Here is a 288,358-nt window from a genome sequence, read left to right as displayed (position 1 = left end):
GGCAACCATAGTCTCTGATCTATCCAAGACCATACTAAGTTACATGAATGAAACAAGGTCCTCCATTAGAAATTTGGAGGCACAGGTGGGTCAGCTGAGTAAGAAGATTACTGAAACACCTCCCAGTACTCTCCCAAGCAATACAAAAGAAAATCCCAAGAGAGAGTGCAAGGCCATAACTATGACTAACATGGCCAAACCTGGAGAGAGTGAGGAGGACGTGAATCCCAGTGAGAAAAGCCCCATGGGATGTCCTCTGGACAGAAAGGAGTTTCCCTTTGAGGAACTCAAGGAATCTGAGGCTCTTACTGAGACCATAGAGATTCTACTGAACTTCCTTCTGCCATTCATGAGCTCTGATGAATATTCTTCCTCTGAAGAGGATGAAGACATCACTGAAGAGCAAGTTGCTAAATATCTAGGAGCAATCATGAAGCTGAATGCCAAGTTATTTGGTAATGAGACTTGGGAGGATGAACCCCCCTTGTTCACCAATGAACTGAATGCATTAATGAGGCAGATATTACCTCAGAAGAAACCGGATCCCGGAAAATTCTTCATACCTTGTACCATAGGCACCATGACCTTTGAGAAGGCTCTGTGTGACCTGGGGTCAGGGATAAACCTCATGCCACTCTCTGTAATGGAGAAACTGGGAATCTTTGAGGTACAAGCTGCAAGAATCTCACTAGAGATGGCAGACAAATCAATGAAACAGGCTTATGGACTAGTAGAGGACGTGCTTGTGAAGGTTGAAGGCCTTTACATCCCTGCTGATTTCATAATCCTAGACACTGGGAAGGATGAGGATGAATCCATCATCCTTGGCAAACCCTTCCTAGTGACAGCAAAAGCAGTGATTGATGTTAACAGAGGAGAGTTGGTCCTTCAGTTGAATGAGGACTACCTTGTATTTATAACTCAAGGTTCTCCTTCTGTAACCATAGAGAGGAAGCATGAAAAGCTTCTCTCAATACAGAGTCAAATAAAACCCCCACATTCAAACTCTATGTTTGGTGTTGGGAGGCCACAACCAAACTCTAAGTTTAGTATTGAGAGGCCCCAACCCTGCTCTGATTATCTGTGAGGCTCCATGAGAGCTCACTGTCAAGCTATTGACATTAAAGAAGCGCTTATTGGGAGGCAACCCAATGTTATTTAATTATATCTATTTATTTTCCATTGCTATTTTATGTTTTCTATAGGTTGATAATCATGTGAAGTCACAAAAACAACTGAAAAATCAAAAACAGAATGAAAAACAGAATAAAAAATAGCTCACCCTGGAGGAAAAGCTTACTGGCGTTTAACGCCAGAACAGAGCGTCTACTTGGTGTTTAACGCTAGAAATGGGAGAAAAGCTGGCATTAAACGCCAGAAACAAGCAGCAACCTGGCGTTTAACGCCAGGAGTGCACTCTAAGGGCGTTTTGCACGCCTAGATGGAGCAGGGATGCTAAGTCCTTGACCCCTCAGGATCTGTGGACCCCACAGGATCCCCACCTACGCCACCTCTTCTTCTCTCCTCTTCACACCCTTTCATAACACTCTTCCCCATATACCCTTCACCAAACACCTCCATATCTCTTCCCCAAAACCCCTCACCACTCCTTCATTTTCACACATTACAAACACTTCTTCGGCCTTGAGAGTTTAGAACCCTGATTTCATTTTCTCTGCATTTTTCTTTTAGTATCATGTACTTTCTTTTTTATTTCCTTTTTTGTGGAGATTGGGATATGGGGATTCAGAATTAGAAACACTCTGTAATTTACTTTCTCTGTAATTCTGTTTACTTTGAATGCACTTTTCAATTTCAATTTCCATTCCCAGAGCTATGAACGACTAAACCCCTCTTCATTGAGTTAGGGAGCTCTGTTGTAATTCAATGGATCAATAATAGTTTTCATTCTTCTTCCACTGTCTTTTCTCTTGATTTTTCTAGAAAGCTTTCAAAATTTGGATTTCCTCTGAACCTTGAGAGAGGAATGAGGAAATCATGCTAGAAATGCTTTCTCACATCGGATTAGGTTGGGGGTTGGATGGATATAGTGACATGTAATCCTACCAATACTTTGATCTATGAAGGTGTGTGGTATAATCAGTGACCAAACTTCATCTCTTTCCATGAGCAATTAAATCAAGACATTGGGAAATTGTTCAAGCTTAGAGAGATTGGTGAGCTAAGACATTGGGATCCAATCACCTAAGATTGCTAAGAAGATCAATGAATACATTGATTGAGGAAGAGATGAAAATGATTTGATCCGGAGAATGCAACATCTCCTAAGCCCAATGAATTCCCCACTTCTGATCTTTCCCCTTTCTGTAATTCCGTGCTTACATTTTTGCTGAATCATTCCCAATCCCTTTTAAGTTTCTGCAATTCAATTTCCTGTAATTTAAGTTTCTGCACTTTAACTTCTGCTCTTTACATTCTGTAATTTAAATTCAGTCATTTACATTTCTTGCTCTTTAAGTTTTACCCAATTTAAATTCTGCAATCCTCAATTCAATTCTGTCTAGTTCAGCTAGAACACTCCTTCAATTAAAGTTGCTCAACCAATCAATCCCTGTGGGATTCGACCTCACTCTATTGTGAGTTTTTACTTGACGATAATTCAGTATACTTGCCAAGGGAAATTTGTTGAGAGACAGATTTTTGTGCATCAATTAGTCATGCTGAGGATCATCATGTGGTTAATTGAAATTTATGGTGGAACACCAAACTTAGTATCACACTTTTCCTCTTTAATTGTTGACTCATGACATAATCACCTTGGTGTACAACACCAAACTTAACTCCTTGCAATACATGGAAATCTACTTAACTCTTTTATTGAAACAGATAAGGAAAAAGAGTTACCTCTGGTTGGGTTGCCTCCCAACAAGCACTCCTTTAACGTCACTAGCTTGACGGTTATTTCATTAGTTGAGCTTGTACTTCATCTTGGGGCTTTCCCCCATATTGCCCAGATAGTGTTTGAGCCTTTGTCCATTCACAGTAAAGGTTCACTGTGAGCTTTCTTCGATGATCTCTATGTGTCCATAAGGTGAGACTTTGGTGACAAGAAAGGGTCCTGACCACCTTGACTTTAGCTTTCCAGGGAAGAGCTTTAGCTTGGAGTTGTAAAGGAGCACTCTCTGTCCTTCTTCAAAGCTCCTTGGTGCCAAATTGAGGTCATGCTTTTTCTTTGCCCTTTCCTTATAAATTTTGGCATTTTCATAGGCTTGGGATCTGAACTCTTCGAATTCTTGTAGTTGCAGGATCCTTCTTTCACTAGCAGCATTATTGTCAAGGTTCAGTAGTTTGAGAGCCCAGAATGCTTTATGTTCAAGCTCCACTGGTAGATGACATGCCTTTCCATACACCAGTTGATATGGAGACATCCCAATTGGTGTCTTGAAGGCTGTCCTATATGCCCAAAGAGCGTCATCCAACTTCTTTGACCAGTCTTTTCTTGAAGCTCCCACAGTTTTTTCGAGAATCCTTTTGAGCTCTCTGTTGGATATGTCTATTTTCCCGCTTGTTTGAGGATGATAAGGTGTGGCCATTAACTCGTTCAAAAACTTGGCATAGAGTGGCATTTGCTCTAGTGCTTCAGCAAAGGGGATATTAATTTGGAGTCTCTTGAAAACTTCCATGAATCTGGAGAATTGGTTGTCCTTTTTGTTCTTCTTCAATCATTGAGGGTAGGGAGCTTTTGGAATGTATGGTCTTAGGACTTCTTTTTCTTGAGGTGGGGTGGGGGCAGGTGCTTGTGCTTCCTCTGTATCATTTAAGCTTTCATCCACTTTCTTCCCTTGTGTTTCCTTTGAGGCCTCCTTCAGTTCCTTCCCACTCCTTAGTGTAATGGCCTTACACTCCTCCCTTGGGTTTGCAATGGCATCATTAGGGGAACTATGGGATGGAATTTGCTTAGATAGGCATCCCACTTGTGCCTCAAGCTTCTTGATGGCAGCCCCCTGGTTTTGTATATTAGATCTTAACTCCTCTTTGAAAGCTCTCATGTCCTTAGACTCCTTGCAAAGTTCTCCTAGCAAGGCCTCAATCCAGGATAATATATCCTTAGCTGGTGGTGGTAGGTTGGAATTTGAAGGTTGAGAATAGCTATTTTGGGCTTGATTTGGAGGCTGGAAGGAGTTGTTGCGTGGGGCTTGAGATGATCATTGGTTGGAGTGTTGGTAAGTGGAATTGTTATAATGGTTGGAATTTTGGGGCCTATATTCTTGGTTCTGGTTTTGCTGGTTTCCCACCCAAAGTTTGGGTGGTTCGTCCAACCAGGATTGTAGGTTTTAGAGTGTGGATCATAAGGTTGTCTTGATGAGTTTCCAACATAATTGGCTTACTCCCCATCACCTCCTTCCTCTGCATCTACTCCTTCTTGAGCTGGTGGTTGAGTATTGACTGCTACAACTTGGTTCCTCTCCATCTGCTTGGTGAGGTCTGCCAAATGCTTGATGATTAATGAAAGGAATAATTTGTCGGTATAGAATTTCACAAATGAAGTTGATAAACCACTATTTCATGGTTTATCTTGTGCTCAATTGAGTGGATTTTATCAACTCTTTACCCACTTATTCATGGTATTTGCATGGTTTTACATTTGCCTTCCTAATTATGTGCTTTGATTGAAAACATGCTTCTTTGGCCTTAAATTCCCTATGTTTAATACTCTCTTATTACCATTAGATGCCTTGATATGTGTGTTAAGTGATTTCAGAGATTACAGGGCAGGAATGACTCAGAGGATAAAAAGGAAGCATGCAAAAGTGGAAGGAATACAAGAAATTGGAGAAATTGCTAAGCTGTCCAGCCTGACCTCTTCGCACTCAAACAGCTATAACTTTAGCTACAGAGGTCCAAACGACGCGGTTCCAGTTGCGTTGGAAAGCTAACATCCGGGGCTTCGATTTAATATATAATATGCCAAAGTTTCTCTGACGCTAAGCGACGCGATCGCGTGCTCCATGCGGCCACGTTGCAGTGATGGAAATCAGCGTATTTGAATTCTACTCCAGCGATTTCTGGGCTGTTTTCGACTCAGTTTGCGGCCCAAAAAACTCAGATTAGAGGCTATAAAGTTGAGAGATTGCATCCATTCAAAGGGAGGCTTTCACATTCACAATTTGAGGAGTAGATGTAGTTTTTAGAGAGAGAGGTTCTCTCCTCTCTCTTAGGATTAGGATTTAGAACTTCTCTTAGTATTAGGAGTGACTCTCAATCCCAGGTTCAATGTTCTTTTTATTTATTTCTCCAATTTAATTTGTATGCCAGATTTAAGTTCTTTTGTGAATGCAATTCGAGGTGTTTTCAGATTTAATTTTGCTTTGCTTTATTTATATGAATGCTTTTAATTTAATTTAGATATTTTCTCTTTTGGTCTTGGTTAAGAAATCAGTAACTCAGGAGTTATCCAATTCAACAGCATAATTGATAATTGTTATCCTTGCTAATTAAATTGATCTTCAATAATCCCAATCTTTTCTTAGGAATTAACTAGGATTCAAAGATCTAACTAATTAGTCACTTGACCTTCCCTTGTTATAGCGAAGGTTAACTAAGTGGAATTAAGATTCAGTTTTCATCATCATTGATAAGGATAACCAGACTGGACTTTCAATTTCTCATACTTTGCCAAAAGTTGCCTTACAGTTATTTATTTATTTTAATTGCTATTTAAATTATTTGTCATAATTATTCCTCTTTCTCAAAACCCCAATTTACAATCTCTATAACCAATAATAAGAATATACTTCCCTGCAGTTCCTTGAGAAGACGACCCGAGGTTTGAATACTCGGTTAACAATTTTTAAGGGGTTTGTTACTTGTGACAACCAAAACGTTTGTATGAAAGGACTTTTGAAGGTTTAGAAACTATATTTGCAACGAGGATTTATCCGCAAATTTCTAGACCACGCAAAAGTTCTCTCATCAAAATGGCGCCGTTGCTGGGGAATTGCAAACGTGTGCCTTATTATTGGTTATTGTAAATATTTTTACTTTTTGCTTGTTTATTTGTTCTTATTTATTTTTTGTTTTTATTTTTGCTTTGTTCATAAATTAAGAGGTTATTGGTTTTTATTTAACTATTAAAAATTTTTCCAAAAAAACTTTTAGTGTTCAAGTTGTTCTTCGTGTTCATCTTGACCTTCAAGTTGTTCTTAGTTATTTTCTTCATTTTGATCTAAAAATTTTTAAGTTTGGTGTTATTTTATTGTTTTTCTCTTTCCTTATTAAATTCAAAAATTCAAAATTTCAAAATCAAATTTCAAAATTCAAATTTCAAATCTCAAATTTCAAAATTCAAATTTCAAAAAATTTAAAATTCAAAATTTCAAAATTTAATTTTCAAATTCAAAATTTAAATAACCTTTTAATTTAAATTTGTTTTTATTTTTTAATTTTTATTTACTACTATGAACTCTCACCCCCATCGCTATGAGTCTGGTTACAATTATGTTGCAGGAAGAAGAAATTACAATGAGAACAGGCATCAAGGTTGGAACAATCAAAGATGGGAGGAGCCACAAGGATTTGATCAACCCTCATGGCAACAACCACCTCCAATGGACTATCAACAACCACCACCATATGCCTATGAAACCTCTCCTCAACATGACTTTGAACCACCACACTCACAAGCCCCTTTTCACCATTCACCTCCATATGACCCTAACCCGTATCCACCATACCAACCACCTTATGAGCTAAATGAACCCTCCTATCCACCCCAAACCTCTATGGAGAAAGCACATACTGATCTAAACTCTACTATACAAGCTCTCGTCGCCCAAATCGGACCACCAAATACCTTCAACAATCAAGCCTCAAGCTCTAGTGCACTTCCTTTTCAACCACATAATGATCTCTCTATCCCATCACCACCATCCATGGAAGAGCACCCACATCCATCAATCCAAGAGCAACATGATCCCAATGATGCTATTGACATAGAACAAGAGCGAAGGGATCATCTTCGCGAATCCATACTTCATAAAAGAGTTTCGAACAGAGAGTTGCGCGACCGCAAGGCTGCACTCGCGCCAATCGCACAAAATAGTCCACGTGATCGCATGACCCACGCGTCCGCGTCACCTGACCTTATCGCGCACCACGCGACTGCGTCACTCACGCGTTCGCGTCACAAGCGGCGCACAGAATATCCAGATCAACCAAATTTCTTATCTTTTCTTCTCTAATCCTTATTTTTCTTATCTTTTCTTATTTCTTTCTTCTTGCTTTCTTATTTTCTCTCACTTCCATTCTATTTTATTTAATTTATTTGCATACTTTCATTCATTGCATATTTTTAAAATTATTATTGGTGTTCAAATGTTCTTATTCAACTGTTACATCTTTTCTGGTATTTTCTTGGTGCTTAGTGACTTGTTTCATTCTTATTGAGTAATATTATTTAAATCAATGCCAATCTTTTATATCTGTATTACTCTTGCATTGACATGAATTTATATTATCTCTCTTTCCCCACTCTCTTCTCCATTGTTGCAAATTTTGCACCACTGGCATGCCATGGCTTCTATTGTTTTCTCACGTACATATTGAAGCTTCCATGTAAATGAGACCATTATCATTTGGCATTAACCCACCCATACTTCATTTATTTTCTTATCTTTATTTCTGGGTTACTTTTCTTCCCTTTTTCTTTCAGGATGGCCACCCGGAAGAGAACCGGAAGACATTTCCATGGGGAGACAAACAAGTCCATCTGCAAAATCCTTAGAGAAAAGCAACAGTTGAAACAATCCGTCCACCTGCAAATCTCAGCATGCACCGAGGACGGTGCAATCTTTAAGTGTGGGGAGGTCGATACTGATCTCCGTGGGTTAGTACCTTCCTATCTCAAACACCAATGTTTTATTTTTTACTTGTTAGTTGTTGCATTTGCATATTTAATTGCATGTTTATTTGATTTTATGCATTTAGTTACTACTTGGTTGAAGTAATATTTTCTTTTTCAAGAAATTTTATAGCATTTCACTAATTTAAAAAATTTTTTGTGTTAAATTTGTTTGAAGTTGTAATTGGAACACGGTTTTTGAGCCAAAGAACACACAACCTGTGAGACTTTGAGCTTATTTACATGGTTACATTATTTAACCATAAATATTATTCTTGTGTGTTTACTTCTCTATAATTGTGATCTTTACTCTGTTTCAGTCTATATGTCCAATATTTAGTGTATTTACATGTTTGCATATGATTGAGGCCATTATTTGATTTTAGCTCACTTATCCCAAATAAGCCTACCCTTTAAATCACCCTTGTCAGCCACTTTGAGCCTTTTAATCCCATTTATTTTATATTTTATCACATCACTAGCCTTAAGCAGAAAAACAATTAAATATCCCAAATGAATCTTTGGTTAGCTTAAGATAGAGATTTGATGCCAGGGCATCTTGGCCAGTTTCACTAACCTTTTCTTTACTGTTTTTAGGTTAGTTTCATGCATTTCCTTAGGAAATAAGCTAGTTTTGGATAGATATTCACTTACACCTTGATTCAAGCATACATTATGCATTTTACATTATTTCATGAGGATTTTGCATAAGTTTAGTGACAAATTGTATGTTGCATTGCCCATGACTTGGACTAGAACTTTGATGCGCTCTATTGCTTGATTTCAGGACCAAAGGAAGCAAGGAATGGGAGGTAACTTGCAAAGTTAATGAGAAAAGTGATTGCCAATAACGCTCTCAAAGCCATCATTGACCACGTTAAGAGTCACGTTAACTAAGTTAACGTGAACTCTAACGTGGAGAAGGGAAGTTGAGCCAACGTTAGTGACACTTAACATTGTCACTAACGTTGGCAAATGCTCATAAGTGGCCACGTTAGAGTCCATGTTAACTTAGTTAATGTGGCCTCTAACGTTAGAATGGGGGAGAAACGCCAACGTTAGTGACATTCAACATTGTCACTAACGTTGGCCTAAGGAGAAACATACCACGTTAACTCCCACGTTAACTTGGTTAACGTGGGAGCTAACGTAAGAAGCAAGCATGGTCGACAACGTTAGTGACACCCAACATTGTCACTAACGTTGGAAGCAACCACACAACCCCCCAAGGAGCCACGTTAACTTCCACGTTAACTTAGTTAACGTGGAAGCTAACGTTGATGAGTGAAAGAATGGCCAACGTTAGTGACACTCAACATTGTCACTAACGTTGGGGATGGCTAAGCATGGCCACGTTAGAAGCCACGTTAACCTAGTTAACGTGGACTCTAACGTGAGGCATAGGGGCACCTTGGAACGTTAGTGACAATGTTTAGTGTCACTAACTTTCTCGAAGGATGGCAAGCCCACGTTAAAGAGCCACGTTAACTAAGTTAACGTGGGCTCTAACGTGGGAACAAAGGGGGCTTTTCAAAGTTATTGGAAATGTTAAGTCTCAATAACGTGTGCGAAGGACTTAGAGGCAACGTTAGTGGCAACGTTTATGCCACTAACGTTGAAGTTAACATGGCTTTTACTTAGTAACGTGAGTGAGAAAGTTGATTGTCACTAACGTTCTCGAACTTATATTTTCACTAAACGTTAACACCCCTACTGTCCTGAGCTAAGGTCTCTGCCCACTTCACATTTTCTCTCTGCAAGTAAAGCCAAGCCCAAATGAAGAAGAGAACTGCTTCAAACTCAATATCCAAAGGCCCAAGACTTGAAGAGCCAACTAGAAGCTGAGAGAAGTAGTAATATATAGGAGTATGTATTCTCCATCTTTGTTTTCATTTTCTAGAGCTATGAACAACTAAACCCCTTTCATTGGGTTAGGGAGCTCTGTTGTAATTTGATGGATCAATACTAATTTTCATTATTCTTCTTCTATCTTTTCTCTTGATTTTACTTGAAAGATTTTGATCTTCATCCAATTGAGTAGTTATCTTGGAAAAGAAGCTATTCAAACTTGGATCTCTTCTGAACCTTGAAAGAGGAATAAAGAGATGAAGCTAGAAATGCTTTCTCATGCTGGACCAAATTGGGTTTGGATGGGTATGTGACTATAACCCTCTCAATACTTGATTTGGGAAATGCATGTGGTATAATCAGTGACCATACTTCATCTCTTCTCATGAGCAATTGACCAAGGAATTGGCTATTGATCAAGATTTGAGAGATTGAATTGCAAGAAATTGTAATTCAATCAATTAAGATTGCCAAGGAGATCAATGAGTGCATTGATTGAGGAAGAGATGAAAATGAACTTGATCCGGAGAATTGCAACATCTCCTAAGCCCAATGAACTCCCCATCTCTGATCTTACCCATTCTCTTTAATTTCTGCCATTTACTTTTATGAGCAAATCCCCCATTCCCATTTACAATTCTGTAATTCATTTTCAGTCATTTACCTCCAGTCCTTTAATTCTAGCATTTACTTTTCTGTTATTTACATTTCCGCCATTTTATTTTCTGCAACTCTCAACCCAAATTCTGGATTCGCTCAACTAGAACATTCTTCTAATTAAAGTTGCTTGATCAATCAATCCCTGTGGGATTCGACCTCACTCTATTGTGAGTTTTTACTTGACGACAAATTCGGTACACTTGCCGAAGGAAATTTGTTGAGAGATAGTTTCCACCCGCATCAAGTTTATGGCGCCGTTGCCGGGGATTGATTGTGCATCAACAATGATTAAATTGGAAGATCACTAGATTGAGCATTTTTACTTTGTGAATTTCATTTTTTGTTTGAGTGATTTACTTTCTGTTTTAGTTAAACTTCTTCCCTTCCCCCTCTACTCTTTTGTTTTTCTTTGTTATTTTCAATTCTGTTTGCTAACCCACTAACTGTTTGATATATTGCATCACCCACAACTAACAGTAATTCTGACAAAAAAAAAATACTCTCTGCACCTATCTTTTCTTGCTTACACTTGATGGTTGTATGACAGGGAGAAGAAGCGGGGCTTCAACTTCCTTCGATTCTGAACCTGAGAGGACCTTCCTTAGATTAAGGAGGGAGGCAAGAGGAAAGAAAGTGGTTGGTGCTGAGAAAGAAGAGGAATTCTTTGAACTAAACATGGAAGACAACATGGAAAACCATCATGAAGAAGAGGATCACAACCATAGGGGAGGAGGTAGAGCAAATCATGCTGGGGAGGATAGAAGAGTTTTGGGCTCTTACATCAATCCAAACCCAGGCAATTGTGGAAGTAGCATCCAAAAGCCAACAATCTTTGCCAACAACTTTGAACTTAAACCACAGCTCATCACCCTTGTTCAGAACAACTGTTCGTTTGGAGGAGGTGTTCAAGAAGACCCCAATCAACATTTGACCACCTTCCTGAGAATATGTGACACAGTGAAGTCTAATGGTGTTCATCCTAACACCTATAGACTGCTCTTGTTTCCATTCTCACTTTGGGACAAAGCAGCCAAGTGGCTGGAATCTTTCCCAAGGGAAAGCTTGACAACTTGGGAAGACGTGGTGAACAAATTCTTAGCAAGATTTTACCCTCCTCAACGAATCAATAGGCTGAGAGCTGAGGTCCAAACTTTCATGCAACAAGATGGTGAGACTCTATATGAAGCATGGGAGAGGTTTAAAGACCTAACAAGGAGGTGCCCACCAGATATGTTCAACGAATGGGTGCAGCTGCACATTTTCTATGAAGGGCTCTCTTATGAGTCAAAGAAGGCCGTAGACCATTCATCCGGAGGATCTTTGAACAAGAAGAAGACTATTGAGGAAGCCATAGATGTTATTGAAATAGTAGCAGAGAACGACTACTTCTATGCTTCCGAAAGAGGGAACACAAGAGGAGTAATGGAGCTAAACAATGTAGATGCTCTGTTGGCCCAAAACAAGCTCATTACCCAGTAGCTGGCTGACCTCACCAAGAAGATGGAGAGGAACCAAGTAGCAGCAATCTCAACTTCATCAACAACCCAAGAAGGAGGGAATGAAGAAGTAGAGGGTAGTCAGGAGCAAGCCAACTACATTGGGAATTCACCAAGGAAAAACTATGATCCATACTCCAAGACCTACAACCCTGGGTGGAGAAACCACCCAAACTTTGGGTGGGGAAATGAGCAAGATCAAAACCAAGACCAGAGACGTTACAACTCCAACAACAATGCAGCTCACCAGCAATTCACACAGAGGACATCTCAACACCCCCACAACAACACTTCTCCACACGCTTATCAAAACCAAAACAGCACATCTGCTCCGAATCACCCATTAATTGATGACAAGCTCTCTAAGATTGAAGCCTTACTTGAAGGAATATGCCAAGAGATTCAAGAAAATAAGGTGTTCAAAGAGGAGGTGCGAGCCAATATTAAGAACCAGGGAGAGACCATTAGGAAGCTGGAATTCCAGGTGGGATATTTAGCTGAGAAGATCCCCAAACCTACTGATAGCTTCCCAAGTGACACGGAGAAAAACCCCAAAGGAGAAGCAAAGAAAGTAAGATGGGAAGATTGTAAAATGGTCACTACAAGTGATCAAGAGACTGAAGACAAGCAAGGCACACTTTTCGAACAACCTGAAGACAACTCAACAAAGGAGGAGGATAGAGATCACCAAGAACCAGAAATCTCACAACAAGAGCTGCTGAAGCTCTATGCACCCTTCCCTCAACTGCTCAATGGTGCTGTGGGAAAGAGAATATACTCAAGGTTCCTAGACTTGTTTGCATCTCTGCATGTAAACATACCATTCATCAAGGCAATTCAACAAATGCCTGCATTCATCAAGTATATGAAGGAACTTCTTCCCAGGAAAAGCTCACTCAAAGGAGGCCAGACTATAGTGATGAACAAGGAATGCAGTGCCCTTATTCAACCTGAGTTGCCTACAAAAAGAAGAGACCCAGGGAGTTTTCACATCCCTTATGCCATAGGTGAAACTATGTTCGATAGAGCACTATGTGATTTGGGGGCCAACATCAACTTATTGCCCTTATCCCTGGTGAAGAGGCTGCAGATCAATGAGATAATGCCCACAGATGTAATCATCAGACTGGCTTACAAAACTCAAAAGCAAGCAATAGGAGTGGTGGAAAACGTGTTGCTAAAGGTTGGGAAATACTTTCTCCCAACAGACTTTGTCATCCTGGACATGGAAGAGAGTCACACTCATCCAATCATATTGGGAAGACCATTTCTAGCTACGACCAGAGCACTTATCGATGTAGAGAAAGGGGAGCTAATATTGAGAATCCATGATGAACGACTCAGCTTCAATGTTTTCAAACTCTCACAAGAAACAGATCAAGAGGACAAGGAACTAAGCACAAATGATAATGAGACACTGAAGGAGGAGACAAGCATTGAATCACAGCCAGATCATTCTGAGATCCCCTTAATTGATAAACAAGGAAAACAGCAATTGCCACAGCTCAAGAAAAAATTGGAGGAACCTAAACCTCTAGAGGCAGGTAAAGACAGCATCACAACCTCTTTAGAAAAAGAGGTCACCAAGGGGAAGGCAACCTCAAAAGAAACAAAGAAGAAGGTACCAAGGAGGTGGAGGAACAAGAAGATCCCTACGGAAGACTTCTCTCCAGGGGATATAGTTGTCTCAGCTTACTTCCTAGATATTCCCCCTAATCTCCCTACTGTATCATCTCAGTTACCTAAGGTCTTCACTATCAACAGAGTTCTTTCCTTGGAACATGTGGAGATCATTGATCCAACCAATGGATATAAGTCCACAGCAAGAGGGGAGGACTTTAAGCACTACCAACCACCCTGATGAGGGAAAAACGTCAAGCTAGTGACGTTAAAGAAGCGCTTCATGGGAGGCAACCCATGTTTTATATGTTTTTAAAATAATGAATAAATCAATGTTTATGAATTTCAACCCAAACTTGACAAACACTTGGTGAAATCTTTATCATGCAGTATATAGTGAAGAACAAGTTTGGTGTTCCAAGTAAACCAAGATGCATGCTAGTCTTGGGAGCTTTGAACAAAACTTTTCATCACATTGCTTCAAACTAAGTTTGGTGTCACCCCATGGTGCCACCAAAATGCATAAGGATACACAAGTAGTTAGTTAGTTGAAATTCATAAATAAACAAACTCTTTTTCTTCTCTTTATTATTCTAGCCGTAGAGTTTGATTTTAATGATATTAATTTCCTTATTTTAAATCTTTATAGGAAAAGAAAAGAAGCATAAAAAGGGATTGATTGGACAATTAAATGGGGGGAGATTTCGCCACTTAATGAAGAGCACTACACACATGTCTCAAGAGGGAACGCATGGGGAAACGTTGCCATGCAACATTGGAGAAGGAAGATCCTTGAAGACTGAACCAATCACTCTCATTAAGTGATGATCCTTGTCCTTCCTTCATACACAACCCCGACCGTCTATCAAGCAAAAATTCTTGCAATCCACACCTTCCATCCACTCATGATCTGCCTATATAAGTGAACCTTAGTGCATGATCATTCCTCACACTCAAATTCCCACTCTCCACACTTCATACTTTCGGCTTGCTCAACCCCCTTCATCACACTCTGTCTTATCCAACCTATTCCTCATATATCCATATCCTCCAACCCCCCTCAAAACAGCAACTCAATTCATGGCATCATCAAGCTCAAAGAGGCAAAAGAGGAAGGAACCCATGGAGAGTGTTCCTTTCGATGAGAAGAAATTCAAAACTGCCTTTCATGAACGTGAATTCGAACGGATAAGGGCCAGAAAGATATTGCCAGAGTTAATCTTCCAAATCAATGCAAATGAGTCACCACAAATTCTGGAGACGAACATAGGGGGTGGCAATTGCTCACAAGTCCAGAGGGGAAGATCAATGGAAACCTCATCAAAGAATTTTATGCAAATGTAGTAAGAGAAGATAAAACCAAGGCCCCAACCTTCAAAAGTTACGTGAGAGGAAAGGAGGTGGACTTTAGCCCAAATGCCATAACAAGAGTTCTTCACCTGAAATCACCTCATTTTGATGAGGACAGTTATCAGGCAAGGATAAGTAGAAGCCCTGATAATGATGAGCTCTCAGAGATAGTGTCAGACATCTGTGTTATAGCAGCTGACTGGGAGAGGTACACAGATGGGAGATCCAAGTTCATCAAGATGAGAGACCTGAGCCCTGAAGCCAAGGGGTGGTTTGAACTCGTAAGGAGGTCTATTCTACCAGCTGCAAATAATTCAGAGGTAAACATCAATCGAGCTACTATGGTGCATTGCTTAATACAAGGTGGGGAAATCAATGTGAATGAGCTCATCGCCGAGGGGATTCAAGATTTGGCTGAGAAGGTTGATTCAGGTGCCAGGCTTTGGTACCCCAGCACCATTCTCCGCTTATGCAACAAGGCCAAGGTAGTATTTGAGGACAGCAACCCAGACTGGGTGAACCCAGGGAGGCCAGTTATACTCGAGCGATTGGTTTATACTATACCTGCTCAGCAACAAAGAAGACCACAAATAGGGAAACCAAAAGCAAAAGAAAGAGTTCACCAAGAGGAACCTCATCAGGAGGAATATCAACAAGGAGAGTATTATGATCCAGCTAACTTGAACATGAATCACCTTCTAAGAGCCATTGAGGATCTGGGGATGAGACATATGGAAGGACAAGAGCAAATACTGAACCTTCAAACCAACTGGCTGAGCCAACAGGAAGCATGGCAAAAACAACAAATAGAGCAGCAGCAGAAACACTACTCCCGGCTCACTCAAGCCATCAACCAAGTGAATGAGAGGCAAGAGCTTCAAGAGAAGCACTTGCAAGAACTCAACCAGCGGCAGATAGCCCAAATGAAAACTTTCAATGAGTTCAGTGTACTCAATGAAGAAAGGCAACTACATAGGGAGGAGTTCTATGTGAACACTCAAGCCAAGTTGAACTACATGACCAGTAATATGCATCAGCTACACTATGCCATCCCTACATATGATGAGGTCCAAAAATATTTTGTAGAACAAGAAGAGAGAAAAGTAAAACAGCAAAAGGAGACACTCAAGAAGAAGATGGAAGATGGTGGTTTCTGGAAGAAGCTGCTTGGAAAAGGCAAGGGAAGTGGAAGTACAAGCACTCAAGAGAGACACAATGAGGACAAGGAAGGATGGGAGCATGGGCATCCACATGAATGACAGGTGGTGGAGTTCTTTTTGGTCCATGTTTTCTATGCTTTAAATAAGGAAGATCTTGTATGAAATAGAACTTGCTTCCATGTTATGTTTAAACCTTTTTCAATTATGTCTTTTAAGTTTTTGGTATTGAAGAAAGTCTCTGTGTGCTAGTCTTTATGTCACTGCATCCTTACTTTACTTACTTGTATGCTTGTCCCTTTTAATCAAATGAAGAGAGAATGCTTATGTTTCAAAAGACCAGAGTGGAGTTCACACTATGGAGTACATTCATGAGTTTGTGGTATGATCATAAGTTAGCTAAGTTGGTTCAACCATAAGGTGGGATGACAACTATCTGGCCTGAATACTTTGCTTTGAATATACTCATGAGGCTAAGTATATGACAAGATCCTAATAAGAGAAAGAGAAAAGAATAATGAAAGTGAAAAAAACAAAAGAAAAAGAGTAAGCAATAAGGCTAGGCACCAATGGTTTTGATCTTAAGATATGTATCTGTGGTGTTCCTGTGTGAGGGATCTACTTGGATGAATAAGCTCTTAGGGGTGCTTTATCACCTTGTAACTTGGGTTAACTAACCCGGGATTATCAGCTGAAAGTCCATTATCAAGAGTAACCCTTACCACAGAGCATTTAGTAACCCAAAGAGGTGCTGGACACCAAGGTCTCAAGAAGGAAAATAAACGAACTATATGCCTGTGGTGTGTATGTATGGGGGAGAGACTTGAGGGAGTAAGTCCTTAGGGGTGCTTCAACACCTAGCACCTTGAACCAACTGGTTTGGGAGTGTTGGCTGAAAGCTTATCTTAAAAAGTTGCCCCCTTACAGAGCACTTAGCCTAAGAAGACCAATAAGCTCTGAACAACTAAACCCCTTTCATTGGGTTAGGGAGCTCTGTTGTAATTTGATGGATCAATACTAATTTTCATTATTCTTCTTCTATCTTTTCTCTTGATTTTACTTGAAAGCTTTTGATCTTCATCCAATTGAGTAGTTATCTTGGAAAAGAAGCTATTCAAACTTGGATCTCTTCTGAACCTTGAAAGAGGAATAAAGAGATGAAGCTAGAAATGCTTTCTCATGCTGGACCAAATTGGGTTTGGATGGGTATGTGACTATAACCCTCTCAATACTTGATTTGGGAAATGCATGTGGTATAATCAGTGACCATACTTCATCTCTTCTCATGAGCAATTGACCAAGGAATTGGCTATTGATCAAGATTTGAGAGATTGAATTGCAAGAAATTGTAATTCAATCAATTAAGATTGCCAAGGAGATCAATGAGTGCATTGATTGAGGAAGAGATGAAAATGAACTTGATCCGGAGAATTGCAACATCTCCTAAGCCCAATGAACTCCCCATCTCTGATCTTACCCATTCTCTTTAATTTCTGCCATTTACTTTTATGAGCAAATCCCCCATTCCCATTTACAATTCTGCAATTCATTTTCAGTCATTTACTTCCAGTCCTTTAATTCTAGCATTTACTTTTCTGTTATTTACATTCCCGCCATTTTATTTTCTGCAACTCTCAACCCAAATTCTGGATTCGCTCAACTAGAACATTCTTCTAATTAAAGTTGCTTGATCAATCAATCCCTGTGGGATTCGACTTCACTCTATTGTGAGTTTTTACTTGACGACAAATTCGGTACACTTGCCTAAGGAAATTTGTTGAGAGACGGTTTCCACCCGCATCAAGATTGTGCATCAACTAAGTGTGGGGAAACTGTGGGAACATGGGTTAATAAGGGAATGTATCATGTTTCTAATTTATTTGAATATTGGGAATTTGGGAACCTACTCATGAAAAACCAAAATAGAAAAATAATGGAGAATCCATGTGCATTAATAAGTTATGTTTGCTTTTATGATTCAAAAAAAAAAAAAGAGAAAAAGAGAAAAAGAAAAAAATATATAATATAAATGAATAAATAAGGGGACAAAATTACCCCAATATTAAGTTTAATAAAAGATCAATGCACATGTGATAAAAATTAAAGAAAATTTGGTACATGAGAATGGGAATTATACAAAAGTGGGAATTATGGGTAGCTAGACATGAATTTAAAAGTATATAGAGTATATGTATATTAGGTGAGAGCTTAGGTTAATTGAAGATTCATATTATAGCTCACTTGGCCATACATATATCCTTACCTTTACCTCAGCCCCATTACAACCTTGAAAAGACCTCATGATGTTTGTATTGGTACATTAAATATTTGTTGATTGGTTAGATGAAGAACAAGGTTTAGAAAGCATGATTAGAGAAGAGTAGAGTGAATAACCCTATACACTTGAGAGATTAGAGTGATATACACTACCAGTGAGGGATCAATGCTTTATTCTATGTTCCCTGCTTTCATGAGCTGTCTTCTTACAAGTTTACTTGATTTTTATTGTATGATTTGAATTAGTGAAATCTGATTTATGTTTGTCTTGGAGAATTTATTTACTTTTAAACCAAGTAGGTAGAAGCATTCTGCATTTAGTTGCATTCATAGGTTGCATTTCATGCATTCTACCATTCCTCTTCATTCCTTTATAGCTTCTCTTGAGCTTAGCATGAGGACATGCTAATGTTTAAGTGTGGGGAGGTTGATAAACCACTATTTCATGGTTTATCTTGTGCTCAATTGAGTGGATTTTATCAACTATTTACCCACTTATTCATGCTATTTGCATGGTTTTACATTTGCCTTCCTAATTATGTGCTTTGATTGAAAACATGCTTCTTTGGCCTTAAATTCCCTATGTTTAATCCTCTCTTATTACCATTAGATGCCTTGATTTGTGTGTTAAGTGATTTCAGAGATTACAGGGCAGGAATGGCTCAGAGGATAAAAAGGAAGCATGCAAAAGTGGAAGGAATACAAGAAGTTGGAGAAATTGCTAAGCTGTCCAGCCTAACCTCTTCGCACTCAAACGGCGATAACTTTAGCTACAGAGGTCCAAACGACGCGGTTCCAGTTGTGTTGGAAAGCTAACATTCGGGGTTTTGATTTGATATATAATATGCCATAGTTGCCCTGACGCTAGCTGACGCGACCGCGTGCTCCATGCGGCCGCATCGCAGTGACGGAAATCAGCGTATTTGAATTCTTCTCCAGCGATTTCTGGGCTGTTTTCGACCCAGTTTGCGGCCCAGAAAACTCAGATTAGAGGCTATAAAATAGAGGGATTGCATCCATTCAAAGGAAGGCTTTCACATTCACAATTTGAGGAGTAGATGTAGTTTTTAGAGAGAGAGGTTCTCTCCTCTCTCTTAGGATTATGATTTAGGACTTCTCTTAGTATTAAGAGTGACTCTCAATCCTAGGTTCAATGTTCTTTTTATTTATTTCTCCAATTTAATTTGTATTCCAGATTTAAGTTCTTTTGTGAATGCAATTTGAGGTATTTTCAGATTTAATTTTGCTTTGCTTTATTTATATGAATGCTTTTAATTTAATTTAGATATTTTCCCTTTTGGTCTTGATTAAGAAATCAGTAACTCAGGAGTTATCCAATTCAACAGCATAATTGATAATTGTTATCCTTGCTAATTAAATTGATCTTCAATAATCTCAATCTTTTCTTAGAAATTAACTAGGATTCAAAGATCTAACTAATTAGTCACTTGACCTTCCCTTGTTATAGCAAAGGTTAACTAAGTGGAATTAAGATTCAGTTTTTATCATCATTGATAAGGATAACTAGACTGGACTTCCAATTTCTCATACCTTGCCAAAAGTTTCCTTACAGTTATTTATTTATTTTAATTGCTATTTAAATTATTCGTCATAATTATTCCTCTTTCTCAAAACCCCAATTTACAATCTCCATAACCAATAATAAGAACATACTTCCCTGCAGTTCCTTGAGAAGACGACCCAAGGTTTGAATACTCGGTTAACAATTTTTAAGGGGTTTGTTACTTGTGACAACCAAAACGTTTGTATGAAAGGACTTTTGAAGGTTTAGAAACTATACTTGCAACGAGGATTTATCAGCAAATTTCTAGACCACGCAAAAGTTCTCTCATCAGAAGTCTCGTTGCAAGTATAGTTCTAAACCAACAAACAATCCTCAATCAAAATTTGTTTTGGTTGTCACAAGTACAAACCCCAATGAAAATTAACCGAAGTATTTAAACCTCGGGTCGTCTCACAAGGAATTGCAATGAAGTGATCAATTATCGGCTATGAAGAACAAGGGGGTTTGATTTTCAATTGGCAAAAAAAAATATAATAACAAGAAAGTAAATAACAAGAAATAATAAAATAAAGGAAAGAACTCTTGGCTAAGACATGGGTATTAAGATCACCATCCTTGTCTATACAAACCATATATTGACAATTATGAGGATCCAAGCTCATTAAGTCTACCTCTATGCTTGAAGTACATATAATGTCTACTTTCAAGCTTGAAGTACGTTAAATGGCTTGGTCAATTTCAACTCATAAATCCTTATCTAACTACTAATTGACTTAGTAGTAGATTGGTGTCAATGGGTATCAAGTTGACCACAAAGAATTCTCAAATCACCAATTCAATGAGACCCAATGACTCAAGTTTACCCAATTCCCTTAGCCTAGGCCAAGAGTAAAGAAAACTACTTAAAAACTAGTGAAAACATTCTATCAAACACCTAGAGTGCAATAAAAGTAAATATCATAAAATACAAGAATTAATAAAAGCTATAACTAACATGAGCAAGAATTCAATAATAGTAACTAAGATCAACATAAAAGAAACATGGAAACATAAAATTGTATTAAAAGCAAATTAAATCCACAAGGTTCATAAACATAAGAGCAACAAAATAAAGGAAATGAATAAGTAAAACTAGAAGAGTAAAGATGTAACAACAAGAAATTAAAAAAGAAAACTAAATCAAAACAACAATTAAAGGTTGGATCTAAGGAAAATTAACCTAAACTACCCTAAATTCTAGAGAGAAGGGAGAGCTTCTCTCTCTAGAATTCCACCTACAACATGATGAAAACTACACTATGAGTCTCCTTCCCCCATTCCATTGCCATCCTTGGGTTCAAAAGCATCAGAAATGAGTTGGATTTGGGCCTCCTTGAGCTCAGAAATCGCCTCAAGCGTTTTGCCTTTAAGTGAGTCACGTTATCAACATCACGCGTGCGCGTCGCTTGCTGATTCTCTGGTCATGCGTACGCGTGGGGTGACGCGTGCGCGTCACTTGAGAATTTTCATCTCACGCGTACGCGTGGGTGACGCGTACGCGTGGGTGACGCATACGCGTGGCCTTCGGTTCAACAAATCCTCATTTCTTCATGAATTCTCCATTTTTGCATACTTTTTCTTCATTCCTTCAACCTAATCTTTGCCTTATGAACCTGGAATCACTCAACAAACATATTAAGGCATTGAATGGAATTAAAGTGAACTAAAATTAGCAATTTAAAGGCCTAAAAAGCATGTTTTTACTCTTAAGCACAAATTAGGAGCAATTCACAAAATGATGAGCGGATAATTTATACGCTTTTTGGCATTGTTTTTACATAGTTTTTAGTATAATTTGGTTAGTTTTCAGTATATTTTTATTAGTTTTTAAATAAAAATCACATTTCTGGATTTTACTATGAGTTTGTGTGTTTTTCTGTGATTTCAGGTATGTTTTGGCTGAAATTGAGGGAATTGAGCAAAAATCAGATTCAGAGGTTGAAGAAGGACTGCAGATGCTGTTGGATTCTGACCTCCCTGCACTCAAATTAGATTTTCTAGAGCTACAGAACTTGCGTTGGAAAGTAGACATCCAGGGCTTTCCAGCAATATGTAATAGTCCATACTTTGCCCGAGTTTAGACGACACAAACTGGTGTTCAACGCCAGTTCCATGCTACATTCTGGAGTTAAACGCCAGAAACAGCTTGCAAAGTGGAGTTAAACGCCAGAAACAGGTTACAAACTGGCGTTCAACTCCAAGAGAAGCCTCTACACGTGTAAAGCTCAATGCTCAGCCCAAGCACACACCAAGTGGGCCCCGAAAGTGGATTTCTGCATCATTTACTCATTTCTATAAACCCTAGTAACTAGTTTAGTATAAATAGGACTTTTTATTATTGTATTCAAAGGCTTGGTTACTCTGGTTCCCCTCTGAAGCCGAGACCAATGAACTCCATTATCACTTATGTATTTTCAATGGTAGAGTTTCTACACACCATAGATTAAGGTGTGGAGCTCTACTGTTCCTCATGAATTAATGCAAAGTACTATTGTTTTTCTATTCAATTCAAGCTTATTCCTATTCTAAGATGTTCATTCGCACCCAAGAACATGATGAATGTGATGATTATGTGACGCTTATCATCATTCTCACTTACAAACGCGTGCCTGACAAACACTTCCGTTCTACATGCAAACAAGCTAGAATGAGTATCTCTTAGGTATCTAATACAGGGGACCGAGTCCGAGATATTAGAATCTTCGTGGTATAAGTTAGAACCCATGGACGACCATTCTTGAGATCCAGAAAGTCTAAACCTTGTCTGTGGTATTCCGAGTAGGATCTGGGAAGGGATGGCTATGACGAGCTTCAAACTCGCGAGTGCTGGGCGTAGTGACAGACGCAAAAGGATAGTAAATCCTATTCCAGTATGATCAAGAACCGACAGATGATTAGCCATGCAGTGACAGCGCATTGGACCATTTTCACAGAGAGGATGGGATGTAGCCATTGACAACGGTGATGCTCTACATATAGCTTACCATGGAAGGGAGTAGGAATGATTGGATGAAGACAGCAGGAAAGTAGAGGTTAAAGAGGAACGAAAGCATCTCTATACGCTTATCTGAAATTCTCCCCAATGAATTACATAAGTATCTCTATCCTAGTTTATATTATTTATATTTTTATTATCAATTCACCATAACCATTTGAATTCGCCTGACTAAGATTTACAAGGTGACCATAGCTTGCTTCAGGCCGACAATCTCCGTAGGATCGACCCTTACTCATGTAAGGTTTATTACTTGGACGACTCAGTACACTTGCTGGTTAGTTGTGCAAAGTTGTGACAAAGTGTGATTCACGTTTGAGAGCACCAAGTCTTTGGCGCCATTGTTGATGATCGCAATTTTGTGCACCAAGTTTTTGGCGCCGTTGCCGGGGATAGAATGAACAACAATTTCACATTTTTTTCCAGCAACAACAGTGCCAAGTTTGGTCCGGCAACAACACCAAGTTTTTGGCGCCATTGCCGGGGATTGTTCGAGTTTAGACAACTGACGGTTCATCTTGTTGCTCAGATTAGGTAATTTTATTTTAATTTTAAGCTTTTTATTTTATTATTCTTATTTTCTAAAAAATAAAAATAAATATTTTCAAAAATATATTTTTATTCATAATTTTTAAGAATGAATTCTAGTGTTTCATGATGATCTGTTGAATCCTGGCTGGCTGTAAGCCATGTCTAATCTTTTGGACCGGGGTTTCAACTTATCATCACAAGAGCTTGCTGATCTTCACCCATTTGGCAGTTACACACATAGTTGTTGTATACATGGGAGGTATCAATATATGCTGAAGCTTGGCTGGCCATTGGCCATGTCTAGTGTTTTAGATCGGAGTTTCACTGAAAGCTTGGCTGGCTAGTAAGCCATGTCTAATTCCTGGACCGGAGCTTTAGACTAACATTGCAATATTCCTGGAATTCTCATTAAAAATTTTGAAATCCTTAAATCCAATTAATTTTCGAAAAATACCACAAAAAATTTAATAAAATCATAAAACCAAAAATAATTTTGTGTTTCTTGTTTGAGTCTTGAGTCAAATTTTAAGTTTGGTGTCAATTGCATGTTTTTATAATTTTTTGCATTTTTCGAAAACTCATGCATATGTTCTTCATGATCTTCAAGTTGTTCTTTGTAAGTCTTCTTGTTTGATCTTCATATTTTCTTGTTTTGTGTCTTTTCTTGTTTTTCATATGCATTTTCAATTTGTTAATGTCTCAACATTGAAAATTTCTAAGTTTGGTGTCTTGCATGTTTTTCTTTTCTTAAAAATTTTCAAAAATAATTCATGATGTTCATCTTGACATTCAAAGTGTTCTTGGTGTTCATCTTGACATTCATAGTGTTCTTGCATGCATCTTTTATTTTAATCCAAAATTTTTATGTTTTGCATCAATTTTGTGTTTTTCTCTTTCCTCATTAAAAATTCAAAAAAATAAAAAAATATCTTTTCCCTATTTCTCTCATAAACTTTCGAAAATTTGAGTTGACTTTTTCAAAAATTTTAAAATCTAGTTGTTTCTTAAGAGTCAAATCAAATTTTCAATTTAAAAATTCTATCTTTTTCAAATCCTTTTCAAAAATCAAATCTTTTTCATTTTTCTTTCATAATTTTCGAAAAATTTTTAAAATCAATTTTCAAAATTTTTTTCTTATTTTTATTTCATATTTTCGAAATTAATACTAACAATTAATGTGATTGATTCAAAAATTTTAAGTTTGTTACTTGCCTAGTAAGAAAGGTTCAATCTTTAAACTCTAGAATCATATCTTGTTAGTCAAGTAATCAACTTTGGAATTCTCAAAATCAAATCTTTTTAAATTTTCTTTTCAAATCTTCCTCAAAATAAGTTTCAATCACATCTTTTTCAAAATCAATTTCAAAATCTTTTCTAACTTCTTTTCTAACTTCTTATCTTTTCAAAAAATTGATTTTCAAATCTTTTTTAATTAACTACTTGACTTTTTGATTGGTTTTAAAAGTTTGCTATTTCAATCATATCTTTTTCAAAACTACCTAACTAACTTTCTCTTTCTAATTTTCGAAAATCCCTTCCCTCTTTTTCAAAATTCCTCTTTAATTAACTAATTGTTTTAAACTTTAATTTAATTTAATTTAATTTTTCTTTTTTTAATTTTTGAATTTTCACTTTAATTTTAAATTAAAAATAAAAATATTTTTATTTTAATTTGTTTAATTTTCGAAATTCTCTCCCTCTCACCTCCTTCTGTTTATTTATTCATCTACTAACACCCCTCTTTCACCCAAGAATTCGAACTTATTCCTCTCCCTTGTGTTTGGATTCTTATCTTTTCCTTCCTCCATTATTCTCTTCTTATACTTACATAAGGAATCTCTATACTGTAACATAGAGGATTCCATATTTTCTGTTCTCTCCTTTTCTATATGAGCAGGAACAAGGATAAGAACATTCTTGTTGAAGCTGATCCTGAACCTGAAAGGACTCTAACGAGGAAGCTAAAGCACAACTCTCTAGAGAAAATCTGACAGAAATTTTCGAAAAAGAAGGAGACATGGCCAAAAATAATAACAATGCAAGGAAGATGCTTGGTGACTTTACTGCACCAAATTCCAATTTACATGGAAGAATCATCTTAATCCCTGCCATTGGAGCAAACAATTTTGAGCTGAAACCTCAATTAGTTTCTCTGATGCAACAGAATTGCAAGTTTCATGGACTTTCGTCAGAAGATCCTTTTCAGTTCTTAACTGAATTCTTGCAAATCTGTGATACTGTTACGACCAATGGGGTTGATCCCGAGGTCTACAGGCTTATGCTTTTCCCATTTGCTGTAAGAGACAGAGCTAGAATATGGCTGGACTCTCAACCTAAAGACAGCCTGAACTCTTGGGATAAGCTGGTCACGGCTTTCTTAGCCAAGTTCTTTTCTCTTCAAAAGCTTAGTAAGCTTAGAGTTGATGTTCAAACCTTCAAACAGAAAGAAGGTGAATCCCTCTATGAAGCGTGGGAGAGATACAAGGAACTGACCAAAAAGTGTCCTTCTGACATGCTTTCAGAATGGACCATCCTGGATATATTCTATAATGGTCTATCTGAGCTATCAAAGATGTCACTGGACCATTCTACAGGTGGATCCATTCACCTAAAGAAAACGCCTGCAGAAGCTCAAGAACTCATTGACATGGTTGCAAATAACCAGTTCATGTACACTTCTGAAAGGAATCCTGTGAGTAATGGGATGCCTATGAGGAAGAGAGTTCTTGAAATTGATACTCTGAATGCCATATTGGCTCAGAATAAAATATTGACTCAGCAAGTCAATATGATCTCTCAGAGTCTGAATGGATTGAAGGAATCATCCAACAATACTATAGAGCCATCTTCTGAAGAAGAAGCTTATGATCCTGAGAACCCTGCAATAGCAAAGGTGAATTACATGGGTGAACCCTATGGAAACATGATAAACCACTATTTTATGGTTTATATTATGTTTATTTATGTGGTTTTATCATGATCTTTACCCACTTATTCGTTAAATAAGCATGCATTTATAATTCCTTCCTAAAGTTATTGCATGATTGAAAACCTTCTTCCTAGAGACTTTTAATTATATATTTTATTTCTCCTTTATTCCATTCGATGACGTGATCTGTGTGTTAAGTGTTTCAGGCTTTATAGGGCATGAATGAGTTGGAGATTTGAGAGGAAGCTTGCAAAAATGGAAGGAACACAAGGAATTGAAGGGATGACCAGCGAGAAGTGACGCGGCCGCATGGATCACGCAACTGCGCTAAGAAAAGGAAATCACAGTGACGCGGCCGCATGGATGATGCGACCGCGTGGCATGGAATAGCACGAGTGACACGGCCGCATGGATGACGCGACCATGTGGCAAAGCAGAAAGCCGAATGACGCGGCCGCATGGATAACGCGACCGCGTGACATGCGCGATCTGCATAATCTGCAGAATCGCTGGGGGCGATTTCGGGCCCTATTTTGACCCAGTTTTTGGCCCAGAAAAGCATACTAGAGCCAGAGAAGATGCAGAAACCAACAACAACATTCATTCCGCATAGTTTTATTTTTTAGATCTAGTTTTCCTCTCCTCTAGGTTTTCTCTTTACACATTCATAGTTTTTAGGATTTGTTATGTTCATTGTTTTTGCATTGGGATATTGAGAAGAGTTATTGCCTCACCAAGACTTCGACATTCTAGTTCGTTCTCTTTACTTGTCTCTTACTCTTCCATGTTCCTTAATTTACTTAATTTTACCATTGGATTATTTTAGCATTTATCAATACAAGAATTACTTTTATTTTTAATTAATCTTTTGATCATTATTTATCATGTCTTTCTTTAATTCCCTTTTTCATGTTATGAATTCTTCATTTACAATGAGCGAGTAGTTCCCTAACTTGATGGGGAGTTGATTGAAAGAAACCCTTGAGTTGGGATGCTCAAGAGAAAGATTGTAATTGGGTTTATTGTTGGATTGCTCTCTAGTCACTCACACCAATCCTCCCAAGAGCGGATTGGAACTTGTAGATAAAATAGCATTCTAACTTGTTTAACTTTCCCTTACTTAGTAAGGGACAACTAAACATAATAACTCCCAATTATCAATTAATCTTGAGAGTATTGCAACAAGAATAAGGCTTCCAGCTAATCAACTCCCAATCAAGGCTTTTATTTAAATTTATATAAATTCTCTAATTTAATTTTCTGCCATTCAACTCAAACCTTTTTGAAAACATCTGATTAATAAAATAGCACACTTTTCTGCAACTCGTTGGGAGATGACCTGGGACTCATACTCCCAGTATTTTGATTTTAATTTCTGTGACACCCTTCTAAATTGATGAGCGGATTTCTGGTTGGTTGAGAACTATACTTGCAACACATATTTTATAATCATTCTTAACTCGCCAATTTCCGCCAGCATCAATTTTTGGCACCGTTGCTAGGGAGTTGCAATAGAGTGCTAAAGTTATTAATTGGAATTTATTTATTTGCATTTTATTTTATTTTGCTACTATGAGCTGCTTGTTTCTTTCGTTAGATGACACGTTCGCTTCCTATTCCAAGCTTGCTAATATTTGATCCTGAGATTGAAAGAACTATTTCACGTATAAAGCAAGCTCGGCGTCGGTTAGTCCTCCCTGAGGGTGGATCTGAAACGTCATTTGAGAAAGAAACCAGCCCCCGTTCTACTGATTTGGTTGTTTCACGCGCAGGTAACATGGCAGCAGCCAGGAGAGTTACTATCCAGGAGGCTGGAGCCCCTGATTTTACAATGCAACTATTTCAAGCGCATCACCCAACGGTAGCTACAGATTTTGAGATAAAGACCGCATTGCTCAATTTGATGCCCAAGTTTCATGGCTTACCTGCTCAAGAGCCTATCAAGCACCTGAGAGATTTTCAGGCAGCCTGTTCTACTGTCAAGCGTGAGGGTGCAGATGAAACTTCAATTTTGCTAAAAGCTTTCCCGTTTTCTCTTGAGGGAAAGGCAAGAAAGTGGTACTACACTCAACCAGTAGCAATTGTATCCAACTGGGATACACTGAGAAGAGAATTCTTAGAAAAGTTCTTTCCAGCTGAAGTTACTGATAAACTGAGGAAAGATATTTCCATGATTGTTCAGGATGAATCCGAAACGCTTTATGAATATTGGGAGCGCTTCAATAATCTTCTGGAAGCTTGCCCCCACCATATGATTGACAAGATAATGTTACTCGGTTATGTCACACAGGGAATGAGGCCCCAAGATAAGACCACATTGGAAAGTGCTAGCAATGGGTCTATGAAAAAGTACAAGACCACTGATGAGGCATGGCAATTGATTAGCGATTTAGCTGAATCTACTAGGAATCACAGGCAGAAACAAGGCCATTCAAAAGCCGTTGCAGAAGTATCCTCTAGCAGAGAGACTACTGCTTTAACTCAGAGTATCTGTGAAATGACCAACTTGCTGAAACAAATACAATTGAATCAACAAGTTCAGCAAGCTCAACCTTCTCCAGCACAGCACAACCAACAATTAGTCCCACAAAGAGTTTGCGGAATCTGCGCTGATTATAGCCACTATATTGATGAATGTCCGCAGCTCCAGCAGGAAGACAACACCGTGGCAGCCACACATAATTTCTATGACCGCCCCAACCAAGGGTAGAATCAAGGTGGCAATTACAACCACGGATGGCAAGACAATTCTAACCAGAGTTAGAGGGACAACAACAACAACAGAGGAGGCAGAGATAATCAGTAAAATCAGAGGTGGAATAACAACAACAACAGGCAGTAGAATCAGAATCAGCCTTACAGAGCACCTCACCTAAGACAATTCCAAGAACCACAGAATACCCAACAGCAGACCTCTCAATTTACCCATCCTTCTTCATCTGCCAATGATGACTTACTACAATCTATTGATCGGAGACAACAGACCATGGAAAATAACATTAATGCCACTCTAAATGGTCTGAACGCTACTTTGCAAGCTCTTGTCTCACAGATTGGTTCAATGAATAACTCCAATAATCAACCTTTGAGCTCCAGTGGTATTCCCTCTCAACCATTACCCAATCCTAAGGATGGTATTAATGCCATCACCTTGAGCTCTGGAACCACACTGCAGGAGAGGAATCAAGAGGAGCCAAACCCACCAAAACATGCCTCAGCTGAAGAGATAGTGGAAATAGAAGATGTTAAAGAAGAAGAGGACATACAGGACGTGGCTGAAGAAGAAGAAGTGCAACCACAGGAGGAAGCACTAAGAGGCGCAGACACTGCAGAAAACGCCACTCCCATCCCATTTCTACAACTTGCAAGGAAGCCCAGGAAGTAGCTCGAACCTGATCCAAAAATGGTAGAGATATTCAAAAAGGTTGAGGTAACCGTTCCTCTATTTAATGTTATTCAACAGGTACCTAAGTATGCTAAGTTTCTAAAAGATTTATGTATATATAAAGGCAAAATTAATGAATTAGAAACTATTCCTTTAGGAAGTTCCATATCTACTTTAATGGGGGGTTTAATTGAAAAGTGTAGTGACCCAGGTCCTTGTATAGTTAATTGTACTATTGGTGGTGTGATGATTTCTGAATGCATGTGTGATTTAGGAGCATGTGTGAGTATAATGCCTTTGTCTATATATGATGTTTTGAGGCTCCCTCCCTTAAAAAGGTCAGCAGCTCGTTTTGTGTTAGCAGATAAAAGCATTATTACAGTGGTTGGAGTTGCTGAAGATGTACTAGTAGGCATTAAGGGACTCACGTTCCCCACTGATTTTTATATCTTGGAAATGCCCCAAAATGACTCAGACAAGCCATCATCAAACCTACTCGGAAGACCATTCCTGAAGACCTTAAAGTTTAAATTAGATGCTTTTTCGGGAACATACTCTTTTGAAATAGATGACCGAGTAGTGATCTTCAATCTGAATGGAGTTATGAAGCATCCTCCAGAGGATCACTCTATCCTCAAGTGTGACATTATAGATGAAACCGTGGCTGAAGTTCACCAGGAGGAATTTGAAGAGAAGCACACAGGACAAGGTCCAAGTGTGGGGACATTCTCGGAGGACAATGACAGTGCCTTACCGCTGTTACCAGCTCCAGACAACCCAGAGCCTGAACATGATCAGAAGTTAGAATTAAAACCCCTTCCTCCACACCTCAAATATGCTTACCTTGAAGACGGGCAGAAGTTTCCGATTATCATTGCAAGGGAACTCACTTCTCAACAGGAAGAGCAGCTACTTGGTGTACTGAGGAGGCACAAGAAGGCAATTGGTTGGAGTTTGGCAAACATAGTAGGCATCAATCCCCAAGTCTGTGAGCATAGAATATTTTTAGAAGAAGGAGCAAGACCTGTCCATCAACCCCAGAGAAGACTGAACTCCACTATCCTAGAGGTTGTCAAAAAGGAAGTGACCAGACTACTAGAGGCAGATATCATCTATCCCATATCAGACAGTGAATGGGTAAGCCCAGTACAAGTGGTACCAAAGAAGTCTGGAGTCACTGCAGTGAAGAATGAGCATGGAGAGCTCCTGACAACCAGAGCTCAGAACGCCTGGAGGGTCTGCATTGATTACAGACGCCTCAACCAAGCAACCCGTAAGGATCACTATCCTCTTCCATTCATTGATCAAATGCTGGATCGCCTGTCAGGTAAATCGCATTATTGTTTTCTAGATGGTTACACAGGTTATTTCCAGATTCATATAGCTCTTGAGGATCAGGAAAAGACCACTTTTATATGTCCTTTTGGGACTTATACTTACAAGAGAATGCCCTTTGGCTTGTGCAATGCACCAGCTACTTTGTAAAGGTGCATGATGAGTCTTTTCTCTGATCTTATTGAGGACTGTATGAAGGTTTTTATGGATGATTTTAGTGTTTATGGCGATTCCTTTAGCCTTTGCTTAGATGGATTATCTAGAGTGTTAGATAGATGTGTCAGTACAAACCTGGTATTAAATTTTGAAAAATGCCACTTTATGGTTAAACAAGGGATTGTACTAGGACATGTCGTGTCTAACACTAGCATTTCTGTAGATCCAGCAAAGGTGGATGTTATTTCTAGTTTACCTTACTCCTCTTCTGTGAGGGAGGTCCGTTCTTTCCTTGGCCATGCAGGTTTTTACAGGAGGTTCATTAAGGACTTCAGTAAGGTAGGACTTCCCTTATCCAGATTACTACAGAAAGATATTGAGTTCGAGTTCAGTGAAAATTGCAAACAAGCGTTTGATAAGCTGAAGACCGCCCTGACTCAAGCTCCAATTGTGAGAGGACCAGACTGGAGTCAACCATTTGAAATAATGTGAGATGCTTCCAACCATGCAGTAGGAGTAGCACTGGCTCAGCGTGAAGGTAAGGATCCTTTTGTTATTGCTTACGCGTTTAAAACTTTAGATGCAGCTCAGTCGAATTACACTACTACTGAGAAAGAGCTTCTTGCTATTGTTTTTGCTCTGGATAAATTCCGAGCCTATTTACTTGGTACTAAAGTAGTAGTGTATTCGGACCACACAGCTCTAAAGTATTTATTATCTAAAAAGGAGTCCAAACCAAGGCTTATACGTTGGATACTGCTATTACTAGAATTTGATTTAGAAATTAAGGATAAGAGTGGTAACCAGAATTTAGTGGCAGACCACTTGAGTCGCCTTGAGCACATTACAGATGATTCCACTCCTATAGCTGATGATTTCCCATTTGATAACCTGCAAGCAGTATCTGAGATAGTCCCTTTGTATGCACCTGTAGCTAATTATCTAGTTAGCCGCACCTTTCCTCCAAACTTTTCTAAGCATCAAAGAGACAAGCTGAAAAGCGAGTCTAAATATTATATATGGGATGACCTATATTTATGGAGATGTGGCACTGACCAGGTAATTAGACAGTGTGTGCCTCAATCAAAATTCCAGTCCATCTTAGAGGCCTGCCACTCATCTGAGAGTGGAGGACATTTTGGCCCTCAAAGAACTGCAAGAAAAATCTTAGACTGTGGATTCTGGTGGCCTACTCTTTTTAGGGACGCTGCTGAATTTTGTAAATCTTGTTTCCCATGCCAGAAATTTGGTAATATATCCAGGAGGGATGAGATGCCTCAACAGATTATGCTTTTCTGTGAAATTTTTGATGTTTGGGGCATTGACTTCATGGGTCCATTTCCAAATTCTAATGGTTATTTCTATATATTGTTAGCTGTGGATTACGTTTCCAAATGGGTAGAAGCAATTTCTACCCGCACTGATGATGCTAACACTTATGTTTCCTTTGTGAGAAACCATATTATCTATCGCTTTGGATCACCACGAGCAATCGTGAGTGATCAAGGTACCCATTTTTATAACAGGAGACTAACAGGACTAATGAAGAAGCATGGGATAATTCATAAAGTTGCAACAGCCTACCATCCTCAGACTAATGGGCAAGCCGAGGTGTCAAATAGAGAGATAAAGCGTATCTTGTAGAAGATAGTCAAACCTCATAGAAGAGATTGGAGCACCAGGCTACAAGATGCACTCTGGGCATACAGAACAGCATACAAAACACCCATTGGGATGAGTCCTTTCCGATTAGTTTATGGAAAAGCTTGTCATCTCCCTATTGAAATAGAGCATAAAGCCTTTTGGGAAGTAAAGGAATGCAACATGGGAATTGGAAAAGTCGGAGCTGAAAGGAAGTTGCAACTGCAGGAACTGGAAAGCCTTCGCCTAGAAGCTTATGAGAACTTAAGACTATACATGGAGAAGATGAAGGCTGTACATGATCAGCACATCAAGAGAAAAGAGTTCCAACCTGGGGACTTAGTCCTCCTCTATAAATCTCGACTAAGGCTCATGCCAGGCAAGTTGAGATCAAGATGGGAAGGTCCATACAGAGTAGAGAAGGCCAAACCGTACGGAGTTTATCACCTAAGCTATCCTTCAAGCTCTGAACCTATCAAAGTTAATGGACAGCGTTTAAAGCTGTACCATGGCGAGAAGCTGAAGAAAAACAAGGAGCTCGAGATCTTCCTCTTGGAAGATCCCCACAAAGCTGAAGACTGAGCTAGTAGAGCGTCCAACTTACGGATGTTAAAGCAAAGTGCTAGGTGGGAGACAACCCACCATGGTATGATCGTTCCTTTCCTTATTTTTAATTTTCTTATTCAATAACTCTTCTCTTCATTAGTACATTTCGTGCATCTGCATTCACATATTTTTATTTAAAAAAAAAAATCACACGACGCGACCACCTTATTGACGCGTCCGCGTCGCAGGGAGCTGGGAGACAATTTTAATATGAACAGAGAGTTACGCAGGAGCAGGGCTGGAGGCGGGCCAATGGCACAATTCATCCCATGCGACCGCATCGCTGACGCGACCGCGTCATATGGGAATAATGGCCTCCCATGTGACCGCGTGCCCCACGCGGCCGCGTGACCGGGATTTCGACGTAACAAGGGTGCACAGCCGAAAGTTGTGCTAGAGTGGTGCTGGACTAGCGCTGGACGCGCAGTCCCTCTCACGCAACCGTGTAACAACCCTGATTTTCGAGTACGCGAGATCTTTTCTGAAGGCATGGATTTCTCCGAAAGATCAGTAAAGGGAACACCTCTGTTATATCATCAAGCATCTCAATCCTCATTATCATTATGTCATCCTTAAGCTAGAACCTTTTCCGAGGCATGCTCGATAACGCGGTCACGAAGAACCTAGTTTTTGAACCGTATCGGTTGGCAGTTTTGATTCTGATTTTCGTAAATAGTCTCTGTTTGATGAACCGGACTCGATTCATGAGAGGAGAGAGATAATAGTATAATATTATCATTATATTAGTATTAGAAAATGCTTGAATGATATTATATGGTTACCTGGTCTGTTTTAGTTAAAAATAGAAAATTGGTTTAACCGGGTTTACGGTTTACTGGTGCAATTTAACACCAGCACTCTCTGATGACTTTAGCAATGCTAAGGCCTCATCATACATGTTTTATTCTCATAATAAATATGTTACTAGTGTCATTTATGCTAGTAGCTCAGAAAATAATTTTTAGAGATGTTTTTGCAAGTGTTCCGATACATCTAGTTTTAGTAGTTATACACCTGAGATATTTTAATATTATTTTAATCCACCTCCAAGCCAACCAATCACAACTCACCTTACAGCCCCAAGACCTCCAAGGCTGTCTCATTTCATCATTTTGGCCGAAATTGAAAGGAGAGAAAAGAGAGAAAACTTCATGAACACTTAATCTTCAAATCTTGATTTCTTCTGAACCAAAACTCAAATCAAAACTCTGATTTCACCAAAATGATCCTCTCTTCTTCCTCTACATAACCATGTGACTTATCAAGGCTGGAAATAAGGTGAGATGGCTGTCTTCCTCCCTCTTCAATTCGGTTTTCAAGGAAAACCATGCCAAACATGTGTTTTCTTGATGTTCTTCCTTAGGAATCATGCTTAACTTGACTTGAGGGCCAAGAAACATTAATTTTCAGCAAGTCTAAGGTGAGATATCTCTTCCTAACGTGCTGAGGGAGATTTGGTCAGTTGAGAGTTTGTGGATTTAAAGTTGTTCTTGATGTGTTTTAGGAGGAAAAAGTGCTTAAGGACCACCTGAAAGTCTAACCGAATTTGGAGCAGCAAATCAAGGTAGGGATTGATGAATTTAATCTTGATTGATTTTGTTTGAGTTGTGTGATTATGATATGGTTTGTTTATGCTTGAAATTGATTGTTTATATGAGTAATTCTTGTTGAAATTTTGGCGAAAATTTGATGAAATTTGATGATATTCAACTTTGAATTTGTGTTCTTCATGGCTGCTGGAAAAACGAACCCTAGACCTTAAATTGGGGTTCAATTTGTGTTAAAATCATGTAGAAAAGATGGGGTTTTAGTGGCTGCAATTTTATTTTGAATTTTGGTAAAAATCGGTTGCTGAAAAGACTGAAAAACGGGTAAAAACAGAGAAAGAATCTGAAGAATTTACGAACATGAAGAACACTTTGAGTGTGGTGAAGAACAATGAAGAACACCTTTTAGATCTTGAAAAGGGCAAGGAAGTAAATATTTTGGTGTTTGAGGGGTTATTTTGTAATTTCTGGAAGTTAGGGTGGTAAAAGTAGAAATATTAAAAGTTATGGGTGGTAAAAAGTGAATTTTTAAAGGTTAAAAGTTAAAAAGGGGTAATTTTCGAAAATATATTAATAAAATAATAAATAATAATAAAATATTAAATAATAATATTTAATTAAAAATAATATTTTAATAAAAATAATAAAATAATGCAGAAAAGGCAGTTTTCTGTAAAAGCTTTAGAAAGACAACTTTAAGCGCAGAATCTCATAATTACCTTCATAAAACACTTAGGGAGTGGTAAGAACATATTAGTGAGGCAAAGATAAAAGAAAGATAAAAAGTTAAAGAAAAGATAAAAGTCGAAGAAAAAGTCTGTAAAGTTTTAATGACAGAAAAACAGACAGAAATTAGTGAACGAACTAGGGCAACATAGTTAGTCCTTGAGTTGCGACTAGGGTTAGGTATTATATGAAAAGTTAAATTGTTTCAGTATAGACTTAATGAACCTATACTTGGGACAGACTAACTATTCATGCCGAAATTTACATAAGCTTTAAATACATACGTTAAATAGAGAAATCAGAGCAGAGTAGAGAAACAGAGAGAACAGGACAACCAGAGTAAAGTAAAGAGATAAAGAGAAAAAGAGTAATATAGATACAGAGGAAAGAGTAATCAGAAAAAAGTAAAGAGATACAAAGAACAGAGTAATCAGAGCAGAGTAAAAAGACAAAGTGAAAAGAGTAATATGATAAAGAGAATAGAGAACAAGCAGAGGGCCTGTTGAAAGGTCATTTGTTGCGTTAAGGCAACTCCAGAGATATTTGTATATTCAACTGCTGCTTTTCTGTTGGCCCTAGAGGTCCTGTAGGCCCAAGTTCACCTACAGTAAGTTGTTATTCCTGTAGGCCGAAGTTCACCTGCAGTGAATATCAATTGTGTATCTCAGGGTGTTGCTCTTGTAGGCCGAAGTTCACCTACAGTGAGTTGTGATACCTGTAAGCCGAAGTTCACTTACAGGGGCGCTATTTCTGTAAGCCGAAGTTCACTTACAGAGGTGCTATTTCTGTAGGCCGAAGTTCACCTACAGAAAGTTGTTGTGTTTAAACTATTCCTGTAAGCCGAAGTTCACTTACGGGAGTGCTATTTCTGTAGGCCGAAGTTCACCTACAGAAAATAAGCCATATCTAGGACTAGTTCCTAGGTAATGTCGGGCTGCAGGGTGTAAACCGACACGTGAGCTCATGGCCTGCATAGGACAGACATGCATCATACTTAGTTGCGCATTTCCTCTGTTATGATTGTTGTTTGAATGTATGCTTTCTTTATTTTCATTCTATTCTTTGTGTCTGTGTTTTGTTTTCTTGTATTCTTTTGTTTGTGTTTTGCTTTCTTAGTTTCTTTATTTATCTGTATCTTCTGTTTACTGTTTCTCTGTATTCTGCTATATGTCTGCTAAGCGACACAGAATTAATGAACTTAACTAATAACCCCGACCCTACTAAGAACTCCCCAGTTCTTACCCCTTCTCTCTCTCTTCCCCCTTCAGATGGAAGTTTGGGTACACTTCCGTAGTTCACTGACGACCGTTCGCAAAAAAGATTCCGCTCTAGGTAGTCTACTGAGTCTAGAGTGAACTCCGTTTCTGTTTATATGTAAATACTGTGAGACCAGCCAACATCTGCACCCTGCTTATCTACAAACTTTAACCTAAGTCCTCCGTACGATGTTGCTGTTATGTGGCCACTCGATGAAGTACTTGAGAGATGCTCTTTGATGACATATGATCCTGCAGAGGATTAGTAGACGACCTTCCACCTTTTGATGACGATCCACCTAACTTGAGTTTTGAAGACCTAGAACGTACTTTCCCTCGCTTTAGTAGTTTAGAGGGACTAGGTGAGTATAGAGTCTAGGCTAGCCTGGGTGCCAGCTTAGGGACTTCTTGAACAGGTCAGAGCCTGGGATGTTGTATGTATATATATGTATATAGATATTATTTAGCTATATCTAGGGGTGTCCTAACTAAAGATCTTTACTCTAATAAAGGCTGGATAACCGAATGATATCAACTGCTTGTGATATATTTATGTATGGTTGTTTATAACTGTTTTATCTATTATCAGTTGTGAATTGCTTATGAATGATTTCGTCTATTAATCCAAATGTTTTCAAAAAAAAAAGTACCTCGCAAATTAACTACGTTTTTAACAACGAATCAGGCTCATATGATAAATAATAGATAATAATTAGGAAGACAAGTTGGTAGCGCTCAGTTTCTAGTATGATCATGACGTACCAGAAATTGGGTCGTTACAGACCGCGTGCCCCATGCGACCGCATCGTATCCCAATAATTGACCACTCACACGATCGCATGCCCCATGCGATCGCGTCACCCAGAATTTGGCACTAATATGATTTTGAACAGGGAGTTGTGCGAGTGCGAGGCTACCCTCGCGCCATTAGCCTAAAACGGGTCACGCGACCGCGTGACCGACGCGATCACGTCATTGAGTTTAAGCGCAAGTCGCGCGACCGCGTGCCCCACGCGATCGCGTCGCTTGTGCCGCACAGTTTTTCCTAATTTTGCCAATTATCATATCTTTTTCCCCCAAATCCTATTTTTCTCTTTTCCCTCCTTATTTCTTCTCCCTCCCTTCTTCCCTTCTTCCTTCTTTCTCACTTTTTACTCTCTCTCACCCCCCATTAACAAGGTTTTTCTTTCTCCTTCCCTCCTTACTTTTCTATTATTCTTCTTATTTTTATATGTCATCTTTTTTTCTTTTCTTTTTACTTTCATTGTTCATATTTTCTTTTTCTATCTTTTCCCTTTTTACTTGGTGTTATCAATTTATGTGAGTCATTATTTATTATTATATGCTTGTGGAGTGTTGTAAATTTGTTTGACAATTATATATTGCTTTTTAAGGGATTACTTGCATGTTCAAATCCTTATTTTCAAGAGCTTCTTCTACATGCATGCTATATGTTTGTGAAAAAGCCCATATGGCATTATGAACTTCTCTACATTTTTCTACTCTAATATTCAATGCTTGCTTTTCACAAATTTCCTTTACTATTTTATTCATTGAATTTAATTGTCAATACAAACGTGATGGTTTGTTACGAGTGATGCTTGATCTATGCTACTCATGCCCTTTTGCCGGCATGCCAATAAACACCTTGCATTCACTTGTCATCATATGCACTAGTTATTTTCCATTAATGAGTTTTCACATGTACTCATGAGCGTGTGTTCATATCATTTACCTTTTTATGTGCATTTATAACCATCCTTTCCGTTCTCTTCCTTGCTCTATCCCTTTAAATTTAATTTACTTCCTCTTCCCTTTTTCAGGATGGCCACCAAGAAAGGAAAGGAGAAAGCTACTCCCAAACAACCAGCAAGAAGAGGTACAAAAAGAGCATTAGTGGCAGAACCCTCTTCAACTGCGGTTAATCCCTCAACAAAGAAAATTAAGAGGATCATAAAGGTTGATGATAAAGAAAGAGCCTTCCCAGCAAAGGACACTGCGCGATTCCCCAATCGCTACTGTGAGCAGATGTTCCCCATCCTGGCTGAAAGGAGTTACAACAACGAATACCTTCTTCTCCTCCCGCCCAATATTGTTACCTTTGTGGAGCCACAAATTGCCCGAAGACAATGGGGTTTCCTACAAAGACAGCCAAGGCAGGTCAATCTTTCTTGGGTAGTCGAGTTCTACTCCAACTACCACCTACCAACCCTACAGTCTGTCTAGGTCCGTCAGAAGCAAGTCCCCATTATAGAAGACGACATTCAAAAAGTTCTAAGTCTTTCCCCTATTCCAGAAGGATTGGACGCCTTTCAAGAAGCCGCACTCAAGCGCCAGATGTACCAATTTGACTGGGACACCGTTCTCAGAGTTATCGCACTACCTGGTAGCCGATGGATCTACGGATACCATCGTACCCGCCCTAAGGGAATTTCGGCTTCAGCACTTACCTTGGAGGCTCGCGTATGGGAACAAATTATGTCCCATTATGTCTTTTCGAGCACTCACGAGTCCTCCTTCACTGCGGACATGGCCGTTCTACTATGGTGCATCCTTACAGACCAACCTCTGAATCTACCAAGACATATCCGGAATGCCATGGGACACGTACAAATCGCGGGCAACTTACCTTTTCCCGCCCTGGTCTCAGATCTTGTCTCAGTAGCCGGAGTCTCCTACAAAGCTGGGGACACCAAAGCCATGCTTCCAAGGGATGATCAATATGTCCCCAATGGGAAGTACCTTAGACTTCCAGCAGCCACTACCAGCCAACCCACTGAACCAGTTGAAGATATTCCTTCTTCAACACCACAAGCACCTACAACAGCCCAACTGCTCCAGCAGATACTTGAAAAGTTGGATCGGCAAGAACATAAAGCTAAGATGAGAGAGCGCCGTAACAAACGCCAATTCACATACCTCAAGGAGCTGATCATGGGAAAATTCAAGGACTCAGACACCCCAGACTCCACTTCCTTTACCAGCACAGGGAGCCATGATGGTCCCGACTGTGGAGATACTGCTACCAGCCCACCTTTGTTCTTGACAGATGACACCGAGGACGGTGCAAAGCCTTAAGTGTGGGGAGGTCGGTCAGTACCTAACTTCTGGAGGTAATTTCTCTTCCCTAGCACCAATAAATTAGGATATTTAATTAGATTTTTCTTTTGTAAAATAGGATAAATTGCATAGTAATAGATTAGTTGCATGCATGTTCTGCTTGATTGAAAAGACAATAAGTTTCTTCTAAGACCCTATCTTTGGAACAAAAATTTCACTAATTTTAATTAAAACTTTTATGTTAAATTTGCTTGAAGTTGTATTTGGATCATGATTTTTGAGCTAAAGAACACACAACCTGTGAGAATTGAGCCTTTATGAATGGTTACATTATTTAACCATAATTATTTTGTTCTTGTGTGTTTACTTCTCTATGATTGTAATCTATATTTTGTTTCATCCTATATGTCCAATATTTATTATATTTATATGTTTGCATATGATTGAGGCCATTATTTGTTTAGCTCACTTATCCAAATAAAGCCTACCCTTTCAATTACCTTTGTTAGCCACTTTGAGCCTTTAAATTCCATTTGTTCTATATTTTACCACATTACTAGTCTTAAGCGGAAAAATAATTATATATCCCAAGTTGAATCTTTGGTTAGCTTAAGATAGAATTATGTGTTTTATCAAGTATGGGAAATTGTGGGAACAAAGGATAATAAGGGAATGAGTCATGATAATATTATGGGAATTTGGATACCTACTCATGTGAAACTATAAGAATTAAAAATCTATGTGCATTGATAAATTGCGTTATTTTTATGTTTCTATAATTAAAAAAAACCCAAAAATATTCAATAAATAAATAAGGGGATAAAATTACCCCAATGCTAAGTCAAGCATTCAAAGATCAATGCATGTATGATAAAATCAAAATAAAAGGTTGATACATGAGTATGGATGTGAAAGGGATTTCTGGGTAGCTAGGTATGAATTCTAAAGTTATATAGAATATATATATATAGGTTATGTTAAAGCTTGGATTAATTAAAGATTCAATTTATAAGCTTACTTAGCCATATATATATCCTCACCCTTACCTTGGCCCCATTACAACCTTGAAAAGACCTCATGATGTTTGCATTGGTATATTAAATGTTGTTGATTGGTTAGGAGAAGAACAAAAAAATTAGAGAGCATGATTAGAGAAGGATAGAGTGATGACCCTATACACTAGAGAGACTAGAGTGTACATACATCATCAGTGAGGGTTCCATGCTTGAATTTCTATGTTCCCTGCTTTCATGAGCTATCTTCTTGCATTTTTATCTGTTCTTACTGTATAAGAATTGAGTTAGTGGAATTTGATTTGTAATTGTTTTGAAGGGCTTACTTACTTTTGATCAAGTGGACAAAAATTATATAATTGCATTCATATGTATAGGTTGCATTGCATTTCATAGGTTTTACATGTTCTTACTCATTCATTTTATCTCCTTCAACTAAGCATGAGGACATGCTAATGTTTAAGTGTGGGGAGGTTGATAAATCACTATTTTATGGTTTATATTGTGTTTATTTATGTGGTTTTATCATGATCTTTACCCACTTATTCGTTAAATAAGCATGCATTTATAATTCCTTCCTAAAGTTATTGCATGATTGAAAACCTGCTTCCTAGAGACTTTTAATTATATATTTTATTTCTCCTTTATTCCATTCGATGCCGTGATCTGTGTGTTAAGTGTTTCAAGCTTTATAGGGCATGAATGAGTTAGAGATTTGAGAGGAAGCTTGCAAAAATGGAAGGAACACAAGGAATTGAAGGGATGACCAGCGAGAAGTGACGCGGCCGCATGGATCACACGACCGCGCGAAGAAAAGGAAATCGCAGTGACGCAGCTGCATAGATGATGCGACCGCACGGCATGGAATAGCACGAGTAACGCGGCCGCATGGATGACGCGACCGCGTGGCAAAGCAAAAAGCCAAATGACGCGGCCGCATGGATGACACGACCGCGTGACATGTGCGATCTGCATAATCTGCAGAATCGCTGGGGGCGATTTCGGGCCCTATTTTGACCCAGTTTTCGGCCCAGAAAAGCAGACTAGAGCCAGAGAACATGCAGAAACCAACAACAACATTCATTCCACATAGTTTTAGTTTTTAGATCTAGTTTTTCTCTCCTCTAGGTTTTCTCTCTACACATTCATAGTTTTTAGGATTTGTTATGTTCATTGTTTTTGCATTGGGATATTGAGAAGAGTTATTACCTCACCAAGACTTCGACATTCTAGTTCGTTCTCTTTACTTGTCTCTTACTGGTACACGGAATCGTGATTACACTTTAATTATGTAAAATTCATTGCTCTTTCTTTCCCTGGAAATGGCGCCAAAAAACATGATGCCAAGACCATGGTTCACAACTCCGTGTAACTGACCAGCAAGTGCACTGGGTCGTCCAAGTAATACCTTACGTGAGTAAGGGTCGAATCCCACAGAGATTGTCAGTATGAAGCAAGCTATGGTCACCTTGAAAATCTCAGTCAGGCAGATATAAAACAGTTATGTGGTTTTCGAATATTAATTAATAAAAAGTAAAGATAGAGATACTTATGTAAGTCATTGGTGAGAATTTCAGATAAGCGTATAGAGATGCGTTTGTTCCTCTGAATCTCTGCTTTCCTGCTATCTTCATCCAATCAGTCTTACTCCTTTCCATGGCTGGCTTTATGCAAGGGCATCACCATTGTCAGTGGCTACATCCCCTCCTCTCAGTGAAAATGATCAACGCACCCTGTCACGGCACGACTATTCATCTGTCGGTTCTCGATCATGCTGGAATAGGATTCACCCTCCTTTTGCATCTGTCACTAACGCCCAGCACTCGCAAGTTTGAAGCTTGTCACAGTCATTCAATCATTGAATCATACTCGGAATACCACAGACAAGGTTTAGACTTTCCGGATTCTCTTGAATGCCGCCATCATTCTAGCTTACACCACGAAGATTTTGATTAAGAAATCTAAGAGACACTCATTCAATCGAAAGTAGAACGGAAGTGGTTGTCAGGCACGCGTTCATGGGGAATGATGATGATTGTCACGTTCATCACATTCAGGTTGAAGTGCGAATGAATATCTTAGAAGCGAAATAAGATGAATTGAATAGAAAACAGTAGTACTTTGCATTAATCTTTGAGGAACAGCAAAGCTCCACACCTTAATCTATGGAGTGCAGAAACTCTACCGTTGAAAATACATAAGTGAAAGGTCCAGGCATGGCCGAGATGGCCAGCCCCTCTGATCTAAGAACCATGCGTTCAAAGATGCCTAATACAATAGTAAAAGGTCCTATTTATAATAAACTAGTCACTAGGGTTTACATGAGTAAGTAATTGATGCATAAATTCACTTCTGGGGCCCACTTGGTGTGTGCTTGGGCTGAGCTTTAACTTTCCATGTGCAGAGGCCATTTTTGGAGTTGAACGCTAGGTTTTGAGCCATTTCTGGCGTTCAACTCTGGTTTTGGATCCTTTTCTGGCGCTGGACGCCAGAATTGGGCAGAGAGCTGGCGTTGAACGCCAGTTTGCGTCATCTATTCTTGGCCAAAGTATGGACTATTATATATATCTGGAAAGCCCTGGATGTCTACTTTCCAACGCAATTGGAAGAAGCGCCATTTCGAGTTCTGTAGCTCCAGAAAATCCACTTTGAGTGCAGGGAGGTCAGAATCCAACAGCATCAGCAGTCCTTCTTCAACCTCTGAATCTGATTTCTGCTCAAGTCCCTCAATTTCAGTCAGAAAATACCTGAAATCACAGAAAAACACACAAACTCATAGTAAAGCCCAGAAATGTGAATTTAACATAAAAACTAATGAAAACATCCCTAAAAGTAACTAAATCCTACTAAAAACATACTAAAAACAATGCCAAAAAGCGTATAAATTATCCGCTAATCACTTACTCTTCCATGTTCCTTAATTTACTTAATTTTACCATTGGATTATTTTAGCATTTATCAATACAAGAATTACTTTTATTTTTAATTAATCTTTTGATCATTATTTATCATGTCTTTCTTTAATTCCCTTTCTCATGTTATGAATTCTTCATTTACAATGAGCGAGTAGTTCCCTAACTTGATGGGGAGTTGATTGAAAGAAACCCTTGAGTTGGGATGCTCAAGAGAAAGATTGTAATTGGGTTTATTGTTGGATTGCTCTCTAGTCACTCACACCAATCCTCCCAAGAGCGGATTGGAACTTGTGGATAGAATAGCATTCCAACTTGTTTAACTTTTCCTTACTTAGTAAGGGACAACTAAACATAATAACTCCCAATTATCAATTAATCTTGAGAGTACTGCAACAAGAATAGGGCTTCCAGCTAATCAACTCCCAGTCAAGGCTTTTATTTAAATTTATATAAATTTTCTAATTTAATTTTCTTTCATTCAACTCAAACCTTTTTTAAAACATCTGATTAATAAAATAGCACACTTTTCTGCAACTCGTTGGGAGACGACCTGGGACTCATACTCCCAGTATTTTGATTTTAATTTCTGTGACACCCTTCTAAATTGATGAGCGGATTTCTGGTTGGTTGAGAACTATACTTGCAACATATATTTTATAATCATTCTTAACTCGCCAATTTCCGCCAGCATTAAAACACCTATAATCCCTCATGGAGAAATCATCCAAATTTCTCATGGAAGGATCAACAAAAGCCTCAACAAGGCTTTAATAATGGTGGAAAAAATAGGTTTAGCAATAGCAAACCTTTTCCATCATCCACTTAGCAACAGACAGAGAATTCTAAGCAGAACCCATCTAGCTTAGCAAATATAGTCTCTGATCTATCTAAGGCCACTGTGAGTTTCATGAATGAAACAAGGTCCTTCATTAGAAATTTGGAAGCACAAGTGGGCCAGCTGAGTAAAAGGATCATTGAAACTCCTCCTAGTACTCTTCCAAGCAATACAGAAGAAAATCCAAAGAGAGAGTGCAAGGCCATTGATTTGACCATCATGGCCGAACCTACAAGGGAGGAGGAGGACGTGAATCCTAGTGAGGAAGACCTCCTGGGATGCTCAGTGACCAATAAGGAGTTTCCCTCTGATGATCCAAAGGAATCTGAGGCTCATCTAGAGACCATAGAGATTCCATTGAACCTCCTTCTGCCCTTCATGAGCTTTGATGAGTATTCTTCTTCTGAAGAGAATGAAGATGTTACTGAGGATCAAGTTGCTAAGTACCTTGGTGCAATCATGAAGCTGAATGCCAAATTATTTGGTAATGAGACTTGGGAAGATGAACCTCCCTTGCTCACCAATGAACTGAATGCCTTGGGATCCTTTTTATTTGCCCTTGCCTTTTGGTTTTAAGGGTTATTGGCTTTTTGCTCTTGCCTCTTGGTTTTAAGAGCTTTGGCTTTTTCTGCTTCAAGAATCATTTTTATGATTTTTCAGATTATCAAATAACATGTCTCCTAGTCATCATTCTTTCAAGAGCCAACATATTTAACATTATTAAACAACAACTTCAAAAGACATATGCACTGTTCAAGCATACATTCAGAAAACAAGAAGCATTGCCACCACATCAATATAATTAAGCTAAGTTCAAGGATAAATTCAAAACTCATGTACTTCTTGTTCTTTTGAATTAAAACATTTTTCATTTAAGAGAGGTGATGGATTCATAGGACATTCATATCTTTAAGACATAGTTACTAACTACTAATGATCATGTAATGAAGACACAAACATAGATAAGCACCATAACATAGAAAACGAAAAACAGAAGAAATAAGAGCAAGAAATGAATCCACCTTAGTGATGATGGTGTTTCAATGATGTTTTTGAGCTCTTCTATGTCTCTTCCTTGCCTTTGTGGCTTGATTCCTAGTGATTTTTGGTATTTCTATCCTCAGTTGCTTCCAATAATTATGTGGAGGGAAGTGCATCCCCTGAGGTATCTCAGGGATCTCTTGATTTGCAACCACATGTTCTACCACTGAGCTATAGATCCTTTACATAATTGTTTTACCACACCAAACTTAGAATGTTGCTCGCCCTCGAGCAAAAGAAGAAGGAATAGATGAAGAAGAAGATGTGGAAAAAACTAGGATTATGAGGAAGGAAGGTGGGGATCTTGTGGGGTCCACAGATCCTGAGATGATCCTGTGAGGTCCACAGATCTTGAGGTGTCAAGGCATTTACATCCCTGCACCCATTTAGGCATGCAAAATGCCCTTGCACACAACTCTGGGCGTCCAGCGCTAGGTTGGTGCCCATTTTGGGCGTTCAACGCCCATTTGTTGCCATTTCTGGCGTTGAACGCCAGAACCATGCTTGTTTTGGGCGTTCAGCGCCAGGATACTGCCCATTTTGGGCGTTCAGCGCCAGAACCATGCTCTGTTCTGGCGTTGAACGCCAGGCAGATGCTCCTCCAGGGTGTGATTTTTCTTCTGCTGTTTTTTATTCCGTTTCTAAATTTTTTGTTTATTTTGTGATTCCACATGATCATGAACCTATAAAGACATATAACTAAGAAAAATATAGTTAGATAAATAAAAATTGGGTTGCCTCCCAACAAGCGCTTCTTTAATGTCAATAGCTTGATAGTGGGTTCTCATGGAGCCTCACAGATGTTCAGAGCATTGTTGAGACTCTCCAACACCAAACTTAGAGTTTGGATATGGGAGTTCAACACCAAACTTAGAGTTTGGTTGTGGCCTCCCAACACCAAACTTAGAGTTTGACTGTGGGGGCTCTGGTTGACTCTGTTTTGAGAGAAGCTTTTTATGCTTCCTCTCTATGTTGACAGAAGGATGACCTTGAGTTGTAAACACAAGGGAGTCCCATTCAATTGAAGGACTAATTCACCTCTGTCAACATCAATCACAGCTCTTGCTATGGCTAGGAAAGGTCTTCCTAGGATGATGGATTCATCCTCTTCCTTTCCAGTATCCAAGACTATGAAATCAGTAGGGATGTAAACGCCTTCAACCTTTACTAACACGTCCTCTACTTGTCCATAGGCCTGTTTTCTTGAACTGTCTGCCATCTCTAATGAGATTTTAGCAGCTTGCACCTCATAGATTCCCAGTTTCTCCATTACAGAGAGGGGCATGAGATTTATTCCTGAACCAAGGTCACACAGAGCCTTAAAGATCATGGTGCCTATGGTACAGGGTATTATGAACTTTCCAGGATCTTATCTCTTCTGAGGCAATGTCAGTTGATTCAGATCACTTAGTTCATTGATGAACAAGGGAGGTTCAACTTCCCAAGTATCAATGCCAAATAATTTGGCATTCAGCTTCATGATTGCACCAAGAAACTTGCCAATTTGCTCTTCAGTAACATCCTTATTTTCTTCAGAAGAGGAATACTCATCAGAGCTCATGAAGGGTATAAGGAGGTTCAATGGAATCTCTATGGTCTCTAGATGAGCCTCAGAGTCCTTTGGTTCCTCAGAGGGAAGCTCCTTATTGATCACTGGACGTCCCAGGAGGTCTTCCTCCTTGGGATTCACGTCCTCTCCTCTCCTCACAGGTTCGGCCATGGTGCTTATGTCAATGGCCTTGCACTCTCCTTTTGGATTATCTTCTGTATTGCTTGGGAGAATACTAGGAGGGATTTCAGTGATCCTTTTACTCAGCTGGCCCACTTGTGCTTCCAAATTTCTAATGGAAGACCTGGTTTCATTCATGAAACTCACAGTGGCCTTAGACAGATCAGAGACTAAGTTTGCCAAATTAGAAGTATTTTGTTCAGAGTTCTCTGTCTGTTGCTAAGTGGATGATGGAAAAGGTTTATTATTGCTAAACCTGTTTCCTCCACCATTATTAAAGCCTTGTTGAGGCTTTTGACCCTTCCATGAGAAATTTGGATGATTTCTCCATGATGAGTTATAGGTGTTTCCATAAGGTTCACCTAAGTAATTTACCTCTGCTATTGCAGGGTTCTCAGGATCATAAGCTTCTTCTGCATAAGAAGCCTCTTGAGTACTGTTGGATGCAGCTTGCATTCCATGCAGACTCTGAGAAATCATATTGACTTGCTGAGTCAATATTTTATTCTGAGCCAATATGGCATTCAGAGTATCAACTTCAAGAACTCCCTTCTTCATAGGCGTCCCATTACTCACAGGATTCCTCTTAGAAGTGTACATGAACTGGTTATTAGCAACCATGTCAATGAGTTCTTGAGCTTCTGTAGGCGTTTTCTTTAGGTGAATGGATCCACCTGCAGAAGTGTCCAGTGACATCTTTGATAGCTCAGATAAACCATCATAGAATATATCCAGGATGGTCCATTCTGAAAGCATGTCAGAAGGACACTTTTTGGTCAACTGTTTGTATCTTTCCCAAGCTTCATAGAGGGATTCACCTTCTTTCTGTCTGAAGGTTTGAACATCAGCTCTAAGCTTGCTCAGCTTTTGAGGAGAAAAGTACTTGGCTAAGAAAGCCGTGACCAGCTTATCCCAAGAGTTCAGGCTGTCTTTGGGTTGAGAATCCAACCATAATCTAGCTCTGTCTCTTACAGCAAAAGGGAAAAGCATGAGCTTGTAGACTTTAGAATCTACTCCATTAGTCTTAACAGTATCACATATCTGCAAGAATTCAGTTAAGAACTGAAAAGGATCTTCAGATGGAAGTCCATGAAACGTGCAGTTCTGCTGCATCAGAGAAACTAATTGAGGTTTCAGCTCAAAGTTGTTTGCTCCAATGGCAGGAATAGAGATGCTTCTTCCATGTAAATTGGAGTTAGGTGCAGTAAAGTCACCAAGCATCTTCCTTACATTATTATTATTTTCGGCTGCCATCTCCTCTTCCTGTTCGAAAAATTCTGAAAGGTTATCTCTGGATTGTTGTAATTTAGCTTCTCTTAATTTTCTCTTCAGAGTCCTTTCAGGTTCTGGATCTGCTTCCACAAGAATGTTCTTATCCTTGCTCCTGCTCATATGACAAAGAAGAGGGCACAGAAAAATAATAATAATAATAATAGAGATCCTTTATACCACAGTATAGGGATCTCTGTGTGAGTAAAAGAAGAGGGGGAGACAAAGAATGTAATATAATGGAAGAAACACAACTGTGAGGAGGGTTAAGATGTGAGATGAGATGTTAGTAGATGAATAAATAAATAGAATAAGATGAGAGAGAAGGAATTTTCGAAAATAATTTTTGAAAAAGAGTTAGTGATTTTTGAAAATAGTTTTTGAAAAATGTTAGTAATTTTCGAAAATTAAGAATTAAAAATTAAAATAAGTAATAAATTAAAAAGAAATTTTGAAAAAGGGGAAGATATTTTCGAAAATGAGAGAGAGAGTTAGTTAGGTAGTTTTGACAAAGTTAAGAAACAAACAAAAAGTTAGTTAGTTTGTTGAAACAAATTTTGAAAAGATAAGAAGTTAGGAGGTTAGAAAAGATATTTTGAAATCAAATTTTTGAAAAAGGTAAGATAAGAAGATATTTTAGAAATTAGTTTTGAAAAATATTTGATTTTTAAAATCTCAATTAATGACTTGATTCATAAGAAATCACAAGATATGATTCTAGAACTTAAAGTTTGAATCTTTCTTAACAAGCAAGTAACAAACTTCAAATTTTTGAATCAAAACATTAATTGATTATGTTATTTTCGAAAATTTGATATAGAAATAAGAAAAAGATTTTTGAAAAATATTTTTTTGGAATTTTAAAAAATAACTAAGAATTTTGAAAAAGATTTGATTTTTGAAAAAGATTTTGAAAAAGATAAGATTTTCAAATTGAAAATTTGATTTGACTCATAAGAAACAACTTGATTTTAAAAATTTTTGAAAAAGTCAACTCAAATTTTCGAATTTGATGAGAGAAAAAGGGAAAGATATTTTTTTGTTTTTTTGAATTTTTATGATGAGAGAGGAAAACAGAAAAAATGATGCAATGCATGAAAGTTATGGATCAAAATAATGAATGCATGCAAGAATTCTATGAATGTCAAGATGAACACCAAGAACACTTTGAATGTCAAGATGAACATCATAGACACAATTTTGAAAAATTTTTAATGCAAAGAAAACATGCAAGACATCAAACTTAGAATTCTTTAATGCTTACGCACTAAGAATTCAAGAATGCATATGAAAAACACCATACAACACAAAACAAAAAATCATCAAGATCAAACAAGAAGACTTACCAAGAACAACTTGAAGATCATGAAGAACACTATGAATGCATGAATTTCGAAAAATGCAAGATGCACATGCAATTGACACCAAACTTATAACATGACTCAAGACTCAAACAAGAAACACAAAAATATTTTTGATTTTTATGATTTTCTAATTTTTTTGGATTTTTTTTTTCGAAAATTATATGAAAAAGAAAAATAAGGATTCCAAAATTTTTAATATGGATTCCAGGAATCTTGCATTGTTAGTCTAAAGCTTCAGTCCAGGAATTAGACACGGCTCACTAGCCAGCCAAGCTTTCAAAGAAAGCTCCAGTCCAAAACACTAGACATGGCCAATGGCCAGCCAAGCTTCAGCAGATACCTCTCATGCATAGAACAGCAAATTTTATTGGCAACAACTAGCTTGCTCTTGTGATGATGATTAGGAAGCCTCAGTCCAAAAGAAAATCGCAGTGATGCGGCTGCATGGATGATGCGACTGCACGGCATGGAATAGCACGAGTGACGCGGCCGCATGGATGACGCGACCGCGTGGCAAAGCAAAAAGCCAAATGACGCGGCTGCATGGATGACGCGACCGCGTGACATGTGTGATCTGCATAATCTGCAGAATCGCTGGGAGCGATTTCGGGCCCTATTTTGACCCAGTTTTCGGCCCAGAAAAGCAGACTAGAGCCAGAGAACATGCAGAAACCAACAAAAACATTCATTCCATATAGTTTTAGTTTTTAGATCTAGTTTTTCTCTCCTCTAGGTTTTCTCTCTACACATTCATAGTTTTTAGGATTTGTTATGTTCATTGTTTTTGCATTGGGATATTGAGAAGAGTTATTACCTCACCAAGACTTCGACATTCTAGTTCGTTCTCTTTACTTGTCTCTTACTGGTACGCGGAATCGTGATTACACTTTAATTATGTAAAATTCATTGCTCTTTCTTTCCCTGGAAATGGCGCCAAAAAACATGATGCCAAGACCATGGTTCACAACTCCGTGTAACTGATCAGCAAGTGCACTGGGTCGTCCAAGTAATACCTTACGTGAGTAAGGGTCGAATCCCACGGAGATTGTCGGTATGAAGCAAGCTATGATCACCTTGCAAATCTCAGTCAGGCAGATATAAAACAGTTATGTGGTTTTCGAATATTAATTAATAAAAAGTAAAGATAGAGATACTTATGTAAGTCATTGGTGAGAATTTCAGATAAGCGTATAGAGATGCGTTTGTTCCTCTGAATCTCTGCTTTCCTACTATCTTCATCCAATCAGTCTTACTCCTTTCCATGGCTGGCTTTATGCAAGGGCATCACCGTTGTCAGTGGCTACATCCCCTCCTCTCAGTGAAAATGATCAACGCACCCTGTCACGGCACGGCTATTCATCTGTCGGTTCTCGATCATGCTGGAATAAGATTCACCCTCCTTTTGCGTCTGTCACTAACGCCCAGCACTCGCGAGTTTGAAGCTCGTCACAGTTATTCAATCATTGAATCCTACTCGGAATACCACAGACAAGGTTTAGACTTTCCGGATTCTCTTGAATGCCGCCATCATTCTAGCTTACACCACGAAAATTCTGATTAAGAAATCGAAGAGACACTCATTCAATCGAAAGTAGAACGGAAGTGGTTGTCAGGCATGCGTTCATGGGGAATGATGATGATTGTCACGTTCATCACATTCAGGTTGAAGTGCGAATGAATATCTTAGAAGTGAAATAAGATGAATTGAATAGAAAACAGTAGTACTTTGCATTAATCTTTGAGGAACAGCAGAGCTCCACACCTTAATCTATGGAGTGCAGAAACTCTATCGTTGAAAATACATAAGTGAAAGGTCCAGGCATGGCCGAGATGGCCAGCCCCTCTGATCTAAGAACCATGCGTTAAAAGATGCCTAATACAATAGTAAAAGGTCCTATTTATAACAAACTAGTCACTAGGGTTTACATGGGTAAGTAATTGATGCATAAATTCACTTCCGGGGCCCACTTGGTGTGTGCTTGGGCTGAGCTTTAACTTTCCACGTGCAGAGGCCATTTGTGGAGTTGAACGCCAGGTTTTGAGCCATTTCTGGCGTTCAACTCTGGTTTTGGATCCTTTTCTGGCGCTGGACGCCAGAATTAGGCAGAGAGCTAGCGTTGAACGCCAGTTTGCGTCGTCTATTCTTGGCCAAAGTATCTACTATTATATATTTCTGGAAAGCCCTGGATGTCTACTTTCCAACGCAATTGGAAGAAGCGCACCATTTCGAGTTCTGTAGCTCCAGAAAATCCACTTTGAGTGCAGGGAGGTCAGAATCCAACAGCATCAGCAGTCCTTCTTCAACCTCTGAATCTGATTTCTGCTCAAGTCCCTCAATTTCAGTCAGAAAATACCTGAAATCATAGAAAAACACATAAACTCATAGTAAAGTCCAGAAATGTGAATTTAACATAAAAACTAATGAAAGCATCCCTAAAAGTAACTAGATCCTACTAAAAACATACTAAAAACAATGCCAAAAAGCGTATAAATTATCCGCTCATCACTTACTCTTCCATGTTCCTTAATTTACTTAATTTTACCATTGGATTATTTTAGCATTTATCAATACAAGAATTACTTTTATTTTTAATTAATCTTTTGATCATTATTTATCATGTCTTTCTTTAATTCCCTTTCTCATGTTATGAATTCTTCATTTACAATGAGCGAGTAGTTCCCTAACATGATGGGGAGTTGATTGAAAGAAACCCTTGAGTTGGGATGCTCAAGAGAAAGATTGTAATTGGGTTTATTGTTGGATTGCTCTCTAGTCACTCACACCAATCCTCCCAAGAGCGGATTGGAACTTGTGGATAGAATAGCATTCCAACTTGTTTAACTTTTCCTTACTTAGTAAGGGACAACTAAACATAATAACTCCCAATTATCAATTAATCTTGAGAGTACTGCAACAAGAATAGGGCTTCCAGCTAATCAACTCCCAGTCAAGGCTTTTATTTAAATTTATATAAATTCTCTAATTTAATTTTCTTTCATTCAACTCAAACCTTTTTGAAAACATCTGATTAATAAAATAGCACACTTTTCTGCAACTCGTTGGGAGACGACCTGGGACTCATACTCCCAGTATTTTGATTTTAATTTCTGTGACACCCTTCTAAATTGATAAGCGGATTTCTGGTTGGTTGAGAACTATACTTGCAACATATATTTTATAATCATTCTTAACTCGCCAATTTCCGCCAGCATTAAAACACCTATAATCCCTCATGGAGAAATCATCCAAATTTCTCATGGAAGGATCAACAAAAGCCTCAACAAGGCTTTAATAATGGTGGAAGAAATAGGTTTAGGAATAGCAAACCTTTTCCATCATCCACTTAGCAACAGACAGAGAATTCTAAGCAGAACCCATCTAGCTTAGCAAATATAGTCTCTGATCTATCTAAGGCCACTGTGAGTTTCAAGAATGAAACAAGGTCCTCCATTAGAAATTTGGAAGCACAAGTGGGCCAGCTGAGTAAAAGGATCACTGAAACTCCTCCTAGTACTCTCCCAAGCAATACAGAAGAAAATCCAAAGAGAGAGTGCAAGGCCATTGATTTGACCATCATGGCCGAACCTACAAGGGAGGAGGAGGACGTGAATCCTAGTGAGGAAGACCTCCTGGGATGCTCAGTGACCAATAAGGAGTTTTCCTCTGAGGATCCAAAGGAATCTGAGGCTCATCTAGAGACCATAGAGATTCCATTGAACCTCCTTCTGCCCTTCATGAGCTTTGATGAGTATTCTTCTTCTGAAGAGAATGAAGATGTTACTGAGGAGCAAGTTGCTAAGTACCTTGGTGCAATCATGAAGCTGAATGCCAAATTATTTGGTAATGAGACTTGGGAAGATGAACCTCCCTTGCTCACCAATGAACTGAATGCCTTGGGATCCTTTTTATTTGCCCTTGCCTTTTGGTTTTATGGGTTATTGGCTTTTTGCTCTTGCCTCTTGGTTTTAAGAGCTTTGGCTTTTTCTGCTTCAAGAATCATTTTTATGATTTTTCAGATTATCAAATAACATGTCTCCTAGTCATCATTCTTTCAAGAGCCAACATATTTAACATTCTTAAACAACAACTTCAAAAGACATATGCACTATTCAAGCATACATTCAGAAAACAAGAAGCATTGCCACCACATCAATATAATTAAGCTGAGTTCAAGGATAAATTCAAAACTCATGTACTTCTTGTTCTTTTGAATTAAAACATTTTTCATTTAAGAGAAGTGATGGATTCATAGGACATTCATATCTTTAAGACATAGTTACTAACTACTAATGATCATGTAATGAAGACACAAACATAGATAAGCACCATAACATAGAAAATGAAAAACAGAAGAAATAAGAGCAAGAAATGAATCCACCTTAGTGATGATGGTGTTTCAATGATGTTTTTGAGCTCTTCTATGTCTCTTCCTTGCCTTTGTGGCTTGATTCCTAGTGATTTTTGGTATTTCTATCCTCAGTTGCTTCCAATAATTATGTGGAGGGAAGTGCATCCCCTGAGGTATCTCAGGGATCTCTTGATTTGCAGCCACATGTTCTACCACTGAGCTATAGATCCTTTACATAATTGTTTTACCACACCAAACTTAGAATGTTGCTCGCCCTCGAGCAAAAGAAGAAGGAATAGATGAAGAAGAAGATGTGGAAAAAACTAGGATTATGAGGAAGGAAGGTGGGGATCCTGTGGGGTCCACAGATCCTGAGATGATCCTGTGAGGTCCACAGATCTTGAGGTGTCAAGGCATTTACATCCCTGCACCCATTTAGGCATGCAAAATGCCCTTGCACACAACTCTGGGCGTTCAACGCTAGTTTGGTGCCCATTTTGGGCGTTCAACGCCCATTTGTTGCCATTTCTGGCGTTGAACGCCAGAACCATGCTTGTTCTGGGCGTTCAGCGCCAGGATACTGCCCATTTTAGGCGTTCAGCGCCAGAATTGATCCTTCAACTGAATGAGGACAAACTTGTGTTTAAAACTCAAGGATCTCCTTCTGGAACCATGGAGAGGAAGCATGAAAAGCTTATCTCTCTGTAGAGTCAACCAAAGCCCCCACAGTCAAACTCTAAGTTTGGTGTTGAACCCCCCACATTCAAACTCTAAGTTTGGTGTTGGGAGGCTCCAACCTTGCTCTGATTATCTGTGAGGCTCCATGAGAGCTCACTGTCAAGCTATTGACACTAAAGAAGCGCTTGTTGGGAGGCAACCCAATGTTATTTAATCATATCTATTTTATTTTCTTTTTGTTATTTCATGTTTTATTAGGTTGATGATCATGTGGAGTCACAAAAACTACTGAAAAATCAAAAACAGAATGAAAATAGCATTAAAAATAGCACACCCTGGAGGAGGAGCATTCTGGCATTTAAACGCCAGAAACAAGCATCTGTCTGGCGTTTAACGCCGGAAACAAGCACCAAGCTGGCGTTTAACGCCAGAAACAAGCATCTACCTGGCGTTAAACGCCAGAAACAGGCTACATTTGGGTGTTTAACGCCAGAAACAAGCAGCAGTCTGGCGTTAAATGCCAGGATTGCACAGCAAGGGCGTTTTACACGCCTAATTGGAACAGGGATGTTAAGTCCTTGGCCCCACTGGATCTGTGGACCCCACAGAATCCCCACAGGATCTATAGACCCCACAGGATCCCCACCACTTCTTCTCTCTCCTCTTCACACCTTTTCATAACTCTCTTCCCCAAATACCCTTCACCAATCAACTCAATCACTCTTCCCCATCACCTCTTCACCACTCACAACACAACCCTTCATTCCTTCTTCATTTTCACACAACACAACCCTTTCTTCTTCCCCTTGGCCGAATACACCCCTCTCTCCCTTTCTCTTCTTCTTCTCCTTCTTTTTTTCTTCTTTTGCTCGGGGACGAGCAAACATTTTAAGTTTGGTGTGGTAAAAAGCACTGCTTTTTGTTTTTCCATAACCATTGATGGCACCTAAGGCCAGAGAAACCTCAAGAAAGAGGAAAGGAAAGGCAATTGCTTCCACCTCTGAGTCATGGGAGATGGAGAGATTCATCTCAAAGGTCCATCAAGACCACTTCTATGAAGTTGTGGCCAAGAAGAAAGTGATCCCTGAGGTTCCTTTCAAGCTCAAAAAGAATGAGTATCCGGAGATCCGACTTGAGATCCAAAGAAGAGGTTGGGAAGTTCTCACTAACCCCATTCAAAAAGTCGGGATCTTAATGGTTCAAGAGTTCTATGCAAACGCATGGATCACTAGGAACCATGATCAAAGTATGAACCCGAATCCAAAGCATTGGCTCACCATGGTTCGGGGGAAATACTTAGATTTCAATCCGGAAAATGTAAGGCTGGCGTTCAACTTGCCAATGATGGAAGAAAATGCACGCCCCTACACTAGAAGGGTTAACTTTGATCAAAGGTTGGACCAAGTCCTCATGGACATATGTGTAGAAGGAGCTCAATGGAAAATTGACTCAAGAGGCAATCCGGTTCAATTGAGAAGACTGGACCTTAAGCCTGTAGCTAGAGGATGGTTGGAGTTTATTCAACGCTCAATCATTCCTACTAGCAACCGGTCTGAAGTTACTAAAGACCGGGCCATCATGATCCATAGTATCATGATTTGGGAGGAAGTGGAAGTTCATGAGATCATACCTCAAGAACTTTACAAGGTGGCTGACAAGTCCTCTATTGGCAAGGTTAGCCTTTCCTCACCTCATTTGCCACCTCTGCAATTCGGCTGGAATTGACATAGAGGGAGACATCCTCATTGAAGAGGACAAGCCCATCACTAAGAAAAGGATGGAGCAAACAAGAAAGCATGGATCTCAACAAGAGCATGAGGAAATTCCTCACCATGAAATCCCTGAGATGCCTCAGGGGATGCACTTTCCTCCACAGAATTATTGGGAGCAAATGAATACTTCCCTAGGAGAATTAAGTTCCAACATGGGACAACTAAGGATGGAGCACCAAGAGCACTCCATCATCCTCCATGAAATTAGAGAAGATCAAAGAGCTATGAGGGAGGAGCAACAAAGGCAAGGAAGAGACATAGAGGAGCTCAAAAGTACCATTGGTTCTTCAAGAAGAGGAAGACGCCACCCTCACTAAGGTGGACTCATTCCTTAATCTCCTTGTCTATTTATTTTACTGTTTTTCGATTTTTGAGCTTTATGTTTTATTTATGTTTGTGTCTGTACTACATGATCACTAGTGTCTAAGTGTCTATGCCTTAAGGTTATAAATGTCCTATGAACCTATCACCTCTCTTAAATGAAAAATGTTTTAATTACAAAAGAACAAGAAGTACATGGTTTCGAATTCATCCTTGAAACTAGTCTAATTATTTTGATGTGGTGACAATACTTTTTGTTTTTTGAATGAATGCTTGAACAGTGCATATGTCTTTTGATATTGTGGTTTATGAATGTTAAATATGTTGGCTCTTGAAAGAATGATGAAAAAGGAGACATGTTATTTGATAATCTGAAAAATCATAAAAATGATTCTTGAAGCCAGAAAAAGCAGTGAATACAAGAGCTTGCGAAAAAAAAAGAAAGAAAAGAAAAATGGCAAAAAAAAAGAAAGAAAAAGAAAAAGCAAGCAGAAAAAGCCAATAGCCCTTAAAACCAAAAGGCAAGGGTAATAAAAAAGGATCCAAGGCTTTGAGCATCAGTGGATAGAAGGGCCTAAAGGAATAAAATCCTGGCCTAAGTGGCTAAACCAAGATGTCCCTAACCACTTGTGGCGTGAAGGTGTCAAGTGAAAACTTGAGACTGAGCGGTTAAAGTCAAGGTCCAAAGCAAAAACAGAGTGTGCTTAAGAACCCTGGACACCTCTAATTGGGGACTTTAGCAAAGCTAAGTCACAATCTGAAAAAGTTCACCCAGTTATGTGTCTGTGGCATTTATGTATCCGGTGGTAATACTAAAAAACAAAGTGCTTAGGGCCACGGCCAAGACTCATAAAGTAGCCGTGTTCAAGAATTAACATACTGAACTAGGAGAATCAATAACACTATCTAAATTCTAAGTTCCTATAGATGCCAATCATTCTGAACTTCAATGGAAAAAGTGAGATGCCAAAACTATTCAAGAGGCAAAAAGCTACTAGTCCCGCTCATCTGATTGGAGCTAAGTTTCATTGATATTTTGGAATTTATAGTATATTCTCTTCTTTTTATCCTATTTGATTTTCAGTTGCTTGGGGACAAGAAACAATTTAAGTTTGGTGTTGTGATGAGCGGATAATTTATACGCTTTTTGGCATTATTTTTACATAGTTTTTAGTATAATTTAGTTAGTTTTCAGTATATTTTTATTAGTTTATAAATAAAAATCACATTTCTGGACTTTACTATGAGTTTGTGTATTTTTCTGTGATTTCAGGTATTTTCTGGCTGAAATTGAGGGACTTGAGCAAAAATCAGATTCAGAGGTTGAAGAAGGACTGCAAATGCTGTTGGATTCTGACCTCCCTGCACTCAAAGTGGATTTTCTGGAGCTACAGAACTCCAAATGACGCACTCTCAATTGTGTTGGAAAGTAGATATTCAGGGCTTTCCAGAAATATATAATAGTCCATACTTTGCCCGAGTTTAGATGACGCAAACTGGCGTTCAACGCCAGTTCTATGCTGCATTCTAGAGTTAAACGCCAGAAACAGGTTGCAAAGTGGAGTTAAACGCCAGAAACAGGTTACAAACTGGCGTTCAACTCCAAGAGAAGCCTCTACACATGTAAAGCTCAATGCTCATCCCAAGCACACACCAAGTAGGCCCCGGAAATGGATTTCTGCATCATTTATTCATTTCTGTAAACCCTAGTAACTAGTTTAGTATAAATAGGACTTTTTATTATTGTATTCAAAGGCTTGGTTACTCCGGTTCCCCTCTGGGGCCGAGACCAATGAACTCCATTATCACTTATGTATTTTCAATGGTAGCGTTTCTACACACCATAGATTAAGGTGTGGAGCTCTGCTGTTCCTCATGAATTAATACAAAGTACTAGTTTTTTCTATTCAATTCAAGCTTATTCCTATTCTAAGATGTTCATTCACACCCAAGAACATGATGAATGTGATGATTATGTGACGCTCATCATCATTCTCACTTACAAACGCGTGCCTGACAAACACTTCCGTTCTACATGCAAACAAGCTAGAATGAGTATCTCTTAGGTATCTAATACAGGGGACCGAGTCCGAGATATTAGAATCTTCGTGGTATAAGTTAGAGCCCATGGACGGCCATTCTTGAGATCCGGAAAGTCTAAACCTTGTCTGTGGTATTCCGAGTAGGATCTGGGAAGGGATGGCTGTGATGAGCTTCAAACTTGCGAGTGCTGGGCATAGTGACAGACGCAAAAGGATAGTAAATCCTATTCCAGTATGATCGAGAACCGACAGATGATTAGCCATGCAGTGACAGCGCATTAGACCATTTTCACAGTGAGGATGGGATGTAGCCATTGACAACGGTGATGTCCTACATACAGCTTGCCATGGAAGGGAGTAGGAATGATTGGATGAAGATAGCAGGATAACAGAGGTTTAGGAGGAACGAAAGCATCTCTATACGCTTATCTGAAATTCTCACCAATGAATTACATAAGTATATCTATCCTAGTTTATATTATTTATATTTTTATTATCAATTCACCATAACTATTTGAATCCGCCTGACTGAGATTTACAAGGTGACCGTAGCTTGCTTCAGGCCAATAATCTCTATGGGATTGACCTTTACTCACGTAAGGTTTATTACTTGGACGACCCAGTGCACTTGCTGGTTAGTTGTACAAAGTTGTGACAAAGTGTGATTCACGTTTGAGAGCACCAAGTCTTTGGCGCCATTGTTGATGATCGCAATTTTGTGCACCACAAAACCATGCTATTTCATTGAATAAATGTGAGAAAAGATGATAAAATCCCCTAAAATCAACACAAGATAAACCACAAAATTGGGGTTTATCAGTGATCAACTTGTTTTGAGCTAGAAATGCATCCTTGGGATTCAACTTCATTAATCCTATATTTGTGTTTCTATCAGAGGCATAGAAGTATTCATTGTTGGCCACAGTCTCTATGATGTCTATGGCCTCATCAATTGTCTTCTTCTTATTGAGAGAGCCTCCTGAAGAGTGATCTAAGGCCTTCTTTGATTCTTGTGACAATTCTTCATAGAAAATGTGCAGCGGTACCCATTCGTTGAACATGTCCGGGGGGGCTCTTTCTTGTCAGCTCCTTGTATCTCTCCTATGCTTCATAGAGAGTATCTCCATCTTGCTGCCTAAATGTTTGTACCTCAGCCCTCAACCTGTTGACTCTTTGGGGAGGGTAGAATCTCGCCAAAAACTTATTCACCACCTCTTTCCAAGTTGCCAAACTTTCCTTTGGGAAGGACTCTAGCCACTTTGCTGCTTTATCCCTGAGAGAAAAGAGAAACAAAAGCAGTTTGTAGGTGTCAGGGTGAACACCATTGGCCTTCACAGTATCACATATTCTCAAGAATGTGGTTAGATATTGGTTGGGGTCTTCTTGGGTACTTCCTCCAAATGAGTAATTATTTTGAACAAAAGTGATGAGTTGCGGTTTTAACTCAAAATTATTGGCATGAATGGTTGGTTTTAGGATGCTACTTCCACAGTTTCTTGGGTTTGGGTCGATGAAAGAGCCTTAAACTCTTCTCTCCTACCCAACATGGTTACCAGCACCTTCTTTAACATGGTTATGAACTTCTTCCTCCATAATAACGTTTAGATCTTCTTCCACAGCTTCCTCTCCAACAATTCCTTTACCTCTTACTTCCCTCCTTAGTCTAAGGAAGGTCCTCTCTGGTTCACTGTCAAAAGAATCTGAGGCTCCTCCTCTTCTACCTATCATACACTCAGTAAATAAACCAGCAAATACAAGTAAAGAATTCACTCTTGTTGAAAATTATGGTTAGAGTGGTTAGTGTAATTGATCAAACAGTTAGTGGATTAGTGTGATAGAAGGTGAGTAAACAAGTAAAACAACTTAAATTGCAAAGAATAGCAGTAAACAACTCACCCTATACCCCTGATGCATCTGTATCGCTACAAATTTCCTTCGGCAAGTATACCAAATGTCGTCAAGTAAAAACTCACAGTATAGTGAGGTCGAATCCCACAGGGATTGATTGGTTGAGCAACTTTAATTAGAGGAGTGTTCTAGTTGAATTGAGTAGATTTGAATTGGGAATTGCAGAAATTAAAATGGCGAGAAACGTAAATTGCAAGAATGTAAATTGCTTGATGGTAAAAGAACTGAATGTAAATTGAAGAAGTAATTGCAGGAAATTAAACTTGCAGAAAATTAAATGGGAATGGGAGTGATTAGCATAAATCTAAATAGCAGAATATAAAGAATGGGAAGATCAGAGATGGGAGGTCCATTGGGCTCAGGAGATATTGTATTTTCCGGATCAAGTTCATTCTCATCTCCTCAATCCATGCAATTCATTGGTCTTTTGGCAATCTTAGGTGACTGAATCCCAATTCTTTGGTAATTCAATCTCTCTAAGCTTGAATAATTGCCCAATTCCTTGGTCTAATTGCTCATGGGAAGAGATGAAGTACGATCACTGATTATACCACATTTTTCCAAATCAAAGTATTGGTAGGATTATATGTCACTATATCCATCCAACCCCCAATCCAGTCCAACATGAGAAAGCATTTCTAGCATGATTTCCTCATTCCTCTTCCAAGGTTCAGAGAAAATCCAAGTATGAGCAACTTCTCTTCCAAGACAATTACTCAATTGGATGAAGATCGAAAGCTTTCAAGTAAATCAAAGAAAAAAGGAAAGAAGAAGAAGAATAAGAACTATAATTGATCCATTGAATTACAATAGAGCTCCCTAACCCAATGAATTAGGGTTTAGCTGTTCATAGCTCTGGAAATGGAGAATTGAATTGGAAATTGCATTTTCTAAACTAAACCTAAATTGCAGAAAAGTAAACTACAGAGAGTTTCAATCCTGGATCCCCAGGTGCCAATTCTTTTCTAACTCAAACTCTATGCTATTTATACACTTTCTTCATTCAGTCTTCAAGTATTTGGACTGGGCTTTGGCCTCTGTTGAAGCAATTTGAAATTGGCTTTTAGTGACATTGATGAGGGATGTTTGGCAACTAACGTTCGTGCTTGCATGGGTGCCAAATTATAGTGGAGCTGGTATCAACGTTGGTGATCAACGTTTACAGGAAAATATTGAGTCAAACATTCTTTGAAAAAGGGTTGAGCGTTGCAACTAATGTTTGAATCAACGATAGTGCACCAATGTTCGTTCATCCAGGCGTGCACGTCGCCCACGCGTACGCATCAAAACAGCATTTTGCATGTATGCGTTGCTCACGCGTTCGCGAGACTGGCTAAAATTCACGTTCACGCGTACGCGTCATCGACGTGTACGCGCGTCATCGCAAATTTTCCAACTCCAGATTTGAAATTCTTATCGCAGGTGTTGGAGGTAACATTAGTTCACCAACGTTCCCTCCAACATAATTAACCATTTTTGATTGAATCAAGAGATGCATGAACTTCTCATCCAAATACTTACTTATAGCTCAAGAAAGTGCATAAAACTATATGAAAACAAATGAAAAAAGGCTTGTGAAACTAGCCTAAGATATGTAGGCATCAACCCCCAAGACCTCCAAGGCTGGTTCATTTTCACCTTGTGGCCGAAAATAGGAAGAGAGAAAAAGAGAGAAAAGTTCTTAGTTCCAAATCTTCAAATCTTGATTTCTGTTGAACTAAAACTCAAATCAAAATTCCAATCCAACCAAAATGATCCTATCTTCTTTCTCTACATAACCATATGACTTATCAAGGCTGGAATCAAGGTGATTTGGCTGCACCATCTCCCTTTTGCTTCGGTTTCAAGGAAACATGCTTAAACAAGTATTTTCTTGATGTTCTTCCTTAGGAATCATGCTTAACTTGACTTGTGAGCCAAGAAACGTTAATTTCCAGCAAGTTTCAGGTGAGAAATCCCTTCCTAACATGCTGAGTGAGATTCGGTCAGATTAGGGTTTGTGGATTTAAAGTTGTTCTTGATGTGATTTAGGAGGAAAAAGTGCTTAAGGACCACCTGAGAGTATAACCGAATTTGGAGCAGCAAAACCAGGTAGAGTTTGATGAAATTAATCTTTATTTATTGTGCTTGAGTTGTGTGATTATGATATGGTTTGGCTGTGCTTGAAATTAATGGTTTATATGAGTGATTCTTGTTGAAGTTTTGATGAAAATTTGATGAAATTTGATTAAATTCAAACTATGAATTTGTGTTCTTGAGTGCAGCTGGAAACCGAAACCCTAAGCCTTAAATTAGGGTTCAATTTGTGTTGAAATCATGTGAAAAAGATGGGGTTTTAATGGCTGGCAATTTATTATGAATTATGGTAAAAATCGGTTACTGAAAAGATTGAAAAACGGGTAAAAACAGAGAAAGAATCTGAAGAATTTATGAAGTACATGAAGAAAACCTTGAATGTGATGAAGAACATTGAAGAACAGGCGTTAGATCTTAGAAAGGGCAAGGAAGTAAAATTTTTGGTGTTTGGGGGGGTTGTTTTGTAATTTCTGAATGTTAGGGTGGTTAAAGTAGAAATATTAAAAGTTACGGGTTGTAAAAAGTGAATTTATATAACTTTTAGGATAAGAAAAGGTAAATCTCGAAAATGTATTAATAAAATAATAAATAATAGTAAAATATTAAATAATAATATTTAATTAAAAATAATATTTTATTAAAATAATAAAATAATGCGGAAAAGGTAGTTTTTCGTAAAAGCTTTAGAAAGACAACTTTAAGCATAGAATCTCATAATTACCTTCATAAAACACTTAGGGAGTGGTAATAATATATTAGTGAGGTAAAGATAAAGAAAAGATAAAAAGTTGAAGAAAAGATAAAAATAAAGGAAAAACTCTGTAAAGTTTTAACAATGGAAACAAACAGAGATTAGTGAACGAACTTGGAGCAACATAGTTAGTTCTTGAGTTGCGTCTAGGGCTAGGTATAATATGAAAAGTTAAACTGTTTCAGTATAGACTTAATGAACCTATACTTGGGATAGGCTAACTATCATACCAAAATTTACATAAGCTTTAAATGCATACGTTAAACAGAGAAATCATAGCAGAGTAAAGAGACACAGAGAAAAGATAATAAGAGCAGAGGACCTATTGAAAAGTTATTTGGTGCTAGAGACAGCCCAAGAGATGTTTTTTATTCGTTTGTTACATTAAGGCAACTCCAGAAATATTTATATGTTCATCTACTGCTGATAAACCACTATTTTATGATTTATCTTGTGCTCAATTAAGTGATTTTTATCAATTCTTCACCCACTTATTCATATAATTTACATGATTTTACAATTCCTTCCTTATTATGTGATATACGTGAAAACATGTTTCCTAAGCCTTAAAAATGTTAATTTTTAATTATCCTTTATTACCATTCGATGTCGTGATCTGTGTGTTGAGTATTTTTAGGCTTTATAGGACAGGAATGGCTTAGAGGACAGAAAGGAAACATGCAAAAATGGAAGGAACGCACAAAATGGAGTTTTGAAGAAAATGGTAGTGACGCGTACGCGTGACAAGGAAAATCTCCATATGACGCGCAAGCGTGACTCACGCGCACGCGTGACAGACGCCACGTGCAGAAAGTTGCAGAAGTCACCCCCAGCGATTTCTGGGCCACTTTTTCGGCCCAAATCCAAGCCTAGAAACACATAATAGAGGCTGGAGAATGAGGGAATCAAATCATTCATCAATCATTCAGACATTGGGAAGTTTTAGATGTAGTTTTTCTAGAGAGAGAGGCTCTCTCCTCTCTCTTAGGTTTTAGGATTAGGATTTCTTCGTTTTCTCATTTCCAGGTTCAATGTTCCTTAATTTAGTTTCTTTTCTACTTTTAATTGTCTCAGCATTCTAGTTTATCTATTTCCCTTTATTGATTACTTTATGTTACAATTTGGTTTATGAATTCTTATGTCTAATTTGATTTTCTATTTAATATAATTTGAGGTATTTCAGATTTAAGATTGCTTTCTTTTATTTATGGTATTGATGCTTTCAATTTAAGGCATTTTTATTCGAATAAATTTTCTCCCCTTTGCTTTGGTTGAGTAATTGGTGACACTTGATGTGCGGAAAACGATCCGACACAAAACTCACCGGCAAGTGCACCGGGTCGCATCAAGTAATAAAACTCACGGGAGTGAGGTCGATCCCACAAGGATTGAAGGATTGAGCAACTTTAGTTTAGTGATTGAATTAGTCAAGCAAACAAGTGTTGATTGTGTGAAATTGTGTTGACAGGAATTAAATTGCATAGAATGTAAAGGGGAGTGGGTGATTTGCAGGAAATTAAAGGGAGTAAAAAGAAAAAGAGTTGAATCTTAAAGTGCAAGGAATGTAAATTGCAGAAACTTAAAGTGCAAGAAATATAAATGACTTGAAAAATAAAAGGGGAATGGGAATTGGATCTGCAGGAAATAAACAGGGAAAAGCAAAACTTAACAGAATGAAGAGTAGTTGATGTAATTAGTTGAACCGGATCTCAAAACTAAAAGAAAAATAAACTTGGTGTAGTAATTAAACAAGGAAATTAAAATGGAAACCAATAGATCTCAGGACCCAAGAGACTAGATAACTAAGTCTAGATCTCAATGCCTTCTTAGATCCAAATTTAGAGAGCAAATGCCAAATTAAAGAAGAGAGCAATGTAGAAATGTAAATCCAAATTCAATTTCCAGAAGTTGCAGTAAGAAAAACAAAGAGATCTCAAGGTGAGATTGAGACAGAATTTCCTCAATTCTTCAACACCCAAGACTCAAGACGAGTGTAGATGAAATTTTAAAATAAGAAAACTAAGAGGAAGAGAATTCAATTCTCCTTTCCCAAGACTCAGAATCTCCAAATAGCTCAAAACCCAAAAGCTCTCTACTATGAATACTATGAAAATTCTTAAAGAAAACTCTAAAAAGAAAAACTCCTTTAAAACTTCAAATCCTAAGCTATTTATACACTTTCTTCAAATGATCATTAAGTCTTGAATTGGGCCTTTAGTCTTGATGGAATTGGGTTGATAACAGCCTCCGTTGATTGTTCTTGGTGTTGGGAAGAAATCCATTTGTGAACCGGGCCATGAACCATTCACGTTTGAGTCAACGTTTGAGGCAAACGTTGACTCAAACGTCCCTTGTGTGAGGCATTATGCAGATAGCCCATTTGCTGTCATCCATGTTTGAGCCAACGTTTGAGGTCAAACGTGAGCTCAAACGTGGTTCTTCCCAGGGTCCCTTTTTGGCCAACGTTTGGCCCAACGTTTGAGGCAAACGTAGCTCATCTAACCCATCAATCAATGGTGCTCTTCCATGCTCTTTCTTGCCAAAATGTAGCCAACGTTTGACCTCACGTTTGAGGCAAACGTTGGCTCAAACGTTGCCGTGCCCAGGAGTGCCCTTTTTTATTCTTTTTGGCGCCAACGTTTGACCTCACGTTTGAGGCAAACGTTAGCGTAAACGTTGCCTTCCCCAGCTTCTTCTTCAGCCAACGTTTGCCTCAACGTTTGAGGCAAACGTTGGCGCAAATGTTGGCTCTTCTCCAGGGTGCTCTTCATCTACTTCTCACGTTTGAGTTAACGTTTGAGGCAAACGTTAGCTCAAACGTTGATCCCTCTTTTCAAGCCCATTCTTGCAACCTTCTTCCAAGCTTTATTCCACCTATCATCAATCAACAATTGTATCAAAGCTATGCCATAATCATGAGAGTTGTTTTTCTTCTTGTCATATGAGCAATTATGGTACAAAAACTCATGAAAATGCATCAATTTATCCATGGTTGATTGAATCAAAGGAAACATGAAATTCAACCCAAATGACTTACTTATGGCTTAAGAAAGTTCATAAAACTAAATGAAAACAAAGGAAAAAGACTAGTGAAACTAGGCTAAGATGACTTGTCATCACAACACCAAACTTAAAACTTGCTTGTCCCCAAGCAAGAACAGAATTATTAAGAAGAAAGAATGAAAACAAAAGAGAATGTTCATGTTAGCAGAGTATTATTGGTAACTCATGGGGTTTTATGCAGATATGTAACTACTCACTTTTTATTGACAAGTAGGCCTAGAAAGTTTCCTCTAAGCATCAAGCAACACACTACTATGACCTCTCATTATTCCTTTGTCCTTGTTTACTGAATTTTTTCTTTATAAACTTTAGTTCAATGTCATGTGTAACAAGCTCTTTTCTTTATTTATGCTTGACACATTATTCACTTTAGACACTTGGCTCACATGCCTTCTTAGAACATTGATGCCCAGCACCTCTTTGGGTTACTAAATGTCTTGTAGCCAGGTTGCTCTTGATAGTGGACTTTCGGTTGATAATCCCGGGTTAGTTACCCCAAGTTACCAAGTGTTAATGCACTCCAAAGAACTTAATAATCCAAGCAGATCCTAGTACAAAGACACCACAGGCATATATTCTAAGGTTCAAGCTATTGGTGTCTAGCTTTGTTTCTTTTTATTTTTCTTTTGTTCTGTTGCCACTCTTTGGCTATTTCTTTTCTCTTTTTGTTTTTCTTTTTAACTAAGGACTTATTATTTTATTGAGATTCATAGACAGTGAACTACTTTCTTCTTAAAAAGAGAACAGTCTATTCCTTTTATTCACTAATAGTGAGTTGCCACACAATCACACATACATGCCACCACTTACTATTATTTGACTTCTAGCTAGCAATGAACCATCTTTTTTTATGTTTCAAACATTTCTTTTATTGAATTGAAAAGACTTAGGGGACAAAGCATGCATTAGTTAAGTGAAAGTAAATACACTAGTACACTTAGACTAGCATTCTTATTGACAATAATATTCAAGATGCATAACTACTGAACTAACAGTTACTGCTAAGATGGGCATATTCAAACTTCAAATTTAGAAAGATTGCATGCTGATGGAGTTAAGTGACAATACAACCTTTTGGTGGCTTCTTCTTCTTACTCTCAACTGATGGTGTGAAGCCCTCTCCGAGAAAGTGTTTGAATCCCTGCAGAGTTAATGGAAGTTGCTTGTTTCTCAAGCCCTTAGATAACTAGTTAGTGTGCGGGACCTTCTTGTAGGCTTTTTGAACTTACTTTGGTGTGTGAACACCAAACTTAGTCCCTTGCCACTACCTTTGATGCATCGAGTTGATCATATGTGAATTCCTAGTGTCTTAGCTAAAAGTAATAAAACTACAAAGTAGAAGCAGACAATGATTAAATGATTCATCTGATTGCTTGGAGCTAGCAACCCTTTATGCAGAAGGTGAGAATATGTTTTTAAATTAGATTTTTGGTGGAACACCAAACTTAAAATCCTTCATTCTCCTTTAAATTGTTTTGGTGTGTGACACCAAACTTAGCTCCTTGCACTGCAGGTGAAATCACTTAATCTTTTTATTGAACTAGCATTGAAAGAAAAGGACTACCTCAGGTTGGGTTGCCTCCCAACAAGCGCTCTTTTAATGTCACTAGCTTGACATTCTTCATTTTTGCTTCAAGGACGTTGTAAGCTCTGAACCTCTTTTTCCTTGTCCCAATGTCCTCCTAAGTACAGCTTTGCTCTGTGACCATTTGCTATGAATTGACTCTTTGTTGCTTCATCTAGCAATTCAATACTCCCATAAGGGAAAACCTTGGTTACCAAATATGGACCAGTCCACTTAGATTTAAGCTTGCCAGGGAATATCTTGAGCCGTGAGTTGTACAAAAGTACTTGCTGCCCTGGTTTGAATTCTTTCTTCATGATCTTCTTGTCATGTCACCTCTTGGCTTTTTCCTTGTATATCTTGGCACTTTCATAGGCTTCTAGCCTAAATTCATCCAGCTCATTTAGCTGCAACAATCTTTTCTCACCTGCTGCTTCAGAGTCAAGGTTTAGGAGTTTAGTAGCCCAAAAAGCTTTGTGTTCCAGCTCCACAGGGAGGTGACATGATTTGCCATATAATAGCTGAAAGGGTGACTTCCCAATGGGAGTTTTGAAGGCTGTCCTGTATGCCCAGAGTGCATCCTCTAGCTTCCGAGCCCAATCTTTTCTTGAACTTCCTACTGTCTTTTCCAAAATCTTCTTCAATTCCCGATTTGCCAATTTAGCCTGTCCATTGGTCTGGGGGTGATATGGCGTGGCTACTTTATGAATCACTCCATATTTATGGAGGAGTTTCTCCATCTGTTTGTTGCAAAAATGGCTTCCACCGTCACTCACAAGACCCTTGGGAACCCCATATCTAGTGAAAATATGCTTCTTAAGGAATTGAAGGACAATTTGTGCATCACAGGTGGTTATGGCTATGGCTTCCACCCACTTTGAGACGTATTCTACTGCCACTAAAATATATCTGAAAGAATAGGAAGGGGGGAAAGGTCCCATGAAGTCAATACCCCATAAATCAAATAATTCCACTTCCAGAATGAAGTTTTGAGGCATCTCATTCCTTCTTGTCAAGCCTCCTGTTCTCTGGCATTCGTTGCATTGGTGAATAAATTCTCTAGCATCTTTGAAGATAGTTGGCCAATAGAACCCACTCTGTAGTATCTTTGCAGCTGTTCTTTTTGGGCCAAAATGTCCACCATAGGCTGAGCCATGACAATGCCACAGTATATCTCTTATTTCACTCTCAGGGACACATCTCCTAATTACTCAATCAGAGCATCTCTTGAACAGGAAAGGTTCATCCCACAAGAACTTCCTTGCTTCATTGATTAACTTCTTCACTTGTTGCTTAGATAATTCTTGAGGTATCTTCCTCCCTACTTTGTAGTTTGCTTTGTCAGCAAACCAAGGTGCTTGTTGAATCTGCAGCAAATGTTCATCTGGGAAGCTTTCATTCACAGGCTGTGAGGCTTCTTGGATCGTTTCTTGTGGTAGTCTTGATAAATGATCAGCAACTTGGTTTTCAATGCTCTTCCTGTCCTTTATTTCAATATCAAATTCTTGTAAGAGTAATATCCACCTGATAAGTCTTGGCTTAGCATCCTGTTTTGACATTAAATACTTAATGGCAGCATGATCAGTATAAACCACAATTTTGGATCCTATCAAGTATGATCTAAACTTATCAAATGCATAAACTACAGCTAACAATTCCTTCTCTGTTGTGGTGTAATTTTTTTGAGCTTCATTCAATACTTTACTTGCATAATATATGACGTGATGCAAGTTTCCCTTCTTTTGTCCAAGCACAGCACCAATTGCAATGTCACTTGCATCATACATGAGTTCAAAAGGTAGTTCCCAATCTGGGGTGTGATGATTGGTGCTGTTGTGAGTCTGTTTTTTAAAGTTTCAAAGGCATGCAGGCAATTTTCATCAAAAACAAAAGGAGTATCAATCATAAGCAGATTACTCAAAGGTTTAGCTATTTTAGAGAAATCCTTGATAAACCTTCTATAAAATCCTGCATGCCCCAAGAAACTTCTAACAGATTTCACATTAGTTGGTGGCGGGAGCTTCTCTATGATTTCCACTTTTGCCTTGTCAACTTCTATCCCTTTTCTTGAAACTTTGTGACCAAGAACAATCCCTTCGAGCACCATGAAATGGCATTTCTCCCAGTTCAAAACCAAATTAGTTTCTTGGCACCGTTTCAAGACAAGAGTTAGATGTTTCAGGCAAGCATTGAAATTATCACCAAAAACAGAGAAGTCGTCCATGAAGACCTCTAGAAACTTTTCGACCATATCAGAGAAGATGGAGAGCATACACCTTTGAAATGTGGCTGGGGCGTTACAAAGCCCAAAGGGCATCCTCCTGTATGCAAAGACTCCAAATGGACATGTAAAGGCAGTCTTCTCTTGATCCTTGGGGTCCACCACGATTTGATTATACCTAGAATATCCGTCCAAAAAGCAATAATAGGCATGGCCGGCCAATCTTTCTAGCATCTGATCAATGAATGGGAGAGGAAAATAATCTTTCCTGGTGGCATCATTCAATCTTCTATAGTCTATGCACATCCTCCACCCCGTCACCGTTCTAGTAGGGATTAACTCATTCTTCTCATTGGTGATGACCGTCATTCCTCCTTTCTTTGGTACTACTTGGACCGGACTTACCCATGAGCTGTCAGATATTGGGAAGATTATCCCTGCATTCCACAACTTCATTACTTCCTTCTGGATAACTTCTTTCATCGTGGGATTTAGCCTTCTTTGAGGTTGAACTACTGGCTTGGAGTTATCTTCCAAGAGGATCTTATGCATACATACTGCAGGGCTGATGCCTTTCAGGTCGTCAATAGTCCATCCTAAAGCATCTTTGTGAGCTTTGAGTACATCAAGAAGTTATCCTTCTTCTTTTTTTGTTAATGACGAATTAATGATCACTGGGAAATTCTCTGATGGACCCAGGAATGCATATTTGAGATGGGTGGGTAATGGCTTCAGTTCTTGTTTTCGTACTTCTTCCTTCTTGTCTTGTTTTTCCTCTTGCTCAATAGACATCTCGGCTACTTGTTCCTCTGTTGTCTCTTGATTTTCTTCTTACTCTTGAGGATTATCTTCCAACATTTCTTCCACCAAACTCTCTATCATATCCACTCTCATGTAATCCTCTTGCTCAGGAATGTGTTGCATTGACTTGAAAACGTTTATGACCATTTGTTCATTGTGGACCCTGAAGATCATCTCTCCTTTTTCTACATCAATGATGGCTCTTGTTGTGGCTAGAAATGGCCTTCCTAAAATGATTGAATTGTTTCCTTCCTCTTCAGTATCCAAAATCACAAAATCTGCTGGAAAAATAAACTCTCCAACCTTCACCAACAGGTTTTCCACAATTCCATTGGGTGTCTTGATCGATCTATCAGCCATGACTAGTGACATCCTGGTGGGTTTGAGTTCTTCTATAGCAAGCTTCCTCATCATAGACAGGGGCATTAGGTTGATACTAGCTCCGAGATCACAAAGAGCCTTGTCTAATGTCATTTTGCCTATGGTGCAAGTAACGACAAAACTTCCTGGATCTTTAAGCTTTGGTGGGATTCCCTTTTGAAGCACCGCGCTACATTCTTCAGTGAGAAGTATAGTTTCCTTCTCCAACCAGCTTCTTTTCTTGTTAATGAGTTCCTTCAAGAACTTGGCATATAAGGGCATCTGTTCCAATGCTTCAGCCAGGGGAATGTTGATTTCCAGCTTCTTGAAAGTTTCCAGGAATTTGCGGAAGTGTTGATCCTTGGTTTCTTTGTTGAACCTCTGTGGATATGGCAGCGGAGGAATGAAGGCTTTCTCCTTTTTCTGTGCTTCTTCCTCTCTCTCATGTATATTGATTGGCTGATCTTCTTTTCTTTTGGGGTTCTCTGTATTCTTGTTTGGCACCATATTTTGATCATTGGCTTCCTCTGTATCTGTTGGCTTTTTGGTTACCTCCTTGTTGTTGTCTACCAATGTCTTTCCACTCCGTAGTTGTACAGCTTTGCACTCTTCTTTTGGATTAGGAATAGTGTCACTTGGTAGTGAGCTTGAAGGTCTCTCAACAGAAATCTGCTTGGAGATTTGCCCAATCTGCCTCTCTAGGCTCTTCATGGAGGCTTCATGGTTCTTGGTTGTCATTTCTTGGTGTTTCCACATTTTGTCTATCAAGGTTTCCAAGTTAGTGATTCTTTGAGATTTTGGGGATGCTTGTGGTGGGTTGTGAGATGTGGATGGTGGATGGTAGGTATTTTGGTTGGTGGGTTAGTTATTGGATTGATAATGGTTGGGGTTGGGGTAGTTGTTTTGAGGTTTTCTGTAAGGGTTTTGGTTAGTTTGCTGCTGGTTGTGGTTGTTTCTTGAAGTGTTTTGGTTTGAGTTCCTCTGCCATGGTTGTTGGTTCTGGTTATGGTTATCTCCCCATCTGAGATTTGGGTGGTTCTTCCAAGATGGATTGTAGGTATCACCATAAACTTCATTCTGTCCAGAGTTTTGGTTATGCATGTACTGCACTTGCTCCTGTTGTTGCTCTTCTTGGCTTTCTTCATTCTGCACCCATACAGTTGATGGGTGGCTTGTGTTCACAGCTGCTACTTGAAGGCTGTCAATCCTTTTGGCCATTTGTTCAAACTGTTGTTGAATTTGTTGTTGCATCATCTTGTTTTGAGCCAAAATGGAGTCTACTCCTTCCAGTTCTAGTACCCCCTTTCTCTGTGATGGTTGGCGGGTTCTTTGATGAGCAAAGAAATATTGATTGTTGGCCACCATGTCCACAAGATTTTGGGCTTCCTCAGCAGTTTTCATCAGTTGTAATGAACCTCCAGCAGAGTGATCTAATGCCTCTTGAGATTTCAATGTGAGGCCTTCATAGAAATTCTGCAGCACATCCCATTCATTGAACATCTCCGGATGACACTTTCTGATTAAGGCTTTGTACCTCTCCCATGCTTCATACAAGGATTCGGCATCTAATTGTGTGAAAATCTGCACCTCAGTTTTCAGCCTGATGATCCTTTGGGATGGGTAGAATTTGGCTAGAAATTTAGTCACAAAATCATCCCAACTAGTGATACTTCCTTGGGGAAAAATTTCATGCCATTGTGCAGCCTTGTCCCTTAATGAGAACGGGAACAACAGAAGCTTGTAAGTTTCAAGATTCACGCCATTGGATTTGACAGTGTCACAAATCCTTTAAAAGGTAGATAAATGCTGGTTGGGATCTTCCAATGGGCTGCCTCCATAGGAACAATTGTTCTGGACAAGTGTAATGAGTTGTGGTTTTAGCTCAAAATTGTTTGCATTGACACTAGGAGTTAAGATGCTGCTTCCACAGTGTCTGGGATTTACAAAAGTGTAGGAGGCCAACACTCTCCTCTGTGGTGGATTGGGATTAGATGGATCTCCTTCCATCTCGTGGTATTCTTCCTCAGATTCTTCCTCTCCAACAATACCTTTCCCTCTTTCAGCTCTTCATAATCTCCTGAGAGTCCTCTGGTCAGCTTCGGATAAGATAGGAGTAGCTCTCCCTGTACCTGACATACAAACAAAACAAGAGAAACCCACAACCAGTGATACTTCAATCTATTGCAAGAATGAAGTTTTAGTTAGCTTAAGCAAAAATTCAAACAGTTAGTAGGTTAGTCAAAATTAAAGAAAAAGTGCTTGATCTAAACTACCACCTCACTTAATCATTGTCAATCTATTCAATCCCCGGCAACGGCACCAAAAACTTGATGTGCGGAAAACGATCCGACACAAAACTCATCGGTAAGTGCACCGGGTCGCATCAAGTAATAAAACTCACGGGAGTGAGGTCGATCCCACAAGGATTGAAGGATTGAGCAACTTTAGTTTAGTGGTTGAATTAGTCAAGCAAACAAGTGTTGATTGTGTGAAATTGTGTTGACAAGAATTAAATTGCATAGAATGTAAAGGGGAGTGGGTGATTTGCAGGAAATTAAAGGGAGTAAAAAGAAAAAGAGCTGAATCTTAAAGTGCAAGGAATGTAAATTGCAGAAACTTAAAGTGCAAGAAATATAAATGACTTGAAAAATAAAAGGGGAATGGGAATTGGATCTGCAGGAATTAAACAGGGAAAAGCAAAACTTAACAGAATGAAGAGTAGTTGATGTAATTAGTTGAACCGGATCTCAAAACTAAAAGGAAAATAAACTTGGTGTAGTAATTAAACAAGGAAATTAAAATAAAAACCAATAGATCTCAGGACCCAAGAGACTAGATAACTAAGTCTAGATTTCAATGCCTTCTTAGATCCAAATTTAGAGAGCAAATGCCAAATTAAAGAAGAGAGCAATGTAGAAATGTAAATCCAAATTCAATTTCCAGAAGTTGCAGTAAGAAAAACAAAGAGATCTCAAGGTGAGATTGAGACAGAATTTCCTCAATTCTTCAACACCCAAGACTCAAGACGAGTGTAGATGAAATTTTAAAACAAGAAAACTAAGAGGAAGAGAATTCAATTCTCCTTCCCCAAGACTCAGAATCTCCAAATAGCTCAAAACCCAAAAGCTCACTACTATGAATACTATGAAAATTCTTAAAAAAACTCTAAAAAGAAAAGCTCCTTTAAAACTTCAAATCCTAAGCTATTTATACACTTTCTTCAAATGATCATTAAGCCTTAAATTGGGCCTTTAGTCTTGATGGAATTGGGTTGATAACAGCCTCCGTTGATTGTTCTTGGTGTTGGGAAGAAATCCATTTGTGAACCGGGCCATGAACCATTCACGTTTGAGTCAACGTTTGAGGCAAACGTTGACTCAAACGTCCCTTGTGTGAGGCATTATGCAGATAGCCCATTTGCTGTCATCCACGTTTGAGCCAACGTTTGAGGTCAAACGTGAGCTCAAATGTGGTTCTTCCTAGGCTCCCTTTTTGGCCAATGTTTGGCCCAATGTTTGAGGCAAACGTTGGCGCAAACGTATCTCATCTAACCCATCAATCAAGGGTGCTCTTCCATGCTCTTTCTTGCCAAAATGTAGCCAACGTTTGACCTCACGTTTGAGGCAAACGTTGGCTCAAACGTTGCCGTGCCCAGGAGTGCTCTTTTTCATTCTTTTTGGCGCCAACGTTTGACCTCACGTTTGAGGCAAACATTGGCGCAAATGTTGCCTTCCCCTGCTTCTTCTTCAGCCAACATTTGCCTCAACGTTTGAGGCAAACATTGGCGCAAACGTTGGCTCTTCTCCAGGGTGCTCTTCATCTACTTCTCACGTTTGAGTTAACGTTTGAGGCAAACGTTAGCTCAAACGTTGATCCCTCTTTTCAAGCCCATTCTTGCAACCTTCTTCCAAGCTTTATTCCACCTATCATCAATCAACAATTGTATCAAAGCTATGCCATAATCATGAGAGTTGTTCTTCTTCTTGTCATATGAGTAATTATGGTACAAAAACTCATGAAAATGCATCAATTTATCCATGGTTGATTGAATCAAAGGAAACATGAAATTCAACCCAAATGACTTACTTATGGCTTAAGAAAGTGCATAAAACTAAATGAAAACAAAGGAAAAAGACTAGTGAAACTAGGCTAAGATGACTTGTCATCAACACTTGAGTTATCAAACTCAGCTGTTGATTGAAAATTAGAATTTGCTTATTGATTTGGATCCCTCTAAAGCTAGTCTTTCAATAGGAGTTGACTAGGACTTGAGGAATCAAATTGATTAGTCCACTTGACTTTCATTTATTTAGTAAGGCTTAACTAAGTGGGAGCAATAAACAATTCTCATCACACCTGATAAGGATAACTAGGATGGGATTTCCAGTTCTTATACCTTGCAATGGTTTTCATGATAATTAATTTACTTTATTGCTAATTTATTTTCCTGTTCCCTATTTCAAAAACCCAAAAATATACCTTTTTTCATAACTAATAATAAATCATACTTCCCTGCAATTCTTTGAGAGACGACCCGAGGTTTCAATACTTCGGTTATAAATTTTATTGGGTTTGCTTTAGTGACAACCAAACGTTTGTACAAAAAGATTCTTTGCTGGTTTAGAAACTATACTTGCAACGAGAATTTATTAGTGAATTTCTTTACTAGCAAGAATCTAATCGTCAAAATGGCACCGTTGTCGGGAAATTGCAAACGTGTGCCTTATTATTGGTTATTGTAAATATCTTCTTTTTCTTGTTTATTTGTTTTTGTTTTTGTTTTAATTTTTATTAGCTACTATGAGTTCTCACCCCTTTGGCTTTAAGTTTGGTTCCAATGTTGTTGTAAGGAATGGAAGCTATAATAGGAACATGCATCAGGGTCAAAACAATCAAAGATGGAAGGAGCCACGAGGATCTGATCAACCCTTTCGGCAACAACACCTTCCAAGGTACCATGGACAACGACCATCTTACAATGCATGCCAAGACAATAGTTATGGTGGACCTTTTCGTGACAACCAACCTCAACCAGTTTACTATGGTCAAAAGCTATTCCAAGGTGCGTACCAAGATGATAGATATGGTGGACCCCCTTGTGGCTACCAACAAGCCCTACCATATGCCAATGTACCACCTCCTCAACATCGCTTTGAACCACCATACTCACAAGCCACCTACAACCATTCACCTTTATATGACCCTAGCCCCTATCCACCCCAATTCCAATCCAATTACTCCCAAGAACCACCACTTCCATATGCACCATGTCCATATCCATCGACTCAAGAATCACAGGCTCACCTCAAGGAAACAGTAGGTCAATTTCATGCAACCCTTCATTAACTGGAGCAAGCGATAAATCAATTAGCCTTCCGATGTTCGGACAGTCAAGGAACTCCCATGGCTTCATGTGGAGAATCTAATGAAGAATGTAGCTTGAAGGAGATACCAGAAACTCCGGTCAACAGTAAGGAGCATGACTTTGTACTGGAACAAGTGGAGGAAGCCCAGATTATCAAAGAAGAAGAATTGGTTGAAGACTTAGGAGATGCTGAACGTCCATGGGAATCAAGAGTTGTAGAGAATTCTGTCTACAAATTTGAAATTGATGCTATGGACGATACTGCATAATCCCTAAAGCACGTACCTTATGAAGAACTGGACGGAACAGATCAAGAAGCAAGTTTCCTTGGTAATGATGATCATGAGTCAAGCCCTCCTAGTGATGAACTTGCATATGTAATTGAATTCTTTGAGATTGAAGAACCTTCTCCAAGTGAATATGAAAAGGATGTGGAGGTAGATTTTTCTCAACCCCCAACTTATGATTTGAGTGATGGGGAAGAAATCGAAGACTTTGATCAAGACGTGGAGCTTGAAAGACCATTGGAAACACCTCTCCCAAGGCCATTACCACCCAATACAAACTTCAAGTGGGTAAAATCCTTAGCCTTTATCTTCACCTTTCCGCTTGAATATGGTTTACTTGAAACCGATGGCCAGCTTAGAGCTCTTTATGGCTTTAAGAGTAAGAGGGAGATGGTTAGTAATAGAAATTGGCACCCAAGGTTCAATACAGTTTCACGCTTCAAATAGAAGTGCAAAGATTGGTATAGAGCTCAATTGAATGGGTCTCGGAAGATGTTTGAGCATCTCAGTGAAAATTCAGGTTGCATACCGCCCGGTTGGAACAAAGATGGTCAACAAGAGGACGGGTACAAAAGCAAGGTTTGGGATCCTGGAATTTATTCTGACAATCAACATCCCTGGAGCCTGAGCACCTGCTTTAACTTGCACGAAGGCTTTATGTGCCTAGTTTGGGATCCCGGAGGCTATTGGAATTGCAAACGTTGGTGGAGATTTTTGGATGAGTTCAAGCACAAGCCACCATAACAAGGAACTCATCAAACGTCCAACTTAAGGACTTTAACTAAAAGTGCTAGGTGGGAGACAACCCACCGTGGTATGATCGTTCCTTTTTAATTTTAATTTTATTTTGTTTTGTTTGTTTTTAGTTTTTATTTTATTTTTTCCCTAGTATCATTCATAACATCTGTATTAGCATATGCATTTTGCATTCTGCATATTCTATATATAAAAAAAAAACTCACACCATGCGTGCGCACAGGCCACGCATGGGCGTCGAATCCAAATCGGTGTCACCATCCAACGCCCAGAAAGTTGGGCTGGAATCGTGTGACTGTTGTGTGTTAGGCACAAATTGTCCTACGTGTGCGCGTCATGGATGCGTACGCGTCAATTTCATTTACACACACCACGTGTGGGCGTGAGCGACGCGCACGCGTCGCCTGAAAATATTTGCCCCCTAAATTAAAACAGAGAGTTGCGCTAAAACGACGCTGGAATCGTGCGTTTAGCACGATCCTGGTTGACACACACGCGTGCTTCACGCGTACGCGTCATCTTCATTATCCCCTGTTTGCGCGTTCGCGTCAAGGACGCTTCCGCGTCGTTTCAGTTTTACCTCATCCACGCGCACGTGTGACCCACGCGTACGTGTGGATTTAAATTCACTAGCCCCTGACGCGGAAACCCTACCCCCCTCATGTCACTCTTTCCCCCCTTCCCCCTCAGCGCTTCCTCTTCTCCCTCCAACCTCCCACTACCACCAGCCACCACTGCCACCATCACCACCGCACCGCCACCGTCACTGACCCCCAAACCCGCCGTTATTCACCCTAACCCCACCCCTCCTTCTTCTCCTCTTCTCCTTCTCCTTCCCCCTCTCGACCCCTACTGCCCCCTGCCCAGTCGCCGACCCAGCCCGCCTCACCCAATCTCCGGCCACCACCTCCCCAACGCCACCCTCCCCTACTCGCCCCTCCCCTTCTTCTCTTCCTCCCCCTATTCCCCCTTCCCCCTTCTCACCCGTTCCCCATCGCCGACCCCAAGCCTACCACCATGCCACCATAGCGAGCACCGGAACCACCGTACCACCACCAGCGCCATATCCATATCCCTTTCCCTCTCCATTTCAATTTCTTTCGCCGCGCACACCAGGTTCCACTGCACTCTGATTTTTTTCCGTTTAAGTTAGTTAGTTTGCATATTTTAATTCTGTTTAATTTAGGTTAGATAGATATGCATGTTCGTAGTGGATTCTAGGTGGTTAGGTAGCTAGGATGTGGTTAGTAGATTTAGCTCTAATAATTGTGTCGTTCTTGCTGCTTGCTTTATCTGTTTTGCAATTTTGAAATTGCTGTGCTGTTGATGCTGCTAATATACCGTTCATCACTGTTTAATGCTTTTTTGACATTATTCCACCTAAATTGCATTTCTTGCTGCAACTTGAATTTGTTTCTTTTTCTGAATTCATGTGACTTGCTATTTGCTACTCTTTTATGTACTACTTTAATATCATATGAACTGAATTTCTGCTACTGTTTATTACCCGGGAACGTCCAATTTATAGCCGGAATGCTGCCCGATTTTTCTGCAAATTATTTCACTCAACTCCCATTCATGAATTGGCTTTGGTACTTTTTGAATTCTGAACTAATGGGTTTCAACCAAGCCAATTCATGGACGGCTAGGCTAGCATTCCTATTCCTTCTAGTTCCCTTTTTAGTTAAATCGCATTATTGATGATTTTATTCATTTTTACGCTTCTTTTATCACACAGTTTATCATCAATAATCTGCATTGTATGCTTGAATGTGAGCCTGCTTGTTCCTAAACCTTTTGCACTTCTAGGAATAACATTACCATGCCACTAATATTTTAGAAAGCATGACTAGAGAAGAGTAGAGTGATTAACCCCAAACACTGAGTGATTAGAGTGTATACACAAATCCAGTGAGGGTCAGATAGATGGTGGTGCGACCACTGAGAATGCTTTCCTGCAGTACAAATTCATATTCCATATTCCATTCCTGCTATAGAAGTACCGTGACCATCTGTTTCATTTCTGTAATGGCAGATGGGTTATTTCTTGTATACAGAAGGTGTGTCGGCATACATCCCTATAGTGGCAGATGTGTTATTTCGTGCGTACAATGGACCCTGTGGTGGCAGAGGGGTTATTTCCTGTATATAGGGGTATAGCCAATAGGATAGCCATATCCGGCTAGTAATGCTGGGTTACATCGGGAGTAGGTAAAAATCGATAGATGAGCTCATTACCTGTACTAGGACTAGACATGCATCATTCTTGTCTGCACATCATTCTCTGTTGCATTCCTTTTATGTGTGTGATCTATTTCTTTATGTTTGTCTGCTTGTATGTTATATATGTGTTTTATTTTCTTGTATTCTTCTGTTCGTGTTCTATTTTATCTATTTATCTTCATCTCCTGTTTACTGCTTCGCTGTATTCTGTTATCTGTGTGCTAAACAACACCAAATTAATGAACATAACTAATAACCCTGGCCCTATTAAGAACTCCCCAGTTCTTACCCCCTTCTCTCCCTTCCTCCCCTCAGATGGAAAAGGGCGTGATATTCTATGAGTTTGAGGACCCTTACATCTACGAGGATCCGGTACACCACAGTTACTTTATTATGGGATTGGAGCCTCATATAAGACATTATGCGTTACAGAATTGAGCTTTTCAACATCCTCTGTCTAGCCTACTTTTTGACCCCGATTCTCCTTACGACTTTCCCTTATTCTGGTTACACCCTGACGCACCTGGGTATCCTTTTTCCGATGGTCCCGGACACCCTACACCAGCTCAACCCTTGGATAAGGCGGCACCTGAGCCTATCATCCCTGATGAGCCCGAGATAGCTGGAGGGTATGTACCTGTAATTCCATCAGAGTGGGACTTTCCCCCTGAGCCGATTCCTGATTTTCCATAGCATGATGAGCTGGCACTACCGGACGATGGGGTGGCTCCTACATACGCGAACCGACCTATGATCGCGAATGGTTTTGTACATAGTGACAGTAGTGCTTTTGGTGGTTCTGAGGATATAGTTGTAGCTGCTGACGACTACGAGGAAGAGGACACAAAGATAGAGATAGAACAGGATGAGGAGATGGACGAGCCTTATGACGATCTACCGAACGGCCACGTGTAGATATAGGCTGACAGCGGTATTAGCATTCTTTTGATGACACTCTAGTTTGACATTGACTTTTGGTTAGTCTCTCACTTGCGTTAGTACACCCGAGAGCTAGGAGCTATAGAGTAGTTAGGATAGCCTGGGCACCAGCTTAGCGTCATTTTGTATGGGCTAGGCCCTGGGAATGTCGTGTATATTTTAGCTACGTAGGTTGACGAGGATGTAAACTGACTTGATCTCTTGTAAACGCTACATGCTTTGTCATAGTGTATATGATGTATATTATCAGCTGTGTTCTATGTTTTCTTATGCTTCTTTTATATTCCTGTCTATGTATGTATTACCTCATCGCTCGTAAATTGGCTACATTCTAACAAGGAACAGGCTCATATATTAAATAATAGTTAATAATTAGGAAGGACAAGTTGGTAGCACTTGGCTTCTTGTATGACCATGGCATACCAGGAGTTGGGTCGTTACAATTTGGTATTAGATCAGTTCATTCCCAGTAGAGCTTGGGGACTGGACTGACTATGCTTCATTGCATACTCTGCTTGTGTTTCTCATGCTGTTAGGGTATCTTTAAGATACATTTGGCATGAATGTCTATGAGTGCTCATTTTGAGAATGTTCGTGCCTAACTATAGATATTAAGACTGATCACCTTAATGTTGATTGTTTAGTGTGGATAAGACCTCAATGACCGCGAATAGGCATAGTATAATCAAGCTCCGAATGATGAATCGATGCGAGGCACAGCTATCCTCATAGCTGTTATGATCTCCATGGCTATGGCTCTGTGTAATTTGAATGCTATAAGGAATGAACGCTTGTTTTACTTGTGAGGAATTTGGACACACAGCTAGGATCTACCCGAGAAAATTTGTTCAGAATCCAGTGCAAACTCAGCAACCAGGTTGAGTGTTTGCTATGACTGCTGATGATGCTACGCAATCAGACGCCCTGATCCAAGGTCAGTGTTATGTCAAGAATCGATCTCTAACTGTACTGTATGATTCGGGTGCATCGTATTCCTTTATTTCTCTAACTATTGCTCGTGAGTTGGGACTAGATTTCTCTGAGTTAAACTTTGATCTAATTGTCCATACACCTGTATCCCAAAATCCTTTGACTAGTTTAGTGTGCCTGCAAGTACCGTTTACTATTAGAAACATGATTTTCATACATGACCTAATCTGGTTGCCTCTATATGGTTTAAAAGTTATTCTAGGATTAGATTGATTATCAAAATATCATGTTTTCCTTGATTGCTTTGAAAGGACTGCTGTAATTCCATCTAATAGTTTACATACTAAACCATTCCTATCCCATACCTTATATCTGAATTCTGTAAGAGTTACCTTAGACGGGAGTGATTGTGAGGGGTATGTTCTGTTAGAGGCTAGCTCGAGTGATAGTGAATTAAGCATTGAACGGATCCGAGTGGTGAAGGAATTTCTTGATGTTTTCCCGGACGACGTTTCTGAGTTTCCTCTTCAACGAGAGATAGAGTTCAGCATTGATTTAGTACCTAGAACGGGACTGATTTCCATAGCACCGTACCGGATGTCACCACTGGAACTTGCAGAGTTGAAGAAGCAGTTGGATGAGCTACTTAGAAAAAAATTTATTCGTCACAGTGCATTACCTTGGGGAGCTCCAGTATTGCTGGTAAAGAAGTAGGATGGTAGAATGAGACTTTGCGTAGATATAACATGCCCCAAAAATCATGCATTCTTTGAATAGCTTAGCATTCAAATTTTGGTTTATCATGAATATTTGGTAATTTATCATGCATTCTTGCAAGTTGCCTCTTTTTGATAATTTGAATAATTTCTCTAGATTTTGATTGCATTGAATTTCTTCTTTGCTTAGCCCTACATGTCCATAATCTTGCTTAGAAATTTGATTGTTTGTTTTCACCAATTTCACAGGATACTATAGATAGATATATAGGTATAGATAGTATTTAGTATAGTTTAGTGCATTTAAGTAGTCGCATTTAATAAGTTACCTCCCCTTTACCTTCTTCCTTGATTGTGATTAGCATGAGGATATGCTATTATTTAAGTGTGGGAAAATTGATGAGTCCATATTTTCCGATATATTTTGGTTTGATTTGAGTGGATTTCATCATATAAACTCACACTTATTCATCCAAATAGCATGCTTTTGTGTTTTCTCCCTAAATTGAGCTTAATAGTGAAAACATACTATTTTGTGCTTAATTTAATCAATTTTATTCCACTTTCATTTCATTAGGTGCCTTGATGTGTTTGATGAGTAATTTTAGGTCTACAAAGTTAATATGGCTGGAAGAAGTGATGGGAAAGCATGCAAAAATGGAGAAAGCATGAAGAAATCAAGTTTTGGGAGATTCAGCTTCCGTGCGTGCGCACAGTGATGCGTGCGTACGCACATGCGCAAGTTTGGCAACGCGTACACGTGGGAGCATATTTTGCCAAACGACGTGTACGCGTGACCCACGCGTACGCGTCGCAGCCAGCACATGCCTCAGTTAATGGAAATCGCTGGGGGCGATTTCTAGGCCTCCAGAGCCCAGTTTTGGGACTCTCTAAAGCTGATTCTTCCTATATCAAGCAAGGCCTCATTTCATGTGGAGGGCTCACTTAGATAGTTTTAGAGAGTAATTAGGAATAGGAGTAGAAGTAGTGTAGCATTGCTCTCTTAGGGTTTCATTCTCAATTTCCATTGTAGCATTTTATAGCAAGCTTAATTTTGGATTTTGATCATCTTTAATTGTAAGTACTCTTCAATTCCTCTTTAATTACATTGTCTTTATTCTCATTTCCTTTGGTTCAAGTTTCTTTGTCTATAATTGGAATTTTGAGTTTCTTGAAGTTTTGATTAATGAATTTTATATCTTATGCTTTCTTTATACTTGATTGTTTGTTTATGTTTGGTTTTGTGAATAATTGGTTTTAGTTTGCTATTTTTCCTTGCAATTTTCCATGTTTTACTTTTATGCACACAAGGTGTTTGTGAAAATGCCAACCTTAGAATTTGAGTAGATTTTCACACCTTGGTTTGGGATTTGAGTTCCTAGGGTACTAGAGTCATAATGTCCGACATTTAGTGGTAATTCTTCGGTAGTTAGTTGATTCTTGTTTCCATTGACGCTAGCCTTTTATCAACTAGTTTGGTAAGTTGGTTAGGAATTATGGATTAATGTCAATTGTGCTTGCTTGACTTATTCCTCGATGGTTGGGGTTGACTAGGCGAGATTGACTCATCATAATTACCATAGTTGTGGTTATGGCGATGATAGGATTCCTTGGATCCTCATTCCCAAGTCAAGGTTCTTTATTGCATTTATAGTATTTTCACTAGTTTTGACCTCATCTTCTCTTTAATTGCATTAATTACAATTTTGTTCATTCCTTAATTCTTTTATTGCTTAGTTTTTTTAATCTTTCATTTCTTGCTTGAAAACCCTCCTTTACTTCACAACCGAAAGAGTAACATTCCAATTGCATACTAGGAAGAACGACCCGAGTTGAAAGACTCTTGGTTTATATTTTGTATTGGATTTAATATTTGATCTTGAGAATTCGTTGTTGGTTTGGACTATGCTACCAACGAATTGATTATTGTTTTGATTGATTTCAAACTATACAAGAAATCTCTCATCAAAGAAGTATGGAATCATCCATAAAGTGGCCACGGCATTGATGACAAGTCATCTTATGCTAGTTTTACAAGCATTTTTCATTAGTTTCATTAGGTTTTATGCACTTTCTTGCACCATAAGTAAGTAATTGGAGTGAATTTTCATGATTATCTTGAATCAATCAAACATCATTTATTTTACACAAAATCATAGGTTTTATGCTAGAATTAATTGATTTTATAAATGATGCAAAGATCTAGTGATTTTGGTGGGACTTTGATTAGTTGTTTTGTTGCTTGTAGGTGAAGAAATGGTGGAAAGAGGAATTTTTGGCACACTTTTGAAGTTTGAGCACACTTTGGACCTTAGGCCATGCTTTAAAAAGCGTGGCCCTTGAAAATAAAGCGTGGCGCATCAAAGCTCACAAGGAGTGCTCAAGGTTGCAAACGGAGCGCCCAAGAGGAAGCACCAAATGGTACAGCACATGCCAAGGCATAGCGTTCAAAGAAGAGAACACTATGCTCACTTTCTTTCACTTTTTCGTGATACTCTTGGCAAGGAAACAAGGGAGCAAGGCCAGCGCTAAAAGGGTGCAACATAGCGCTCGAAGAGGGGAACCAATCAAGGCTGGGCGCATCAAGACATGGAAGAGTAGCGCTCAAACATTCGAGCGTAGCGCTCCTTTTTGCTCACTTTTTTGAGCTTGGAACCAAATAAGCCAAGCATGTACAAGGCAAAACAAGGAGCAAGTGTTTGGAAAAAGCAATGCTACCCTCCCTTTTGTCACCTTTTTCGTGCCTCAACCAAGGAAAGCAAAGCTCACCCAGGGAAGCAAAGGCATGTAGCGCTCAAAGAGTGAGCGGAACGTTCACTTACTGAACGCTATGGACAAGGAGGCTTGGCTCACCAAGGCTAAGTGAACGTAACGTTCACTATACCAAACGGAGTGCTCCCCTGGGAGCTGACCCATGCCTCCAACTCAATTGAACCAAGGCCAACCGGACCCATCTCTCTTCAAATCCAAAAACCAAAAGGCCCACTCCAAACTTTGAAGACCAAAATAGAAAGTGTATAAATAGGATTAAGTTTGATTTGTAGAGGACCTTTAGCTCATTTTTTAGTTTTCACTTTTGAATTTTCATTTTGAATTTGGGAATTGGGAATTGGATTTAGTTTTCTTTCTGTTTTCATTTTCTTTTCTTCTGCAACTTCTACTGTCTATTCTTGGATTTTGAATTGAGATTGAAGAGCTCCATTGATTCAAATTCTGAGAATCATCTCTTGCTTTTCTTCTCAATTGATCTTAGGATTGGATCTTAATCTTCTATTCTATTTTCATCTTCATTTTCTTCTGCAATTTCTTTCTGCTTGATCAAGGGAGTAATTGAGGATCTAGATCTGTTTTTTGATCTCAGTGCTCTCCTTCGATCTTCAGTTTCTCTTTTAGAATTTCACAATTGAATCAAGTTCTTGCTGTTTTGTTTCTTGAAGCAATTTTACATTTCTGTTCTTGCTACTGAGATCCAGATCTGAATTCTAAATTCTTGCATCTCAGAGCTTTCTGATTTACTTTAGTTTGCAATTTCTTGTTCAATTACAAATCCTAGCACCCAAATCCCTTTACTCTTAATGCAATTTACATTTCCCAACAATCTAGATTCAGCGATTTACATTTCTTGCTCTTTAAGTTTCTGCAATTTATTTTTCTTGCAATTTAAGTTTCAACTCTTTTACTTTCTTGCACTTTAAGTTACTACAATTTACTTCTTCTGCACTTTATTCTTCTGCTCAATTTACCTTCTGCACCTTTATTTACTTGCAATTTAGCTTATGTGAATCAAAATCACTCAATTCATCAAATATTCGCTTAACTAAATTCATCACCTAACTAAAATTGCTCAATCCATCAATCCCTGTGGGATCGACCTCACTCTTGTGAGTTTTTACTACTTGATGCGACCCGGTACACTTACCGGTGAGTTTTGTGTGGAAATCTAATATTCACTCATGAGGCATACCACCCACAAACGAACGGCCAAGCCGAAGTCTCCAATTGGGAAATCAAGCGCATATTAGAAAAGATTGTGAAGCCTCACAGGAAGGATTGGAGTTCTAAGCTCGGTGATGCACTTTGGGCCTACCGGACGGCTTACAAGATGCCGATTGGTATGAGCCCATTCCGGTTGGTTTATGGGAAGGCTTGCCATCTTCCGGTGGAGATAGAGCATAAAGCGTATTCGGCCGTAAAAGAATACAACACTGGATTTGGGGTTGGAGTCAAAAGGAAGTTACAGTTGGTGGAGCTTGAGAACCTTCGATTGGAAGCCTATGAAAATTCAAGGCTTTACAAGGAGAAGATGAAAGTGGTGCATGATAGAAATATCCGAAGAAGAGAGTTTTGGGCTGGAGAGCTAGTTCTTCTTTATAATTCTTGGTTGAGATTGATGCCCGGAAAGTTGAGATCAAGGTGGGAAGGTCCTTATAGAGTGGAGAAAAAGGAACCATATGGGGTCTACCACCTACGCCATCCTTCAAGCCCCAATATATTCAAGGTTAATGGTCATCGTCTAAAGCTATATCATGGAGAAAATAAAAGCAACAAAAAAGTTGAGGTGTTCCTCCTTGAGGACACACCCGAAGGCGAAGAGATATGAGCTCATGACCGTCCAACTTAAGGACGTTAAAGAAAAGTGCTAGGTGGGAGACACCCCACCATGGTACGATCTATCTCTGTATATAGTTTCTTGCATATAGATATTTTGAATCTTTATGAATTTTGTGATTGCTTGATTTGTAAGTTTGTTCATAGCAGGGTTGATTTTGCTTGATTTTTGTTAACATTGCTCATGAGGAGTTCATTGATAATGGTTTGATTGAATTGAGATGTTGAAGAAATGCTTAAGATTGAGTGTACATGAGATTTTTGATGTTTTTGACCCCCTTTAGCATGCATTACTACCAATTTGTGCTATAATTGCCCCTCCTCATGTGCATGATAAAAAAAAGGGGCATCAACACACAAGAGTGCTGTACGCGTACGCGTGGATGCATTTTCGCAGCTCCTAGTACTAAAACCAGAGAGTTGTGTCTCCTGTGTGCCTGATTTGTGCCTAAGGCACAATGGCACCCCACGCATAAGTGTGGGTGATGCTTACGCGTCCTTTTGCAATTTCGCACACCCAGGCATAAGCGTGGGCGTGTCGTTGCGAATTTTGGCCACTCTGGTACAAAACCCAGAGAGTTATGCCCCTTTTATGCCCATTTTGTGCCAGGCGACCTACGCGTAAGCGTGAGCGACGCGTACGCGTTGTTTGCCAAAGTCCCAATCCATGCGTGTGTGTGATAGACGCGTATGCGTCGATTGTGCTGCATGCCACTCCTGGTAAAAAACCAGAGAGTTGGGCCTGTTTTGTGCCAACTCTGTGCCCAAGGCACAGCTCTACCAACGCATCCGCGTCACTTGATGCGTACGCGTCCCCTCTCTTTTTTGAAACACACACGTACGCGTGGGAGACGCTTACGCATCACCTCCCTTCTCCATCTCTCCATGCGTACTCGTGGAGCACACGCACGCGTCACATCCCCGACGCATCTGATGCACTACGCGCTCCCTGTTCTGCTTTGCTTTCTTTTTAAATTTTCCCCCATCACATCATTCTTCCATTTCTTCTTCTTCCTTCTCCCATCACCCTACCACATTTGTCTCCGGCCATTCCACCGACGACCACTCCGCCGGCAACCACCACCTCCGACGGTCCCACACTTTATCTCTCCTATCTTTCCTTTCCCTCTCTTTTCTAATTTTCCACCTACACTCCACCTTAGCTTCTTTTTCAAGGTTCTACTCCTACTCCTTCTCTTTTGTCTTCTCTTAAATTTTTCTCTTACTAGTTGCATTTGATTACTCTCCTGCTTTTCTCCTTAGTTGCAATTTGTTAATTGATTCTTGCTTGTTTGCCTTCTTTCATTTCATATTTTTCATCGGTGTTGAAATTTGAGTTTTCTCTTATTTTGATGGATCCTTTTTATATTTCTTGATTTCTTTGTGACTTTGTGGTGGTGTTGTTGTTTGGTATTCCCTTTGGGGTTCTACATGTTTGAATTTTCCTACTTGCTCATTGTTTGCATATTGCACACCAAGTGTTTGTTGAAATGTACCTACAGCATTTTAGCTCAATTTTGACTTTGTGCCCCCAATTTGGTGCTTCTTCTTCATTCATTTGCTCTCTTCAAGTGCATTGAGCCTATTTTACTTCATGTTTGCCTTTCTTATACTCATTACCCATGACTTGCTTCTTCATTATTATTGATGCTTGAGTTTATCCTTCTCATGCCTTATTGCAAGCCTCACTCACTCTTGCATCCCATGCTAAGTGTTATGACCCATGATTTTATTATTGTCTTGTTCACATGTTACAGCTGTCATGTCTTCAAGATGAACTATTCTTTTTGGGCACTACTTTTCACTTGTATGTTACCTTCCAAGTGTTGATTAATTGGGTTTTCATGTCTCCCATTTCCCTTCCTCTTTCAGGATGGCCACTCGAAAAGGCAAGGAGGCATCGAAGAAACCAGCCACAAAAACGGCACCCCAGAAATCAACCTCCAAGGCGCGCCCTACACTAGGAGCTAAGCCCCTTTCTAAGAAAGCGAAGCCAATTGTTCATATTGATGAACAAGCGAAGGGCAATATGGCAAGGGACCCCACAAGGTATCCCAACCACTTCTGTGAGCTCATGTTCCCTACCATGGTTGAGAGGAACTACCATTCCGAGCATCTACTCGCCCGAACGGACCGTATTGCTCCGTATGTGTTGCCCCGTATTAAGTGGCGGCAATGGGATTTCTACTGCGGAAACCACAGGAGGCCAACCTTTCTTGGGTGGTACAGTTCTACTCCGACTACCACTCCTCTTCTCTTCAGTTGGTTTATGTGCACCGAAAGCAAGATCCAGTTTCAGAGGAGGCTATTCAGTGAGTGCTTAATGTTTTACCAGTACCAATGGAAACGGATGTCTACCAAGAGGTCTTATGGCAGCGGGATGAGTTTGGGTTCGATTGAAACTCGATCCTTCGAGTCATTGCTGAACCCGAGAATCATTGGACCCAAGGGAGACTTAGGATGTGGCCTAAAAGCCTTGATGCACGTGCGCTTACAGTGGAGGCCCGGGCATGGGCCCAGATATTATCCCATTACGTGCTTCTGAGCACTCATAAGTCATCCATCACGGCGGACCTTGCCCTCCTTGTTTGGTGCGTACTCACGGAGAGGCCGATCAACATTCCTCTCCTCATCCGACAAGCGATGGGTCGAGTCCATGCCAAGGATAACCTACCATTTCCCGCTCTGGTATCGGATTTGGTTGCTGCTGCTGGTGTCCCTTGCGAGGCCAAGGACATGATGGCTATGATTCCGGCAAGGGTGATATTGTCCCGAGCGGGAAATATCTTCAACCTTCCATGGACACCACAAGCCTTGACATAGTTCCCCCGTCCACCATTCCTACCACTTCCTCCGCACCACCAAAGTCAACCCATTAATTGTTTGTAGAGCTTAATGAGAAGATAGATCAATATGAGAGGCATAACAAACGCTGATTCGCTTACATGAAGAAGTTTTGGGGTTGTGTCAACCCGCCTACGAAAGAGCCGGTCATATCCTCATCTGCCTCGGACTATAGTAAAGCAAGCACTCAAGGCTCGGATGATGGAGATAGCGATCTCGATCCCCTTTGTGTATCACCAATGGCACGGAGGACCATGCAATCTTTTAAGTGTGGGGAGGTCGGTCACCGACTTCCGTAGGTAACTTTTCTTTTCAACACTCATGATTTTTATCTTTTCTTTCGTTAATTAGGATAGATTGCTTGGTTAGTAGTTTTTGTATTTGAACATTTTGTGCATGTTAGGACTACTTGGTTAGGATAATAACTTATTTTCCAAGAAATCATCTTTAGGGCACCCTACCAATTTGAAAATTTTTGTGTTAATCTTGCTTGAAGAATGTATTTTGGAACATGGTTATTAAGCTAAAGAACATAAGCACGTGAGACTTGAGCCTAATTGTGAGGTTACATGTTATAACCATTTATTTTCATTCTTGTGTGCATTGTTCTCTTTCTATGATTGTGATCTTTGATTTGTTCGATTCTTTATTTTCATTCTTGTGTGTATTGTTCTCTTTCTATAATTGTGATCTTTGATTTGTTCGATTCTTATGTCCATTTATTTTCATTTAGCTCACGTACCCAAATGGCCTACCTTTCATCAACCATTGTTAGCCAACCTTGAGCCTATGATAAACCCCTTTGTTCTTAATATTAGCATATTACAAGCCTTTAAGCGGAAAACAATAAATGTCCTTAATTTGAATCTTTGATTAGCTTAGGCTAGTGAGTGTGTGTCATTCAAGTGTGGGGAATGGTGCGCAGAAATTGTGATTACACTTTAATTATGTAAAATTCATCGCTCTTTCTTTCCCTGGTAATGGCGCCAAAAACATGATGCCTATACCATAGTTCACAACTTCGCACAACTAACCAGCAAGTGCACTGGGTCGTCCAAGTAATACCTTACGTGAGTAAGGGTCGAATCCCACGGAGATTGTTGGTATGAAGCAAGCTATGGTCACCTTGTAAATCTCAGTCAGACGAATATAAAATAGTAATGGGGTTTTCGAATTTAAATAATAAAATAGGGATAGAAATACTTATGTAAATCATTGGTGAGAATTTCAGATAAGCGAATAGAGATGCTTTCATTCCTCTGAACCTCTGCTTTCCTGCTATCTTCATCCAATCAGTCTTACTCCTTTCCATGGCTGGCTTTATGTGATACATCACCACTGTCAATGGCTACTTTCGGTCTTCTCTCGGGAAAATGATCCAAATGCCCTGTCACGGCACGGCTAATCGTCTGGAGGCATCACCCTTGTCAATGGTTTCATCCTATCCTCTCAGTGAAAATGGTCAACGCACCCTGTCACGGCACGGCTATTCATCTGTCGGTTCTCGATCATGCTGGAATAGGATTTACTATCCTTTTGCGTCTGTCACTACGCCCGGCAATCACGAGTTTGAAGCTTGTCACAGTCATTCAATCATTGAATCCTACTCGGAATACCACAGACAAGGTTTAGACCTTCCGGATTCTCTTGAATGCTGCCATCATTCTAGCTTACACCACGAAGATTCTGAGTAAGAGATCTAAGAGATACTCATTCAATCGAAGGTAGAACAGAAGTGGTTGTCAGGCACGCGTTCATAGGGAATGATGATGATTGTCACGTTCATCACATTCAGATTGAAGTTCGAATGAATATCTTAGAAGCGAAATAAGATGAATTGAATAGAAAACAGTAGTACTTTGCATTAATCCTTGAGGAACAGCAGAGCTCCACACCTTAATCTATGGAGTGTAGAAACTCTACCGTTAAAAATACATAACTGACAGGTCCAGGCATGGCCGAATGGCCAGCCCCTCTGATCTAAGAACCAGGCGTCCAAAGATGATCAACAGATTCAAATATGGTTCAAAAGATATCTAATACAATAGTGAAAGATCCTATTTATAATAAACTAGTCACTAGGGTTTACAAAAATAAGTAATTGATGCATAAATCCACTTCCGGGGCCCACTTGGTGTGTGCTTGGGCTGAGCTTGAGTGTTGCACGTGTAGAGGTCCTTCTTGGAGTTGAACGCCAGCTTTTGTGCCAGTTTGGGCGTTCAACTCTGGTTTTGGATCCTTTTCTGGCGCTGGACGCTAGATTTGGGCAGAGAGCTGGCGTTGAACGCCAGTTTGCATCGTCTAAACTTGGGCAAAGTATGGACTATTATACATTGCTGGAAAGCCCTGGATGTCTACTTTCCAACGCAATTGGAAGCGCGCCATTTTGAGTTCTGTAGCTCCAGAAAATCCATTTTGCGTGCAGGGAGGTCAGAATCCAACAGCATTAGCAGTCCTTCTTCAACCTCTGAATCTGATTTTTGCTCAAGTCCCTCAATTTCAGCCAGAAAATACCTGAAATCACAGAAAAACACACAAACTCATAGTAAAGTCCAGAAATGTGAATTTAACATAAAAAATAATGAAAACATCCCTAAAAGTAACTAGATCCTACTAAAAACATACTAAAAACAATGCCAAAAAGCGTATAAATTATCCGCTCATCACAACACCAAACTTAAATTGTTGCTTGTCCCCAAGCAACTGAAAATCAAGTAAGATAAAAAGAAGAGAATATACTATAAATTCCAAACTATCAATGAAACATAGCTCCAATCAAATGAGCGGGACTTATAGCTTTTTGCCTCTTGAATAGTTCTGGCATCTCACTTTATCCATTGAGGTTCAGAATGATTGGCATCTATAGGAACTCAGAGTTCAGATAGTGTTATTGATTCTCCTAGTTCAGTATGATGATTCTTGAACATAGCTATTTTATGAGTCTTGGCCGTGGCCCTAAGCACTTTGTTTTCCAGTATTACCACCGGATACATAAATGCCACAGACACATAATTGGGTGAACCTTTTCAAATTGTGACTCAGCTTTGCTAAAGTCCCCAATTAGAGGTGTCCAGGGTTCTTAAGCACACTCTTTTTTTGCTTTGGACCTTGACTTTAACCGCTCAGTCTCAAGTTTTCACTTGACACCTACACGCCACAAGCACATGGTTAGGGACAGCTTGGTTTAGCCGCTTAGACCAGGATTTTATTCCTTTAGGCCCTCCTATCCACTGATGCTCAAAGCCTTGGGATCCTTTTTATTTTCCCTTGCCTTTTGGTTTTAAGGGTTATTGGCTTTTTGCTCTTGCCTCTTGGTTTTTAAGAGCTTTTGGCTTTTTCTGCTTGCTTTTTCTTTTTCTTTCTATTTTTTTTCGCCTATATTTTTTTTTCTGCAAGCTTTGTTCTTTGCTGCTTTTTCTTGCTTCAAGAATCATTTTTATGATTTTTCAGATTATCAAATAACATGTCTCCTAGTCATCATTCTTTCAAGAGCCAACATATTTAACATTCTTAAACAACAACTTCAAAAGACATATGCACTGTTCAATCATACATTCAGAAAACAAGAAGCATTGTCACCACATCAATATAATTAAGCTAAGTTCAAGGATAAATTCGAAACTCATGTACTTCTTGTTCTTTTGAATTAAAACAATTTTTTTTTAAGAGAGGTGATGGATTCATAGGACATTCATAACTTTAAGACATAGTTACTAACTACTAATGATCATGTAATGAAGACATAAACATAGATAAGCACATAACATAGAAAACGAAAAACAGAAGAAATAAGAACAAGGAATGAATCCACCTTAGTGATGGTGGCGTTTCCTTCTTGAGGAACCAATGATGTCCTTGAGCTCTTCTATGTCTCTTCCTTGTCTTTATTGCTCCTCCCTCATTGCTTTTTGATCTTCTCTTATTTCATGAAGGATGATGGAGTGCTCTTGATGTTCCACCCTTAGTTGTCCCATGTTGGAACTTAATTCTCCTAGGGAGTTGTTGATTTACTCCCAAAAATTCTGTGGAGGAAATTGTATCCCCTGAGATATCTCAGGGATTTCTTGATGATGAGCTTCTTCATGTGCCTGTTGAGATCCATGAATGTGCTCTCTTGCTTGCTCCATCTTTTTCTTAGTGATAGGCTTTAGAGATGAATCTTTCCATCTCCCATGGCTCAGAGGTGAAAGCACTTGCCTTCCCTTTCCTCTTTGAGGTTTCTCTGGCCTTAGGTGCCATTAATGGTAATGGAAAAACAAAAAGCTTATGCTTTTACCACACCAAACTTAGAATATTGCTCGCCCTCGAGCAAAAGAAGAAATAATAGAAGAAGAAGAAGAAGAAGATATGGAGGAGATGGAGGGATGTGTGTATGGATGTGAGTGGTGAATGGAAAACAGAAGGGATGACCATGAATGGAGAGAGAGAGGGTGAGGTGGGTGGGGATCCTGTGGGATTCACAGATCCTGAGATGATCCTGTGGTGTCCACAGATCTTGAGGTGATCCTGTGGTATCCACAGATCCGGAGGTGTCAAGGATTTACATCCCTGCACCCATTAGGCATGTAAAATTCCCTTGCACACAACTCTGGGCGTTCAGCGCCAGGTTGGTGCCCATTTTGGGCGTTCAACGCCCATTTGTTGGCCATTTCTGGCGTTGAACGCCAGAACCATGCCTGTTCTGGGCGTTCAGCGCCCAAACACTGCCCATTTTGGGCGTTCAGCGCCAGAACCATGCTCTGTTCTGGCGTTGAACGCCAGACAGATGCTCCTCCAGGGTGTGATTTTTCTTCTGCTATTTTTGATTCCGTTTTTAATTTTTTTTGTTTATTTTGTGACTCCGCATGATCATGAACCTATAAAGACATATAACTAAGAAAAATATAGTTAGATAAATAAAAATTGGGTTGCCTCCCAACAAGCGCTTCTTTAATGTCAATAACTTGACAGTGGGCTCTCATGGAGCCTCACAGATGTTCAGAGCATGGTTGAAACTCCCCAACACCAAACTTAGAGTTTGGATATAGGAGTTCAACACCAAACTTAGAGTTTGGCTGTGGCCTCCCAACACCAAACTTAGAGTTTGACTGTGGGGGCTTTGTTTGACTCTGCTTTGAGAGAAGCTTCTTCTGCTTCCTCTCAATGGATGCAGAGAGAGATCCTTGAGTTGTAAACACAAGGTTGTCCTCATTCAATTGAAGGATCAATTCTCCTCTGTCCACATCAATCACAGCTCTTGCTGTGGCTAGGAAAGGTCTTCCTAGGATGATGGATTCATCCTCTTCCTTTCCAGTATCCAGGACTATGAAATCAGCAGGGATGTAAAGGCCTTCAACCTTTACTAACAAATCCTCTACTTGTCCATAAGCCTATTTTCTCGAATTGTCTGCCATTTCTAATGAGATTTTAGCAGCTTGCACCCCATAGATTCCCAGTTTCTCTATTACAGAGAGGGGCATGAGGTTTATTCCTGAACCAAGGTCACACAGAGCCTTAAAGATCATGGTGCCTATGGTACAAGGTATTATGAACTTTCCAGGATCCTGTCTCTTCTGAGGCAATGTCAGTCGATCCAGATCACTTAGTTCATTGGTGAACAAGGGAGGTTCATCTTCCCAAGTATCAATGCCAAATAATTTGGCATTTAGCTTCATGATTGCACCAAGGAACTTGGTAGCTTGCTCTTCAGTAACATCCTCGTTCTCTTCAGAAGAGGAATACTCATCAGAGCTCATGAATGGCATAAGGAGGTTCAATGGAATCTCTATGGTCTCTAGATGAGCCTCAGAGTCCTTTGGTTCCTCAGAGGGAAGCTCCTTATTGACCACTGAACGTCCCAGGAGGTCTTCCTCTTTGGGATTCACGTCCTCTCCTTCCCTTACAGGTTCGGCCATGGTGCTTATGTCAATAGCCTTGCACTCTCCTTTTGGATTCTCTTCTGTATTGCTTGGGAGAGTACTAGGAGGGATTTCAGTGATCCTTTTACTCAGCTGGCCCACTTGTGCTTCCAGATTTCTAATGGAAGACCTTGTTTCATTCATGAAACTTACAGTGGCCTTAGATAGATCAGAGACTAAGTTTGCTAAATTAGAAGTATTTTGTTCAGAGTTCTCTGTCTGTTACTGAGTGGATGATGGAAAAGGTTTATTATTGTTAAACCTGTTTCTTCCACCATTATTAAAGCCTTGTTGAGGCTTTTGATCCTTCCATGAGAAATTTGGATGATTTCTCCATGATGAGTTATAGGTGTTTCCATAAGGTTCACCTAAGTAATTCACCTCTGCTATTGTAGGGTTCTTAGGATCATAAGCTTCTTCTTCAGGAGAAGCCTCTTGAGTACTGTTGGATGCAGCTTGCATTCCATTCAGACTCTGAGAAATCATATTGACTTGCTGAGTCAATATTTTGTTCTGAGCCAATACGGCATTCAGAGTATCAACTTCAAGAACTCCCTTCTTCATAGGCGTCCCATTATTCACAAGATTCCTCTCAGAAGTGTACATGAACTGGTTATTAGCAACCATGTCAATGAGTTCTTGAGCTTCTGCAGGCGTTTTCTTTAGGTGAATGGATCCACCTGCAGAAGTATCCAATGACATCTTTGATAGCTCAGATAAACCATCATAGAATATATCCAGGATGGTCCATTCTGAAAGCATGTCAGAAGGACACTTTTTGGTCAGCTGCTTGTATCTTTCCCAAGCTTCATAGAGGGATTCACCTTCTTTCTATCTGAAGGTTTGAACATCCACTCTAAGCTTGCTCAGCTTTTGAGGAGGAAAGAACTTGGCTAAGAAAGCCGTGACCAGCTTATCCCAAGAGTTCAGGCTATCCCTGGGTTGAGAGTCCAACCACACTCTAGCTCTGTCTCTTACAGCAAAAGGGAAAAGCATGAGCCTGTAGACTTCAAGATCTACTCCATTAGTCTTAACAGTATCACAGATCTGCAAGAATTCAGTTAAGAACTGAAAAGGATCTTCAGATAGAAGTCTATGAAACTTGCAGTTTTGCTGCATCAGAGAAACTAGCTGAGATTTCAGCTCAAAATTATTTGCTCCAATGGTAGGAATGGAGATGCTTCTTCCATGTAAATTGGAATTAGGTGCAGTAAAGTCACCAAGCATTCTCCTTGCATTATTATTATTTTCGGCTGCCATCTCCTCTTCTTGTTCGAAAATTTCTTAAAGGTTATCTCTGGATTGTTGTAATTTAGCTTCTCTTAGTTTCCTCTTCAGAGTCCTTTCAGGTTCTGGATCTGCTTCAACAAGAATATTCTTGTCTTTGCTCCTACTCATATGAAAAAGAGAGAACAGAAAAATAATAATAATAGGGGTCCTTTTTACCACAGTATAGAGGTTCTAGTGTGAGTAGAAGAAAATAAGAAGAAGAAATTCGAACACAGATGGAAGAGAGGGTTCGAATTTGGGTGGGATGAAGTGTTAGTAGATGAATAAATAAATAGAAGGGGATGAGAGAGAAGGAATTTTCGAAAATAATTTTTGAAAAAGAGTTAGTGATTTTCGAAAATAGTTTTTGAAAAATGTTAGTAATTTTCGAAAATTCAGATTTAAAAATTAAAATAATTAGTTAATTAAAAAGAATTTTTGAAAAAGAGGGAAGATATTTTCGAAAATTAGAGAGAGAGAGTTAGTTAGGTGGTTTTGAAAAAGATAAGAAACAAACAAAAAGTTAGTTAGTTAGTTGAAACAAATTTGAAAATCAATTTTGAAAAGATAAGAAGATAAGAAGTTAGAAAAGATATTTTGAAATCAAGTTTTTGAAAAAGGTAAGATAAGAAGATATTTTTGAAAACATATGATTGAAATTAGTTTTGAAAAAGATTTGATTTTTAAAATCACAATTAATGACTTGATACAAGAGATCACAAGATATGATTCTAGAACTTAAAGTTTGAATCTTTCTTAGCAAGTAAGTAACAAACTTGAAATTTTTGAATCAAAACATTAATTGTTATTGTTATTTTCGAAAATATGATGTAAAATTAAGAAAAAAATTTTTGAAAAAGATTTTTGAAATTTTCGAAAATAACTAAAAAAATGAAAAAGATTTGATTTTTGAAAAAGATTTTGAAAAAGATGAGATTTTTAAATTGAAAATTTGATTTGACTCATAAAAACAACTAGATTTTTTTTTTAAAAATTTTTTAAAAAGTCAAATCTAATTTTTGAAATTTTAAGAGAGAAAAAGGGAAAGATATTTTTTTCATTTTTGAATTTTTATGATGAGAGAGAAAAACAAGAAAGATGATGCAATGCATGAAATTTATGGATCAAAACAATGAATGCATGCAAGAATGCTATGAATGTCAAGATGAACACCAAGAACACTATGAAGATCATGATGAACATCAAGAACATATTTTTGAAAAAATTTTAATGCAAGGAAAACATGCAAGACACCAAACTTAGAATTCTTTAATGCTTAGACACTAAGAATTCAAGAATGCATATGAAAAACAAGAAAAGACACAAAACAAAAAATCATCAAGATCAAACAAGAAGACTTACCAAGAACAACTTGAAGATCATGAAGAACACTATGAATGCATGAATTTTTGAAAAGATGCAAGATGCATATGCAATTGACACCAAACTTATAACATGACTCAAGACTCAAACAAGAAACAGAAAAATATTTTTGATTTTTATGATTTTCTAATTTTTTTTGGATTTTTCGAAAGTTAATTGAAAAAGGAAAATAAGGATTCCAAAATTTTTAATATGAATTCCAGGAATCTTGCATTCTTAGTCTAAAGCTTTAGTCCAGGAATTAGACATGGCTCACTAGCCAGCCAAGCTTTCAATGAAAGCTCCGGTCCAAAACACTAGACATGGCCAATGGCCAGCCAAGCTTCAGCAAACATAGATACCTCTCATGTATACAACAGCTGATATTTCATTCAACTTCATATACTTATAAGTGGAAGCCTCAGTCCAAAAGAATTTAGACATGGCTTTACAGCCAGCCAGGCTTCACATGCTTCATGAAACACTAGAATTCATTCTTAAAAACTTTGAAGCCATAGAATAATTTATTTTTGAAAACATTATATTTTATTATTATTATTATTATTTTTTTCGAAAACAAAAGAAAAATTTTGAAAGATTTTTGAAAAATTTTTGAAAACAAAACAAAAAGAAAATTACCTAATCTGAGCAACAAGATAAACCGTCAGTTGTCCAAACTCGAACAATCCCCGGCAACGGCGCCAAAAACTTGGTGCGCAGAAATTGTGATTACACTTTAATTATGTAAAATTCATCACTCTTTCTTTTCCTGGTAATGGTGCCAAAAACATGATGCCTATACCATGGTTCACAACTTCGCACAACTAACCAGCAAGTGCACTAGGTCGTCCAAGTAATACCTTACGTGAGTAAGGGTCGAATCCCACGGAGATTGTTGGTATGAAGCAAGCTATGGTCACCTTGTAAATCTCAGTCAGGCGAATATAAAATAGTAATGGGGTTTTCGAATTTAATTAATAAAATAAGGATAGAAATACTTATGTAAATCATTGGTGAGAATTTCAGATAAGCGAATAGAGATGCTTTCGTTCCTCTGAACCTCTGCTTTCCTGCTATCTTCATCCAATCAGTCTTACTCCTTTCCATGGCTGGCTTTATGTGATCCAAATGCCCTGTCACGGCACGGCTAATCATCTGGAGGCATCACCCTTGTCAATGGTTTCATCCTATCCTCTCAGTGAAAATGGTCAACGCACCCTGTCACGGCACGGCTATTCATCTGTCGGTTCTCGATCATGCTGGAATAGGATTTACTATCCTTTTGCGTCTGTCACTACGCCCGGCAATCGCGAGTTTGAAGCTCGTCACAGTAATTCAATCATTGAATTCTACTCGGAATACCACAGACAAGGTTTAGACCTTCCGGATTCTCTTGAATGCCGCCATCATTCTAGCTTACACCACGAAGATTCTGATTAAGAGATCTAAGAGATACTCATTCAATCGAAGGTAGAACAGAAGTGGTTGTCAGGCACGCGTTCATAGGGAATGATGATGATTGTCACGTTCATCACATTCAGATTGAAGTTCGAATGAATATCTTAGAAGCGAAATAAGATGAATTGAATAGAAAACAGTAGTACTTTGCATTAATCCTTGAGGAACAGCAGAGCTCCACACCTTAATCTATGGAGTGTAGAAACTCTACCGTTAAAAATACATAAGTGACAGGTCCAGGCATGGCCGAATGGCCAGCCCCTCTGATCTAAGAACCAGGCATCCAAAGATGATCAACAGATTCAAATATGGTTCAAAAGATATCTAATACAATAGTGAAAGGTCCTATTTATAATAAACTAGTCACTAGGGTTTACAAAAATAAGTAATTGATGCATAAATCCACTTCCGGGGCCCACTTGGTGTGTGCTTGGGGTGAGCTTGAGTGTTGCACGTGTAGAGGTCCTTCTTGGAGTTGAACGCCAGCTTTTGTGCCAGTTTGGGCGTTCAACTCTGGTTTTGGATCCTTTTCTAGCGCTGGACGCCAGATTTGGGCAGAGAGCTGGCGTTGAACGCCAGTTTGTGTCATCTAAACTTGGGCAAAGTATGGACTATTACACATTGCTGGAAAACCCTGTATGTCTACTTTCCAACGCAATTGGAAGCGCGCCATTTTGAGTTCTGTAGCTCCAGAAAATCCATTTTGAGTGCAGGGAGGTCAGAATCCAACAGCATTAGCAGTCCTTCTTCAACCTCTGAATCTGATTTTTGCTCAAGTCCCTCAATTTCAGCCAGAAAATACCTGAAATCACAGAAAAACACACAAACTCATAGTAAAGTCCAGAAATGTGAATTTAACATAAAAACTAATGAAAACATCCCTAAAAGTAACTAGATCCTACTAAAAACATACTAAAAACAATGCCAAAAAGCGTATAAATTATCCGCTCATCAGGGAACCTTGGGACATTGGTTGAGGTAAAAGGGTGTTTATGATTTTCTTTTAAGATCTTGGGAATTGGGTACATCTTCATGCATTAAATATGAAACCGTGTGCATTGATGCTCTGATATATGTTGGTAGTTTGAAAAGAAAGAAAAGAAAAAAGAAAATAAATATATATATATATATATATATATATATATATATATATATATATATATATATATACACAAAAGAAAAAGAAAGAAAGAGAAAAAAAAGAAAGAAAAGAAAAAGAAAAAATAAAAAGGGGACAAAATGCCCCGAAGTAAGGTTCAATAATAATCAATGCACACGGGAAATGATAAAGAAAAAAAATGCATGAATGTGTGAAGAAGAAAAGAATGGGTAGTTAGGCTTGCATTAGATTGTTATAGGTTGTCATATAGGTTAGGAGGGAGGCTTATGTTAATCAAAGATTCGAATCTTGAGATCACTTAGCCATATATAACCTCACCTTGACCCTAACCCCATTACAACCTATGAAAAGACCTCATGATAGGTGTGTGCATACATTGAATAATTGTTGATTGTTAGATGACAAACAAATCGGGGAAAACCTCACCTTGTTCCCGGCTTTCACGGGCTTTCTTCATGCAAGTTATGCACACTCTACTTTGATGATTGAATTGGTAGAGTCATGAATTGTTTTGTCATTTTGGCCCTATATGCTCATATATCTATTCTTGGAAGTTGATTTACCTTTGACCAAGTCGATAGGTACATTTGCATTAGTTGCATCCATATAGGTAATTTACATCCAACAAATTCTCATTCTCCTATGATTCTTTGGTCATCCAATCCCTTTTAGCATGAGGACATGCTTGGTTTAAGTGTGTGGAGATTTGATGAACCCCAATCTTAGGGTATATTTTTGTAGAATTTAGAGGGTTTTATCAACATTCTATCAAACTTATCCATATAAAATGCATGATTTTATGTCTTCTTCCTAATTTTGCTTAATGATTGAAAACATGCTCTTTAGGCCCTAAATGAGCTATATTTTAATCTTTCTCTATTACCATTCGATGCCATGATCCGTTTGTTGAGTTATTTCAGAGTTTATAGGGGTAAGAATGGTTTAGAAGAGAGGAAGGAAGCATACATAAGTGGAAGGAGCATGAAAAATGGAGCTTTGGAGTATTGGCATCAACGCGCACGTGATAAACCACTATTTTATGGTTTATCTTGTGTTTAATTGAGTGGTTTCATTAAGTCTTTACCCACTTATTCGTATGAATTGCATGATTTTACAATCCCTTCCTAAGTTTGTTCTATGGTTGAAAACTTGCTTCCTAGAGAACTTTAATTTGTGTATTTTAATTCTCCTTTATACCATTCGATGTCGTGATCCGTGTGTTAAATGTTTAAAGCTTTATAGGGTAGGAATGGCTTAGAGAATGGAGAAGAAGCTTGCAAAAATGGAAGGAACACAAGAAACAAAGGAGATGACCAGCGAGCATCGACGCGCGCGCATGGCTCCCGCGAGCGCGTGGAATGGAGAAATTTACAGTGACGCAAGCGCGTGCCTGACGCATACGCGTGGATTGAAGTCTGCACAAAGGACGCGCATGCGTGGACGACGCGTACGCGTGACAAGGAAATCCGCCAAATGACGCGCACGCGTGACTGACACGTACGCGTGACCTGCGCGATCTACAGAAATAACAAAAAATGCTGGGGGCGATTTTGGGCCGTGTTTTAACCCAGTTTTCGGCCCAGAAACACAGAATAAAGCCAGGGAACATGCAGAGACTCAACACACGTTCACACATTCTCGTTAGGATAGTTTTTTTATTTTAGATCTGAATCTAGAGAGAATTCACTTTTCCTCTAGGTTTTCTTTACATTCATAGTTTATTAGTTTTACGCTTTTGCTTTTGGATATTGAAGAGTCATCACCTCCGTTGAAGATACTATTCTAGTTTGTTTCCTTACTTACTCTTTTTATTTATTCCATATTCTTAATTCTTGTTTAGAGTGGTAATTGGATTATTTTGGATTTATTTAATGCAAAGGATTACTTTTATCTTTAATTAATTTTCAAGCTTTATTTTATTTAATTTATCATATCTTCTTCTTATATTTCTATGAGCGTTACATTCATGTCAATGGAGTAGATTCCCTACTTGACATGGGGGTTGATTAAGAGGAGACACTTGAGTTGGAATGCTCAAGTGCTTAGTTAAATTGGAAGTTGTTGGCTAATTCTGTATTTACTAACACTAGACCTTCCCAAGGGAGAGGACTAGGATTTGCGAATAAGAGTTAGCTCAATCACTTGACTTTCCTTTATTTAATAAGGGTTAACTAAGTGAAAACAACAACCTCTTTACACTACACTTGAGAAAATTCCAACAAGGATAGAACTTCCAATTAATCATTCCCCCAGTCAAGGCTTTTTAATTAGAATATATATTTCTCTTTTAATTTACAATTATTTATTTTCTGTCATTCAACTCTCAAAATTCTCGGAAAACTCCTGATTAATAACTTAGCACCCTTTCTAGTAACTCGTTGGGAGACGACCTGGGACTCATACTCCCAGTATTTTTATTCTAAACTTTTTTGACAACTTTTCTAAATTGATGAGGTGGATCTTAGCTGGTTAAGAACTATACTCACAATGTATTCCCTATATTGATTTCTTAATTAGCCGACTTCTGCCCTTGCATAAGTTTTTGGCGCCGTTGCCAGGGGGTTGTAATTTTGTGCTGAATTATTAATTAGTGTACATATTTTATTTTATTTGCATATTTTATTCTATTTTATTACCATGAGCTGTATGTTTCTTTCATTGAATGACGCGTTCATTGCCTGATCCGAGCTTAGCTACATTTGATCCTGAAATTGAAAGAACTCTTTCACGTATTAGGCGAGCTCGACACAGGATAGCCTCTGAGGGTAGTGAAGTGATTGTTATCAATTCACCAGTCTCATCTGAGGGTGAATCTGAACCGCCATCTGAGAGCGAAACAAGCTCCTTTACTACTGATTCAGTTGATTCACGTGTAGACATAATGGCAGCACGTAGGAGGATTACTCTCCAGGAAGCTGGAGCCCCAGATTTTACACTGTAGCTGTACCAAGTGCATCATTCAACTCTGGCTGCAGATTTTGAGATGAAGACTGCACTAATCAACTTGATGCCCAAGTTTCATGGCTTACCTGCTCAGGAGCCTATCAAGCACCTAAGGAATTTTCAGACAGCCTATTCTACTATTAGGCGTCATGGTACAAATGAAAATTCTATTCTGTTAACTACCTCCCCGTTTTCTCTTGAGGGAAAGGCGAGGGAGTGGTACTACTTCCAACCTGAAGCAACTATTACCGACTGGGATACGCTCAGGAGAGAATTCTTGGAAAAATATTTCCCAGCTGAAGTTATAGATAGATTGAGGAAAGAGATCTCCTGCATTGTTCAAGGAGAATCAGATGCTCTTTATGAGTACTGGGAGTGCTTTAAGAACCTTCTGGACGCATGCCCCCATCACATGATTGACAGGCTAGTGTTGATCAGCTACTTCACTCAAGGTATGAAGCCTCGGGATAAAACTACACTAGATGGTGCTAGTAATGGTTCTCTTAAAATGTACAAGACCACAGAAGAAGCATGGCAACTGATCAGCGACTTAGCTGAGTCCACTAGGAATCATAGGCACAGGAACAACCACTCAAAGACTGTTGCAGAGGTTTCCTCTAGTAGTGAGACTACTGCTCTTACACAGAGTATATGTGAAATGACCAACCTACTGAAGCAGATGCAGTTAAATTAACAACAAGCTCAACCTACCTCACCACAATAAAGCCAACAGTTGGTCCCACAAAGAGTATGCAGAATCTGTGCTGATTATAGTCATTACAGTGATGAGTGCCCACAGCTCCAACAAGAAGACAACACTGTGCCAGCCACTCATAACTTCTATGATCGCCCGAATCAAGGATACAATCAACAAGGCGGCAACTACAACCAAGGTGGGAACTATAACCAAGGATGGCAGGACAACTCCAACCAGGGTTGGAGAGATAATTCCAACCATGGCTGGAGGGACAACTATAACAGAGGAGGCAGAGATAACAATAGAACTAGAGGTGAAATAACAACAATAGACAGCATAATCAAAACCAACCTTACAGAGCACCTCACCTAAGACAGTCCCAAGGACCCAAGCACAACCAACAACAGGTCCCACAGATCACTTATCCTACTTCCTCATCAAATGATGGGATGCTTCGTTCTCTTGCACAAGGACAACAAGACATGCAGACTACACTGAACTCTACTTTAAATGGTCTGAATGCCACTTTACAAGCTCTCGTCTCCCGAATAGATTCATTACCGGCTTCCACCAACCAACCTTCAAGCTCCAGTGGAATTCCTTCTCAACCCCTACCTAATCCCAAGGGTGGCATCAATGCCATCACTTTGAGGTCCGGAACCACATTGCCATAGAGGAATCATAAGGAACCAAGCCCACCAGAACACGCCCCAATTAAAGACTCAGTGGACGTAGAAGATGCTGAAATGAAAGATGCTGAAGAGGAAGATGAAGTACAAGACAAGGTTGAAGAAGAAGTAGCTCAGAAAAGGAATGGAGAACCAAAGGTAGCAGAAGCTGCAAGTGGCACCCTTCCTATCCCATTTCAACACCTTGGAAGGAAGACCAGAAATCAGATAGAACTTGATCCCAAAATAGAAGAAATTTTCAAGAAGGTTGAGGTAACTGTTCCCCTTTTTGATGTTATTCAGCAAGTACCTAAATATGCAAAGTTTCTGAAGGATTTATGCATACATAAAGATAAAATTAATGAATTAGAAACTATTCCTTTAGGTAGTTCTATATCTGCTTTAATGGGAGGTATACCTGAAAAATGTAGTGATCCAGGTCCATGCATGGTTAACTGTACCATTGGAGGTGTAATATTTTCTGACTGCATGTGTGATTTAGGAGCGTGTGTTAGTATAATGCCATTGTCTATATATGATGCTTTGAGGCTCCCTCCCTTAAAAAAGTCGGCAGCTCAATTTGTGTTAGCAGATAAGAGCACTATTACAGTAGTTGGAATTGCTGAAGATGTATTAGTGAGCATTAAGGGGCTCACATTTCCCATTGACTTCTATATCCTGGAAATGCCCCCTAATGACTCATGAAGACCATCATCAATCCTGCTTGGAAGACCATTCCTAAAGACTTCAAAGTTCAAGCTGGATGCATTCTCAAGAACTTACTCCTTTGAGATAGATGGCAGAACAGTGAATTTCAGTTTAGATGAAGCTATGAAGCACCCTCTGGAAGATCATTCTATCTTCCAGTGCAACATCATTGATGAAACTGTAGCTGAAGTTCACCAAGAAGAAGTAGAAGAGAAGCACAGGGAGCAAGGTCCAAGTATGGGGACACCCTCTGAACATAATAAAGACACCTTGCCATTATCATTAGCCCCGGATGATCCAGAACCTAGCCATGAGCAGAAATTGGAATTAAAGCCCCTTCCTCCACACCTCAAGTACGCTTACCTTAAGGATAATTAGAAGTTACCAGTTATCATTGCAAGGGAACTCACTTCCGAATAGGAAGAACATCTTCATAGTGTGCTGAGAAAACACAAGAAAGCAATTGGGTGGAGCTTGGTAGATATAGAAGGCATCAGCCCTCAGGTTTGTGAGCACAGAATATTCTTAGAAGAGGGATCAAAGCCTGTCCGTCAACCCCAAAGAAGATTGAATCCCACCATCTTAGAAGTTGTCAAGAAAGAAGTGACCAGGTTACTTGAAGAAGATATCATTTACCCCATCTTAGACAGTGAATGGGTCAGTCCAGTACAAGTGGTGCCCAAGAAGTCTGGAGTCACAACAGTAAAGAATGAGCATGGAGAGCTCCTGAAAACTAGAGTGCAGAATTCATGGAGGGTTTGCATTGATTATAGGCGTCTCAACCAAGCCACTCGCAAGGATCATTACCCCTTGCCATTTATTGATCAGATGCTTGATCGCCTGTCAGGTAAATCCCATTACTACTTTTTAGATGGTTATACAGGTTTCTTTCAAATCCATATAGCTCCTGAAGATCAGGAGAAGACTACTTTTACATGTCCCTTTGGAATGTATGCATACAAAAGGATGCCTTTTGGCTTATGTAATGCACTGGATACTTTCCAAAGATGCATGATGAGTATCTTTTCAGATCTCATATATACTCTCACCTTTACCTTAGCCCCATTACAACCTTGAAAAGACCTCATGATGTTTGCATTGGTACATTAAATACTCGTTGATTGGTTAGGTGAAGAACAAGGTTTAGAAAGCATGATTACAGAAGAGTAGAGTGATTACCCTATACGCTAGAGTGACTAGAGTGCATATACATCATCAGTAAGGGTTCAATGCTTAATTCTATGTTCCCTGCTTTCATGAGCTATCTTCTTACAAGTTTACTTGTTTTTACTGTATAATTTGAATTAGTGATATTTGATTTATATTTGTTTTGAAGAACTTACTTACTTTTAACCAAGTAGGCAAAATCATTTTAGCATATAGTTGTATTCATATACATAGGTTGTATTGCATTGCATGAGTCTTACTTTTCCCTACTCATTTATTTTTATCTCCTTAAGCTAAGAATGAGGACATGCTAATGTTTAAGTGTGGGGAGGTTGATACACCACTATTTTATGGTTTATCTTGTGTTTAATTGAGTGGTTTCATCAAGTCTTTACCCACTTATTCGTATGAATTGCATGATTTTACGATCCCTTCCAAAGTTTGTTCTATGGTTGAAAACTTGCTTCCTAGAGATCTTTAATTTGTGTATTTTAATTCTCCTTTATACCATTCGATGCCGTGATCCGTGTGTTAAGTGTTTCAGGCTTTATAGGGCAGGAATGGCTTAGAAAATGGAGAGGAAGCTTGCAAAAATAGAAGGAACACAAGAAACTTAGGAGATGACCAGCGAGCATCGACGCGTGCATGGCTCACGCGAGTGCGCGGAATGGAGAAATTTACAGTGACACGAGCGCGTGCCTGATGCATACGCGTGGATTGAAGTCTGCACAAAGGACGCACACGCGTGGACGATGCATACGCGTGACAAGGAAATTTGCCAAATGACGCGCACGCGTGACTGACGCGTACGCGTGACCTGCCCGATCTGCAGAAATAACAGAAAATGCTGGGGGTGATTTTGGGCCGTATTTTGACCCAGTTTTTAGCCCAGAAACACAGAATAAAGCCAGGGAACATGCAGAGACTCAACACACGTTCACACATTCTCATTAGGATAGTTTTTAATTTTTAGATCTGAATCTAGAGAGAATTCACTTTTCCTCTAGGTTTTCTTTACATTCATAGTTTATTAGTTTTACGCTTTTGCTTTTGGATATTGAAGAGTCATCACCTCCGTTGAAGATACTATTCTAGTTTGTTTCCTTACTTACTCTTTTTATTTATTCCATATTCTTAATTCTTGTTTAGAGTGGTAATTGGATTATTTTGGATTTATTTAATGCAAAGGATTACTTTTATCTTTAATTAATTTTCAAGCTTTATTTTATTTAATTTATCATGTCTTCTTCTTATATTTCTATGAGCGTTACATTCATGTCAATGGAGTAGATTCCCTACTTGACATGGGGGTTGATTAAGAGGAGACACTTGAGTTGGAATGCTCAAGTGCTTAGTTAAATTGGAAGTTGTTGGCTAATTCTGTATTTACTAACGCTAGACCTTCCCAAGGGAGAGGACTAGGATTTGCGAATAAGAGTTAGCTCAATCACTTGACTTTCCTTTATTTAGTAAGGGTTAACTAAGTGAAAACAACAACCTCTTTACACTACACTTGAGAAAATTCCAACAAGGATAGAACTTCCAATTAATCATTTCCCTAGTCAAGGCTTTTTAATTAGAATATATATTTCTCTTTTAATTTAAAATTATTTATTTTCTGTCAATCAACTCTCAAAATTCTCGGAAAACTCCTGATTAATAACTTAGCACACTTTCTAGCAACTCGTTGGGAGACGACCTGGGACTCATACTCCCAGTATTTTTATTCTAAACTTTTGTGACAACTTTTCTAAATTGATGAGGCGGATCTTAGCTAGTTAAGAACTATACTCACAACGTATTTTCTATATTGATTTCTTAATTAGCCGACTTCTGCCCTCGCATCAGCACGCATGGGAGCTGAAATCTGGAATAGGCGCGCAAACATGGACGCATACGCGTGGCTGGGTAGAATTTTCACTGACGCGTACGCGTGGATCGCAAAACCCTAACGACGCGAACGCGAGACCCACAAGTACGCATGACGATCGGCACGTGACTTCTTTAATGAAATTGTGCCTGGCGAATTCAGAAGAGTGATGAGGGGAAAATGATTCTACACAAACTCACCGACAAGTGTACTGGGTCGCATCAAGTAGTAATAACTCACAAGAGTGAGGTCGATCCCACAGAGATTGATGGATTGAGCAATTTTAGTTAGGTGATGAATTTAGTTAAGCTAATATTTGATGATTTGATTGATTTTGATTAATAGAAGCTAAATTGCAAGGAAATAAAAGTGTAGAAGGCAAATTGAGCAGTAAAGTAAAGTGCAGAAGAGGTAAATTGCCGAAACTTGAAGTGCAAGAAAGTAAAAGAGCTGTAACTTAAATTTCAAGAAAAGTAAATTGCTGAAGCTTAAAGTGCAAGAAATGTAAATTGCTGAATCTAAATTGCTGAGAAATGTAAATTGCTTGAAGAATAAAGTGATTTGGATGTTGGGATTCAGATTTAACTAGAAGATATCAACTAAAGCAAATCAGGGAGCTATGAGATGAAGAGATTCATCTTAGTAGCAAAACAGAAATGAAAAATTACTTGAGGAAATAAACAGCAAGAAAACTCAGTTCAATTATGAAATTCTAAAAGAGAAATTGAAGATCGAAGAAGAGCAATGAGATCAGAAAGTAGATCTAGATCTCATTTACTCCCTTGACCAATCAGAAAAGAAATTGCAGAAGAAATGAAAATGAAAACAGCAAAGGAAACTGAGATCCAATTCTCTAATTCTCAAAATTATATAAAAGAAAAGCAAAGATGATTCTCAGATCAAGAAATTCAATGGAGTTCTTCAATCTCAATTCAAAACCCAAAACAGAAAGTAGAAGTTGCAGAAGAAAGAAAATGAAAACAGAAAGCAAATTAGATCTAATCCCAATTCCCAAATTCAAAATGAAAACTAAAGTGAAAAACTAAAAATGAGCTAAAGGTCCTTTACAAATCAAATCTACTCCTATTTATACACTTTCTATTTTAGTTACTAAGCATTTGGAATGGACTTTTGGCTTTGGACTTGAAGGAACAATTGATTCGGATGGCACTTGATTGAAATTGGGTTGGAGGCATGCTCCAGTGGAGCGTTCAGTTCATTTTAGTGAACGCTACGTTCACTACTCCAAGCATTTGCTTCCCTCGTGCCAATTTTCCTTTATTGGTGTGTGCTTCTTCGAAAACGTTCACAAAAGTGAACGCTACGTTCATTCAATTGAATGTTCCTTCCTTGTTATGCACCTTGGTGTGCATTTGGCCTCTCCTAGCGTTCAATATTTGAACGCTACGTTGCTTTTATGAACGCTGGCCTTGCTCCTTTGGTGCTCCCACTTCGAGCGCTACGTTGCAATTCTTGAGTGCTCCTAGTTACTTTGATGCTGTGCCTTGCTTCCCTTGATTGAGAGGCACTAAAAAAGGTAGGGATAGTGAACGTAGCATTCACTTCTTTGAATGCTACCTTGGTTGATTGCTGCACCAATTGGTGCGTCTTGGCTTCATGGGCCAAAAGCCACGATAAAGTTGCAAAAAGGGAGTGCTACGTTCTAAAATTTTGAACGCTACCCTTCCCTGGTGCGTTGGCCTTTGCTCCCTCAGTTGAGAGGCACGAAAACGTTCACTAAAGTGAACATAGCATTCACTTGCTTGAACGCTCATGCCTTGGTTTGGTTGGTTTCCTTGTGAACGCAACGCTTTACTGTTATGGGCCACGCTTTTTAAAGCGTGGCCTAAGCTAAGGTCCAAAGCATGCTCAAATTTCAAAGTGTGCCCAAAAATCCTTCTTTCCTCTGTTTGAGCTCAATTTGTGCTTTCTCCTTCTTTTCCTTTATCTTTTCACCAAAATCACAAGATCTTTCCATCATTTATAAAATCAATTAATTCTAGCATAGAACCTATGATTTTTGTGTAAAATAAATGATGTTTGATTGATTCAATATAATCATGAAAATCCACTCCAATTACTTACTTATTGTGCAAGAAAGTGCATAAAACCTAATGAAACTAATGAAAAATGCTTGTAAAACTAGCATAAGATGACTTGTCATCAAGGAGCTCCTGGCACAGTTTTAAGCTGAATTTTGGAGGGAAAAGGCTAAAAAGGCCCAGGATTGAAGGGATTTATACTTTTTGACACATTTAGATATTTTGGTAGTTAGTTTTGGAGGTTTCTAGAAAGAGAAACTCTAACTTCTCTCTAGGTTTTGTCTTTCTCAATCTCAATTTCACTCGAATCCTTTGGTTAAATCTGAATTCAATCTCAATTCTACATTGTTCTCGTTTGTAGATCTCACTCTACTACTCTCAATTTAGTGATTTTGTTATTCTAGCATTGTAGATCTTAGAATTGGATCTTGTTACTTTGATTTCTATTAATGCATTGAGGAATTTCATGTTCATTGTTGTGAATTGCTTTGCTGTTGTTGATTGCTTGTATTGGATAGCTTGAATTCAAATTTTTTTCTCAATTTCACAATGTCTTTCATTCTTGTTCACCAATTGTTTGAGAAAATGTCAACTATAGCTATGGAGTATATTTTCACTCTTGGCTTAGGGGTGGATAATTGGAGACACTTGAATTGTCGAAGCCTTTTGTTGATTGAAAATTGGAAATTGCTAATTGATTTGAATGATACTAACTCTAGTCTTTTCTTAGGTTTTGTCTAGGACTTATGGACTCAAATTGATTATCTCAACTTGACTTTTCTTCATAGTTAGAGGTTAACTAAGTGGAGCAACAACCAATTCTCATCACTATTGTTGGAGTCAATGAGGATAGGAATTCCAATTCCCAACCCTAGCCAAGGCTTTTACATGGATTGATTGTCATTCACCCTTGTTTAGTTCAATTTCTTGTGTCCCTTAGCATACTTGTTATTCGTTCATTACTTTTATGCAGGCTTGTTTATATTTCTCGTATTCAACCTCAAACAACAAGAGAACTCCTAACCAATGATGTGCATATCTTAGGGCAACTCCTAGGGAGAACGACTCGGGACTAATACTCTCGATTATTGATTTTGAATTATGGACACACATTTTCTATGTTTGATGTGTTATAGCTTGTTGGTTTAGACTATACTCACGACATAATCCTATTGGAAATTCTATACCGAAAAAATATAGCTCATCAATCCACGTGCTATGAGGCTCCTAGGGCATTGAACGCTGGCTAGGGGGTCCTCTCTGGGCGTTGGACGCTGGTCTCTGTTCTTTAGGCACTGGACGCCTGGAAGGGGGTAGGAAACTGGCGTTGGATGCCAGTTTTGGGCCTTCTAATCCAGATCAAAGTATAAACTATTATACATTGCTGAAAGGCTCTGGAAGTCAGCTTACCATAGCCATTAAGAACGTTCCATTTGGACGTCTGTAGCTCCAGAAAACCTCTTCTGAGTGCAAGGAGGTCAGATCCGAACAGCATCTACAGTGCTCTCTCTATCTCTGAATCAGACTTCTACTCCGGCTCCTTAATTTTGGCCGGAAATTATCTAAAATTGTACAAAACCTCATAATAGAACCCAAAAATGTGAATTTAACACTAAAACCTATAAAAACTTAATAAAAATTAAACAAAACACAATAAAAACTATATGAAAATGATGCCAAAAAGCGTATAAAATATCCGCTCATCAAGTCACGTTTTACAACCAGAACCAGTACAGTTATGAAATGATTTAACATATCAAGCATCACCAGTTTAGAGCGTAGAAAGAAGTGATAAGCAGCTGAGAAGCAAAACTGTTTTCTTGGTCAAAGTAGCTTGGGGACAAAGAGGAGAAGAAGAGCACACTTGGAAACTGGAAGATAAGATGAAAGCTGATTACCCGCATCTGTTCTTAGGTAACTGAAATTTTGAGGGCAAAATTTTCTTTTAGGAGGGTAGAATATAACAACCCCGATTTTCGAGTATGCGAGATCTTTTCTGAAGGTACGGATTTCTCCAGAAGATCAGTAAGGGGAGAACCTCTGCTATATCATCAAGCATCTCAATCCTTATTGTTATTATGTTATCTTTAACTCAGGACCTTAGTTGAGACAAGCCCGACAACGCAATCACGAAGAACCTAGTTTTTTAACCGTATCGGTTAGGAGTTTCGATTCTAGTTTCGTAAATAGTCTCAGTTTGACGAACCGGACTCGATTCATGAGAGAAGAGAGATAATAGTATAATATTATCATTATATAAGTATTAGAAGCTGCTTGAGTGATATTATAATATTACCTGGTCAGTTTTAGTTAAAAAATAGGAGATCGGTTTAACCGGGTTCACAGTTTACTGGTGCAGCTTAGCACCAACACTCTTTGATGACTTTAGCAATGCTAAGGCCTCATCATACATGTTCTATTCTCATATTAAATATTTTACTAGTGTCATTAATGCTAGTAGCTCAGAAAAGAACTTTTAGAGATGTTTTTACAAGTGTTCCGATACATCTAGTTTTAATAGTTATACACCTAAGATATTTTAATATTATTTTAACCCACCTCCAAGCTAACCATTCACAACTCACCCTACACCCCCAAGACCTCCAAGGCTGGTTCATTTTCACCTTGTGGCCGAAAATAGGAAGAGAGAAAAAGAGAGAAAAGTTCTTAGTTCCAAATCTTCGAAGCTTGATTTCTGCTTAACTAAAACGCAAATCAAAATTCCAATCCGACCAAAATGATCCTCTCTTCTTTCTCTACATAACCATATAACTTATCGAGGCTAGAATCAAGGTGAGTTGGCTGCACCATCTCCCTTTTGTTTCAGTTTCAAGGAAACATGCTTAAAAAAGTATTTTCTTGATGTTCTTCCTTAGGAATCATGCTTAACTTGACTTGTGAGCCAAGAAACATTAATTTCCAACAATTTTAAGGTGAGAAATCCCTTCCTAACATGCTGAGTGAGATTCAGTCAGTTGAGGGTTTGTGGATTTAAAGTTGTTCTTGACGTGATTTAGGAGAAAAAAATGCTTAAGGACCACTTGAGAGTATAACCGAATTTGGAGTAGCAAAACCAGGTAGGGTTTGATGAAATTAATCTTGATTGATTGTGCTTGAGTTGTGTGATTGTGATATGATTTGGCTGTTCTTGAAATTGATGGTTTATATGAGTGATTCTTGTTTAAATTTTGATGAAAATTTGATGAAATTTGATGAAATTCAAGCTATGAATTTGTGTTCTTGAGTGAATCTGGAAACCAAAACCCTAGGTCTTAAATTGGGGTTCAATTTGTGTTGAAATCATTTGAAAAAGATGGGGTTTTAGTGGCTGGGAATTTATTATGAATTATGGTAAAAATCGGTTACTGAAAAGATTGAAAAACGGGTGAAAACAGAGAAAAAATCTGAAGAATTTACGAAGAACATGAAGAATACCTTGAATGTGATGAAGAACATTGAAGAACAGGCTTTAGATCTTAGAAAGGGCAAGGAAGTAAAATTTTTGGTGTTTGGGGGATTGTTTTGTAATTTCTGAAAGTTAGGGTGGTTAAAGTAGAAATATTAAAAGTTACGGGTGGTAAAAAGTGAATTTATATAACTTTTAGGGTAAGAAAAGGTGAATCTCGAAAATATAATAATAAAATATTAAATAATAATATTTAATTAAAAATAATTTTTTATTAACAATAATAAAATAATGCGAAAAAGGCAAAGATAAAGGAAAGATAAAAAGTTGAAGAAAAGATAAAAGTCAAGGAAAAAGTCTGTAAAGTTTTAACGACGGAAACAAACAGAGATTAGTGAACGAACTAGGAGCAACATAATTATTTCTTGAGTTGCGTCTAGGGCTAGGTATAATATGAAAAGTTAAACTTTTTCAGTATAGACTTAATGAACCTATACTTGGGACAGGCTAACTATTCATACCGAAGTTTACATAAGCTTTAAATACATACGTTAAACAGAGAAATCAGAGTAGAGTAAAGAAACACATAGCAAAGAGAATAAGAGCAGAGGACCTATTGAAAAGTTATTTGCTGCTTGAGGCAGCCCAAGAGATGTTGTTTATTCATTTGTTGCATTAAGGCAACTCCAGAAATATTTATATGTTCATCTGCTACATTGAGCCAGTCAGATAGATGGTGGTGCGACCACTGAGAACTCTCTCCTGCGGTACAGATTCATATTCCATTCTGTAAGGCAGAGGGGCTATTTCCTACTACAGAAGTACCGTGGCCACCTATTCCATTTTTGTAGTGGCAAAGGGGTTATTTCCTGTATACAGAAGGTGTGTCAGCATACATCCTAGGGCGTGTACGCAAACCCCACACTTCCATACAGCAGTACCAGCAAGTGCACTGGGTCGTCCAAAGAAGCTCAGTTATTTTAGATGAGCTAGACTTAGTAGCTTTTTGTTTCTGAATAGTCTTGGCATCTCACTATTGATTGAAAATCAGAATGGCTGGCATCTTTAGGAACTTAGAATCCAGATGATATTATTGATTCTCTTAGTTCATCTCTTTTTGATTCTTGAACACAACTTTTTAGAGTCATGGCCGTGACCCTAAGCACCTTGTTTTCCAGTATTACCACTGGATACAATAATGTCACAGACACTGTAACTGGGTGAACCTTTTCAGATTGTGACTCAGCTTTGCTAGAGTTCCCAGATAGAGGTGTCCAGAGTTCTTAAGGACACTCTTTTTGCTTTGGATCATGACTTTAACCGCTCAGTCTCAAGCTTTTCACTTGACACCTTCACGCTACAACCACATGGTTAGGGACAGCTTTGGTTGAGCCGCTTAGGCCAGGATTTTATTCCTTTAGGCCCTCTTATCCATTAATGCTCAAAGACTTGAGACCCTTTTATACCCTTGCCTTTTGGTTTAAAGGGTTATTGGCTTTTTCAATCTGCCTTCATTTTCCTGCACTTTTTGGGCAGTAATGGATTTTTCTGCTTTTTATATTTTTTTTCTTTTTTTTCCACCATTTTTTTCTTTCTTTTGCATGCATATATATATATATATATATATATATATATATTCTTTTGCAACATGCTTTTTCTTTTGCTTTTTGCTGCTTTTTCTTGCTTCAAGAATCAAGTTTCAAATTTTTCAGATTATCAATAATATTTTTCCTTATTCTTTCATAAAATTCAACTTCAAATATGCACTCTTTATTCTTTTATTCAGAAAACTAAAGCAATGTAACCCAATCAAATTATTGTAACTATTCTTTATTGGAAGGCTAAAAAATCTATGCATCTTTATTTTTTCTAAAAAAATCTACTATTTTATTCATGTTCAATGATGATAAAAGGAATAATTTATAGCTAATTGGAAAAATAAAAATTAATTAATTTATTATTAATGCTTATGCAATCCTAAAATTTAAAAGACATAAAATTAAAAATAAAAATAAAGACTTAATTACTGCTAGTGATCATGTACTCCTAAATATGAGAAATAGGAATTAAAATAATAGAAATATGAGAAACATGAATTAGAATAGCCACAGAGTAGAACTCAACAACCTTCAGCTTGGGGGATGTTGTTTTCTTCAGGCTGTGGGACGCATGGCTCTTCAGCTTGTGGGGCACTGGGCTCTTCAGGAGAGAGCTTCTAGCGCTTCAGCTCCTCCAGCTCACGCCTTTGCTTCTCCTGTTCCTTGATCAGTTTGCAAATCATGCTAGTCTGATCTCTCTACTCCTCTCTGAGCTGATCCAACATGCTCTGTAGGTGAATTACAGATGCCTTCAACAGGTTCTAGTATTCCCTTGGAGGGATCTCTTGGGACTGTTCGGGTTCCTTCCTCTTTAGGTTATCATCTTTTATTTTGAAACTCTCCATCACCTGCTTGGTGTTTAGATTTTTCACTGGAATAAAATTATCCACTTGTATTAGAACATTAGCGTCTTGGCATAGGCGGAAGATGAGATTTAGATAAGCCAGCATGGCCTTAGTGGAATCTCTATTTGATAGCTTGTAGATCTCACAGGGGATTATTTGGTGGACTTCCATCTCATTCCTGATCATGATGCAATGAATCATTACTGCTCTATCAATATTGACTTCAGAGCGGTTACTTGTGGGGAGTATAGAATGCCCAATGAAGTCTAGCCATCCTCTAGCAACAGGCTTGAGGTTTGCCCTTGTCAGCTGGCATGGCTCCCCTTTGGTATTTTCAATCCATTGGGTTCCAGGTAGGCATATGTCCTCTAGGACTCGATTCAGCTTTTGGTTGGCTACAATCCTCCTGTTGTATGACTCACGGTCATCCCTTTGCAAAGGTAGTTTGAAGACCTCTCTCACCCTGTCTAGGTGAAAGTATATGATCTTCCCTCTGACCATGGTATGAAAAGTATGGATGGCTGTTCCATCCAGCTTTTGCTTATCTGTCATCCACAGATTTGCATAAAATTCCCGGACCATATTGTATCCAACATTTAACTTAGGGTCACTTAGAATCTCCCAACCTCTCTTTCAAATCTGCTCTTGGATCTCTGGGTATTCTTCTTCTCCAAGGTCGAATCCTACTTCAGGGATTACTGGCCATTTACTCATTACCTTGTGATAATGGTCTTCATGTTGCTTGGTGAAGAATTGAATAGGTTTAAAAACAACTGTTAAGTTGTCTTCTTTCTTATTCTTTGGGGTGGTCTTGCCACTTCTTGGAGCCATGGGATTGAATTCTTGATGAGAGAACAGGGCTCCTGCCACACCAAACTTAAAAATTTGCTTGTTCTCGAGCAAAAGGTAAGAAAGGAAGCAAACTAGAATAGAGAGTAGAGGAAGAAATAGAAGAGATAATTCGAATGAGAGGTGGTGAGTGAGGGAGAGAGGGCACGACACACATATATATAGGGAGGCGGGAGGGATTTTTGAAAATAAGCATGAATAAAAGATAATGATTTTTGAAAAAGATAAAAAAAAGATAAGTTGTTAAATTTAAAAGATAAGAAAAGATTTTAATAAGATAGAAAAAGCATTAAAGACAAGATATGAAGTATGGAAAGGATTTGAATGTTTAATAAAAGATATGAATAAGATAAGAGAAGATTTTGAAACGAGTTTGAAAGCAAATTGTAAAAGTTATACCATTTTGAAAGGATTTTTAAAAAAAATTGAAAAAAATGTTTTAATTTGAAAATTAAATTGAAAACAAAATATTTGAACAAGATTTAATTTAGAAATTAAAGAAATTTTTAAATTAAATTGGATGAAGATGAGTTGAATCAAGATAAGATTGAAAAATTGAAGTTACCTCCATGCTGTCAGGCTGGCTTTTAAACGCCCAGAATGCTAGCATTCTATCGTTTATCGCCAGAGTAGTCCTCCCTGTGGGGCGTTAAACACCTAGCCAGGGCCTCCTGGCTGGCGTTTAATGCAAGGTTGATGCTCCTTTTTGGGCGTTTAAACGCCTAGCCAGGACCTCCTGGCTGGTGTTTAAACGCCAGGCATGTGCTCCCTTCAGGGCGTTAAACGCCCAGCCAGGGCCTCCTAGCTGGCGTTTAACACCAGGCCTGCTGCCTCCATGAGCGTTTAAACGCCCAACACCCTATCTTTTTTGGCGTTTAAACGCCAGAAAGCTCCTTACTCCAGAGTATTTTGTTTGCTGTTCTACATCATTCTGTCTCTATTTTAGCACTGTACAAGATCACTAACACGAAAAATAACTTAAAATATAATTAAAAACTAAGTAAAAAGAAAATTAATTAAAACGAAAATAACTAGAAAATCATTAAAGCAATGAGTGACTATTGTGTTGCCTCCCAACAAGTGCTTCTTTAATGTCTTTAGCTGGAATTCACGGTACTTAACTTAGTAGCAGTGTTGAGCCTCCTGGCTCTATATCTCCTTCAAGATAATGCTTAACCCTCTGTCCATTGACAGTGAACCTGGTTTCTTTACCTTGAAGTTCTATGTGTCCGTAAGGTGATACCTTGGTAATCACAAATAGTCCTATCCAACGGGATTTGAGTTTCCCAGGGAACAGTTTGAGTCTTGAGTTGAAGAGTAGGACCTTCTGTCCTGGTTCAAAGACTCTGGAATCTAACTTCCTGTCAAGCCACCTTTTTGCCTTCTCCTTGTAGATTTTTGCATTTTCAAATGCTTCTAAGTGGAATTCATCCAACTCAGTTAGTTGGAGCAGCCATTTTTCCCATGCTGCTTTGGCATCAAGGTTGAGGAATCTAGTAGCCCAATAGGCTTTGTGTTTTAGTTCCACTAGCAAATGACAGGACTTCCCATATACTAACTGATATGGTGAAGTTCTAATGGGGGTTTTGCAAGCTGTTCTGTATGCCCATAGGGCGTCATCAAACTTTCTAGCCCAATCCTTTTTAGAGGCACTTACTGTCCTCTCTAGGATTTACTTTAGTTCTCTATTTGAGACTTCAGCTTGCCTATTGGTTTGGGAATGATACGGTGTTGCTACTTTATGGTGAACTCTGTACTGGCTTAAGACAGAATCCAGCTGTCTATTGTAGAAATGAGTTCCTCCATCACTAATTAGTGTCCTAGAGACACCAAACCTACTGAAAATATTCTTTTGGAGGAACTTCATTACCACTCTAGTGTCATTAGTGGGTGTTGCTATTACTTCAACCCATTTAGACACATAATCTACTGCCACAAGGATGTAGATGTTTGAGTATGAAGGTGGAAAAGGTCTAATAAAATATATGCCCCATACGTCAAACAACTCAGTCTCTAAGATTCCTTGTTGAGGCATTCTGTGACCATGGGGAAGGTTGCCAGCCCTCTGGCAACTATCACAGTTACGGACGAGCTCTCTAGAGTATTTAAATAGAGTATGCCAGTAAAAGCCACTTTGGAGTACCTTAGTGGCTGTCCGCTCACCTCCAAAGTGCTTCCATAGTCAGAGCTATGGCAGTGCCATAGAATTCTCTGTGCCTCTTCTTCAGACACACAGCATTGGATTATTCCATCCGAGCATCTCTTAAAGAGATATGGCTCATCCCATAGGTAATATTCTGCATCATGCATGAGTTTTTGGGCTTGCTGCCTAGTAAACTCCTTGGGAATGAACCGTATAGCCTTGTAGTTTGCAATCTCTGCAAACCAAGGTACTGTCCGAATGGCATAGAGTTGCTCATCTGGAAAGGATTCGGATATGTCAGTAGAGGGAGAAGAAGTCCCTACTACTGGCTCGATCCGAGACAAGTGATCAGCTACCTGATTTTCTGTCCCTTTTCTGTCTCTAATTTCTACATCAAATTCTTGCAGGAGTAATACCCATCTTATAAGTTTGGGTTTAGAATTCTGCTTAGTGAGTACATATTTTAGAGCAGCATGGTCAGTATAAATAATGACCTTAGACCCTACTAGGTAGGATCTAAACTTGTCAATGGCATAAACCAATGCAAGTAGCTCCTTTTCTGTAGTAGTGTAGTTTTTCTACGCGTCATTTAATACGCGACTAGCATAGTAAATGACTTGCAGAAACTTGTCATGTCTCTGACCTAGTGCTGCACCAATTGCATGATCGCTTGCATTATACATTAGCTCAAATGGCAAGTCCCAGTTGGGTGCAGAAATAATAGGAGCAGTGACAAGCTTGGCCTTCAGAGTTTCAAAGGCATGCAGGCATTCTTGGTCAAAGATGAATGGAACATCAGTGGCCAAGAGATTACACAGGGATTTGACGATTTTAGAAAAATCTTTTATGAACCGCCTGTAGAATCCTGCATGTCCTAGGAAGCTTCTGATTGCCTTAACACTAGTAGGTGGAGGCAAGCATTCGATCACTTCCACCTTAGCTTGATCCACTTCTATCCCCTTATTTGAGATCTTATGCCAGAGAACAATGCCTTCAGTTACCACGAAATGGCATTTCTCCCAGTTTAGAACTAGGTTTGTTTCTTGGCATTTTTTCAGGACCAGGGTCAGATGATCAAGACAGGAGTTAAATGAGTCTCCATAGATGGAGAAGTCATCCAGGAATACTTCAAGGAATTTTTCTACCATATCAAAGAAGATGGACAACATGCATCTCTAAAAGATGGCAGGTGTATTGCACAGGCCAAATGACATTCGTCTATAGGCAAATACGCCCGAAGGACATGTGAATGCCGTCTTCTCTTGATCTTGTAGATCTACTGCTATTTGATTGTACCCAGAATATCCATCCAGGAAATAATAAAAAAGTGACCTACTTGTCTTTCTAGCATTTGGTCAATGAAGGGTAAAGGAAAGTGATCTTTCCTGGTGGTGTCATTGAGTTTTCTGTAATCAATGCATATACGCCACCGTGTAACTGTCCTTTTTGGGATTAGCTCATTCTTTTCATTGTGAACCATTGTCATTTCTCCCTTCTTAGGAACAACCTGGATATGACTCACCAATGGGCTATCAGAAATGGGATAAATAATCCCAGCCTCATAGAGTTTAGTGACCTCCTTCTATACTACTTCCTTCATAGTTGGATTTAAACGCCTCTGTGGTTGTACGACTGGTTTGACATTATCCTCCAGCAGGATTTTATGCATGCATCGGGCACGGCTAATGCCCTTAAGGTCACTTATAGTCCACCCAAGGGCGGTCCTATGTTTTTTAAGCACTTGAATGAGTGCTTCTCCTTCCTGTGGCTCTAGTGCAGAGCTTATGATCACAGGATAGGTATCTCCCTCTCCCAGAAATGCATATTTCAGGGAGGAAGGTAATGGCTTAAGCTCAAGCTTAGGAGGCTTCTCCTTTTCTTCAAAGTTTTCCAAAGGTTCCTCTAAATCAGGCTGATTATCATCGAGGATATCATCTAGCCCTTCCTTGAAGCTTTCAGCCATATTGACTTCTTCCACCAGGGAGTCAACGAAGTCAATGCTCATACATTCCTCAGGAATGTCTGGGTGCTGCATAGCTTTGACAGCATTCAGGACGAACTTTTCCTCATTGACTCTTAGGGTTACTTCCCTTTTTTCAACATCAATGAGGATCCGTCCTGTAACTAGAAAAGGTCTTCCTAGGATAAGGGATGCACTCTTGTGCCCCTCCATGTCCAATACCACAAAGTCAGTGGGAAAGACAAAGGGTCCAACCCAAACAATCATGTCTTCAACTACTCCTGATGGTATCTTAATAGAACCATCAGCAAGTTGAAGGCGCATGAGGGTTGGTTTGACCTCATTAGTCAAACTAAGCTTCTTTACTAATGAAGCAGGTATTAGGTTGATGCTTTCTCCAAGGTCACATAGGGCTGTCCTTGTACAAGCATCACCTAGAGTACAGGGTATCATAAAGCTTCTAGGATCTTTAAGCTTTTCTGGTAATTGCACTGCACTCCTCAGTGAGGAGGGCTATTTGTGTCTCTCTCCAATCCTTCTTATGGCTTAGAATGTCCTTCATTAACTTTGCATAAGAAGGTAACTGTTCAAGAGCTTCTGCAAAAGGGATCTTTATCTCTAATGCTCTGAGATACTCCACAAAATGGGCAAACTATTTATCCCTTTCCTCTTGACAGAGTTTCTGAGGAAATGGCATCTTAGCCTTGTCATCATCAACCTTGGTTGATGGAGGCTGAATGCCATGTGTGGTGGAAGGGTGATAAGGGAAAATCGATTCCACACAAACTCACCGACAAGTGTACCAGGTCAGATCAAGTAGTAAAACTCACAAAAGTGAAGTCGATCCCACAGGGATTGATGGATTGAGCAAATTTAGTATGATGATGAATTTAGTTAAGCGAATATTTGATGAATTTGGTGAAATTTGATTAACAGAAGGGAAATTGCAAGTAAACTAGAGAGGAAATCCTAAAACAGAAAAGGAAATTTGCAGAAGAAAAATCCAATTTAACAGAAAAGGAAATTTGCAGAAGAAAAATGAACAGAGAGGAAAATTTAGATCAGATCCTAAATTCTTTAACAGGAAATTTAAATTGCCAAAGAAGAAAAGAACAGAAAGAAAAATTGCAGGATAAAAAAAACAGAAAAGGGAATTTAGATCCGATCTTCAATTCTCAAATTCTAAAGACAACAGAAGAAAAATTAAAAAGAAGCTTCAGCACCAGTGCAAAAGATAATAAACAGAATGAAAACAGAAAGCAAACTAAACTTAGATCTCAAAATCTCCCCAATTCCCAAAAGAAAATCTTAAAAAAAATTAAAAACTCAAAGGAAAAATAAAAGATCCAGCCTCCTCATGAAATCAAATTTTCTCCTATTTATACACTTTCTAATTTAGTCATCAAGTACTTGGAGTGGGCTTTTTGGCCTTTGTTGCAGTAAGTCAGGATGGCACTTGATTTCAGCTTCTAGGAGAATATTGCGTTCTGAAAGTGAGTGCAGCGTACATTCATCCACGCGTACGCATCTACTGCACCTGCGCGTCCCTTCGCAGTTTTGCTCATCGACGTGTACGTGTCACATGCGCGTATGCGTCATTGCCATCTTCAGCTTCCATCATGCTTGCATGCCATATTCATGCGTACGCGTCTTCTGTAGCGTTCTCTTAATGAGCGCTACGTTTGCTTAATGAATGCTGCCCATGCGTGCGCGTTCTCTGCGCGTGCGCGTGGGTGGTAAAATATCAATTCTATGCTTCAGCGCCATCCACGTGTTTGCGTGCTTTCTTCTAGATTCTTCATCGACGCGTGCGCGTCATGTACGCGTGTGCGTCATGTACGCGTGCGCGTCGGCTGCAAAATTTCAAATTCCAATTTTGAATGTGCCCAAAAACGGTGGTATAGTGAACGTAGCGCTTTCTTTAAAAACGAGCGCCAACCACTTCCACACGTACGCGTCATGCACGCGTACGCGTGGATCTTCGAAAGTTGTCCCTGACGCGTAAACGTCCTGTACGCGTGCGCGTCACAAGTGAGCGTGGCGTTCTTTATTTGAACGCTACGTTATACTGCAGTGCTCTTCTTTCTCTTCACTTTTTCACCTAAAATCAACCAAACAAGCAATCAAAGTCTCACCAAAATCACAAATTTTTTGCATCATTCCTAATAATCACCTATTTCTTGCATAAATCTCATGATTTTGTATAAAGTTAGTGATGTTTGATTGAATCAAAATAAACACAAAATTCCACTCCAATCACTTACTTATTGTGCAAGAAAGTGCATAAAACCTAATGAAAAAAATAAAAAAATGTCATCACAACACCAAACTTAAATCTTGCTTGTCCCCAAGCAAGCACTAAAACATGAGAAGAAATGAAAGAAAACAGAAAAGCATATATGTCCTTATTTAGCAGGTAATTGAATTTTGTTCATGGGGTTTTATGCAGATGTACTTGAAGCTCTACTTTTATTAGATTTTAGGATTGAAATGTCCCTTTCAGTGATAACCGAAGTTGCTACTGTGAACCTTGCTATTCATCCATCCCTGGTGTTTTGATTTTCTTTTGTCTTTCATGCTGAGAAGCTTACACTCTTATTCTTAGCTAAGTGTTATGTGTTGCAGCAGCTTTTTAGCTTTGTTTTTCAATCAACACATCTTCACTACAAACACTTGGCTCACAATTCATCCTAAGACATTGATACCCAGCACCTCTTTGGGTTGCTAAATGCCTTGTAACTAGGTTGCTCTTGATAATGAACTTTCGGTTGATAATCCCGGATTAATTAACCCAAGTTATCAAGTTTTAAAATACTCCTTAGAACCTATTTGTCCAAGAAGACCCTAGTACAAAAGGGCACCACAGGCATATGTCCTAAGGTCCAAGCTATTGGTGTCTAGCCTTATTATTTGTTTCTTTCATTTTTGTTGCCAATTCTTGGCTTTTCTTTCCTTCTTCTTTTGCTCTTCCTTTTTCCAGGGATACTTGTTAATTGAAGGTTCATAACAGCATTTAAGTTCACACTTCAAAGGAACATCTTAACCTTTATCCTTTATTAGTGAGCTTACTTTAGCAATCAAACATATATACCACCACTGAATTTTATTATTATTCCTACCACATTGGACAATCACTTTCTGTTTCAACATTTTCTCTTATTTATGCAGGGAAACAAGACATATATTCAAGTAGATGAGTGATGCAGACACTTTGGCTAGATCACTTAATTAAATAAGAACAGGACAGTAAACTTGCAGCGTACAGATAAGGGTAAAGTTATCAGAAAGGAGAACAATTAATCTTCCAACTAAAGCACAGTAAACATAAATAGTTGAGTAACAATACAACCTTTTGGTATCTTCTTGCTTAGTCTTTCATCCTCCCTCTTTGCTTTTGTGCTTTTCTTGCTGATGATGTACAGCCCTTCCAAAAATTTGAATAGTTTTCTGCACTGATAATGGAAATTACTTGTCCCCCAAGCACTTGAAAAGTGGTTAATATGCAAGAATGTTTGTAGGCTTTTGAACTTACTTTGGTGTGTGAACACCAAACTTAGTCCCTTGCCAATACCTCTTATGCAACAAATCAACCATATACATGAAACCTTGTGCCTTTGCTAAAGAGAGCAAAACTAAAAACTAGAAAACAGAAAATGGTTGAGTAGTTTTCCTGATTGTTTAGAGCTAATAACCATTTATGCAGAAGGTTGAAATGTGTTTTTAAATGAAATTTTTGGTGGAACACCAAACTTATCATCCTTCACTCACCCTTAAATTGTTTTGGTGTGTAACACCAAACTTAGCTCCTTGCAATACAGATAAATCTACTTAACCCTTTTATTGAAATAGTTAGGAAAAGAAAACTACCTTTGGTTTGGTTGCCTCCCAACAAGCGCTTGTTTATCGTTATTAGCTTGACGTTGGTTCCTTGTTAGGGTGGTTGATGATTATGGTGCCTCAACTTGTCCCCTCTCACTGTGAGCCTTCTTCCTGTGCTTTGATGATCAATCTCTATATGCTCCAACGAGAGTATCTTATTGACAGTGTAATAATCATCAGTTTGTGGGCCTGTTTCCAACTGTTGGTAGATCAGTTTCACTTTGTCTCCTTTTGAGAACCCTTCAGTTGGGATTCTTTTGTTTCTCCACCCTTTTGGAACCTTTTTTCTTGCTCTTCTTTCCCTTCTTTGGTGACCCTTCTGTCTTGGCAGCAGGTTTTATGTCAGGGGCTTTCTTCCTAGTGATCAAATTTCTAATCTCTTTTTGCCTTCCCTTCTCAGCCTTCACATCTTTACTACCCTCTTGTTCTTCTCCACTGTCTGTCTTTTGATTCAAAGGCGAGTTGATGAGTGCCTCCGTGGATTTTCCTTCCAATGCAAGTCTTCTTCTTCAACTTTCATGCAGCTTTTCTCTTCAGCAGTATACTACATTTCCTTAAAGACATTTAGAGTGATCTTCTCATCATGTGCCCTCAAAGTCATTTCTCCTTTTTCCACATCAATGATGGCCCTTGCTGTGGCTAGGAAAGGCCTTTCTAATATGATAGAATCACTTCCCTCTTCATCTAGATCCAAGATCACAAAATCTGCTGGAAATATGAACTTACCTACTGATGAGCGGATAATTTATATGCTTTTTGGCATTATTTTTAAGTAGTTTTTAGTATGTTTTAGTTAGTTTTTAGTATATTTTTATTAGTTTTTAAATAAAATTCATATTTCTGGACTTTACTATGAGTTTGTGTGTTTTTCTGTGATTTTAGGTAATTTCTGGCTGAAATTGAGTGACTTGAGCAAAAATCTGATTCAGAGGCTGAAGAAGGACTGCAGATGCTGTTGGATTCTGACCTCCCTGCACTCGAAATGGATTTTCTAGAGCTACCGAAGCCCAATTGGTGCGCTCTCAATTGCGTTGAAAAGTAGACATCCAGGGCTTTCCAAAAATATATAATAGTCCATACGTTGCCCGAGTTTTGATGATGCAAACTGGCGTTCAAACGCCAACTTCCTACCCTATTCTGGAGTTAAACGCCAGAAACAGGTTGCAAACCAGAGTTAAACGCCAGAAACAGGTTGCAAACCAGAGTTAAACGCCAGAAATAGGCTACAACCTGGCCTTTAACTCCAAAAAGTGTCTCTACACATGAAAGCTCAATGCTCAGCCCAAGCACACACCAAGTGGGCCCGGAAGTGGATTTCTGCATCATTTACTTATTTTCTGTAACCCTAGTTACTAGTCTAGTATAAAAACTACTTTTAGTGATTTATTTCACATCTTTGGATCATTTTTGAGACTATCTCTATATCACTTTTGATCTCTTGATCACGTTTAGGGGGCTGGCCATTCAGCCATGCCTGGACCACTTTCACTTTTGTATTTTCAACGGTGGAGTTTCTACACCCCATAGATTAGGGTGTGGAGCTCTACTGTTCCTCATGAATTAATGCAAAGTACTATTGTTTTCTTATTCAATTCAAGCTTATTCCTATTCTAAGATATTCATTTGCAATTCAACATGATGAATATGATGATCCGTGACACTCATCACTATTCTCAACCTATGAACGCGTGCCTGACAACCACTTCCATTCTACCTTGGGTTGAGTGTTTATCTCTTAGCCTCCATTCCGAAATATCGGAGTCTTCGTGGTATAAGCTAGAATTATTGGCGGCCATTCTTGAGATCCGGAAAGTCTAAACCTTGTTTGTGGTATTCCGAGTAGGATCTGGGAAGGGATGACTGTGACGAGCTTCAAACTCGCGAGTGTTGGGCGTAGTGACAGATGCAAAAGGATCACTGGATCCTATTCCAACATGATCGAGAACCGACAGATGATTATCCGTGTAGTGACAGCGCATTTGGACCATTTTTACTGAGAGGACGGGAAGTAGCCATTGACAACGGTGATGCCCAACATACAGCTTGCCATGGAAAGGAGTATGAATGATTGGATGAAGAAAATAGGAAAGCAGGGATTCAGAAGAAACAAAGCATCTCCATACGCTTATCTGAAATTCTCACCAATGAATTACATAAGTATCTCTATCTTATTTTCTGTTATTTATATTTTAATTATCAAAATCCCATAACCATTTGAATCTGCCTGACTGAGATTTACAAGATGACCATAGCTTGCTTCAAGCCGACAATCTTCGTAGAATCGAGCCTTACTCACGTAAGGTTTATTACTTGCACAACCCAGTGCACTTGCTGGTTAGTTGTGCGAAGTTGTGAAGAAGAATTTGAGATTATGAACGTGCGTACTGAGTTTTTGGCGCCGTTGCTAGAGATCACAATTTCGTGCACCACCTACTTTGACTAGGAGATTCTCAACCACTCCATTAGGGACTACCATTGATCTATCAGCGAGTTGCAAGGTCATCCTTATAGGTTTCACTTCTTCTGTGGAAAATTTTTGATGTGTGGAAAACGATCCAACACGAAACTAACCGGCAAGTGCACCGGGTCGCATCAAGTAATAAAACTCACGAGAGTGAGGTCGATCCCACAGGGATTGAAGGATTGAGCAATTTTAGTTTAGTGGATGACTTAGTCTAGCGAATCAAGAGTTGATTTGAGTGGTTTGTATTTGACAGAAGCTAAATTGCATGAAATTAAAAGGGAGAGGGACAATTGGCAAGAATTTAAAGTGCAGAGAAATTAAAGAGGCTGAATCTTAAAGTGCAAGTAATATAAATTGCAGAAACTTAGATTGCAAGAAATGTAAATTGCAGAATCTTAAAGTGCAAGAAATGTAAATGTCTTGAATTGTAAAGGGAATTGGGAATTGGATTTGCAGAAATTAAACAAGGAAAAGTAAAATGCAATAAACAGAAAAGTAGAAGATGACTTGAATTAAACCGGATCTAAAACGGAAATGGGAAAAAGCTTGGTGTAGCAATGAAATAAAGAAATTAAAATTTAAAACTATAGATCTCAGGACTCAAGAGACTAGATAGCTGAGTCTAGATCTCACTGCCTTCCTAGATCCAGCAAGAACAGTTGCAAAGGAAATAAAGAAGTGTAAATTGCAGAGAGAGTAAAAGAAGAAGCAATTAACAGAAAAGGAAATTCAATTATGCAGAAAATTAAACAAGATCTCAAGGTGAGATTGAAACAGAAGTTCTTCAATTCTTCACCCAAGATCCAAAGCAAGAAAAGTAAAGAGTGCTCAAGCAAGAACAAGAAAGAAGAGAGATCAATTCTCCTTCCCAATTCTCTAGAATTCTAAAACAACAATTCAAAAATATAAAGGTGAGTTCTCCACTGTAAGTCTCTAAGAATTCTAAAAGAAAAGCTCTCTCTGTAAGTGTTTTTCCCAATGCTAAAGGAAAGCTCCAAGAAAACTTAAATCCTAAGCTATTTATACACTTTCTTCAATGGTCTTCAAGCCTTGAATTGGGCCTTTGCTCTTGATGGAATTGGGTTGACAAAAGCCTCTGTTGATTGCACTTGAAGTTGGAGAGAAATCCCTTGTGAACCGGGCTATAAATCATAAAAGCTTGAGTCAAAGTTTGAGACAAACTTTGGCTCAAGCTTTTCATATCAGCTGCCCTCATTTGCTGCTACCAACGTTTGGGCTAAAGTTTGAGGTCAAACTTTAGTCCAAACGTTGATCCCCTTGTGTGCATATGTGGCGCCAACATTTGCCAAAAAGTTTGAGGCAAATGTTGGCGCAAGCTTTTCTCCTCCAGGGTGTGTTGGTGTGGCGCCAACGTTTGCCAAAAAGCTTGAGGCAAACGTTGACGCAAGCTTTTCTCCTCCAAGGTGTTGGTGTGTGGTGCCAACGTTTGCCAAAAAGCTTGAGGCAAACGTTGGCGCAAGCTTTTTGCTCCAACCAATGTGAATTCACTCTTCCAAAAGTTTGAGCTAAAGTTTGAGGCAAACTTTGGCTCAAGCTTTTTGTTCTCTCTTGCTCCTTGCCCTTTCTTCTTTCTTCAACCTTCTTCAAAGCTCTTTTCACCTATCATCAATCAATCAAACACATCAAAGCTATGCTCAAAATCATGAGTTTGTTATTCTTTCATAATATATGACAATTATAGCATAAAATCTCATGAAATTGCATTAATTCATCCATGGTTGATTGAATCAAAGGAAATATGAAATTTCACCCAATTGGCTTACTTATGGCTCAAGAAAGTGCATAAAATCAATTGAAACCAAAAGAAAAAGACTAGTGAAACTAGGCTAAGATGACTTGTCATCACAACACCAAACTTAAAGCTTGCTTGTCCCCAAGCAAGAAAAGAATTATTGAGAAGAAAGAATGAAATGGAAGAGGATGTTCATGCTAGCAGAGTATTATTGGTAGTTCATGGGGTTTTATGTGGATATGTAAACACTCACTTCTTATTGACTTTTAGGCCTAGAAAGTCTCCTCCAAGCATCAAGTAACACACTAATATGACCTCTCACTTATTACTTTGTCCTTGGTCACTGTTTCCCCCCCCCCCCTTTTTTTTTATAAGCTTTAGTTCAGTGTCATGTGTAACAAGCTCTTTTCTTCATTCATGCTTGACACATTATTCACTATAGACACTTGGCTCACATTCCTATTTAGAACATTGATGCCCAGTACCTCTTTGGGTTACTAAATGCCTTGTAACTAGGTTGCTCTTGATAGTGGACTTTCAGTTGATAATCCCGGGTTAGTTAACCCAAGTTACCAAGTGTTGATGCACTCCAAAGAACTTAATAATCCAAGCAGATCCTAGTGCAAAAATACCACAGGCATATATTCCAAGGTTCAAGCTATTGGTGTCTAGCTTTATTTTCTTTCTTCTTTTGTCCTGCTGCCACCTTTGGCTTTTTCTTTTCTCTTTTTGTTCTTCTTTTCAGCCAAGGACTTTATCTTGTTGAGATTCATAGACAGTGAGCTATTTTCTACTTAAAAGGAGACAGTCTAGTCCTTTTATTCCCTAAAAGTGAGCTATCATACAATCACACATACATACCACCACTCACTATTATTGTACTTTCCGCTAACAAAGAACTATCTTACTTCACATTCCAAACATTTCTTTTATTGAATTACAGATGCAGGGGACAAAGCTTGCATTTAGTTAAGTGAAAGTAAACACATAAGCACACACTTAGACTAGCTTATTTATTTCAAAAAAAATTGATTCTACTTGTACTAGATGAACACTTTAGCAAGATATAAATCATAGCATCTCTCAACAGCTGAAGTTAAGTGTAGATACAACCTATTGGTTTGCAGTTCTTTTGTCCTTCTTTCTGTTGGTCCCCTTTTGAGTCATGGTGCATAATGTCTTCAATTGGTGGTTAGTTCCCTGCATAATTCTCAAAAGTTGCTTGCTTCTCAAGCCCTTAGGTGACTGGTTAGTATGCATGAATTGAGTGCGGCTTTTGGATTTAATTTGGTGTGGGAACACCAAACTTAGTTCCTTGCCACTTCCTCTGATGCAACAGGTTAACTATATGTAAAATCTTGTGTTCTTGCTAAAAGTTATAAAGTTAAAACTAGAGAGCAATTAAGTAATTGAATAATCTGTTTGATTGCTTGGAGCTAGTATTGTGCAAGAAGTGAGAATGTGTTTTTAAATGATGTTTTGGTGGAACACCAAACTTATAATCCTTTATTCTCCTTTAAATTGTTTTGGTGTGTAACACCAAACTTAGCTCCTTACAATGCATACCAAATATTCAACATTTTTATTGAAAAGGCTATGAAAAGAAAACTACCTCTGGTTGGGTTGCCTCCCAACAAGCGCTCTTTTAATGTCACTAGCTTGACATTGGGGCTTTCTTTCATGGTGGTTGATGGTTATAGTGCCTCAACTTGTCCCCTCTGATTGTGAGCTTCTTCTTTGTTCCTTGGTTTTCTATCTCAGCATGTTCTTGTGAGAGTATTTTGCTCACAGTATAGTAATCATCAATCTGTTGGCTTGCTTCCAGTTGTTGATAGACTAACTGCACTTTGTCGCCTTTGGAGAGCCCTTCTGTTGGAATTTTTTTGTTCTTCCAACCCTTTTTGATTCTGTTTTCATTCTTCTTCCTTCTTCTTATTGATCCTTTCTGCTTGCAAGTGGGCTTCATTTTGGGATTCTTCTTCTTGATAACTAACACATCAATGCTTTCATGAATCTCTTCATTGCTCTGTACAAGTTCTTTTTCTTCTTCCCATGCTGCATTATCTACTTCTTGCTTTGGGAGGTGACTGCTGATCATCTTGTCAATTTCTTCCTTCCTCTGCAGTTCTATCTTGTCAGTTTCCATGCTATCTTCTTTTTCATTGATGAACTTTATTTCTGGAGAGACACTCAGTGTGACACTTTCATCATGTAGCCTAAGGGTCAACTCTCCTTTTTCTACGTCTACGATGGCCCTAGCAGTGGCCAAGAATGGCCTTCTCAGTATAATAGAGTCACCATCATCCTCATCAGATTCCAAGATCACAAAATCAGCAGGGAAAATGAATCTGTCTACTTTGACTAGAAGGTTCTCAACTATACCCCTTGGGTACACTACTGATTTGTCCACCAATTCTAAAGACATCTGTACTGGTTTCACTTCTTTCATGCGCAGCTTTTTCACTAGAGAGGAGGGCATCAGATTGATACTAGCCCCTAGGTCACACAGCGCCTTGCTGATGGTCATGTTACCAATGGCACAGGGTAGAAAGAAACTCCCAGGATCTTCACGTTTAGAGGGAAGTCCCTTTTGAATCAATGATCTGCATTCTTCAGTGAGCATCACAGTTTCCTTTTCTAGCCAACTTTTTTTCTTGTTAATAAGCTCCTTCAAAAACTTGGCATACAGAGGCATTTGCTCAAGTGCTTCAGCCAAGGGAATGTTGATCTCTAGCTTCTTGAAAGTCTCAAGGAACTTATGAAAGTGTTGATTCTTTGCCTCCTTGTTGAATCTCTGGGGATATGGCAGTGGAGGTACAAAGTTCTTCTCTGCTTGTTGCTTTTGATTCTTGGTTGGCTCTTCAATTGCTTCATTCCCCTTTTTTGGAATTTTTGATTGTTCCTCCTTTTCTTGAGTTTGCTTTGAAATTTGCTTGCTTGCCATTGCATCATCACCATTGGCTTCCTCTGCGTGTGTTGGCTTTTCCCCCTCTATTGGCCTTTTGCTGTTCTCCGCTTACTTCCTTGTAGTGTCATTGTTGCTCATCAATGTTCTCCCACTTCTTAACTGTATTGCCTTGCATTCTTCCTTAGGATTTGGAATTGTGTCACTTGGCAGGGAACTTGATGGTCTCTCTGTTGCCAGGTGTTTAGAGAGCTGGCCAATTTGCCTCTCCATATTCTTTATGGAGGCTTCTTGATTTTTGGCTGTCATTTCTTGGTGTTTCCACATTTTGTCTATCAAGGTTTCCAGGTTAGTGATTCTCTGAGAGTCATGTGAAATTGGCTGGTTATGGGGTGTTGAGGGTTGGTGGTAAGTGTTTTGGTTTGTGGGTTGGTTATTGGATGGATAATGGTTGGAGTTGGGGTGGTTGTTTTGGGGTTTTTTGTAAGGGTTTTGGGTGGTTTGCTGCTGGTTGTTGTTTTGGTTGTTTCTTGAAGTGTTTTGATTTGAATTTCTTTGCCATGGTTGTTGGTTTTGGTTATGGTTATCTCCCCACCTCAGGTTTGGATGGTTCTTCCATGAAGGGTTGTAAGTATCACCATAGACTTCATTTGACCCAGAATTTTGGTTGTGCATGTACTGGACTTGCTCCTGCTGTTGCTCCTCTTGAGTTTCTTCATTTGTTCCCCATGTGGTTGATGGTTGATTGGTGCCTACTGCTGTAACTTGGAGGCTATCAATCCTCTTGGCCATTTGCTCAAATTGTTGTTGAATCTGCTGCTGCATCAATTTGTTTTGAGTTAGGATTGAGTCCACTCCTTCCAACTCCATCACTCCCTTCCTCTGTGATGGTTGGCGTTGCCTTTGGTGAGCGAAGAAATACTGGTTGTTAGCTACCATATCAATGAGATTTTGAGCTTCTTCTGCAGTTTTCATGAGTTGCAAAGAGCCTCCAGCTGAATGATCCAAGGCCTCTTGAGATTTCAATGTCAAGCCTTCATAGAAATTCTGCAATCTATCCCACTCATTGAACATTCCAGGGGGACACTTCCTGATCAGAGCCTTGTACCTTTCCCATGCCTCATATAATGGTTCAACCTCCATTTGGGTGAATGTTTGTACTTCAGTCTTCAATCTGACAACCCTTTGAGGTGGGTAAATATTGGCAAGGAATTTGCTCACTAGATCATCCCAATTGTCAATGCTGTCTCTTGGGAAAGATTCCAACCATTGGGTGGCTTTGTCTCTGAGAGAGAATGGAAATAGCAGTAGCTTATAGCTGTCAGGATGCACTCCATTGGTTTTAACAGTGTCACAAATCCTCAAGAAAGTGGACAAGTGTTGATTTGGATCTTCAAGTGGTCCTCCTCCATAAGAGCAATTGTTTTGAACTAATGTGATGAGTTGTTGCTTTAGTTCAAAGTTATTTGCATTAACATTTGGTGTATGAATGCTACTCCCACAATGTCTAGGATTTGCAAATGTGTAGGAAGCCAGAACTCTTCTCTGTGGTGGATTGTTGTTGTTATTAGCTGCTCCTCCTTGTGGATTAGTTGGAATTGTTGTATGTTCCTCCATATCTTGGAACTCTTCTTCTTCCGAATCCTCTTCTCCAACAATGTTTTTCCCTCTTTCAGCTCTTCTTAATCTCCTGAGGGTTCTTTCGTCTTGTTCACAAAAGGTTGGTATAGCTCTCCTTGTCCCTGACATGCAAACAAGACATAAAAATCATACCAAACCAGAAGGATAGCAATACTTCAATCCATGATGAAATTGTAGTTAGCTCAAGCAAAAATTCAAACAGTTAGTGGGTTAGTCCAAAGTTAGAGAAACAGAAAATAAAAATGCTAGATCTAGATCTCTACTTCACTTAATCATTGCCAATCTATTTCAATCCCCGGCAACGGCATCAAAAACTTGATGTGTGGAAAACGATCCAAAACGAAACTAACCGGCAAGTGCACCGGGTCGCATCAAGTAATAAAACTCACGAGAGTGAGGTCGATCCCACAGGGATTGAAGGATTGAGCAATTTTAGTTTAGTGGATGACTTAGTCTAGCAAACCAACAGTTGATTTGAGTGGTTTGTATTTGACAGAAGCTAAATTGCATGAAATTAAAAGGGAGAGGGACAATTGGCAAGAATTTAAAGTGTAGAGAAATTAAAGAGGCTGAATCTTAAAGTGCAAGTAATATAAATTGCAGAAACTTAGATTGCAAGAAATGTAAATTGCAGAATCTTAAAGTGCAAGAAATGTAAATGGCTTGAATTGTAAAGGGAATTGGGAATTGGATTTGCAGAAATTAAACAAGGAAAAGTAAAATGCAATAAACAGAAAAGTAGAAGATGACTTGAATTAAACCGGATCTAAAACGGAAATGGGAAAAAGCTTGGTGTAACAATGAAATAAAGAAATTGAAATTTAAAACTGTAGATCTCAAGACTCAAGAGACTAGATAGCTGAGTCTAGATCTCACTGCCTTCCTAGATCCAGCAAGAACAATTGCAAAGGAAATAAAGAAGTGTAAATTGCAGAGAGAGTAGAAGAAGAAGCAATTAACAGAAAAGGAAATTCAATTATGCAGAAAATTAAACAAGATCTCAAGGTGAGATTGAAACAGAAGTTCTTCAATTCTTCACCCAAGATCCAAAGCAAGAAAAGTAAAGAGTGCTCAAGCAAGAACAAGGAAGAAGAGAGATCAATTCTCCTTCCCAATTCTCTAGAATTCTAAAACAACAATTAAAAAATCTAAAGGTGAGTTCTCCACTGTAAGTCTCTAAGAATTCTAAAAGAAAAGCTCTCTCTGTAAGTGTTTTTCCCAATGCTAAAGGAAAGCTCCAGGAAAACTTAAATCCTAAGCTATTTATACACTTTCTTCAAATGGTCTTCAAGCCTTGAATTGGGCCTTTGCTCTTGATGGAATTGGGTTGACAAAAGCCTCTATTGATTGCACTTGGAGTTGGAGAGAAATCCATTGTGAATCGGGCTATAAATCATAAAAGCTTGAGTCAAAGTTTGAGGCAAACTTTGGCTCAAGCTTTTTATATCAGCTGCCCTCATTTGCTGCTACCAACGTTTGGGCTAAAGTTTCAGGTCAAACTTTAGGCCAAACGTTGATCCCCTTGTGTGCATATGTGGCGCCAACGTTTGCCAAAAAGTTTGAGGCAAATGTTGGCGCAAGCTTTTCTCCTCCAGGGTGTGTTGGTGTGGCGCCAACGTTTGCCAAAAAGCTTGAGGCAAACGTTGGCGCAAGCTTTTCTCCTCCAGGGTGTTGGTGTGTGGCGCCAACGTTTGCCAAAAAGCTTGAGGCAAACGTTAGCGCAAGCTTTTTGCTCCAACCAATGTGAATTCACTCTTCCAAAAGTTTGAGCTAAAGTTTGAGGCAAACTTTGGCTCAAACTTTTTGTTCTCTCTTGCTCCTCGCCCTTTCTTCTTTCTTCAACCTTCTTTAAAGCTCTTTTCACATATCATCAATCAATCAAACACATCAAAGCTATGCTCAAAATCATGAGTTTGTTATTCTTTCATAATATATGACAATTATAGCATAAAATCTCATGAAATTACATTAATTCATCCATGGTTGATTGAATCAAAGGAAATATGAAATTTCACCCAATTGGCTTACTTATGGCTCAAGAAAGTGCATAAAATCAATTGAAACCAAAAGAAAAAGACTAGTGAAACTAGGCTAAGATGACTTGTCATCAATTTTCTCATCAAAGATAAGGGCATCAGATTGATACTTGATCCTAAATCACACAATGCCTTATCAATGGATATATTGCCAATGGTGCTGGGCAGAAAGAAACTCCCAGGATCTTTGAGTTTGGGTGGGAGCCCTTTTTGGATGATCGCACTGCATTCTTGGGTTAAGAACACTGTCTCCTTTTCGTTCCAGCTTGTCTTCTTATTAATGAGCTCCTTAAGGAACTTAGCATACAGGGGCATTTGCTTCCAATGCTTTAGCAAGTGGTATGTTAATTTCCAGTTTCTTGAAAACCTCTAGGAACTTGAGAAATTGTTGATCCTTAAGCTCTCTTTGCAATCTTTGAGGGTATTGCAGAGGAGGACTGTAAGGCTTCATTTCCTTCCTCTGTTCTTGCGAATGCTCCTCCGTAACTTGCTTTTCCTTCTTTGAAGATTGTGGTTCTTCATCCTTCTTCTTGAGCTCTTCGTAGTCCTTCTCTTCAATTGCCACTTCCTTCTTACTGCCAACCTTGTCATCCTTCAATGTTCTTCTACTCCTGAGTTGAATTGCTTTGCATTCTTCTTTGGGGTTTGGAATGGAATCACTTGCGAAAGTGTTGGTTAGTTTTTTAGGCTGTTTAGACAGTTGGCCTATTTGTCTTTCTAGGTTTCTTAGTGAAGTTTCGTGGTTCTTATTAGCTAACTCTTGATGCTTCATCATCTTCTCCATCATCATCTCCAAATTGGAGATTCTTTGGGATTCTTCGGGTGGTTGTGGCTGAGTGTGAGGTGAATGTGGTTGTTGGAAATTATTTTGGTTAGTTGATGAGTTATGGGGTGGATAGAAGTTAGAATTGGGGTAATTGTTTTGTGGTTTTCTATATGGATTTTGGTTAGTTTGCTGATGGTTCTGGTGGTTTGTGTTGCGGGAGTTGTTTTGGTTGGAGTTTCTTTGCCAAGAGTTTTGGTTCTGGTTGTCTCCCCACCTTAGATTGGGATGGTTCCTCCAAGAGGGGTTGTAAGTGTCTCCATGAAATTCGTTCTGTGCACCTTGGTTGTGCATATAGTTAACTTGTTCTGGCTGCTGCTCTTTATAGATTTCTTCATTCTGCCCCCATCCAACTGATGATTGATTTGTAGTGCCCACTGATGCTATTTGAAGGCCATCAATCCTCTTAGCCATCATCTCTATTTGTTGCTGGATTTGTTGGTGTATAACTTTATTTTGTGCCAAGATAGTATCCACACCTTCCAGCTCCAACACACCCTTCTGTTGAGCTGGTTGGCATTGCCTTTGATGACCATAGAAGTATTGGTTATTGGTCACAGTGTCTATGAGATTTTGGACTTTCTCAGCTGTCTTCATGAGTTATATTGAACCTCCTGCTGAATAATCACGGGCCTCTTGAGCTTTCAGTGTCAACCCTTCATAGAAATTTTGAAGTCTATCCCATTCACTAAACATCTCTGGTGGACACTTCCTGATCAAGGTTTTGTATCTTTTCCAGGTATCATACAGTGATTTTCCATCCATTTGAGTGAATGTTTGCACCTCTGTCTTCAATCTAATGATCCTCTGAGATTGGTAGAATTTGGCTCGGAATTTGCTCACTAGATCTTCCCAATTATTGATGCTTTCCTTGGGGAATGTCTCTAGCCATTGAGAAGCCTTGTCCCTCAAGGAGAATGAGAACAGCAATAGTTTGTAGATGTCTGGATGCACACCATTTGTTTTGACAGTTTCATAAATCCTCAGAAAGATGGATAGGTGTTGGGTTGGATCTTCAAGTGGACCTCCTCCATAGGAATAATTGTTCTGCAACAAAGTAATAAGTTGAGGCTTCAACTCAAAGTTATTTGCATGGACATTGGGAGTTAGTATACTGCTCCCACAGTTTCTTGGATTGGGGAAGGTGTAAGAAGCTAGAACTCTCCATTGAGGTGGGCCATTGTTATTAGCCACTTCTTAGGGGGGATTAGGGAGATTTCCCTCCATCTCTTGGTCCTCCTCTTCTAATTCTTCTTCTCCAATAACACCCTTCCCTCTTGCAACTCTTCTCAATCTCAAAAATATCCTCTCTGGCTCAGAATCAAAAGAGGTAGATTCACCTCTTCTTCCTCCTGGCATACAACAGAAGTAAAACCAGAAACAAAAAGCAAAACGCTCCACTGCTAGAGTGAAGTTAAGATTAGCTTAATCAAAATCTCAAACAGTTAGTATAAAAACAAAGAAAAATGCTTAATCTATATTATCACATACTTAATCATTGTCAATCTAAATAAATCCCCGGCAACGACACAAAAAACTTGATGAGGGAAAATTGATTCCACACAAACTCACTGGTAAGTGTACTGGGTCGCATCAAGTAGTAAAACTCACAAAAGTGAGGTCGATCCCACAGGGATTAATGGATTGAGCAACTTTAGTATGATGATGAATTTAGTTAAGCGAATATTTAATGAATTTGGTGAAATTTGATTAACAGAAGGGAAATTGCAAGTAAACTAGAGTGCAGAATAAAAATTGGCAGAATCTTAAAGTGCAGAAGAGGTAAATTGCAGAAACTTAAAGTGCAAGAAATTTAAAAGATCTAAAACTTAAATTGTAAGAAAGGTAAATAGCTGAAACTTAAAGTGCAAGTAATTTAAATTGTAGAATCTAAATTGCTAAGAAACATAAATTGCATGAATAATAAAGGGATTTGGGTATTTGGGATCAAAACAAAACTGGAGAATGTAAACTGTAGTAAATCAGAGAAGAAAGTGTAGAAGATGAAAACTAGAATTAAGACTTAGATCCAATTTAAAATCCTAAAACAGAAAAGGAAATTTGCAGAAGAAAAATGAACAGAGAGGAAAATTTAGATCAGATCCTAAATTCTTTAACAGGAAATTTAAATTGCCAAAGAAGAAAAGAACAAAAAGAAAAATTGCAGGATAAGAAAAACAGAAAAGGGAATTTAGATCCGATCTTCAATTCTCAAATTCTAAAGACAACAGAAGAAAAATTAAAAAGAAGCTTTAGCACCAGTGTAAAAGATAATGAACATAATGAAAATAGAAAGCAAACTAAACTTAGATCTCAAAATCTCCCCAATTCCCAAAAGAAAAGCTTAAAGAAAAATTAAAAACTCAAAGGAAAAATAAAAGATCCAGCCTCCTCATGAAATCAAATTTTCTCCTATTTACAAACTTTCTAATTTAGTCATCATGTATTTGGAGTGGGCATTTTGGCCTTTATTGCAGTGGGTCAGGATGGCACTTGATTTCAGCTTCCAGGAGAACGTTGCGTTCTGAAAGTGAGCACAGCGTTCATTCATCCACGCGTACGCGTCTACTGCACCTGCGCGTTCCTTCGCAGTTTTGCTCATCGACGCGTATGCATCACATACGCGTACGCGTCATTGCCATCTTTAGCTTCCATCATGCTTGCACGCCATATTCATGCATACGTGTCTTCTATAGTGCTCTCTTAATGAGCGCTACGTTTGCTTAATGAACGCTGCCCACGCGTGTGCGTACTCTGCGCGTGCGCGTGGGTGGTAAAATATCAATTACATGCTTCAGTGCCACCCACGCATTCGCGTGCTTTCTTCCAAATTCTTCATCGACGCGTGCACGTCATGTACGCGTGAGTGTCGGCAACAAAATTTCTAATTCCAATTTTGAATGTGCCCGAAAACGCTGGTTTAGTGAACGTAGCGCTTTCTTTAAAAACGAGCGCCAACCACTTCCACGCGTACGCGTTATGCACACATACACGTGGATCTTCGAAAGTTGTCCCTAACGCGTAAGCGTCCTATACGCGTGCGCGTCACAAGTGAGCGTGGCTTTCTTTATTTGAACGCTACGTTATACTGCAGTGCTCTTCTTTCTCTTCACTTTTTCACCTGAAATCAACCAAACAAGCAATCAAAGTCTGACCAAAATCACAAAGTTTTTGCATCATTCCTAATAATCACCTATTTCTTGCATAAATCTCATGATTTTGTATAAAGTTAGTGATGTTTGATTGAATCAAAATAAAAAACAAAATGCTACTCCAATCACTTACTTATTGTGCAAGAAAGTGCATAAAACCTAATGAAACAAATAAAAAATGTTTGTGAAACTAGCATAAGATGACTTGTCATCAAAGGGGGATTACTACCTTGTTTAGCAGGTTTGTTGTCATTGAATGACTGATTTCCCTTGCTTGGGCGTTCAACGCCCAAGCTGCTGCCCCCCTGGGCATTTGAACGCCCAGTCTCTGCCCATTCCTGGCGTTTAACACCAAGAGGGATACCTCTCTGGGCGTTTGAACGCCCAGTCCCAACCTATTCTTGGCGTTCAACTCCAGGGGTGGTATTTCTCTGGGTGTTTAAACGCCCAAAACCATCTTGTGCAGAGATCTGGTTATCCTTTATGGGCTTTTCATTCTTATTGGGCTGAGGTTGGGAGCTTAAGGTTTTCCCACTCCTTAGTTGAATGGCCTGGCATTCATCTGTTATCTGCTTAGATAACTGTTGCCTTGTTTGACTCAACTGGGCTTCTACATTTCTGTTAGAAGCCTGAGTTTTTCACAGAGCCGCCTGCAATTCCAACATTTGCTGGGCTAGGGCTTGCAACTGCTGAGTCAATAGGCCATCCTGCTCTGGAGGGTTAGGTTCAGCAACTACTGTCTTAACCTCTCCTTTTAAAGAAGCCTTAGGAGATGAGTACAGATGCTGATTAATGGCATCTGTCTTAATGAGCTCTTGGGCTTCTTGAATGGTCTTTCTCATGTGTATGGAACCACCAGCAGAGTGGTCCAGGGACATTCTAGCCATGTCTGAAAGTTGATGATTGCGCATCATGTTATATTTTTCTATGCTTTTTCACGTTTAATTTTCATTAATCATGCTTAATTATTAAGTGTTTTTATGCTTAAATCATAGATTACTTTCATCCCTTTGATTTTTATCTATTTTACAGAAATTGGTGGAAAAAGAAGTAAAAAGCACAAAAGAAGCATGAAAGAAAAAAAGAGTTTAAAGGCTGAAGAAGAGAAGAAAAACGAGAAGAGCACCTTTGGCGCTACGCTCTTCACCAAAGAGTGCTTGCGATAGTGCAACTGGAAAATTTGCCGGTGACGCGTACGTGTGGGTGACGCGTACGCATCGAAGGGATAATTTTGGAAGACCACGCGTATGCATGGATGAGGCATACGCATGAAAGTGTTATTTTTGAAAGGCCACGCGCACGCATGGACAATGCGTACACATGGATTGGCACGAGCGCTACGCTCTTCTCAAGAACGCTGAAGGTCATGCGTACGCGTGGGTGACGCGTACGCGTCACAAGGGCCAAAAGCAGTTATGACGCGCACGCGTGGGTGCAAGAGCACTCCGCTCTCCTCAAGAGCACTACGCTAGCCTGCAGCCTCATTCTGAATCATTTTTCAATCAAAGTCCACTCTAAATTCAAGGAAGCAAGCCCACAATTGTCAACCAATCAAGGCCACAAGAATCATCTAGAATAGTTAATTTTTATTTGATTGTAATTTGCGTTCAATTTTATTTCAATTTGTAATTTAGGAAAGCCTATATAAAGGCCTTAGTTTCATAGAATTAGGCATGCTGGATTGGGAGAAGTCTTCAGACCCTCTCTGTTCACTATCATCTTCTTCTCCTTTCTTTCTTACTTCGTAAACATTTTAGTTATGAATTACTAACTCTTTCCATTAGGAAAGAGAGCTCTCTTGCTATTTGATGGATTAAATTGTTTTTATTCTTCTTCTTCTCTTCATCTCTCTTGATTTACTTGAAGGATTTTCGTTCTTCATTCTAGCATTCAATCATCTTGGAAAAGAGATTGAATGTATTTGGGTTTTATGGGAACCTTGGAAGAGGAAACATAAAACCATGCTTGAAAATCCTTATTACACTTGAGTAGATTTGGGTATGAATGGGATACGGTGACATTTAATCTCTCCATTATTTGGGTCTAGGAAAGTGTGTGGTATAATCAGGGACCATTCTTCATCTCTTCTCATGAGCAATTAGACCAACGAATTGGCTATTGATCAAGATTTGAGAGATTGAGTCACCAAGGAATTGGGGCTCAACCAATCATGATTGCCAAGAGGTCAATGAGTTGCATGATTAAAGATGAGATGAAATTAATTAATGCGGAGAATGCAATATCTCTTGATCCCAATGCTTATTTTATCTTTCTTTCTTTTATTTACTTTATGGTTATTTACATTTTCTGCACTTTACAATTCCAGTACTTTACTTTCTCGTACTTTACATTTATGCCATTTACTTTCTTGCACTTTATTGCTTTCCTTTACTTTTGTGTCATTTACATTTTCTGTTTAAATATCTCTCTCCAATATGAATAGTCTAACTAGGCTAATCAATAAACTATTGTTAGCTTAATCCGTTAATCCTCGTGGGATTCGACCTCACTCTATTGAGAGTTATTACTTGACGACAATTCGGTATACTTGTCGAAGGAATTCATTGTAGTGATATACATTAAATTCCAATAATCAAGTTTTTGAATTCCAATCATCAAAGAGTCCATAGTAGAAGATGTTTAACTGTACCCATTCTGAAAATATTTCAGTGGGACATTTTCATAGCATCTTCCTATACCTCTCCCAAGCATCATAAAGAGATTCACTGTCTCCTTGTTTGAAGTCTTGGATGTCCAGTCTCAGCTGGGTCATCTTCCTTGGGGGAAGGTGTTGGTTTAAAAACTTATCCACTAACTGTTTCCAAGTTTTTAAACTAGATTTAGGCTGGTTATCCAATCACATTTTTGCTTGGTCCTTTACTGCAAAAGAAAAAACCAGTAATCTATAGACATCTTGGTCTACTCCCTCACTTGTACTGTGTCAGCTATCTTTAAGAAATCTACCAGGAATCCTGTAGGTTCTTCTTGAGGAAGCCCAGAATACTGGCAGTTTTGCTGTACTAGGGTAATAAGTTGAGGGTTCACTTCAAACTTCAAAGCTACTAGCTTTGATGTGAGGTATGTTGATACTTCTTTCATAGAAGTCAACAGTGGAATTTGTATAAGACCCCAGAGTTCTCTTGAACTCTTCATTTTCACTTGGGTTCATAATTAAGAAAGGTAAAAGGAAAAAAAGAAGAAATAGAGATAGGAGAGTTGAATAATAATTAAAATATTTTTGTTTTTATTTATTTATTTAATTAATTTTTGAAAATAAGTTAATTAATTTAAAAAGAATTTAAAATTTAATTGTTAAATTTTTTAAAATAGAGGACAGAGAAGAGAGAGAAATTTTCGAAAATTAAGAGAGAAGAGAGTTAGTTAGGTAGTTTTGAAAAAGAAGAGAGAAAAAGATGATATTATTTTCGAAAATTAAGGAAGAGAAGAGTTAGTTAGGTGGTTTTGAAAAAGAAGAGAGAGAAAATGGGAGTTAGTTTTTGAAAATTAAGAAGAGAGAGTAAGTCAGGTGGTTTTCAAAAAGATGAGAGAGAATAAGAGATATTAATTAAGAAAAGATAAAAATAAAAATAAAAGATAAGATAAGAAAAGATTTGAATTTTTATGTTTTGAAAAAGATAAGGTTTTTAAATTTGAAAAAGATTTGATTTTTGAAAACTTGACAACTAAGATATGATAAGAATAAATTTTGAAATCGAAAATCTGAATTTTTATGTTAATTTTCGAAAATTAAAGTAAAAATTAAGTTAGAAAAGATATTTTTTTATTTTTGAGTTTTATGATGAAAGGGAAAAACACAAAAAAGACACAAAACTTAAAATTTTTAGATCTAGTGCTCCCAAATTTTTGAAAATTTGGAAGGAAACACAAGGGGACTCCAAACTTAAAATTTTTAAGATCAAGACACATACAAGACTCAAGAACACCTTGAATACTCACAAGAACACAAAGAACAAAATTTAAAGACTCAAAGAACTCGAGAACATAAGAAAAGAACACCAAACTTAAAATTTTTAGAAAACTAAACTTAAATTTTCAAAAATTTGAAGAAAAATAAAAATAAAACACCAAACTTAGAAACTTGACACAAGAATTAAACAAAGAAAAATTATTTTTGAAAATTTTTAGAAAATAGGACTCAAGAACACAAAATTACTAAGAACATAGACACATTCAAAGAACAAAGATTAAACAAAGAAAATAAAAAAATAAAAAATATTTTTGGAAAAATTTTTGTGATTTTCGAAAATTTGAAGAGAAATAAAATAAAAATAAAAGACTTTAATCAAAGTTATACTCTTGCAAAAATCAAAGACTCAACAAGAACATAAATAGAACAAAGAAAAGAAAAATATTTTTGAAAAAGTTTGAAGAATTTTCGAAAATTGAGAAGAAGCAAAATGTAGAAGAGCTAACAAAATTAAAGAGAATACCTGATCTTGGGAGCAAGACAATCCAGCAGTTTGGCCAAACTCAACAATCCCCGGTAACGGCGCCAAAAATATGGTGCGTGTACGCAAACCCCACACTTTTTTACAGTAGTACCAGCAAGTGCACTGGGTCATCCAAGTAATACCTGAGAGAGTCACGGTCGATCCCACGAGGATTGTGGCTTGAAGCAAGCAATGGTTGTCTTGCAGGTCTTAGTCAGGTGGAATCGGAAGGATTTGGATTATATTATGTAAACCTTGAATGATTATATGTCATAAATGCTTAGATGTTAAGTAGAAATAAGGATAGGAATCGTATGCTGGGAATAGAGTTGAGAGTCGGAGTTGCTTTGTCTTTCTGAATAAACTTTGGTATTACTGTCTTCCTTGCTTGTGAATGATCTTCTTCTATGGTAGGCTGTATGTGATCAAAGCCATTGCCTATGGCCATTGATCTCCTCTACTATAAAATGAATGCCAGGGCCCTTGGTCATTCAATCTAATGGAGGGTGAAGCTCTAGCAAATCATTCCCCTAGCGATCCTACTCAACACGCCACAGACAAGGTCGAATCTTCCGGATCAGAGAACGCTGCTTCTTTGGATCTAGCCTATACTACGGAGACCTTAATCTCCCAAAAATTAGCTGAACTGGTGTCTCGAGAAGTCCCCAATGAAGTCGTGGATTAACCGTGTGAGAGATGTATAAACATAGCTGTTGGCTCGTCCTTTCCTTCCAAGTATTCACACAAACCCAATTAGACGTGGGTGTTTGTCAGGCACGTTCGTCTTAGTGTGGTGAACAGAGCTAATTTGTTAGATCATCCTGTTCACCACTATAAAGATCGAATATATATCTTAGAGATAGATCAAACACGGATTGAAGAAGAAATAGCAATATTTTTATTAATTCATAGGACTCAGCAGGGCTCCTCCCCTAAACCTAGGAGGTTTAGAAACTCATAATGAAAGTATAATACAAATAGGGCTGAAGATCCTTAACAAAGAGTAATCTTCTACTTTAAATACTAAACTAGCGACTAGTAAGGGTAAAATAGTCTATCTAGTGCTAAAATCCACTTCTGGGGCCCACTTTGTGAGTGTTTGGGCTGAGCTTTGATGAACTCCATGTGATTAGGCTTCCTTGGGCGTTGAACTCCAGTCCTAGCACCTTTTTGGGCATTGAACTTCAGCTTGGAATCCCTTTCTGGCGCTGGACGCCAGAACTGGTCAGACGGCTGGCATTATTGAATGCCAATTTTGGGCCTTCTACTCCAAAATAACGTATGGACTATTAAACATTGCTGGAAAGCTCTGAAAGTCAAATTTTTATAGCCATTGAGAACGCTCCATTTGGACTTTTGTAGCTCCAGAAAATCACTTCCGAGTGCAAGGAGGTCAAATCTATACAGCATATGCAGTGCTTTCTCTGTCTCTGGATCAGACTTCTGCTCCAGCTCCTCAAATTCAGCCAGAAAACACCTGAAATGGTGCAAAAACACACAAACTCATAGTGGAATCCAAAAATGTGAATTTAACACTCAAACCTGTAAAAATTTAGGGAAAACTAAGTAAAACTTATTAAAAACTATATAAAAACTATGGCAAAAAGCGTATAAAATATCCGCTCATCACATTCCTGCAGTGGCAGATGTGTTATTTCGTGCGTGTAGTGTACCCTGTGGTGGTAGAGGGGTTATTTCCTGTACATAGGGGTATAGCCAACAGGAAAGCCATATCCGGCTAGTAATGTTGGGTCGGGTAGAAACCGACAGATGAGCTTATTACCTGCAGTAGGACTAGACATGCATCATTCTTGTTTGCGCATCATTCTCTGTTGCATTCCTTTTATGTGTGTGATCTATTTCTTTATGTTTGTCTGCTTGTATGGTATATCTGTGTTTTATTTTCTTGTATTCATCTGTTCGTGTTTTGTTTTCTATTTTCTCTATTTTCTCTATTTATCTTCATCTCCTGTTTACTGCTTTGCTGTATTCTGTTATCTGTCTGCTAAATGATACCTAGGCATCTAAGGCTAGTTTTACAAGCCTTTTTCATTTTTTTTACTTGGTTTTCATGCATTTCTTAGGCAATAAGTAAGTATTTAGATGAGAATTTCATGTATATCTTGATTCAATCAAACATGGTTAAATATGTGCATTTTCATGAAATTTATGCAAGATTTACTTGAATACTATAAATGATGCAAAATCTTGTGATTATGGCAAGGCTTTGATGCATTTGTTTGGTTGATGATAGGTGGAAAGAAGCAGAGGAAGAGCAAGGAAGAGGAGAAGGAAGTAACATTGGTGGCCAAAGTTGGCTCACCAACGGTTGCCTTAAACGTTGATGGAGGAGGAAAGTGCAACGTTGGTGGCCATTTGGCTCACCAATGTTGCTGGAAACCATTTTTGAAAAAAGTAGTGCTAACGTTGGATAGAACGTTGGTGAACCAACGTTAGCCCCAACGTCCTCAAAATTGGAAGCTGGAAGAATTACCTTGTGTGCGTAAGCACAGCGTTGTGTGTGTACGCACAAGTGTGCAACGTTGGAGGGAACGTTGGTGAACCAACATTACCCCTAACGTCTGCGATCAAATTTTAGTTTTGAGATTGGAAAATTTGGCTGCGACGCGCACGCGTGGGCCACGCGCATGCGTGACTAAGCGAACGTTGGTGCACAACGTCGAGTCAAACGTTGCTGGCAACGCCCAAAAAATTTTTTTTATTCAACATTTTTACATAAACGTTGTTCACCAAAGTTAATGCCAAATTTTTTTCTAAAAGGGCACGCATGCAAGTATGAACGTTGGTGAATTAATCCCAACGTCAATGCTGCTAAAAGAGCCACTCCTAACTACTTCAATCAAGGCCAAGGCCCACATCCAAGTACATGAAGAATCCAATTGAAGATGAGAAGAAGAGTATAAATAGAAGAGTTTTTGAAGATGAAAGGGGACGGGGAAAAAAAGAGAGGCTCTCGTAGGACTAGAGGCTGGAGGATTAGAGATTCCAGAGCTCTCTTGGAGGATTAGAGACTCCAGAGAGCTTAGCTTAGGATTTTAGTTTGATACACTTTTTCTTTTTTGCACTTTTACATTTCATTTGTATTCAATTTAGTTTAGTTTATGCAATTTCAATTTCCTATATTTCTCTTCTGCAATTTTCCATTCTGCAAATTTTACGATTGAGTTTACATTAAGTTGGATCTACTTTCTTGCAATTTAGTTTCCCTTCAATTGTTCTTAGAGCGATGACCCACTGAACCCCAATCATTAGGGGGAGGAGCTCTATTGTAATTCACATAATTGAATGACCATCTTGATGCACGGAAAACTTGTCTCATAACAAATTTCCTTCGGCAAGTGTACCGAATTTGTCGTCAAGTAAAAACTCACAATAGAGTGAGGTCGAATCCCACAAGGATTGATTGATCAAGCAACTTTAATTAGAGGAATGTTCTAGTTGAGCGAATCAGAAATTGAGTTGAGAATTGCAGAAAATTAAATGGCGGAAAAGTAAATAGCAGAAAGTAAATTGTAGAATCTTAAATGGGAATGGGGGAATTGCTCATAAATGTAAATGACATAAATTAAAGAGAATGGGTAAGATCAGAAATGGGGAGTTCATTGGGCTTAGGAGATGTTGCATTCTCCGGATCAATCTCATTTTCATCTCTTCCTCAATCAATGCACTCATTGATCTCCTTGGCAATCTTAAGTGATTGAATTACAATTTCTTGTAATTCAATCTCTCAAATCTTGATCAATAGCCAATTCCTTGGTCAATTGCTCATGAGAAGAGATGAAGTATGGTCACTGATTATACCACATGCATTTCCCAAATCAAGTGTTGAGAGGATTATAGTCACACATCCATCCAAACCCAATTTGGTCCAGCATGAGAAAGCATTTCTAGCTTGATCCCTTCATTCCTCTTTCAAGGTTCAGAAGAGATCCAAGTATGAATAGCTTCTTTTCCAAGATAACTACCTAATTGGATGAAGATCGAAAGCTTTCAAGTAAAATCAAGAGAAAAGATAGAAGAAGAATAATGAAAACTAGTATTGATCCATCAAATTACAACAGAGCTCCCTAACCCAATGAAAGGGGTTTAGTTGTTCATAGCTCTGGAAAATGAAAACAAAGATGGAGAATATATGATGAAAACTAGAAGTGGAGAGAAAGTAAATACAGAGAGTAGTTCTATGCCAAGAGGCTCCCTATATTTTCCAACTCCTCAAATAATTCAAAGCTACTCCTATATATACTACTCTTCTGTTCTTCTAGTTGATTCTTCAAGTCTTGGGCCTTTGGATCTTGAGTTTGAAGCAGTTCTCTTCTTCATTGGGCTTAGCTTTTACTTGCAGAGAGAAAGTATGAAGTGGGTAGGGACTTTGGCTCAGGAAGTTAGTGGTGTTAACGTTCAGTGAAAATATGGGTTCGAGAATGTTAGTGACAATCACTTTTTTCACTAACGTTCCTCACCAAAGTTAAAAGCCACGTTAACCTCAACGTTAGTGGCACAAACGTTGCCACTAACGTTTCCACTATGTCCTTCGCACACGTTATTGGGACTCAACTTTCCCAATAATGTTGAGAAGCCTCCCCCTTCCCTATGTTAGAGTCCACGTTAACTTAGTTAACGTGGCTCTTTTAACGTAGGCTTGCCATCTTTCGAGAACGTTAGTGACACTTACCATTGTCACTAACGTTCTAAATTGCCCCTATTTTCCACGTTAACTAGGTTAACGTGGCTTCTAACGTGGCCTTACTAGCCATCTCCAACGTTAGTGACAAAGTTGGGTGTCACTAACGTTGGCGATCACCTTCCTTCTTCACGTTAGCTTCCACGTTAACTAGGTTAACGTAGGAGTCAACGTGGCTTATTGGGGGCTTGTGTGCTTCCAACGTTAGTGACAATGTTGGGTGTCACTAACGTTGTTGACCACTTTGTGTCTTCACGTTAGCTTCCACGTTAACTAGGTTAACGTGGGAGTTAACGTGGCTTAATGTGCTTTGGCCAACGTTAGTGACAATGTTGAGTGTCACTAACGTTGGCTTCCCCCTTTTCCTCTTAACGTTAGAGGCCACGTTAACTAAGTTAACGTGGACTCTAACGTGGCCACTCATGATATTGGTCCAACGTTAGTGATAATGTTAAGTGTCACTAACGTTGGCTCCATTTCTTTACTTCCACGTTAGAGTTCGCGTTAACTTAGTTAACGTGACTCTTAACGTGGGCAATGATGGCTTCGAGAGCGTTATTGTCAATCACTTTTCTCATTAACTTTGCAAGTTACTCCCATTCCACGTTAGTGTAACTAACGTAGCCACTAATGTGGTTCTTCTTTGCTTCCTTTGTCTTGAAATCAAGCAATAAAGTGCATCAAAGTTCTAGTCCAAGTCATGGGAAATGCAACATCCAATTTGTCCTTAAATTCATGCAAAATCCTCATGAAATCATGTAAAGTGCACAATGTATGCTTGAATCAAGATGTAAGTGAATATCTACCCAAAACTAGCTTATTTTCTAAGGAAATGCATGAAACTACCCTAAAAACAGTAAAGAAAAGGTCAGTAAAACTGGCCAAAATGCCCTGGCATCACATCTTCTTCTTCTCAATCTGCTTGGGTAGCTAAGAGATAACTTTTGTTTTGATTTGATCCATTCACTCCGTAAGGGGGTTTGGATCCATTGAATTTCCATGTGAGCCTTGGAAGGGGAATCATGGAAATTAGAACTGAAGCTCTGTCTCTCACAACTCTCTTGATCAACACCATTCGGGAGGAATTGAGATCTTGAGAGTTAGTGTGACTTATGGATGAGAGACATGCACTTAACCTCTTCTCATGACAATTGGATCAAGGAATTGGCAAGATTGATTGTGATTAGAGAGATTGTATTGCCAAGGAATTGGGATCCAATCAATTACAACCTGCCATAAGATCTACTCATATGATTGAGAAGGAAGTTGAAACCCATTGATTCATGATGGATTATGATATCTCCAATCCCTAATGAATCTTTCCTTTTGTTAATTGTCCTTGAGTTCATTTCAATTGCTTGATTTACTGCTCTCTTTAATTTTCCTGCACCCAAAGCCCCTTTACATTTGATGCAATTTACATTCTATTGTCGTTTACATTTAGCTCTTTTACTTTCTTGCTCTTTAAGTTTCAGTCCTTTAAGTTTCTTGCTATTTACGTTTCAAGCAATTTATATTCAGCAATTTACATTCCCTGCAATTTACATTCTGTTAATCAATTTTCACTAAACTATTTCAATATTTTACTTGACTAGACATATCACCTCACTAAAGTTGCTTGATCCATCAATCCCTGTGGGATCGACCTCACTCTTGTGAGTTTTACTACTTGATGCCACCCGGTATACTTGCCAGTAGTTTATGCGGATGCAATTTTTTCGTATCACTAAACAACACCAAATTAATGAACGTAACTAATAACCCCATCCCTACTAAGAACTCCCCAGTTTTTACCCCCCTTTTCTCCCTTCCTCCCTTCAAATGGAGAAGGGCGTGATATTCTATGAGTTCGAGGACCCTTACATCTACGAGGATCCGGTACACCACAGTTACTTTATTATGGGATTGGAGCCTCGTATCAGATGTTATGCATTACAGAATCGAGCTTTTCAACATTCTCTGTCTAGCCCGCTTTTTGACCCCGATGCTCTTTACGAATTTCTCTTATTTTGGGTACACCCTGACGCACCTGGGAATCCTTTTCCCGATGTTCCCAGACACCCTATACCAGCTCAACCCTTGGATGAGGTGGCACCTGAGCCTATCATTCCTAATAAGCCCGAGATAGCTGGAGGGTATGTACCTACAATTCCACCAGAGTAGGACTTTTCCCCTGAGCCAATTCCTGATTTTCCACAGCATGATGAGCCGGCACTACCGGACGATGGGGTAGCTCCTACATACATAAACCAACCTGTGATCGTGAATGGTTTTGTACATAGTGACAGTATTGCTTCTGGTGGTTCTGAGGATATAGCTATAGCTATTGATGACTACGAGGAAGAGGACCCAGAGATAGAGATAGAACAGGATGAGGAGATGGACGAGCCTCATGACGATCTACTGAACGGCCACGTGTAGATATAGGTTGACAGCGGTAGGGGCATTCTTTTGATGACACTCTAGTCTGACATTGACTTTTGGTTAGTCTCTCACTTGTGTTAGTACACCCAAGAGCTAGGAGCTATAGAGTAGTTAAGCTAGCCTGGGAGCCAGCTTAGCAGCTTTTTGTATGGGCCATGCCCTAGGAGTGTCGTGTATATATTAACTACGTAGGTTGACGAGGATGTAAACTAACATTATCTCTTGTAAACGCTACATGTTTTGTCATAGTGTATATGATGTATATTATCAGCTGTGTTCTATGTTTTCTTATGCTTCCTTTATATTCCTGTCTATGTATGTATTACCTCATCGCTCGTAATGATATAAGTTAAATAAAAAAAAGTTACTCGTAAATTATCTACGTTCTAACAAGGAACAGGCTCATATATTAAATAATAGTTAATAATTAGGAAGGACAAGTTGGTAGCACTTGGCTTCTTGTATGACCATGACATACCGGGAGTTGGGTCGTTACAATTAGTATTTAAAGGGATCAGATGCACCCTGTCTAGGTATCTGGAATCTCGCATCAAGCATCATATGAATTAGCGTTTTCTCTGTATGTATGACCAACTAAACCTCTCTTGGTTAAGGTTAGGAGCTCTATTTATTTCTATAGATTAGAACTATTATTCTTCTATTTTAATTTATGTTTGATTCAATTCTAAGGATTGTTTTCGTTCTTAATCTTATGAACTGGGTGGAACGAGAGTATAACCCTGTTCTACATGAGTTCTTGTGATTCTCGAGTGAGTTATCTCGCTTGAACTACATCTTGAAAACATTCCTCTGAGGCGGCTAATTACACAAACCGATGGGGATAAGCAACATCTATTTAGTCGGTTTAGGATAATTAGGGCCTTCGTGGTATAAACTAGCTTTCTAAACTTCACCATCTAATCTGAGTTAAGTAACCACGAGAGTGGCGGTTGATGAAGATTAGAGGAGGCTAAATCGCTAAGAGATTAGGGTTTAGACACTTATGGTTTGCCATAGAATGAATCATTCATTGTTAAAATAGTTGGTAAGATATTTTAATCCAAAAAGATAAACATCTCCGAGACCTTAACCGTTTTCTCACATTGTTTTCACATCAATTTGTTTGTTGCTTTCTTTATTTTTATTGCTTATTGTTCTATGCGAATTGCACACACCAAACCCTCTTTCAATTTGCCTGACCAATTCCAACAAGATAGTCATTGCTTGCTCAATTCGACAATCCTCGTGGGATCAACCCTCACTTACTTGAGGTATTACTTGGATGACCCGGTGCACTTGCCGGTTAAGTTGTGCGAGTTCACAATTCACGCACCAAACGCCAGCTCACCAGAGAGCTTGCATGCGATACGAGGCATCTGACGCCAAATGCCCAGTAGTGGCATTTAGCGCCAGCTTTCCTGAAATAAATAAAACCACAATGCACTTTAAAATAGCATCCAAACAGGCTTCAAACACTAAAAATTCAACAAAACTCAATAAATTCATATCCAAAATAACCAGAAAATAAAGAGAAGATGTCATGCATCACAACACCAAACATGAATTGTTGGTTGTGCTCAAGCAACTAAAATAATATAAAATTGGGGAATGAAATTATTAGAGAATTGAGTTTTAAATTGATCTCCTATCCATTCACTAAGTGGGGTAAATGACACTGTGTTCCTGAACAGTTTTGGCATCTCACTATCCTTTGAAGTTTAGAAGTGTCAAAGTCCTTCAGAGCTAGAGTTCGGATAATATTATGAATTCTCTTCCTTTTTAATCCCTGACTAATCCTTGAACACAGCTCTTTCTTATCTTTTCTTTGGTGCTTTGCACCTTGAGTCTAGTTGTGACTTCTAAATATTTTGTCCCAAGCTTTACTTGACATAGAAACACCACAAGCACTTGATTGGGGTACTCTTTGAGTTCAGACTTTTCTTTTTTATTTTTCTAGTCAGTGGTACTCAGAGCCTTTGGCATACTCTTTTATTTACACTTGGTCTCGACTCTTAGTGCTCTATCTCAAGAATTCCTTGACACATTTACACCACAAGCATATGGCTACGAAAACAACTTCTTTGAGCTTTTAATCATATTTGACCTTCCTAGCCATTGATGCTCAGAGCCTTGGACCTTGCTTTCTATTTTTTTTCTTTTTGCTATCTCTTTTGCTTCAAGGATTACTTTCTTGTTTAATTTAGAGAATCCATAATACTTCTCTAAATTCCTGTGCTTCAGAACTTAACACTCTCAATTTCAATATTAATTACGCACTATTCATTTCATACATTTAGAACCACTGATAATACCACCACATCAAGACAAATAAGACACTTCAGAATATATAACTCAATTTCTCATGCAATTACATCACTTTTTTTTCTTTTTCTTTCAAGCTCAGTGAGCAATACATGAGACCACTTTTCAAAATAAGCAAAAATTAAAGACACTTAAAATTATTAACTATAACTAGACTTAGTGACTCTAAATAAGATCATGCAAAAGACACTAATAAGCACTAGAAAATAGGAGATAATAATAATAATAATAGTAGAGCTAAAATAGGAAAATATACATAAAAAGAACTAAACCACCTCAAGTGTCATGGTGGCTACCTCCTCCTCCTGACGGACTTATTGGGAATCCTCTCCAAGTTCCAAAGTTGCACCTTAGCTCATCCATATCCCCCCTCTGGCTTTACTGCTCCTCCACTAGCTACTGGAGTAGGGTAGAATGGCCCTCATGATCGATCCTCATCTAATCAACAGATGATGTCAGCTGATCCCAATAGTCTCGTGGAGGAAACTAATATCCCTGAGGCATCACGGGCTGCCCTGGCTAAGGAGAGGAAACTGGCTCCTCCCTCGGGGCTCTCGCATACTCACAAGCATATTCCATGATCCTCTTGGTGATGGGCTGATGCCAAGGCATCTTGGCTAGTTTCACAAGCCATTTTTTGTTTGTTTTAGAGTTTCATGTATTTCTTAGGCAATAAGTAATATTTGGATGAGAATTTTATGCATGCCTTGATTCAATCAAATAGTATTAATTATGATATATTTTCTTGAGATTTATACCATAATTACTTGTGTGCTAAGACTGAGGCAATTTCTTATGATTTTAGCAAAGCTTTGATGCATGTGTTTGGTTGTTGATAGGTGGAAAGAAGTAGAGGAGGAGAAAGAAAAGGAGGCAATGCAACTTTCTGCAAGTTTCTGATGCCAACATACAATGTATTTCAATACATTGTGCTTTCTGGAAACTTGAGAAATTTGATGCAATGCGTACGCGTGGGCGACGCGCATGCGTGAAGCCTGGAAATTTCACAATCCACGCGTACATGTGGGTGACGCGCACGCGTGGAAAAGGCCAATATTGGAGGGAGCGTTTGTGGTCCAACGCTGAGGCCAACGTATGCGATGAGTCTCCAAAATTGGAATTGGGAAAATTTGAGGCGACGCATACGCGTCTATTACGCGTACGCGTGAATGCGAATTTTGGCCTTGCACGCGAATGCCTGAAAGACGCATACGCGCAAAAATTTGTTTGACGCGTACGCGTGGGAAACACACACGCGTGGAATGACAATTTTGACCACCCACGCGCATGCGTGGACGCGCGAACGTTGGTGCTTGGTGCACGAAATCGTGATCGTTCATTCCTTGGTAACGGTGCCAAAAACTTTATACGCAGATTCATAATCTTAGTTCTTTGTCACAACTTCGCACAACTAACCAGCAAGTGCACTGGGTCGTCCAAGTAATAAACCTTACATGAGTAAAGGTCGATCCCACGGAGATTGTCGGCTTGAAGCAATCTATGATCACCTTGTAAATCTCAGTCAGGCGAATTCAAATGGTTATAGAGTTTTAATAATTAAAAGATAAATAAAACGTAAAATAAAGATAGAGATACTTATGTAATTCATTGGTGAGAATTTCAGAAAAGCGTATAGAGATGCTTAGTTCCTTCTGAATCTCCGCTTTCCTACTGCTTTCATCCAATCCTTCATATTCCTTTCCATGGCAAGTTGTATGTTGGGCATCACCGTTATAAATGACTACATCTCGTCCTCTCAGTGAAAATGGCCCAAAATGCACTGTCACCGCACGGCTAATCATCTGTCGGTTCTCGATCCTGCTGGAAGAGGATTCAGTAATCCTTTTGCGTCTGTCACTACGCCCAGCACTCGCGAGTTTGAAGCTTGTTGATGCCAGGGCATCTTGGCCAGTTTCACTGACCTTTTCTTTAGTGTTTTTAGGTTAGTTTCATGCATTTCCTTAAGAAATAAGCTAGTTTTGGGTAGATATTCACTTACACCTTGATTCAAGCATACATTGTGCATCTTACATTATTTCATGAGGATTTTGCATAAGTTTAGTGACAAATTGTATGTTGCATTGCCCATGACTTGGACTAGAACTTTGATGCGCTCTATTGCTTGATTTTAGGACCAAAGGAAGCAAGAAATGGGAGGTAACTTGCAAAGTTAATGAGAAAAAGTGATTGCCAATAACGCTCTCAAAGCCATCATTGACCACGTTAAGAGTCACGTTAACTAAGTTAACGTGAACTCTAACGTGGAGAAGGGAAGTTGAGCCAACGTTAGTGACACTTAACATTGTCACTAACGTTGGCAAATGCTCATAAGTGGCCACGTTAGAGTCCACGTTAACTTAGTTAACGTGGCCTCTAACGTTAGAAAGGGGGAGGAACGCCAACGTTAGTGACATTCAACATTGTCACTAACGTTGGCCTAAGGAGAAACATACCACGTTAACTCCCAGGTTAACTTGGTTAACGTGGGAGCTAACGTAAGAAGCAAGCATGGTCGACAACGTTAGTGACACCCAACATTGTCACTAACGTTGGAAGCAACCACACAACCCCCCAAGGAGCCACGTTAACTTAGTTAACGTGGAAGCTAACGTTGATGAGTGAAAGAATGGCCAACGTTAGTGACACTCAACATTGTCACTAACGTTGGAGATGGCTAAGCATGGCCACGTTAGAAGCCACATTAACCTAGTTAACGTGGACTCTAACGTGAGGCATAGGGGCACCTTAGAACGTTAGTGACAATGTTGAGTGTCACTAACGTTCTCGAAGGATGGCAAGCCCACGTTAACTAAGTTAATGATGCGGGTGGAAACTTGTCTCACAACAAATCTCCTTTCGGCAAGTGTACCGAATTTGTCGTCAAGTAAAAACTCACAATAGAGTGAGGTCGAATCCCACAGGGATTGATTGATCAAGCAACTTTAATTAGAAGAATGTTCTAGTTGAGCGAATCCAGAATTTAGGTTGAGAGTTGCAGAAAATAAATGGAGGAAATGTAAATAACAGAAAAGTAAATGCTAGAATTAAAGGACTGGAAGTAAATGACTGAAAATAAATTGCAGAATTGTAAATGGGAATGGGGGATTTGCTCATAAAAGTAAATGACAGAAATTAAAGAGAATGGGTAGATCAGAGATGGGGAGTTCATTGGGCTTAGGAGATGGTGCAATTCTCTGGATCAAGTTCATTTTCATCTCTTCCTCAATCAATGCACTCATTGATCTCCTTGGCAATCTTAAGTGATTGAATTACAATTTCTTGCAATTCAATCTCTTAAATCTTGATCAATAGCCAATTCCTTGGTCAATTGCTCATGAGAAGAGATGAAGTATGGTCACTGATTATACCACATGCATTTCCCAAATCAAGTATTGAGAGGGTTATAGTCACATACCTATCCAAACCCAATTTGGTCCAGCATGAGAAAGCAATTCTAGCTTGATCTCTTCATTCCTCTTTCAAGGTTCAAAAGAGATCCAAGTTTGAATAGCTTCTCTTCCAAGATAACTACTCAATTGGATAAAGATCGAAAGCTTTCAAGTAAAATCAAGAGAAAAGGTAGAAGAAGAATAATGAAAATTAGTATTGATCCATCAAATTACAACAGAGCTCCCTAACCCAATGAAAGGGGTTTAGTTGTTCATAGCTCTATTAAATGAAAATAAAGATGGATAATACATCATAGAACCAGAAATTTCAGAGAAAGTAAAATACAGAGAGTAATTCCCTTTTCCCAACTTCCAGAACTCCCTTAACAGTTCAAAGCTACTCCTATATATACTACTCTTCTCAGCTTCTAGTTTGCTCTTCAAGTCTTGGGCCTTTGGATCTTGAGTTTGAAGCAGTTCTTTTCTTCATTTGGGCTTGGCTTTACTTGCAGAGAGAAAGTGCTAAGTGGGCAGAGACTTTAACTCAGGGCGTTAGGGGTGTCAACATTTAGTGAAAGTATAAGTTCGAGAACGTTAGTGACACTTAACATTTTCACTAACGTTCCAATGTACCCCTTTGCCTCACGTTAGAGCCCACGTTAACTAGGTTAACGTGGCTTCTAACGTGGCCTTGCCAACCTTCGAGAACATTAGTGACACTCAACATTGTCACTAACGTTCCAGTGTGCCCCTTTTTGCTTCACGTTAAAGCCCACGTTAACTAGGTTAACGTGGCTTCTAACGTGGCCTTGCCAAACTTCGAGAACGTTAGTGACACTCAACATTGTCACTAACGTTCCAATGTGCCCCTAGATCTCACGTTAGAGTCCACGTTAACTAGGTTAACGTGGCTTCTAACGTGGCCATTCTTAGCCATCCCAACATTAGTGACAATGTTGCGTGTCACTAACGTTGGCTCATCATTCATTCCTCATCGTTAGCTTCCACGTTAACTAAGTTAACATGGAAGTTAACGTGGCTCCTTGGGGGTTGTGTGGTTGCTTCCAACGTTAGTGACGATGTTGAGTGTCACTAACGTTGTCGACAACTTTCACTTCTTACGTTATCTCCCACGTTAACCAAGTTAACGTGGAAGTTAACGTTGTGTGTTGCATCCTTAGGCCAACGTTAGTGACAATGTTGAATGTCACTAACATTGGCTTCTCTTCCCCCTTTAACGTTAGAGGCCACGTTAACTAGGTTAACGTGGGCTCTAATATGGCCACTCATGAGTGTTTGCCAACGTTAGTGACAATGTTAAGTGTCACTAACGTTGGCTCAACTTCCCCTCTCCACGTTAGAGTGCACGTTAACTTAGTTAACGTGACTCTTAACGTGGGGAATGATGGCTTTGAGAGTGTTATTGGCAATCACTTTTCTCATTAACCTTGCGAGTTACCTCCCTTTCCTTGCTTCCAAGTCATGGGTAATGCAGCATACAATTTGTCACTAAATTCATGCAAAATCCTCATGAAATAATGTAAAATGCACAATGTATGCTTGAATCAAAGTGTAGGTGAATATCTACCCAAAACTAGCTTATTTCCTAAAGAAATGCATGAAACTACCCTAAAAACAGTAAAGAAAAGGTCAGTGAAACTGGCCAAGATGCCCTGGCATCAGTTAACGTGGGCTCTAACGTGGGAACAAAGGGGGCTTTTCAAAGTTATTGGAAATGTTAATTCTCAATAACGTGTGCGAAGGACTTAGAGGTAACGTTAGTGGCAACATTTATGCCACTAACGTTGAAGTTAACGTGGCTTTTACTTAGTAACGTTAGTGAGAAAGTTGATTGTCACTAACGTTCTCGAACTTATATTTTCACTAAACGTTAACACCCCTAACGTCCTGAGCTAAGGTCTCTGCCCACTTCACATTTTCTCTCTGCAAGTAAAGCCAAGCCCAAATGAAGAAGAGAACTGCTTCAAACTCAAGATCCAAAGGCCCAAGACTTGAAGAGCCAACTAGAAGCTGAGAGAAGTAGTATATATAGGAGTAGCTTTGAATTGTTGAGGGGAGTTCCAAAAGAGGGGAAAAAAGGGAACTACTCTCTGTATTTTACTTTCTCTGCAATTTCTAGTTCTATGATGTATTCTCCATCTTTATTTTCATTTTCTAGAGCTATGAACAACTAAACCCCTTTCATTGGGTTAGGGAGCTCTATTGTAATTTGATGGATCAATACTAATTTTCATTATTCTTCTTCTATCTTTTCTCTTGATTTTACTTGAAAGCTTTCGATCTTCATCCAATTGAGTAGTTATCTTGGAAAAGAAGCTATTCAAACTTGGATCTCTTCTGAACCTTGAAAGAGGAATGAAGAGATCAAGCTAGAAATGCTTTCTCATGCTGGACCAAATTGGGTTTGGATGGGTATGTGACTATAACCCTCTCAATACTTGATTTGGGAAATGCATGTGGTATAATCAGTGACCATACTTCATCTCTTCTCATGAGCAATTGACCAAGGAATTGGCTATTGATCAAGATTTGAGACATTGAATTGTAAGAAATTGTAATTCAATCAATTAAGATTGCCAAGGAGATCAATGAGTGCATTGATTGAGGAAGAGATGAAAATGAACTTGATCCGGAGAACTGCAACATCTTCTAAGCCCAATGAACTCCCCATCTCTGATCTTACCTATTCTCTTTAATTTCTGCCATTTACTTTTATGAGCAAATCCCCCATTCCCATTTACAATTCTGCAATTTATTTTCAGTCATTTACTTCCAGCCCTTTAATTCTAGCATTTACTTTTCTGTTATTTAAATTCCCGCCATTTTATTTTCTGCAACTCTCAACCCAAATTCTGGATTCGCTCAACTAGAACATTCTTCTAATTAAAGTTGCTTGATCAATCAATCCCTGTGGGATTCGACCTCACTCTATTGTGAGTTTTTACTTGACGACAAATTCGGTACACTTGTCGAAGGAAATTTGTTGAGAGACAGTTTCCACCCGCATCACTCGTCACAGCCATCCCTTCCCAGATCCTACTCGGAGTACCACAGAAAAAGTTTAGACTTTTTGGATCTCAAGAATTGCCGCCAATAATTATAGCTTATACCACGAAGACTCTGATTGTAGGTCAGGAGGCTAACAGATATGCATTCAAGCTTGCTTTCATGTAGAACGGAAGTGTTTGTCAGGCACGCGTTCATAAGTGAGAATGATGATGAGCGTCACATAATCATCACATTCATCATATTCATGTGTGCGAATGAATATCTTAGAGAAGAAATAGGCTTGAATTGAATAGAAAAATAATAGTACTTTGCATTAATTCATGAGGAACAGCAGAGCTCCACACCTTAATCTATGGTGTGTAGAAACTCTACCGTTGAAAATACATAAGTGATAATGGTGCTCATTGGCTTCGGCCCCAGAGAGGGAACCAGAATGACCAAGATTAAAGTGCTCCAAAGACTTTGAATACAATAGTAAAAAGTCCTTATTATACTAAACTAGTTACTAGGGTTTACAAAAATGAGTAAATGATGCAGAAATCCACTTCCGGGCCCACTTGGTGTGTGCTTGGGCTGAGTGTTGAAGCTTTCACGTGTAGAGGTCTTCCTTGGAGTTAAACGCCAGTTTGTAACCTGTTTCTGGCGTTTAACTCTGCTTTGCAACTTGATTCTGGCTTTTAACGCCAGAATAGGGCAGAGAGCTGGCGTTGAACGCCAGTTTGCGTCGTCTAAACGCAGACAAAGTATGGACTATTATATATTGCTGGAAAGCCCTGAATGTCTACTTTCTAACGCAATTGAGAGCGCACCAGTTGGACTCTTGTAGCTCCAGAAAATTCACTTTGAGTGCAGGGAGGTCAGAATCCAACAGCATCTGCAGTCCTTCTTCAGCCTCTGAATCTGATTTTTGCTCAAGTTCCTCAATTTCAGCCAGAAATTACCTGAAATCACAGAAAAACACACAAACTCATAGTAAAGTCCAGAAATATGATTTTTATTTAAAAAAACTAATAAAAATATACTAAAAACTAACAAAATCATACTAAAAACTATGTAAAAATAATGCCAAAAAGCGTATAAATTATCCGCTCATCACAACACCAAACTTAAATTGTTGCTTGTCCCCAAGCAACTGAAAATCAAATAGGATTAAAAGAAGAGAATATACTATAAATTTCAAATATCAATGAAACTTAGCTCCAATTAGATGAGCGGGACTAGTAGCTTTTTGCCTCTGAACAGTTTTGGCATCTCACTTTATCCTTTGAAGTTCAGAATGGTTGGCATCTATAGGAACTCAGAATTCAGATAGTGTTATTGATTCTCCTAGTTCAGTATGTTGATTCTTGAACATAGCTACTTTATGAGTCTTGGCTGTGGCCCTAAGCACTTTGTTTTCCAGTATTACCACCGGATACATAAATGCCACAGACACATAATTGGGTGAACCTTTTCAGATTGTGACTCAGCTTTGCTAAAGTCCCCAATTAGAGGTGTCTAGGGTTCTTAAGCATACTCTGTTTTTGCTTTGGACCTCAACTTTAACCGCTCAGTCTCAAGTTTTCACTTGACACTTTCACGCCACAAGCACATGGTTAGGGACAACTTGGTTTAGCCGCTTAGGCCAGGATTTTTTTCCTTTGGGCCCTCCTATCCATTGATGCTCAAAGCCTTGGATCCTTTCTATTACCCTTGACTTTTGGTTTAAAGGGTTACTGGATTTTTGCTCTTGCCTTTTGGTTTAAAGAGCTCTTGGCTTTTTCTGCTTGCTTTTTTTTTCTTTTTCTTTCTTTTATATTTTTTTTCGCCAATTTTCTTTTCTTTTTTTTTTCGCAAGCTTTTCTCTATTCACTGCTTTTTCTTGCTTCAAGAATCATTTTTATGATTTTTCAGATCATCAAATAACATTTCTCCTTTTTCATCATTCTTTAAAGAGCCAACAATTTTAACATTCATAAACAACAAATTCAAAAGACATATGCACTGTTCCAGCATTCATTCAGAAAACAAAAAAGCATTGTCACCACATCAAAATAATTAAACCAATTTCAAGGATGAATTCAAAATTATGTACTTCTTGTTCTTTTGTAATTAAAACATTTTTCATTTAAGAGAGGTGATGGATTCATAGGACATTCATAGCTTTAAGATATAGACACTTAGACACTAGTGATCATGTAATAAGACACAAACATAAATAGACATAAAGCATAGTAGACGAAAAATAGAGAAAATAAATAAACAAGGAGATTAAGGAATGGGTCCACCTTAGTGAGGGTGACGTCTTCCTCTTCTTGAAGAACCAATGGTGCTCTTGAGCTTCTCTATGTCTCTTCCTTGTCTTTGTTGCTCCTCCCTCATAGCTCTTTGATCTTCTCTAATCTCATGGAGAATGATGGAGTGCTCTTGGTGTTCCATCCTTAGTTGTCCCATGTTGGAACTTAATTCTCCTAGGGAGGTGTTGATTTGCTCCCAATAGTTTTGTGGAGGGAAGTGCATCCCTTGAGGTATCTCAGAGATTTCATGGTGAGGAATTTCCTCATGCTCTTGTTGAGGTCCATGATCTCTTGTTTGCTCCATCCTTTTCTTAGTGATGGGCTTGTCTTCATCAATGAGGACATCTCCCTCTATGTCAATTCCAGCCGAATTGCAGAGGTGGCAAATGAGGTAAGGAAAGGCCAACCTTGCCAAAGTGGAGGACTTGTTAGCCACCTTGTAGAGTTCTTGAGGTATAATCTCATGAACTTCCACTTCCTCCCCAATCATGATACTATGGATCATGATGGCCCGGTCTACAGTAACTTCAGACCGGTTGCTAGTAGGAATAATTGAGCGTTGAATGAACTCCAACCATCCTCTAGCTACAAGCTTAAGGTCTGGTCTTCTCAATTGAACCGGCTTGCCTCTTGAGTCAACTTTCCATTGAGCTCCATCCACACATATGTCCATGAGGACTTGGTCCAACCTTTGATCAAAGTTGACCCTTCTAGTGTAGGGGCGTGCATTTTCTTGCATCATTGGCAGGTTGAACGCCAACCTTACATTTTCTGGACTGAAATCTAAGTATTTTCCCCGAACCATGGTAAGCCAATTCTTTGGATTCGGGTTCATACTTTGATCATGGTTCCTATTGATCCATGCGTTTGCATAGAACTCTTGAACCATTAAGATCCCGACTTGTTGAATAGGATTAGAGAGAACTTCCCATCCTCTTCTTCTAATCTCTTGTCGGATCTCTGGATATTCGCTCTTTTTGAGCTTAAAAGGAACCTCAGGAATCACCTTTTTCTTGGCCACAACTTCATAGAAGTGGTCTTGATGGACCTTTAAGATGAATCTCTCCATCTCTCATGACTCAGAGGTGGATGCAATTGCCTTCCCTTTCCTCTTTCTTGAGGTTTCTCTGGCCTTAGGTGCCATTGATGGTTATGGAAAAACAAAAAGCAATGCTTTTACCACACCAAAATTAAAAGGTTTGCTCGTCCTCGAGCAAAAAAAGAAAGAAAGTGGTAGAGGAAGAAGAAGAATGGAGGAGATGGAGGGAGAAGGTGTATTCGGCCAAGGGGGAGAAGTGGTCATTATAATATGTGAAAATGGAGTAGTATTGAGGGGTTTATATAGGAGTGGGGTGGAGGGTAGGTTTCGTCCATTAGGGTTGGGTTTGGGAGGGAAAAGAATTTGAATTTTGGAGGTAGCGGGGTTTATGGGGAAGAGGTATGGAAGTGATTGGTGAAGGGTATTTGGGGAAGAGGTTTATGAAAAGGTGTGAAGAGGAGAGAAGAAGAGGTGGGGTAGGTGGGGATCCTGTGGGGTCCACAGATCTAGAGGGGTCAAGGACTTAACATCCCTGCTCCATTTAGGCGTGCAAAGCGCCCTTAGAGTGCATGTCTGGCATTAAACGCCAGCTTGCTGCTTGTTTCTGGCGTTTAACGCCACTTCCATGCTCTGTTCTAGCATTAAACGCCAGTCTGGTGCTTGTTTCTGGCGTTTAACGCCAGCTTGATGCTTCTTTCTGGCATTAAACGCCTGTTTGATGCTTCTTACTGGTGTTTAAATGCCAGTAAGTTCTTCCTCCAGGGTGAGCTATTTTTAATGTTGTTTTTCATTCTGTTTTTTATTTTTCAGTAGTTTTTGTGACTCCACATGATCATCAACCTAAAAAACATAAAATAGCAATGGAAAATTAATAGATATAATTATATAACATTGGGTTGCCTCCCAATAAGTACTTCTTTAATGTCAATAGCTTGACAATGAGCTCTCATGGAGCCTCATAGATATTCAGAGCAATGTTGGGACCTCCCAACACCAAACTTAGAGTTTGACTGTGGGGGCTTTGGTTGACTCTGCAGTGAGAGAAGCTTTTCTTGCTTCCTCTCCATGGTTACAGAAGGAGAACCTTGAGTTTTAAATACAAGGTAGTCCTCATTCAGTTGAAGGACCAACTCTCCTCTGTTCACATCGATCATAGCTTTTGCTGTGGCTAGGAAGGGTCATCCAAGGATGATGGATTCATCCTCCTCCTTCCCAGTTTCTAGGATTATGAAATCAGCAGGGATGTAAAGGCCTTCAACCTTTACTAGCACGTCCTCTACTAGTCCATAAACCTGTTTTCTTGAGTTGTTTGCCATCTCTAATGAGATTCTGATAGCTTGCACCTTAAAGATCCCAAGTTTCTCCATTACAGAGATTGGCATAAGGTTAATGCCTGACCCCAGGTCACATAGAGCCTTCTCAAAGGTCATGGTGCCTATGGTACAGGGAATTAAGAATTTACCAGGATCCTGTTTCTTTTGAGTTAAAGTGTGCTGAACCTAGATATTTAGTTCATTAATGAGCAATGGAGGCTCATCCTCTCAAGTCTCATTACAAAATAGCTTGGCATTCAGCTTTATGATTGCTCCTAAATACTGGGCAACTTGCCCTTGAACAATGTCTTCATCTTCTTCAGAAGATGAATAGTCATCAGAGCTCATGAATGGTAAAAGGAGGTTCAGTGGAATCTCTATGGTCTCTAGATGAGCCTCAGATTCCTTTGGTTCCTCAAAGGGAAACTCCTTATTGGTTACTGAACGTCCCAGGAGGTCTTCCTCACTAGGATTCACGTCCTCCTCCTCCTCTTTGGGTTTGGCCACACCAAGTAAGGTTATGGCCTTGCACTCTCTTTTTGGATTCTCTTCTGTATTGCTTGGGAGAGTACTAGGAGGAGTTTTAGTGACTCTTTTACTCAGCTGGCCCACTTGTGCCTCCAAATTTCTAATGGAGGACCTTGTTTCATTGATAAACCCATATTTTATGATATATATTGTGCTCAATTTAAATGATTTATTCAACCCTTCACCCACTTATTCACGTAAATTTCATGGTTTTACTTTCCCTTCCTTATTATGTGATATATGTGAAAAACATGTTTCCTATGCTTAAAAATAATTATTTCAATTACCCTTTATTACCATTCGATGCCGTGATTTGTGTGTTGAGTAGTTTCAGATCTTCTAAGACAGGAATAACTTAAAGGATGGAAAGGAAACATACAAAAATGGAAGGAAAGCACAAAATGGAGTTTTTGAAGAAACTGGCAGCGACGCGAACGCATGGACGACGCGGTCGCATGCCCAGCGCAAAAAGGCAGCGACGCGAACGCGTGACTGACTCGGACGCGCGCCATTAGCAGAACACAGATGACGCGTACGCGTGACCGAAGCGAACGCGTGACAATGAAAACTCCAAATGACGCGACCGCGTGACCCACGCGGACGCGTGATAGACGCCATGTACCAGAAATTACAGAAAATGCTCCCAGCGATTTCTGAAACCCTTTTTGGCCCAGATCCAAGTCCAGAAGGCACAGATTAGAGGTTATAAAGTGGGGGAATGAATCCATTCAAGAGGAGAGTCTCCAATTAGGCACTTTTCATGATTTAGATGTAGTTTTTAGAGAGAGGTTCTCTCCTCTCTCTTAGGTTTTAGGATCAGGATTTCTTATTATTTCAATTTAGTATTCCAACTCCTTATCAGGTTCAATATTCCTTTTACTTTATATTTCTCTTTTACTTTCAGTTATTCTAATGTTATCCTTTAATTACTTTTATTGCCAATTTGGCTTATGAACCATTCATGTTTAGGTTTGATTTTCTATTTAATATAATTTGAGGTATTTCAGAATTATGATTGCTTTCCTTTATTTATATTAATAATTTAGATTTTTCCCTTTTGGCTTTGGTAAAGTAATTGGTAACTCATGAGTTATCACACTCAACGTGATTGATAATTGTTGTCTTTGCTAATTGAATTGAACTTCAATAACTCCAGTCCTTTCTTAGGAATTGACTAGGACCTGAGGATCAAACTAATTGGTCCACTTGAGCTTCCTTTGCTTTAGTAAAGGTTAACTAAGTGGGATTAAAACTCAATTCTCATCACCATTGATAAGGATAACTAGGATAGGACTTCCAAATTCTCATACCTTGCCAAGAGTTTATTTTATAGTTATTTATTTATTTTATTTGTCATTTAAATTACTTGTTCCTTACTTTCAAAACCCCCAATTTACAAAATTCATAACCGATAATAAAGAACACCTCCCTGCAATTCCTTGAGAAGACGAACCAAGGATTAAATACTTCGGTTATCAATTTTAAAGGGGTTTGTTACTTGTGACAACCAAAACGTTTGTAAGAAAGGACTTTTGTTGGTTTAGAAGCTATACTTGCAATGGGAATTTATTCTGAATTCTAGATCACGCAAAAGTTCTCTCTTCATTCATTCATGAAACTTAAAGTGGCCTTAGATAGATCAGAGACTATATTTGCTAAGCTAGATGGATTCTGCTCAAAATTCTCTGTCTGTTGCTGAGAGGATGATGGAAAAGGCTTACTATTGCTAAACCTGTTTCTTCCACCATTATTAAAGCCTTGTTGAGGCTTTTGTTGATCCTTCCATGAGAAATTTGGATGATTTCTCCATGAGGGATTATAGGTGTTTCCATAGGGTTCACCCATGTAATTCACCTCTGCTATTGTAGGGTTCTTAGGATCATAAGCTTCTTCTTCAGAAGATGCCTCTTTAGTACTGTTGGATGAAACTTGCAATCCATTCAGACTCTGAGAAATCATATTGACTTGCTGAGTCAATATTTTATTCTTAGCCAATATGGCATTCAGAGTATCAATTTCAAGAACTCCTTTCCTCTGAGGCGTCCCATTACTCACAGGATTCTTTTCAGAAGTGTACATGAACTTGTTATTTGCAACCATGTCAATAAGTTCCTGAGCTTCTGCAGGTGTTTTCTTTAGGTGAATAGATCCACTTGCAGAATGGTCCAATGACATCTTAGATAATTCAAACAGACCATCATAGAATATATCCTGGATGGTCCATTCTGAAAGCATGTCAGAAGGACACTTTTTGGTCAGTTGCTTATACCTCTCTCAAGCTTCATAGAGGGATTCACCTTCTTTCTGTTTGAAGGTTTGAACATCCACTCTAAGCTTGCTAAGCTTTTGAGGAAAGAACTTGGCTAAAAAAGCCGTGACCAGCTTATCCCAAGAGTTCAGGCTATCTTTAGGTTGAGAGTCCAACCATATTCTAGCTCTGTCTCTTACAGCAAACGGGAAAAGCATAAGCCTGTAGACCTCAGGATCAACCCCATTGGTCTTAACAGTATCACAGATCTGCAAGAATTCAGTTAAGAACTGAAAAGGATCTTCTGATGGAAGTCCATGAAACTTGCAGTTATGTTGTATCAGAGAAACTAATTGAGGCTTTAGCTCAAAATTGTTTGCTCTAATGGCAGGGATTCAGATGCTTCTTCCATGTAAGTTGGAATTTGGTGCAGTAAAGTCACCAAGCATCTTCCTTGCATTATTATTATTTTCGGCCGTCTCCTTTTTTTTCGAGAATTTCTGTCAGATTTTCTCCAGAGAGTTGTGCTTTAACTTCCCTTAGCTTCCTCTTCAGAGTCTTTTCATGTTCAGGATCTGCTTCAACAAGAATGTTCTTATCATTGTTCCTGCTCATATGAAAAAGAAGAGAACACAAAAGAAAATATGAAATCTTCTATGTCACAGTATAGAGATTCCTTATATGAGTATAAGAATAGAAGAATGGGAGAAGGAAAAGATAAGAATTCGAACATAGAGGAGAAGAGTGGGTTCGAATTTTTGAGTGAAAGAGAAGTGTTAGTAGATAAATAAATAATTAGAAGGAGATGAGAGAGGGAAGAATTTGAAAATTAAACAAAAAAAAATAAAAATACTTTTGTTTTTAATTTAAAATAATTCAAAAATAAACTAAAAATGAAATTAAATTAAATTAAAATTTAAAATAACTAGTTAGTTTAAAAGGAATTATGAAAAAGAGGTTAGTGATTTTCGAAAATTAGAGAGAGAGAATTAGTTAGGTAGTTTTGAAAAAGATAAGAATCAAACAAAAAGATAAGATTAATTGAAAAGGATTTGAAAATCAATTTTGAAAAGACAAGAAGTTAGAAAAGATTTTGAAATTGATTTTAAAAAGGATGTGATTGAAATTTATTTTGAAAAAGATTTAAAAAAGAATTTTAAAAAGATTTGATTTTGAAAATTAAAAATGATTACTTGACTAACAAGAAACTAAAAAGATATGATTCTAGAGTTTAAAGATTGAACCTTTCTTACTAGGCAAGTAACAAACTAAAAATTTTTGAATCAATCACATTAATTGTTAGTATTAATTTCGAAAATATGAAATAGAAATAAGAAAAAGATTTTGAAAATAAATTTTGAAAATTTTGAAATTCTGAAAGAAAAATTGAAAAAGATTTGAAAAAGATAGAATTTTTAAATTGAAAATTTGACTTGACTCATAAGAAACAACTAAATTTTAAAAAGTTTTAAAAAAGTCAACTCAAATTTTCGAAAATTTATGAGAGAATAAGGGAAAGATATTTTTTTATTTTTGAATTTTTAATGAAGAAAGAGAAAAATACAAAAAAGACACAAGACATAAAAATTGTGAATCAAAACACACAATGCATCCAAGAACACTTTGAATGTCAAGATGAACACCAAGAACACTTTGAATGTCAAGATGAACATCAAGAACATGTTTTTGAAAATTTTTAAGAAAAGAAAAGCATGCAAGACACCAAACTTAGAAATTTTCAAACTTTAGACACTAACAAATTGAAAATGCATATAAAAAACAAGAAAAGACACAAAACAAGAAAAATTAAATATCAAACATAGAAAATCATCAAGAACAACTTGAAGATCATAAAGAACACATGCATGAGTTTTCAAAATTTTTAATGAAATTAAAAATATGCAATTGACACCAAACTTACAATTTGATACTAGACTCAAACAAGAAACATCAAATTATTTTTGATTTTATGATTTTATAAAAAAATTTTAGATTTTTTGAAAATTATTTTGAAAAGGAAAATAAGAATTTCAAAATTTTTAATAGGAATTCTAGGAATCTTGCAATGTTAGTCTAAAACTCCGGTCCAGGAATTAGATATGGCTTACTAGCCAGCCAAGCTTTCAGTGAAAGCTCCGGTCCAAAACACTAGACATGGCCAATGGCCAGCCAAGCTTCAGCATACATAGTTCAAGCATGTGAAGAGGAAGCCTCAGTCCAAAAGAATTTAGACATGGCTTTACAGCCAGCTAGGCTTCAACATATTATCTTGAAACTCTAGAATTCATTCTTAAAAATTCTGAAGCCATAGAATAATTTATTTTTAAAATTTTTTTTCGAAAATATAAATAATTAAAACAAAAAGCTTAAATTAAAATAAAATTACCTAATCTGAGCAACAAGATGAACCGTCAGTTGTCCAAACTCGAACAATCCCCGGTAACGGCGCCAAAAACTTGGTGCACGAAATCGTGATCGTTCATTCCTTGCTAACGGCGCCAAAAACTTTATACGCACGTTCATAATCTTAGTTCTTTGTCACAACTTCGCATAACTAACGGCGCCAAAAACTTTATACGCACGTTCATAATCTTAGTTCCTTCTGAATCTCCACTTTCCTACTGCTTTCATCCAATCCTTCATATTCCTTTCCATGGCAAGCTGTATGTTGGCCATCACCATTGTCAATGGCTACATCCCGTCCTCTCAGTGAAAATAGTCCAAAATGCGCTGTCACCGCACGGCTAATCATCTATCGGTTCTCGATCCTGTTGGAATAGGATTCAGTAATCATTTTGCGTCTGTCACTACGCCCAGCACTCGCGAGTTTGAAGCTCGTCACAGCCATCCCTTCCCAGATCCTACTCGGAATACCACAGACAAGGTTTAGACTTTCTGGATCTCAAGAATGGCCGCCAATAATTCTAGCCTATACCACGAAGACTCTGATTGTAGGTCAGGAGGCTAAGAGATATGCATTCAAGCTTACTTTCATGTAGAACGGAAGTGTTTGTCAGGCACGCGTTCATAAGTGAGAATGATGATGAGCGTCACATAATCATCACATTCATCATGTTCTTGTGTGCGAATGAATATCTTAGGGAAGAAATAGGCTTGAATTGAATAGAAAAACAATAGTACTTTGCATTAATTCATGAGGAACCACTACAAGGTTTTTGTTTATTTGTGGCAATTTTTTTCTTATTTGTGGAGGTTCATAACCCCACCAAATAGTTTGTGGGGGTTTCTAAAACCCCCCAAAATTTGAGGTGCCACGAGGTCTTTTGTGGGGGGTTTTTAAGAACCTCCACAATCTATTCAGTGGGGGGTTTTGTGTGTGTTTAGTGGAGGTTTTATATTGAACTTTTGTGGCAGTTTTAAATCACTTTTGTGGCAGTTTAAAACCCCCACAAATTGATTTTTTAATTTAACAAGAATTAACTATTTTGTGAGATTTTCAAACCTCCACAAATCCTGTAATTAATTATTTATTTTTAATTTCAAATCATTCATTAATCTCATCCCATTTATATACTCTCAAATTAGAAATTTATTTTGTAATATCAAAATTTAAAAGCTAAATCTTTTATAACACAATTCCTGAATATAAGACATAACTCTATATATAAAAATTCTCAAAGTCAATAGTTCCAAACATAATTGCATATGGTATTGTTTTACATAACTATTACTGTTTTTCTTTAAAAAGTAAAATACAACTTCAATATTTCAATGTCATCTAATTACATAAAAATATCAAATATTTGTCCTCGGATGTCCGTTACTATCACCAGCTAATCTCCTAGCATCAAAGGGAGTAGTAGGCTCACTTTCAGCATCATTAGCCTATATGTAAACATAAGATGTTATTAGTAATTTCAGTAAAGTTAAAGCATCAAGATAATTCGATATAAGCCTTACAACTCAATTTTAAAGAGCATCTAAACCTAGTGTAAGAAAACAAAAAACTGCAGCTATACGATTAAAGAGGTAGAAACATGCGGATATGCTTGGTTGCTTACTACAAAATGATATCATTATCCTAAAACATGGGTTCAGTAAAATATGGTTGCCTTTTTGTGAGGCTGATTTATTTTGGGGAAATGAATGATATATGGCTATAGCTTCCTCTGCAATCCATGCAATACGCAGCAGCAGAGCAGTTTCTCATGTTTAATGCACAACGACCACTAACAGAATGCAAGAACATTATGATGTCCATGTTCTTAACCATTCTTAGCCTAATTTTTGGCATCTAGAGTCGTGGGTTTCCACTGATAATGAAACAAGTTGGTAAAATAATGTAACAACTTTAACATAACACTAGCTTTTTTATAACTATTAAACACACCAATTGTTATCATTTGAGCCTTTTACTTTTAGTGTGTCACACTATTAAACACACCAATTATTATTCCATCTAAACTTATATTCCTAACAAATGAATTAATTATAAAGTTACCTCGCGGGCAGAAAAGAAGCCAACAAGCGCTTTGGGAATTCCTCCTTCCTTCATCATTAGATATGCTTTCATCATATCAAATGATTGCTGCAACTTAGACTCTAGACTAATGACCTTTTGCTGTGAATTATGTAAGTCGGACTCCAAATTATTGATCTTTTCCTGTAAAATTGCAGCACTAGTAGGCGAAGAAGATCCAATTGAATTAGTGGAGATGGTCATCCCATTAAGCCGACTTCTCACATTCCTAAAGGTATTTGTAGGCGCTGCTCCCATGCCGATGCAACGAACTCTCCCAGAGTGTTCAGGCCCAAAAATTTTACCAACAGCATCATTAGGGGACACCTCAAATTGTGTATTTGACTGTGTTATATTCAGCTCAATTTGTTCCTATTTAAAAGAATAAATAGAAACTATTCAATTTAAAAGTAGCAACACATGTAACCAATGGCATTGCAGATTATGATTATTCTAGTGTTCCTAGACCATTATCACAACCAAAAATTTAAAGTGAAAAGTACTTGCAAGTGAAGTGAACCACTTTCCTATAATCATTATATATCTCAATCCACAAGAAACCACACTCAAATCCCATTTTCACATGATCACATACAAATAAAATAAGATAAGATAGCAAAGGTTTACAAAATACTTAACACTATAGTTAATGCCTCGTTATTTACAAAAGACCCATCCTTTCTCTTATGTGTTTCAATGTACATCATTCCTCTACTAGGCTTCTTTCCCGTTTCCAAGTACTAAAAAAGAAAGAATAAAGAGTTAAACATTTAACATATATAATGCAAGTAAAATCACACATGTACCAAGTGTGTATATATGTACCATTTCATGTCGCCTCCGAGAGTTGGATTTAGATCCACAAGTGTGAGGAATGGTTTGCTTGCTTCAATTTTCCTTATTTTTCATGCAAAGCTCCTAAAAATAAATATAATAACTTCAATTAATATTTCTTTTAATTAAAGTACAACAATAACTAAATGAATTGTTTAGTGTCTTACAACTATAGACAGTTTTAGTCGATAATTGACAAAGCAAGCCCATTGATCTCTTGGAACATCATCAGGCACATTGTTCACCAATGCTTCTCTTCTCATGGTTAGATCATAGAACTCATTCCACAATCTTTGCCTATATGTTGCCCACTTCTTTGCAATACTTTGAATGCAATACCTGTAGGCAATCTTTTCTGTGCTTGTAAAATGGAAATGGGACTTCAAACAAACAAATAAATAAATAAATAAATACTTGAACTAATAGAAGTTTCAAATAAAATGAATTTTACCTTTATCATTGTATCAAAGCACTCATCCTTAAAAGACTTAGGCATGCCACCATTTTCTTGTCCTGACCACTTTTCAAAGCTAATTGGAAAGATACGTGCATTAGTTGCTAATATACCACAATAGCCAGCAAGTAAACCTTGTGCTTCACCATATGCCGCACCCTCTTCGTCAACCTCTACAATTACACGGTCTCCCCTAGGTAAGTTGCAAACATCCTTAACTTTGATCTTAGCTTTCTTCTTCATATTTGTAGAGTCTTAAGAAAAATAAAAAACTTAATTATTGAAAACATTCATAAATAATGCATGTATAACTATTTATCCATTTTTTTTAAAACTTCATTGTTACAATTATTCTCAAAAGTCAAATATAAAATATTAGGAGTTACAACCCTTTAAGCTAACAAATGATTATGGATCAAGACATGTTCAACCTAATAGCATAAATGATTTAAACTATGCTTTAATCACATAAATTAATTATGCAATATAAATTAATACCAATTATCTCTACATTCCAAGCAGATGAAGACTTTGAGTTAGAACAACATGTAGCTCCATCAGATGAAATGGAATTTGCAGCGGCTTGAGAAGGAGCTTGAGAAGGATCTTGAGAAGGAGCCTCACTAGCCTCTACACTAGTGGTATCTTCAAATGCTGCTGGTGCTGGAGGTTGAAGTAAACGAGAAGCATTATTGTTTTCCCTCTCATCTACAAACTTTAATGGAATTTTTATGCGTTTGCCCCTTGGCATGACTGCACATCAACAAATACAAAAATGTTAAGTATTAGTTTATTCTCTTCTATCCTCCTTACCACCCTGTGGAATATTAATGAATTCAATAACATGCCTTTTTTAATCAATCTTCAGTTGATAAGCACAGTAAACAAGACAAATAGGACAAAAATGCAGACAAATCATACCAGTGGCCAGAAATCTTTTCATGCGGTCAGCTATGAAGCTGTAAGATTCCAATTTAATTCAGTGGTTTACAATGTGTTACATCAGAATACATGGCAATTTTTGAATATTATTTATTAAAGTAAACAAATTTAACAGTAAGACCCGGTGACAGGAAAGGAGCCTCATTTGCAGAAATTGTGGCAGCTGACACACAAAAAGCAGTATATATTTGGCAGTAAACTAGTAAACTAGTACTACAATAGTGGTCAGGAATAAAACATGTGTGCTAGGTTCTAGAGGAGGACCTCAGTCTTCAAAATCTAATATGGTTCAGTAGCTGCTGGGTGAATTAGAGGCCCAGAAGAGGGAGACAGGCAATGCTAGGAAAGAATGCAATGAAACGAGAGCTAAGCTTGTTGAGGTTGAGTCCCAGCTAGATAAAGAGCGAAAAATAATCTTGTTCCTGAAAAGCATTACAGGTTTAGAACAATTACCAGCAATAGAATAACTAAATTTAAAGCAAGTGAATAAGAAGGAAGCTAAACAATGAAAATGGAAGCAAAGAAATACTTCAGACTTGTTTGGTTTTGTTTTCATTTTTAGTATATTCTATTTTCTTTTCTTCATCATCATCACTATAATTCAGAGTTTTCCTGTACAGAACATGATTCAAGAAACTTTCAAGGGATCTAAGCAAATCTAAAGCTCTAGTCATCCTCCTCACATCATTGATCTGAATAAAAGATGTTGGAATGTGTGTGTACAAAGTCTGCATATAGAACTCGAATTTTCCTTTCAATTCCTTGAATTTCTTCTTCATAAATTGATCAAATGTCATTATACTTTCAATGAGAAAATGATACTTCTTTGCAATGTCACTGTATTTCATGTTCACAAATTCCTTCAATGTTTTAGAATCACCAAAGAGCAAGTTCCTTGTTTTGTATAGGCTATACTGGATTTCAACAGTGCTATTTTCTCTTGCTGCACAAAATCTTTGAATGGCATTAGGCCCTCCTCTTTTTGATACAATTTATATAGCTTCTTAGGTTCCTTACACATGATTCTTCCCAAAATCAAACATGTGAAAATTTATCCATGATAAAGGAAGGAGACACATGGGACAGAACAATTGTTTTCCCTCAACAAAGGACAGTTTAACTATAGCAAATTAGACAATTTCAATAATGGTTACTACAAAAAACAAACTTAAATCAAATTAACTCTTCAATCAATGTAGAGAAGTACATATAACTAACCAAATTCAGACAGAATAAGCAAGGTACAAAAATCATAGGACAATAGAAAAAGTAACACATTGTTCACTTTCTTTTTCTCCACTAAGAATTAATACAAAAAAAAATGAGAACAAGTCACTGATTGAGTGTACTAGCTACCTTTAAAGTCATATAAGTGCCACCATTATTTCAAATAGCAGCATACATTTTATATATCAAGCCAAATAATCTGGACAGATCTGTTTATAGAAGTTACATTTCTTGTTGTTCCTGTTTATCTTTTTCAATAAAAAAAAATTGTATTATAATTAGACAAATATAGATCCTAGATGTAGATCTACATACAGAATTCGTAATTCATGCTCTCTAGCACATTTTTAGCAAAATATCATGTCATTTTCCTTTGAACAAAGCAACACCAAAACAGATATGTCTTCAAAAGTTACAAAAAAAGTGAGAGATAAGAACACATTAAATTAACAAAGAAAGTAAACAACAAACGAGAACCAACCTCATGCTTGGCATCCAGAGAACTTTTGGTTTACAATATAATCTGAAATTTACTCTGAAAAATGGGAAATTAATTTGTATCTTCATGAACAGATCAAAATGTCAATTAATAGGACAAGAGAATAATTAATTAATCAACTAATTATAATTCACAATTAGACAGAGAGATAGAGAATCATAATCATAGCAAATAATCAAATCCAAAATAACAAAGACACAGAGAAACGTAAAGAGACAAATGAAATTCTTCAGAATAAAATGACATTTATTAATAGAGAAGAGATATCAACAAATTAATAGCGAAGAAGTACCAACGGCAGAGGAGAAATATGGAGGGAGAGAAAGTTGCGTCGAAGAAGAAGCTTGGAAGCGAACAGATCCAAAAACGCGTTGAGGAGGTGGCTCGATTAATAGCGTACAGATCTGGAAATTAATAGCGAGGAGGTGGCTCGATTAATAGCGAACAAATTAATAATGAACAGATCTGGAAACTTCACTGTGGCAGCAACAACAGTATAGAATGGACATGGCAGAAGCTCTCTACCGCAACGGACACGGCAGTGGTGGCGGTGCCGCTGGCGATGCCGGCGGCAGAAATGGCAGCGGGAATGATGCAAAAATGGCGGTGGAACCCTAAAAAGTACTCGGCAAGTTCTCACTCACCTAACTCAGTATCACAGCTAACTCAGTCTCTCAATTTTGAAAAATTGAAAAAATTAGGTGTTGTTTTAAAATTTAATATTAATTAATTATTAGTGGAGGTTTTTTAAATTGCCATAAATAAAATGTATTGTGGAGGTTTTTAAAAACCTTCACCAAAATACTCCCTCAAATAAATATTAATCTTGTAGTGAACAGCAGAGATCCACACCTTAATTTATGGTGTGTAGAAACTCTACCGTTGAAAATACATAAGTGATAATGGTGCTCATTGGCTTCGGCCCCTGAGAGGGAACCAGAATGACCAAGATTAACGTGGTCCAAGAACTTTGAATACAATAGTAAAAAGTCCTATTTATACTAAACTAGTTACTATGGTTTACAGAAATGAGTAAATGATGCAGAAATCTATTTCCGGGCCCACTTGGTGTGTGCTTGGGCTGAGCATTGAAGCTTCCACGTGTAGAGGTATTCCTTGGAGTTAAACGCCAGTTTGTAACCTATTTCTGGCGTTTAACTCTGCTTTGCAACTTGTTTCTGGCGTTTAACGCTAGAATAGGGCAGAGAGCTGGTGTTGAACGCCAGTTTCCATCGTCTAAACTCGGGCAAAGTATGGACTATTATATATTGCTGGAAAGCCCTGGATGTCTACTTTCCAACGCAATATAGAGCGCGCCATTTGGAATTCTTAAGCTCCCGAAAATCCACTTTGAGTGTAGGGAGGTCAGAATCCAACCGTATCTGCAGTCCTTCTTCAGCCTCTGAATTTGATTTTTGCTCAAGTCCCTCAATTTCAGCCAGAAATTACCTGAAATCATAGAAAAACACACAAACTCATAGTAAAGTCCAGAAATGTGATTTTTATTTAAAAATTAATAAAAATATACTAAAAACTAACGAAATCATACTAAAAACTATGTAAAAACAATGCCAAAAAGCGTATAAATTATCTGCTCATCAGTGCTCCAACATTGAGTCAAAAGTTGCTCAAAGTACCGAGAACTCATTTTCTTAAGAGAACGTTTGACTCAACGTTTGCCCTCAAACGTGGACTCCAACGTTGATATCAAAACCTTGCAATTGAGCACCCCTCTCTTCTCAACAGCATTGGAGCCACTTCAACCCACTTCAACAAAAGCCAAGGCCCACATCCAATAAATATAAGAATTGTTGAATATTGAAAGAGCTCTCTAGGAGGCCCTTAGGGGGGGCTATGGGAGTTCATCACTCTGATTTTCATTTTCTCTGCTATGTCTTTTAGTTTTATGTACTTTTCTTTTCTTTTCTATTTTTGTTTTGGGTTTTGGATAGATTGGAGGGCTGACACACACGGAGTACTAAAACTCTGCCCAATTTTACTTTTTTTGCACTTTTTTACTTTTCAATTCTATAATGTACTTTTCTAGTTCACTTTCCATTCTTAGAGCTATGAACAACTAAACCCCTTTCATTGGGTTAAGGAGCTCTATTGTAATTCAATGGATCAATAATAGTTTTCATCTTCTTCTTCTATCTTTTCTCTTGATTTTGTTAGAAAGTTTTCGATATTAATTCAATTGGATAGTTGTCTTGACAGAGAAGCTATTCATAATTGGAATTCCTTTGATCCTTGAGAGAGGGATGAGGAATTCATGCTAGAAATGCTTTCTCACATTGGATTGGATTGGGGGTTGGATAAATATCGTTACATGTAATCCTACCAATACTTTGATCTATGTATTTGTATAGTAAAATCACTGACCGAACTTCATCTCTTCCCATGAGCAATCAAATCAAGACATTGGAAAATTGTTCAAGCTTAGAGAGATTGGTGAGCCAAGACATTGGGATCCAATCACTTAAGATTGCCAAGAAATGTCAATGAATGCATTGATTGAGGAAGAGATGAAAATGATTTGATCCGGAGAGTTCAATACCTCCTAAAATCCAATGAATCCCCTATTCTGATCTCACCCATTCTCTTTACATTCTCCCCTTTTTAATTTGATGCTTGACAATCCCTATTCCCTTTTAATTTCTTGCAATTTAAATTTCTGCACTTTAGTTTCCTGTAATTTCTTTTCTGGTATTTAATTTCTGTTATTTACATTATGTCATTTACATTTCTTGCTCTTTAAGTTTCCCGCCAATTTACATTCTGCAATCCCAATTTCGAATCTGAATTAGCTCAACTAGAACATTCTTCCAATTAACATTGATCAACCAACCAACCAATCCCTGTGGGATTCGACCTCACTCTATAGTGAGTTTTTACTTAACGACAATCCGGTGCACTTGCCGGTGGAAATTTGTTGAGAGACAAGTTTTTGTAACATCAGGTTTATGGCGCTGTTGCCGGGGATTGATTTTGTATTGACAATTATTAAATTGGAGGATAACTATATTGAACATTTTTCTTTTCTTTAGTTAATTAGTTTTAATTTCCGTAGTCACTGTTACTTTCTGTAAATTTAATTTTGTTTTTCAGTGTTTATTCAATCACTAGCTATTTGTGATATTGTCTCACTAAGAATCCTCATTCATGATAATGGAGATTCTAATTTCTTTTGGTGATTATTGTTTGAGATAGAGCCTGTTGCAAGAAAGAAAGGATCATCCATCATCTCTTGGTCAATCACATTTCATGTGAAACTTTCTACCACCATAGAATGATTCATGTTATTATGCTCATGGCCGGTGGGAGTATCAAGAACATGATATGTGGTACTTTCCAGAGCCACAAAATGGTCCATATTTTGGTGAAATTGATCACTACTCAAGTTGTGGCTGGGGAAATCAAAATCAAAGAGATTTCACTCATTCATACCCCATTCATCAAGAGCCATCACCTCTTAATTATCCAACCTCACCTCCTAGTTTTACATGTCCAAATTCTTCATCATTTGAGTATGTCTCAGCACAAGATTTCCCCCTAAATCCATACAATTCATTTCACTATTCACAAAATTCATTCCACTACACACAAAACTCTTTTCACAGTCCACAAAACTTATTCCACTACCCACAAGAATCATACCACTCTCAGAACACACAACCACAAAACAACCAATTCCATTTACAAGCCAACCCCAACCAACTATCACAACCTTCTTTAGATAGCCTTGCTAGGATAGAACTCATCATTGAAGAATTCAACAAAAGGAGAGAAGAAGATCAACTTGCTAGGATAGAACTCCTCCTTAAAAAATGATAAAGATAAACGAAGAGGAGAAAATAGCAAAGAGGGAGCATGAAGAAAAATTGAGACAGATAGCACAATCCAATTCCGAAGAATAATTCATTGAAGAGCTGAGATCACAAAGAGAGACCACTTCACTCTCTCCTAAAACAGAGAAGTTCACTCAAGGGTCAAGAATAAGGGAGGAATCAGAAGAACAAGAAAAAGAAGGACCCATGCCAAGTGAGATTCCTATGAAGAAGGAGGAGGTTGTAAGAGTATATAAGCCTAGAGCTCCATACCTACAGAGGCTGCGAAGGGTGACAAAGGAATGTGCAAACTCACTCCCAGAAGACTCAATGCAACATCATGAAGAAGAAAGGGAGGAAGTCAATCAAGAAAGTCCACACTCCAATAAAACAGAGAGTTGCATAGAGGGCGAGTTCATTGAACCACCAACTTAAGAAGCTCTTAATGAAGAGGATGCTCCAACTATCCAACAATACCCAAGTCTTGAGATCAAAGATGTGAAGGCAGTAATTACAAGCACCAAAAAGAGGATTGTGACCGAAAAATAAAGGATCATATCCATGAAAAAGAGACGGTCAAAGAACAATCTAACTCCTGATCCAACAAGCAAGTTCACTCAAGCCAATCACAAAAGAAAGCTTGCTGAAAGGAGGAACTCACAGCAAGGGGCATTAACTGGCTCCTTTTTCCACTTGAGGTCATTCCTCTTAGCAAATTGGAAGAAGGGGAAGAAATTCATGAAAATAATGTCAAGCTAATGATAGTAAAAGAGCACTTGTTAGGAAGCAACCCAACTAGAGGTAGTTTTCTTTTCCTAGTTAATTCAATAAAGAGTGGAGTAGATTCTCTGTATTACAAGGAGCTAAGTTTAGTGTTGCACACCAAAACAATTCAAAGGGTGAATGTGTGATGCTAAATTTGGTGTTCTACCACTATTTTCATTTAAAAACACATTGCAACCCTCAATGACAAGTCACTGACTCCAAACAACCAGAGAAACTACTTAGCATGCTTTTAGTTTCTAGTTCATATTTTGTTTTTCTAGTTTATAGTTGTTTTCTTAATAAAAGTACATGAGGCTCTCTGCATGTATTCAATCTGCTGCATTAGGCAAGGAACTAAGTTTGGGGTTCACACACCCACTTAAGTTCAGAAAATCACAAGCATACATGCATGCTAACCATCTCTCAAGTGCTTGGAGAACAAGGAACTTCTAATAATTTTGCAGGAATTCAATCAATCTCTTAGAGGGACTATGCACCATCATCCAAGGAGACAAGAAGGATATAAAAGCTATGGATGATGAGGACAAGGAAGAAACAAGAAGACACCAAGAGGTTGTATTGTTACTTAACTATTTCTTGTTTGTAAAGCTTAAATTAGAAGTATGATTGTACCTTGTCTTCATGAATCTTTGCATTCTGCTTGTTTTTCTTTATTGACATTTGGGGCTGCTAGTCTAAGTGCCTAGGCCACTGCATCCTTGCTTGAATTATATGCTTTGTTCTTGAGCTCAATAAAAGAAATTATGAGAAATTGTTGTGAAAAACAAGAGTGAAAACCAATGTTGCAGAATTAAGTCCTAGTGTTGTGGTGGTAATTGTTAACTAAATTGGTTTATCAATAAGGTACAAGGCTAAGATATCTCTTGAATTATGAGCTTGAAGTGCATTCTATGAGACTTAAGTGAATTAATAAGATCCTAAAAAGAGAAAAAGAGAATGAAAAAAAAAGAGGGAAAAAAGAGCATAAATTAAAGCTAGGCACCAATAGTTTGAGCCTTGAGGCATGTGTCTGTGGTGTTTTTGTGCAAGGATATGCTTGGATGAGTAAGTTCTTAGGAGTGCTTCATCACTTGAAAACTTGGGTTAACTAACTCGGGATTGTCAACTGAAAGTCCACTATCAAGAGCAACCTTGTCACAAGGCATTTAGCAACCCAAAGAGGTGCTAGACACCAAGGTCTAAGGAATGAATAACAAACCATGTGCCTGTGGTGTGTATGTGCTGAGGAGAGACTTGGGTGATTAAGTCCTTAGGGGTGTTTCAACACCTAGCACCTTGAACCAACTGGTTCAGGAGTGTTGGCTGAAAACCTATCCTAAAGAGTTGTCTCAACACAGAACACTTAGCCACAGAAAACAATAAGCTATAAAGAAGGAAAGAAAACAAAAACAGAAAAGCTAAGGATAAAAAATAAGAGTCTCATAGAAGGCAATAGAATCAGAATTCAAGAGTATATGAGAGCCTAGAAACCAGCATGAATATTAACCTAAGTTGCCATGCATGAAACTCCATGAACCAAGGATTTGAATTCTCTGAATAAGGACTTGTGTCTCTTGTATTTTCATTTCATTCTTCTTATGTTCTATCACTTGCTTGAGGACAAGCAAGATTTAAGTTTGGTATTGTGATGCCAGGACATCTTGGCTAGTTTCACAAGCCATTTTTTGTTTGTTTTAGGGTAGTTTCATGCATTTCTTAGGCAATAAGTAAGTATTTGGATGAGAATTTCATGCATACCTTGATTCAATCAAACAGTGTTAATTATGATGCATTTTCATGAGATTTATACCATAATTACTTGTGTGCTAAGACTGAGGCAATTTCTTGTGATTTTAGCAAAGCTTTGATGCATGTGTGATGCGCATAAACTTGTTATGCTACGATTTAGGAAATTGCACGATTGGCAAAATTCCTTCCGGCAAGTGCACCGGTTATCGTCAAGTAAAAACTCACAATAGAGTGAGGTCGAATCCCACAAGGATTGGTTGAGTGAGCAATTCGGATTAGAAGTGTGTTCTAGTTGAGCGGAATCAAGATTTAGATGAGAATTGCGGAATGTAAAATTGGCGGAAAACGTAAATGACAAGAAATTTAAATGGCGGAATCTTAAATTGCATGAATTAAAGAGCAGAAGCTAAATTGCTGAAATTAAAAGGGAATGGGGGTGATTGCATGAATTGAGTTGCAGAATGTAAAGAGAAAGTGGAAATCAGAAATGGGGAATTCATTGGGTTATAGGAGATATTGAGATCTCCGAATCAAAACATGTTATCTCTTCCTCAACCAATGCGTTCATTGAATTTTGCTTGGCAATCTTATATGATTGGATGCCAATCCCTTGGCTCACCAATTCTCTCTAAAAACAAACAAATTCCCAATCCCTTGGTTTAAATGTTCATAAGAAGAGATGATGCTCGATCACTGATTTTACCACACAGTTTCATGAACCACAATTTGGTAGGATTACATGTCACAATATCCATCCAAACCCCAATCCAATTCACTGTGAGAAAGCTTCTCTAGCATGAATCCTCCATTCCTTTCCCAAGGTTCCGAAGGATTCCAATTATGGGTAGTTTCTTTCCCAAGACAACTACCCAATGGAATTAGATCGAGAAGCTTTCTAACAAAATTCAAGAGAAAAGATTGAAGAAGAAGATAAACTATTATTGATTCATTGAATTACAATAGAGCTCCCTAACCCAATGAAAGGGGGTTTAGTGAGTCATAGCTCTGAATTCAATTACAAAGATATGAAAACTAGCCAAAAATGAAAAGGTAAAAGTCCTTCCTAACTTAAATTCTATCCTATTTATACACTTTCTATACTGAGCTTCTGTTGTGTTTCTTGGGCTTTGAGGCCTCTCCCTGCTTTCCTTTTGCCTTGGGTTTATGATCCATAATCTTGATGAGGCTGCTGATCCAAATTCTGTAACATTCATTGAGCCAACTTAGTGATAATCAAATAATGACACATGACTCAACAAATTGAAATTTCAGACTCATCAATCCTTCAGGCCCAATCCCATAAACCATGATATTCAATTGGGTTTCATACCAGAGTAAGTTTAAGTTAATGTTTGTGCTCAAGTACTAACTTAAACTGCAATATTTTTGGCCCAGAAACCTTCTCCAAGAGTGGTGTTTAAGTTGCAGTTTAAGCTTAAACTGCAGCTTAAACGCCAGACACTTCCAGTGATGCCTTTTGTGGAAGCACGTTTAAGCTTCAGTTTAAGGCTAAACTGAAGCTTAAACGTGGAAATGGAAGAAGGCAGCCCTGGAGGGTAACGTAGTCGAACACGTTTAAGCTTCAGTTTAAGGTTAAACTGAAGCTTAAACGTGGAGATAGGAAAGGCAGCCCTGGAGGTCGAACACGTTTAAGCTCCAGTTTAAGGTTAAACTGGAGCTTAAACGTGGAAATAGAGAAAGCCATCCTGGAGGTTGAACACGTTTAAGCTCCAGTTTAAGGTTAAACTGGAGCTTAAACGTGGAAATAGAGAAAGCCATCTGGGAGGTCGAACACGTTTAAGCTCCAGTTTAAGGTTAAACTGGAGCTTAAACGTGGAAGTTGAGAAAGGTAGCCCTGGAGGTGTCGAACACGTTTAAGCTCTAGTTTAAGGTTAAATTGGAGCTTAAACGTGGAAATGGAGAAAGCAACCCTGGAGGAGAAAACTTGGTCGAACACGTTTAAGCTCCAGTTTAAGGTTAAACTGGAGCTTAAACGTGGAAATGGCTCCCTGGTGCACTTCCCATTTCTGGCGTTTAACCTCCAGTTTAAGGTTAAACTGGAGGTTAAACGTGGAAATGCTTCCTGGGTGGAATTCTCATTCTGGCGTTTAACCTCCAGTTTAAGGTTAAACTGGAGGTTAAACTTCAGTTTCAGCATTTCTTAGCCTTCATGATTCTGGCGTTTAAGCTCCAGTTTAAGCTTAAACTGGAACTTAAACTCCACATGTGATATTCAAGCTTCCTTTATTGATTTTGTTGCTTCCTTGCCTAGCCTCTTCTTTCCTGAAATCATCCAAACAATTGCATCAAAGTCTTGCAAAATTTCATGAGAATTCTTCCATTCATAGCATTCAAGTAATATAACTAAAACTCATGGAATTTGCATCAAAATCATACTGTTTGGATGGTTCATTGCTTTGTTATTCATTTAACCATTCTTGGTTACTTTAAGCTCAAGAAAATGCATAAAACAACTAAAACTAACAGAAAAATGCTAGTGAAACTAGCCTAAGATGCCTTGGCATCACAACACCAAACTTAATACTTGCTTGTCCCTAAGCAAGTCCTGAGTTATTTGAGAAGAAAGTATGAAACAGAAAGCAATTACATTGGCTATATTAGCAAGCATTTGAAGTTCATCAGAAGGGTTTTATGCAGAAAGTTGCAGCATCACTTTTTCATTCTTATCAGGTAAGATTATCACTTTTTCATTGCATCCATCAAACACTGCTATGGCCTCTTGTTATTCTTATGTCCTTGGCACTTTTCTCTTCTTTGTTTTTCTTTTCTTTTTCTTAGAGCTCCTTTGCTCCTTGTTTGCTTGGTGTCATGTGTTGCACAAGCCTTTGGCATTTTCTTTTTCTTATCAGTGCACTACACATATCCACTCCAGGCATTTTAGTTCACATTTCTTCTTGAGACATTGGTGCCCAGCACCTCTTTGTGTGACTAAATGTTTTGTATTTAGGTTGCTCTTGATAATGGACTTTTGGTTGATAATCCCGGGTTAGTTAACCCAAGTTACCAAGTGTTGAAACACTCCTCAGAACCTATTCATCCAAGCATATCCTTAATACATAAACACCACAGGCATTTGTCTCAGAAGTTCAAACCATTGGTGCCTAGCTTATTTTCTCAATTTTTTTTTTGCTTTTTGGTTGCCCTTTTTCAGTGGCTTTTTCTTCTTCTTTTTCTTTCTTTTTCATGGCCAAAGACATTTATTCATCAAGATCCATAGACAGTTTTCAATTTCTACAAAAAATGATAATTCTACACTCTATTTCCAGTGATCTGACTAAACAATCAAGCATGCATACCACCACTTAATTCTACTTGATTTGTCACTAATTGAGCCAAGTTACTTTTGTTCAAACTTTTCTTTTATTTTTGGAAACAGAACAAGCATGGCAAGCACTTGTTTAAGAAGGTGAAGTTATATCCAAACATTTAGGCATTCACTTTATTCAAAGCAATAAATAGACAAGCATACTAGAGACTTCACATTCCAGAAAGATTCAACATTTACAGTTTAAACCAGAACAAGCATGCTTTTGTTTGCCCTTTTTAAAGAATTATCAAGGAACAACACCACCTTGTGAAATTTCTTGTTTTCTCTTTGTTGCCAGGAAACAATTTGATTTCTCCTTCTTCTCCTAATTGTTGCTTCATGCTTTAAGATCCTTGTTTCCTTTCCTGCAAAGAGTGATGAAGTTGCTTGCTTCTCAAGCACTTGAGTGGTTAGCTCAACTATGTGTGGGTAAGTCTCTGAGTCTTAAGTTGGTGTGTGAACACCAAACTTAGTCTCCCACTTACTTCTCTATTCTTTGAATCTTTGAGTTCTCTTTGGAATGAAGTTGCTGCTAAGGGTTTTAAGCATTTTTGTGACTGCTTAGAATGGTTGTTCCTTTCATATAATTCAAAGGTTGTTGTGTACAGTGGTGGAACACCAAACTTAGAGTCACACATTCCCCTTTGAATTATTGATCCACGAATTCATTGTTTGGTGTGAAACACCAAACTTAATTCTTTGCAATGCACAGAAACTACTTCACCCTTTTTATTGAAACAAATAAAAGAAACAGCAAAAGGGTATTACCTCAGGTTGGGTTGCCTCCCAACAAGCGCTTCTTTAACGTCATTAGCTTGACGGTCAACTTCCTCAGTTGAGGTGATATTTAACCTTGTCCTTCTCCTCCACATCTCCCAAGTAATGCTTGAGTCTTTGACCGTTCACAATGAAGGTTCGTTGTGACTTTTCTTCCATGATTTCTACTTGTCCATATTGGGAGACCTTGGTGACAAGGAATGGTCCAGACCACCTTGATTTTAGCTTCCCTGGAAATAGCTTCAGCCTAGAATTGTAAAGCAATACTTTTTGTCCTTCTTCAAATTTCCTTGGGGCTATGTTGCTGTCATGCTTCTTCTTTGCTCTTTCTTTATAAATTTTGGCATTCTCATAAGCTTCAGCTCTGAATTCTTCCAACTCTTGAATTTGCAACATCCTTCTTTCTCCAGCAGCTTTGCTGTCCAAGTTCAAAAGTTTCAAGGCCCAGTATGCCTTGTGCTCCAACTCCAGTGGCAAATGGCAAGCTTTTCCATATACTAGTTGGTAAGGAGACATTCCAATTGGTGTTTTGAAAGCTGTCCTATATGCCCAAAGAGCATCATCTAGCTTAATCGACCAGTCCTTCCTTGAAGTTCCCACAGTCTTTTCCAAGATTCTTTTGAGTTCTCTGTTAGATATTTCGGCTTGCCCACTTGTCTGTGGATGGTATGGTGTGGCTACCTTGTGTTTGACTCCATATTTTAGAAGCAATGCCTCTAGTGGTTTGTTGCAGAAGTGGCTTCCTCCATCACTGATGATTGCTCTTGGAACCCCAAAACGGCAAAAAATGTGTTTTCTGAGGAAGTTCATGACTACCTTATTATCATTGGTTGGAGTTGCTATTGCTTCAACCCATTTGGAGACATAGTCTACTGCCACAAGAATGTAATTATTTGAGTATGAGGAGGGAAAGGGTCCCATGAAATCTATCCCCCATACATCAAACAATTCAAGTTCCAGAATGAATTGTTGTGGCATTTCATTTCTTCTTGGCAGGTTCCCCGCTTTCTGGCATTCATGGCAGTGCTTCACTAGTTCCTTTGCATCTTTGAAGATAGTGGGCCAATAAAAACCACACTGCAACACCTTAGCTGCTGTTCTTTCTCCTGCAAAATGTCCTCCATAAGTGGAGCCATGGCAGTCCCATAAGACTTCCCTTCCTTCTTCCTCTGATATGCATCTTCTGAGTATGCCATCTGAACATTTTTTGAACAAGTATGGTTCGTCCCAGATGAAGTATTTGGCATCATTTACCAATTTCTTCCTTTGATGCTTGTTAAATTCCAACGGCAAACTCCCAGTGGCCTTGAAGTTTGCTATGTCTGCAAACCAGGGTGCCTTGTGAATTACCATGAGTTGTTCATCAGGAAAGCACTCATTTATATGTGTGCTTTGTGCGCTTCCTTCTTCACATGGTATCCTTGATAAATGGTCTGCCACCTTGTTCTCTACACCCTTCTTGTCTTTGATTTCAATGTCAAATTCCTGCAACAAAAGAACCCATCTAATAAGTCTTGGTTTGGATTCTTGTTTAGCAAGTAAGTATTTTAAAGCTGAATGATCAGTGAAGACAATGACTTTAGATCCAATGAGATAGGATCTAAATTTGTCAAATGCAAAGACTATTGCCAAGAGTTCTTTTTCAGTGGTTGTGTAATTCCTTTGGTTATCATTCAAGACTTTACTGGCATAATAAATCACATGTACCAAATTGTCTTTCCTTTGTCCTAACACTGCCCCAATAGCAAGGTCTGATGCATCACACATCAGTTCAAAAGGTAAGTTCCAATCAGGTGGGGCAATGATAGGTGCAGAGGAAAGTTTTTGCTTCAAAAGTTCATAGGCTAGCATGCAATTTTTATCAAATACAAAGGGTGTATCAGAGACAAGCAAGTTACTCAAAGGTTTGGCTATTTTAGAAAAGTCTCTAATAAACCTTCTGTAAAAACCAGCGTGTCCCAAAAAACTCCTAACTGCCTTGACATTACTTGGTGGAGGTAGTTTTTCAATAAGTTCCACCTTAGCTCTGTCCACCTCAATGCCTCTATTAGAGATTTTGTGGCCAAGGACTATTCCTTCTGTGACCATGAAATGACACTTTTCCCAGTTTAATACTAGGTTAGTCTCTTGGCACCTCTTAAGCACCAAGGCAAGGTGGTGTAGGCAGCTAGGAAAAGAATCTCCAAACACAGAAAAATCATCCATGAAGACCTCAATAAATTTTTCAATCATGTCCGAAAAGATGGACAGCATGCATCTTTGGAAAGTGGCAGGTGCATTGCACAATCCAAAGGGCATGCGTCTATAAGCAAAAACTCCATATGGACAAACAAATGATGTTTTCTCTTGATCTCTAGGATCAACTACTATCTGATTATAGCCTGAGTATCCATCCAAAAAGCAATAGTAAGCATGTCCTGCAAGCCTTTCAAGCATCTGATCCATGAATGGGAGTGGGAAATGATCTTTTCTGGTGGCTTCATTGAGCTTCCTGTAGTCTATGCACATCCTTCACCCAGTGACAGTTCTTGTGGGTATGAGTTCGTTCCTCTCATTTGGCACCATAGTTATGCCACCTTTCTTGGGAACTACATGGATGGGACTAACCCATGGGCTATCAGAAATGGGGTAGATTACCCCTGCCTGCCATAACTTCATGACCTCCTTTTGTACCACTTCTTTCATGACGGGATTCAATCTTCTCTGAGATTGGATGGAGGGTCTAGCATCCTCTTCTAACAAGATTTTATGCATGCATATGGATGAACTTATCCCCTTCAAATCAGCTAGGGTCCATCCAATGGCATCTTGATGATTTTGTAGCACCTTGATCAATTCTTCTTCCTGTTCTTGACTCAGGGCAGAGCTAATGATAACCGGATGACTCTCATCACTACCCAAGTATGCATACTTGAGATTAGGGGGCAATGCTTTGAGCTCAGGTTTTGGTGCTTCCTTCTCTTCTTTCACTATCTCTGGCATGCTTGGCATGGTTGTTTCAGCAGCCTTGATGTCACTAACTTCTATGTCCTTGGTGAACTCCTCCTCTGCCACTTCCTTTGTTGTTTCCTCAAAGGTTTCTTGTACTGCAATGTCCACTACATCCACCCTCATGCATTCCCTTAGTGATTCTGATGGATAGCTCATTGCCTTGAATACGTTAAACACCAATTTCTCATCATGTAGTCTAAGAGTGAGTTCACCCTTTTGTACATCTATGATGGCTCCAGCAGTAGCCAGGAAGGGTCTTCCCAGAATTATTGAAGCTTTGGCTTCTTCCTCCATATCTAACACCACAAAATCAGCAGGAAATATAAAATCTCCCACTTTCACCAACAAATCCTCAACTATCCCATGAGGGAATTTAAAAGTTCGATCCGCCAATTGGAGGGCCATTCTTGTTGGTTTGGCTTCCTCAATCTTCATTCTTCTCATCATTGTTAGAGACATCAAATTGATACTGGCCCCTAAGTCACACAAGGCCTTCTCCACCATGACTTCTCCTATGATGCAGGGGATTTGGAAACTGCCTGGATCCTTCAATTTCTGAGGCAATTTGTGCTGGATGATGGCACTGCATTCTTCAGTTAACAACACAGTTTCCTCATTTCTCCAGCTTCTTTTCTTGGTCATTAATTCCTTTAAGAATTTTGCATAGAGTGGCATTTGCTCTATTGCCTCAGCAAACGGAATGTTGATTTGAAGCTTCTTGAAAATCTCCAAGAACCTGGAGAATTGGCCATCCTTTTCACTTTTCATCAAACGTTGAGGATATGGTGCTTTAGGTGTATAAGGCTTCAGGACCTCTTTTTCTTTTTCTTTTGTTGCAGACGATGTAAAAGATTGTCCTTGTTCCTTATCTCTCACATTTTCCTTTGCTTCATCCTCTGTGGTTTCCTTTGAGATCTCCTTTAGATTTTTCCCACTTCTGAGGGTTATGGCCTTACATTCTTCCCTTGCAATAGCCTTGGCAGCATGAGAAACGCTTGTCCCAGGGGTTTTCTTAGACAAATACACAATTTGATTTTCTAGCTTCTGGATGGCAGCTCCTTGGTTTTGCAGGTTAGAATTTACTTCTTCCTTAAAAGCTTTCAATTCGGTTATGTCTTGACTCATGGTTGCAAGCATTCCTTCTATCCTGTTTAATTGATCTTGAAATTGTTGGTTCGGGTTAGGTTGGGTAGGTTGATTATTTTGGCCATGATATGGTGGTTGAGAGTAAGTGTTTTGTGTGGCTTGGTATGATCTTTGGTTGGAGTTTTGGTATGTGGACTTGTTATGTTGGTTTTGCTGGTTTCTCCACCCAAAGTTTGGGTGGTTTTTCCAGCCTGGGTTGTAAGTGTTGGAATGTGGATCATATGGTTGCCTTTGTTGATTTCCTACATAATTGGCCTCTTCCCAATCACCTCCTTCAGTACTTTCTTCCCCTTGATCTTGTGTGTGTATTGCAGCCACTTGTTTTGTTTCTAATTTCCTGGTGAGCTCTGCTAGTTGCTTGGCAAACACCTTGTTTTGGGCTAGAATTGTATCAACATGGTTCAGCTCCATGACTCCCTTAGTGTTGTGTCTCTCTGATGCATAGTAGTACTCATTCTCAGCCACTGTCTCAATCACTTCAATGGCTTCTTCCATAGTCTTTTTCCTGTTCAATGAACCTCCTGATGAATGGTCTACAGCCTTCCTTGATTCATAAGACAGTCCATCATAGAAAATATGCAATTGCACCCAGTCATGGAACATGTCTGGTGGGCATTTCCTTGTCAAATCCTTGAATCTCTCCCATGCCTCGTAGAGAGTTTCACCATCTTGTTGTCTAAAAGTCTGAACCTCAGATAGAAGCCTATTGACCTTTTGTGGGGGGTAGAAACGTGCCAGAAACTTGCTTTCCACCTCGTCCCATGTTGTTAGGCTCCCCCTTGGGAATGATTCCAGCCACTTCGCTGCCTTATCCCTAAGTGAAAATGGGAACAAAAGCAATTTATAGGCATCTTCCTGGACTCCATTGGACTTCACAGTGTCGCAAATTCTCAGGAATTTTGTGAGATGTTGGTTTGGATCTTCATTAGCACTCCCACCAAATGAACAATGATTCTCCACAAGTGATATTAGCTGTGGTTTGAGTTCAAAATTGTTGGCCTAAATGGGTGGTTTCTGAATGCTGCTACCACAATTCCCAGAGGTTGGGTTTATGTATGATCTAAGAACCCTCCTCTCAGGAATGGCATTGTTTCCATCAGCTCTCTCATGGTTGTGAACTTCTCTATCCATGTTGAGATCTAGAGCTTCCTCAAAATTGTCCTCAGATTCTCCTTCAGATTCTTCTTCTCCCAGTATTCTCTTCCCTCTTGCTTCCCTTCTAAGTCTATGAAGGGTCCTCTCTGGTTCGGTATATGGAGGAGTTGATGTCTCTCCTCTCCTACCTGTCATACAAGAACACAGCACAGGCAACAAACAAGTGAAATACTCTTGGTTAATGGAAGAGTATGGTTAGAGCAGTTGAGGAATTAATTCAAACAGTTAGTGAGTCAGTGAGTTAGTTGCTTGAATTTAAAGGCATAAAGAAAGAAAGCATGTAACAGAGTGCAGAAATTAAAATTCAACAAGTACTTGTACTGAATTAATCAAAACAACAAAAAAATTGCTCAATCTAGTTAACTTCCAATTTGAGAATTGTCAATCGAAAACCAATCCCCGGCAACGGCGCCATAAACTTGATGCGCATAAACTTGTTATGCTACGATTTAGGAAATTGCACGATTGGTAAAATTCCTTCCGGCAAGTGCACCGGTTATCGTCAAGTAAAAACACACAATAGAGTGAGGTCGAATCCCACAAGGATTGGTTGAGTGAGCAATTCGGATTAGAAGTGTGTTCTAGTTGAGCGGAATCAAGATTTAGATGAGAATTGCGGAATGTAAAATTGGCGGGAAACGTAAATGACAAGAAATTTAAATGGCGGAATCTTAAATTGCATGAATTAAAGAGCAGAAGCTAAATTGCTGAAATTAAAAGGGAATGGGGGTGATTGCATGAATTGAGTTGCAGAATGTAAAGAGAAAGTGGAAATCAGAAATGGGGAATTCATTGGGTTATAGGAGATATTGAGATCTCCGAATCAAAACATGTTATCTCTTCCTCAACCAATGCGTTCATTGAATTTTGCTTGGCAATCTTATATGATTGGATCCCAATCCCTTGGCTCACCAATTCTCTCTAAAAACAAACAAATTCCCAATCCCTTGGTTTAAATGTTCATAAGAAGAGATGATGCTCGATCACTGATTTTACCACACAGTTTCATGAACCACAATTTGGTAGGATTACATGTCACAATATCCATCCAAACCCCAATCCAATTCACTGTGAGAAAGCTTCTCTAGCATGAATCCTCCATTCCTTTCCCAAGGTTCCGAAGGATTCCAATTATGGGTAGTTTCTTTCCCAAGACAACTACCCAATGGAATTAGATCGAGAAGCTTTCTAACAAAATTCAAGAGAAAAGATTGAAGAAGAAGATAAACTATTATTGATTCATTGAATTACAATAGAGCTCCCTAACCCAATGAAAGGGGGTTTAGTGAGTCATAGCTCTGAATTCAATTACAAAGATATGAAAACTAGCCAAAAATGAAAAGGTAAAAGTCCTTCCTAACTTAAATTCTATCCTATTTATACACTTTCTATACTGAGCTTCTGTTGTGTTTCTTGGGCTTTGAGGCCTCTCCCTGCTTTCCTTTTGCCTTGGGTTTATGATCCATAATCTTGATGAGGCTGCTGATCCAAATTCTGTAACATTCATTGAGCCAACTTAGTGATAATCAAATAATGACACATGACTCAACAAATTGAAATTTCAGACTCATCAATCCTTCAGGCCCAATCCCATAAACCATGATATTCAATTGGGTTTCATACCAGAGTAAGTTTAAGTTAATGTTTGTGCTCAAATACTAACTTAAACTGCAATATTTTTGGCCCAGAAACCTTCTCCAAGAGTGGTGTTTAAGTTGCAGTTCAAGCTTAAACTGCAGCTTAAACGCCAGACACTTCCAGTGATGCCTTTTGTGGAAGCACGTTTAAGCTTCAGTTTAAGGCTAAACTGAAGCTTAAACGTGGAAATGGAAGAAGGCAGCCCTGGAGGGTAACGTAGTCGAACACGTTTAAGCTTCAGTTTAAGGTTAAACTGAAGCTTAAACGTGGAGATAGGAAAGGCAGCCCTGGAGGTCGAACACGTTTAAGCTCCAGTTTAAGGTTAAACTGGAGCTTAAACGTGGAAATAGAGAAAGCCATCTGGGAGGTCGAACACGTTTAAGCTCCAGTTTAAGGTTAAACTGGAGCTTAAACGTGGAAGCTGAGAAAGGTAGCCCTGGAGGTGTCGAACACGTTTAAGCTCCAGTTTAAGGTTAAACTGGAGCTTAAACGTGGAAATGGAGAAAGCAACCCTGGAGGAGAAAACTTGGTCGAACACGTTTAAGCTCCAGTTTAAGGTTAAACTGGAGCTTAAACGTGGAAATGGCTCCCTGGTGCACTTCCCATTTCTGGCGTTTAACCTCCAGTTTAAGGTTAAACTGGAGGTTAAACGTGGAAATGCTTCCTGAGTGGAATTCTCATTCTGGCGTTTAACCTCCAGTTTAAGGTTAAACTGGAGGTTAAACTTCAGTTTCAGCATTTCTTAGCCTTCATGATTCTGGCGTTTAAGCTCCAGTTTAAGCTTAAACTGGAACTTAAACTCCACATGTGATATTCAAGCTTCCTTTATTGATTTTGTTGCTTCCTTGCCTAGCCTCTTCTTTCCTGAAATCATCCAAACAATCGCATCAAAGTCTTGCAAAATTTCATGAGAATTCTTCCATTCATAGCATTCAAGTAATATAACTAAAACTCATGGAATTTGCATCAAAATCATACTGTTTGGATGGTTCATTGCTTTGTTATTCATTTAACCATTCTTGGTTACTTTAAGCTCAAGAAAATGCATAAAACAACTAAAACTAACAGAAAAATGCTAGTGAAACTAGCCTAAGATGCCTTGGCATCAATGTGTTTGGTTGATGATAGATGAAAAGAAGCAGAGGAGGAGAAAGGAAAGGAGGCAATGCAACTTTCTGCAAGTTTCTGATGCCAACGTTGGAAACCAACGTTACCTCCAACGTATTTCTTTACAATGTGCTTTCTGGAAATTTGAGAAATTTGGTGCGACGCGTACGCGTGGGCGACGCGCACGCGTGAAGCGTGGAAATTACACAATCCACGCATACGCGTGGGTGACGCGCATGATAAACCACAATTTTATGATTTATCTTGTGCTTATTTTTGGGAATTTTATCACTTTTTCCTACATTTATTCAATGAAATAAAATGGTTTTGTAATTCTCCCTTGATTTGTGCTTAAGTTTAAAAACATGCTTTTTAGGCCCTTAAATTGGTGATTTTAATTCACTTTAATCCCATTCGATGCCTTGATATGTTTGTTGAGTGATTTCAGGTCCATAAGGCAAGTATTTGATGGAAGAAATAAAGAGAAAAGCATACAAAGTGGAGAATGCATGAGGAAACAAGGATTTGGAGTACATCAGCGCACGCGTGGAAAGGCCAACGTTGGAGGGAGCATTTGTGGTCCAATGCTGAGGCCAACGTACGCGATGAGACTCCCAAAAATAGAATTGGGATAATTTGAGGTGACGCGTACGCGTCTATAGATGCGTACGCGTGGATGTGAATTTTGGCCTTGCACGCGAACGCCTGAAGTACGCAAATGCGCAAAAACTTGTTTGACGCGTACGCGTGGGATACGCGCACGCATGGACACTCGAACGTTGGTGCTCCAACGTTGAGTCAAACGTTGCTCAAAGTGCCGAGAACTCATTTTTCTTAAAAGAACGTTTGACTCAACGTTTGCCCTCAAACGTGGACTCCAACGTTGATATCAAAACCTTGCAATTGAGCACCCCTCTCTTCTCAACAGCATTGGAGCCACTTCAACCTACTGCAACAAAAGCCAAGGCCCACATCCAAGTACTTTATCCAATTGAAGATGAGAAAGAAGAGTATAAATAGAAGAATTATTGAAGATTGAAAGAGCTCTCTGGGAGGCCCTTAGGGGGGGCTTTGGGAGTTCATCACTCTGATTTTTATTTTCTCTGCTTTGTCTTTTAGTTTTATGTACTTTTCTTTTCTTTTCTTTTTTTGTTTTGGGTTTTGGATAGATTGGGGGGCTGACACACACGGAGTACTGAAACTCTGCCCAATTTTACTTTCTCTGCACTTTTTCACTTTTCAATTCTGCAATGTCCTTTTCCAGTTCACTTTCCATTCTTAGAGCTATGAACAACTAAACCCCTTTCATTGGGTTAGGAAACTCTATTGTAATTCAATGGATCAATAATAGTTTTCATTTTCTTCTTCTATCTTTTCTCTTAATTTTGTTAGAAAGCTTTCGATATTAATTCAAATGGATAGTTGTCTTGATAGAGAAGCTATTCATAATTGGAATTCTTCTGATCCTTGAGTGAGGGATGAGGAATTCATGCTAGAAATGCTTTCTCACATTGGATTGGATTGGAGGCTGGATAGATATCATGACATGTAATCCTACCAATACTTTGATCTATGAATTTGTGTGGTAAAATCAGTGACCAAATTTTATCTCTTTCCATGAGCAATTAAATCAAGACATTGGGCAATTGTTCAATCTTAGAGAGATTGGTGAGCCAAGACATTGGGATCCAATCACTTAAGATTGCCAAGCAATGTCAATGAATGCATTGATTGAGGAAGAGATGAAAATGATTTGATCCGGAGAGTTCAATACCTCCTAAAACCCAATGAATCCCCTTTTCTGATCTCACCCATTCTCTTTACATTCTGCCCTTTTTAATTTGATGCTTAACAATCCCTATTCCCTTTTAATTTCTTGCAATTTAAGTTTCTGCACTTTAGTTTCCTGTAATTTCTTTTCTGGTATTTAATTTCTGTTATTTACATTATGTCATTTACATTTCTTGCTCTTTAAGTTTTCTGCCAATTTACATTCTGCAATCCCAATTTTGAATCTGAATTAGCTCAACTAGAACATTCTTCCAATTAACATTGATCAACCAACCAATCCCTGTGGGATTCGACCTCACTCTATAGTGAGTTTTTACTTGATGACAATCCGGTGCACTTGCTGGTGGAAATTTGTTGAGAGACAAGTTTTTGTGACATCAAGTTTATGGCACCGTTGTCGGGGATTGGTTTTGTATTGACAATTATTAAATTGGAGGAGAACTATATTGAACATTTTTCTTTTCTTTAGTTAATTAGTTTTAATTTCAGTAGTCACTGTTACTTTCTGTAAATTTAATTTTATTTTTCAGTGTTTATTCAATAACTAGCTGTTTGTGATATTGTCTCACTAAGAATCCTTATTCATGATAATGGAGATTTCAATATCTTTTGGTGATTATTGTTTGAGACAGAGCCTGTTACAAGAAAGAAAGGATTATCCATCATCTCTTCGTCAATCACATTTCATGTGAAACTTTCTACCACCATAGATTCATGTTATTATGCTCATGGTCGGTGGGAGTATCAAGAACATGATATGGGGTACTTTCCAGAGCCACAAATGGTCCATATATTGGTGAAATTGATCACTACTCAAGTTGTGGCTGGGGAGATCAAAATCAAAGAGATTTCACTCATTCATATCCCATTCATCAAGAGCCATCACCTCTTAATTATCCAACCTCACCTCCTAGTTTTACATGTCCAAATTCTTCATCATTTGAGTATGTCTCAGCACAAGATTTCCCCCCAAATCCATACAATTCATTTCACCATTCACAAAATTCATTCCACTACACACGAAACTCTTTTCACAGTCCACAAAACTCATTCTACTACCCACAAGAATCATACCACTCTCAGAAATATACAACCACAAAATAACCAATTCCATTTACAAGCCAACCCCAACCAACTATCACAACCTTCTTTAGATAGCCTTGCTAGGATAGAACTCATCATTGAAGAATTCAACAAAAGGAGAGAAGAAGATCAACTTGCTAGGATAGAACTCCTCCTTAAAAAAATGATAAAGATAAACGAAGAGGAGAAAATAGCAAATTGGGAGCATGAAGAAAAATTGAGATAGATAGCACAATCCTATTCCGAAGAACAATTCATTGAAGAGCTGAGATCACAAAGAGAGATCACTTCACTCTCTCCTGAAACAGAGGAGTTCACTCAAGGGTCAAGAACAAGGGAGGAATCAGAAGAACAAGAAAAAGAAGGACCCATGCCAAGTGAGATTCCTATGAAGAAGGAGGAGGTTGTGAGAGTATATAAGCCTAGAGCTCCATACCCATAGAGGCTGCTAAGGGTGACAAAGGAATGTGCAAACTCACTCCCAGAAGACTCAATGCAACATCATGAAGAAGAAAGGGAGGAAGTCAATCAAGAAAGTCCACACTCCAATGAAACAGAGAGTTTCATAGAGGGCGAGCTCATTAAACCACCAACTTAAGAAGCTCTTAATGAAGAGGATGCTCCAACTATCCAACAATACCTAAGTCTTGAGATCAAAGATGTGAAGGCAGTAATTACAAGCACCAAAAGGAGGATTGTGACCAAAAAATAAAGGATCATATCCATGAAAAAGAGACGGTCAAAGAACAATCCAACTCCTGATCCAACAAGTAAGTTTACTCAAGCCAATCACAAAAGAAAGCTTGCTGGAAGGAGGAACTCACAGCAAGGGGCATTAACTGGCTCCTTTTTCCACTTGAGGTCATTCCTCTAAACAAATTGGAAGAAGAGGAAGAAATTCATGGAAAAAAATGTCAAGCTAATGACAGTAAAAGAGCGCTTGTTGGGAAGCAACCTAACTAGAGGTAGTTTTCTTTTCCTAGTTAATTCAATAAAGAGTGGAGTATATTCTCTGTATTACAAGGAGCTAAGTTTAGTGTTGCACACCAAAACAATTCGAAGGGTGAATGTGTGATGCTAAACTTGGTGTTCTACCACTGTTTTCATTTAAAAACACATTGCAACCCTCAATGACAAGTCACTGACTCCAAACAACCAGAGAAACTACTTAGCATGTTTTTAGTTTATAGTTCATAGTTTGTTTTTCTAGTTTATAGTTGTTTTCTTAATAAAAGTACATGAGGCTCTCTGCATGTATTCAATCTTCTGCATTAGGCAAGGAACTAAGTTTGGTGTTCAGACACCCACTTAAGTTCAGAAAATCACAAGTATACATGCATGCTAACCATCTCTCAAGTGCTTGGAGAACAAGCAACTTCTAATAATTTTGCAGGAATTCAATCAATCTCTTAGAGGGACTATGCACCATCATCCAAGGAGACAAGAAGGATACAAAAGCTATGGATGATGAGGACAAGGAAGAAACAAGAAGACATCAAGAGGTTGTATTGTTACTTAACTATTTCTGGTTTGTAGAGCTTAAATTAGAAGTATGATTGTACCCTGTCTTCATGAATTTTTGCATTCTGCTTGTTTTTCTTTATTGACATTTGGGGCTGCTACTCTAAGTGCCTAGGCCACTGCATCCTTGCTTGAATTATATGCTTTGTTCTTGAGCTCAATAAAAGAAATTATGAGAAATTATTGTGAAAAACAAGAGTGAAAACCAATGTTGCAGAATTAAGTCCTAGTGTTGTGGTGGTAATTGTTAACTAAGTTGGTTTATAAATAAGGTACAAGGCTAAGATATCTCTTGAATTATGAGCTTGAAGTGCATTCTATGAGACTTAAGTGAATTAATAAGATCCTAAAAAGAGAAAAAGAGAATGAAAAAAAAAGAGAGAAAAAAGAGCATAAATTAAAGCTGGGCACCAATAGTTTGAGCCTTGAGGCATGTGTCTGTGGTGTTTTTGTGCAAGGATATGCTTGGATGAGTAAGTTCTTAGGAGTGCTTCATCACTTGACAACTTGGGTTAACTAACCCGGGATTGTCAACAGAAAGTCCACTATCAAGAGCAACCTTGTCACAAGGCATTTAGCAACCCTAAGAGGTGCTAGACACCAAGGTCTAAGGAATGAATAACAAACCATGTGCCTGTGGTGTGTATGTGCTGAGAAGAGACTTGGGTGATTAAGTCCTTAGGGGTGTTTCAACACCTAGCACCTTGAACCAACTGGTTCGGGAGTGTTGGCTGAAAACCTATCCTAAAGAGTTATCTCAACACAGAACACTTAGCCACATAAAGCAATAAGCTCTAAAGAAGGAAAGAAAACAAAAACAGAGAAGCTAAGGATAAAAAATAACAGTCTCATAGAAGGCAATAGAGTCAGAATTCAAGAGTATATGAGAGCCTAGAAACCAGCATGAATATTAACCTAAGTTGCCATGCATGAAACTCCATGAACCAAGGATTTGAATTCTCTGAATAAGGACTTCTATCACTTGCTTGAGGACAAGCAAGATTTAAGTTTGGTTTTGTGATGCCAGGGCATCTTGGCTAGTTTCACAAGCCATTTTTTGTTTGTTTTAGGGTAGTTTCATGCATTTCTTAGGCAATAAGTAAGTATTTGGATGAGAATTTCATGCATGCCTTGATTCAATCAAACAGTGTTAATTATGATGCATTTTCATGAGATTTATACCATAATTAGTTGTGTGCTAAGACTGAGGCAATTTCTTGTGATTTTAGCAAAGCTTTGATGCATGTGTTTGGTTGATGATAGGTGGAAAGAAGCAGAGGAGGAGAAAGGAAAGGAGGCAATGCAACTTTCTGCAAGTTTCTGATGCCAACGTTGGAAACCAACGTTACCTCCAACGTATTTCAATACAATGTGCTTTTTGGAAATTTGAGAAAATTGGTGTGACGCGTACGCATGTGCGACGCGCACGCGTGAAGCGTGGAAATTTCACAATCCATGCGTACGCGTGGGTGACGCGCACGCGTGGGTGATGGGCATGATAAACCCCAATTTTTTTGTTTATCTTGTGCTTATTTTTTGGGATTTTATCATCTTTTCCTACATTTATTCAATGAAATAGCATGGTTTTGTAATTCTCCCTTGATTTGTGCTTAAGTTTAAAAATATGCTTTTTAGGCCGGTGCACGAATTTGTGTATGTCAATGTTAATATTACTATATCTCACAAATTCGCACAACTAACCAGCAAGTGCACTGGGTCGTCCAAGTAATACCTTACGTGAGTAAGGGTCGATCCCACGGAGATTGTTGGTTTGAAGCAATCTATGGTTATCTTGTAAATCTTAGTCAGGAAATCAATTATAATTATCAATATGAATTGCGAAGAATAAAAGAGTATGGATTAAATACTTGTTCTGCAGTAATGGAGAATATGTTGGAGCTTTGGAGATGCTTTATCTTCTGAATCTCTGCTTTCCCCTGTCCTCTTCTTCACGCACGCAAGGTTCCTCCTATGGCAAGCTGTGTGTTGGTGGATCACCGTTGTCAATGGCTACCGTCCGTCCTCTCAGTGAAAAAGGTCCAGGTGCGCTGTCACCGCACGGCTAATCATCTGTCAGTTCCCACTCATGCTGGAATAGGATCCATTGATCCTTTTGCGTCTGTCACTACGCCCAACACTTATAAGTTTGAAGCTCGTCACAGTCATTCAATACCTGAATCCTACTCGGAATACCACAGACAAGGTTTAGACTTTCCGGATTCTCAGGAATGCTGCCAACGGATTCTAGCTTATACCACGAAGATTCTGATTAAGGAATCCAAGAGATATTCATTCAATCGAAGGTAGAACGGAGGTGGTTGTCAGGCACGCGTTCATAGGTTGAGGATGATGATGAGTGTCACGGATCATCACATCCATCATATTGAAGTGCGAATAAACATCTTAGATAGAAACAAGCGTGTTTGAATAGAAAACAGAAATAATTGCATTAATTCATCGAGACACAGCAGACCTCCTCACCCCCAACAATGGAGTTTAGAGACTCATGCCGTCAAAGAGTACAAAGTTTAGATCTAAAAATGTCATGAGGTACAAAATAAATCTCTAAAAGTTGTTTAAATACTAAACTAGTTACCTAGGTTTACAGAAAATGAGTAAACTAAGATAGATAGTGCAGAAATCCACTTCTGGGACCCACTTGGTATGTGCTGGGGCTGAGACTTAAGCTTTACATGTGCCTAGGCTGTTTCTGGAGTTAAACGCCAGGTTGTAACCTGTTTTGGGCGTTTAACTCCAACTAGTAACTTGTTTCTGGTGTTTAACGCCAGACTACAACATGGAACTGGCATTGAACACCAGTTTACGTCGTCTATCCTTGAGCAAAGTATGAACTATTATATATTGCTGGAAATCCCAGGATGTCTACTTTCCAACGCAATTGAGAGCGTGCCATTTGGACTTCTGTAGCTCTAGAAAATCCATTTCGAGTGCAGGGAGGTCAGAATCCAATAGCATCTGCAGTCCTTTTTCAGCCTGAATCAGATTTTTTCTCAGCTCCCTCAATTTTAGCCAAAAAATACCTGAAATTAGAGAAAAACACACAAACTCATAGTAAAGTCCAGAAATATGATTTTTATTTAAAAACTAATAAAAATATAATAAAAACTAACTAAATCATACTAAAAACATACTAAAAACAATGCCAAAAAGCGTATAAATTATCCGCTCATCACAACACCAAACTTAAATTGTTGCTTGTCCCCAAGTAACTGAAAAGCAAATAGGATAAAAATAAGAGAATATACAATGAATTCCAAAAACATCTGTGAAGATCAGTATTAATTAGATGAGCGGGGCTATTAGCTTTTTGCTTCTGAACAGTTTTGGCATCTCACTTCATCCTTTGAAGTTCATAATAATTGGCATCTATAGGAACTTAGAATTCAGATAGTGTTATTGACTTTCCTAGTTCAGTATGTTGATTCTTGAACACAGCTACTTTATGAGTCTTGGCCGTGGCCCTAAGCACTTTGTTTTCTAGTATTACCACCGGATACATAAATGCCACAGACACATGACTGGGTGAACCTTTTCAGATTGTGACTCAGCTTTGCTAGAGTCCCCAATTAGAGGTGTCCAGGGTTCTTAAGCACACTCTTCTTTTTGCTTTGGATCTCGACTTTAACCGCTCAGTCTCAAGTTTTCACTTGACACCTTCATGCCACAAGCACATGGTTAGGGACAGCTTGGTTTAGCCGCTTAGGCCAGGATTTTATTCCTTTAGGCCCTCCTATCCACTGATGCTCAAAGCCTTGGATCCTTTTTATTACCCTTGCCTTTTGGTTTTAAGGGCTATTGGCTTTTTCTGCTTGCTTTTTCTCTTCTTTTTTTTTTCTTTCATTTTCGCTATTTTTTTTTCCTGCAAGATTTTGTATTCACTGCTTTTTCTTGCTTCAAGAATCATTTTTATGATTTTTCAGATTATCAAATAACATTTCTCCTTTTTCATCATTCTTCAAGAGCCAACAATTTTAACATTCATGAATCAACAATATCCAAAATATGCACTGTTCAAGCATTCATTCAAAAAGACAGAGAAGTATTGCCACCACATCAAAATAATTAAACTGTTTTAAAATTTGAAATTCATGCACTTCTTTTTTCTTTTTCAATTAAAAACATTTTTCATTTAAGAATGGTGATGGATTCATATTCATAACTTTAAGGCATAGACGCTTAGACACTAATGATCATGTAACAAGATACAAACATAAACATAAAGCACAGTAAATGAAAAACAGAAAAATAAAAACAAGGAGATTAAGGAATGAGTCCACCTTAGTGAGGGTGGCGTCTTCCTCTTCTTGAAGAACCAATGGTGCTCTTGAGCTCCTCTATGTCTCTTCCTTGTCTTTGTTACTCCTCCCTCATAGCTCTTTGATCTTCTCTAGTTTCATGGAGGATGATGGAGTGCTCTTGGTGCTCCACCCTTAGTTGTCCCATGTTGGAACTTAATTCTCCTAGGAAAGTGTTGATTTGCTCCCAATAATTTTGTGGAGGGAAATGCATCCCTTGAGGCATTAGTGGTTATGGAAAAACAAAAAAAAAGCACTGCTTTTTCCACACCAAACTTAAAATGTTTGCTCGTCCTCGAGCAAAAGAAAGAAAGTAGTAGAAGAAGAAGAAAATAGATGAGATGGAGAGGTATGAGTGGTTTGAATTTGAGTGGGTGGGTGTAGGTGGGTTGTATGATGGTTTTGGAGGAGTAATGGAGGTGATTGGTGGAGGTTAATTTGGGGAAGAGTGTTATGGAAAGGTGTAATAAGGAGAGAAGAAGAGGTGGGGATCCTGTGGGGTCCACAGATCCAGTGGGGTTAAGGACTTAACATCCCTGCTCCAATCAGGCGTGTAAAACACCCTTGCGGTGCAATCCTGGCATTTAACGCCAGACTGCTGCCTATTTCTGGCATTAAACGCCCAAATGTAGCTTGTTTCTGGCGTTAAACGCCAGCTTGGTGCCTGTTTCTGGCGTTAAATGCCAGATAGATGCTTGTTTCTGGCGTTTAAACGCCAGACTGTTCCTCCTCCAGGGTGTGCTGTTTTTAATGTTGTTTTCATTCTGTTTTTGATTTTTCAGTTGTTTTTGTGACTTCACATGATCATCAACCTAAGGAAAACATAAAATAGCAATAGAAAATAAAGAGATATAGTTAAATAACATTGGATTGCCTCCCAATAAGCGCTTCTTTATTTGTCTTTAGCTGGACCTTGCTGAGCTTTTAATCTAGCCTCAGCCTTGAGCACTCTTGCTCAACATTGCCTTCAAGATAATGCTTGATTCTCTGTCCATTAACAATGAACTTCTAATAAGAATTAATGTCTTGAAGCTCCACATAGCCATATGGTGACACACTTGTAATCATATATGGTCCCCTCCACCAGGATTTCAGTTTCCCGGGGAATAGCCTGAGCCTAGAGTTAAACAATACAACTTTCTGTCCTGGTTCAAAGACTCTAGATGACAAATTTCTGTCATGCCATCTTTTTGCTTTCTCTTTGTAAAGCTTGGCATTTTCGAAAGCAGTGAATCTGAATTCCTCTAGCTCATTCAGCTGGAGCAATCTTTTTTCTCCAGCTAATTTGGCATCAAAGTTTAGGAATCTGGTTGCCCAGTAGGCCTTATGTTCCAGTTCCACGGGTAGATGACAGGCCTTACCATACACAAGCTGGTATGGAGAGGTCCCTATAGGAGTCTTGAATGCTGTTCTGTAAGCCCACAGAGCATCATCCAAGCTTCTTGTCCAATCCTTTCTACGGGTACTTACAGTCCGTTCCAGGATTCTTTTTAGTTCTCTATTAGAAACTTCAGCTTGCCCATTTGTCTGTGGATGATATGGAGTCGCCACCTTGTAGCGAATCCCATACCGGACCATGGTAGAGTAAAGCTGTTTGTTGTAGAAGTGAGTGCCCCCATCACTGATTAGTACTCTAGGGACACCAAACCTGCTGAAGATATATTTCTGGAGGAACTTCAGCACTATTTTAGTATCATTGGTGGGTGTGGCAACGGCCTCTACCCATTTTGATACATAGTCGACTGCCACCAGAATATAAGTGTTTGAGTATGATGGTGGGAAAGGTCCCATGAAGTCAATTCCCCATACATCAAACAACTCAATCTCCAAAATTACCTATTGATGCATGGCGTAACCATGAGGCAGATTACCAGCTCTTTGGCAACTATCACAGTTATGTACAAACTCTCGGGAATCCCTATAGAGTGTAGGCCAGTAGAAGCCACATTGGAGGACCTTGGTGGCTGTTCGCTCACCTCCGAAATGGCCTCCATATTGTGATCCATGGCAATGCCATAAGATCCTCTGTGCTTCTTCTCTAGGCACACACCTACGGATTATTCCGTCTGCACATCTCTTAAAGAGATAGGGTTCATCCCACAAGTAGTACTTTGCATCAGTAATTAATTTTTTCTTTTGTTGCCTGCTGTACTCCTTGGGTATGAACCTTGCAGCTTTATAGTTTGCAATGTCTGCAAATCATGGTGTTTCCTGAATGGCAAACAAATGCTCATCCGGAAAGGTCTCAGAGATCTCAATAGAGGGGGGAAACTCCCCTTCTACTGGTTCTATCCGGGATAGATGATCAGCCACTTGGTTCTCTGTCCCTTTTCTGTCTCTTATTTCTATATCAAAATCTTGCAGAAGCAACACCCATCTTATGAGCCTGGGTTTTGAATCCTGCTTTGTGAGTAGATATTTAAGAGCAGCATGGTCAGTGTACACAATCACTTTTGATCCTACTAAGTATGATCTAAACTTGTCAATGGCATAAACCACTGCAAGCAATTCTTTTTCTGTGGTTGTGTAATTTTTCTGGGCATCATTTAAAACACGGCTAACATAATAAATGACATGCAGAAGCTTGTTATGCTTCTGCCCCAATACTGCACCAATGGCATGATCACTGGCATCACACATTAATTCGAAATGTAATGTCCAGTCTGGTGCATAAATAACTGGTGTCGTGACCAGCTTATCTTTTAGAGTTTCAAACGCCTGCAGACACTCTGTGTCAAACACAAATGGCGTGTCAGCAGCTAGCAGATTGCTCAGAGGTTTTGCGATTTTTGAAAAATCCTTTATAAACCTCCTATAGAATCCTGCATGCCCTAGAAAGCTTCTAATTGCCTTAACATTGGCAGGTGGTGGTAATTTTTCAATTACCTCTACTTTAGCTTGATCCACCTCTATTCCTTTGTTCGAAATCTTATGCCCAAGGACAATCCCTTCAGTCACCATAAAGTGACATTTCTCCTAGTTTAAAACCAGGTTAGTCTCTTGGCATCTTTTCAGAACCAGTGTAAGGTGATCAAGACAGGAGATGAATGAGTCTCCATATACTGAGAAGCCATCCATGAAGACTTCCAAAAATTTTTCCACCATATCAGAGAAAATGGAGAGCATGCATCTCTGAAAGGTTGCAGGCGCATTACACAGCCCAAATGGCATCCTTCTGTAAGCAAACACTCCAGATGGACATGTGAATGCTGTTTTCTCTTGATCCTGGGGATCTACTATGGTTGTAGCCTGAATAGCCATCCAAAAAGCAATAATAATCATGACCTGCTAGTCTTTCTAGCATCTGGTCTATGAATGGTAAAGGAAAATGATCCTTTCTGGGGGTAGTATTGAGCCTTCTGTAGTCAATACACATGCGCCACTCTCTAACTGTTCTTGTAGGAACCAGTTCATTTTTTTCATTATGAACCACTATCATGCCTCCTTTCTTGGGAGTAACTTGAATAGGGCTCACCCAGGAGCTATCAGAAATAGGATAAATAATCCCAGCCTCCAGTAATTTGGTGACCTCTTTCTGCACCACTTCCTTCATGGCTGGATTTAGCCGCCTCTGTGGTTGAACCACTGGCTTAGCATCATCCTCCAATAGGATTTTATGCATGCATCTAGCTGGGCTTATGCCCTTAAGGTCACTTATGGACCACCCAAGAGCTGTCTTGTGTGTCCTTAGCACTTGAATTAGTGCTTCTTCTTCTAGTGGATTTAAAGCAGAGCTTATGATCACTGGAAAACTGTCACCTTCTCCCAGAAATGCATATTTCAGGGATGGTGGTAATGCCTTGAGCTCGGGTTTAGGAGGTTTCTCCTCTTTCTGAGGAAGTCTCAGAGGCTCTTTCAATTCCTCTAAACCCTCCAAATCAGGCTGAACATCTTTAAAGATGTCTTCTAGCTCTGATTCGAGGCTCTCAGCCATGTTGACCTCCTCTACCAAAGAGTCAATGAGATCAACTTTCATGCAGTCTTTTGGTGTGTCTGGATGCTGCATGGCTTTGATAGCATTCAACTTAAATTCATCCTCATTGACTCTCAGGGTTACTTCCCCCTTTTGGACATCAATGAGAGTTCGTCCAGTTGCTAGGAAAGGTCTTCCTAGAATGAGAGTAGCACTTTTGTGCTCCTCCATTTCCAGCACTACAAAGTCAGTGAGAAAGGCGAATGGCCCAACCCTGACAATCATGTCCTCAATCATGCCTGATGGGTATTTAATGGAGCCATCAGCAAGTTGGAGACATATCCGGGTTGGTTTAACTTCTTCAGTTAAACTAAGCTTTCTGATAGTGGATGCAGGTATTAGGTTGATGCTTGCCCCAAGATCATATAAAGCTGTCTTGGTGCAATTACCCTCTAGTATGCATGGTATTAGAAAGCTTCCGGGATCTTTAAGATTTTCTGGAAAGCTTTTCAGAATGACTGCACTGCATTCTTCAGAGAGGAGAACTCTTTCAGTTTCTCTCCAATCCTTCTTATGACTCAAGATCTCCTTCATGAACTTGGCATAAGAAGGTATTTGCTCAAGTGCCTCTACAAATGGAATCTTTATTTCAAGAGTCCCGAGATAATCTGAAAAGCGAGCAAATTGCTTATCCTGCTCCTCTTGGCAGAGTTTTTGAGAATAAGGTATCTTGGCTTTATATTCCTCGACCTTAGTTGCTGCAGGTTTATTTCCTACAGAGGTGGTTGGAGAAGCCTTTTTAGAGGGGTTATTATCAGCACTTGTGTGTGTTTGATCCCTCATTGGCATTTGAATGCCAGGGTTAGAAGCTGGAGTGGCATTGGAGGCCAACTCCTTACTTGTTCCTGGCGTTTGAACACCAGAACTGAGCTTCCATTGGGTGTTTGACGCCAACTCCTTGCTTGTTTCTGGCGTTTGAATGCCAGAGTTATTCATCTCTGGGCTCTTACTGTCCTCAGATGGATTTTGAATAACAGTTTGTTCATTTCTTGGCTTCCTGCTACCTTGAAGTGAGGTATTTAATGTTTTCCCACTTCTTAATTGAACTGCTCGGCACTCTTCTGTTATTTGTTTTGATAAATGTTGTTCTGTTTGCTTCAACTGTACCTCCATATTTATATTAGCCATTCTTGTGTCTTGTAGTATCTCCTTGAATTTGGCCAACTATTTTGTTAGAAAGTCTAATTGCTGATTGAATTCAGTAATTTGTTCTGCAGGACTGAGTTCAGCAGTTACTATTTTAGCCTCTTCTTTCATGGAAGATTCACTATTTAGGTACAGATGCTGATTTCTGGCAACTGTATCAATAAGCTCTTGAGCCTCTTCAATTGTCTTTCTCATGTGTATAGATCCACCAGCAGAGTGATCTAGAGAAATTTGAGCTCTCTCTGTAAGCCCATAATAGAAGATGTCTAACTGCACCCATTCTGAAAACATTTCAGAGGAGCATTTTCTTAGCATCTCTCTGTATCTCTCCCAGGCATCATAAAGAGATTCATTATCTCCTTGTTTAAAGCCTTGGATGTCTAGCCTTAGCTATGTCATCCGTTTTGGAGGGAAGTATTGATTCAGGAATTTTTCTGATAGCTGTTTTCATGTCCTTATTCTAGCCTTAGGTTGGTTATTTAACCACCTCTTAGCTTGGTCTTTTACAGCAAATGGAAACAGTAATAATCTGTAGACATCCTGATCTACTTCCTTATCATGTACTGTGTCAGCAATTTGTAAAAATTGTGCCAGAAACTCTGTAGGTCCTTCCTGTGGAAGACCGGAATACTGACAACTTTGCTGCACCATGATAATGAGCTGAGGATTCAACTCAAAGCTACTGACTCCAATGGAGGGTATACAGATACTACTCCCATATGAAGCAGTAGTGGAGTTAGCATATGACCCCAGAGTCCTTCTGGACTGTTCATTTCCATTTAGGTCCATGATGGAGAAAGGGAGATGATGCGGATTGCAAATATTTTTTTTTTTTTGAAAATCAAAATTAAAATAAAATAAAATAACTGAAAAATTTACTATATTTTCGAAAATTATAAGAAAAAGAAATAAAAGAAAATTGAAAACTAAATTAATTAAAAAGATTTGAAAAAAATGTGGGTGAGGATTTTAAAAAAAATGAAGAGAGAGAAATTGGTTAGGAAGATTTGAAAAAGATATGTCTTAAAGTTAAAGATACTTGTAAGAAAATAAAATAAAATAAAAAAAAGAAAAGATATGAAAAAGATTTGATTTTAAGATTTGAGATTAGAAAAGATAAGATAAGCTAGGTAAGAGAAGATAAGGAATTTATATTAAAAAGTGTTGAAATTTAAATTTTAAATTTGAAAATTAATTTTGAAATTTGAAATTTTAAATTTTAAATTTGAAAATTGAAATTTGAAAATTGACATTTGAAATTTGAAATAAGATAAGATAAGATTTTGAAAAAGATATGATTTTTTTTGAAAAAGATTGGAATTTTGAGATTTTAAAACTAAGATAAGATAAAATAAAAAATTTTTAAAATAAAATCTGAATTTTTAAAAGGAAAATTCGAAAAATCAATTAAAATAAAGAAAAAAGATATTTTTGAATTCAATGAGGAAAGAGAAAAATAATAAAAAGACACAAAACTTAAAATTTTTAGATCTAATGCTCCTTATTTTCGAAAATTTTGGAGGAAAACACCAAGGAACACCAAACTTAAAAATTTTAAGATCAAAACACAAGGAAGACTCAAGAACACTTTGAAGACTCACAAGAACAACAACAACATGAAGATAGAACACCAAACTTAAAATTTTTGGAAAACCAAAATAAAACTTTCGAAAACTAAAGAAAAATCAACAAGAAAACACCAAACTTAAAGTTTGACACAAGATTTATTCAAAGAAAAATTATTTTTGAAAAAGTTTTTAAAAAGAGGATAGCCAATTACCAAGAACATAAGCACCACGCTCTAGCCAATTGAACTATAAATTTAAAGTGTTTTAATAAGGTATAAATAAATCCTTTTTTTTAGATGCTAATAATTCGAAAATGAACAAGAAAAATCACAAAACAAGAAAAACTAAAGATCAAACAAGGAAAATAAACAAGAACAACTTGAAGATTAAGAACGAACAATGAACACAATTTCGAAAATTTAAAAGAAAATAAAAACATGCAATTGACACCAAACTTAAAACATGAAACTAAACTCAAACAGAAAAACTCAATTATCAGTTTATAAAATTTTTGAAAAATTTTAAAAAGAGAAAATAAGGATTAAAAAAAAATTTCAACCAAAAACAATAATAAAAGACTCTAAATCAAAAAGAAAAAATTTTCCTAATCTAAGCAACAAAATGAACCGTCAGTTGTTCAAACTCGAACAATCCCCGGCAACGGCGCCAAAAACTTGGGGCACGAATTTGTGTATGTCAATGTCAATATTACTATTTCTCACAAATTCGCACAACTAACCAGCAAGTGCACTGGGTCGTCCAAGTAATACCTTACGTGAGTAAGGGTCGATCCCACGGAGATTGTTGGTTTGAAGCAATCTATGGTTATCTTGTAAATCTTAGTCAGGAAATCAATTATAATTATCAATATGAATTGCGAAGAATAAAAGAGCATGGATTAAATACTTGTTCTGCAGTAATGGAGAATATGTTGGAGCTTTGGAGATGCTTTGTCTTCTGAATCTCTGCTTTCCCCCTGTCCTCTTCTTCACACATGCAAGGTTCCTCCTATGGCAAGCTGTGTGTTGGTGGATCACCGTTGTCAATGGCTACCATCCGTCCTCTCAGTGAAAAAGGTCTAGGTGCGCTGTCACCGCACGGCTAATCATCTGTCGGTTCCCGCTCATGCTAGAATAGGATCCATTGATCCTTTTGCGTTTGTCACTATGCCCAACCCTTGTGAGTTTGAAGCACGTCACAGTCATTCAATCCTTGAATCCTACTCGGAATACCACAGACAAGGTTTAGACTTTCCGGATTTTCAGGAATGCTGCCAATGGATTCTAGCTTATACCACGAAGATTCTGATTAAGGAATCCAAGAAATATTCATTCAATCGAAGGTAGAACGGAGGTGGTTGTCAGGCACGCATTCATAGGTTGAGGATGATGATGAGTGTCACGGATCATCACATCCATCATATTGAAGTGCGGATAAACATCTTAGATAGAAACAAGCGTGTTTGAATAGAAAACAGAAATAATTGCATTAATTCATCGAGACACAGCAGAGCTCTTTACCCCCAACAATGGAGTTTAGAGACTCATGTCGTCAAAGAGTACAAAGTTCAGATCTAAAAATGTCATGAGGTACAAAATAAATCTCTAAAAGTTGTTTAAATACTAAACTAGTAACCTAGGTTTACAGAAAATGAGTAAACTAAGATAGATAGTGCAGAAATCCACTTTTGGGGCTCACTTGGTGTGTGCTGGGGCTGAGACTTAAGCTTTACATGTGCCTAGGCTGTTTTTGGAGTTAAACGCCAGGTTGTAACCTGTTTTGGGCATTTAACTCCAACTTGTAACTTGTTTCTGGCGTTTAACGCCAGACTGCAACATGGAACTGGCGTTGGAAAGCCCTGGATGTCTACTTTCCAACGCAATTTAGAGCGCACCATTTGGACTTCTGTAGCTCCAGAAAATTCATTTCGAGTGCAGGAAGGTTAGAATCCAATAGCATCTGCAATACTTTTTTCAGCCTGAATCAGATTTTTGCTCAGCTCCCTCAATTTCAGCCAGAAAATACCTGAAATTATAGAAAAACACACAAACTCATAGTAAAGTCCAGAAATATAGTTTTTAATTAAAAACTAATAAAAGTATAATAAAAACTAACTAAATCATACTAAAACATACTAAAAACAATGCCAAAAAGCGTATAAATTATCCGCTCATCATAGGCCCTTAAATTGGTGATTTTAATTCACTTTAATTCCATTCGATGCCTTGATGTGTTTGTTGAGTGATTTCAGGTCCATAAGGCAAGTATTTGATGGAAGAAATAAAGAGAAAAGCATACAAAGTGGAGAATGCATGAGGAAACAAAGATTTGGAGTACATCAGCATATGCGTGGAAAGGCCAACGTTGGAGGGAGCGTTTGTGGTCCAACGCTGAGGCCAATGTACGCGATGAGACTCCCAAAAATGGAATTGGGAAAATTTGAGGCAACGCGTATGCGTCTATGGACGTGTACGCGTGGATGCGAATTTTGGCCTTGCACGCGAACGCCTGAAGGACGCAAATGCGCAAAAACTTGTTTGACGTGTACGCGTGAGACACGCGCACGCGTGGACACACGAACGTTGGTGCTCTAACATTGAGTCAAACGTTGCTCAAAGTGCCGAGAACTCATTTTTCTTAAAAGAACGTTTGACTCAACGTTTGCCCTCAAACGTGGACTCCAACGTTGATATCAAAACCTTGCAATTGAGCACCCCTCTCTTCTCAACAGCATTGGAACCACTTCAACCTACTTTAACAAAAGCCAAGGCCCACATGCAAGTACTTGATCCAATTGAAGATGAGAAAGAAGAGTAAAAATAGAAGAATTGTTGAAGATTGAAAGAGCTCTCTGGGAGGCCCTTAGGGGGGCTTTGGGAGTTCATCACTCTGATTTTCATTTTTTCTGCTTTGTCTTTTAGTTTTATGTACTTTTATTTTCTTTTCTTTTTTTGTTTTGGGTTTTGGATAGATTGGGGGGCTGACACACACGGAGTACTGAAACTTTGCCCAATTTTACTTTCTCTGCACTTTTTCACTTTTCAATTCTGCAATGTACTTTTCCAGTTCACTTTCCATTCTTAGAGCTATGAACAACTAAATCTCTTTTATTGGGTTAGGGAGATCTATTGTAATTCAATGGATCAATAATAGTTTTCATTTTCTTCTTCTATCTTTTCTCTTGATTTTGTTAGAAAGCTTTCGATATTAATTCAATTGGATAGTTGTCTTGATAGAGAAGCTATTCATAATTGGAATTCCTCTGATCCTTGAGTGAGGGATGAGGAATTCATGCTAGAAATGCTTTCTCACATTGGATTGGATTGGGAGTTGGATAGATATCATGACATGTAATCCTACCAATACTTTGATCTATGAATTTGTGTGGTAAAATCAGTGACCGAACTTCATCTCTTCCCATGAGCAATTAAATTAAGACATTGGGCAATTGTTTAAGCTTAGAGAGATTGGTGAGCCAAGACATTGGGATCCAATCACTTAAGATTGCCAAGCAATGTCAATGAATGCATTGATTGAGGAAGAGATGAAAATGATTTGATCCGGAGAGTTCAATACCTCTTAAAACCCAATGAATCCCCTATTCTGATCTCACCCATTCTCTTTACATTCTGCCCTTTTTAATTTGATGCTTAAAAATCCCCATTCCCTTTTAATTTCTTACAATTTAAGTTTCTGCACTTTAGTTTCCTGCAATTTCTTTTCTGCTATTTAATTACTGTTATTTACATTATGTCATTTACATTTCTTGCTCTTTTAGTTTCTCGCCAATTTACATTCTGCAATCCCAATTTTGAATCTGAATTAGCTCAACTAGAACATTCTTCCAATTAATATTGATCAACCAACCAATCCCTGTGGGATTCGACCTCACTCTATAATGAGTTCTTACTTGACGACAATTCGGTGTACTTGCCGATAAAATTTTTTGAGAGAAAAATTTTCATGACATCATGGGCCTCTCAATGGGGATGAGAGTGTCATGATCGATCCGTACCCTAGTAGCCTCACATAGGCAGTGGATCAAGTGCGGGAATGCTAGGTTTCCACTGGTGGAGGCATTGGAGGCAATGTTGTATATCTCTTGTGGAATAACCTATTCCACTTCCACCACATGATGAACATGATACAGTGAATCATCACTACTCAGTTATAGACACCTCTGAGCGGTTGCTTATCGGGATAATGAAGCGCTGAACGAACTCCAGCCGTCCCCTAGCAACCAGCTTCAGGTCGTACCAACCCAACTGTTATGGTTGCCTCTCGGAATTGTGCCTCCACTGGGCTCCCGGGAGGCAGATGTCAGCTAATATATACTCCGGCCTCTTATCTCTATTGACCTTCGTGGTATATGACTTGTTCTCGTCATCATCGTCATCATCCTCTAGCTGTGGCAGGCAGAGTTCCTCTCTCAAACTCTGCAGGCTAAAACCAACTACTCGCCCTCGCACCATGGTCCTCCAATTCTTGGGACTGGGGCTTACGCCCTTCACATGCTTGTAAGTCACCCAAGCATTACCGGGTACTCTTCCAGTTTCATATCAAACCGAACCTCTGGAATCACCTTCTTACACCCGGTGATCTTATGAAAGTGGTCCTTATGGACCTTATAATTGAACTGGTTTGCATCAAAGGGACTGGTCGCTGGGGCTTTCTCCTTTCTCTTCCTAGAGGAGGAGTCTCCAACCTTGGGTACCATAAATGATGATAGAGATAAAATAGCGGCGCGGCCATACCAAACTTAAAAATTTGTTCGATCTTCACAGTTTGTGACTCATCCTCATCATCGTCATCATCATCCTCTATCTGTGGCAGGCGGAGTGCCTCTCTCATGCTCTACGGGCTAAAATCAATGACTCACCCTCGCACCATGGTCCTCTAGTTTTTGGGACTGGGGTTTACGCCCTTAACATGCTTGTAAGTCCCCCAAGCATTACCGTAAAATTCTTGGACATTAACTGGCCTTCCTCTGTAACTGGATTGCACAATGTGCCCCAGCCCCTCCTCTGAATCTTAGCCTAGATTTTTGGATACTCTTCCAATTTTAGATCAAACCAAACCACCGGAATCACCTTCTTATGCCCGGTAATCTCATGAAAGTGGTCCTCATGGACCGTAGAACTGAACTGATTCGGACTAAAGGGACCGGTCGTAGGGGCTTTCTTGTTTCTCTCTTCCTAGAGGAGGAGTCACCAGCCTTGGGTGCCATAAATGATGATAGAGAAAAAATAAAGAAGATATATTTGCTCGTCCCTGAGCAAACTTAGAAACTTGCTCGTCCATGAGCAAAGAAAAGAACAGAAAATAAAGAAGAGAGTGAGGGGGTGGCTAAGGGGAAAGAAAGAAAAGGATTAAAGAAAGTATTTGTGTAGGAAAATAAAATGGAAGGGATATTTAGTGGAAAAAAAAGAAAAAACAATGTTGATGGTAAAATAAAATAGATGAGGGGTTGAAGATGGAAGAAGCGAATGGAAAGTTGTTGTGGTGAAAGTGTGTGGTAAAGGGGTGTATTTATAGGAAGGGAAGAGTGTAAGTAGGTAGAAAAAATAAAGGGGGCTTTAATTGGGGAGGAGGTAATGGTTAGGAGGGTAAGGGATTTGGAGAAGTGAGGGGAAATGTGATTGGTAGGTTTGGGTGGGGGTGGGGGTCCACAAGGATTTTGTTTCAAAATTTGAAACTCCTTCTCGAAGGACCTGTCTAGGCTTTGCTGGTGCTAAATGCCAGCTTCGGCATTTAGCGCCACAAGTGCAGTAAAATTTTTTTCTTTTAGGTACGAGGTGATCATACGTATGCGCACAGGTCTGCCCGTACGCGTGCCTTGGGATCTTCCTCTTGCGCTAAACGTTGTTCCTGGCGTTTAGGCCATTGAGACAATGGGCTCTTCTCGTAATGTGTGCACTTCGGTGCTTAGCACCCAGGTGGTTTTGTCTCAATTTTTGTGTCTTTTAGGTGGTTCTGTCTCAATTTTCGTGTCTTTTGGTGCTAAATGCCTAGCCTGGCATTTAGCGCCACCCAAACAGAATGCCCCCTCAGAATTTTTGCCTCCTAGTGCCAAACACCAAGTTCCGGCATTTAGCGCCGGGGCACCCGAATCTATTTTCCTCCAGGGTATTCTGTTTTCCCTTCTAATTCCTCCTGTTCCTATTTTAAACACTTTACATGACTAAAACACATGTAAAATAAAGGAAAACTGCAATTAACTATAATAATAAATTTTAAACTAGAATAACTGTGAAACTAATAGATACGGGCAATTGGGTTGCCTCTCAACAAGCGTTTGATTAACGTCATTAGCTTGACGTTCAGATCTACTAAGTTAGTAGATGAACGGACCTTTGACGATCAATCTCGCCTCCAACATAGTTCTTCAGCCTCTGGCCATTGAATGTGAATCTCCTATTTGGGTTTTCTTTCTAAAGTTTTACATTACCATATGGTGACACTGTAGTGATCACAAAAGGCCTTGACCATTGAGATTTTAGCTTCCCAGAAAAGAGCTTGAGCCTTGAGTTAAACAATAAGATCTGTTGGCCTAGCTCAAGAGCTCTAGTGGCTATCTTCTTGTCATGTCACATCTTTGTCTTTTCCTTATAGAGCTTGGCATTCTCATAAGCAGAATTTCTAAACTCATCAAGCTCATTCAGTTGAAGCAACCTCTTCTGTCCTGTAGCCTTTGCATCAAAGTTTAGGAACTTTGTTGCCTAATATGCTCTGTGCTCCAACTCTACTGCCAAGTGACAGGCCTTTCCAAAGACCAACTGATAGGGGGACATACCAGTAGGAGTCTTGAACACTGTCTGGTATGCCCAGAGAGCATCATCAAGCTTTCTAGTCCAATCCTTCCTTGAGGTACTCACGGTCTTCTCCAGAATCCTTTTAAGTCCAGCTGTTTATTGTAGAAATGGCTTCCTCCATCATTAATAAGTGTCCTTGGGACACCAAAACGGTTGAAAATATATTTTTAAAGAAAGCACAGCACCACTTTGGCATTATTAGTAGGTAAGGCCACTGCTTCTACCCACTTGGACACATAATTAACTGCCATGAAGATGTAAGTGTTTGAGTATGAGGGTGTGAAAGGTCCTATGAAATCAATATCCCACACATCAAATAGCTCAATTTCCAAAATACCTTGCTATGGCATCTCATGGTTGATCAGAAGGTTCCCAGCTCTCTAACATTTGCCACAGTTTCTCATAAATTCCCCAGAGTCTTTGAAGAGGGTCAGCCAATAAAAACCACTCTGAAGGACCTTAGTAGCCGTCCTTTCACCACCAAAGTGGCCTCCCTACTTGGAACCATGACAATGCTAGAGAATCTGTTGTGATTCCTCATTTAAGACACAAAGCCGGATAATACCATCTGAGAACCTTTTAAAAAAGTAAGGTTCTTTCGACAAGTAGAACTTAGCATCAGTTAAAAGCTTTTTAACTTGTTGTTTAGTGTACTCCTTGGGGATGAACCTCATGGCCTTTTAGTTTGCAACGTCTACAAACCACGGGGCCCTCTGAAGCATGAAGAGTTGCTCATTCAGGAATGTCTCAGTCACAAGAGTGGGTTGTTGTATTCCCTCTTCAGGCTCAATCCTAGGAAGATGGTCAGCTACTTGATTCTTTGACCCTTTCCTATCTCTAATCTCAATGTCAATTTCCTGAAGGAGGAGCACCCACCTGATTAATCTTGGTTTAGAGTCCTGCTTGGCTAAAAGGTACTTAAGAGCAGCATGGTCAATAAAAATAATAACCTTAGAACCAATTAAATAAGACCTAAACTTGTAAAATGCATAAACTACAACCAACAGTTCTTTTTCTGTAGTAGTGTAATTCTTTTGCGCATCATTTAACACACGACTAGCATAGAAAATGACGTGCATAAGCTTGTCTTGTCTCTGTCCCAAGACAGCTCCTATAGCATAATCACTGGCATCACACATCAATTTAAATAGTAAATCCCAGTTGGGAGGAGCTATGATGGGAGTAGAGACAAGCCTTGCTTTCAGATTTTCAAAGGCATGCAAACAGTCAACATCAAAAACAAAAGGAATGCCAGCAACCAAAAGGTTGCTCAAAGATTTTGCAATCTTAAAAAAATCATTTATAAATCTCCTATAAAATCCTGCATGCCCTAAGAAACTCCTTATTGCCTTAACATTAGTGGGTGGTGGTAATTTTTCAATTATCCCCACTTTAGCTTTGTCAACCTCTTTTCCTTTGCTTGAAATTCGGTGACCAAGAACAATACATTCAGTTACCATAAAGTGGCATTTTTCCTAATTTAAAACAATGTTTGTATCTTGACACCATTTCAAGACTAAGGATAGATGCTTAAGACAAGAATTAAAAGAATCACCAAAAACAGAGAAGTCATCCATAAATACCTCAATGAACTTTTTAACTTTATCTGAGAAAATCGAGAGCATGCATCTCTGAAAAGTTTTTGGGGCATTAGAGAGTCCAAATGGCAACCTTCTGTCAGCAAATACTCCAAAGGGACATGTGAACGTCGTCTTCTCCTGATCTTGAGGGTCTACAGCATTCTGATTGCAGCCAGAGTATCCATCTAGAAAATAGTAATAAGCATATCCAGCTAACCTCTCAAGCATCTAATCAATGAAAGGCAAGGGGAAGTGATCCAATCTTGTAGCAGTGCTGAGCCTCCTGTAATCCATACACATACGCCATCCTATGACAGTTCTTGTAGGAATAAGCTCATTCTATTCATTCTTGATCACTGTCATTCCTCTTTTCTTGGGAACCACTTGCACAGGACTCACCCATGGGCTGTCAAAAATAGGGTAAATAACCCCAGCTTCCCGAAGCTTCATCACTTCTTTTTGGACTACCTCTTTCATAGTTGGATTTAGTCGCCTTTGTTATTGCACAACTGGTTTAGCATCATCTTCATGCAAGATCTTGTGCATGCACTTAGCTGGACTAATTCCTTTTAAATCACCAATGGTCCACTGATAATGGCCTAAAGTGGGTTAGGAATTTCACAAGATAGAATTTCTTCAACTGGCATTGCAGGTATAGTCCAAACCCAATAATTGACTATCAATCAAAGTTTAAATCAAAGAATTGTCACAATCAACACAAAATAACTAGGAGTTTTAATTCTCGGGTCGTCTTCCCTAGGAGTTGCTAATGAAATGCTCAATTATTGGCTATAAGGGAATAGGGGTTGATGACAAGAGGAAAGAAATGTAAATGACAAGAAATTAAATAAGCAAACAATAACTAAATATCAAAATCAACTAAACTCAAGCAATTAATCAAAAGGAATGGAAATTCAAATGCTAAGGAACCTTTTGGCAAGGATTGAGAGTCAAGGTTACCTATCCTAGCCATTGACCATAAACATATGATGATTATGAAGAGTTAATCCTACTTAGTCAACCCTAACATCGAGGATAAGTCAAATAGGCATAATTAATCTCAATCCATAAGTCCTAGTCAACTCACTAATTAACTTAGTTAAAGACTAGCGTCAATAAAAACCAAATTAACTAACTACCCTAATATATTAATCAAGAATGGACATCAATGACTCAAGGTCACCAAAGTCCTCAATTCCAAGCCAAGAGTGTGGAAAACTACACTAAAACTAACCCAAGCATTTTATCAAACACTTGGTGTGCATGAAAAGAAAATCACATTAAATTGCAATAAAAATAAATTCTAAAGCTACCAAATGCAAGAAATTAATAACCATCAATTAAAGAGAGCAATAATAACATGAAAATATAAATTGAATTAAATAAAATAAAAATTAACAAAGGTTCATCAACATGAAAAGTAACCAAAATGAGAAATTAACAAGATAGAATAAGAAAATTAAGGCAATAGAACAAAGAAAGGTAAAAGAAACTAGATGAAAACAAGAATTAAAAAGAGAAATTAAAGAGAAATTAAACTAATAATCCTAATTTCTAGAGAGAAGGGGGACCTTCTCTCTCTAGAAAATGACCTACAACATGTAAAAACCTAAACCTAATTGCTACCCTCTTGTTTCCTCTTGAATTAGGGTTGAAATAGCTCAGAAAATGAGTTGGATTGGGTTCTAGAGGCCCAAAAATTGCTGCCAGTATTTTGCATTTAATGAGGTCACGTGCTGGGACCTGTGCATATGCACAGATGTGTGCGTACGGATACTTGCTGATTTTTCCACTTGTGCGTACGCACACTTGCTGAAAAGTTCCAAACTCCATTTCTTCATGAATTCTCTACTTTTACATGCTTTTTCTTCATTCATTCAATCCAATCTTTGCCTTACAAGCCTGAAATCACTCAACAAACACATCAAGGCATTAAATAGAATTAAAGTAAATAAAATTTAGCAATTAAGGGCCTAAAAGGCATGTTTTCACTTTTAAGCACAATTTAGGGAGAATTTACAAAATTATGCTATTTCATTAAATAAATACAAGGAAAGTTGATGAAATCCACCCAATTAGAGAAAATAAATACCATAAAATGTTGATTCATCACATCCCCACACTTAAACAATAGCATATCCTCATGCTATACTCAAGAAAGAAACAAGAGAGTGATATTACATTTATTCAAAGCAAGGAAACTACTGATAAGAGAATTAGTGTTAGTCTAGATTTTCACAAAATAGAATTAGTATTGTAAGTATAGCCTAAACCAACAACTAACTCCCAATCATCAAAGTTTAGATTTTCAAATATAAAATATATAAACTGAGATCGAGAGTAATTCAACCTCGTGTCATTCTCCCTTGTACATGCTTTCTTCCACTTTTGCCAACCCATTCCTGCCTAGATGACATGAAATCACTCACAAGACACATCACAGCATCGAATGGCATGAAAATAGAATTAAAATCACTAATTTAGTCACAAAAACGCATGTTTTCACATTTAGGTCCAAATTGGGGAGATAACACAAAAGTATGCTATTTTGGTGCTTAAGTGTGGGTTTATGTGATGAAATCCATCTAAATCTAGCCAAAATATCTCATTAAATGTGGACTCGTCAACTACCTACATGCAATCTATCTAAATGAATGCAACTACTTAGTCAAAATAAATCAATTTTCAAGAATACATAAACATAAGGGCTAAAGTAGTTTCAATCAAATCAAGTCCACAATTGAAGAGATGAAAAGAGTTTAACAACTTGCAAAAAAGGAGATAATCAAAGGTCGAAACATGTAATTGAGCAATTGAACCCCTCACCGGATGTGTATGCACTCTATTCGCACAAGTGTTTAGGGTCAATTAACTCAATTCTCCTCTAATCATACTTTCCAAGATTTGTTTATCATCTAACAATCAACAATCATTCAATATATGCATACAAGTATCATGAGGACTTTTCATGGGTTGTAATGGGGCTAGGGTAAAGGTAAGGATGCATATGGTCAAATGAGCTTGAAATTTGCATCTTTGATTAGCCTAAGCTCGCACACTCATGCATTCTTTTCAATTCACATCCCATAAGCATTTTTATTTCTCAAACTTTGGGACATTTTGTCCCCTTTTTTTATTGCTTTCTTTTTCTATTTTTTCTTTTTATTTTTCTTTTCTTTTTCTCATTTTTATTTCATTTTTTTTCAAACTAAAATGTATACAAGAGTGTCAATGCATATAGTTTAAATATTTAATGCATGAGTATGTACCCAATTCCCAAGATCTTTAACAAAGAAATACAACAATACACCTTTATATCAACCAATATTCCCAAGCTTCCCCACACTTATATGATGCACACTCTCACTAGCCTAAGCTAATCAAAGATCCAAATAAGGGACATTTATTATTTTTCACTTAGGGGTAGTGATGTGTTTAAATTAAAAACAAAAAAGGGGTTAAAATAGGCTCAAAATTGGTTAACGAAGGAAGATAAAAGGGTAGGCTATTTGGGTAAGTGAGCTAAATGAATGATGGCCTCAATCATATAAATGCATATATACATCAAATAATGGACATAAAGAATCAAACAAATCAAAGATTACAATCATAAAAAGAGAATAACACACAAGAATCAAAATAGTGGTTATATGATGCAACCACACAATTAGGCTTAAAACCCACATGCTTATGTGTTCTTAGCTCAAAACATGGTCCACAATATATTTCAAGCAAGTTTCAATGAAATAAATATCAACTCAAATCAATTAAGATGTCAATGCCCTATTAAGAATGTTTTCTTGGAAAATTTCATTATGTTAACTAAGCTTATTATATATAAAATGAAATGCAATAAACCAAGAAAAAAATATAATTAAAGCTCTAATATATATACAAAATAAGAAAAATAAAATGTGAAAGTGTTTAGGATTAGAATTTGTCAACCAAGATTTCTGATCGGTGACGACCTCCCCACACTTAAAAGTTTGCACCGTCCTTAATGCACCACTATTTTGTGGTGCACTCTATGCTGAATTTAGGGGATTTTATCACCCTTTTTCCACATTTATCCACTAAAATAGCATAGTTTCATAATTCTCTCATAATTTACACTTAAGAGTGAAAACATGCTTTTTAGGCCCTTAATTGATTAATTTTAATTCACCTTTGATTCCACTAGATGCCTTGATGTGTGTGTTAGTGATTTCAGGTTGAAAAGGCTAGGAATAGATCAAAGGAATGAAGAGACAAGCATGCAAAGTGGAAAAATCATGGAAAATCAAGGATTTGGGATGCATTCTTCGACGCGCACGCACAATAGACGCGCATGCGTGAAATATGAAGTAGCATGGTGACGCGTACGCGTACATGACGCATACGCATGGAACGCAAATTTCCAAGCGACGCGTACGCGTGACCCACACGTACGCGTCGATGCTCGCACGTGACTTCAATAAAGTGAAAACGTTGAGGGTGATTTCTGGGCTTCCCAGGCCCAAATCCAACTCATTTCTGAGCCTATTATATGCAGAAATCAAGAGGAGTCAAGGGGGGAGTCATAATTGAATTTTGGAGGGAATGCTTTAGTTAGTTTCTAGAGAGAGAAGCTCTCTCTTCTCTCTAGAATTAGGTTAGATGTAGATTAGGATTTCTTAGATCTAGGTTTAATTCTTGCTTTCATCTACTTTTCCTTTACAATTTCTTGTTCCTCTACCTTTCCTTTCTCTAGTTTTGTATTTCATTCTTGTAATTGTTTACTTGTTGTTGATGCACTTTTGTTTCTTCTATTTCTCTTTCAATGCAATTTATGTTTCATATTCCTTTATTGTTGATTTGAATTGTTGTTGTTAATTTCCTTGCAATTAGTAGTTATAGATTTACTTTTCTTGCAATTTTATCTTGCTTTCCTCTTATGCCTTCCAAGTGTTTGATTAAATGCTTGGAAGGATGTTAGTGTAGATTTTTCTCCTCTTGGCTTTGGTTGAGTAATTGGAGACTCTTGAGTTATCAAACTCTTTTGTTGATTGATAATTGAAAGTTGCTAATTGATTTGAATTCCACTAACTCTAGTCTTTCCTTAGAAGTTGACTAGGACTTGAGGATTCAAATTGATTTCTCCACTTGACTTTCCTTCATAGTTAGAGGTTGACTAAGTGGGAGCAATGGACGATTGATGTCACAATTAAGGAAGATAATGAGGATAGGACTTCTAGTTCTCATTCCTTGCCAAGAGCTTTCTTAGCTATTAGTTTTATTCTTGCAATTTACTTTTCTTGTTCCTTATTCAAAACCCCAAAATATACATCTCATAACTAATAACAAGAACACTTTCCTACAATTCCTTTGAGAGACGACCCGAGGTTTGAATACTTCGGTTATTATTTTTAGGGGTTTGTTACTTGTGACAACCAAATTTTTGTATGAGAAGATTCTTTGTTGGTTTAGAAACTATACTAGCAACGAGATTTCATTTGTGAAATTCTATACCATAAAAAATATTACTCATCAAAATGGCGCCGTTGCCGGGGAATTACAATTGTGCGCTTGTTATTGGTTATTGTATATATGTGAATACTGTAAATAGTTGTTGTTTTGTTGGTTTGCTTGTTTGAGTTAGTAGTTAGATTTTATCTCCTTATTTTTGTGCTTTTTGTTTTTGTCTTTTCACTATGAATTCTCAACCATTTGGCTATGAGTTTGGTTCAAACTATGTTGTAGGAAATGAAAGCTTCAATGAGGATATGCATCAAGGATGGAACAATCAAGGTTGGGAGGAGCCTCAAGCTTATGGAGAACCTTCTTGGCAATAACCTTCTCCGTTCTCTTATAGGTATAATTCCACTCCTAATGCATATCAATCTAATGGCTATGATGAACCTCCTTGTAGTTACCAACAAGCCCCACCATATGCCTATGAACCTTATCCTCAACATAGCCCTCAACAACACTCACAAGCCCCTTTTTGCCAAACACCTTCCTATGACCCTCATCCATACAATCCATCACCCATACCTCATCATTGTGACCATTATGTAAGAAAACCCATAGAACCACCCGCATTCCAGTACAGTTATTCCAAAAAACCACCTCAATACACACCATCTCTATATTTCCATCAAGAAGAATCACCTTCCTATTATGAACCCTTTCTCCAAAATGATGAACCCTCCTATCCAACCCAAGCTCCAATGAATGATTCTCTCACTCTACTCCTTCAAAGACAAGAAGAGATGAAAAGGGACATACTAGAATTTGTGGCTACCTTGACCAAGGTAGTGGACGCTTCAATCTCCCGATACTCTTGCACTTAAGGCAATCCTATTTCCAATTGTGAAGAATCAATTGAAGCGTGTAGCATGAAGGAGAGACTAAAAACTCTAGTGGAGAATAAGGAGTGGGATTTTGTATTAGAACAATTGGAGGAAGCTATGATTGTTGAAGAAGTGGAAGAAGTGGTTGAAGACTTAGGAGATGCGGAACCACCATGAGAATCTCAAGAATCTCCCTCCAAGAAGCTTGATATTGATGTTGACGAGGGTGTACAACCTCCAAGGCATATCATAGTTGAAGGCTTTGAAGAGGTTGATCAAGAGATGGATTCGATCATTGACGAATTCTTATCTAAAATTGAATCCCCTCCCGTTGGACATGAAGTTAAGCAAATGCTAAGTTTCCATATTGAAGACAACTTTATACCAAGTGTAATTTGTGACCTTGTTGAAGATTCTTCCAATGGATGTGAAGTTGATATTGAAGTGGACTTCACAAAACCTCCCAAATTTGGTTTAATTGATGATGGGGAAGATTTGGAAGAAGTTGACGAGCAAGGAGAAGTTGAAAGAAGTTGTCAAGAGGTGGAAGTCACCAAAGAAGAACTCAAGGGAGTGGAGCTTGTAAAGCCGTTGGAAATATCTCTCCCCAAGTCATCACCATTCTTTCATTCATTTAAGTGGGTAAATCTCGTATCCCTAAGCTTTATGATTCCACTTGAATATGATTTTCTTGAGACGGATGGACAACTTAGAGTTCTGTGTGGCATAAAGAGCAAAAGAGAGATGGTTAGTGGTTGGCATTGTAAATCAAAGTTCATGATGGTTGCATGATCAAGGTTTGATTGCAAGGATTGGTTTAGAGCTAGATTGTTTGGGTCTAGGAGAATGTTTGGTTGCTTAAGTGAGAATTCTAAGGTCATGCCACCCAATTGGAATCATGATGATCAATTAGAAGATGGGTGTAAAAATAAGATATGGGATCCTGGATCACAATATGAGACCAATTTTGGGAGCCCATATCTTGGGAGAAACTTCACCCAAGCTTGGTGAAGTCGGTTGGAAATTCTGACAACCGTTTGAGAAGCAAGCATCCTTGGAGATTCAAGGATGAGTACAAGCATAAGCCACCATGACAAAGAGCTTCCCAAATGTCCAACTTAAGGACATAAACTAAAAGTGCTTGGTGGGAGATACCCCACCATGGTAAACTCTTTCCATCCCCTTGTAAATATAATCAATGAATGATTTGAGTTGCCATTGTAGGTAGTTTCTCTTCTTTGAATATTCTTGTTTTAATGCCCAAGTTGTTAGTTTGTTTGAATTGCACCTTGTTCTTGAATTGTATATTGCTTGTATTACAAGTTTGGTTAGTTTTGTATTTGAAAATTTTTGAGAAATCAAAAGATTTTTTGTTAGTTTGCATTTTGGTTGGTTTTGAGTTGTAGAGTGTCAGGAGCAGTTTAAGCCTATTTTAGTGTAAAAAAAGGGCCAGGCACGTGTACGCGTGCCCGACGCGTACGCGTTGATGTGCCAACATGCCCCCATACATTTTCCAGAGACTTGTGCCAAAGCTGTGCCGAAACTGTGCCTTTGTCACTACTCCATTCACGCTCATGCGTCCACGACGCATTCACGTCCATTTCTTTTCTGTCCAACCACGCACACGCGTCATGGATGCGTACGCGTGGATTCAAAATCAATAACACCACCTACGTACAAGCCCTAAGCCAGACGCGTCCATTTCCTCCTTTCAACATTTTATTTCTTCTTCTCTCTCCATGCCCAGAACCACCATTACCAGCCTCTCCCCAGTTCTGCAAACACCACTCCGGCGACTAACCGCCGCCGACTGCCTCCTTTTCTTCCCTTCTCTCTTCGCTCTTTCTTCTTTTTTTTGCCCTCTTCTCCTCCTATCCCTCTCGGCCCTTCACCCTGCTGCCTCGACCAGCTACGCTGCGTCACCCATTACCGCCGGCGAGACACCTATCATCACCACAAACCCCTCTATTCCCCCATTTCACCTCGTCTCTACATTCTTCCTACCAGAGCAGATTCGGGTACCCTCCCCTGTACCCTGATCCACCCTCTGCTCTCCTCTGCTCTGCGCTGCTTCTCTACCACCACTTGGTCAGCGGCATCGCCAATCTCTTCCAGTCGCTATCCCTTTTCTCTTCCATTTCTATTTACTACGTCTGCCCTTTCAGGATATCTGACAGAGGCAAGGGAAAAGCGAAGGTTACCTCCAGGAAGAGGAAGAATTCTTAGTCTTCCACTGATTATGCGACCTTCGGTTATGCTAAGATATACCTGGATGACAAGGATAAGGAGAACCAGCTCCTACCTTCCACCATTCCAGAGAAGTTTCCCAATCTGTACTGTGAGCTCCGTTTTCCACTTTTTCAGAAGCGGAAGCTCAACCTGGAGAAGAAATTAGCAATTCCTTCAGATTTGAGGCAGTCCATTGAGCTTCGGCTTGAGGGGTTGGGCCTCTCCTTCGTGGATAGGGAGCTAGTCCAGGTGAATGAGTCGTGGGTTCGGGAGTTTTACTGCAACTTCTTTAGACCGTTCCTTGACACGATTCACCTAAAGGGCAGACAGATTTTGATTACAGAAGTGGACATTGAGAATGCACTCCACTGTCAGCCCAAGATCAGTGATACAGACGCTTTTATGCAGGCTAAGAGGGAAATGCACTGTATGACATATGACTATGATGCCTTGAGGAGTATAGTTGCCCACCTGGATGCCCCTTGGTAGTTGGATGCCGATAAAATGAAACCCAAGGGGATGATGCTCGAATATCTGACTCGGGAGGCTAGGACATGGCAGCAGATTCTTGCTCATTATGTTATGCCTACCACGCGCATCATAGAGGGGAACCAGCTGTACTTTCCCCGCCTGATCAGGAAGTTTATGTGGCGAGCACATGTCAGCGGCACACTCCCATTCCCTGCTTTGGTCACCGAGATGGCTCAGCGGACTGGTGTACCATGGCTTCCAGATGACGAGTCACCACTCCCGATCCACAGAAAGGAGAGACTTATTCCGTGGGGGGCTTGGGTGGATGACAAGCCAGCCCTGCGTAGATCCAGAGCCCGCTCAGCAGTAGCAGCATCTAGGCCACCATCTTCTACAGCCGTATCTGGACCATCATCTTCTACAGCTGCACCATCCAAGCTGCCAGTCAGCCACCACCACCACCATCATCAGCACCACCGCCGATATACATACTAGTTCAGCATCTTATTGAGCGCATGGATCGGAACAAACATCGCAACGAGCAACGTTTTCAGCGCGTGACTCAGATGTTGGCATCACTGGGCACAGTCATACCTCCTTATTCCGACACTTCCGACCATTCTAAGGAGGAGGCGGATCATGAGGAGGAGGCTAGGCAGGCAGAGGCACCTCCAGAGATTCAGGCTTCTACACAGCCACAGCCACAGCCGCAGCCAGAGCCCCAGCCAGATGCAGATGTCGATCCTTCTACCTAGTCTCACTTGTAGCATCGAGGACGATGCTTCATTCTAAGTATGGGGAGGTCGACGTCGTCGGCGGAGATATTATTTTGGGTGACAATTTTAGACTTCAGTTTTAGTTGCTTTATTTTGTCTTATTTTAGTACTTGCACTTTCATTTACTGCATTTTAGATTATTGTATTGGTATTTTGGATACTTTTAGTTTGTTGCACTTGACATCTTTGGTTTGTACATATATTTTGAGATTTTTTTTAGTTTGATTTACATTTTTAGTTGATAGCATATATATATAGTATCTTATTTTATCAGTTTAGTTGTGATTGAAAAAAAAAAGAAAAAAATATGGACTATTGAGCTTAGTTTACCCTTTTTTTACTTATGAAATTTGATTTGATTGAAAAGGGGATTAAACAAAAGATTTTTACCTTTCTCAATCACAACATTGCATTTAGGTAATAAACTTTGTCAAAATAATGAGATTTTCCAAGAAATTTACTTATAGGGTCCCAATTGATTTGAGTAAAAATTTTTCATTGAGCTTGCTTGATTTATATCTTGTGGAACATGTTTTGAGCTAAGAATACAAGCTTATGAGACTTGAGCCTAATTGTGTGGTTACATCTTATAACCACTTATTTTTCCTTCTTGTGTGCATTATTCTTTTTCTATGATTGTAATCTTTGATTTGTTTGATTATTTATGTCCATTATTTTGTGTATACATGCATGTACATGATTGAGGCCATCACTTTATCTAGCTCACTTACCCAAATAGCCTACCTTTCATCAACCATTGTTAGCTAACTTTGAGCTTATTTCAATCTCCTTTGTTCTTAATATTAGCACATTACAAGCCTTAAAGCAAAAAATAATAAATGTCCTTAATTTGGATCTTTGATTAGCTTAGGCTAGTGAGTGTGTGTATCATTCAAGTATGAAAAAACTTGGGACATTGGTTGGAAAAATGTGGGTGTTGTATTTTTATTGAAAATATTGGGAATTGGGTACATGCTCATGTGTTAATTAAATGTAAAACTATATGCATTGATGCTTTTGTATATATGTTATTGCAAAAAGAAAAAAAAGTGAGAAAACAAAAAGAAAAAAAATATACATATGAAAAGAAAAAAAAAAGAAAAATAGAAAGAAAAAAAAAGAAAAAGAAAGAAACAAAAAGGGGACAAAATGTCCCAAAGTGAAGTCCAATAAAAATCAATGCATATGTGTTATGATAAAAAGAAAGAATGCATGAGTATGTGAAAAAGTGAGAAGAATGGATAGTTAGGTTAGTTTAGATTTGTATAGGTTGCTATATAGGTTAGGTGGAAAGCTTAGGTTAATTAAAGATTCAAATTTCAAGTCCACTTGACCATATGCATCCTACCTTGACCCTAACCCCATTATAACCTATAGAAAAGACCTTATGATATTTGTATGCATGCATGAGATAATTGTTGATTGTTAGATGAAAAATAACTCTTGGAAAGCATGATTAGGGGAGAATTGAGTGAATCAACCCTATACACTTGAGAGATTAGAGCGGATACACATCCGGTGAGGGTTTGATTGCTCAATTACATGTTTCCACCTATGATCATCTTTTCTTGCAAGTTTGTATAATCTTTAATAACTCAATTCAATTGTGGTTTGGCTTGGTTGTTAATACCCTTAGCCCTTATGCTTATATTGGTTTTCTTGGGAATTGATTTATTTTGACCAAGTACTTGCATCCATTTAGGTACTTGCATTTAGATAGTTGCATTTGGGTAGATTGCATATAGTTTATTTGCATTGAATAAATGATAGTATCCTTTGCCTCTTTCTTGATTAAGCATGAGGACATGCTTGGCTTAAGTGTGGGGAGATTTGATGCACCACTATTTCGTGGTATATTTTGTGCTTAATTTAGGTGGATTTTATCCACTTTTCCCACATTTATTCTATGAAATAGCATGGTTTCATAATTTTCTCCTAAATTGTGCTTAAGTGTAAAAACATGCTCTTTAAACCCTTAAATTGCTAATTTTGATTCACATTTGATTCCACTAGATGCCTTGATGTGTTTGTTAGTGATTTCAGGATGAAAAGGCCAAGGAATGGATCAAAGGAGTGAAGAGAAAAGCATGCAAAGTGGAGAAATCATGGAAAATCAAGAATTTGGGATGCACTCATCGACGCGCACGCGCAACAGACGCGCACGCGTGAATTTGAAGTTGCAAAGCGACGTGTACTCGTACAAGACGCATAAGCGTGGATAGCAAAAAGCCAAGCGACGCGCATGTGTGACCCACGCGTACCTGCCGATGCTCACACGTGACTTCTTTAGTGAAATTGTGCCTGGTGAATTCAGAAGAGCTCCTGGCCCAGTTTTGAGCTTAATTTTTGGCGGGAAAAGACTAAAAGGACCAAGGATTGAAGGGGGGAGGGGAATTCATACACTTTAGTTTAGAGATAGTTTCTAGAGAGAGAAGCTCTCTCTTCTCTCTAAAATTAGGATTAGGGTTAGGTTTAATTCTTCTCTAGATCTAGGTTTAATTTCTTACTTTCATCTTGTTTCCATTTCAATTTCTTGTTGTTATATTTTTGCTCTCTTGGTTTTCTTGCCAATTTTCTTTTGATGTCTCCTTTATATTTACACACTGTTATTGGATTTGGATTTACTTTTGATGCAATTCATGTTTTACTTACCTTTGTTGTTTGATTGAGTTGTTGTTAATTCTTTGCAATTGAGTAGTTGTAGATTTAATATACTCTTGTTGTCAATTTACCATGCTTTTCCTATTTGCCTTCCAAGTGTTTGATAAAATGCTTGGAAGGATGTTAGAGTAGATTCTTCTCCTCTTGGCATGGGTTGAGTAATTAGAGACTCTTGAGTTATTAAACTCTTTTGTTGATTGATAATTGGAAATTGCTAATTGATTTGAATGACATTAACTCTAGTCTTTCCTTAGGATTTGACTAGGACTTGTGGACTCAAATTGATTATCTCTACTTGACTTTCCTCCATAGTTAGATGTTGACTAAGTGGAGCAATGGACAATTCTCATCACAATTGATGATGATAACGAGGATAGGACTTCTAACTCTCTTTCCTTGCCAAGAGCTTTCTTAGCTATTAGTTTACTTCTTTTGCTATTTACATTTCTTGTCTCTTATTCCAAAAGCCCAAAATACTTGTCCCATAACCAATAACAAGAACGCTTCCCTGCAATTCCTTTGAGAGATGACCCAAGGTTTGAATACTTCGGTTATTTTTATTGGGGTTTGTACTTGTGACAAATAATTTTTTGTATGAGAGGATTATTTGTTAGTTTAGAAACTATACTTGCAACGAGATTTTATTAAGGAATTCTAAACCATGAAAAATCCACTCATCAAGCTCTGCAAAGCCCCTAGACATCAATTCTAAGTTTAGTGTTGGGCAGCCCTCAACAAGCTCTAAGCACAAAGGTACTAAAAAGAAAGAACCTAAAGGCTGGAAGGAAAGAAAGTCCCAACAAAAGGCCTCTCACCTGGTATGAGAGTTGTCTTCACTAAGAAGCCAGCCACAGTGAGTCATGTCTTATCTCTAGAGCATGTAGAGCTCATCCATGAGAGGACATGCAGAAAATTCATTGTCAAGTTCAAAAATCTGAGCCCATACTAACCTCCTTAAGGAGCTGAAGGTCAAGCTAGTGACTTTAAAAGAGTGCTTGTTGGGAGGCAACCCAACATTACTCAACCATTTATTTTCTTTTTGTTTCTCCTTTCAGTTGTTAGATTCATGATCATGTGCATCAGTCAAGAGACAGAATTCACAGCAGTGAAAATAGAACACTCCAAGTGGAGTATCAAAGTTGAACACCAGCCTAGAAGCCCTGGTGGGCGTTCAACGCCCCAAGAGGGGAGCATTGCTGACGTTGAGCGCCAACCAGGGAGCAGCCCCTGGGAGTTTAAACGCCAGTGCAGAAAAGCAGGGAATCTGGAATTTCCTAGCCTCTCAGGACCAAGAGGTCCCACAGTAGCTCCACCTACCCCCACCTTCTTCCCCATTGATCATATTTGCTCGAGGACGAGCAAAACTCTTAAGTTTGGTGTTGCAAAAGCTCTGCTTTATGACTTCTACCACTCTTAAGCATAGAAGAAGAGGATGGAGCAAACTAGGAAATATGCACAAGAGCCTGTGCAGCCCCCTCAATAGAGACAAAGGAGTGACATAGAAGAGATCAAGCACCATACGGGATCCTCAAGGAGGAGCACTGGCCACCATCATTCAGGTGGATTCGTTCTCTTTTACTCTTTTTCTATTATTTTTCTGTTTTATGTCTGTTTATCTATTTTCTTGTCCTAGTTGTATGATCATTTGCATTGATGTCTTAAAGTTGCAAAATGTTCCATATATCTCTCACCCTGCTTAAATAAAAAAAAATTATCGGAAAAGAATTGAGAGATGCATGAATTTCAAGTTTAAAATAAGATTAGTTAATTAGTTTGATGTGGTGTCAATTGCTTTTGTTTTCTGAATGCATGAGTAAACAGTGCATGTTTGAAGTTGTAACTTTAGAATGTTGGCTCTTGAAAGAATAAGGAAAAAGGAAAAATATTATTGATAATCTGAAAAATATGAAAATTGATTCTTGAAGCAAGAAAAAATAGCAAAAAGCAAAAGAAAAAGCATGTTGTAAAAGAAAAAAAATATAATGCATGCGAAAAAAGAAAAAAAATGGCAAAAAGAAAAAAAATAAAAGCAGAAAAATCCATTACTGCCCAAAAATGTAGGAAAAAGAGGGAAGATTGAAAAAGCCAGTAACCCTTTAAACCAAAAGACAAGGGTAAAAGGACCCAAGGCTTTGAGCATCAGTGGTTAAGAGGGCCCAAAGGAATAAAATCCTAGCCTAAGCAGCTAAACCAAGCTGTCCCTAACCATGTGCTTGTGGCGTGAAGGTGTCAAGTAAAAAGCTTGAGACTGAGCAGTTAAAGTCGTGGTCCAAAGCAAAAGAGTGTTCTTAAGAACTCTGGACATCTCTATCTGGGGACTCTAGCAAAGCTGAGTCACAATCTGAAAAGGTTCACCCAGGTAAAGTGTCTGTGGCATGAATGTATCCGGCGATAGTACTGGAAAATAGAGTGCTTAGGGTCACAGCCAAAACTCAAAAAGCTATGTTCAAGAATCAAAATAAGCTTAACTAGGAAAGTCGATAATATCATCTGGATTCTAAGTTCCTAAAGATGCCAACATCTCTGAGTTTCAATGGATAGTGAGATGCCAAAACTATTCAGAAGCAAAAAGCTACTAAGTCACGCTCATCTGATTTAAACTAAGCTTCATTTGAAACTTAGAAATTTATTGTATCTTAATTTTCTTTTTATCCTACTGTGTTTTTAGTTTCTTATGGACAAGCAACGGTTTAAGTTTGGTGTTGTGATGAGCAGATATTTTATATGCTTTTTGGCATCACTTTCATATAGATTTTACTAGTTTTTGTTTAGTTTTTATTAAGTTTTTATAGGTTTTAGTGTTAAAATCACATTTTTGGATTCTACTATGAGTTTTTCTATTTTTGGACAATTTCATGTATTTTCTGGCTGAAATTGAGGCTGGAGCAGAAGTCTGATTCAGAGACTGAGAAAGTACTGCAGATGCTGTCTAGATCTGACCAGCCTGCATTTGGAAGAGCTTTTCTGGAGCTACAGAAGATCAAATGGAGCGCTCTCAATGGCTATCGAAAGCTGACTTTTAGATCTTTCTCGCAATATATAATAGTCCATATCTTGATTCAGATCAAAAGGCCCGAAACTGGCGTCCAACGCCAGCTTCCTGCCTCCTTCCAGGCGTCCAGCGCCCAAAGAGCAGAGCCCAACGTCCAAAGGCCCAGAGAGGACCCCTGGTGCACGAATTATGAATCACACTTTTCACAACTCGTACCACTAACCAGCAAGTGCACTGGGTCATCCAAGTAATACCTCACGTGAGTAAGGGTCGAATCCCACGGAGATTGTTGGTTTGAAGCAATCTATGGTTATCTTGTAAATCTTAGTCAGGAAGTTAATTATATTTATCAGTTGAATTGCAAATAAACAATAGAGCATGGATTAAAGGTTACTTGTTATGCAGTAATGGAGAATATGTTGGAGTTTTGGAGATGCTTTGTCTTCTGAATCTCTGCTTTCCTCTGTCTTCTTGTTCACGCACGCACGTCCTCCTATGGCAAGCTGTGTGTTGATAGATCACCGTTGTCAATGGCTACCTTCCATCCTTCCAGTGAAAACTACGCTCACGCGCTCTGTCACAGCACGGCTAATCACCGGTTGGTTCTCAATCCGGTTGGAATAGGATTTACTATCCTTTTGCGTCTATCACTAACGCCCAGCCTTCAGGAGTTTGAAGCTCGTCACAGTCATTCAATCATTGAATCCTATTCGGAATACCACAGACAAGGTTTAGACTTTCCGGATTCTCATGAATGTCGCCATCAGTTCTAGCTTATACCACGGAGATTCTGATTAAGGAATCTAAGAGATACTCATTCAATCGTATATAGAACGGAGGTGGTTGTCAGGCACACGTTCATGATTTGAGGAAGGTGATGAGTGTCACAGATCATCACCTCCATCACAGTTAAGCGCGAATGAACATCTTAGATAGGAACAAGCGTGTTTGAATGGAAAACAGAAATACTTGCATTAATTCATCGAGACACAGCAGAGCTTCTCACCCCCAACAATGGGGTTTAGAGACTCATGCCGTCAGGGAATACAAAGTTTAGATCTAAAAATGTCATGAGATGCAAAATAAGTCTCTAAAAGTTGTTTAAATACTAAACTAGTAGCCTAGGTTTACAACAAATGAGTAAACTATGATGGATGATGCAGAGATCCACTTCTGGGGCCCACTAGATGTGTACTGGGCTGAGAATTAAGAAATCCACGTGCAGAGGCCATTTGTGGAGTTGAACGCCAGTTTTTGTGCCAGTTTGGGCGTTCAACTCCAGCTTTTGATCCTTTTCTGGCGCTGGACACCAAAATTGGGCAGAGAACTGGCGTTGAACGCCAGTTTACGTCGTCTATTTTTGTGCAAAGTATGAACTATTATATATTGCTGGAAAGCCCTGGATGTCTACTTTCCAACGCAATTGGAAGCATGCCATTTCAAGTTCTGTAGCTCCAGAAAATCCACTTTGAGTGCAGGGAGGTCAGAATCCAACAGCATTAGCAGTCCTTTTTCAGCCTGAATCAGATTTTTGCTCAGCTCCTTCAATTTCAGCCAGAAAAATACCTAAAATTACAGAAAAACACACAACTCATAGTAAAGTCCATAAATATGAATTTTTCCTAAAAAATAATGAAAATAGACTAAAAACCAACTAAAACATCTTCAAAACTATATGAAATTAACCCCAAAAAGCGTATAAAATATCCGGTCATCACAACACCAAACTTAAACTGTTGCTTGTCCTCAAGCAACTAGACAAATAAAATAGAAGACTAATAGGTTGAGAAGCAATAATATCTCAGAGTTTTTGAGTGGAGCTCAGACTCTAATTAGATGAGCGGGACTAGTAGCTTTTTGCTTCTGAACAGTTTTGGCATCTCACTTTATCCATTGAAGCTCAGAGTGATTGGCATCTATAGGAACTTAGAATTCAGATAGTGTTATTGATTCTCTTAGTTCAGTGTGATGATTCTTGAACACAGCTTCTTTATGAGTCTTGACCGTGGCCCTAAGCACTTTGTTTTCCAGTATTACCACCGGATACATAAATGCCACAGACACATAATTGGGTGAACCTTTTAGATTGTGACTCAGCTTTGCTAAAGTCCCCAATTAGAGGTGTTCAGAGTTCTTAAGCACACTCTTCTTTTTGCTTTGGACCTTGACTTTAACCGCTCAGTCTCAAGTTTTCACTTGACACCTTCACGCCACAAGCACATGGTTAGGGACAGCTTGGTTTAGCCGCTTAGACCAGGATTTTATTCCTTTAGGCCCTCCTATCCACTGATGCTCAAAGCCTTGGGATCCTTTTTATTTTCCCTTGCCTTTTGGTTTTAAGGGTTATTGGCTGTTTGCTCTTGCCTCTTGGTTTTAAGAGCTTTTGGCTTTTTCTGCTTGCTTTTTCTTTTTCTTTCTATTTTTTTTCTGCAAGCTTTGTTCTTTGCTGCTTTTTCTTGCTTCAAGAATCATTTTTATGATTTTTCAGATTATCAATAACATGTCTCATGTTCATCATTCTTTCAAGAGACAACATATTTAACAGTCTTAAACAACAAATTCAAAAGACATATGCACTATTCAAGCATTCATTCAGAAGACAGAAAGCATTGCCACCACATGTTACTAATTAGAATTTTTCTTATTAAAAACTCGAAATTTTATTGCCTCTTATTCAAAAGATCTACTATTTTATTCATGTTTGCTAATGATGAGAAAAATAGACTATAAATTAATTGGGGATAAAATCAAACTAGACACTAACTACTACTAATGATCATGTAATGAAGACACAAACATAGATAAGCACTTAACATAGAGAAAACAAAAAATAGAGAAAGTAAGAACAAGGAACGAGTCCACCTTAGTGATGATGGCATTTCCTTCTTGAGGCACCAATGATGTTCTTGAGCTCTTTTATGTCTCTTCCTTGCCTTTGTGGCTTGATTCCTAGTGATTTTTGGTATTTCTATCCTCAGTTGCTTCCAATAATTATGTGGAGGGAAGTGCATCCCCTGAGGTATCTCTTGATTTGAAGCCACATATTCTACCACTGAGCTATAGATCCTTCACATAATTGTTTTACCACACCAAACTTAGAATGTTGCTCGCCCTCGAGCAAAAGAAGAGGGAATAGATGAAGAAGAAGATGTGGAAAGAAAAAACTAGGATTATGAGGAGGGAAGGTGGGGATCCTGTGGGGTCCACAGATCTTGAAATGATCCTGTGAGGTCCACAGATCTTTAGGTGTCAAGGCATTTACATCCCTGCACCAATTTAGGCATGCAAAATGACCTTGCACACAACTCTGGGCGTTCAGCGCCAGGTTGGTGCCCATTTTGGGCGTTCAACGCCCATTTACTAGCCATTTCTGGCGTTGAACGCCAGAACCATGCTTGTTCTGGGCATTCAGCACCAGGATGTTGCCCATTTTGGGGGTTCAGCGCCAGAACCATGCTCTGTTCTGGCGTTGAACGCCAGACAGGTGCTTCCTCCAGGGTGTGATTTTTCTTCTGCTGTTTTTGATTCCGTTTTCAATTTTTAATATTTATTTTGTGACTCGACATGATCATGAACCTAATAAAACATGAAAAACCATGAGAATAAATAAAAATTGGGTTGCCTCCCAACAAGCGCTTCTTTAATGTCCTTAGCTGGACCTTGCTGAGCTTTTAATCTAGCTTCAGCCTTGAGCATTCTTGCTCAATGTTGCCTTCAAGATAATGCTTGATTCTCTGTCCATTGACAATGAACTTCTTATCAGAATCAATATCTTGAAGCTCCACATAACCATATGGTGATACACTTGTAATCACGTATGGTCCCCTCCACCGGGATTTCAGTTTCCCGGGGAATAGCCTGAGTCTAGAGTTAAACAACAGAACCTTCTGTCCTGGTTCAAAGATTCTAGATGACAGCTTTCTGTCATGCCACTTTTTTTATTTTTCTTTATAAAGCTTGGCATTTTCGAAAGCTGTGAATCTGAATTCCTCTAGCTCATTTAGCTGGAGCAATCGTTTTTCTCCTGCTAGTTTGGCATCAAAGTTTAGGAATCTGGTTGCCCAGTAGGCCTTATGTTCCAGTTCCACGGGCAGGTGACATGCCTTACCATACACGAGTTGGTATGGAGAGGTCCCTATAGGGGTCTTGAATGCTGTCCTGTAAGCCCACAGAGCATCATCCAAGCTCCGTGCCTAATCCTTTCTACGGGTATTTACTGTCCGTTCCAGGATTCTCTTTAATTCTCTATTAGAGACTTCAGCTTGCCCATTGGTTTGTGGATGATATGGAGTGGCCACCTTGTAGCGAATTCCATACCGAACCATGGCAGAGTAAAGCTGTTTATTGCAGAAGTGAGTGCCCCCATCACTGATTAGTACTCTAGGGACACCAAACCTGCTAAAGATATGTTTCTGGAGGAACTTCAGCACTGTTTTAGTATCATTGGTGGGTGTGGCAATAGCCTCAACCCATTTTGATACATAGTCAACTGCCACCAGAATATAAGTGTTTGAGTATAATGGTGGGAAAGGTCCCATGAAGTCAATTCCCCATACGTCAAACAACTCAATTTCAAGATTCCTTGTTGAGGCATGGCGTAACCATGAGGCAGATTACCAGCTCTTTGGCAACTGTCACAGTTACGTACAAACTCTCGGGAATCTTTATAGAGTGTGGGCCAATAGAAGCCACATTGGAGGACCTTGGTGGCTGTTCGCTCACCTCCGAAATGGCCTCCATATTGAGATCCGTGGCAATGCCACAGGATCCTCTGTGCTTCTTTTCTAGGCACACACCTACGGATAATTCCGTTTGCACATCTCTTAAAGAGATAAGGTTCATCCCACAAGTAGTACTTTGCATCAGTAATTAATTTCTTCTTTTGTATCCTGTTGTACTCCTTGGGTATGAACCTTGCAGCTTTATAGTTTGCAATATCGGCAAACCATGGTGCTTCCTGAATGGCAAATAAATGCTCATCAGGAAACGTCTCAGAGATCTCAAGAAAGGGGAGGGACGTACCTTCCACTGGCTCTATCCGGGACAGATGATCAGCCACTTGGTTCTCTGTCCCTTTTCTGTCTCTTATTTCTATATCAAACTCTTGCAGAAGCAATACCCATCTAATGAGCCTGGGTTTTGAATCCTGCTTTGTGAGTAAATATTTAAGAGCAGCATGGTCAGTATACACAATCACTTTTGATCCTACTAAGTATGATCTGAACTTGTCAATGGCGTAAACCACTGCAAGTAGTTCTTTTTCTGTGGTTGTGTAATTTTTCTGGGCATCATTTAGAACGCGACTGGCATAATAAATGACATGCAGAAGCTTGTCATGCCTCTGTCCCAATACTGCACCAATGGCATGATCACTGGCATCACACATTAGCTCAAATGGTAATGTCCAGTCTGGTGCAGAAATGACTGGTGCTGTGACCAGCTTAGCTTTCAGCGTTTCAAACGCCTGCAGGCACTCTGTGTCAAACACAAATGGCGTGTCAGCAGCTAGCAGATTGCTTAGAGGTTTTGCGATTTTTGAGAAATCCTTTATAAACCTCCTATAGAATCCTGCATGCCCCAGAAAGCTTCTGATTGCCTTAACATTGGCAGGTGGTGGTAATTTTTCAATTACCTCTATTTTTGCTTGATCCACCTCTATTCCCTTGTTTGAGATTTTATGCCCAAGAACAATTCCTTCAGTCACCATGAAGTGACACTTTTCCCAGTTTAAAACTAGGTTAGTCTCTTGGCATCTTTTCAGAACAAGTTTCAGGTGATCAAGACAGGAGCTGAATGAGTCTCCATATACTGAGAAGTCATCCATGAAGACTTCCAGAAATTTTTCCACCATATCAGAGAAAATAGAGAGCATGCATCTCTGGAAGGTTGCAGGCGCATTACATAGCCTAAATGGCATCCTTCTATAAGAAAACACTCCGGATGGACATGTGAATGCTGTTTTCTCTTGATTCTGGGGATCTACTGCAATCTGGTTATAGCCTGAGTAGCCATCCAAAAAGAAGTAATAATCATGACCTGCTAGTCTTTCTAGCATCTGGTCTATGAATGGTAAAGGAAAATGATCCTTTCTGGTGGCTGTATTGAGCCTTCTATAGTCAATACACATGCGCCACCCTGTAACTGTTCTTATAGGAACCAGTTCATTTTTTTCATTATGAATCACTATCATGCCTCCCTTTTTTGGGACGACTTGGACAGGGCTCACCCAGGGGCTATCAGAAATAGGATAAATAATCCCAGCCTCTAGTAGTTTGGTGACCTCTTTCTGCACCACTTCCTTCATGGCTGGATTTAGCCGCCTCTGTGGTTGAACCACTGGTTTGGCATTATCCTCCAATAGGATTTTGTGCATGCATCTAGCTGGGCTTATGCCCTTAAGGTCACCTATGGACCACCCAAGAGCTGTCTTGTGTGTCCTTAGCACTTGAATAAGTGCTTCCTCTTCCTGTGAATTTAAAGCAGAGCTTATGATCACTGGAAAAGTATCACCTTCTCCCAGAAATGCATATTTCAAGGATGGTGGTAATGGTTTGAGCTCGGGTTTAGGAGGTTTTTCCTCTTTCAGAAGAAATTTCAGATGCTCTTTCATGTCCTCTGAATCCTCCAAATCAGGCTGAACATCTTTAAAGATGTCTTCCAACTCTGATTCGAGACTCTCAGCCATGTTGATCTCTTCTACCAAGGAGTCAATAAGATCAACTTTCATGCAGTCTGTTGATGTGTCTGGATGCTGCATGGCTTTGACAGTGTTCAGCTTGAACTCATCATCATTGACTCTCAAGGTTATTTCCCCCTGTTGGACGTCAATGAGGGATCGTCCAGTTGCTAGGAAGGGTCTTCCTAGAATGAGGGTAGCACTCTTGTGCTCCTCCATCTCCAGCACAACAAAGTCAGTGGGAAAGGCGAATGGCCCAACTCTGATAATCATGTCTTCAATCATGCCTGATGAGTATTTAGTAGAACCATCAGCAAGTTGGAGACATATCCGGGTTGGTTTAACTTCTTCAGTTAAACCAAGATTTCTGATAGTGGATGCAGGTATTAGGTTGATGCTTGCCCCAAGATCGCATAAAGCTGTCTTGGTGCAATTACCTTCTAATATGCATGGTATCAGAAAACTCCCAGGGTCTTTAAGCTTTTCAGGAAAGCTTTTCAGAATGACTGCACTGCATTCTTCAGTGAGGAGAACTCTTTCTGTTTCTCTCCAATCCTTCTTATGACTCAAGATCTCTTTCATGAACTTGGCATAAGAAGGTATTTGCTCAAGTGCTTCTGCAAATGGAATCTTTATTTCAAGAGTCCTGAGATAATCTGCAAAGCGAGCAAATTGCTTATCCTGCTCCTCTTTCCGGAGTTTTTGAGGATAAGGTATCTTGGCTTTATATTCTTCAACCTTAGTTGCTGCAGGTTTATTGCCTACAGAAGTGGTTGAAGAAGCCTTTTTGGAGGGGTTGTTATCAGCATTTGTGTGTGTCTGATCCCTCACTAGCGATTGAGTGCCAGAGTTAGAAGCTAAAGTGAAACTGGACGCCAGCTCCTTGTCTGCTCCTGGCGTCTGAACGCCAGAACTGTGCCCATTTTAGGCGTTCAGCACCAGATCTTGCCCTATTTGGGCGTTCAACGCCAGATTCTTGCCCATTTCTGGCGTTGAACGCCAATCTTGCCTTGTTTCTGGCGTTAAACGCCAGTTTTGGGCATGGTCTGGGCGTTCAGCGCCAGCCTTCCACCAATTTTCTGGCGTTTTAGTGCCAGAATTATTTTTCCCTGGGCTCTTACTGTCCTCAGGTGAATCTTTGGTGGGTTGCTCATTTCTTGGCTTTTTGATGCCTTGAGGTGGGGTATTTAATGTCTTCCCACTTCTTAATTGAACTGCTTGGCATTCTTCTGTTATTTGCCTTGACAGCTGCTGCTTTGTTTGCTTAAACTGTTCTTCCATATGTATATTAGCCATCCTTGTCTCTTGTAACCTTTCTTTGAATTCAGCTAACTGCTTTGTTAGAAAGTCCAATTGCTGATTGAATTCAGCAGCTTGTTTTACAGGACTGAGTTCAGCAGTTGCTGTCTTAACCTCTTCTTTCATGGAAGGGTCACTGCTTAGGTACAGATGCTGATTCCTGGAAACTGTATCAATGAGCTCTTGATCCTCTTCAATTGTCTTTCTCATGTGAATAGATCCACCAGCTGAGTAATCAAGAGACATCTGAGCTCCTTCTGCAAGCCCATAATAGAAGATGTCTAACTGAACCCACTCTGAAAACATTTCAGAGGGGCATTTTCGTAGCATCTCTCTATATCTTTCCCAGGCATCATAAAGAGATTCATTATCTCCTTGTTTAAAGCCTTGGATGTCCAGCCTTAGCTGTGTCATCCGTTTTGGGGGAAAGTACTGATTCAGGAATTTTTCTGTCAGCTGTTTCCATGTCTTTATGCTGGCCTTAGGTTGGTTATTCAACCACCTCTTAGCTTGATCTTTTACAGCAAATGGAAACAGTAATAGTCTGTAGACATCCTGATCTATTTCTTTATCATGTACTGTGTTAGCAATCTGTAGAAACTGTGCCAGAAACTCTGTAGGTTCTTCCTGTGGAAGACCGGAATACTGGCAACTTTGCTGCACCATGATAATGAGCTGAGGATTCAACTCAAAGCTACTGACTCCAATGGAGGGTATGCAAATGCTACTCCCATATGAAGCAGTAGAGGGGTTAGAATATGACCCCAGAGTCCTCCTGGACTGTTCATTTCCGCTTAGGTCCATGATAGGGAAAGGGAGATGATGTAAAATAAAAAAATATTTTTATTTATTTATTTATATATTTATTTCGAAAATGAAATAAATTAAAATAGAATAAATTAAAATTGAGTGAAGATTTTTGAAAAACTGAGGAGAGAGAAAGTGGTTAGGAAGTTTTGAAAAGGATATGATAATTTTGAAAAAAAAGTTTTAAATTTTGAAATAAAAAATCTGAATTTTAGAAATATATTTCGAAAATTTGTTTTTAAAATAGAGAGAAAAGATATTTTTTATTTTTAAGAGGAAAGAGAAAAACAATAAGATAGCACAAGATTTAAAATTTTTAGATCTAATGCTCCTTATTTTCGAAAATTTTGGAGAGAAAGCACCAAGGAACACCAAACTTAGAATTTTTAGAAAACCAAACCAAAATTTTCGAAAATCAAGGGAAATCAACAGGAAAACACCAAACTTAAAGTTTGGCACAAAATTTAATAGAGAAAATATTATTTTTGAAAAATATTTTAAAAAGAGTGTACCAAACTGCCACGGGCATAGACTAATGCTCTAGCCAATTGGGCAGTAAATGTAACACTTGTTTTAAAGAAGGATATTTTTAACCAAGAACAATAATAAGAGACTCTAAACAAAAAAAAAAGAAAAATTTTCCTAATCTAAGCAACAAAATAAACCGTCAGTTGTTCAAACACGAACAATCCCCGGCAACGGCGCCAAAAAACTTGGTGCACGAATTATGAATCACACTTTTCACAACTCGTACCACTGACCAGCAAGTGCACTGGGTCGTCCAAGTAATACCTCACATGAGTAAGGGTCGAATCCCACGGAGATTGTTGGTTTGAAGCAATCTATGGTTATCTTGTAAATCTTAGTCAGGAAGTTAATTATATTTATCAGTTGAATTGCAAATAAACAATAGAGCATGGATTAAAGGTTACTTGTTATGCAGTAATGGAGAATATGTTGGAGTTTTGGAGATGCTTTGTCTTCTGAATCTCTGCTTTCCTCTGTCTTCTTGTTCACGCACGCACGTCCTCCTATGGCAAGCTGTGTGTTGGTGGATCACCGTTGTCAATGGCTACCTTCCATCCTTCCAGTGAAAACTACGCTCACGTGCTCTGTCACAGCATGGCTAATCACCGGTTGGTTCTCGATCCGGTTGGAATAGGATTTACTATCCTTTTGCATCTGTCACTAACGCCCAGCCTTCAGGAGTTTGAAGCTCGTCACAGTCATTCAATCCTTGAATCCTACTCGGAATACCACAGACAAGGTTTAGACTTTCCGGATTCTCATGAATGCCGCCATCAGTTCTAGCTTATACCACGGAGATTCTGATTAAGGAATCTAAGAGATACTCATTCAATCGTATATAGAACGGAGGTGGTTGTCAGGCACACGTTCATGATTTGAGGAAGGTGATGAGTGTCACAGATCATCACCTCCATCACAGTTAAGCGCGAATGAACATCTTAGATAGGAACAAGCATGTTTGAATGGAAAACAGAAATACTTGCATTAATTCATCGAGACACAGCAGAGCTCTTCACCCCCAACAATGGGGTTTAGAGACTCATGCCGTCAGGGAATACAAAGTTTAGATCTAAAAATGTCATGAGATGCAAAATAAGTCTCTAAAAGTTGTTTAAATACTAAACTAGTAGCCTAGGTTTACAACAAATGAGTAAACTATGATGGATGATACAGAGATCCACTTCTGGGGCCCACTAGGTGTGTACTGGGCTGAGAATTAAGCAATCCACGTGCAGAGGCCATTGTGGAGTTGAACGCCAGTTTTTGTGCCAGTTTGGGCGTTCAACTCCAGCTTTTGATCCTTTTCTGGCGCTGGACGCCAGAATTGGGCAGAGAACTGGCGTTGAACGCCAGTTTACGTCATCTATCCTTGTGCAAAGTATAGACTATTATATATTTCTGGAAAGCCCTGGATGTCTACTTTCCAACGCAATTGGAAGCATGCCATTTCGAGTTCTGTAGCTCCAGAGAATCCACTTTGAGTGCAGAGAGGTCAGAATCCAACAGCATCAGCAGTCCTTTTTCACCCTGAATCAGATTTTTGCTCAGCTCCTTCAATTTCAGCCAGAAAAATACCTGAAATTACAGAAAAACATACAACTCATAGTAAAGTCCAGAAATATGAATTTTTCCTAAAAACTAATGAAAATAGACTAAAAACCAACTAAAACATCCTCAAAACTATATGAAATTAACCCCAAAAAGCGTATAAAATATCCGCTCATCAACCCCCTAGCTGGCATTCCACACCGCCAAAGACCTCATGGTACATGGATCTCATCAAAGCTCAGCCCAAACACTCACTAAGTGGGCCTCAGAAGTGGATTTTAGCACTGAATAGACTATTTTACCCTTACTAGTCATCTATTTAGTATTTAAGAGGATCTTATTCATGTAAATCAGGGGGATGCACACTCTCCGATTCAGGAGAGTCCTATTTTCATTTTACACTTTATTTTATTTTCAATATGAGTTTCTAAACCTCCTAGGTTGAGGGGAGGAGCCCTACTGAGTCCTATAAATTAATTAAAGTACTATTTCTTCTTCTTTGATCCGTGTTTGATCTATCTCTAAGATGTATATCCCGATCTTCATCGTGATGAACAGGACGATCTGACAAATTGGCTCTGTTCATCATATCACGACAAACGTGCCTGACAAACACCCGCGTCTACTTGGGTTCGTGTGAATACTTGGCCGGAAAGCACGAGCCAACAGCTATGGATTTACATCTCTTAAACGGTTAATCCACGATTTTGTTGGGGACTTCTCAAGACATCAGTTCAGCTGATCTCTGGGGAGATTAATGTCTCCGTGGTAGAGGCTAGATTCAAGAAGCAGCGTTCTCTGATTCGAAAGATTCTACCTTGTCTGTGGAGTTTTGAGTAGGATCGCCAAGAGAATGGATTGCTATGCGCCTCATCCTCCATTGGATTGAATACCAAGGGCCCTGGCATTCATTCTGTATCTGAGGAGATCAAGGGACATTGGCGTGGCTTTGATCACTTACAGCCAGCCATAGAAGAAGATCATTCACAAGCAGAGAAGACGGTAATACCAGAGTTATTTCAAAAAGACAAAGCAACTCCAACTCTCAATCTAATCCTATCATCTATTCCTATCCTTGAAAAACATGCTTTACACATCCAACATAAAACCTTATGATTCTACCTGACTAAGACCTGCAAGACAACCATAGTTTGCTTTAAGCCACAATCCTCGTGGGATCGACCCTGACTCGCTCAGGTATTACTTGGATGACCCAGTGCACTTACTGGTACTGCTGCTGTTGTACGAAATAGTGTGGGTTTTGCGTACACGTGCACCACTGCTCCCCCTTATGGGCGTTGAATGCCCAGAATGGCATCCATCCTGGCATTCAACGCCAAGCTGCTATTCCTCTCTACTGGGCGTTCAATGCCAGGATTGCTGCACCTTGGTGGCGTTGAACGCCAGTCTTGCTACCTTTTAGGGGCGTTCAACGCCCTTCTTACCCTCTTGTCAGGTGTTCAATGCCAGCAAGGGGCCTTCCCTAGGGTGCTCTATTTTCTCCTCTGACTATTTCTCTTACTGTTCTGACTACTGCACATGATCACTAACTCAAACAAATATGAAAATTAAACTTAAATAAACGTAAAGAAAAACAAGAAAACATTAATTATTGATGGGTTACATCCCAACAAGTGCTTCTTTAACGTCATTAGCTTGACGGTACTGTACTCATTCTAAAAGCAGTGTCGAGCCTCTTTGCTCAATAGCTCCTTCAAGGTAATGCTTGACTCTCTATCCATTAACAGTAAACTTCATGTTCCAGTCTTTACCTTGCAGTTCTATGTGCCCATAGGGTGATACACTTGTAACCACATATGGTCCCTTCCATCGGAATTTGAGTTTCCCAGGAAATAATCTGAGTCTATAGTTGAAGAGCAGAACCTTCTGCCCTAATTCAAAGACTCTGGAAGAAATCTTTCTGTCATGCCACTTCTTGGCCCTTTCTTTATAAATCTTTGCATTCTCAAATGTAGCAAGTCAAAATTCATCCAACTCATTTAGCTGGAGCAACCGTTTCTTTCCTGCTGCCTCTGTATCAAGGTTCAGGATTTTGGTTGCCCAGTAGGCATTGTGTTCTAGCTCCACTGGCAGGTGGCACGCCTTCCCATACACTAATTGATATGGTGACGTTCCTATAAGGGTCTTGAGAGCTGTTCTGTATGCGCAGAGAGCACCATCAAGCTTTCTTGCCCAATCCTTTCTAGAGGTATTCACCGTTCTTTCCAGGATTCTCTTGAGTTCTCTATTTGAGACCTCAGCTTATCCATTTGTCTATGGGTGATATAGGGTGGCTGCTTTATGGCGAACTCGATATCGGCTTAGCACAGAGTCAAGCTGTTTATTGCAGAAATGAGTTCTTCCATCACTGATTAGTGTCCGAGGGACACCAAATCTGCTGAAGATATTCTTCTAAAGGAACTTCATCACTACTCTAGTGTCATTTGTGGGTGATGCAACTACCTTAACCCATTTAAACACATAATCTACTGCCACAAGGATGTAAGTGTTTGAGTATGAAGGTGGGAAATGTCCCATGAAGTCTATACCCCAAACATCAAACAACTCAATCTCTAGGATTTTTTGCTGAGGCATGTCGTAAACATGAGGGAGATTGCCAGCCCTTTGGCAGCTGTCACAATGACGGATGATGAACTGGCAGAAGTCAACCAATTTAGAGATTTCAATTAAGAGGACAACATTGCACGTATAGCTCTTAACCGGCTAAGATCTGCCTCACCAAGTTAAAAAGGGTTGTCACAAATTTTAGAAATAAAATACTGGGAGTATGAGTCCCAGGTCGTCTCCCAACGAGTTGCAGGAAAGAGTGCTATTTTATTAACTAGGGATTTTCAGAAAAATTAAGATTTGCTAACGAGTAATTAAAATGATTAAAAATTAAAGCAATAAAAATAAACTAAGAATAATTATTGATACTCTGAATAAAAGGCCTTGACTGGGGGTATAATTAAATGGAATTTCTATCCTTGTTGGGATCTTCTCATGTGTAGTGTAAAAAGAGTGTTGTTCTCACTCGGTTATCCCTTACCAAATAAGGAAAAGTATGGTGATTAAACTAACTCTTACCCTCAAATCCTAGTCCTCTCCCTTGGGGAGGTCTAGTGCTAGTAGGTATAGATTAACTAACAACGTCCAATTCAACCAAGCACTTGAGCATTATAACTCATGTATCTCCTCTTAATGAACCCCATGTCAAGTAGAAATTCTACTCCATTGACATGAAATTAATAATCATAAAAATATGAGAAAACATAATTAAATAAAATAAAATAGAGAATTAAAATTAATTAAAATAAAAATAACTCTATTTATTAATAAATTCAAAACGCAACATAATTATCTGAACAGAGTCAATGAGTAACTAATTAAAAACAAGGGAATAAGGAAACAAACTAAAGTAATGTCTTCAACGGAGGTAATGACTCTCAGCATCCAAAAATCCAAGCAAAAGCATAAACTATCAATGTAATGCAAATCTAAAAGTTCAGATCTAAAATTGAAGTAATCCTAATGTGATGAATCTGAATGTGTGTGGATGCGTGTTGAGTCTCAGCATGTTTCCTAAGTTTAGTCTGTGTTTTTGGACCGAAAACTAGGTCAAAATGCAGCCCGAAATCGCCCCCAGCGTATTCTGTTATTTTTGCAGATTGCGCAGGTCACGCGTACGCGTCGTCCACGTGTTCGCGTCTTTTAGCGATTTTCCTTGTCACGCGTTCGCGTGGTTCACGCGTTCGCGTCATTCGTGCAGACTCCAATCCATGCGTTTGTGTCAGGCACGCGTTCGCGTCGCTGCGAATTCTCCATTTCGTGCGTTCGCGTGGGCCATGCGCTCGCGTCATTGCTCGCTGGTCATCTCCTTAATTTCTTGTGTTCCTTCCATTTTTGCAAGCCTCCTCTCCAATTTTCAAGTCATTCATGCCCTATGAAGCTTGAAACATTTAACACACAGATCACGGAATCGAATGGGATAAAGGAGAATTAAAATACATAATTAAGAGTCTCTAGGAAGTAAGTTTTCAACCATGGAGTGATTTTGGGAAGGAATTGTAAATACATGCTAATCATATGAATAAGTGGGTAAAGATTTGATAAAACCACACAATTAAACACAATATAAATCATAAAATAGTGGTTTATCAACCTCCCCACACTTAAACATTAGCATGTCCTCATGCTTAGTTAAAGGAGATAAAGTAAATGAGTAGGGAAATGTAAAACTCATGAAATGCAATGCATTCATATATATATATATATATATATATATATGAATGCAACTATATGATCCTTGTCTACTTGGTTAAAAGTAAATAAACTCTTCAAGACAAACATAAATCAAATTCCACTAATTCAGTTTATATAGTAAGAACAGATAAAAATGCAACAAGATAGCTCATGAAAGCGGGGAACATAGAATCAATCATTGAACCCTTACTAATGGTGTATGTGCACTCTAGTCTCTCAAGTGTATAGGGTAATCACTCTACTCTTTCTAATCATGCTTTTTAAATTTTGTTCTTCACCTAACCAATCAACAATATTTAAAATACTAATGCAAACATCATGAGGTCTTTTTAAGGTTGTAATGGGGCTAAGGTAAGTGTGAGGGTATGTATATATGGCTAAGTGAGCTTATAAATTGAATCCTTAATTAACCTAAGCTTCCACCTAACATACATATATTCTATATAACTTTAGAATCATGCCTAGCTACCTCTAATTTTCACTTTTGCATTACATACTCATGCATCAACTTTCTTTTAATTTTTATCACATATGCATTGATCTTTTTATTAACTTAACCTTGCATTGGGGTAATTTTGTCCCCTTATTTATTTACTTATTTATTGAATATTTTTGGATTTTTCTCTTTTTTTTTTAGCATGAAAATAAACATAGCTTATCAATGCACATGAATTTTTAATTTTTATAGTTTCACATGAGTAGGTACCCAAATTCCCATTATTTTATCATGACACATCCCCTTATTAACCCTTGTTCCCACAATCTTCCCATACTCAATTAACACACAATTTCTATCTTAAGCTAACCAAAGATTCAATTGGGATATTTAATTATTTTTCCACTTAAGGCTAGTAATGTGGTAAAATATAGAACAAATGGGATTAAAAGGCTCAAAGTGGCTGACAAAGGTAATTTAAAGGGTAGGCTTATTTGGGATAAGTGAGCTAAACAAATAATGGCCTCAATCATATGCATGCATATAACATATTAAACATTGGACATATAGGATGAAACAAAATAAGATTACAATCATAGAGAAGTAAACACACAAGAATAAAATATTTATGGTTAAATAATGTAACCATGTAATTAAGCTCGAATCTCACAGGTTGTGTGTTCATAGCTTTTTAAACTATGTTCCAAATACAACTTCAAACAAATTTAATACAAAAGTTTTTATTTAAATTAGTGAAATTTTTCAAAAAAATAGGGTCTTAGAAGAAACTTATTATTTTCAATCAAGTAGAATATGCATGCAAATAACCTATTTCTATACAATCTATCCTATTCTACAAAAGAAAAATTAACTAAATATCCTATTTTATTGGTGTTTAAGGAAGAGAATTTACCTCCAGAAGTCAGGTACTGACCGACCTCCCCACACTTAAGGCTTTGCACCGTCCTCAGTGCCATCTGTTAGGAACAAAGGGGGGCTGGTAGCAGCATCTCCACCATCGGGACAGTCATGGCTCCCTGTGCTGCTAAATGAAGTGGAGTCCGGGGTGTCTGGGTCTTTGTAGTTTCCCATAAGTAGCTCCTTGAGGTATGTGAATCGGCGCTTGTTACGGCGCTCTCTTAGCTTTGCTTTGTGTTCCTGCCGATCCAACCTTTCAAGTATCTGATAGAGCAGTTGGTTTGTTGTAGGTGCTTATGGTGTTGAAGGAGGAATGTCTTCAGCTAGTTCTGTAGGCTGGCTTGTAGTGGCTGCTGGCGGTCTGATATATTTCCCGTTAGGGACGTACTGATCATCCCGTGGAAGTAAGGCTTTGGTGTCCCCAGCTCTGTAGGAGACTCCAGCTGTCGAGACGAGATCTGAAACCAAGGCGGGAAAAGGTAAGTTGCCCGCAATTTGTACGTGTTCCATTGCATTCCAGATGTGTCTCGGTAAGTTTAGATGCTGGTCTGTAAGGATACACCAAAGTAAAACAGCCATGTCTGTAGTGAAGGAGGACTCATGAGTGCTCGAAAAGACGTAATGAGACATAATATGTGCCCATACTCGAGCCTCCAAGGTAAGTGTTGAAGTCGATATGCCCTTAGGTCAGGAACGATGGTATCCGTAGATCCATCTGCTGCTAGGTTGTGCTATAACTCTGAGAACGGCGTCCCAGTCAAATTGGTATGCGCTTGAATGAGGCTTCTTGGAATGCGTCCAATCCTTCTGGAGCAGGGGGAGAATCTAAAGCTTGTTGAATGGCCTCTTCAGTTATGGGTACTTACATCTGACGGACATAGACAGACTGCATGGTTGGCATGTGAAAGTTGGAGTAGAATTCTACTACCCATGAGAGATTAGCCTGCCGTGGGTGTCTCCGTAGGAATCCCCATTGTCTTCGTTCAATTTGTGGCTCAACAAATTCAGCAATGCGGGTCAGGAGGATGAGAACGTGCTCATTGTTATAATTTCTTGCTACCAGGATGGGGAACATCTGCTCACAGTAGCGGTTAGAAAACTGCGCAGTGTCCTTTGCTGGGAAGGCCTTTTCTTTTTCATCGACCTTGATGATCCTCTTGATTCTTTTTGTTGAGGGCTTTACTGCTGTTGAAGATGACTCTCCCACTAATGCTCTTTTTGTTCCACTCCTTGCTTGTGATTTGGGAGTAGCTTTCTCTTTGTCTTTCTTGGTGGCCATCCTGAAAAAGGAAAGAGAAAGTAATATGTAAAGCGAAGGGTTCGAGCAAGGGAGCGAATATTATGAGTGGTAATCAATGCACGGTAAGGAAGGATGTCGTTAACACATGGTCTAGACTACATGTGAAAAGTTCATCAAAGGAAACATAGCAGGTGCATGTGATGGCAATTAAATGCAAGATGTTTATTGGCATGCTGGCAAAGGCATGAGTAGCATAGATCAAGCATTCAATGTCCAAGTTAGATTACCAAGTCTTTCAAACTAATAACCTGTTTGTATTGACAATTATATTTGATTAATAAAATATACAAGGGTTTTTGTGAAAAACAGGCGTTAAAGTAGTAAAATAGAATAAATGAATAGTGCACAATGCCATACGGGCTTTTTCACAAACACTTGGCATGCATGTTGAATATGTCATGGAAAGTAATAAATTGAATATGCAAGCAACCCTTGAAAAGTGATATATAATTGTAAAACAATTCCACAATAATTCACAAGCAAACTATAAAAGATAATAATCACCTAGTTAAATTTCTAACACCAATTAAAGGAATAAAGGAAAGAAAAGAAAGAAAAGGAAAAAATATAGATCATGAAAGTGAAAAGAAAAATAAAACATAAATAAAAGAAAAGTAAAAGGTAAAGAAAGAAAGAAAAGAACCTTGATAATGGATGTGAAAAATAAGGGAGAAGAAAGTAAGAAGTGAGAATGAGTAGAGAAGGAAGAAGGGGGAAGAAAAGAATAATAAGGGAAAAGAAAAATTAGGATTTAGGAAGAAAAGATAAGATATTTTGGCTGATCTGGATATTCTGTGCGCCGCATGTGACGCGGACGCGTGGGTCACGCGGTCGCGTGGTGTGTGATGTTTTTCAAATGACGCGAGCGCGTGGGTCACGCAGTCGCGTGACTTGATTTGTGCGAATGGCGTGAGGGCAGCGACGTGTTCACGCAACTATCTATCTCAAACTTATTTTGCCAAAATATTTAGGTGACACGATCGCGTGGTTGACGCGATCTCGTGAATGGCCATTCTTTGAAAAAAGACGCGGGGCTGGTGCTTCTAGCATCACTCCAGCCCCACTCTATCATAACTTGCTGCCATACACCTCTTTTACGTCGATTTTTAAGGGCACGTGTTCGCGTGGGTGACGCGGACGCGTGTGGAGGCTATTTTTCGAAATGACGCGGCCGCGTCGGTGATGCGGTCGCGTGGGCATGTTTGTGCCTAAGGCACACCTCCAACCACGCTTTCACGTGACTTTCTGTTCAATTCTCTTTTCTTCTGAATGCGCTTATGACGCGGTCGCGTCTGCGACGCTGTCGCGTCGCGTGCAAATTTATTTATTTATTTGTTTTTATGCAGTATGCAAAATGCAAAATGTATAATGAAGATGCTAATGCAAACATTATGAATGACACTAATAAAATTAAAATAAAATAAACTAGGAATAAAAAGAAGGATTATACCACGGTGGGTTGTCTCCCACCTAGTACTTTTGGTTAAAGTCCTTAAGTTGGACATTTGGGGAGTCCTTTGTTATGGTGGCTTGTGCGTGAACTCATCCAGAAATCTCCACCAATGTTTGTAATTCCAATGGCCTCTGGGATCCCACACTAGTTGTATAAAGCCTTCAAGCAGGTTAAAGCAAGTGACAAGGCCCCAAGAGTGGTGATTGGTAGAATGAATTCCGGGGTCCCAAACCTTGCTTTTGCACCCGTCTTCTTGTTGACCATCTTTATTCCATCCAGGTGGTAAGCAATCTAAATTCTCACTAAGGCACAACTTCCTAGACCCATACAATTTAGTATTCTTCCAACCATGATAACTTAGCTGTGAGCTTCCTACCACAATGAACCTTGGATTGTGTTGCTAACCACTAACCATCATCCTCTTACTCTTATAGCCACATAGAGCTCTAAGTTGTCCATCCGTCTCAAGCAAAGCATATTCAAGTGAGCTAATTAAGCTTAGAGATGAGAGATTTACCCACTTGAATGAAGGGATGGATGGTGATGGTTTTGGGGGAGACGTCTCCAACAACCTTGGCAAGGTGATTTCCAGCTCCATTCCCTTGAGCTCTTCCTTGACAACTTCCACCTCTTTGCAGGCTTCTTCAGTTTCAACCTCTTCCTCTTGGTAGCTTTCTTCCAGTTCAAACTCTTCTTCATTGTTTACCAAGGGCATGGGAGGTTGTGCTTCTTCTTCTTTAATCTCCATCTCTTGATCAACCTCTTCAAAGTCTTTAGCCATGATATGCCTTGGAGGTTGTACACCCTCTTCAACATCAAATTCAAACGTCTTTGAAGGAGGTTCTATGACTGGACTTTCCCATGGAGGTTATGCATCTCCCAAGTCTTCAACTACTTCTTCCTCTTCAATAATTACTGCTTTGTCTAGTTGTTTTAGTATAAAATCGTACTCATCCTTGATGATTTTCTTTCCATGACAACTTCTTTCAACTATTCCTTCATCTTCAAGGGTCTCTTCTATCTCCACATTTTGGGCCTCCTCTTGCACTAAGACAAAATCAGAATCCTCCTTGAAGTCTTTCTTCACTAATTCTTCAACCACTCCTTCGACTTCATGGGTCTCCACTACCTTCATCTGTAGGGTGGTGCACGAAATTGTGATCATCAATGGCACCAACAACTTGGTACGCACAATTGTAATCTCAACTCTTTATCACAACTCCGCACAACTAACCAGCAAGTGCACTGGGTCGTCCAAGTAATAAACCTTACGTGAGTAAGGGTCGATCCCACGGAGATTGTCGGCTTGAAGTAAGCTATGGTCATCTTGTAAATCTCAGTCAGGCGGATTCAAATGGTTATGAAAAATTGATAATTAAAAGATAAATAAAACATAAAATAAAGATAGTTAAGTATGTTGATTCTTGAACACAGCAACTTTATGAGTCTTGGTCGTGACCCTAAGCATTTTGTTTTCCAGTATTACCACCGGATACATAAATGCCACAGACACATAACTGGGTGAACCTTTTTAGATTGTGACTCAACTTTGCTAGAGTCCCTGGTGCACGAAATTGTGATCATTAACAATGGCGCCAAAGACTTGGAGCTCTCAAACGTGAATCACACTTTGTCATAATTCCGCACAACTAACCAGCAAGTGCACTGGGTCGTCCAAGTAATACCTTACGTGAGTAAGGGTCGATCCCATGGAGATTGTCGGCTTGAAGCAAGCTATGGTCATCTTGTAAATCTCAGTCAAGCAGATTCAAATGGTTATGGAGAATTGATAATTAAAATATGAATAAAACATAAAATAAAGATAGAGATAGAGATACTTATGTAATTCATTGGTAGGAATTTCAGATAAGCGTATGAAGATGCTTGTTCCTCTCGAACCTCTGCTTTCCTATTGCCTTCTTCCAATCATTCATACTCCTTTCCATGGCAAGCTTTATGTTGGGCATCACCGTTGTCAATGGCTACTTCCCGTCCTCTCAGTGAAAATGTTCTACGCACGCTGTCACCGCACGGCTAATCATCTGTCGGTTCTTGATCATGTTGGAATAGGATCCACTGATCCTTTTCCGTCTGTCACATGCCCAACAATCGCGAGTTTGAAGCTCGTCACAGTCATCCCTTCGCAAATCCTACTCAAAATACCACAGACAAGGTTTAGACTTTCCGGATCTCAAGAATGACCGCCAATAATTCTAGCCTATACCACGAAGGTTCTAATCTTATATTAGAAACCCAAGAGATACACATTCAAGCTTGTTTGCATGTAGAACGGAAGTGGTTGTCAGTCACGCGTTCATAGGTGAGAATGGTGATGAGTGTCACATAATCATCACATTCATCATGTTCTTGGGTGCGAATGAATATCTTGGAGAAGAGATAGACTTGAGTTGAATAGAAAAACAATAGTACTTGTATTAATTCATGAAGAGCAGCAGAGCTCCACACCTTAATCTATGGTGTGTAGAAACTCCACCGTTGAAAATACATAAGAACAAAAGGTCTAGGCATGGCCGAATGGCCAGCCTCCCAAAGAGGTTTTAATCATCAAAACATGATTCCAAAATGATCAAAAGATGAAAATACAATAGCAAAAGGTCCTATTTATTGAAAACTAGTAGCCTAGGGTTACAGAAATAGGTAATTAATGCAGAAATCTTCTTCCGGGCCCACTTGGTGTGTGCTTGGGCTGAGAATTGAAGCTTCCATGTGTAGAGAATTTTCTTGGAGTTAAATGCCAGCTTTTGTGCCAGTTTGGGCGTTTAACTCCAGCTTTTGTGCCAGTTCTGGCGTTAAACGCCAAAATTCTTGAGCTGACTTAGAACGCCTGTTTGGGCCATCAAATCTCGGGCAAACTATAAACTATTATATATTGCTGAAAAGCACAGGATGTCTACTTTCCAACGCAATTGAGAGCGCGCCAATTGGGCTTCTGTTGCTCCAAAAAATCCACTTCGAGTGCAGGGAGGTCAGAATCCAACGCAATTGAAGAGTGATTTTTATTTAAAAACTCATAAAAACATAATAAAAAACTAACTAAAATATACTAAAAACATACTAAAAACAATGCCAAAAAGTGTATAAATTATCCGCTCATCACAACACCAAACTTAAATTGTTGCTTGTCCCCAAGAAACTTAAAAATCAAATAGGATAAAAAGAAAAGAATATACAATGAATTCCAAAAACATCGATGAAGATCAGTATTAATTAGATGAGAGGGGCTATTAGCTTTTTGCTTCTGAACAGTTTTGGCATCTCACTTTATCCTTTGAGGTTCAGAATGATTGGTTACTATAGGAACTCAGAATCCAGATAGTGTTATTGATTCTCCTAGTTAAGTATGTTGATTCTTTAACACAGCTACTTTATGAGTCTTGGCCGTGACCCTAAGCATTTTGTTTTCCAGTATTACCACCGGATACATAAATGCCACAGACACATAACTGGGTGAACCTTTTCAGATTGTGACTCAGCTTTGCTAGAGTCCCCAATTAGAAGTGTCCAGAGCTCTTAAGCATACTCTTTTTGCTTTAGAACACGACTTTAACCGATCAGTCTCAAGCTTGACACCTTCACGCCACAAGCACATGGTTAGGGACAGCTTGGTTTAGCCGCTTAGGCCAGGATTTTATTCCTGTGAGCCCTCCTATCCACTGATGCTCAAAGCCTTGGATCCTTTTTATTACCCTTGCTATTTGGTTTAAAGGGCTATTGGCTTTTTTTGCTTGCTTTTTCTTTTTTCTTTCTCTTTTTTTTTTTTTTGCCTCTCTTTTTTTTTCCGCAAGATTTTCACTGCTTTTTCTTGCTTCAAGAATCAATTTTATGATTTTTCAGATTATCAAATAACATTTCTCCTTTTCCATCATTCTTTCAAGAGCCAACAATTTTAACATTCATAAAAAATCAAATTCAAAAATATGCACTGTTCAAGCATTCATTCAGAAAACACAAAGTATTGCCACCACATCAAAATAATTAAACTGTTTTAAAATTCAAAATTCTAGTACTTCTTTTTCTTTTTCAATTAAGAACATTTTTCATTTAAGAAAGGTGATGGATTCATAGAACATTCATAGCTTTAAGACATGGACACTGAGACACTAATGATCATGTAATAAGACACAAACATAGATAAACATAAAGCATAATTTTCAAAAAACATAAAATAAAGAACAAGGAAATTAAAGAACGGGTCCACCTTAGTGATGGCGGCTTGTTCTTCCTCTTGAAGATCTTATGGAGTGCTTGAGCTCCTCAATGTCTTTTCCTTGCCTTTATTGCTCCTCTCTCATGGTTCTTTGGTCTTCTCTAATTTCATGGAGGAGGATGGAATGCTCTTGGTGCTCCACCCTTAGTTGTCCCATATTGGAACTTAATTCTCCTAGGGAGGTGTTAATTTGCTCCTAATAGTTTTGTGGAGGAAAATGCATCCCTTGAGACATCTCAGGGATTTCATGATGAGGAATTTCCTCATGCTCTTGGTGAGGTTCTCTTATTTGCTCCATCCTTTTCTTAGTGATGGGCTTGTCTTCATCAATGAGAATGTCTCCCTCTATGTCAATTCCAATCGAATTGCAGAGGTGACAAATAAGATGAGGAAAGGCTAACCTTGCCAAAGTAGAGGACTTGTCCGCCACCTTGTAGAGTTCTTGGGTTATAACCTCATGAACTTTTACTTCCTCTCCAATCATGATGCTATGGATCATGATAGCCCGGTCTATAGTAACTTCAGACCGGTTGCTAGTGGGAATGATTGAGCGTTGGATGAACTCCAACCATCCTCTAGCCACGGGCTTGAGGTCATGCCTTCTTAGTTGAACCGGCTTCCCTCTTGAATCTCTCTTCCATTGGGCGCCCTCTTCACAGATGTCCATGAGGACTTGGTCCAACCTTTGATCAAAGTTGACCCTTCTAGTGTAGGGGTGTGCATCTCCTTGCATCATAGGCAAGTTGAATGCCAACCTTACATTTTCCGGACTAAAATCTAAGTATTTTTCCTGAACCATTGTAAGCCAATTCTTAGGGTCCGGGTTCACACTTTGATCATGGTTCTTGGTGATCCATGCATTGGCATAGAACTCTTGAACCATTAAGATTCCGACTTGTTGAATGGGGTTGATAAGAACTTCCCAACCTCTTCTTCGGATCTCATGTCAGATCTCCGGATACTCATTCTTTTTGAGCTTAAAAGGGACCTCGGGGATCACCTTCTTCTTGGCCACAACTTCATAGAAGTGGTCTTGATGCACCCTTGAGAGGAATATCTCCATCTCCCATGACTCGGAGGTGGAAGCTTTTGCCTTCCCTTTCCTCTTTCTAGAGGTTTCTCCGGCCTTTGGTGCCATAAATGGTTATGAAAAAACCAAAAAGCTTTAGCTTTTACCACACTAAACTTAGAAGGTTTGCTCATACTCGAGCAAAAGAAGAAAGAAGAGAGTAGAGGAAGAAGAAATAGAGGAGATGGAGGGGCTTAATGTTTCGGCCAAAGGGGAGAAGTAGTGTTTATGTTGTGTGAAAATGAAGGAGTGAAGATGGATTTATGTAGGAGTGGAGAGGGGGGTAAGGTTCGGCCATTATGGGTGGGTTTGGGAGGGAAAGTGGTTTGAATTTGAATGGTGGGGTGGGTGGGGTTTTATGAAGGATGGATGTGAGTGGTGAAGTGAATGGTGGGATTTAATAGGTGAGGTGTTTTTATGGAAGAGGTATTGAGGTGATTGGTGAATGGGTGAAGAAGAGAGAGAGAGGTGGGGTAGGTGGGGATCCTGTGGGGTCCATAGATCCTGAGGTGTCAAGGATATCTCATCCCTGCACCAAGTGGCCTGCAAAATGCCCCTTTCTGCCAATCCTGACATTAAACGCCAGGCTGCTGCCCATTTCTGGCGTTTAACGCCAGCTTCTTGCCCATTCCTGGCGTTAAAAGCCAGTCTGGTGCTTATTTCTGGCGTTAAACGCCCAGAATGGTGCCAGACTGGGCGTTTAACGCCCATTCTGCTACCCTTACTGGCATTTAAACGCCAATAAGCTTCTCCTCCAGGGTGTTCTGTTTTTAATACTATTTTTCCTTCTGTTTTTGCTTTTTCAATTGTTTTTGTGACTTCACATGATCATCAACCTACAGAAAACATAAAATAACAAATAGAAATTTAACATAGATAAGTAAAGATTGGGTTGCCTCTCAACAAGCGCTTCTTTAATGTCAATAGCTTGACAGTGGGCTCTCATGGAGCCTCACAGATGTTCAGAGCAATGTTGGAACCTCCCAACACCAAACTTAGAGTTTGACTGTGGGGGCTTTGTTTGACTCTGTATTGAGAGAAGCTTTTTATGTTTCTTCTCCATGTCTACAGAGGGATATCCTTGAGCTTTAAACACAAGGTAGTCCTCATTCACTTGAAGGACTAATTCTCCTCTGTCAACATCAATCACAGCTTTTGCTGTGGCTAGGAAGGGTCTGCCAAGGATGATGGATTCATCCATACACTTCCCAGTCTCTAGGATTATGAAATCAGCAGGGATGTAATGGCCTTCAACCTTTACCAAGACATTCTCTACAAGTCCATAAGCCTGTTTCCTTGAATTGTCTACCATCTCTAGTAAGATTCTTGCAACTTGCACCTCAAGGATCCCTAGCTTCTCCATTACAGAGAGAGGCATGAGGTTTATGCTTGACCCTAAGTCACACAGAGCCTTTTCAAAGGTCATGGTGCCTATGGTGCAAGGTATTGAGAACTTTTTAGGATCTTGTCTCTTCAGAGGTAATCTCTGCTTAGTCAAGTCATCCAGTTCTTTGGTGAGTAAGGGGGGTTCATCCTCCCAAGTCTCATTACTAAATAACTTTGCATTTAGCTTCATGATTGCTCCAAGGTACTTAGCAAATTGCTCTTCAGTAACATCTTCATCCTCTTCAGAGGAAGAATACTCATCAGAGCTCATGAATGGCAAAAGTAAATTCAATGGAATCTCAATGGTCTCTGTATGAGCCTAAGATTCCTATGGTTCCTCCTTAGGGAACTCCATGGAGGCCAGTGGACGTCCATTGAGGTCTTCCTCAGTGGAAATCACTGCCTCTTCCTCCTCTCCAGGTTCGGCTGTGTGGGGTATGTTGATGGCCTTGCACTCTCTTTTTGGATTCTCTGCTGTATTGCTTGGGAGAGTACTAGGAGGGAGTTCAGTAACTTTCTTACTCAGCTGACCCACTTGTGCCTCCAAATTTCTAATGGAGGACCTTGTTTCAGTCAAGAAACTTTGAGTGGTTTTAATTAGATCAGAGACTACAGTTGCTAATTCAGAGTGGCTCTGCTTAGAGTTCTCTGTCTGTTGCTGAGAAGATGATGGAAAAGGTTTGCTATTGCTAAACCTGTTTCTTCCACCATTATTGTTGTTGAAGCCTTGTTGAGGCCTCTATTGATCCTTCCATGAGAGATTTGGATGATTCCTCCATGAAGGATTATAGGTGTTTCCATAGGGTTCTCCCATGTAATTCACCTCTTCCATTGCTGGGTTCTCAGGATCATAAGCTTCTTCTTTAGATGAAACTTCTTTGGTACTGCCTGTTGCTGCTTGCATTCCAGACAGACTCTGAGAAATCATATTGACTTGTTGAGTCAATATTTTTTTCTGAGCCAGTATGGCATTCAGAGTATCAATCTCAAGAATTCCTTTCTTCTGATTTGTCCCATTATTCACAGGATTCCTTTCAGAGGTGTACATGAATTGGTTATTTGCAACCATTTCAATGAGTTCCTGAGCTTCTGTAGGCGTCTTCTTCAGATGAAGAGATCCTCCAGCAGAGCTGTCCAATGACATCTTGGACAGTTCAGACAGACCATCATAGAAGATACCTATGATGCTCCATTCTGAAAGCATATCGGAAGGACACCTTCTAATCAATTGCTTGTATCTTTCCCAGGCTTCATAGAGGGATTTACCTTCCTTCTGTCTGAAAGTTTGGACTTCCACTCTAAGCTTGCTCAATTTTTGAGGTGGAAAGAAATTTGCCAAGAAGGCATTAACTAGCTTTTCCCAAGAGTTCAGGCTTTCCTTAGGTTGTGAATCCAACCATGTTCTAGCTCTGTCTCTTACAGCAAAAGGAAAGAGCATAAGCTTGTAGACCTCGGGATCAACCCCATTGGTCTTGACAGTGTCACAGATTTACAGGAATTCAGCTAAGAACTGATGAGGATCTTCCAATGGAAGTCCATGAAACTTGCAATTCTGTTGTATCAGAGAGACTAATTGAGGCTTAAGCTCAAAGTTGTTTGCTCCAATGGCAGGGATTGAGATGCTTCTCCTATAGAAGTCAGGAGTAGGTGCAGTAAAGTCACCAAGCACCTTCCTTGCATTATTGGCATTGTTGTTGTTTTCGGCTGCCATGTCTTCTTCTTGTTTGAAAAGCTCTGTTAGGTCCTCTATAGAGAGTTGTACTTTAGCTTCTCTCAGCTTTCTCTTCAAGGTTCTTTCAGGTTCAGGATCAACTTCAACAAGAATGCCCTTGTCCTTGCTCCTGCTCATATGAAAAGAGAGAAGAAGAAAATATGGAATCCTCTATGTCACAGTATAGAGATTCCTTGAGGTGTCAGAGGAAAAGAAGAATAGAAGGAGGAGGTAGAGAAGAGAGAATTTGTACTTGTCAAGGGAGATAGAGTTCGAATTGCTCATTGAGGAGGGGTGTTAGTCCTTAAATAGAAGGGTGTGAAAAGAGGGGAAGAATTTTCGAAAATAAATTAAAAAGATTTTGAAAAAAATTAAAAGAAATTTGGAAATTTGATTGATGATTTTCAAAAACTAAGATTGGGAAAGAAATAAAGTGATTTTTGAAAAAGATTTTGAAATTAGAAATCAAAAAGATTTTATTGAAAATTAATTTTGAAAAAGATGTGATTGAGAAGATATGATTGAAAATCAAATTAAAAAGAGAAAGTTTTAAAATTAAAGTTGATTACTTAACTAACAATAAATTAAAAGATATGATTCTAGAATTAAAAATTTTGCTCCTTTCTTAATAGGCAAGTAATAACTTGAAAATTTTGAATTAAATCGTTAATTGTAACAAATATTTTCAAAAATAGTAATAAATAAAAAAATTGAAAAGAAATTGATTTTGAAAAGATATGATTGAAAATATATGATTTGAAAAAGATTTGATTTTGAAAAATCATGAAAACTTGAAAAAGATTTGAATTAAAAACAAAATCTTCCCTCTAGTGTCATCCTGGCGTTAAACGCCCAGAATGGTATCCATTCTGGCGTTTAACGCCCAAAATCTTACCTTTTTGTACGTTTAACGCCCAGCCAGGTACCCTGTCTGGCGTTTAAACGCCAGTTTTCCTTCTTCACTGGGCGTTTTGAACGCCAGCTTTTTCTGTGTAATTCCTCTGCTGAATGTTCTGAATCTTCAATTCTCTGTGTTATTAACTTGAAAAGACACAATTTTGAAAATTTTTTGAATTTTTAATGATGAGAAATAATAAAAATGCAACTAAGATCAAATAAATAATACATGCAAGACACCAAACTTAGAAGTTTGTATACTAAGGACTATAACAATTTGAAAATGCATGTAAGAAACAACAAAAGACACAAAATAAGAGAAATTAAAGATTAGAGCACTGAAATCATCAAGAACAACTTGAAGATCAATGACGAACATAATGCATATATTCGAAAAATGCAAGAAGAATAAAGACATGCAATTGACACCAAACTTAAAATTGATACTAGACTCAAACAAGAAACATAAAATATTTTTGATTTTTATGATTTTATAAATTTTTTTGTGATTTTTCGAAAATTGAGTGGAAAAGAAAATAAAGGGATTCAAAAATTTTTAATAAGAATTCCAGGAATCATTGCAATGCTAGTCTAAGACTCCGGTCCAGGAATTAGACATGGCTTACTAGCCAGCCAAGCTTTCAATGAAAGCTCCGATCCAAAACACTAGACATGGCCAATGGCCAGCCAAGCTTTAGCAGATCATTGCTAACAACAGCAAAATTGATAGAAATCAACAAGCTCTTGTGATGATAAGTTGAAACCTCAGTCCAATAAGATTAGACATGGCTTCACAGCCAGCCAGACCTCAACAGATCATCATGAAACTCTAGAATTCATTCTTAAAAACTCTGAAGAACAAAAGAGAAAGTTTTTTTGTATTTTAAAAAAAAATTCGAAAATAAAAAGTAAAATTACCTAATCTAAGCAACAAGATGAACCGTCAGTTGTCCAAACTCGAACAATCCCCAGCAACGGCGCTAAAAACTTGGTGCACGAAATTGTGATCATCAATGGCGCCAACAACTTGGTACGCACAATTGTAATCTCAACTCTTTATCACAACTCCGCACAACTAACCAGCAAGTGCACTGGGTCATCCATGTAATAAACCTTACGTGAGTAAGGGTCGATCCCACAGAGATTGTCGGCTTGAAGCAAGCTATGGTCATCTTGTAAATCTCAGTCAGACGGATTCAAATGGTTATGGAGAATGGATAATTAAAAGATAAATAAAACATAAAATAAAGATAGAGATACTTATGTAATTCATTGGTGAGAATTTCAGATAAGCGTATGAAGATGCTTTGTTCCTCCTAAACTTCTACTTTCCTATTGCCTTCATCCAATCATTCATACTCCCTTCCATGGCAAGCTTTATGTTGGGCATCACCGTTGTCAATGGCTACTTCCCGTCCTCTCAGTGAAAATGTTCCAAATGCGCTGTCACCGCACGGCTAATCATCTGTCAGTTCTCGATCATGTTGGAATAGGATCCATTGATCCTTTTGCGTCTGTCACACGCCCAACAATCGCGAGTTTGAAGCTCGTCACAGTCATTCCTTCCCAGATCCTACTCGGAATACCACAGACAAGGTTTAGACTTTCCGGATCTCAAGAATGACCGCCAATAATTCTAGCCTATACCACGAAGGTTCCGATCTTAGATTAGAAACCCAAGAGATATGCATTCAAGCCATTGCTAGTAGAATAGAGGTGGTTGTCAGGCACATGTTCATAGGTGAGAATGATGATGAGTGTCACGGATCATCACATTCATCAAGTTGAAGAACGAATGAATATCTTAGAGAAGAAGTAGGCGTGAATTGAATAGAAAAACAGTAGTACTTTGCATTAATTCATGAAGAACAGCAGAGCTCCACACCTTAATCTATGGTGTGTAAAAACTCCACCGTTGAAAATACATAAGAACAAGGTTCAGGCATAGCCGTAAGGCCAGCCTCCCAGAACGTGATCAAGTGTATGAAAGTATGTATGAAAATACAATAGCAAATGGTCCTATTTATAGAGAACTAGTAACCTAGGATTTACAGAAATAGGTAATTAATGCAGAAATCTTCTTCTGGGCCTACTTGGTGTTTGCTTGGGCTGAGAATTGAAGCTTTCATGTATAGAGACTTTTCTTGGAGTTAAACGCCAGCTTTTGTGCCAGTTTGGGCGTTTAACTCCAGCTTTTATGCCAGTTCTGGCGTTTTGACGCCAGAATTTCTATGCTGACTTGGAACGCCGGTTTGGGACATCAAATCTTGGAAAACGTATGAACTATTATATATTGTTGGAAAGCTCAAGATGTCTACTTTCCAACGCAATTGAGAGCGTGCCAATTGGGCTTCTGTAGCTCCAGAAAATCCACTTTGAGTGCAGAGAGGTCAGAATCCAACAGCATCTACAGTCCTTTTTCAGCCTCTGAATCAGATTTTTGCTCAGGTCCCTCAATTTCAGCCAGAAAATAACTGAAATCATAGAAAAACACACAAACTCATAGTAAAGTCCAGAAAAGTGAATTTTAAATAAAAACTAATAAAAATATAATAAAAACTAACTAAAATATACTAAAAACATACTAAAAACAATGCCAAAAAGGGTATAAATTATCCGCTCATCATAGGGCCTCTTCTTATGAAGTATGAATTCGCGAAGACGATCCCTACTCCCTTGTTCCATGTCAATAGCATAACTGGGATCATCTTGCTTTTGGATTGATGGATGTGGGTGCTTGGTGCACGAAATTGTGATTCACACTTTTCACAACTCCGCACAACTAACCAGCAAGTACACTGGGTCGTCTAAGTAATACCTTACGTAAGAAAGGGTCGATCCCACGGGGATTGTTGGCTTCAAGCAATCTATGGTTACCTTGTAAATCTTAGTCAGGAGATTAATTATGATTATCAGTTTGAATTGCGAAAAATAAAAGAGCATGAAATAAATACTTGTTATGCAGAAATGGAGAATATGTTGGAGTTTGGGAGATGCTTTGTCTTCTGAATGTCTACTTTCCCCCTGTCTTCTTCTTCACGCACGCAAGTTTCCTCCTATGACAAGCTGTGTGTTGGTGAATCACCGTTGTCAATGGCTACCATCCGTCCTATCAGTGAAAATGGTCCAGGTGCGCTGTCACCGTACGGCTAATCATCTGTCGGTTCTCACTCATGCTGGAATAGGATCCATTGATCCTTTTACGTCTGTCACTACGCCTAACCCTTGTGAGTTTGAAGCTCGTCATAGTCATTCAATCCCTGAATCCTACTCGAAATACCACAGACAAGATTTAGACTTTCCGGATTCTCAAGAGTGCTGCCAATGGATTCTAGCTTATACCACGAAGATTCTGATTAAGGAATCAAAGAGATACTCATTCAATCGAAGGTAGAACAGGAGTGGTTGTCAGGCACGTGTTCATAGATTGAGAATGGTGATGAGTGTCACCGATCATCACATTCATCATATTGAAGTGCAAATGAACATCTTAGATAGAAACAAGCGTGTTTGAATAGAAAACAAAAATAATTGCATTAATTCATCGAGACACAGCAGAGCTCCTCACCCCCAACAATGGATTTTAGAGACTCATGCCTTCAAAGAGTACAAAGTTCAGATCTAAAAATGTCATCAGGTACAAAATAAATCTCTAAAAGTTGTTTAAATACTAAACTAGTGACCTAGGTTTACAGAAAATGAGTAAACTAAGATAGATAGTGCAGAAATCCACTTATGGGGCCCACTTGGTGTGTGCTGGGGCTGAGACTTGAGCTTTACACGTGCCTAGGCTGTTTCCAGAGTTAAACGCCAGGTTATAACCTGTTTCTGGCGTTTAACTCCAACTTGTAACCTGTTTCTGGCGTTTAACGCCAGTTTACGTCGTTTATCCTTGAGCAAAGTATGAACTATTATATATTGCTGGAAAGCCCTGGATGTCTACTTTCCAACACAATTTAGAGCGTGCCATTTGAACTCTTGTACCTCTAAAAATTCCATTTCGAGTGCAGGGAGGTCAGAATCCAACAGCATCTGCAGTCCTTTTTCAGCCTGAATCAGATTTTTGCTCAGCTCCCTCAATTTCAGCCAGAAAATACCTGAAATCACAGAAAAACACATAAACTCATAGTAAAGTCCAGAAATATGAATTTTGCCTAGAAACTAATAAAAATATTCTAAAAACTAACTAAAATATACTAAAAACTACATGAAATTACCCTCAAAAAGCGTATAAAATATCCGCTCATCACAACACCAAACTTAAACTGTTGCTTGTTCCCAAGCAACTAGACAAATAAAATAGGATGAAAAGAAATCAAGAAGCAATAATGTCTCAGAGTTTTAAGTGAAGCTCAGATTCTAATCAGATGAGCGGGACTAGTAGCTTTTTGCTTCCGAACAGTTCTGGCATCTCACTTTATCCTTTGAAATTCAGAATGATTGGCATCCATAGGAACTCAAAATTCAGATAGTATTCTTGATTCTCCTAGTTTAGTATGTTGATTCTTGAACACAGCTATTTTACGAGTCTTGGCCGTGGCCCTAAGCACTTTGTTTTCCAGTATTACCACCGGATACATAAATGCCACAGACACATAACTGGGTGAACCTTTTTTTATTGTGACTTAGCTTTGCTGAAGTCCCCAATTAGAGGTGTCCAGAGTTCTTAAGCACACTCTGTTTTTGCTTTGGACCTTGACTTTAACCGCTCAGTCTCAAATTTTCACTTGACACCTTCACGCCACAAGCACATGGTTAGGGACAGCTTAGTTTAGCCGCTTAGGCCAGAATTTTATTCCTTTTAGGCCCTCCTATCCATTAATGCTCAAAGCCTTGGATCCTTTTTACCCTTGCCTTTTGGTTTTAAGGGCTATTGGCTTTTTCTACTTCTCCTTCCCTCTTCTCTCTTTTTTTTTGCTGCTTTTTCTTGCTTCAAGAATCAATTTCATGATTTTTCATATCATCAATAACATTTCTCTTGTTCATCATTCTTTCAGGAGCCAACAATTTTAACATTCATAAAATTCAATATAAAAAACATGCACTGTTCAGGCATTCATTCAGAAGACAAAAGACATTGCCACCACATATAAATAATTAGAATTTTCCTTATTAAAAACTCGAAAAAAAATATTGCCTCCTTACTCCAAAAATCTACTATTTTATTCATGTTTGATGATGATGAGAAAAATAAATTATGGCTTAATTGGAGATAAAGTCAAAATAGAGATACTAATTACTACTACTCATATATAACTTCTAAGGTAAATTTCTAATAAGAACAATTATCATAGAGTTAAGGGTAAGATTAGAACTCAACAACCTTGAATTTGGGAGGTGGTTGCTTCCTTAGTCTGTGGAGTGCTTGGCCCTTCAAGAGATAGCTTCTGGCGCTTCAGTTCCTTCAGTTCACGCCCTTGCACTTCTTGTTCTCTAAGCAGTTTGCAGAGCATGCTGTTTTGATTCTGCTGTTCTTCCTTCAGTTGATCCACAGCTTCTTGCAACTTGGTGACAGATGCTTTCAGGCGCTCCCAGTATTCAATTTGAGGGATTTCCTAGAGGAACTCCTGTGCTCTCCTCTTGATGGGGTCGTCCTGCACTTGTTGTCCCTCCATAGACTTTTTGGTGATTGGTAGCTCAACTAGGATGTACTCATCTACTCCATTTTTATCCCAGCATCTTTACATAACAGAGAGACCAAGCTTGGATAAGCCAATCTGGCATCTTTGGAGTTCTTGTTTGCAATTTTGTAAAGTTCACAAGCAATCAGCTGATGAACTTCCACTTTTTTTTCCAGCATAATGCAATGAATTATTACTGCTCTTCTGATGGTGACTTCAGAGCAGTTGCTAGTGGGCAGTATAGAGCGCCCAATGAAGTCCAGCCAACCTCTGGCGACTGGTTTGAGATCTCCTCTTTTGAGTTGGTTCGGGGCACCCTTTGTGTTGGTTGTCCATTTAGCTCTAGGGAGACATATATCCTCTAGGATTTTGTCTAAGTTCAGGTTTGATCTCATCATTCTCCTATTAAAGGAGTCTGGGTCATCTTGCAGTTGAGGCAGCTTGAAGATCTCCCTTATTTTGTCAGGGTGGGTGTGAACAATCTTCCCTCTGACCAGAGTTCTATAGTCATAGAATGTGGTATTCTCTGCCTGTCCGTCTGCCACAGATTTGCATAGAATTCCTGAACCATATTTCTTCCCACCTTTGTTCCAGGATTAGCTAGGACTTCCCAGCTCCTGTTTCGAATGTGCTCTTGGATCTCTGGATATTCGTCTTCTTTCAGATCGAATTTAACTTCCGGGATCACTGACCTTAGACCTATTATTTTGTAGTAATGGTCTGAATGTTCTTTAGTTAAGAACTTCCCTTGATTCCAAAGTGGTTTTGGAATATTCTCTTTCTTGCCTCTTGAGTTGGTTTGTTTTCCCTTAGGAGCCATGATCTTAGTGGGTATTGGCTTAGTGATCACAGATAACTACACCAAACTTAGAGGTTTGCTTGTCCTCAAGCAAAAGAAAAGAAAGGAGAGGGAAAGAGGGAGAGCCAAGTTTGACTTGTGGAGGAGAGGAGGAGAGGCCGAACCAACATTTAAAGGGAAGGGGGATGGGTTTCGAAAATTGTTTGAAAAAGATATGATAGAAAAAGTGATTTGGAAAAGATAAGTATGATAGGAAAAGATGTAATTTAAAATTGAAAAGATATGAAAGATATTTGAAAAAGATAAATCTGAATTTTGAAAAAGATGTTGTGAATATTTGAAAAAGATATTGATGAGTTGAAAAGATTTTAGAAAGAAAAGAGATAGAATTGTTTTGAAAAGGATTTGAAAATAATTTGAAGAGGATAAAAAAAAGGGTTTATGAATTAAGATACATTTGATATCTTTTGAAAAAGGATTTGAAAAATTAGGATTTGTAACATGTTTGTGCAAGAAATCATGAATTGAAACATAAAAAATGGAAAAAATTTGGATTGAAAACAAAATTGCCTACTCCCCACAATCCTGGCGTTAAACGCCCAACTGCTGCATGTTTTGGGCATTTAACGCCCACTTGGTGCTTGGTCTGGGCGTTTAACGCCTAGCTGTTGCTTCCAGCTGGCGTTAAACGCCAGAAACTCCTTTGTCACTGGGCGTTTTTCTGAACGCCCAGGATGCTGTAAATCTGGCGTTAAACGCCCAGAAGCTGCTTCTTTCTGGCGTTTAACGCCCAGATGGCTATCTCTACTGGCGTTAAATGCCCAGTAGATGCTTCTTTTGGGCGTTTAACGTCCAATGGTGCCTTTTACTGGCGTTTTCTTGCCAGTGAGCTCCTTTTTTCTGTTTTGTGCTCTGAATCCTTCTGTACCCCTGTGAGCTTATGTAATTGATTCTTTACCTTGTTAATATTGAACTTATATGCTTTAAAAATAAATAAAATGAAGAATAGAATAAAATAAAATAACAGAAGGAGTTTTGCTAATGGCTGGGTTGCCTCCCAGCAAGCGCTTCTTTATTGTCTTTAGCTAGACCTTGCTAAGCTTTTTAATCTAGCCTCAGCCTTGAGAATTCCTGCTCAACATTGCCTTCAAGATAATGTTTGATTCTCTGTCCATTAACAATGAACTTCTTATTAGAATCAATGTCTTGAAGCTCCACATAGCCATATGGTGACACACTTGTAATCACATATGGTCCCCTCCACCGGGATTTCAGTTTCCCGGGGAATAGCCTGAACCTAGAGTTAAACAGCAGAACCTTCTGTCCTGGTTCAAACACTCTAGATGATAGCTTTCTGTCATGCCACCTTTTTGCTTTCTCTTTGTAAAGCTTGGCATTTTCGAAAACAGTGAGTCTGAATTCCTCTAGCACATTCAACTGGAGCAATCTTTTTTCTCCAGCTAATTTGGCATCAAAGTTTAGGAATCTGGTTGCCCAGTAGGCTTTGTATTCCAGTTCCACGGGCATATGACAGGCCTTACCATACACAAGCTGGTATAGAGAGGTCCCTATAGGAGTCTTGAATGCTGTTCTGTAGGCCCACAGAGCATCATCCAAGCTTCTTGCCCAATCCTTTCTACGGGTACTTACAGTCCATTCCAGGATTCTTTTCAATTCTCTGTTAGAGACTTCAACTTGTCCATTTGTCTGTGGATGATATGAAGTTGCCACTTTGTGGCTAATTCCATACCGGACCATGGCAGAGTAAAGCTGTTTGTTGCAGAAGTGGGTGCCCCCATCACTGATTAGCACTCTAGGGGCACCAAATCTGCTGAAGATATGTTTCTGGAGGAACTTCAGCACTGTCTTAGTATCATTAGTGGGTGTGGCAATGACCTCTACCCATTTGGATACATAGTCAACTGCCACCAGAATATAAGTGTTTGAGTATGATGGTGGGAAAGGCCCCGTGAAGTCAATACCCCATACATCAAACAACTCAATCTCCAAGATCCCTTGTTGAGGCATGGCGTAACCATGAGGCAGATTACCAGCTCTCTGGCAACTGTCACAGTTACGTACAAACTCCCGGGAATCTTTATAAAGGGTGGGCCAGTAGAAACCACATTGGAGGACCTTGGTGGCTGTTTGCTCACCTCCGAAATGACCTCTATACTGTGACTCATGGCAATGCCATAAGATCTTCTATGCTTCTTCTCTGGGCACACACCTACGGATTATTCTGTCTGCACATCTCTTAAAGAGATAGGGTTCATCCCACAAGTAGTACTTTGCATCAGTAATTAATTTTTTCTTTTGTTGCCTACTGTACTCCTTGGGTATGAACCTTGCAGCTTTATAATTTGCTATGTCTGCAAACCATGGTGTTTTCTAAATGGCGAACAAGTGCTCATCCGGAAAGGTTTCAGAGATCTCAATAGAGGGGAAGAACGCCCCTTCTACTGGTTCTATTCGGGACAGGTGATCAGCTACTTGGTTTTTTGTCCCTTTTCTGTCTCTTATTTCTATATCAAACTCTTGCAGAAGCAACACCCATCTTATGAGCCTAGGTTTTGAATCCTGCTTTGTAAGTAGATATTTAAGAGCAGCATGGTCAGTGTACACAATCACTTTTGATCCTACTAAGTATGATCTAAACTTGTCAATGGCATAAACCACTGCAAGAAATTCTTTTTCAGTAGTTGTGTAATTTTTCTGGGCGTCATTTAAAACACGGCTAGCATAATAAATGACATGCAGAAGCTTGTCATGCCTCTGCCCCAATACTGCACCAATGGCATGATCACTGGCATCACACATCAATTCGAATGGTAATGTCCAGTCTGGTGCAGAAATAACTGGTGCTGTGACCAGCTTAGCTTTCAGAGTTTCAAACGCATGCAGACACTCTGTGTCAAACACAAATGGTGTGTCAGCAGCTAGCAGATTGCTCAGAGGTTTTGAAATTTTTGAAAAATCCTTTATAAACCTCCTATAGAATCCTGCATGCCCCAGAAAGCTTCTGATTACCTTAATATTGGCAGGTGGTGGTAATTTTTCAATTACTTCCACTTTAGCTTGATCCACCTCTATCCCCTTGTTTGAAATTTTATGCCCAAGGACAATCCCTTCAGTCACCATAAAGTGACATTTTTCCCAGTTTAAAACCAGGTTAGTCTCTTGGCATCGTTTCAGGACTAGTGTCAGGTGATCAAGACAGGAGCGGAATGAGTCTCCATATACTGAGAAGTCATCCATGAAGACTTCCAAAAATTTTTCCACCATATCAAAGAAAATAGAGAGCATGCATCTCTAAAAGGTTGCAGGTGCATTACACAGTCCAAATGGCATCCTTTTGTAGGCAAATACTCCAGATGGACATGTAAATGCAGTTTTCTCTTGATCCTGGGGATCTACTGCAATTTGGTTGTAACCTGAATAGCCATCCAAGAAGCAGTAAAAATCATGACCTGCTAGTCTCTCTAGCATCTGGTCTATGAATGGTAAAGGAAAATGATCCTTTCTGGTGGCTGTATTGAGCCTTCTGTAGTCAATACACATGCGCCACCCTGTAACTGTTCTTGTAGGAACCAGTTCATTTTTTTTATTATGAACCACTGTCATGCCTCCCTTTTTGGGGACAACTTGAATAGGGCTCACCCAGGGGCTATCAGAAATAGGATAAATAATCCCAGCCTCCAGTAACTTGGTGACCTCTTTCTGCACCACTTCCTTCATGGCTGGATTTAACCGCCTCTGTGGTTGAACCACAGGCTTAGCATCATCCTCCATAGGATCTTGTGCATGCATCTAGCTGGGCTTATGCCCTTAAGGTCACTTGTGGACCACCCAAGAGCTGTCTTGTGTGTCCTTAGCACTTGAAGTAGTGCTTCCTCTTCTTGTGAATTCAAAGCAGAGCTTATTATCACTGGAAAAGTGTCACCTTCTCCCAGAAATGCATATTTCAGGGATGGTGGTAATGGTTTGAGCTCGGGTTTAGGAGGTTTTTCCTCTTCCTGAGAAATTTCCAGAGGCTCTTTCACTTCCTCTGAATCATCCAGATCAGGCTGAACATCTTTAAAGATGTCTTCCAGCTCTGATTCAAGACTCGCAGCCATGTTGATCTCCTCTACTAAAGAGTCAATAAGATCAACTTTCATGCATTCTTTTGGTGTGTCTGGATGCTGCATGGCTTTGACAGCATTCAACTTAAACTCATCCTCATTGACTCTCAGGGTTACTTCCCCCTTTTGGACATCAATGAGAGTTCGTCCAGTTGCTAGGAAAGGTCTTCCTAGAATGAGAGTAGCACTCTTGTGCTCCTCCATTTCCAGCACTACAAAGTCAGTAGGGAAGGCGAATGGCCCAACCCTGACAATCATGTCTTCAATCACGCCTGATGGGTATTTAATGGAGCCATCAGCAAGTTGGAGACATATCCGGGTTGGTTTGACTTCTTCAGTTAAACCAAGCTTTCTGATAATGGATGCAGGTATTAGATTGATACTTGCCCCAAGATCACATAAAGCTGTCTTGGTGCAATTACCCTCTAATGTGCATGGTATCATGAAGCTCCCGGGATCTTTAAGAATTTCTGGGAAGATTTTCAGAATGACTGCACTGCATTCTTCAGTGAGGATAACTCTTTCAGTTTCTCTCCAATCCTTCTTATGACTCAAGATCTCTTTCATGAACTTGGCATAAGAAGGTATTTGCTCAAGTGCCTCTGTAAACGGAATCTTTATTTCAAGAGTCCGGAGGTAATCTGCAAAGCGAGCAAATTGCTTATCCTGCTCCTCTTGGCGGAGTTTTTGAGGATAAGGTATCTTGGCTTTGTATTCGTCAACCTTGGTTGCTGCAGGTTTATTTCCTACAGAAGTGGTTGGAGAAGCCCTTTTAGAGGAGTTACTATCAGCACTTGTGTGTGTCTGATCCCTCACTGGCGTTTGAATGCCAGGGGTGGAAGCTGGATTGGCGTTGGTTGCCAACTCCTTACCTGTTCCTGGCGTTTGAACGCCAGTACTAAGCTTCCTTTGGGCGTTTAACGCCAACTCCTTGCTTGTTTGTGGCGTTTGAACGCTAGAACTGAGCATGGGTTGGGCGTTTAACGCCAGTTCTCCATCCTTTTCTGGCGTTTGAGCGCTAGAATCATTCCTCTCTGGGCTCTTACTGTCCTCAGATGGATTTTGGATGATATTTTGCTCATCCTCTGTCAGTTGTTCTTTTCTTGGCTTTCTGCTGCTCTGAAGTGAGGTATTTAATGTTTTTCCACTTCTTAATTGAACTGCCTAGCACTCTTCTATTATCTGCCTTGATAACTGCTGTTTTTTCTGATTCAATTGTGCTTCCATATTTTTATTAGCATTTTTAGTTTCTTGTAGCATCTCCTTGAATTCTGCTAGCTGTTTTGTTAGAAAACACAATTGTTGATTGAGTTCAGCAACTTGTTCTGGAGGACCAAGTTTAGTAGACATTGCTTTGGCTTCTTCTTTTATGGAGGACTCACTGCTTATGTACAGATGCTGATTTCTGGCAACTATATCAATAAGCTCTTGAGTCTCTTCAATAGTTTTTCTCATGTGTATAGATCCACTAGCTGAGTGATCTAGGGACATCTGGGCTCCTTCTGTAAGCCCATAGTAGAAGATGTCTAATTGCACCCATTCTGAAAACATTTCAGAGGGGCATTTTCTTAGCATCCCTTTGTACCTTTCTCAGGCATTATAAAGGGATTCATCATCTTCTTGTTTAAAGCCTTGGATGTCCAGCCTTAGTTGTGTCATCCGTTTTGGAGGGAAATATTGATTCAGAAATTTCTCTGATAACTATTTCCATGTCCTTATGCTTGCTGTGGGTTATTTATTTAACCACCTTTTAGCTTGATCTTTTACAACAAACGGAAACAGTAACAGTCTGTATACATCCTGATCTACCTCATTGTCACGTACTGTGTCAGCAATTTGCAAGAATTGTGCCAGAAACTCAGTAGGTTCTTCCTGTGGAAGACTGGAATACTGGCAGTTTTGCTGCACCATGACAATGAGCTAAGGATTTAGCTCAAAACTACCTGCTTTGATGGAGGGTATACAGATACTACTCCCATATGCAGCAGTAGTAGGGTTAGCATATGACCCAGAGTCCTTCTGGACTGTTCATTTCCACTTAGATCCATGACGGAGAAAGGGAGATAATGTGAATTGCAAGTAAAATATATTTTTATTTTTATTTTTTTTTTTGTTTTATTTAATTAAAAATAACCGAAAAAAAATGAAATAAAATAAAGTAAAGTAATTAGAAAGTAAAATATATATTTCGAAAATTAAAAGGAAAAGAAAAATAAAAAAGAAATTTGAATGTTGAATTGACTAATTAATTGAAAAGATTTGAAAATTTTTTAATATGATTTTTGAATAGGATTTTGAATTTTGAAAAGATTTTATTTTTAAAATAAAAAAATCTGAATTTTTAAAGGTGATTTTCGAAAAATCAATTAAAATAAGGAAAAAAATATTTTTAAATTCAATGAGGAAAGAGAAAAATAATAAAAAGACACAAAACTTAAAATTTTAAGATCCAATGCTCCTTATTTTCGAAAATTTTGGAGGAAAAACACCAAGGAATACCAAACTTAAAAATTTTAAGATCAAAATACAAAGAAGACTCAAGAACACCTTGAAGACTCACAAGAACAACAAGAACAAAATTCAAAGATTCAAGAACATAAAAAAAAGAACACCAAACTTAAAACTTTTAGAAAACTAAAAATAACTTTTCGAAAATTCGAGAAAAATAACAAGAGAACACCAAACTTAAAAGTTTGGCAGAAGATTTAATCAAAGAAAAATTATTTTTGGAAAAGTTTTAGAAGAAAAATTTCTAATTATCAGGAACATAAACACAACGCTCTAACCAATTGAGTTATAAATTTAAAGTGTTTTAATAAGGTATTTAATGTATAAAAATTTTTTGAAAATTGATATTTTGGAAAAAGCACAAGAAAAACAAGAAAAATCACAAAACAAGAAAAACTAAAGATCAAACAAGGAAAATAAACAAGAATCACTTGAAGATTAAAAAAGAACAATGAACATAAATTCGAAAAGTTTAAAAGAAAATAAAAAATGCAATTGACACCAAACTTAAAATATGAGACTAAACTCAAACAGGAAAACTCAATTATTAGTTTGTAAAAATTTTCGAAAGATTTAAAAAAAGAGAAAATAAGAATTTAAAAAAATTCAACCAAAATCAATGATAGAAGACTCTAAACCAAAAGGGAAAATTTTTTCTAATCTAAGAAACAAAATAAGCCGTCAGTTGTTCAAACTCAAACAATCTCCGGCAACGGCGCCAAAAACTTGGTGCACGAAATTGTGATTCACACTTTTCACAACTCCGCACAACTAACCAGCAAGTGCACTGGGTTGTCCAAGTAATACCTTACGTGAGTAAGGGTCGATCCCACGGAGATTGTTAGCTTGAAGCAATCTATGGTTACCTTGTAAATCTTAGTCAGGAGATTAATTATGATTATCAGTTTGAATTGCGAAAAATAAAAGAGCATGAAATAAATACTTGTTATGCAGTAATGGAGAATATGTTGGAGTTTTGGAGATACTTTGTCTTCTGAATGTCTGCTTTCCCCCTGTCTTCTTCTTCACGCACGCAAGGTTCCTCCTATGGCAAGCTGTGTGTTGGTGGATCACCATTGTCAATGGCTACCATCCGTCCTCTCAGTGAAAATGGTCCAGGTGCGCTGCCACCGTACGGCTAATCATCTGTCGGTTCTCACTCATGCTGGAATAGGATCCATTGATCCTTTTGCGTCTGTCACTACGCCCAACCCTTGTGAGTTTGAAGCTCGTCACAGTCATTCAATCCCTGAATCCTACTCGGAATACCACAGACAAGATTTAGACTTTTCGGATTCTCAAGAGTGCTGCCAATGGATTCTAGCTTATACCATGAAGATTCTGATTAAGGAATCCAAGAGATATTCATTCAATCGAAGGTAGAACGGGAGTGGTTGTCAGGCACGCGTTCATAGATTAAGAATGGTGATGAGTGTCACGGATCATCACAGTCATCATATTGAAGTGCGAATGAACATCTTAGATAGAAACAAGCGTGTTTGAATAGAAAACAGAAATAATTGCATTAATTCATCGAGACACAGCAGAGCTCCTCACCCCCAACAATGGAGTTTAGAGACTCATGCCGTCAAAGAGTACAAAGTTCAGATCTAAAAATGTCATCAGGTACAAAATAAATCTCTAAAAGTTATTTAAATACTAAACTAGTGACCTAGGTTTACAGAAAATGAGTAAACTAAGATAGATAATGCAGAAATCCACTTCTGGGGCCCACTTGGTGTGTGCTGGGGCTGAGACTTGAGCTTTACACGTGCCTAGGCTGTTTCCAGAGTTAAACGCCAGGTTGTAACCTGTTTCTGGCATTTAACTCCAACTTGTAACCTGTTTCTGGCGTTTAACGCCAGTTTACGTCATTTATCCTTGAGCAAAGTATAGACTATTATGTATTGCTGGAAAGCCCTAGATGTCTACTTTCCAACGCAATTGAGAGCGCGCCATTTGGACTCTTATACCTCTAAAAATTCCATTTCGAGTGCAGGGAGGTCAGAATCCAACAGCATCTGCAGTCCTTTTTCAGCCTGAATCAAATTTTTGCTCAGCTCCCTCAATTTCAGCCAGAAAATACCTTAAATCACAGAAAAATACACAAACTCATAGTAAAGTCCAGAAATATGAATTTTTCCTAAAAACTAATAAAAATATACTAAAAACTAACTAAAACATACTAAAAACTACATGAAATTACCCTCAAAAAGCGTATAAAATATCCGCTCATCAGTGCTCTTCCATGGAGGGTGGCGATGGGATGGAAAGATCATTATGTGGTTGAAAAGGAAGTGTAGTAGAGCTTGAGGGTTGAATATTGGAGGTAGAGGGCTGATTCATGCGGGATATAAGATTTTGGAGTGTAGAGGTGAGACCAATGATGTTAAAGATGAGTGTGTTGTTATCCAATGGAGTTTGGGGTGGATAGGAGGGTTCATTTGTTGGGAGAGAGGGCTCATAATATAGAGGTGGTTCTGGGTGTGGTTCATATGGTGGTTGGTGTGGTGGATAAGGGGCTTGTTGGTATGGTGGTTCAAAGGTATGTTGGGGAGGTGGTTCATAAGCATATGGTGGGACTTGTTGGTAAGGGGGTCCACCATATTCATCATCTTGGTACGCTCCTTGGAATGGCTCTTGACCATAGTAATTTGGTAGAGGTTGGTTGTCACGAAGAGGTCCAATATAACTTTTGTCTTGGTATGCATCACAGAATGGTTGTTGGTGATAGTGCATTGGAGGGAGTTGTTGCAAAGAGGGTTGATCAAATCGTTGTGGTTGCTCCCATCTTTGATTCTTCCAAACCTTGATGCCTATTTTCATTATAGTTTCCATTCCTTACAATAACATTAGAACCAAACTTGAAACCAGAGAGGTGAGAATTCATAGTAGCTAAAGAAAATAAAAACAAAAACTAATAAAAAAATTAATGAAAATAAACTCCTAAAACTAGAAACACTGACAACAATATAAGATAAAAATTTGAAAAAGGTTTAAATTTTGAAGAGGTTTGATTTTTAAAATTTTAAATTTAAATTTTGAAATTTGAATTTTGAATTTTGGAATTTAAATATTGAAATTTGAAATTTGATTTTGAAATAAGATAAGATAAGATTTTGAAAAAGATATGATTTTTGAAAAAGATTTGAATTTTGAAATTTAAAACTAAGATAAGATAAGATAAAAATTTTAAAATAAAAATCTGAATTTTTTTTGTAATTTTTGAAAAATCAATTAAAATAAAGAGAAAAGATATTTTTGAATTTAATGAGGAAAGAAAAAATCAATAAAATGACACCAAACTTAAAATTTTTAGATCAAAATGAAGAAAACAACTAAGAACAACTTGAAGGTCAAGATGAACACGAAGAACAACTTGAAGATCAAGATGAACACCAAGAACAAATTTTTGAAAAATATTTTTTTAAGGAATTAAAATATTATTTTCGAAAATTTTAATAACTAAATAAAAACCAATAACCTCTTAATTTATGAAAAAGTAAAAATAAAAACAAAAATAAAAACTAATAAACAAGCAAAAAGCAAATATTTGCAATAACCAATAATAAGGCACACGTTTGCAATTCCCCGGCAACGGCGCTAAAAATTGATGAACTGGCAGAAGTAAACCAATTTAGAGATTTCAATTAAGAGGACAGCGTTGCACATATAGCTCTTAAAAAGGGTTGTCACAAATTTTAGAAATAAAATACTGGGAGTATGAGTCCCAAGTCGTCTCCCAACGAGTTGAAGGAAAGAGTTCTATTTTATTAACTAGGGATTTTTAGAAAAATGAAGATTTGATAACGAGTAATTAAAATGATTAAAAATTAAAGCAATAAAAATAAACTAAGAATAATTATTGATACTCTGAATAAAAGGCCTTGACTGGGGGTATAATTAAATGGAATTTCTATCCTTGTTGGGATCTTCTCAAGTGTAGTGTAAAAAGGGTGTTGTTCTCACTCGGTTATCCCTTACCAAATAAGGAAAATTATGGTGATTAAACTAACTCTTACCCTCAAATCCTAGTCCTCTCCCTTGGGGATGTCTAGTGCTAGTAGGTATGGAATTAACTAACAACGTCCAATTCAACCAAGCACTTGAGCATTCCAACTTAAGTATCTCCTCTTAATCAACCCCATGTCAAGTAGAAATTCTACTCCACTGACATGAAATTAATAATCATAAAAATATGAGAAGACATAATTAAATAAAATAAAATAGAGAATTAAAATTAATTAAAATAAAAATAACTCTATATATTAATAAATTCAAAACGCAATATAATTATCTGAACAGAGTCAATGAGTAACTAATTAAAAATAAGGGAATAAGGAAACAAACTAAAGTAATGTCTTCAACGGAGGTAATGACTCTCATCATCCAAAAATCCAAGCAAAAGCATAAACTATCAATGTAATGCAAATCTAAAAGTTCATATCTAAAACTAAAGTAATCCTAATATGATGAATCTGAATGTGTGTGGATGCGTGTTGAGTCTCAGCATGTTTCCTAGGTTTAGTCTGTGTTTCTGGGCCGAAAATTGGGTCAAAATGCGGCCCGAAATTGTCCCCAGTGTATTCTATTATTTTTGTAGATCACGCAGGTCACGCGTACGTGTCGTCCACGCGTTCGTGTCTTTCAGCGATTTTCCTTGTCACGTGATCGCGTGGTTTACACGTTCGCGTCATTCATGCAGTCTCCAATCCACGCGTTTGCGTCAGGCACGCATTCGCGTCGCTGCGAATTCTCTATTTCGCGCGTTCGCGTGGGCCATGCGCTCGGGTCATTGCTCGCTGGTCATCTCCTTAATTTCTTGTGTTCCTTCCATTTTTGCAAGCCCCATCTCTAATTTCCAAGTCATTCATGCCCTATGAAGCCTGAAACATTTAACACACGGATCACGACATCGAATGGGATAAAGAAGAATTAAAATACGTAATTAGGAGTCTCTAGGAAGCAAGTTTTCCACCATGGAGTGATTTTGGGAAGGAATTGTAAACACATGCTAATCATATGAAAAAGTGGGTAAAGATTTGATAAAACCACACAATTAAACACAATATAAATCATAAAATAGTGGTTTATTAACGGACAAACTCTTGGGAATCCTTGAAGAGTGTGGGCCAGTAGAAACCACTTTGGAGGATTTTAGTGGTTGTTCGCTCTCCTCCAAAGTGTCCTCCATAATCGGAGCCATGGCAGTGCCATAGGATTTTGTGTGCCTCTTCTTCAGACACACAGTGCCGGATTATCCCATCCGAGCATCTCTTAAAGAGATATAGTTCATCCCACAAGTAGTATCTAGCATCACGAATGAGCTTTTGGGCTTGCTGCCTACTATATTCCTTGGGGATGAATCTTATAGCCTTGTAGTTTGCAATGTCTGCAAACCAAGGTGTCATCCAGATGGCAAAGAGTTGCTCATCCGAAAATGTTTCAGATACCTCAGTAGAGGGCGAATATGTCCCTTCTACTAGTTCAATCTGAGACAAGTGGTCGGCCACTTGATTCTCTGACCCTTTTCTATCTCTTATTTCTATATCAAACTCTTGCAGGAGTAAAACCCATCTTATCAGCCTGGGTTTAGGATCCTGCTTGGTAAGTAGATATTTAAGAGCAGCATGGTCAGTGTAGATAATGACCTTAGACCCTATTAGATAGGATCTGAATTTGTCAATGGCATAAACCACTGCAAGCAATTCCTTTTCAGTGGTAGTATAATTTTTCCGCGCGTCATTTAGAACACAGCTGGCATAATAAATGACATGTAGAAGTTTGTCATGCCTCTGCCCAGGACTACACCAATGGCATGGTCACTGGCATCACACATCAGCTAGAATGGTAAGTCCCAGCTGGGTGCAGAGATTACAGACACAGTGATAAGATTAGCTTTCAGAGTCTCAAAGGCCTGTAGACACTCTTGGTCAAAGACAAATGGAGTGTCGGTAGTCAGTAAGTTGCACAGGGGTTTAGCGATTTTTGAAAAATCCTTAATAAACCTCCTGTAGAATCCTGCATGTCCAAGAAAACTTCTGATTCCTTTGACATTAGTGGGTGGTCGTAATCGCTCAATTACCTCCACCTTAGCTTGATCCACTTCTATTCCCTTGTTCAAGATCGATGCCCAAGGACAATTCCTTCAGTCACCATGAAATGACATTTTTCCCAATTTAAAACCAGGTTTGTCTCTTGGCATCATTTAAGAACTAAGGCTAGATGGTCAAGACAGGAGTTAGATGAGTCTCCGAAGACGGAAAAGTCATCCATGAATACCTCAAGGAACTTCTCCACCATGTTAGAGAAGATGGAGAGCATACACCTCTGAAAGGTGCCAAGTGCATTGCACAGGCCAAATGGCATCCGCCTATAAGCAAACACACCATATAGGCATATGAATGCTGTTTTTTTCTTGATCCTGTGGATTTACTGAAATTTAATTATAACCGGAATAACCATCCAGGAAATAATAAAATGCATGCCCTGCTAGTCTTTCTAGCATTTGATCTATGAATGGTAAAGGAAAATGATCCTTTCTAGTAGCGTTATTAAGCCTTCTATAGTCAATGCACATACGCCACCCTGTAACTGTCCTTGTAGGAATCAGTTTATTCTTTTCATTATGAACCACTGTCATGCCTCCTTTCTTGGGAACAACTTGGACAGGTGATAAGGGAATGAGATTTATCGTCGATTTAGAATCAAGAATCAACTCGTTAGTAGCATAGTCCAAACCGACAATGAATCCTCTTCATCAAATGTCAAATTCAAATTCAAATAACCGAGAGTAATTAAACCTCAGGTCGTTGATAAACCACTATTTTACGGTTTATCTTGTGCTCAATTGAGTGGATTTTATCAATCTTTCATACACTTATCCATACAAAATGCATGGTTTTACAATTTCCTTCTTGATTTTGTGCTATGATTGGAAACATGCTTTGTGCTCTTAAATTTTACTATGTTTAATCCTCTCTTATTATCATTTGATGCCTTGATATGTGTGTTAAGTGATTTCAGGATTTATAGAGCAAGAATGGCTTAGAGGATGGAAAGGAAGCATGCAAAAGTGGAAGGAATACAAGAAACTGAAGAAACTGCTAAAGCTGTCCAGCCTGACCTCTTGGTACTAAATCGATCATAACATGAGCTACAGAGATCCAAATGATGCGGTTCTAGTTGCGTTAGAAAGCTAACGTCCGGGGCTTCGCAACGATATATAATTTGACATAGCTGCCCTGAAGTCAGGTGACGCGAACGCGTGGATCACGCGGATGCATGACCTGGCAAAAACCCAATCCACGCTAACGCGTGGACGGCGCTTCCACGTGACTTTGCAGCGACCTGTACATACCAGAAATTACTGGGGGCAATTTCTGGACGTTTTTTTGGCCCAGATCCAAGTCCAGAAACACAGATTAGAGGCTATAAAGTGGGGGAATCTATCAGAACAAAGGAGGCAACAATATACACAACAATTCATACAACTTTCATATACATAATATTAGGTTTTTAGATGTAGCTTTTAGAGAGAGAGGTTCTCTCCTCTCTCTTAGGATTAGGATTTAGAATTTTTATTATTTTTAGGCTACTTCTCTTCAATCACAGGTTCAATGTTCCTTTAAATTTATTTTCTACTTTTATTTATTCTATTACTTCAATTGTTATTTATCTTTCCAAATTGGCTTATGAAATTTTCCATGTTAAGATTTGAATATTCTATTTAATATAATTTGAGGTATTTCATAATTAAGATTGCTTTAATTTATTTATGTTATGGATATTTTCAATTTAAATTAGATTTCTTCTCCCTTGGCTTTGGTTAAGTAATTGGTAATACTTGAGTTGTCAAACTCAGTAGATGATTGAGATCTGGGAATTGCTGATTGATTTGGATCGCTCTAAAGCTAGTCTTTCCACAGGAGTTGACTAGGACTTGAGGATCAAATTAATTAGTCCACTTGACTTTCCTTTATTCACTACAAGAAAAAAGGCCTATGGCCACGCTTTTTTCTTGCCACGCTTCAAAAGCGTGGCCAAAAGTGGTCTATGGCCACGCTTTTATGAGGGTGGCGATAGATTAGAGATTTGGCCACTTTTTTTTGCCATGCTTCAAAAGCGTGGCGAAAAGGATCAACGGCCACGCTTTTGTAAGGGTGGCAATTGATTAGAGAAAAGGCTATGTTTTTTTTCTGCCACGCTTCAAAAGCGTGGCCATAAAGAGAAACAAGGACGTTTTAAAAGCGTGGCCACAGGGTTTCATTACGGCCACGCTTACAAAACGTGGCTATATGCTGGTACACTTCTGCCACGCTTTAAAAGCGTGGCCAAAAGTTTCTTTTTTGCCACGCTTCAAAAGCGTGGCCGTAGAGAGCAACAATAACGTTTTAAAAGCGTGGCGAGAGGGGCCAAACCGAATGACCCAAACCCGGATCCCAAATCCGGCTCCCAACCCGGCCCAAACCCGGCCCCCAACCCGGTCCCCAACCCAAATCTCTCTTTCCCCTTCGAAACCACTAACCCTAATGTCTCTTTCACCTTCGAAACTACTCGCCTACCTGTATCAGAAGAGCTCCTCCCTTCGCCCGTCGCCCTTCGCCGTCCGAGGTCCTCCCTTCGCCCTTCGCCCTTCGCCCTTCGCCCGTCGCCCTTCGCCCGTCGCCCTTCGCCTTCGCCTTCGTCACTGATGGAAACCACTTCTTCTTCATCTTGTAATCTTCATACCCTTCTTCTCTTTCTTGTTCTTCTTCGAATCAGTGAGGATCTCTCTCTTCACCTTCAAGCTCCAGCAAACATGGGCAACGGCAAGCTCCTCCCTCTTCTTCTCCTCCAAGCCCTCGAATTCCATAGGTATGATCGATTTTCCTCTTTTTGTTTTTCTCGATTTTTCCGTTGTTTTTACTTTTAGGGCTTTCCCTTTTCATTTACATTTTCCCCTGATTCGTTCTCTCTGATTGCATGTTCCTTTTCATTTTCATTTTCATGTCCCTGGTTAAATGATAATGCTGAAGACGCGTTGCTTGCGATGCTGTGGACGTACGTGGTTTTTTTCTGGAATGAGAAAGCCACAAAGGTGCACTCTATTCACTATATTCTCCTATGATTTTCGATATGTTATGTTGACTGTTAATATATGTTGTTCACGGGTAATAATGGATTCCATGGACTTTTTCCTACTATGATGAATGCTGATGATGATGAATGAAATGTCTCAGCCACGTGAGACACAAGGCTTCTGTAATTTACTCGTGTTGGTGTCAGAAAGAGTGAAATCTATCTTCTTCCTTGTGCAGTTATAACGAAAATGTAAGGAGTAAAAACAAAACATTATAACGAAAATGTCAAACGTGCTAGGAGAATAAAATTATAGTCCTATGAGATATTGAGAGTGCGCCCCCACCAGATACTAGCACATGGTAGGGAATCCAGTGCAGTTATCTAAAACAGTTTGGAAAATCTCAGCTTGTCTATTTGACCAACCCTGAGTATATATGAATTCAATGCTGCTATTTAATGAAAGATCATGAGATAACTTATTTCAACCAGAAGGTTGATTAAGCATGGTTCTTTTGATTATTTCTTTAATACATCTGCATTATTATAATTGAACAATCCTTATTTCAGATAATAGAGAGTGTTATTATTTGTGATTAATAATATGGCAAAAGACAAATTAATTGAAAGAGAGAGTGTGTGTATAAGGGGAGTTTTCCAGAGTTGGAATATAAAATTGCCAGCCCATAGACATAGACAGTATGAAAATGAAAGATTGGTGGTACAACTTTCCAATTTTTAATTTCCAAGGTTTCTTTCACCATAAAAAAGAGAAAGGAACAAATTGCAGAAGGTGTATATCATGTTTTTTTATTCATGAGGGTTTGTTATAGTGTTTTATTCTTCCTTGTGCAGTTGCATTGTTAAGACCAGCATCTTAGCATTTTTTTTATTTCTTTTTAATTCTCCGCTTGATGCTTGTTAAGTGATTATATGTGCCAGTGTGTGTGCGTCTGTGAGATGATTGTATTTTGTTTTGGATTATTCTCTCCACTTTGCATAAAAACTCGCTTCTGATGAAAGATGCTGAAGTCACATAAAAAGTGTGTTTTCTTGTTGGTTTTGGTATTCCATTAATTCTCACTGTTTTTTGCCTTTTGCCTAAACAGTATTTTCACCTCTAATAGCCTTCTTTATTATTAGCTTTCCCCTAAAGAGGTTTTAAGTTACTGACTTTATATGATGTCATTTCTATTGGTGGACTGTGACTTCGTGAATGAATTTTAAGATAATCATACAATCGTCTTACTTATCAATACTTGATATGATGTCGTTTATTTGAACTAATTAGTTACCTTTATTCTTTTTCAGCATGGCACTCTCGGGGCACTTGTCCAAGATTCTGTTAAGAGCCACTACGAGACCCTGTTTTACTGTTTTCCCTTCCCTTCCCCTGCTCCAGTTTTCTGCTTTCCAGGTTCCCCTTTGATGCCAAGGCATCTTAGGCTAGTTTCACTAGCATTTTTCTGTTAGTTTTAGTTGTTTTATGCATTTTCTTGAGCTTAAAGTAACCAAGAATGGTTAAATGAATAACAAAGCAATGAACCATCCAAACAGTATGATTTTGATGCAAATTCCATGAGTTTTAGTTATATTACTTGAATGCTATGAATGGAAGAATTCTCATGAAATTTTGCAAGACTTTGATGCAATTGTTTGGATGATTTCAGGAAAGAAGAGGCTAGGCAAGGAAGCAACAAAATCAATAAAGGAAGCTTGAATATCACATGTGGAGTTTAAGTTCCAGTTTAAGCTTAAACTGGAGCTTAAACGCCAGAATCATGAAGGCTAAGAAATGCTGAAACTGAAGTTTAACCTCCAGTTTAACCTTAAACTGGAGGTTAAACGCCAGAATGAGAATTCCACTCAGGAAGCATTTCCACGTTTAACCTCCAGTTTAACCTTAAACTGGAGGTTAAACGCCAGAAATGGGAAATGGACCAGGGAGCCATTTCCACGTTTAAGCTCCAGTTTAACCTTAAACTGGAGCTTAAACGTGTTCGACCAAGTTTTCTCCTCCAGGGTTGCTTTCTCCATTTCCACGTTTAAGCTCCAGTTTAACCTTAAACTGGAGCTTAAACGTGTTCGACACCTCCAGGGCTACCTTTCTCAGCTTCCACGTTTAAGCTCCAGTTTAACCTTAAACTGGAGCTTAAACGTGTTCGACCTCCCAGATGGCTTTCTCTATTTCCACGTTTAAGCTCCAGTTTAACCTTAAACTGGAGCTTAAACGTGTTCGACCTCCAGGATGGCTTTCTCTATTTCCACGTTTAAGCTCCAGTTTAACCTTAAACTGGAGCTTAAACGTGTTCGACCTCCAGGGCTGCCTTTCCTATCTCCACGTTTAAGCTTCAGTTTAACCTTAAACTGAAGCTTAAACGTGTTCGACTACGTTACCCTCCAGGGCTGCCTTCTTCCATTTCCACGTTTAAGCTTCAGTTTAGCCTTAAACTGAAGCTTA

The 288,358-nt window shown here is 38.8% G+C and overlaps 2 long non-coding RNA genes, 5 other non-coding genes and 1 pseudogene across 7 annotated transcripts; 4 read left to right on the top strand and 4 right to left on the bottom strand.

The window, feature by feature from the left end:
* Positions 1–11,497: 11,497 nt before the first annotated feature.
* LOC112731235 (small nucleolar RNA R71) lies at positions 11,498–11,604 on the bottom strand. The gene has a single exon (XR_003167024.1). It is a non-coding gene; the product is annotated as a small nucleolar RNA R71 (small nucleolar RNA).
* A 14,165-nt stretch (positions 11,605–25,769) lies between these two features.
* On the bottom strand, positions 25,770–25,877 carry LOC112732026 (small nucleolar RNA R71). Its single transcript, XR_003167768.1, has one exon. It is a non-coding gene; the product is annotated as a small nucleolar RNA R71 (small nucleolar RNA).
* Positions 25,878–48,283: 22,406 nt separating this feature from the next.
* LOC112730958 (small nucleolar RNA R71) lies at positions 48,284–48,391 on the top strand. Its single transcript, XR_003166757.1, has one exon. It is a non-coding gene; the product is annotated as a small nucleolar RNA R71 (small nucleolar RNA).
* Positions 48,392–60,429: 12,038 nt separating this feature from the next.
* On the bottom strand, positions 60,430–216,151 carry LOC140176736 (uncharacterized; annotated as a pseudogene).
* On the top strand, positions 169,099–169,206 carry LOC112731370 (small nucleolar RNA R71). Its single transcript, XR_003167151.1, has one exon. It is a non-coding gene; the product is annotated as a small nucleolar RNA R71 (small nucleolar RNA).
* LOC112729261 (uncharacterized) lies at positions 174,176–175,146 on the bottom strand. The gene is made up of 3 exons (XR_003166441.3): positions 174,883–175,146; positions 174,423–174,515; positions 174,176–174,337 (listed from the first exon to the last, which is right to left on the bottom strand). It is a non-coding gene; the product is annotated as an uncharacterized lncRNA (long non-coding RNA).
* Positions 192,738–192,841, top strand: LOC112731875 (small nucleolar RNA R71). Its single transcript, XR_003167628.1, has one exon. It is a non-coding gene; the product is annotated as a small nucleolar RNA R71 (small nucleolar RNA).
* Positions 216,152–285,644: 69,493 nt separating the features above from the next.
* LOC112729260 (uncharacterized) lies at positions 285,645–287,280 on the top strand. The gene is made up of 3 exons (XR_003166440.3): positions 285,645–285,693; positions 285,855–285,916; positions 287,209–287,280. It is a non-coding gene; the product is annotated as an uncharacterized lncRNA (long non-coding RNA).
* Positions 287,281–288,358: the final 1,078 nt, after the last annotated feature.

The sequence above is a fragment of the Arachis hypogaea genome, chromosome 12, assembly GCF_003086295.3.
Source record: "Arachis hypogaea cultivar Tifrunner chromosome 12, arahy.Tifrunner.gnm2.J5K5, whole genome shotgun sequence".
NCBI classification, from domain to species: domain Eukaryota; kingdom Viridiplantae; phylum Streptophyta; class Magnoliopsida; order Fabales; family Fabaceae; genus Arachis; species Arachis hypogaea.
Note: the sequence above shows the minus strand (reverse complement) of the source record. Positions and strands in the feature narration are given on the sequence as shown.